At 27.0% G+C, this 264,420-nt stretch overlaps 31 protein-coding genes and 2 long non-coding RNA genes across 62 annotated transcripts; 20 read left to right on the top strand and 13 right to left on the bottom strand.

Moving 5' to 3' along the window:
• The first annotated feature begins 42,702 nt into the window (after positions 1-42,702).
• Positions 42,703-45,179, top strand: LOC139098824 (zinc finger protein SNAI2-like). The gene is made up of 2 exons (XM_070651155.1): positions 42,703-43,032; positions 43,188-45,179. Exons 1-2 carry the CDS (start codon positions 42,957-42,959, stop codon positions 44,507-44,509), a joined length of 1,398 nt encoding a protein of 465 aa, XP_070507256.1. The 5' UTR covers positions 42,703-42,956; the 3' UTR covers positions 44,510-45,179.
• A 29,131-nt stretch (positions 45,180-74,310) lies between these two features.
• LOC139098812 (uncharacterized) lies at positions 74,311-75,574 on the bottom strand. Its single transcript, XM_070651141.1, has 3 exons — positions 75,343-75,574; positions 74,956-75,294; positions 74,311-74,855 (listed from the first exon to the last, which is right to left on the bottom strand). The coding sequence occupies exons 1-3, from the start codon at positions 75,572-75,574 to the stop codon at positions 74,311-74,313; spliced, it is 1,116 nt and encodes a 371-aa protein (XP_070507242.1).
• A 1,670-nt stretch (positions 75,575-77,244) lies between these two features.
• LOC139098840 (heat shock factor-binding protein 1) lies at positions 77,245-78,148 on the top strand. 2 transcript variants are annotated; one of them, XM_070651180.1, is made up of 3 exons: positions 77,245-77,457; positions 77,522-77,679; positions 77,952-78,148. In XM_070651180.1, exons 1-3 carry the CDS (start codon positions 77,356-77,358, stop codon positions 77,962-77,964), a joined length of 273 nt encoding a protein of 90 aa, XP_070507281.1. In that variant the 5' UTR covers positions 77,245-77,355; the 3' UTR covers positions 77,965-78,148. The 2 variants fall into 2 exon arrangements, with proteins under 2 accessions (XP_070507281.1, XP_070507280.1); XM_070651179.1 differs by lacking the exon at positions 77,952-78,148 and adding an exon at positions 77,769-77,928.
• A 2,528-nt stretch (positions 78,149-80,676) lies between these two features.
• mRpL22 (mitochondrial ribosomal protein L22) lies at positions 80,677-81,608 on the top strand. Its single transcript, XM_070651234.1, has 3 exons — positions 80,677-80,952; positions 81,038-81,251; positions 81,318-81,608. Exons 1-3 carry the CDS (start codon positions 80,743-80,745, stop codon positions 81,536-81,538), a joined length of 645 nt encoding a protein of 214 aa, XP_070507335.1. The 5' UTR covers positions 80,677-80,742; the 3' UTR covers positions 81,539-81,608.
• Positions 81,529-82,913, bottom strand: LOC139098870 (transcription factor IIIA-like). 2 transcript variants are annotated; one of them, XM_070651232.1, is made up of 3 exons: positions 82,799-82,913; positions 82,509-82,711; positions 81,529-82,442 (listed from the first exon to the last, which is right to left on the bottom strand). In XM_070651232.1, the coding sequence occupies exons 2-3, from the start codon at positions 82,617-82,619 to the stop codon at positions 81,579-81,581; spliced, it is 975 nt and encodes a 324-aa protein (XP_070507333.1). In that variant the 5' UTR covers positions 82,620-82,711; positions 82,799-82,913; the 3' UTR covers positions 81,529-81,578. The 2 variants fall into 2 exon arrangements, with proteins under 2 accessions (XP_070507333.1, XP_070507332.1); XM_070651231.1 differs by lacking the exon at positions 82,799-82,913 and having other exon boundaries at positions 82,509-82,772.
• A 1,490-nt stretch (positions 82,914-84,403) lies between these two features.
• LOC139098873 (transcription factor BTF3 homolog 4-like) lies at positions 84,404-85,574 on the top strand. Its single transcript, XM_070651235.1, has 3 exons — positions 84,404-84,606; positions 84,732-84,955; positions 85,098-85,574. Exons 1-3 carry the CDS (start codon positions 84,543-84,545, stop codon positions 85,314-85,316), a joined length of 507 nt encoding a protein of 168 aa, XP_070507336.1. The 5' UTR covers positions 84,404-84,542; the 3' UTR covers positions 85,317-85,574.
• A 95-nt stretch (positions 85,575-85,669) lies between these two features.
• Positions 85,670-87,946, top strand: LOC139098865 (uncharacterized). Of its 4 annotated transcripts, none has more exons than XM_070651224.1 (2): positions 85,670-85,734; positions 86,332-87,946. In XM_070651224.1, exon 2 carries the CDS (start codon positions 86,346-86,348, stop codon positions 87,756-87,758), a length of 1,413 nt encoding a protein of 470 aa, XP_070507325.1. In that variant the 5' UTR covers positions 85,670-85,734; positions 86,332-86,345; the 3' UTR covers positions 87,759-87,946. The 4 variants fall into 4 exon arrangements, with proteins under 4 accessions (XP_070507325.1, XP_070507326.1, XP_070507324.1 ...); XM_070651225.1 differs by lacking the exon at positions 85,670-85,734 and adding an exon at positions 85,754-85,809; XM_070651223.1 differs by lacking the exon at positions 85,670-85,734 and adding an exon at positions 85,889-86,267.
• Positions 87,947-89,258: 1,312 nt separating this feature from the next.
• Positions 89,259-92,081, top strand: eIF4A (eukaryotic translation initiation factor 4A). The gene is made up of 7 exons (XM_070651228.1): positions 89,259-89,398; positions 89,876-90,045; positions 90,115-90,174; positions 90,237-90,326; positions 90,403-90,528; positions 90,600-91,221; positions 91,281-92,081. Coding segments are annotated over exons 1-7 (1,215 nt in total). The 5' UTR covers positions 89,259-89,396; the 3' UTR covers positions 91,426-92,081.
• Positions 92,082-93,206: 1,125 nt separating this feature from the next.
• Hap40 (Huntingtin-associated protein 40 kDa) lies at positions 93,207-94,794 on the top strand. Its single transcript, XM_070651233.1, has 2 exons — positions 93,207-94,122; positions 94,189-94,794. Exons 1-2 carry the CDS (start codon positions 93,751-93,753, stop codon positions 94,777-94,779), a joined length of 963 nt encoding a protein of 320 aa, XP_070507334.1. The 5' UTR covers positions 93,207-93,750; the 3' UTR covers positions 94,780-94,794.
• Positions 94,778-96,086, bottom strand: LOC139098869 (protein phosphatase 1L-like). Its single transcript, XM_070651229.1, has 3 exons — positions 95,959-96,086; positions 95,196-95,884; positions 94,778-95,121 (listed from the first exon to the last, which is right to left on the bottom strand). Exons 1-3 carry the CDS (start codon positions 96,043-96,045, stop codon positions 94,869-94,871), a joined length of 1,029 nt encoding a protein of 342 aa, XP_070507330.1. The 5' UTR covers positions 96,046-96,086; the 3' UTR covers positions 94,778-94,868.
• Positions 96,087-96,163: 77 nt separating this feature from the next.
• xit (ALG6/ALG8 family glucosyltransferase xit) lies at positions 96,164-97,875 on the top strand. The gene is made up of 3 exons (XM_070651218.1): positions 96,164-96,231; positions 96,391-96,663; positions 96,722-97,875. The coding sequence occupies exons 1-3, from the start codon at positions 96,176-96,178 to the stop codon at positions 97,845-97,847; spliced, it is 1,455 nt and encodes a 484-aa protein (XP_070507319.1). The 5' UTR covers positions 96,164-96,175; the 3' UTR covers positions 97,848-97,875.
• On the top strand, positions 97,816-110,644 carry Ziz (dedicator of cytokinesis protein Ziz). Its single transcript, XM_070651208.1, has 12 exons — positions 97,816-97,903; positions 98,297-98,443; positions 101,694-101,810; positions 101,994-102,199; positions 102,261-103,639; positions 103,705-103,958; positions 104,024-104,359; positions 104,422-107,637; positions 107,864-108,080; positions 108,139-108,430; positions 108,500-108,705; positions 108,767-110,644. Exons 2-12 carry the CDS (start codon positions 98,345-98,347, stop codon positions 108,793-108,795), a joined length of 6,351 nt encoding a protein of 2,116 aa, XP_070507309.1. The 5' UTR covers positions 97,816-97,903; positions 98,297-98,344; the 3' UTR covers positions 108,796-110,644.
• Positions 110,645-110,936: 292 nt separating this feature from the next.
• Positions 110,937-123,250, bottom strand: LOC139098861 (calcium uptake protein 1 homolog, mitochondrial-like). Of its 2 annotated transcripts, XM_070651217.1 has the most exons (12): positions 123,090-123,250; positions 122,631-122,881; positions 122,355-122,571; positions 122,105-122,232; positions 121,960-121,989; positions 121,338-121,377; positions 117,569-117,683; positions 112,919-113,079; positions 111,995-112,155; positions 111,795-111,872; positions 111,544-111,653; positions 110,937-111,425 (listed from the first exon to the last, which is right to left on the bottom strand). In XM_070651217.1, the coding sequence occupies exons 2-12, from the start codon at positions 122,864-122,866 to the stop codon at positions 111,160-111,162; spliced, it is 1,542 nt and encodes a 513-aa protein (XP_070507318.1). In that variant the 5' UTR covers positions 122,867-122,881; positions 123,090-123,250; the 3' UTR covers positions 110,937-111,159. The 2 variants fall into 2 exon arrangements, with proteins under 2 accessions (XP_070507318.1, XP_070507317.1); XM_070651216.1 differs by lacking the exons at positions 121,960-121,989; positions 122,105-122,232 and adding an exon at positions 121,627-121,798 and having other exon boundaries at positions 121,338-121,375.
• On the top strand, positions 114,191-116,944 carry LOC139098867 (carbohydrate sulfotransferase 11). Its single transcript, XM_070651227.1, has 4 exons — positions 114,191-114,951; positions 115,416-116,072; positions 116,316-116,596; positions 116,665-116,944. The coding sequence occupies exons 1-4, from the start codon at positions 114,775-114,777 to the stop codon at positions 116,825-116,827; spliced, it is 1,278 nt and encodes a 425-aa protein (XP_070507328.1). The 5' UTR covers positions 114,191-114,774; the 3' UTR covers positions 116,828-116,944.
• A 1,154-nt stretch (positions 123,251-124,404) lies between the features above and the next one.
• LOC139098859 (paired box protein 6 homolog) lies at positions 124,405-141,598 on the top strand. Of its 5 annotated transcripts, XM_070651211.1 has the most exons (12): positions 124,405-124,691; positions 125,270-125,597; positions 130,482-130,584; positions 130,668-130,730; positions 130,790-130,901; positions 130,984-131,052; positions 135,534-135,951; positions 139,658-139,841; positions 139,901-139,978; positions 140,055-140,489; positions 140,692-141,167; positions 141,233-141,598. In XM_070651211.1, exons 2-12 carry the CDS (start codon positions 125,516-125,518, stop codon positions 141,301-141,303), a joined length of 2,091 nt encoding a protein of 696 aa, XP_070507312.1. In that variant the 5' UTR covers positions 124,405-124,691; positions 125,270-125,515; the 3' UTR covers positions 141,304-141,598. The 5 variants fall into 5 exon arrangements, with proteins under 5 accessions (XP_070507312.1, XP_070507315.1, XP_070507313.1 ...); XM_070651214.1 differs by having other exon boundaries at positions 124,405-125,591; positions 130,521-130,584; XM_070651212.1 differs by having other exon boundaries at positions 124,405-125,591.
• Positions 141,599-141,678: 80 nt separating this feature from the next.
• Positions 141,679-143,749, bottom strand: LOC139098860 (zinc finger protein 714-like). Its single transcript, XM_070651215.1, has 2 exons — positions 143,557-143,749; positions 141,679-143,469 (listed from the first exon to the last, which is right to left on the bottom strand). The coding sequence occupies exons 1-2, from the start codon at positions 143,698-143,700 to the stop codon at positions 141,718-141,720; spliced, it is 1,896 nt and encodes a 631-aa protein (XP_070507316.1). The 5' UTR covers positions 143,701-143,749; the 3' UTR covers positions 141,679-141,717.
• Positions 143,750-144,780: 1,031 nt separating this feature from the next.
• Positions 144,781-149,562, bottom strand: HisT (Histamine transporter). Of its 4 annotated transcripts, none has more exons than XM_070651220.1 (10): positions 149,462-149,562; positions 147,756-148,065; positions 147,572-147,686; positions 146,744-146,846; positions 146,453-146,677; positions 146,183-146,324; positions 145,917-146,069; positions 145,688-145,850; positions 145,482-145,603; positions 144,781-145,396 (listed from the first exon to the last, which is right to left on the bottom strand). In XM_070651220.1, exons 2-10 carry the CDS (start codon positions 147,877-147,879, stop codon positions 145,131-145,133), a joined length of 1,413 nt encoding a protein of 470 aa, XP_070507321.1. In that variant the 5' UTR covers positions 147,880-148,065; positions 149,462-149,562; the 3' UTR covers positions 144,781-145,130. The 4 variants fall into 4 exon arrangements, with proteins under 4 accessions (XP_070507321.1, XP_070507320.1, XP_070507322.1 ...); XM_070651219.1 differs by lacking the exon at positions 149,462-149,562 and adding an exon at positions 148,862-148,957; XM_070651222.1 differs by lacking the exon at positions 149,462-149,562 and adding an exon at positions 148,862-148,957 and having other exon boundaries at positions 145,234-145,396; positions 145,482-145,619.
• On the top strand, positions 149,373-151,339 carry LOC139098874 (uncharacterized). The gene is made up of 3 exons (XR_011545236.1): positions 149,373-149,470; positions 150,686-150,819; positions 150,957-151,339. It is a non-coding gene; the product is annotated as an uncharacterized lncRNA (long non-coding RNA).
• On the bottom strand, positions 151,211-161,547 carry LOC139098855 (protein DOP1 homolog). Of its 6 annotated transcripts, none has more exons than XM_070651203.1 (12): positions 161,310-161,547; positions 160,586-160,763; positions 159,981-160,523; positions 159,029-159,915; positions 158,840-158,969; positions 158,628-158,750; positions 153,107-157,982; positions 152,850-153,002; positions 152,571-152,766; positions 152,407-152,418; positions 151,958-152,279; positions 151,211-151,870 (listed from the first exon to the last, which is right to left on the bottom strand). In XM_070651203.1, exons 2-12 carry the CDS (start codon positions 160,742-160,744, stop codon positions 151,649-151,651), a joined length of 7,623 nt encoding a protein of 2,540 aa, XP_070507304.1. In that variant the 5' UTR covers positions 160,745-160,763; positions 161,310-161,547; the 3' UTR covers positions 151,211-151,648. The 6 variants fall into 6 exon arrangements, with proteins under 6 accessions (XP_070507304.1, XP_070507303.1, XP_070507305.1 ...); XM_070651202.1 differs by having other exon boundaries at positions 151,212-151,870; positions 160,586-160,749; XM_070651204.1 differs by having other exon boundaries at positions 151,212-151,867; positions 160,586-160,749; positions 161,310-161,545.
• A 155-nt stretch (positions 161,548-161,702) lies between these two features.
• Positions 161,703-163,453, bottom strand: SCCRO3 (defective in cullin neddylation 1 domain containing SCCRO3). 2 transcript variants are annotated; one of them, XM_070651176.1, is made up of 4 exons: positions 163,034-163,453; positions 162,830-162,964; positions 162,214-162,760; positions 161,703-162,101 (listed from the first exon to the last, which is right to left on the bottom strand). In XM_070651176.1, the coding sequence occupies exons 1-4, from the start codon at positions 163,137-163,139 to the stop codon at positions 161,987-161,989; spliced, it is 903 nt and encodes a 300-aa protein (XP_070507277.1). In that variant the 5' UTR covers positions 163,140-163,453; the 3' UTR covers positions 161,703-161,986. The 2 variants fall into 2 exon arrangements, with proteins under 2 accessions (XP_070507277.1, XP_070507276.1); XM_070651175.1 differs by having other exon boundaries at positions 162,830-162,970; positions 163,034-163,449.
• Positions 163,454-164,256: 803 nt separating this feature from the next.
• Sans (SAM_USH1G_HARP domain-containing protein Sans) lies at positions 164,257-166,159 on the top strand. The gene is made up of 2 exons (XM_070651140.1): positions 164,257-164,523; positions 164,676-166,159. Exons 1-2 carry the CDS (start codon positions 164,504-164,506, stop codon positions 166,024-166,026), a joined length of 1,371 nt encoding a protein of 456 aa, XP_070507241.1. The 5' UTR covers positions 164,257-164,503; the 3' UTR covers positions 166,027-166,159.
• A 1,433-nt stretch (positions 166,160-167,592) lies between these two features.
• On the bottom strand, positions 167,593-178,340 carry LOC139098938 (facilitated trehalose transporter Tret1-like). The gene is given in 10 exon segments (XM_070651319.1): positions 167,593-169,243; positions 169,246-169,362; positions 169,428-169,544; positions 169,740-170,522; positions 170,873-171,044; positions 171,800-171,925; positions 174,342-174,581; positions 174,640-174,954; positions 175,021-175,395; positions 177,901-178,340. Coding segments are annotated over 10 exon segments (2,328 nt in total). The 5' UTR covers positions 177,943-178,340; the 3' UTR covers positions 167,593-169,202.
• Positions 178,341-182,236: 3,896 nt separating this feature from the next.
• Positions 182,237-184,562, bottom strand: Hydr1 (phospholipase Hydr1). The gene is made up of 6 exons (XM_070651154.1): positions 184,479-184,562; positions 184,076-184,200; positions 183,584-183,753; positions 183,104-183,441; positions 182,954-183,040; positions 182,237-182,881 (listed from the first exon to the last, which is right to left on the bottom strand). Exons 2-6 carry the CDS (start codon positions 184,178-184,180, stop codon positions 182,364-182,366), a joined length of 1,218 nt encoding a protein of 405 aa, XP_070507255.1. The 5' UTR covers positions 184,181-184,200; positions 184,479-184,562; the 3' UTR covers positions 182,237-182,363.
• Positions 184,563-185,910: 1,348 nt separating this feature from the next.
• Nap1 (Nucleosome assembly protein 1) lies at positions 185,911-188,813 on the top strand. Its single transcript, XM_070651135.1, has 4 exons — positions 185,911-186,122; positions 186,206-186,527; positions 186,599-187,153; positions 188,275-188,813. The coding sequence occupies exons 1-4, from the start codon at positions 186,012-186,014 to the stop codon at positions 188,433-188,435; spliced, it is 1,149 nt and encodes a 382-aa protein (XP_070507236.1). The 5' UTR covers positions 185,911-186,011; the 3' UTR covers positions 188,436-188,813.
• Positions 188,814-189,974: 1,161 nt separating this feature from the next.
• LOC139098808 (lysM and putative peptidoglycan-binding domain-containing protein 4) lies at positions 189,975-191,090 on the bottom strand. The gene is made up of 3 exons (XM_070651136.1): positions 190,926-191,090; positions 190,811-190,855; positions 189,975-190,741 (listed from the first exon to the last, which is right to left on the bottom strand). Exons 1-3 carry the CDS (start codon positions 190,937-190,939, stop codon positions 190,057-190,059), a joined length of 744 nt encoding a protein of 247 aa, XP_070507237.1. The 5' UTR covers positions 190,940-191,090; the 3' UTR covers positions 189,975-190,056.
• Positions 191,091-191,142: 52 nt separating this feature from the next.
• LOC139098806 (RNA polymerase II-associated protein 3-like) lies at positions 191,143-195,040 on the top strand. Of its 2 annotated transcripts, XM_070651133.1 has the most exons (7): positions 191,155-191,520; positions 191,580-192,650; positions 192,705-192,889; positions 192,966-193,567; positions 193,631-193,817; positions 193,882-194,850; positions 194,910-195,040. In XM_070651133.1, exons 4-7 carry the CDS (start codon positions 193,421-193,423, stop codon positions 194,993-194,995), a joined length of 1,389 nt encoding a protein of 462 aa, XP_070507234.1. In that variant the 5' UTR covers positions 191,155-191,520; positions 191,580-192,650; positions 192,705-192,889; positions 192,966-193,420; the 3' UTR covers positions 194,996-195,040. The 2 variants fall into 2 exon arrangements, with proteins under 2 accessions (XP_070507233.1, XP_070507234.1); XM_070651132.1 differs by lacking the exons at positions 193,631-193,817; positions 193,882-194,850; positions 194,910-195,040 and having other exon boundaries at positions 191,143-191,520; positions 192,966-193,408.
• A 761-nt stretch (positions 195,041-195,801) lies between these two features.
• LOC139098826 (heterogeneous nuclear ribonucleoprotein K-like) lies at positions 195,802-207,396 on the bottom strand. 4 transcript variants are annotated; one of them, XM_070651160.1, is made up of 11 exons: positions 207,296-207,396; positions 203,500-203,718; positions 203,374-203,430; positions 201,835-201,878; positions 201,065-201,137; positions 200,752-200,850; positions 198,115-198,243; positions 197,880-198,012; positions 197,565-197,812; positions 197,327-197,496; positions 195,802-195,943 (listed from the first exon to the last, which is right to left on the bottom strand). In XM_070651160.1, the coding sequence occupies exons 2-11, from the start codon at positions 203,707-203,709 to the stop codon at positions 195,922-195,924; spliced, it is 1,185 nt and encodes a 394-aa protein (XP_070507261.1). In that variant the 5' UTR covers positions 203,710-203,718; positions 207,296-207,396; the 3' UTR covers positions 195,802-195,921. The 4 variants fall into 4 exon arrangements, with proteins under 4 accessions (XP_070507261.1, XP_070507258.1, XP_070507259.1 ...); XM_070651157.1 differs by lacking the exon at positions 195,802-195,943 and adding an exon at positions 195,954-196,361; XM_070651158.1 differs by lacking the exons at positions 195,802-195,943; positions 207,296-207,396 and adding exons at positions 195,954-196,361; positions 206,236-206,342.
• A 230-nt stretch (positions 207,397-207,626) lies between these two features.
• On the top strand, positions 207,627-209,889 carry LOC139098822 (putative leucine-rich repeat-containing protein DDB_G0290503). Its single transcript, XM_070651153.1, has 5 exons — positions 207,627-208,046; positions 208,120-208,339; positions 208,399-209,386; positions 209,469-209,608; positions 209,675-209,889. The coding sequence occupies exons 1-5, from the start codon at positions 207,867-207,869 to the stop codon at positions 209,848-209,850; spliced, it is 1,704 nt and encodes a 567-aa protein (XP_070507254.1). The 5' UTR covers positions 207,627-207,866; the 3' UTR covers positions 209,851-209,889.
• Positions 209,890-214,224: 4,335 nt separating this feature from the next.
• Positions 214,225-216,566, top strand: daw (activin beta chain dawdle). Its single transcript, XM_070651177.1, has 4 exons — positions 214,225-214,747; positions 214,820-214,936; positions 215,162-215,658; positions 215,720-216,566. The coding sequence occupies exons 1-4, from the start codon at positions 214,522-214,524 to the stop codon at positions 215,885-215,887; spliced, it is 1,008 nt and encodes a 335-aa protein (XP_070507278.1). The 5' UTR covers positions 214,225-214,521; the 3' UTR covers positions 215,888-216,566.
• Positions 216,567-217,585: 1,019 nt separating this feature from the next.
• LOC139098845 (uncharacterized) lies at positions 217,586-219,173 on the bottom strand. Its single transcript, XR_011545234.1, has 2 exons — positions 217,902-219,173; positions 217,586-217,847 (listed from the first exon to the last, which is right to left on the bottom strand). It is a non-coding gene; the product is annotated as an uncharacterized lncRNA (long non-coding RNA).
• On the top strand, positions 219,159-220,666 carry LOC139098844 (E3 ubiquitin-protein ligase TRAIP-like). 2 transcript variants are annotated; one of them, XM_070651188.1, is made up of 4 exons: positions 219,159-219,259; positions 219,340-219,381; positions 219,441-219,678; positions 219,740-220,666. In XM_070651188.1, the coding sequence occupies exons 3-4, from the start codon at positions 219,458-219,460 to the stop codon at positions 220,578-220,580; spliced, it is 1,062 nt and encodes a 353-aa protein (XP_070507289.1). In that variant the 5' UTR covers positions 219,159-219,259; positions 219,340-219,381; positions 219,441-219,457; the 3' UTR covers positions 220,581-220,666. The 2 variants fall into 2 exon arrangements, with proteins under 2 accessions (XP_070507289.1, XP_070507288.1); XM_070651187.1 differs by lacking the exon at positions 219,159-219,259 and having other exon boundaries at positions 219,265-219,381.
• Positions 220,667-221,824: 1,158 nt separating this feature from the next.
• eIF3j (eukaryotic translation initiation factor 3 subunit j) lies at positions 221,825-224,072 on the top strand. Its single transcript, XM_070651172.1, has 6 exons — positions 221,825-221,953; positions 222,086-222,165; positions 222,307-222,411; positions 223,206-223,497; positions 223,558-223,697; positions 223,759-224,072. Exons 1-6 carry the CDS (start codon positions 221,938-221,940, stop codon positions 223,828-223,830), a joined length of 705 nt encoding a protein of 234 aa, XP_070507273.1. The 5' UTR covers positions 221,825-221,937; the 3' UTR covers positions 223,831-224,072.
• A 19,801-nt stretch (positions 224,073-243,873) lies between these two features.
• On the top strand, positions 243,874-261,132 carry LOC139098934 (LIM/homeobox protein Awh-like). 6 transcript variants are annotated; one of them, XR_011545246.1, is made up of 9 exons: positions 243,874-244,409; positions 251,618-251,668; positions 253,323-253,504; positions 256,216-256,433; positions 256,498-256,719; positions 257,166-257,336; positions 257,402-257,488; positions 258,272-259,237; positions 259,859-261,132. XR_011545246.1 is itself a non-coding variant. In XM_070651315.1 (7 exons), the coding sequence occupies exons 1-7, from the start codon at positions 244,407-244,409 to the stop codon at positions 257,434-257,436; spliced, it is 882 nt and encodes a 293-aa protein (XP_070507416.1). In that variant the 5' UTR covers positions 243,875-244,406; the 3' UTR covers positions 257,437-257,868. The 6 variants fall into 6 exon arrangements, 1 of the variants encoding a protein (XP_070507416.1); XR_011545243.1 differs by having other exon boundaries at positions 259,835-261,132; XR_011545244.1 differs by having other exon boundaries at positions 259,825-261,132.
• The last annotated feature ends 3,288 nt before the right edge of the window (positions 261,133-264,420 follow it).

Raw genomic sequence — 264,420 nt, 5'->3', positions numbered from 1 at the left:
TTATTTTTTAGAAAAGAAGAATTAAGATATTTTGTAACAATTCAATTAAAAATGGAATTTTCCTTCACATTAAAACTTGAACTCACAAGATGTGAAATGTAAAACCATTTTTTAGGATTACTTATTGTAAACAGCCCTATTCATGCTACTGTATTTTTATGTATTATAGGTTAACATGATTATCATAACTCTAGATCTGATTTTAATAATTGTTCAGATTTCTATCATAGATCTAGTTTTTTGATTATGATTCGAAATATTTTTTCAATTCAATTGTCTTTAGACTGTTAATTTTGGCAAAAAATCTGTTATAAACATTAATTATAATAAAATATTATGGAAAATATTTTTAATTCAAATACTCCAAATGAGTAATAAAAAAAATAATGTTGATGCTATTTGAAAAGGAAATGAAACTCACGACTGAAGTGATAAAGCATTTTTTAATTCAATCAAAAAAAGAAATGTCAGATATTTTTTTATAGACAGCAGCCTCCACGAATGCTTTCGTGGTGCACTGCACCATACCATGCAAACCTGACACTACTGCCATAGAGTATACATATAATATTGTTAAGTATATCGAAAAGTCATTGTAATAAATCTTTTTATTTTCTACTTAAGATGAAATGAATGAAAAAAATGCAAATCAAAATAAACACAAATCTATTTTTTATGAAAGCATTTATGGGCACTGAAGGAGAAGAAAACGAGAAAAATAATAAAAAATGAGTGTACATAAGAAATAAAAGCTAGTAAAATGTGTAAGAAAAAAAAAAGTATATTAAACGCCATTTAAAAACCGATGGGAGGTCAGATTTCTACGTGATGTTTGTAAGAGTGCAGAAAGAATTATGACGTCTGTAACTTGATTTTTATTTGGCGATGAAGTAAGCTCATTGCATGCCATATTTGTTATCAATACATAAATCACTGTGCACCTCTCTCCGATCAACAATAAAATAAATCATCTTGGCTAGTAGATGTGTGTTTAAAATTTATTTGAAATTGTTAAGCTCTTATACAAATTTATTATTACATAAACGACAATTTCAGAAACCAAAACAAATGAAAATAGGTGTTTTGAGTATAGTAAGATAAAGATTTATTTTCAACTTTGAAATTTAATTTTACGTCATGCTTTTTCAATAATTCAAAAGTACTTGAAAAATAGAAGCACTAAATATTAAAACTGGGTGTCTCCATGAGACGTGAACTCTTTCTTCTTTTCATTTAACAATAGATTAATCACATTTCATTATGCATAAATTTGTATAGCGATTTGATCTGACCTTTCAATGTTTAAGAGACTCAAATTATTGCATTTCAAAATACATCACAATTTTGTAATTTTCATTTCATCCTTTGATGCGTTCAAACTTTGAGTAAAGAAATATTTGCAAACTTAAAAAGATACCTTTGGAAAATTTAAAAAAATTATGTAATTAAATAATCAAGAAGGTAGTGATGCTCTCATCAGACAACAATCGTTGCTAATATGATTAGTAATCGAAATTGAAAAATGGGATAATAATTGAATATTTCAATAAATTAATTTGAAAAGTTTAATGATGTGTTAAAAAAATATCATTTAGATTAAATAATAGGTAGTGAAATAAAATTAAAATAAAACTTTGTATGTGGCAGAATCATATTTTTAGTATAGATTTTCTTTATTTTTAACTTATACATATATTGTTCTTGTAAACAATTTACTAACCAATAAAATATGTTAGAAATATATTAATTTTAAAATTGGCGCCAAATTTTTATTTGAAAACAGTTATGCAATTTATATACGGCTGAATTTAATATATTTTCACTTTGGTAATATATTTGCTTACCCCACGTAACACATTATTATTCTAATCATTTTCATGTAAATTAATGTGAAATATGAAGTAAATAGTCCGACAGACATATATGTTTATCATAATTCTAAGCCACGTGTTAATTCAACATGGGCAATTTATTTTAAAAAATTGACTTCGCACATAAAAGTTTGTTGATCTTTAATGAATAATTTTTCAATTCAAAATCAATTTTCAGCTTATATTAAGATTTTTAATTACTTTGAAATGAAAATATTTTCTCTTTTCCAATTTAGCTATAAAACAACTAAATTTTTTAAACTTCAAATCATTTCTGAATAAGTTTTCTAGCTGTAAAGATATTCATAAACAATGAAAGTTTCATTTAAGGTATGGAGAGATTTAAATATCCTAAAAAATTAATTTTTAACATATATTTTTTATTTTTAATTAAACAGATTGCATGCTTTTCTATAACAGTATTTGCTTTAGTTCTGTGTGAAACAAAAGAAAATGAAAATAATCATGAGCATATTCATACAATACATCATCATCATGTTCAAAAATATGAAGTCATTAAAAAAGTAGAAGTTCCAGTTATAAAAGAAATAAAAGTTCCTTATTACGTTTATGTACCTATCAAATATCCATATACATATACAGTAAAACCTTTCATAGTAAAAGTTCCTATTGAATACTATAATACGCAAAGCGACGAGCATGGTCAAGTAAATGTAATTCCACCACATGAAGAAGATCATGAAGATCATTCTGAACATCAGGATCAAGTTAAGAGTCACGCAGAACACCACGAAAGTTTTAATTAGAAGAATTAAGATTAATATTAATTGTTAATGTTTGTTCTTGTTTTTTGTTACTTAAATCTGTGAAATGGTTTTAAATAAAAATTTGTATCATTTAACGCTATTTTTTATTTATGAACTGTACATTAACCTTGCTTAAAGCCACTAAGTCATATTTACAAGATTTAAAGTGTGCGTATGGTGATTTTTCCTGTTTCAACATTTTGATTGATTTTGTTTTATGCTCAACGGTTTGAAATACTAAAATATTTTTCTCCGCAAATTAAAGTGAGTGAAAGTAACTCCAAACTATTTAGCATCAAATTGCAGTTTTCTCAAAATATTTTTTTGAGTAGTTAAAATTCCAACAAAAACTTATTGATTTATTTATAACTAGACTATTCCTCTATCACTCACGACGGCGAGATTTTATATTGATTTGATAGCATTTTTCAGATATATGTTATATATCCCTGAATTTTTAATGATTTAATTTAAATGTACGAATGTTTCAAAACAAAATTTCACTTAACTCTGCGTTTAAAATTGATTAACGAAAAAAATTTAAAGAAATAAATCTCAGTGTAAGAATATAGATTTATTATCTTTAGTCATATAACTCATAACCAAATTTTAAAAATTTTAATCTTAATCTTAATCATGATTCATGAAAAACATTCAGAAGGTTATGATTCTGAGTACTGATGAGATTTCCTCTTATATGCTGTTATCATAAAAATTATACATAAAATTTTAATCACAGGAATTTTTTTCCCAATATGCTTAAATACTCTAGAAAACCTTATAATTAATCACTTAAATCACGATAATGTTTGTAAGCAACGACAGTATCAGCAAAATAAACTACAGCTAGAAGTGTTCCAACATACTGCAAATAAAATATTTAAACTTTAAGTTTGAATTCAAAACATTCCTTAATAAATTACTTACATAAATAGAAGTTAGTGCCGGATTGGTATTGTTAAGTGTAAAAAGTAAGATGTTTCTATAACTCGGTAGTTTTGAAATAAATCCCATGTATAAAGCAGCGCTTCCGAATGAAAAGCAAGCTAATCCATTAAATATAATTTCCTATAACAAGCCACAATAACAAATTAAAAACATATAATTATAAGTGTCTATTAATATTTTCATTTAAACATATCAATGATAAATAATAAAAAAAAAATATTTTGATTAATGAGCTTACAAAAAGTGATTGCCTAATTAAACAATAGCTTCTGGATGAAAGAGTATAACACAGACATAAAATGAATGTTGTTGATAGGCACGCAGAAACGGTTGTCAGAAAGCTGTGAAATGCAGTTACAGATAATTCTCTCATGCCGAAATTTATTAATAATGTTTCACAACAACTGGCTAAAAGTAATTCGAACAATTTTAACATGCCACTTCTTGATGATAGAAATCCAAGATGTATGCATGTACAAAATCGAAAGCATCCAATTTGTATGCCATTGCGATTCTTTCTGGTATGATGCACTTGCTCTTTTCGCATATCAATTATTGTTGGCATTATCTTTTGTTTATTCTTCAATTGAATTTATATTTCACTTTAACAACTTATCAGAAATTTCAAAATTTGATATTAATTTAATCTCAAGACTTTCTCACACAAGATCTAAACGAATACTGAATGGACAAACAGATATATTGCTACTCAATCCTGGGGGGTCTGAAGATTATTTTTAAAAAACAGTGATATTTAAATATAGCTACAATGTTTCAAATATTATTAATATAACAGGTCCTTGCAATGGTCTTTTTTCTTGTATACATATTTGTAAGAAAGTATAAACCAATTATAAACGGTTAGAACATTTTAACGACACTTTTATTTGCTCGACTCAAATTTGAGGTAGAGTCGACTTTTCCATACATAATCTCAGTCGACTTTGAGCTCTGCATTTTGCTACCTATCAAGCAAAAAAATTGAATTATAATTTTCTTTAATTGAGGTTAATATTAAATGGAGTTATGTGAGAATAGTAACTCTTTAAATAGGTTTCTTGTCTTTAAAGTAGCGTAATTAGATATTCCATATTAGCAACGAAAAGATTGCCTTTCAATTCGTAAAAATATTGCTATATTTATCTTAAAAGTTTCAAGTTCATCGTTTCGTACTGTGCGGAAGCAGCAAAAGTGTAATTCACGTTCAACTTCTTTTTTTATTTCTCATGTTGTGCTTTAACATTACAAACTTAAAGAGATTCTTCCCTAAAGCAATCAAGTTGGAACTGTGAGATATATATAAAAAAATCAGTGTTACTTATGATTGCGGTGAACAAAAAATATGTATAGGAAAATAAAAACTCACATATCTATACAACATTATTGATTCAATATGAAACTTGAAAGCAAGAAACAGAAAATGAAAACTATAAACAATGCCAAAAGGTCAGACTAGAAGTTGTTTAAATATTTTATGAAAAGTAATAATAATTTGCAATAAAAATGTCTAAAACATTAAAGAAAGCATATGAATAAAATATAAATGAAACTTGAAGAAGTTTTATTTCCGAAAAGTTTTTATTTAGGTATGTTTTATATCAATGCAAACTAAAAATCAGTGCTTATTATATTCTTTCTGCAAAAAAATGTGTGTCATGACTAAAAAATTATGCAGGAATAACCTTCTACTTTTAATATCCGTGAGTCGAAGTGGCTCGGTGGCGGAATGGTTTAGTACTTCGGTACATAATTATTGCAACACCGATCTAGTGATCATGGGCTCGAGACTGGGCATGAGAAATTTTTAATTTTTCACATGTCCTTTTTCGAATCATATGTTGTGGAAACGCGGCTCACAGCTTCCCTTTGAAGGCTACAGGCAGTAATGACCTCAACGGAGTGGTTCTGATCCCACTATAAACTGTAGGTCTATTGAGTGCAGTGGTCTGGCGCACCCTCACTCGTTAAACAATCATTAGTCGCGAATCGCCTTAGCGAATAGCCAAAGGGTTTTTTTAATATCCGATTCTTGAAAATATCGACCATGAATTATGAATTTCCTAAAAAGAAATTCTTAAAATCATCTCACCATTGTTTTAGTCTTAAAAAATATTTACACTCCTTCAAAGATTTCTTCATTTCTCTCATGAGGTCTTATGAAAAAATTAAAGTTGTTAACAAACATGAATCATAAATTTTACCACAATATTTTAAAGTCCTACAATCAAGTGCACTTGAATCAAAGCCCCATATATATGAGCAATAATTTTATAATTCTTTAATGTCACGTATACACATGCTTTTGAATATACTGCCTTATTGTATATTTTTAAATTATGGGAGAATCAAGTTGATTATTGGCTGTGAAGTTTGTTAGTTGATTACATTATAGCTCCTGGACAGACGATAATTTTTTCATTTGTATACTTTTATTTTTATTGCAATAAAGAGTAAGAAAAATTGAGTGCAAATATGATTTTATGTGCAAGAAAATTATTTATCATTTGCTTAAAGTGCCAGCAATTGAATCAGGCCGTGACAAAATTGTCGCTTTTTAATATACATGCACGTCAATTAGAAAATAGAGACAGAAAAATTCCGTTGGAATTAGTCTTTTCATATAAATTAAAAATCTAATTTTATATTGTTTCATATGACACATTAAGAAATTAATGTAAGATTGGTGGCGCTTTCATTATAAGCGACAAATTAAAACATATTTTACAAGTATAATGAAATTAATAGATACATGCAAAAAGTTTTATTTATATATTTTCAAAATAAATTTTTATGAATAATTTCAACTGTAAATGTCTTGAATTATCCAAATTAAATTAATTTTCTAACAAAAACTTGTAAAATTTAATTTTCTCACACTTCAATATGTCTGATGCCATTAAAGCAATTTGAGAAGTGTTTATACATTTCATAATATATACAGCCCTTCAAATTATAAGAGATATCATTCCTGGCCATAGTATTGTGAATAGTAGTCACAGAAATATTCATTCATTCTGTACCAAAGATTCAATTTTTTCCCAAATATTCATGTGATAAACAACAATGAGGGTGCAAACGTTCATTTATTAAAAGAATTCGTCAAGTTCACCAGCTTAATAGATTCAATGAAACATTGGTTTCATAGTATTAAATAACTAAAATTACAAACCCTTGATTTTGAACATGGCACACCCTAGTAGAGTAATAGCAGCTTTAATTTTTATTGCTTCTCTTTTTTTAACCACGCGACCTGTTAAATTTATTTCTTCCGAAATAGATTCAATGCACTTCCACTTTTGTATTACTCATCATGTATCATCATTGTTTGTAGTTTTCACATATTTCCTCACCCTAGAATTGGTTTTCTCATATATATATATATATATATGTGACTTTCTGCGGGTGCAAATATCATTCTATTTATTATTAAACAACTACCACGAGCGTGAGAACTTGAAATTTAGAAAAAAAAAAAAAAATTTCTATAGCATTTCTCTTAATTCGTAGTCACAACACTGAAATATCTAGTAAAATAAAATATATAACGTAAGTAAAGATAAACTAACTAAGCATTTTTAGCTTGGTCATTAATTCTTGAATTGATATAGCTTGGTTTCTTTGAAGTCAATAATTTACATTGAAATAACAAAGTGAATACATATTGCAAATTGATGTTTAATTTGATTACTTATGATATCAATCATAGATTTGTAATGTTTTTGCTGTTATTACTTTACTTTACATGCATTATATTACTAATCGTAAAATGGCATCGCGTGAATCAAAAAAATAAATTTTCCAATTTGTACATGTTGCAAACAATATTTTAATTACTTTGCTCTTTCCTTCGCTTGTTGCTCTGATTTTGTTTTAATTCATTCCTATTCCGATTATAGCACAAATATTTCTTTCTACAGTACAGTTTAAATTCGTTTCAATTTCATTCTTTTAAAACAGAGATTTTGATTTGCATAACTCACGACTTTGCCTGCATGGTTGATTGATATTATGGTGCTCCATAACTCTCCTAGAGCGAACGTTTATTTGCCAATAAGGAATGTGATTTATTATAAGAGATTGTAATGATGATATTATTAAATTTTCCAAAAATACAGACCACAAACTATTTAATAAAAAAACAACACGACACTTGTAAAGAGATAGTTAAAAATTGATTATGATGGATCGAATCAGTCTGAATAGTTCGTGTTTGTTTTTATATTTCTTACAAAAAATAAATTTCAATTCAATAACATAATGTACATCCAATTTCGAACCAATAACTTAAATATTGTCTAATTCATGTCCAATGTCATGAACTCGACATTCGTAATGAATTCTAAATGAATTGTCAGTTTATATGAATTTTCCATTTTCTAACATTTCTTTAAGTCATATTTTTTAGCGCATTTTTGAAATTTTTTTCAAAAAGGTAGCTAATAATGCACAATGTTCGGTCGTTCGGCTGCCATTAAAAACTTTTTATCTACTTTTTATCTAGACATCGTAGAGAGCTTGGAATGGTTTTAAAAGATCAGTTCCATAAAGTTATTGCAGCGCCGGGCATTTTTTCAAATCCACACATAAATACTATAATTAACAATTTATTTTCATATACAACAACAACAAAAACAACAATTTTTTCATTGTTTTACAGTGTTTTTCAATGTTCTTCAAATTTTTAACAGTGTTTACTGAACAAAATTTAAATTTGAATCATAAAAATCCGTTAAATTATATTTAAGTGACCTGGATCCTCCTGGATCTCGTTTTGAAGTTCTGGAAGTGACTTGGATCCTACTGGATTTTCGTTTTGTGGATCTGGAAGTGACTTGGATCCTACTGGATCTTGTTTTTTGGATCCGGAAGTAACCGTGACCTTTATCCAACTGGATCTCGTTTTTTAGGTATGAAAGTGACTTATTAATCATTTACTGATCGCTGGGACAAGAATGCGCTGAAATAACTCGATAAGAATGAGTATTTTTGTAACTTTTTTTACAAATCAAAGTTTTTCTAAAAATAATTTCAAAGTTTTATCATTAAATTAAGTAACAAAATTCTTTTGATAAGATTTTCACTTAGTCATAAAGGTTTTTAAATTGAATTCCTTGTTTTTTTTTTTACCATAATCACAATGCAATTTTAAAAAATTCAAAACTACAGAAAATACAAAAAAATTAAATGAATGATGCCATGGTTCAGACTCTTTATTAGCATCCCCTATATAAATGTAACTTCCTGATGAGCATACGTTTGTTTTTATTAGACATTTATCTTCTGTACTAAGTTTCTAATGTTGACTTTTTTCACATCACCAACAATCACTTAGTTAGGCGAATTTAAATGCTATTCTGATCTCTCACTGAAATTGATTCTTTTATTTTTCAATACATTTTCTTCTAGAATAATGCGCTTAAAAGTTCACTTTGGGTTTACTGCAATTTTGTAGAAGTGTTTCAATTGCATTGTTTAATTAACTATTCTTTTATTATATATAGGTAATTGACAATGTATTAGACGATAATATAGATTTAGAAAATACATACGTGTTTATATTCCAGTTTTCTGAATTCTGGTCAAATTTCAAAGTTGTATGCCCACTTATTGTATCGTTATTTTCAATTAATTAGATGAGTTATTAAAACCATTTTAAATAGGTTTTAGTTTTGTTTGTGGTTTCCATTTTTATAAATTTTTTAGTCAGAGGCCTTTGAAAATTTCTTTGAATTGAGTAATGACAAAATTTCTATTTTTTCTTTAGTAAAGTACCGTGTAATGCGCTTGAATCGTTATTTTTATCTATAATGGCGACTTCTATACTTCTTATTTTAAATGTTTAATTTCCTCACAAGTTGGACACGTGTCATATTCACGTGGCAGATGAAACTGAATTTGAAATAAAATTTACTGTTTTGACATTATAGTGGTTTTTTGCAGTACTCAAAGTTGATATAGTTGAAGTGAATTCAAATCGACAGAAATCCAATCGATTCAGTTCTTTCGAGTAGAATAATTTGAATTTTACAATTTACTTATCCGCTAAAAATCTAGGGTCCGCTATTATTCCGATATTATTGTGATCTTATAAGATGAAACTTGATTTTATATCAATTTAGAAAGAAAAAATTTATCGGATATAATTATGACATTACGATCAAAATTTATCACAATCAATGAAATTTTTTGCACTATACATCCAAAATAAGGTCTCTAAAATAAAATTGTAATACAAGGAAAGTATGAAATAAAGCACAAATTGATGTTAAATGCTAAATAATGCCTTTTGGGGTTTGATTGAGTATGTTTCACTTGTTTAAATCTTATGAATGGTACATGAATCAAATAAATTGTTAATACACTCATCGTATATTATTATAAACGTAGCAAATATGAAATGAAAAAATCATTGTCTCTTAAATACTTTTTTGTAATTTTTTGTATTATTTTTCTTAATGGTAATCCTTACGGCAAGTATCAGGTGTAAATACTTTACGATATAAAAACATTTTTGATTAAAATTATACTTGCATTTGCGATATAGCTTGCTTAAAGTTAATATACGGTTTTAAAACAGTTTCACTATTATTTTAAAACGATGTAAAATTCATGTCAAACATTTAATAAAATCACACCCAGATTTATATAAAAAAATATGTTTATATATCTATTTTATACTTCATCGAGCATTTAATAGCTGCACATTTGAAAAAATATATTCAGTGAAATTGAAATAGTGAGAATATAAAGAATTTACATGTTGTAATGCGATCTTGAATTTCTATTTTTTCGATCGATTGGGAGGGAACTGAATATTTTTCAGAAGACAACATTGCATAAAATAATTAAAACACTTGACATCAAAACGCTTTTAATTAATCAATGTTGCTTTTTAAAAATGCGAGATAGATTTTGTCTCAAGTTACCAATATATCCGCAATGTTGCAAAGTGTTCAACTTATGACCTGTTCAATTTTAACATGTATCTGTATGAACATTTTCTCACTTTTCGTTCTGTCGTTGCCTGGAAACTGTTGCGTTGAATGTAAGTTCGTAAAGCCGCACAAATTATAAAAAGAAGGTGTAACAAGACAACAAAACATATGAAAACGTTTAGCGCAATTAAAAACATGTTTTTATTTTGAATTTATATGATTCATTTACCGGTATATTACTGATTTTTTTGCTTGAAAAATACAACGTCTCATATTTTATTTATCGTATTTAATTCGAATGATCGAAATGCACATTTGAATTTTGCAAGAAGCTATTTAACGAAATTAAAATTGTAAATATGATAGATATATTTTAATAGAATAATTATTTTTGAAGTTAACAGTTTAAAAAAAAAAAACATTCTGGCTACGAGTTCTTACAACATGTGAGAACGTTTGACAAACGTTTTGAGGGGTGACTTTTTTCCCAACTTGAATGCTAAAAATCTTTTCTAACTTCTAAATTCTAAATACATCTATTTGAAATAAAGTGTGCAACGAAAATAACAACAATGAACCCTCATGCAATTCAAAGCGTGGGATAAAACATTTCTGAGATTATTCAATTAATTATTTACGCACCATAATTCCATATTGTTTGTATAGCGGATTTAATGTCATGTGAATGCAAAAAAATATCGGAAGCAGATATAATGAATGAAGAGTGTCCGGTATTGTGGGAAATAAATTTAAATTATTAAATAAATATATTAAAATCTTATTTCTAGATTTACTATCGGCCAAACATTATAATGCTGGTGTAAAATCAATTTTTTTTATAGACATCTAATAACAATTGTGATAAAGATCAAAAATAATTGCATCGTTTGATTAAATAGACTTTCAAATGGAAATGGTGCTGCAAAATATATGACCGTTAATCTTAATTATAATAATAAAAGAAGCAAAAAGAGAACTGCGAAAAACATATATTAAATGATGTTAAAGAGAAAAATGGCTACAAAATAGCTTCTTTATTCATTCAATTCAGCAGCAAGTAACTTACAGTAATAAATTTCCCACGAAAGATCATAAAGGAGAGAAAATCTTTCTCGCTACATTGTGCTTCGTTATGCAATCGAAAATGGTCATAAAACTTTTTAGATCTGAGCACAGGTCGGCATTATTGTATAAAAGACTTTTATATCTTGTACAATTCTTTATATTACATTGGCATTACATATAAAAAATATAAAGTATTTGTATATGTATACACAATATCTAATATTTAACTACTGATCACATTTATAGCTTTTACTAAAATGCATTAGATTTAGAATAAAACTTGAATTCTTCGGAGATTTAAAATGATAATTTTTCTTAGCCAGAATTATGTTTTGAAAAATTTGGAATGACATGTTGACAAAATATAATCAAGGAAAGCTTCAAGTTTAACGATCTTTGATTTTGTTTTTAAATATGCTTTTTTATACTGAGCTAACTGAGAATTGTTTATAGCGACTAAAAATAAAAGTATAAACATTTCAAGTATCTTTTGTTATGAGTCATACTTGAAAACACAACGTAAGCGAATTCAGTGTATGTTGTTGTTATTGTAGTATTTAGTTTCTAGACAACTTCCATTTCAACTAGACATGACCATAAATATTTGTGCCAATAATATATTTTTTATTCACTTGTGAATTAGAGTTACCTGATTTAAAAAAATCATATGGATACATTTATTTTTATTAATCATTGTCCAAGTCTGAGTCATACAATTGTGAACTAGTGCAGATTTACTCTAAATTGATACAAAAATAAATTAATGTTCCTCAACATTAAGAGAAAAAAATGCTTTTGCGTGTTTAAACTTTTATAGTTTTAAACTAAAGAAATAGTATTAACAAAATACGCTTACCAATGATGTGAACTCTAATTTAACGAATCATCAAATGAAAATTGATTTTTTAAATTATGAATAGCAAATTTTACAACATCAGTTTTAAATTGCTTTAAGCTATTAACCAAACACTTTTATTTAGCTTAATCTTAAATGTCTCTTTCATAAATTTTAATCTTTCTTTTTCATTTACAATTTACACCTCTTGATTCATTTTCGCTGTGCTACTCAACTCGAGGCGTTATCTGATGGTGTGAACAGCGAACGAGAGAAAAAGAAAAGATCGAAAATTTTAATAAAAATAAATATTAATTAATTAACCTGTCGATGTTTCGATTTGCATTGCTTATGAAAAAAAGTGATATCAATTTTTCAATGTTAATTAATAATAATACGCTTTTAATAGAGAAAGAGATGAAAATATATATGTGAAAAGTCAAATGATAGTTAGCGATAATGATCGGCAATTTGTACTGTCATTTTAAAAAGGCGTGTTTAAGCATCTTATGAACATGGAATTGTGATAGAGTGGTTTCTTAGATTTTTTAAGTTTTGAAGCGCTTCATTTGAAATTATGTGACTTATCAGTTTAAATCGTATACTTCAACAAAAAAAAAAAATCAATGAAAAAATTGAAATAAATCTTAAATCGCTAGTCTATCCAATTGTGAAGAACATTTGAAAAGGTTTCATAATTATTGTACTTTTATAACGGTTAAGAACTATTGCACGACTTTAATTGAATTCGACCTGCTTTTTCATCAGATAGCTAAACAAGCTAAAGAGGTAAAAAATGAAACTCATACAATACTAATTCAACTCTTTCCAAGCAATAAAAAATGAAACAATTTATATCAATTTCTCATAAATTGGTGGCGCGTTTAAGAGGCTCTTAGTCTTATTATAATTGATATTAATATTATGTTAATCAGCACAATGAATGATGCTTTTTGGAAGAATTATGTTTTGATGTCTGTACAATGAATTGGGTTTATCTCATAAAGAAATGAAAGCTACTTCTATAAAAATTTTAAGAAATGATGTGATATTTAAAAATATTCGCACGAATTTCGGATCTTTAAAATTGGATACCGTGTCAATCATCATGAGAGCCATACTTTCGAAGCTTTTATAACCATTTATTAAAAGATATATTATATTCACTCTCAACCTGTATCTTAATGATCTACTTACTCTTTATTTTTTGCTTTTGTTTCTTCGTTAATATATATTTCGTTCAAGTGGATTTTAAGACGGTTTTCATGCTTCTGTCGTATTTGATTCGGATAATAAAAGACAATCATGTCGCCACTGTCAGATGATTTAGACATCTGTATGTAGAAAATAACAAACATTAAGTCGCTTAATAATTTCTCATCAGTATCCAGATCGTCACATATTGAAATGCTGCCATCACGGCGACTAGAAGGCGTAAATTTGATTTTTTATATACTTGCACCACTTGATTCCATGTAGACTGCAACATTTCAATATCTGTCGCTTGGGTATTTATCATAAGCAATAGTTAATGAATATAAAATATTATTAATTTTATATTTATCACATAACCTCGTGAGAAAATGTCAAACTTTTTTTGGAATTGCACAATTATTATTAACCAAAAAAAATTAGTTAAAATTCAATATCATTTGATTCCATTTAAGGTTGCATTATTTCTATACAATGTTGTTATAGCAGTTAAAAAATAGAATTTTAAATTCAGTACTTTTCAAAGAAATGCATCTATTTACAAAAGAATCAGCATGCTAAAGAATAATTCTCCGGAAATTGTTTCATCCCTTCCGGACGATTCAACAGGTTATTTTCCTTTTTGCTACAAAAGAATTCTTTCAAATAATGAGCCAGGAAGGAAGTTAAATCCTATAAATTCATCTTTTAGAAATTTGAACTAATATTTCTGCAATATATTTTTCAAAAAGACAGGTAACTTTTTTGAGAAAGTTCTTAATATCAAAAGAATTTAATTAAAATTAGAAATATGAATGAAATCTGTTCAATCATTCTCTAAAATTTAGGTCCCTTCCTTCAGCCGATATTTTAAAATATAACATCGAGCATTTAAATCTTTGTTTTGAAGAATTAAGAGTATTTGCAAGTATAAGAGAAAAATAAGCAGTTCAAACATGATTACCATATACAAATAAATAACAGAAGTTAATGCATATGCCACATATATTTACACAAGCAACAATTCAACTTTAATCGATTCGAACGTCAAATGATATCAAATTAAAATTGTCTTTAAATTATCGCAAATGAATTCATTAAATTAAAGTCATAAAGAAATAATACCTACTAGATATATATTTCCTATACTTTGTATAAGTACATTCCAATCTGTCTATAAACTCGATGTGTGGTAAAATAGCAAGTTAAAAAATTATATCAATTGAATTTTTTTCTCCACATTTTCTTTTGATATTGAGCATATTAATTAAATCTTATAGTGCTATTTTGTAAAATAAAAAAAATATAGATGGAGCTCCATCATTAAGCAAGCTTTCATGCTAAGTGATGATTTATCAAAATAATGAACTTTATTGCTTTCATTTGACATTGATAATATTTTTTCTGTGTATATTGCGACTGTCTGCATAGAAGTGGTCGGTGTTTTCTTTAAAGATAATAGAAATTAATTTTTGTATATCCGAAAGACACAGTTCGAATATATAAAAGGTACTGAGTGCGTGGGTATACATCGTTTTATTTCTTAGGCAATTAATATTAACATGAGGAAATATTCGAAGACACTCATTGCATAATGTTCACATTGCAGCAGTACAATTCCTTTTGAATATGCTTAACGATGCATCAATTTACAAGCATTTATTATTAAGCAGCTATCAATAGCTGACAACTTTTCGTGTTTATAGCATAAATGAATTATTAAACATGATGAAAGAAAATACGATTTGATTGTCTCGTTTTTAAAACTATTGTGTAATAAATCTTTCATCTCTTGATTTACTTTTTTTTTAAAATCTTTAAAACTAAAACACATATGAAACATCTCACTAATTTAATGGATCACTGTTGATATTTGCACTTATGCTATCAATGAAAATATCCTTTCCATCCTTTAAACAGGAATAGTAACTAAAATAAAATTATCTATTTTTTTTACACATTTGAAGTTTTCTTACATTAAGTGTTTTAAACAGATAAGAAAAAATACGTAGAGCATAATATTACATCTGCTTGCATTCAATGAAAGCAAATACATTTGATCGTGTTTTTTGTACACTTCAGTGTTTTCTATTTGTGTGAACAAGAGTGTGATTTTACTCCCAAAAAGCTTGCAGAGAGCAGAAGTTTTTCAAAAACACTGCATCGCTTATCCCGACTTTTTTTTTAAAAGAAGAATGGATTTAAATCAGCTATAAAAAGAGAGTTCAAAGATCTCTTCATCATTATGTGCTTAAAGAAAAAGACAATTGCAATAGTAATTTAAAGGAAATAGAGAAAGAAACAATGAAGACATAATGGATCCCGCAGTCAATTGAAATATGTCTTCTGGGTGTTCCATTTTGTCAGATGAACTGGTTAATATTAATGACAAGAAATTGATTTGAATGTGATTTACTCGAATGATATTTTAAGGTCAAAATAAATTTCTCATTATTTTGTTAAGTTTGTTGATTTCACAAAACTGCTGTAACTGTTAGAAAAAAATTTCTTTCATTTCATTCAATGTTCTATTAAATAAGTGAATTGCCCTTAATATATTGGAGCATATGTTTGTGATTTCTTATTTAACAAGAAATTTTCCATTATTTTCAAATGTCGCGTCTATAACTCTATTCATTTTCTTATTTTTTTCCTGCTCTTATAGATATTACAAACTGATACTTTCAACTTGATGTTGAACGAAATATAGAATTGAATTACAAATTGATCTTTGATAAAGTGAATTTCACGCTTTCGCATGTCGATATTCTGTTGATTTATGTTATGAATTCAATCTTAAATTGAGGAGAATGAAAACAGTTTTCATTTGTCAAATGTGCCGCATGATAGCAATCTCAAATGTAAAATGCAAAGCAAGAAATGAGCTTGGACTGTGCATACTAGCGGTCTTTCAACATACAGAAACGCGATATGGTTAACGCGCGCTATGAAACAATTAAAATTGCTTGCTATGGGATATATGTGTCGTATATGACTTATAAACTGTTACATGCTCCATAAGACACTAAGCATTTTTAGCGCACTTTTAGAACTTTGGTTTAGAAGAATCATTTTAATCAACATTTTGTCCGCAATGCCAACATACTGTTTGTTCTGGCATCAGTATGAAATTTTGTACTTTAATTACACACAATTCATTAAAAACTTACTTAATTATTTTCATACTGAATACACAAATATACCGTTTCTATACATTTATTTTTAGTAAAGAAACAAAACTTCTAGAATCTTAAAGTATAAGATCTAAAACATGAGTTTACTCCTATGGCATAATCGGCGTGATCTCCTTCAATACTTTTAATAAACATAAATTGTACTTTATATTTTCATTATAGATACATAAAAATCTTCTTTGATTAAAACAAAAATACATCTAAAAGATACCTTATTAACAAATTCACAAAAGTTTTTTTGGAACAAGAAATTTTTATTTAAGATACTTACTACCTTATTCATGTCTCAAAGAAAATTTAAGTTGAGCAAATGGATTTGTTTTATCCTCTTTTGATATTGAATCTTTCTTCAGCTCTTTAAAAACAATGGAAATTTCAACGCAAGACGCAAAAATGCATTTGCCTTTGGTCTTTCCATTTTTGGCATGCTGTATATAGTTTTGTGCCTTCATCTTATGTTAACATCTACTTTGACTTCAAATTAAAATAAGAAATTTAAAGTTTTATTACAATCACTAAAACGCATTTATGAAATATATGAAGTTATGACTTGAAAATTTAAAGAATATCTTATGAATTTTATTTTGAGATACTTTTTTAAAGATTGCAAGCATATCAAAACATTAAATGTTTTCTGTTTTTTTACTGTCTAAGCAGAGAAGAATCTCGTGTATGTACATATCAACTAATATACAGGCGAATCTGTCAATGCTAGATTAATTGTGCATCCCTCTTTTCTGAGTTTGTGAGTAATTGGGTTCGATTCCCACCCAGTTGCTAGTGGTGCCAATAATTATATAGAGTGTTGTCGATATGACAAAGATTCACACGTTGCTCACGATATTACATTTACCAAGAAGATTTTAAGTTTTGATAGGACAAAATTTTTAATTCACAATTATTAAACCATTAGATGAACAAGTATGCTTTTTAAATGAATATTAACAATAGGATAGAGCAATTAACACTCTTAGTTTTAAGAAGTTCAACAGAAGTTACATTAATTAATCAAAATGTTTAAACGCGATGAAACCCTTCAGTTGCAAAATGTTTAAAAATTTGCTGGTTATTCATGGTTCTCTTTTTCGCTTTTGAATATATTGTACATAATGAAATTTAAATCTTATAAGAACGACAACAAAGCATCTTTATATTTAGTGTGCAGTTATACAAAAAAAAAATATCTCATATTTTATTGTTAAAGAAAGAAGAAAAAGACGAAAATTGAATATTGAATTGAGACTTTTTTAATCAACAAAGAGAGAAAATAAACTGTTGTGATTGTAGGATTGACCTGCGATTCGTAATTGGATTCAATGCATTTCTGTAAAAATTGACATTTCGAAAGTTCACGATTTGTAAGATATTCCTTATAAATTTAATTTTCTCTTTTTTCGTATAAAATAACAATAGCAAGTAAAATGTGTCGACAACGATGAACGTGCCATTTTTAAATATATCAGTAAATGAGACATGTACATATACGAGCAAATTGTATGCATAAATTTCTATAAAAAAAATTGAGCTAAAATACAAAATATTTTTAAACATTTCATCAGTTGCATAAAATTTTGTAATTATACTTCTTGAGTTTTTTTAATCAATTAATCGAAACAATTTCTGAAATAGTTCCTGCTGAAATATTTTTAATTATAAAATTAAAATAACTTAACATTTCTTATTTCAGTAACCTGATTGTTAATTGATGTTTCGTGGTATCACCTGGTAACCGATTTCAATTGAGTTTGATTCATTTAAAACATGTAAATCACACCCTGGCTTACTTCCTCTTTTTATTGCGTTATACATACATTCATATACGACGTTTCTTTTATAATAACATTCAAATTCAAGTTGTGACTAAATATTTAAAATGACTTTTACAAAAAGAAAAATTCTCTTATGCATACATAGTCACGAACATCTGCTCTACCGTTTATCTCTCCCCCTTTATATTGTATGCTAACTTAACGCTGTTCATAGAATTTTATTTTTCAAAAGAATGTTTAATTCTGTATCGAAATTTTTTTTCATTTCTCAATACTGAACCATTAACAATAATGATGGTTATTTGTTGAATATTTATTTACTACAATGTGCGCACCTTTGGTGAATTTACGTAACAATTTTAATTCATCCTTGACACTTGAATACTTCTGTTTATATATTTTATTTAAATTAATTTACAATAGTTTTAAGTCAGCGCATTTACCAAAAATCATTTTTGATAATAATTCTAATCTTCAATAATTTAACTTTTGTTATAATTTAATTTTTGAATTTAGTGTTGCAATTTATAGTAACAACATTCCAAAGTTATTATGACAAACATTTATGAATAAAAAAAATAACATTTGGCACGAGTTTTTACAATAATTGAATACTATTCATGATACTTCCTCACTAACTATGTATTTTGTTATTTAAATTCAAATTACGATAGAAATTTTTCAATAACAATTCTTTGTTATCGATAGATAAGAATTATTGAATTTTGTCGTTATATAAATGAATTACGGATACGAAAAAAATCTTATTTCCGTTTCTAAAGTAATTCAACAATTATTATATGCATAATTTTTGAGTTTCATGAGAAAATTTTTCCCTCCAAAATTAAGTAGAGTTCTGAAGTAAAAAAAACACGTGAAATATGTATGTAGTTTTAAAAAATATTTTTCACAGATTTTTCACTTCTATTGTAAAATTACACTTCTATTGTAATTTATCTAAATTAAGTATTTCTTATAATTTTGAAAAAATTTAAACATATAAAGTATTTACAAAAACTGACTTATTTTGATGATTTCCTAAAAAGAAATTTATGATACTTGTATTCTTATTAGTACAAACAAGAACGTCTTCTAATGAAATACTACAAAGAAAATACATTGACTGGCAAAAATATTTGGCGCCTTCCTCAACCAGGTTATCATATTCATACAACAAGCTGGAAAGCTTTCTCATTTTCTCCTCAACTGTACACATCCGTGAGATTGCTCCCGTCATATTTGGATACTGATGCTGACATCAACCCCATTCTCATCTTAAATTCTCAACGATATCGTCATTGTTCTCAAAAATTTTGGGAGATTATTGCGCATGACAAAATACGTTCTTCTCTTGATACATTTATTTCCTCACATATACTAAGTGATCTACATATACAACAATAAAAAATTATGGAAAATATCCTTGAAAGTTATGTTGATTTCAGTACTATAATATGATATGATTGCCTGTTAAACTTAAGGGTAATTTATATTTATTACGAAGGCATGTGAAATACAAAATAAAAAATCGTTATCGACATAACAGAAGGTCATGATGATAAAAGGTGAATAACACTTAATTAAGTATTCAAGGACTTTAGAACGAACTATGTGAAAAATTAAAAGGAGAAAAGGAAATGTAAATATACACAAACTTATTTTCATACAGATTTTATTTTATAAAATTCTATAAAATAAACTTTACCTAACAACAAAAAATTCCCTTAACAAGCAGAAAAGTAAAACTGAATTTTTTGCTATTTAAGAAATTCCCCATAGAATTCAGGAAAAATTCTTACTAACAAGGTGCCATAAACTTTGAATTTTTCCACACACCAAAATATTTCACTTTTCATTTTGAAACAATTTTCATTCATTTGGCGCGCAAAAGCATAAAACATATGCTATCCAACACATTTTCTATAAAAAAAAATACTTGTACATATGAAATGGGGAGCATAAGAAATATTTTTCTCTGACAACTTAGTTAATATTGCAAATGCAAATGATTTTTTTATCTCATTCTTTTATATTATATTTTGCTTACGATTACTCCAAATTTATCTCATTTTCATACAATTTCAATATATCCACTTGTTTTTAAACGAAAAGCTTAAAGCCCCAATGCTTTTCTACGCGTCCGAATGAATTTCTTTTTTATTTTAATGAAAAAAGGAATAGGATTCAGTAAAACTGGACAGTTTGTTTTGGTCAGTTTTATTTGATTTTTTGTTTGACGTTGCGCTTTTCTTCTTTGATTGCGCTGCGCTAACTTGAGGGGACGATAAACAGAAAGAAAATTACAAGGATAGGAAAAAAGGAGAAAATAACTAAGAGAACGTTCACATTCGTCTGCGATTCTGTTACATTTTCCACGCATATCGGACACGGAAAAAGCCGGAAGATAATGAAGAAAATTTCTCTTTATCCTTTTCTTTATTGTACGTTTATTGATAATGAACAAAATTTCTCTCAACATATATAAGTTTATATGTGTACACAATTTTCTCCCTATGTTTTCCACAATTGCACTAACTCATGATAAAGGGGAGATATTCTTTTTCCTTTTTGTATGATTCCCTGATCTACTTGGCATGTTTCATTCGAAGGTATTTTATTTTAAGGTAATTCGTTATATTACTTTACCTTTTCAAAGCTCATTTCTTATCAGTTCTTTATTTTATTATTTAACAATCTACTCGTGCATGTTACTGCTACAATTTTTTAAAAATAAAATTCACTAATATTTTTCCTTTTATAAATTCGTGAAAAAAAGTGATTCAAAGCCTTTAAACGTGTAAGTTTATTTTGTGTTAAATGAAAATACGGTGCGCAATTGCAACATTTCATGAAATGTGGATATCAAAAATTTTAAAATTCTGACGGAGGAATTTGAACACAGAAATGTGGAACACTTAAAATTCAAGAAAATTTTTGTACCTCTTAAATCATAATTTTCTAAAGTTATTTCTATAATTGTAAGTTATAGAAAGTTTATTCTAAGTAAATGTTTTTTTAAATGATTTTTGAAAAATATAATTAAATAATCCGAGTCCTGTAGAAGGTGCTCTCGTAAATAGTCAATTTTACTTATATTTAATATAGGTTAGTAAAACTCATATGTTGGCTGAAGAAGTGTAGAAGAGTTTAATGTTAATAAGATGTAAGAGAGGTATAAAAAGACTGCCTACCTATGGTTTATAGTTTAAATTTATTTTAATACATTGTTGTCAAATCTAAAGAAGCATATTGACCTGTTACAAAGTAGAAAAATTCAAATAATGAAATAAAAAAATAAGTTTTTAAAATGATACTTTCTCAGCGTGAATCCAAATGTTGTCCAAATGCTTTTATTTAAGAAAAGAAAATTGTTAAGTATAATCAGAAGTGTTCATCTGAATTTCAATCTATGTCACTAGATGTTACTTTATTATGATTATTTTGTTGATCATTTTTACTGTTTGGGGAACATAATGTCTAATTTTATTATCCATTTAATCAAAATTATTTTATATTTGGATACATGTGAAAATATTTCTATTGACTGTGGCAAAATGTGTATGTTTGTTGAAAAAGGAATGAGAGAAGATGCAACTTTTATTTTAATACACTAAGTAGTTAATCGTTGAATTTCATTATGCACTTTTCCAACGATAATAGCTAAAAAATTGAGAAAATAAATAAAATTTGATTTTGGTTTCATCTGTCATCCAATAATACGCGTGCCATAAACCTTGCATCGTTCAAAAGCAGGTGTGATTTTTTTTTTTTTGAAAAAAATTCAATTTTGCACCCTTATTATTGAATAGAAAAAGGATGAATAGCACATGTTTGTGTGAGTATTTTTATTTAGGAAGGAACAAAGAAGTAGAAAAATGTGAACTAACAATATTTCATTCCTGAACAAACAACTGCCACAAATGCTGAGATTCAATGTTTTGGCGCAACTGAAGATATTTTTTCTATATTTTCTGACTAATACATACACTTTGCAAGCAGCAATGTGTCTTTTTTGTCAGCTTTCATGATTTTACCCTCATCTTACATTTGAAAATTGTACATGCTATTTCATACATACACATATATGTATATAAATATAAAGATAAATTATTCTTAACAGTTGGTATTGCGTAATGTGATACTTTTTACACTGTTGATTTGTCATCAAATATAAGGTTTTTCTAATTACCGTTTATACATAATTTTAATGATAGATTTAAATTTGCACTTTTGTAAAACTTATGAATTTAAATTAAGGACACATTTAGCATGAAATATACGAAAATTTAAATATTGTTCATAAACAGTTAGATAAATTGTATTATTCATATTCAATACTTATAATATAGATACATATATTTAGTCTCCTAAACGCCATTTGCGTGAGAGAGGATAATTTAATTAAGTAATAACAACAATAATTTGATGTTTTATTTTATTAAATATGTATTCTTAATTTCCTCTTATAACATTATAGCTTGTTTCATACATGGCTTTACTTAATTCATTTTTAAAACGGAAAGCAAAATATCAATTATTGATAAATGTGATCATGAGAATATAAATCATCGTGCGTGACTAATGACCACAGAAAACAAGAAGAGTTACATTTTGGTTAAAAAAAAGTTTGTGCAACTCAGATTAATACTTATATTTTCTTTTTCTTTTTGTTTAAATTCATAGAGAATGCTTATTTTTGGTAATTATTAAAGAGAGAATCGAGCTTCATGCTGGGGAAGCATCACAAGTCTTTCAACATTCCGTTAACATTTTGTACACGACAAAAAATATAAAGAATATTCACGAAAAGAAGAAACGATTAACAAGAAGAAAAATTGACACTTCTTAAGATGAGAGTATAACAAAGAAAGAGTGAGAAGAAAATAATTTTCAATATTACGATAACGAACGCGTGCTACTGAATTTATAAAAAGCCTAAAGTTAAATATTTTAATATCCAGGTGCTATTTTCTCTTCTCTCCAAAAATATGAAATATATTTGATTTGGTTTTCTTTTCACAACAAAGCTATAAGACCTTCCTTCAAGGAATCATAAAAAAGATTTTCTTATTCTTTTTTTCTCTTTAACAACAACAGCAGCAAAAATGAATAATATTCAATTGTGCAAAAAATTCTCCTTTCATAAATGATCTTGATTGCAGGTAGATATTTTTTCCGTTTCTTTGCGTAACCATTATTTTTTTGTGTTGAAAATTATTGATTGATTTTATTTCTTCAGAAACCGTCTATTGTGTTGCGATATAATGTCTCGTCTTTACATTTTTTACTGTCCTAAAATGAAACTCATATGTAGGTTCTTTCATGTCAAATCATTAATAGTGAAATTCAATATTTCGATAATTTTTCTTGAGTTTTGTGAATGAATGCAGTACCTGTTACATTAAAAATTGTTTTTCAAAGAAAATAATAAAATATAAACTAATCAAGCAACGATCAGAAAGTGTTTTTAACGAATAATTGAGCAACAAATAAAATCTTATTTTTTGTGGATTATCTAATTTTATTTTATTTTATTTTTTTTTTTTAAAAAAAAAAGCGTTATATTTTTATTAATATTTTTTCATGAATACAATTAATTTAATTTTAAGAGATCAAGCCACAGGCTTTTACAACTTAATTCTGATTTTTATATAATGAATATTGATTTCGATGCGATGAGCATTCTGAGATGTTGATTTTGTTGCCTTTGATGAAGACGAAGATTTGTCGTGATGACGGTTTTTTTGTCGAATGGACGTTTTGATTTCCCCAACTCTGCACGCTGCATGATCCAGGGTATATCAATGCAACGTACCTAGCTACAATTTGTGTGTCATGAAATCACACAAACCGAGTTGGTATGACTAGAACAGCGAAAAAGCATCCAAATCCAACTAGACTTTCCCTGGGATTTATCTAATTTTATGATTAATGTCAAAAAGTCATCTTTTTGTTTATCAGGATCAATATATTCACATACAATTTAAAATCAGTGTATGTATTTTTAAAACAAATCTAAATTATTTGTCATCGCATAGAATGAAAAATCTTGTTATACGTATGGAGACAAATGAAATTGATTATTTTGTGATAACTTAAGACTGCTATTAGGGAAGAAACCTCATTCATGGCATCAATGAAATTGATCCTCTTGACAGCAACCTCGAATTTCAAATGTAGCGAGGAATTTATGTTATTTAATTTTATTTCATTCTTTTTTTTTTCATTTTACTAATTTTCATTCCTCTAATAGCACTGACACGCTTAAATGCTTATAGATAGTTCAAACAATTAAGCTATAACGGAAGAAGGGAAGAAAAATTATGTCATTTTCTGACATTTCATCTAAAGTGCATTTATTTCCCGCACACACAAAATAAAATGACAATTATCAGGAGAGAATCTGTCAACTGAAAAATCAAAAACATTATATTTAAGCATAAAGCAAGAAGATTTATGCTCATATGAAAATACAGATGCATGCTTCCATACTTCCATGCACGCGACGGTGCTTATAAGGCAATTAACAATTTAAGAATTCTTTCTTCTTCTGAAATGCGTTAGAAAAAAAAATATTGAATTTCGTTCAAATAACATGAATGCTGAATAATTACTCGAAACGGGTACATGAGTTAAGATTTAAAAAAAAATATTTCCCAATATCCTAAGTTCTTATTAAAAATTTAGTTTTTTCAACCTATTTCTATTAAAGTCTTGAGAATTTCAATTAAACCACGCTTAAAATGTTTTTTACTTTAAATTATACATTACTACTTTCAAATGATATTTAAATGCTTCTATTCCCGATTATTCTTCAATTTCTTGTCAAGCTTGACTTAAGATTATTCCAGTATTAAGATAATGTTTGCTTTAAATAAAATATTTTTTAAATTCTAGCTAATAGGCAAGTTTAAGATAATTAAAAACATTAATCATTTTCATGTTTGCAGTTTAATGAAATCAACACCATTTCACTATACCACTGATCATTTTTGTCCTATATCTTATTTTACATTGCGGAAAAATATCTCTTAAACAAGTTAACACCTGAAAAGCAATATTAATTTATGGAAGTTTAATAAACGCTCTTAATTACCAAAAGGCGCCGTGAATTTCTTGCTCTCAATGTGTAAAGCAAAAGAGTTACACCCTGTATACATTGTTGTTGTTTCTGTTTCATATGATTTATTTGAAAAATTTGCATACACTTTTGAGTTTTTCTCACAAAATGTTTAAGAGTGTTGAAAAACCAAATAAAAATGCCTTGTCTTAATTTATATACCTAAAAAAGTGTAAAAAAATTTCTAAATTGATTTTTTAATGACGAAAATATTTATAGAAAATTAAAACTTGTGAGCTTAACTAATATAATTTTTTTTTTTGAAATATCCTGCTGATAAATATTATTATATCTTTAAAAACCTCATCAATTTCAAAGTTATTAATTAAAAAATACCTATTTAAGAAAAAATTATCTAACCTGATATGATCAGGTTGGATATTTATTTGAGAGTGTCAAATGATAAAGTAAATAAGAATTCTTTTTCAAGGGTAGAAATGATGATTTATCAGTTATCAAATATTTGCATAAATAATTTTACCTGGAACATTTGCATGATGTAAACACTCATATCTTTTTGTTATTGACTTATAATATCACATTTGAATTCCATCTGATTTTTAAATTTAATGCAAATAAGATGAAATTCTATTAAAAATGAGTAAATTTAGTTCATTAAAAAAATTCTAGAATAAACATGTTCTTTTTTAACGATGATTTCATCCTTTAAATTAAATCTTCATTTACGTTGAAATAAATACCTATATTTTATGCTTGTATGCTATATAGGTGTTTAGGATTTTAATGATTCAGAATGATCTTTTTTTACAAAGTTTTGCTTTTGTGTGTCTTTTTGCTTCTGTATGTTAATCCCGAGATTCATCGGTGATCCGGGCAAATCACTTTCTATAGAGAACGATTTTTCAGATCTTTAGGAGTAGTTAAAGTTCTTGATAATGAATTCTCTTCAAGAAAGCTGATGTTGTTTGATAGAAGTTCCCTGGAGGATCTCGCAACGATGATGAAGCTGAAGATGTGTCGAAAATACACTGAAATTTCGGAAGAATCATGTAATGTTGCATTTTCTGTGAAAAATGCTATTTGATTAGTTGCTTCTCTTACAAAATCATATATAAAAATATTTTAAATAGATGTTGATCGAGCTTGAGATGTTTGTTTGTGTCTACCGACATCTAACCATCACGCCACTGATGCTTTTTAAAGAATCTTTAGGAACAACAGATGTATTCACACTTCAAAGACATTTAATAATATCATTTATAATATTTTTCTTAGTCTACTTCAATATTTTAATGAATGATATAGCATTTTTCACATCAATTAATTATAGTAATACAATACCTTTTTCTTGATTTGTTTACTATATTGGCATTTTTAACATCATTATGTGAAGAATTTATTGGACTAATATCCTTTATAGTGATAATATCCAAATGAATGACCTTTGTTCAATTGTTCGCGAAATTAATTTAGTATTTTTAAAAATAAGTTGATAGATTTTGCATCATTTTTAAAAATTATATATCTTTTATACAACATAAAAATGTATTGAGTGAAATCTTTAAATGCTTCCTTACGCTATTGTTAAGAAAAGCAGATGTATTTTGTGAATTGCATATCCAAAATCAGTTACAAAAGGAATGTACTTTTGATTTCTTATTCTTTCTTAAGCGCACGTGTTTTATATGAACACTGAATGCAAGTATTATGATTTTATGTTTAATTTTAAAAATCGAAGAATTTCAAACGATGAAAAACGAGTGAAGAAATATACCTCCCTAACATCTTTTCTTTATCTTTATTTGCTTCCATAGTGCACAGATTTATTAATAAAAGGACTTCCCTAACTGATGAAAATGTTGCATCTGTCGATTCGTCTAAGAAAAGAAATAATATATAATATAGAAGTCCATTGTTATAAAAGTTTCTTAAGGAATATCGCTTTATAGTTGCGTGTGCGGAGATCACAAGTACAGCTGTCTGTCAATGATGATGTAAGATTTGCTTTATATAGCTATGATTTTTAACAATATTGTCATATTTCATGAAAGTATTGAAAGTGGACAAATTTTCAAGGTCATTAATGTTAAATTATTCAATGGATAATTAGAATAATTTTACAAAATGAAATAAATATGATATACTTTCACAAAAGTGCCAAGAAAAAGAAAGGTTTGCGGTTGATGTGCTGAAACCTAAAAGCGGCTTTAATAAAGAAGAAAACCATAACGTAATATAAATCTTATTGATATAGAAAAGAGAAATGCTGAATGGCATGTAAAATACGCCGTGAATAGTGTTTTGCATTCATGAAATGATTTGTTCAATTCATAATGAAATGCATTTGCAAATGCTCAATAATTAATAAGCTCATGATGTCAATACATAGTTAATTCTAAAAAAAACTTCTTTAACTTACAAACAACATAAAGAACATAAAAAATTGAAGCCAAAATGTTATTAGATTCATTAATATTCACGAATTGATTGACGATGTTAATTTATTAACATTTCGATTTAAACTTTTATTTTCTTCAGATGAGAAAAAATGAACCTTCTTTTTTTCACTTCTTGCAAATGAAATTAGTGTTTGTATTTTTATATAAAATACAGTAAACTATGCTTGTCGTTATACATTTTAAAAATTATATAAAAAATAATAAAAGGGAATAAACAAGTCCATTTTACAACCCCTCAATATCAAGGAATTTTCCTTTCTAATACATTTTGGAACAATAAATGAATTTTACGTTCTCATAAATACTTTTTATTGAGGTGTGCTGTTGTGCTGTTTAACTGTTAAGAACTTTCCTGCTAAGATTTTTACCTTCCTAATCCAGAATGATCGTGAGAAAATTTTATAGTGCTTCTGCTTTGCATTATTTAAAAGGAGAAAAGACTTACACGATTATTGACATCGTGTATTTTGACAATTTAAAAGAAGCCGTCATGGTTTAAGGTAGCGAAAAAAATTTACTAACAATACTAGTTGTGTTACTCAAGTTTCTATTTTCTGCTTCTCTTTTGTTGATATGTTGTTGCAATTTATATTAAAAAAACATAAATACAATTTGCCGAGTAAAATTTTAATTACATATATTTAATTATATTTCTTTTTTAAGATTCTGCTAGAAAAAAGAAAGAGAAGAGGTAACACATGCCGCACGCTCAATTTTTGTCTAAAAAAGGAACACTCACTCAAAAAACCTGTAATTATAAAGTATAAATCATAAACCACCTTGTTTCCATTAAAATCTCATTTATGTTGTGTTTTACAATATATATTCCCTATTCATTTTATCAATATTTTAATAAAAAACGTCGTATCATCGCTTTCATATTATATAAGTTATGAAAAGAAAATAATGAAGGAATCAGGCGCCTGTAGATCAATAATCAAATTGGAAATTTTAAAAGTCATTTCTTTATTTTTCATAGCTCATCCGAACCTCTTTTTCACCATAAATAAAAGTATTATAAATATTTTTCTAATATTTTTAAAATGCGATATTAGGCTAATAAATCAATACATTAAAGTATGTTCAAATTTTTATTCTATTATAAATGTTCATTATTTAAAATATAAAATCACCTGCTCGTCTGCACCATCAATGATTGTGCACACGCGTCTTATCATCATTATCTTAAAATACAAAACACCACTTAGATAATATTCTCTTATATTTTTGGGCGCTACAATTTTAATCTTTACTACATCTGTGTACATAATCTAATTAAATTAAATTAAATCTTAGAATTAGTGAGATGATTCAAATTACTCAGTTAGTCACAACGTATTTATAAAATTATTCACTAGCATTTATCACTGCGATCTAATCTCAAATTTAGATAAGATTAAAGTTTCTTCAATCTTCAATCCTCATAGAAACCCAATTTTACGGGGTACACAAATTTATGTCCATCATGGATGACGAATTGTAGCCTAGTGTTAATATAATTACAAGATGACGCTTAAAATTCTTAACTAGTGCAAGTAAAAATCATATTTTTCTGTTATTTTATTATGTATAGATGTTAATGACAGAGCAAAGAAGATCACACTTTATAAAATCAAATTATCTTCATTTTTTTTATTACATAACATTTTCATTGAAAAAGTTAAATGATCGTATGTAAGTAGATCAAGTTAAAAGGTCATTGTAGGTTTGTTCATTTCTTATATATAATTTTAAATTATCTAATGATTCATTTCAATATTTTGACATGATGATATTTGAAAAACTATTTTAATATTGATCGCAAATAATTATGTTACTGAATAACATGACGATTACTTGTTAAAATTAAGAAAAAATATTTTATGATGCTTAAACTAAAAAATATTGTACAATATTATATTATTAATAAAATCATACTTATCTTCTTTGCAAAAGTTCTATATAATTATGTATGTTAAATATCTCAAGCGTTTCTTAAGTTTATATTTAATATTCAATGAGTAGAAGAAAGTACAATAAATAAAATTAAATACCTTTAAAGTCTTTTGTGTTGAAAATAAAAAAATGAGTCAGTCACTTACATTAAGTTGCATAAAATCTCTCCTCTTTTCTGCACACAATCTATAATTGACATTGACTTTTCTTTTACTATTAAGTGTTCATTGAATGAGGCAATAGCAAATGCTTTTCTTAATTGAATATGATATCGGAATATTCATATATATTAATATCTACAGCGTCCGAGGTAATTCATTTGTAAAGTGAATAAACAATTTGAGAGTGGATTGCTTGAAATAAAAACATGCTGCTCTAAACTCACTAGCGGCTTTCCTCGAAGTCAAATAGGAGCATTGAAAATCATAAATTCAAATAATAGTACAAATCATTTTAATGTGCAAGCAGATATATTACCACCCAGGATTTCTCATGGTTGCCTCATAAATTTTTCAATTACTCTCCCATTACCCTAGTTGATTACAAACGCATTATTCATTAAGGTTTACGATTACCATTACTCTTTTTTTTTTTGTTTTGATTCTGCATAAAAATTAATACCTGATCATTCTTTGACATGAATTAACATGCACAAGAAACATTTTATTTCTTTAAAATCTAATTGATAAATGTTTTAGGCATAATATATATTAAGTTAAAATTATCAAAGTAAGTTTGTTGTTTATTATTCATTCATTTCTAATTAATATAGTTCAATTAAATCGATAATAACATAAATAAGAAGAAAAAAGTCTAAAAAATTAATAAATGTGATTATAAATCAAAAAATAAACTTGTCCTGCTGATCAACGCAAGTACTTTTTGTTGATTATAAAAGACCACCTATTGTTCCAGTTTCTAACTTTGTTTACATATACCAATGTCTACATATTTTTGCCATAGCAGCTATGTTTACTATTTCCTACCTCATTCAATTCAATTCACATGTCATGTTATGTCTTCGCGGGAATGTGAAATGAAATTAAAGAAAATAAATTGCAAGTGCTAAAAGACAAATAATATTCAAATCATGCTTCATGACAGATAAGCTACCTAATTTTTTACGAATTCATTTCGACATGCTACTTTTTTAACACACCAAGATTTGATTGATTCAAAAGCTGATATTCACGAAATGTACATTTATTATATGAAAATCATCATAAATAAGCATACTTCAATATGAATTTACCTTTACAGTAGTTGTGTATTTTCTTCATTTAATGAGGATCAGATCCGTTATATATTACATTATGATTGGAGCCACCATGCCACGTTCAGCATTAATTTATATAGGCACTTATACGTATGATGAGAGAATATCGTAGAAGCATGTTTATAAAAATAAATGATTAGCATTCAAAGCCTTTCTTTCTTTTTTGTTGATCTCGCTCCTGACTTTTGATAGATTGGCTTTAATAAGTAGTCTGATCCCCATATTGTACATTGTATATTCATTGAGTACCTTCTAGCAAGTTTGAGATATTTGAACAATTTTTAGATAATTGATATGTTTGCTTTACGAAATTGTAATCCTATAGTTATTTTGCTGTGCATAGATTCTTGTTAGATCTTTTCGCTAGACTGCTGTTTTAAATTCATAAGGTAGAAAATTTCTTTTAACAGACATGTACATTAATAAATAGAAATACATTTATATGTTAACCGAAGACTTACAAATAAGTCTGTTTAATCATTTATTAAATTTAATGATCTTATTATGTATGAATACATTTATATTCTCCAAATAGTATCAAATGATTCCCGCACCTCTTGTTTGTCAAGTTTACATTAAACTGTGATTCAGATTTTCAAATTTTAGGACATCAAAAAATTATTTAATTGTTAAATAAAATTTAGAGTAATTAAGAAAAATTTTAGATTTCCAGGTATTGTCCCAGATCTTTTGTTAAAACTGTTACAAAATCGCAGTCTCCTTTAAAAGCGAACGTAATAAATGAACGACCCCTTGTCAAGTTTAGTTTTTAAGCATTTCTCATATGTACTTCTCATGAGGTAATGGTTCATTATGGTATAACGATTTCCATACACTATTTAAAGTTTTTTTTTGCTATTTTTGGCTAGTTTATTTATTGTATTGGTCTTAATTTGTTTATAAATATATGTATATAGGTATTTGAAAGAAATAATCTCATTCATGTGCGCTGATTTGCAACATAAACTTTATAATTTCACAATTCAATGAACTGTGATTTATTTTGTGATATTCAATACGACTTTTTACTTTAGGCATATATTCCTATACGCTGATCACGTTCAATTTAAGTAAACTCAATATTTGGACCTAAATATTATTTAATTGGTTTAACATGTTCAATTGCGGATAAATGAGTAATCAGTTGTAGTTAAGGGATAGTTAATGATTTGGCTTTGTGCGTGTTATGTTAAAAACACAATTTAAATATTCATAACACTTGTTAATGATCCGTGATATTTGTGAATTTCACTAATAGTGACTTTTATTTTGACAGTTTTAAAATTAAAATTTTTATTTTTGTTTTAAACATGGGTAAAGAAATGTCAATGAAAATGAATTATTTGCTTAATTTATCCCACACAGAGCAAATCTTGCGCTGCTTTTTGATCACAGAAAGTAGGATTTCGTATAAGGTAAAAAATAAACGTACATATATAGAGATATCAAAGGCTAATATCCCAGTGGTTTTAATATACTGATTTCTTTAAAAAAAAAAAAAGCATCAATTCTAAAAAATAAAATACAAAAAATTATATTTGTCAGTAATTATAGTCAATAAGTAATAGACATGATACCACCTAAGTAGAGTGGATGCCTTCAAACTACTTATGAAAGTTATATTACAGAATATGTCCATTATATATTCAATGGGCATTCGTGATATCTTTATGTGATTCAATTTCTCTTGGAATTATTCCTTCATTTGCGTGTGAATTCATTGAAAACTATTTATTGAGAGTGTATATTAATCGGATCAATTATTAAAACAAAGAGAAATACATTTAACTAAAAATTGCCGTTACTGACGAATATTGCGCATTAACCTACGTAGATCAGTCAAAGAATCCAATTGAAATGAAAATATTATATAAACATTTTACAGGCTCAGAAAATTTTTAAAAATATTAAACGTAAATAAGTTTAGCATGTATAGAACATAATACAAAAACCGAGCAAAATCCAAATCACACACAGGACTATATTTAATATAGTCAATATGTAAACTACATATTTTTATAAAACAAGGATATAAAAAATAGTTAGTAAATAGAATACATCGCAGAAATTTATGCATGCAGGGTGGTCAAAATTAATTAACTTGAAAGATACAAATTTCATAAATTAAATATATCTTAGGGACTGCACTATATGAAGCGATACATCTACGTATATAAGAAAATAGAAGAGAACAAACGATTTATATGTGAATAAGTTATCCATATAAATATGTATTTGCATGTAAGCCACCCAGTCGTCAATACTTGTTAACTAATTAAAAAGTTCACAAATGTCTTATATCAGTACACGACTCTTTTCTATTGTATGGAAATGAAAACAATTGGTAGTAAATTTTTCTTCACTAATGAGATTATTCACGGCTTCAAACCTAATTCATTTCTATGATAGCAACGATTTATTCACATATTCTTTTTCGTGTTCAATTTTTAATGGAAATTTTTACTAAGCTAGAGGATTACACATACTGGAAGCAAGAATGTGCTGAAAAACATGTTCCAAAAATGAAATACGTCATAACAATAATTTTTATTACTGTCTTTTTTAAAGATAAGGTATATATAAATAATACCTATTGTATATTTACATGAGATAAACATGAATATTTCTGTACCAAAAAACTTAATCACTGGTAACTTGATGATAAGATTTTAAAAAAAAATGCTCATGGATTCAGGGTAAAGATAAGCATATGCTTGCAATCATTGTAAAAACATAAGTGAGTCATGAAATGCAAAATATTTATAATTTTGCTTCTTTTTCAGAGATTTTTTAAGAACAAGTTTTTATTTATTAATTGAATATGATTACAAGTAGAATTTACAAAAGATTTGCATCATAAAAAAATATTGACGAAACATTCTGTTGTAAAACACTTAATGATTTTTCTGCATGCTCTGTTCTGAATTCAATTCATCATATTTATTTTCATTGTCATATTATCACGGAGCGATTAAGTTTTTTTTCTGTACATGCCGTGCATTGAAAATGAAAACAAGAGTATTAATTAATTGAAAATTAATTTTAATGTCTTGTTTCGGCAAATATATTCTTAAAGGAGACAATAAATTAAATAAAAATAGAAAAGAACTATTAACATTAAAAAATCATGTTTTATATTTTAACTACTCTTTTGTGTCAAGGAATTTCATTCTCTTATTTCTTGTTTTGTTAGTTATTGTCGACTAAGACTGATAGTAAAAAGATGTATTAATTAATTATATTTTCAATATTGAAAGACATTATTTTTATGCATTCTTATTATTTATTTCATAAATCTATATCTTAAGTGCTAACTAATAACTTATGTTTGAAAATATATTTGATTTACTGAGTCATGAAATTGATGATTTTTTTGTTGTCAAATAAATTTATGATTTCATGAATCATGACTTAAATTGTAAATTCGTTATCAGAATTTTTTTAAAACACTTGATTTTTGAATCATAAGCCACACACACTCAGAATATTTTTGAAAGATCAAGTAAGATTCAAAAGTACCATAGTAACGAATTTGGATGCAAAATTAAATAAATATCTGTAACAAAACATTTTTGTTAAAATCGTAAAAATTGATGCTGTACATGATATAAATCACTTGAGTTGTCAAGCAATCACCTGTTTGCTAAAAATACGTGCTGATTGTACAAAACGAGATTTTTAAGTTTATACACAATATTTAACAAAGCACAAAGAATGGATGAAAGTAACAAAGAAGAACAAGACAAAAATCATCGTCAAAGAATTTAGAGAAGTCCTAAATTCAGAGAAATCTTTTCATTTCAAAATCGATTATCTTACACTCTTTCATTCTTTTTTTAGAAGGTAGGGTAAACGATCTGCTTTTGCGGCGTTCAATAACGTAAAAAATAAGTTATTTAAAAACATTAACTTGCCATCAAATAGTAATAACTAGTTTTTATCCAAGCTAAGTGGACAAAGTTTTATTAGGCTAATTTTTTTTTTTTCAAAAAATTATTTTTTTAAAATTATCAAGAAACAATAAACTACAAAAAAAGATCCTTTACCCGATTTATGTTTTTTGTCTTTTCTATTTATATGCAACTTTATGAAAAAAAAATTGCAATAGGTACCTACCATCAAGTGGAATAATGTTTTCATATAGAATATTTTTGCGTAAAAGATTTCTGTAATATTAAGATCGAAAAATACGATCCAGTAAGCAACAAAATCATGCTAAAAAATTTTTTCACAACACTAACAATGTTGTGGAAAAAAAATGAAAATTTTCGAAGAAAATGTTTAAATATGAAAATAAGAAATTCTCAAATTAAAAATTTCGAGATCAAAAACAATGATACTTTTTTAAATTATTTAAATTAATTCGACTGAATATTTCGAATTTGATTAGTCAGTAGCTGTTCACAAAACAGTAGAATTCTTTATCAATATACATCAAAAACATATTCTAAAGAATAAGTAAAAAATCTCTTTCATATATCACGTGTTGATCATAAAGTGACCCAGATTATCATAAAAATGTAATGGAAATAAGGTTAAGACACCGGATAGAATAAAATTAATTTACTAAACATCTTTTATAGATTCATTTTTATTTTCTAAAAGTGGGGACAAAAGGAGCAGGAGAATAAAATGAAAACACAAAACGAATAATAAGAAAAGGTTCATTAGATATTTTGGGAAAGAGTTATTTAATTCACTTTAAATATTATATTATACTTTCTTAAGAATTCAACTCAGCACATGAATAATGTAATATTATGTAAAATTATATTTTCATGAAATTAGACCGGAAGGATGTTTTTAAGACCTCAAAAGAATATGGAAATGAAACTCATTTTTAAATCTAACTGCTCAAAAAAATGATTAGCAACACTATGCTTATAATTTCTTTTGTCATATTATTTCCTTAATTCGAATCTTTTTGATAGTTATACACAAACAAAATAAATGACGCATCAACCATTAATAAAAACTAGGCCGTTTTATCTTGATTTTTTTATAAACAAATATTCAAACAATCAGGTAAAACATCAACATTTTTGTGAATAAATATCTGTTTTCTTTGAACCAAATGTGATAATGTATTCAAATTGATTTACTTATTTATATATTTTTATCTAAATTTATCTTGCTTACACATTTGAAAATAAAATTAGTTCAAGGAATAATTGCTTGTGTTTGAATAAATCTATATTGAATTTACGATAAAAAATGAATGATCATATGATAATTTGTATTGACACTAAAAAATTCTAGTTGAGGATTGCATAAAAATGCACACATGAATGTTTTCCTTATTATTTTTCAAACGTATTTGAAGAGTTCTGTCTGCATATATGATAAACTTACTGAATAAATTCTGCAAAATAAATCTATTTGACGAATAAATATCAGTATAAGTCAAATATTAGACAGTCTGGAAACTTAGCTGTTTTGTCATTTTTTTTTTTTTAATTTTTGTATTTTAAAAAAATGTTTTAGGTAGGTTTTATTTTAAAATTGAAATTCCATACTAAATATTTTATATTATATTTTTTATTCATCTAGTAAGCAACTTGTTTCATAACCTGCAATGAAAGTAAAAAAACAGTTAAAATGTGGCGTAAAATCAAACGCTTATGGTCATTTTTTAACGAAGAAATCTAAGATTTAAAACATTGATTTTTCTATTGTACTCATATTTATAAAAAAAAATCTTGCTTTCATATATCACCTGCATGAATCTTGAATGTATATCTTTCCATTTGTAAATAACCCTTCTTTAAACGGTTTTGCACATCTTTTATTAAGAACTTTTTAATGTAACAGGATAGCGAACATTCAAAATTAACAAAAGAATTGTTACGATGATGAATCAAGGTTTAGTACGTCATCAACAAAAAGTAAATTATTTTTGAAAAGGGTTAATCTGAACGTATGCAGGTGCAAAAAAGAGTCGATTCTCAAAAGTATTTGATTTCAAGTTTTTAAGTGTATGGGCTAATTGTGATATGAAACGGAACTATTAATATATATAAGGTCTTCTTTCAATTTTTCTGTCATTTCGCTTTTTTAGCTTTAATTTGAGATTATGTTTCATATTCATACTACTTTAAAAGTTTTTAAATTTCAAATGCTAATTTTTTTTACTCCAACTTTAAAAATTTCTTTGGGGTATTACATAAATCGCTAGAAGCTAAATCACTCAAAGCTCAAATAACTAATAAATTAATATGTTTCTTTCATGCTTGATAATGTTTTATACTAGTTAAATTAATATTTTCCTACCATGCTTAATGGTGGTTTTATTCTAGCTTTTAAAATATTTCAGATTAAACTTTTTGCATTACTTTTGAGTTTTAAAAATTTCCTAATTCAGAACATCAAGTTTTTTTTTTATCAATAATGATCTTAATTTTTATCATAATGAAACTGTATTTACTAGATGACTGTGGAAAGTTAAGATGTAACTGGATGTATCTCAATGTAAAACATTCATAAAACATTTTTTCATGGAACATTTGAAAGCAATAAATTATGAATTTATTTCATTATTTATATGATTTGATAAAATATGATTAATAAACACGGATTAAGTCATAAATCGATGGCAAAGAGAACTGTAATGAAATTTCTGTTCACGGATTTATTATGATATTTAGTTCAATATTAACAATCTTTGCTTTGTACAAAAAATGAACTCTGAAGGAATTGCACTGAAAAGAAAGAAGAGAAGCAACTTGTTGGCAAAAAGTCATTATGAATATATGTATTGTTGATGAAACCGCGAAACAGAAGGAATGGCTTAGCAGAAATATGCTTTAATTTATGAATATATTTTAAGTTCCGCGGCTTCCATGATAATTCATTATCATTTACAGTTTTAAGACGATTAAATGATGAATGCTTAAATTGCAACATCAAAGTGAACTCGCCACGTATGACTACATGAGTACATATGCAATTTTATTCATTTCTCTGTTTTTGGGGCACTTTCTTGTGAATATACATACATATATTTTTGTACATTCTGCGCGAGAAGGTCGTAAAATTTCATTTTGCCAAGCCAAAAGCGTTGGGCAAAAATGATTTAATTTTCATGGCCTTTTCCATCCCATTTTAACGTAAGCATCTCAACTTTTTAAAGAACAAAAAGTAAATTGCACTAAAAGAACTACAATATACATAATAAAAAAGAACCGAAAAATATTTTTAATTTACGAACCAAGCGCAAAAAATATTAATTTTTTTACATAAGAAATTTTTTTTTGTTATGACCTTTAGCTTAACTGAAACCTATAAACTTTTACTAATTCATTTCCAAAAAATATCTTTCAACTCTTTTCTCAAAGATGCATAGAATCATATAAAGTAATCAATTAAAAATTCAGTCTATTCAGTAAAATTAACTTTCTATATTTATCAATCAATCATTTCATTTCTAATCCATTCTGGGAAGTTTATTTCTTTAGAAATTTCTGCACACACTTGTTATTTTAAGATTTATTTTTTTTAAAAAAAATATATATATATATATATCTTTTTGCTTATGTTTCCAAAAAAAAAAAACAAAGTAAATAGTACAAGACCGCTTATATAAGTTGTATAATATGTTGTGAATGAACTCATCATACATGAAATAATCGCATTCTATCTTCTTTATACCTCGCCGACAAAGAGTTTTCAATCTATACAATATACCGAAAATGTCTTGCAAAAATATAAATCTTCCTTTTTAAAATCCTTCACAAATTTTTGAGAAATATTTTTTTTACATAAAAAATACTTATTAGTTTTTTGAGGTTTTCGATTGGAGATAAAAACTTGAAGAAATCAGCTAGGGTGAAAAATAAATTGATGTTATATGAAAATATATATTCTTAGTAATATGATTAAATATGATCGCTTCTCTTAGTGTAGTCATGATAAAGTTGAAATAAATTAATTTAAAATAAAAGAAAATGTGTTTATTATTATTATTATTATTTATTTATTTCTCAAATGAATGAAAGGAAAATCCGCCTGAATAGTATTAAAACTGTTTAAAATTCTTAGGTCCTAAAGGTTCTGTGAAAATAGTTTATTTCATCAATCCTTCATAGTTTTTTCTACATATTTTTTTTCTAAACATGTGCCAAGAAGCTTGAAAGAATAAAAACAGATAAATTTCTAGTCAACAACTAGAAAAATACACACTTAGTGATAAAATTAACATTTGGTGTCCAGATTCTCAATAAGAATCAGAGCTCATTGTCTTAACACCTTGAAAGCATGAGAAAATATGAAATAAACAATAAATTTAATTGCATTTATGGCGTGAAAAATAAACAAAAAAATCTTCAGTTTTTTTCGCATCTGGCGTCAAAATGTTTCCAAAGCTATTTGGTTTTTTTGTTGGAAAAAAGAAAATTTCCAAAGGAAGCGCACATTTGGTTTTTGTGCATTATACCTTTGGCGCCTTAAAGGCTAGTTTGCAACAGAAAATAGAATTATTTAAATAATCATAATGGATATCCAGTATTTATTAACAAACAAGGATGTGTATATGGAAGCCATGTGCTGAATAATTATACGAGTAGGTATAAAATATTTGCATAATTTATAACATTCCTGATCTCACCTAAAATACATTATAGAATAATAAGAAACAATAAAATTTATTTTAGCGCCAGATTTAAATAACACATTTTTCACTTCCAGGGCACTTCCAGGGTTTTTCCAATAATTATCCCAACGTCTGTTCGTTTTTACTCCGTAGTTTCCGATTTTTATGAAGTAAAATGTAAATGAACAAAATCAGAAGAATGTTTAGATGAAACAATATAGAACAATAAAAAAAATTTGACATCCTGCAATACAGACGATGGAATTCCCTTCATAAATTCTGATTTTGTGTGTCTCATTCTCTCTATTTCTCTCTCTTAAAAACCAAAAAACCCATACTCTGCAGATGTACAGTATTTTTTTTGCATTTTGTTTTGGTATTTTAGGATTTCATAATGTTTAGTTTGATTATTTCTTATACCTAATAGCATATCTACACTAATGCACTGGTATTAGTTTCTGAGTACTAGTATGGAAAATTATTATTTCGATACCTAATATAAACGTATTTTCCGTATATTTCATTTGGCAAACATATGCATCGCAAAAATATTCAATGCTGGTGGTTTTTGATGTTGATGATGGGAAATACAGAAATAATTTTTTCTTCCTTTCAACCTTCTTGCTAACACGTGAGAAATAATAATATAGTGTATGGGAATAAAACAAAAAAAGTAATCTTATTTTTAACACTAATTTTCAATGTTTTGTTTATTTTTAACATTAAAGTTTGAATTACTTGGTTTCTTTTTAATTTGCCTTTTAAAGATGCATTAGAACATTCTTATAAAATTTATTTTTTATCGTTTATGTTTTAAGTTTCTCCACATGCTTAGGAATACATAAATGGTTATACTATGGGAGATATGTGTGTTGATTTAGGGAGTTATTCAAATTTGTCATTGTAATTTATTTGTGTGACTTTTAAATGTTTTTGATCACATCTTTTAAACAGCATTAATTAACAAATTCAAATAACATTATTTAATTTTTAAAAATCTCTGAAATGTTCTTTGAATGATTGTAAAACTATTCTCTTATTCAAGTTCAAGAGTAAAAAGAAATACATGACTAAAATGTAACGAAAAGATCCCTTCCAAACGGTAAATAAACTATTTTTGAAAAAAAAAATATACATTTCAAATATACCATAGCCTTCATCAAAAATTAGTGCTTTTATTCTCTTAAAAATTCAACGGTATTTCTACTATGCTTACAAAAGAGCTCTGCATCTGTTTCTATCATTTAAATCTGAAAAAACATTCATTGTTATATGGAACAAATTACTAAAAAACAGAGGGGTTGCAAATTGAATAGGTATAAATTTTCAACTGCACTGGTTAAGAGCAAAAATGTTCATCCATTCTACAGTTGGAAAATGTAAGTTCATCACCTGCAAAATCTAAAGTATGTTTTGTCTGTTCATGAAAGTGAAATTTTGTGATTTCAAAAGTTAGATGGTTAATGTTGAATGAAGAAGTCAATCTGATTTTTTTCTTTTTTTAAAAAAAGAAGAAGTGAATATTTTTAACATCTGTACCACTTGCCTATGTTATTGCAATTATGAAATTTATGCATGGATTTTTTTATAAATTTTAATCTTAACTCAACTTTAACCTAAAAACAGGAAATAATAATAAAAAAAAATGTTTAGCACAGGAGCTCAGAGGAAGTAATTGTACCGTTTATATGAAAAATATCCGTTATGTGTGTAAAAATCATAGCTTCAAACACCATATTTTTATTTTCATCTGCTTCGTGAAGAAATCTGTTCCTTTTTACTTTTCACTTCTTAATCTTTTCAGTAACAATAAGGTTGACCCCTCATTTAACAACATAGTGTAGCAGCCGCACATTGCGAAAGAACGTACAAGATATTCAATATGAAAAGAAATCTTAAAGTTATGGGAAGTATTGAAAGAAGAAATACCAGCAGATGTAATGATTTTTTGTGCAAGTACGCTACCAATATTTAATGTCCTTCTTGTTTCAGGCAACTGTTAAAATTTTCATTTCATTTCCTTACTGAATAGGGGTTTCTTCCTGATACATACATATTAGTTTTTGGTTTTTCTATTTTTACTTTTTGTTATATTTGTGAAGATTTGAACGAAGATGTAAAGATTTTAAGAAGAAATAAATTAGGAATAAAATAAATAAAGCATTTGTTTTATAATCTCAAGTGAGAAAATATATTTCATGAAAAAAACGAAGTAAATTTGCTTATTAAAATGTGAAACTTCGTAATATAATAAAGCAAAAGTTCAAAACCTGTTTCTGCATAGTCGCAGGCTAACAATACTTTTTGAGTTTTTACTCTTGTGTGTTGTGAATTATGAATTTTTATTTCCAAATGCTTCATTTCTCACCGTTCTTTCCATTACTATTCCGCTTTCTCTTTACTCTCAAGTATCTTGCTCATTCTCTCATTTAAATTTATTTCTCTTCATCCTTTGTTTTGCTCGATCTTTCGTTCCTTATTAAAATTCATTGCTTCTCATATTGCACCATTTCCAGTCTGTATTCCAGTCACACAGAACTGAACACCTGCGCTTTATATCATAAGAAAGAGAGAAAGACACGCCCATTTCATATAGATGTGTGTACTGATCGTACGCTGTTGATTGGCTGCAGAACAGATATACTCTCTCAAGCGGCACGTGCGCATATACCACGACAGTCAGTGTATATTGAATTCTTCCAGGCCAGGTGTCTGACTGGAGATGAAGACTATAAATAAGCAGGTTCTCTCACAAAGATTTTCATTCCAACATCAGCCTTATCCGTGGTAACTTCCTTAAATTCTATAAAAAGAAAAAATATATATAAAAAATATAAATACATAAAAATAAATTTAATTGTGAAGCTAAATATATGAAAAAAATCTGAGAAAAAAAAAATTATTGAAAAAATACAGTGACAAATAAAACTAATTAATGAAAAAGAAGTGAAATAAATAAAAGCAAAAACTAAATTGTGAAAATAGTGGTAAAAGGACAATTTTGCAAAAGTTTATAAAATCATCATTTTTGGATAAACATAATATGCCAACTTCTATAATGCAAAAGAATTATAGTCATTGCCCGCTTAAAAAGCGACCTGTCTTCATTGTCAAAGAAGGTAATTATCATTGTCATATATTATTTATATTATCCAAAAAAAAAAAAGAATTTAATTTTTCTAGACTATTATTTTAAAAAAAATAGAGAAAAAAAAGAAAAAAAAATGGTAACATTAAACACAAAATTAATAATAATTTATTTTTATTTTCTCAGAATCAGAATCAGAAATGGAGCCTGAAAATTTGAGTACAAAACCAGAGGATTTATTATTACGTACTGAAAAACTACAAGCACAATCACTTAAAATGGAAAAAGAAACAAAGAAAATAATTGATGAAATTAGACTTGCATCACCAAATTCTGAGCCAGTTTACGAATATCCAAAATCACCAGAAAACCTTCAACAAATTAAAACAAGAATTTCTTCACCTGTATCTTCTCCAGTATCAGCAATAGAACCATTGAATTTCTCAAACTCATCATCATGGCATAAACCTGAAGAATCGCCAAATCCTTATCATCAACATACTTACATCAATTTTCCAGGATTCCCATATCCTACACCAGAACATTATAGTCGTCTCTATCATCATCAAATTTCACCAGTTAGAGATGCTTCATTATCTCCACCTTCGTATATTTCATCTAGGAATATTAGAGATTCATCTGTTTCACCACCAGCACCAGTTTTTATCCAACCATATGCCACATCTGATTTTCGTCGTAATATTAAATCAGAAAATTACAGTCAACACCGTTACATGCCATATCAATTAAATCACCATCATCATCATCATCACAATTTATTGCCAGTCGATCAATCTTCATTATCACCAACGTCAAGTCATGCATCTTACAATTCTTTTGCATCATCTTCAAATGCATCAATGCGCTCAATTTCACCTCCAACCACACCATCAGAAGATATTCCAGCAAACTATTCGATTTCTGTACTCATGGAAAAATCTAATTCTAATTCAAACATTCAGAAAATCACCAAATCTGAAAAGACAGAAAAAGCAACGATACCTCCTCGATATCAATGTCCTGATTGTGGAAAATCGTATTCAACATTTTCTGGGCTTTCAAAACATCAACAATTCCACTGTGCAGCAAACGAAAATAATCAAGCCCAAAAAACTGTAACATGTAACGAATGTGGAAAAGTTTATGCATCAACTGGTGCATTGAAAATGCATATTAGAACTCATACTTTACCCTGCAAATGTCACTTGTGCGGAAAAGCTTTTTCACGACCATGGCTATTGCAAGGACATATTCGTACCCACACAGGCGAAAAACCCTTCAGATGTAACTATTGTGCACGAGCATTTGCTGATCGTTCTAATCTTCGAGCACATCTTCAAACACATTCGGATGTTAAAAAATATTCTTGTACAACATGCAGTAAAACATTTTCGAGAATGTCATTATTAACCAAACATAATGACAGCGGATGTCCTGGACTTCAAATACAGCAAAATGATAGCTTTTCAAATCAAATTGTGCCTAATACAAATATTCAAGTGTACTAAAAAAATTAAAAAAAAAAAAATACTGAATTTTTGTGCCTTTAGCAGTGACCATAAAATTAAACAAAAAAACTCATAAAAAGACTGATAGATTCCACCGTATTACTTTTAAATATCATACGATTATGACAAACGAATGAAGAATTAAAATAATTTCGAAAAATTAAAGATTTACAATTAAACAAACGTTCCAAACGTGCTGCTATAAAAGTTGCTAAAATTACCAAATTAATCTTAAAAAGACTTTTTTTAAAAAAAGACATTAATACAAATGTTTTTCAAATATTTGTTCATGAAGATTTTTAAGCGTGTTTCTAATAGTTTATTAAGTAATTTATTTTCAATTTGTTTTTAATATTTAAGATAAGTGGAAGACATTAAATAATAGTGGTTATAACTAGTCAGTACTATAAATACATAAGATAAAAAAAATTATAAATAAGTCAAATGATGATAAAAGATCTCATGGTTTCCAATTAACACTTTCAAGCAGAGTGCCTTAGTACATCAAAATATATTTTAATACTTGTAATAAATTAGGAAACTTTCATCACTGCCATTGTAAATATAACTTTTTTCAATTAAGGAAAAAAGTGTTCATAGGAATCATAAGAGTTAAAAACATATATTTTTGTTTGCTTAGTTTTAAGTTCTTTTCTATAAATGCATAAATGCCCACAATAAAAAAAAATCAAATTTAAATTAAATTTTTTTTTTGTTTTCATCACAATTTCTTCTTTGGTATTTCAGAATCTGTTTACGATCATCATTCGACACTTAATGAATGGAAATTCATGGGTGCACAACAATATTCAAACAGATGGTTAAGTATATAATAAAATTTTTCTTCCTTTTTGTTACCTGAAACTTCTTCGTGCCTCATCATTTCATAAAGTACCAAATCGTGAAAGAAAGAAGAAGAAAAATTTGTGTCAGTGAACTATATTTTATACCTTTTATTTCTTTATTCACCATCTTTTATGTTCTTAGCTTCTTTTCTTTTTTTCTGTTTTATTCTTCGTTGCTTTTTTCTTTCTTTACTTCTCTCGATTGTATTTCTTACTCTATGGATCATTCCTTGTAATCGAGGTCTCTGTTTTCTGTAGCACATATATCTAAAGGGAGAAAAAAATAAAAAGTTTTTTATTTACTGTAAGATATTCTTTACATTGCCAAAATTATATGTTGCAAGCTGTTGAAATTCATCCAGTACTGATTTTATTGTTTATTTGTATTCTGTCAATGATTTTTTTTTTCAGACATGTTCCTATAAGATTTTCATACGCAAAATTTTACATTTAAATACACACCAGATGGCATTACTATAATTGAATTTATATAAAGTGCTTATCAAATTATCAATTTAAATTCATCAGTTTCGTTGTCACCTCTGTCATTTAAATCCTTCATCAACTTCGCATAAGCAGTATAATATTTTTTCTTTTAGGTATTAAAACTTTGAAATATTAGTCTTTTTTATTTAAAAATTAATATAGATAATATAAAATCAAAGTTTTTGATGATTTAAATATTTTTCAATAAAAAGTTTCTCTCCAAGCTTTGAATAATACAGATTGATCTAGACTTTAAACTCTCTTTAAATAATTTTAAAACTTAAATATAGCTTCTGTAAGAGTGGGACCAAAAAAGTTCTCATGTAAAAACCTTAGTGCCTTAAACATCAATAATCAATCATAAAGAAATGAAAAATTGTGCAATATAACTGTTAGCAATTCATACAAAATGTTAGTGATAAAAAAGAATAATAAAAGAAAGAAATGACCAAATTATTTAAATGAGAATACAAATCTCTTGCTGCAATCACCTGCTTTCATGTGTGTCTGTAATCTCGATCACAATATTTATAAAAAAATAAGAATTCAATTTTTTTCTTTATTTCTTCTTTGTGATTGTATTTATTTATACGTTTATTGCATCTTTTGGTCAGTAAAATAAATTCAGTTGAAATTATATTGAATCATGGATTAAAAAGGTTATACATTTAAAGAAACACCATTAAAAAATTAATATATCGCGCATTGTGTTTTATCAGCATTAAGCTAGTTTTTTACACATAGTCAAAAAAGTATAATTTTGTTAATAGGAAATAATAATAATAAAGTATGAATGATTTTTTTAAAAATATTAATTTGTTGTTGACAGCTTTTGAAAAATAATTTACATAAGGACAACATGTTGGCATTATAGTTTGGAATAATGTGCTCACAAAAAATAAAAGGAAGTATCTGTGTCCAAAAAATGCATGCGAAGCGAATATGCATAAAACAAAATGCAAATGTAACATAAACAGACATTCTTCGCAATCATGAAACAAATTGAAATCCATCGAAAATGCAACAAATTCTTCGTTAATGAATCGAACATGAAATGCAATATGAAATGAAATGTAACACGGTCTTGAAGCTTGAAAATAAGCATATGTAAAGTAAAGAAATACAAACAATAAACACACATACATAAAAACTTGAAAATTTGCGTTGACAAAAAGTTCTGCTTAATTTTCTCCACTAAAAATCATCACTTTTGTAGATTTCGTCACCAATGGTAAAAAATGTAAACAACAGCATGACTTTGATAACATAAAATAAAACATTTTTAGATATACTCAAAAAATCTATTTTTTTTTTAATTTAAATATATCAAACAATGAAGTATAAGGGATAAGTAAGGATTTTTAAATTAATCGTGAGAGTTAAATAAGCTAAACCAATTTTATGAGTTCTTGCAAATTTCAGAGAGTTAAAACTTTTAAAGTCTGCCAAAACTCTTTCAACAAAAAAGCCTCTATTTCTAAGCCATATGGTCCATCTAGTGATTTTGCAGAGCCTTTCATAGCTCCGTAGCGGAGCCTTCTTCATTTGTGTCGCTAGAGGTTGTTACCTTATTAAGAAAAGTTCACAAATATTCGACAACTTAAAAATCAAAGTCCAAAGCAATTGTTTGTTTTTTATAATTTATAAATTTAAAAGTCGAAATACCTAATTGAAAAAGAATAGTTACATGATAATATATTTGCACACAGTCTAATCATAGTGATCAATAAAATAATTATCATCGCTTACAAAAAAATTAAGAGTAAATTTTATGTAATTCAATTTATTTTTTCAGAGCTGCCCATTTAAAGCTTCATTTCCAATACGTTTTTATTCAATTATTTTCACACATGTAAAGCTTTAAAACTAATCCCATTTAATCGAAAATAGATGCACGAATGCCACAAGCCATAATGTTTGAGTAAGTTTATACTTTACCTTTTATTTACTATCGAAAACGAGATATCTTCAACGCCCAGCTAATAATCTTTAATGTTCTTTGTTTTCATAATCATATACTTTTAATCTACTATGAACTGCTATGAACTCATTTTTTCTAATTTTATTTCACTTTGTCTAGTTTTTTTTTTTTTATTATGAAAAAAAAAATCAATTTTTGTATGAGTGAAAAGTTGGACCTTATCAAGAAGCAAAATCCTATCCTTCTGTGATTTTTTGAAAATTTGTTTTATTATTAATTACTGGAAGACCCCGAGAGAACGAGACAATGTAATAATGCTGATTAAAATTTGAAAGAAGTAAAATTAACAACAAAATGGAAAGTATAATCATAAATTAATTTTATCGCACTATATTTCTATCGACTATAACAGTTTTATGTATACTATAACAGATTGTCTTAAATAAAATACACCATAAATGTTCATTATAACATTCCATTTTAATGTTTTTAAAAATTCTTGTGGCGGGTGTCAAGAATCTTCCTGATCAATGGAATTTATGGAAATTGTCACATGCATTACTTTTATTTTTCGCATGTTCAACATTTTTTTTCGATCGAATGTCGGTAATAAGCTTCAATAAAGGTAGGCTAGATAAGGTGTTGCTAAGAATTTATATACTAAATTAATGCCGTATTGAACTCATAGAAACTAATTTCATTACACAGCATTTCTACAGACAAAATAAATCGCATTTATTCACCATGCGATTCACGATTTTTTCCATTATGCATTCATTGAAGTGTTGCTGCATCGTTTTTATTTTTTTGTATGCTTTACAATAAACATGCACGCGTTTTAAAAATTCCTCAATTTGTAAATTTAATGGTAGAAATTTCATTTCATCAGAACGATTTTCTCTTATTTTTCATTTGCTTTTTATTGAACACGCAATGACATTGTATAATTGAATGACAAATCTCCTTTTTTCATTTATTTTATATTTCAAAAATGTATTCTGCTTTGCTTCAAGCTGGAGTGAAAAAAAAATAAAAAAAATATATATTATCATCACATTCAAATTCAGAAATAACAGTAGCACAAGTTTTCATTTTTTGAATTATCATTTGAGATTTATGATAATTTGAATTCGAAGCTATCCATTTTAATAAATATAGAAGATGGATGCATTTATTTGATATTGCTGTAAATACTTTAATTTTAAAGGATTTTACCACGTTTTTTTAAATAACAATAAACTTGTTTTGTGATAACAATTAATAGTCGAAATTTTATATAAAGGTTGAAAACTTTAAATTAAATTTAAAATCAATCACGTTGTTTATGTAAAATTGAGAAAAAAAATCTGTCATGTCTTAATAAAAATTTCAAATCATTTGATTCAGTCGATCGAATTTCAATGATCAAAACATATATTTAATTCATTTTTACGGGATTCTCAAGTGCGATTTTTATATAAACTATTGTACATTTAAATTGGAAGTGTGTTTTTAGTTGAAAATAATATAAAATCATCCTCAGATATGTAATGATTAAATTAGATGATGAAATATTGCGACTTTAAAATTTTTTTTTTCTCACAAACAAAAGAATAGAAGGAATAATACTTAAAATGATTGAATATTATCATCACATTTATAATTTTAACGTTTTTAATACCCCTGTGCGTGATAATAAAGCAGAAAAATTTCATAATATATTTAATAAAGACTCCGACTTAGTCATTTAGTAGATGAAGTCACTTTTCAATTATCTGATGATTTAATGTACCGCATTTGTTACATCAAGACGCGAAACTCATCATCAGAGATAAATCTTTCTATGATTGTTGAAAATAAAGAACGAAGCACAAAGTAATAAAACACAGAAAGCAACGCAATAGACTATATAGGCATAGAAAAGATATATAAAGAAAAATAATTTAACAGCAGTTGGAGATACACTCATCACTGACAAGTGACATCACATTAAATTCGCTAATCTCGTAAGTTAAGTCGGGTAGCAATATTAGCTCTCTTGGATACTGTTGAGTTTTGAAATTGTGTGTAATATATTTGATTCAATGGCAATGAACCTGTTAGCTGCTGTGTTTTTCTTCTGCTTACATGAATGCCAGACAATTATTTCTTCTTCTCACCGTCTCAGATTTTTATATATTTTTTTTCACTTCTTGCTTTTATGTTTAGTGTATTATTTTCTTTGTGAATCATCTATTTTTTATTCCATATTTAAGAACTTTTCAGGATTATTCCAAGTAGTGAAAATTCTAATCTTTACGACTTATCTTATCACAAGCATTATATGAGAATATTAAATGAGCATATCGTTTAGATCCTTTGAACTTAAATTGTGATTCGAACTACTTCTTTGATAATATTTCTACCTTCAGCCAAGAGAAGGCTATGAGTTTTATTTCCTGTACCTATGATTTTTGAAGAAACAGCAATAATAAAGAAACTTCCTCTACCGATTCTCGCTATGATGAAATTAAGTACCGGAATTCCAACCACTATGCCACCGAGCCACTTTAGCTCACTAATATAAATAATAGTAATAAAGTGATTTACGGAATTCGTAGTTTTTTTGAACAAAAAGGCTAGGCGACAAATCTTAATCACTACGCTATGAAAAAATCACGCTATGAAAAAACAAAGACGAAGAAAAAAGAAATTGTCTGGCGTGTGTGCAACAAAATGTCAGTTAATTTTTCTTTATTTCTTTCTTCTCTAAGTCTGCTTATTTTCCTCTTCTGTAAATTTAAAGTTAAATTTGACTTGGACTATGATTTATGGAGATTAACTTGTTTAGGCCGTTTCTGCTTGTGTATCTTATACATTATTCCATAAATAATAAATTTTATTCATTATCAAAGCAATATTAAAAGTTATAAATGACACTTTACACAACATACTATGACCTTAAAACTAAAATACTACAGATTTGTATAAAAAGAAGCTTCCTACACATTATGTGAATATCATCAACTATGACACAACCTGATGCAGCTTAATAATTTATTTGAACATGCAAAATGAAATAAAAAAAAGGTAATTAGTGAAGACTGAAACGTCATATTCTCATAAATATTTAGGTATTTCAAAATAATATTTGATAAAAATAGTTTCATGTATCCACAATAAAAATTTTAAATTTTTTTTAATATGTAAGTATGCACAGTTTCCAAAAATGCAGAATTTTTTTTTAAAATATTACATACACCAGAGATGACATTGATGATTTTCATGCTGAGTAACAAGGATTATGAATAATGCATCCTACATCGGCGAACCTCGTGGAGAACATCACTCAAGAGAAATGACACATCCCAAGATTATTTTTCAAGCATTCTGACATTTATTTGAATAAAATCGGGATTACTTTACACATACATGTTTTATTTATGCTTCGTGCAGTTTAACGATAGTAAAGCAGTCTTAATATCTTTCCAGCAAAAAAAAAAAAAAAAAAAACTCCATATACAATAAGAAATCACACAAATTTTATGAGTCTTCTGAATGCTTAGTTGATGCATGATTTATAAGGTGGAAGCTCATTATAAAATGAGAATCTTTTCATCTTTAAGAATACACAAGAGATTTTACAACATCAACTGTCATAATTTGTTTATTTTACTTCTAAAGAGATACATATAAAATTGCCATAGTTAAACATTTTAACATACATATTACAAATATCGTTATATTCTAATAGAAATTATATTAACTATATTGGATGATTACTTAAAAAGGATTCCAAACATTGGAGTAATTTTCAATATAAAAACCGAACTATTCTGCGAACATGCCTTCTATTAAAAATTAAATTTCCTCACATAAATCATTAGTAATATATAATTTAATTTTCTGTTTTGCTTTTTTTCTTACTTAATATCATATGCCTATCTCTCTATCTATCTAGAAAAAAATATGATACTTTTCTCTTACAAATTGCTTTTCTAGCTGATCGGCTACTGGAATTTAATATTTTAATATTTTTCACTTTATAATACTTTTTTGCTTTCATCTATGTAGCGAAAATCATAAAAAAAATTATTAATGCAATGAATGCATTTATTTATGATATGTTCATAAGACTTTCTAGATGCACGATTAAATCGCTGAGTTGCATGGTGAGAGATAAGATGAGTACATTAATTTATCTATAGTAATGTATCCTAGTATAGAAATAAATCCTTGATTTCAAATGAAACATATATTAACCTTGGGACTTAAACGTATTTTTGTCCCAGCGATCAGTATTTCATTAATAAGTTCGTTCCCGACCTACAAAACGAGATCCAGTAGAAACCAAGTCACTTCCGACGTACAAAAAAGAGAATCCAAAACACTGTCAATCAAAACACTGTCTTATAACTTTCTAACGGTTTTGCAAATTTCAAAATTCCCCGCAAAAAGTTGTTTACACTTTGTATTGAAATCAAAAATTGATTAATTATAGTATTTATGCGTTGATTTGAAACTTTTAAATGCATTTGATTGAAATGAAACGACAGTACAGAGCTAATAAAATAAATCCGAGCTCTCTACGATGTCTAGCTGCTAATATAAGTACCCGTAAGAAGAACAAAATGCATTATTAAGCTCCCTTTTGTAAACAAGTTTACAAAAATGCACTAAAAATTGCTGAAAAAAGATTATTGCAAAAATTTATATTTAAAAAATTATAAAAATTTTAATATTCCAAACAAATTGTATGCTCATTGAATACAGATTCGTCAACAGGTTGTTTACAAATGTTTTCCTTAATGTTCATTAATTAAAGTGAATCAGTTTAATGGAAGTAAATTCACGAATAAACTTCAGGCTCTATCTCAGGAAGGTTATTGATTAAAATTGATCTAAACTGTGAGAAAAGTAAGTAAGAAAACTCACAATTTTGATCAAATTTTAAAGAAAATAAAAGAACACTTTTCAAGTTCAAAAAATCCGTCAAAAACTCACAGTTTATTACACCAAAAAGTTTAATATTTTTCGTACCAAAGTATTCATCTTTGGGGGCCATCTTTATGACGCTTTTATTGTCAACTTTACGATTATCACTCGCATTATATTAACTGAAGTAAGAAACATATGTCACCTGATATTTAGTCGTGCGCTTTGAAAGTTTTCTTTTCAAAATACTACAAAAATGCCAATGGTCAGTGCGTTGGATTTTAATCGTTTTCGGAATTCAATCGCGGTATTTTTGTATGTTAACCAAGCTATTCGGTTTCAGAATCCATAATTTATCTTCATTGAGTAAAGAAGAATCAAATTCAGTTAGAGCTCGTTCGTTCAAGACATATTCATGTATTTTTATACATTTTTTGCGCATTTTTCTTAAAAGAAAAGAAGCTTTTTTAATCGTTTTGTCCGCCTTAATGCCACTTAATTACTCCTTTATAAAAGTAGCTGCTAAATAGATGATATTAAAAAAAATCATTCATGTGATTTTCATTTTTTTTCTTATAATTTATTATTAAACTTAAACCAGATCAAGAATGTTGGGAAAATATTATTTTAGTATCGATAATTCGGGCATCTATTATGATTTACAACACTTTTTAAAAAGTAGGTATAGTAGTTAAAGTAGTAAAAAAAATTTCTAAATCTTAGAGCGGAATGACAGAAGGAGAAATGAACCAAATTTTATTATTGAAATTAATTATTTATGTTTTCACTAATTGCGGGAAAAGGCGCTTCCGTCGATTACAAGTGAAAACATCTACACCAGCTCAATACTTTCATTCTTTAAGGTGTCTTTAAGCTTTGCTTTTAAATGTGTATGATCACTGTTATCTTACAAAATAAAACCACTGAGCGATGGATCATAAATTGAGAGTTTTACTATTATATCCATATTTGTAGACCTCACACAATGACTCTAAGTAGTAACTTTTAAACTAGTACTGGTAAATTATTAATGTGAATTTAAATTAAAGCTTTAAAAATTAAATAAGGATAATATTTCAATTTAAAAAAGGAAATTATGAACCATTTAAGTAATTATTCATAACACAAGAAAGTAAAACTATGGTAAAAAAAATAATAATCCTATACAAAATAATTACATTTTATAATTTTCAATAAATATCAATTCTATTTAAAATAAGAGAATAAGCGCTTAAAATAAACCAATAAATTTTGCCGTACGTCGTTACTTTTGAATTTCAGTCTCTTATTACTAAATCATGATTTTTGGGTGCGGAGTAAAAATAATTTTAATTTCCTTTTTTTTTTTAGTTTTATTCAATGCTGGTACAGGTGAAATATCTTACTTTTCTTCTTAAACCGATCTTTCTCTTCGATTCGATATTAACAGGTTGATGTAACTGACATTTGAGAATAATACATGATTTAATTAAAATAGTATTAAACCTGACTGGTTGTCAAAATCTCTTTTGTACAACATTTTTAAATTTTATTTTTTGTGATTCATAAAAACCTATGTATTTCAAGATAATTTCAGAAAATTATTAAATCTATTTTTGTGAAACAAAAAATAAGGAAATTAATATTTTGTGTTGATAACTTAAAAAAATTTCAGTTTTATTTTACATAATCATGAAGTTACCACATTAAAATATGTTCTTAATTTTGTTTTTAAAAAGAAGTGTGTTCAAAGTTGTTTTATACTTGCCTCGTGTTATACTAACTATTATAGATGCGGGTAAACGGTCAAGTCAAGTGTGTATCGGTTATTATTGTTCAGGTGTGATATTATAATATGGATAAAAGCCATAAAATGACAACAAAGACTAATGACACCAACGAGGTAACCTGTTAAATCTACATATTGAAAAGAAATATCGAAGCCTGCAAGTATAGGTTGGCATAAAAAAATGTAGCACATGATTTTAAGAAAGGTGAGGCAATACTCATCTGTTTCTTTATTCAATGTTATCGTAGAATAATCTATTAATTAAATACGAGTACAAAAAAAACCTACCAATAAAAAAGTATTTTAATTTTATTTTATATTTTGTATTTACCTATTTTTGCATAAAAATCTCTATTTTTTATTTTTATAAATGTTAGATTTCAATAATGGCTTTCTTTAAATTCAATTATTGAATATGACAGATTCAAACCATAATAAAATTTTGATTTAATCAATATTAATTTGATTGTTAATACATTTCACGATAGAAAATTAATAGGAAGGTCTATTAATATAATTTTATTTTCAATTTTATGAATGAATTATATGGTATAGTAATATGCAGTAATAAAACATTCGAAAAATATACATATGTAAAATAAAATAAATATGATAGAAAAAAAATCTCATCAATTGAGTTCTCATAACAAGTTGAGGCCGAGTTGAGTTTGTTTAATCGCCACACCTTTGTATATTTTTTTATTAATAAGAAATGTTCATGATATTTTTACGCGCGTCTCACTGTGAAGTGAGAGATAGACTGTTTTTATTATTATTATTTTTCATTTTCTTTCACAAGAGAAAATAAGTTATGGATATATGGTCTTTTGCATGATCGATGAAATATTAAAGTTAGTCTTTAAGTCTACTTTTTTAAAGGCGCGTGTCGTGCGAGTGGAGGAAGACACATTATAGTTAATTAATTCTGAAAAATTTATATTTCCATTTTTATTATGTTGTTGTGGCTGGCTATTGCACGAGAATAAAGCAAAGAAACAGTTGCTTCAAATGCAGTAAGTGTATAAATTTTCATTATTAAAACACAAAAGAAAAGCATTTGCATAACATGTGCATGAACTCATAGCGTAAAAGCGCTAAGGGGAAAAGTTAAAATGACCAAAAAGTTGATCGTTTTATTGAGCATACAAATGAGTATTGCTTGGTCTACGTCCATAGATATCAATTGAGCTTGTAATATATAGCCGCAAAGCTACGATTGCAGCAACATATAAAACATCACATCTCTACGGGTAGCACATTTTTCATCTAAATTTAATTATCTTCGATAGCCAATTATTTCTATCTAGTTTCCTTTTCTCTTTTATATTTTCAAAGTAAAAGATTGTCTTCAGCTGAGCTCTAAAACACATAAAGATACATAGACACAATATTCCACACTTTCAATTAAAATTGAATTTTATATTATAGTTGCCTGATCAAATATGTATGTTACAATTCACAATAAAGTTTTCTATTCTCGACTAAACTTGATCATAAACGCGTATACACTCAGCCAATAGAGAGACAAAAAGTAATTACTATCTCAAATTCTCACAGGAGCATAACGTCAAACGTATATGATAAATGAGATGTTGAATATCGATTTAAAAAAATAAATAAGGTAGAAAAATATATATGTAATGTCGCGACTGATTGCAAATTGAACAAAAAGAAATATCAAATAGAACGGACTTGAATTGAATGAATTTATAACGTTACGCAATAATATTTTTTTAGAAGATCAATAGAGTTCTAGAAAATTAGAAACATAAACCTTCCTGTTTCTTTTATGGACCTATTAAGTGAAGGGCCCCCTGTACTTTGCTATTATTCATTTATAAATATAATATTATAACTTAGCTGTATATGTTCAATTCTTTCAACAATTCTCGTACAGAATGTCTTGATTGCTCTATTACCTACTTAATTCCGGTCAAACTAAAATAATAAAATGTAAAGTTATGTGATCATCGACTGAGTGTCGTATCGACTGATGAGATGTATATAGTTATTCCTTTTGTAGGTTTACCTTTGAAACTTTAAATTGGTGGAAGAAATAAATAAATAAAACACATTTATACAGTAACGAAAGTGCCACGTTATTGGCGTTTATTATCTTTATACTTATATTATTCCGCTCCATCTGTAGTTATCTGCCAACAGTCCAAGCATTTGCTTGAATAATTTTAATTAAATCTACCATATTGAGCACCTCAAACGAAATAAATCAATATCGATTCTCTTCAAGCATAAATAACAATAAATTTTTAGAAAATTAAATTTAAGTTTTTTTGTATTTATTACTACTTAGTAAGAAAATAAATTACAGTGTATTTAAACTATCCTTAACAAAAAGCATTTTTAAAAAATGGTATTTTTTTGTTGAATTGATTTTTAATATTTTTAAACTTAATTTTGTGCAACTTGTTGAAAAAAAATTTATAATAAATGGGAATAAATATTTATGTGCATAATTTTTAGTTCCAAATATTTGAAAACAAAAGTATGAGTTATATCAGGTCAAGAATAGTAACATGAAAATGCATCCTGTTTTTCAAAGATTTCGGTATTTTTGCACTATTTTATATTACACATGACGGGCATGTTTTTTTAAATTTTCAAACATGGAAATTCCCAAACTCTCGAGGATTATTTCGAAGTCTTTCTCACCTTTTCTGTTGTTTAACTGTAATAATTTTATTAGTAGTTTATTATTAGGTAAAAATTTAAATGTACAAAAGAAATGGTTTTTCCAGTTCGAAAAAATTAGATTACAGGTAAATTATTTATAATTCTATATATGTTTATATGTTTAGTCTACATTAACTAATCATAAGAAGTTTTTAATTTAAAATTTTTTAATTTAATACCAGCGTATATTCATTTTTTATTTTAGTTGTTTTACAGTGTTGTCGATGTAACATTTTTATTCGTAATAAATGAAAATCCATAGAGTATGGAAACATATCAACATGTGCATCAAATTTTCGTTGTTTCTGAAGCCATATGGTGGTTGTTTTTGTCTTTATTTTTTTTTTGAAAAAAAAAAATTTAATTATGAGGGTGAGTTTTCAAAATAAAATAAATACAAAAGGAAGATATGTTAAAGAAGCTATAAACCGTAGATAAAAAGGAAAGCACACGCGTACTGCACCAAAAGGTTCTTTTTACAAAATCATCACCATGAAGAACTCAGCCACTATAAAGCAATAAGGTAACGATAAAAAATTCTGTTATATATTTTGACGATTCGTTGAACACATAACATATGGTATCTAAAAGGACGTTTTTGCTTCTAATGATTGATAGTGATGATTAGAGTTTTTCATATAAATATGTTTTTTGAAAGACCAATAATTTAATTATTTTAGTTTAGAAAATATATAGTGAACATCTTTTTAAGTGCAATATGGTATGAAACAAATCATTTAAATTATTAATATTGCTTATTAAAGTGACTATATGAAGAATATATCTTCTTATTTTTTAAACGTGGTTCGTAAAATGTTTCGAATCCTGAAATACTACTGTGTTGATTTAAGCATGGTTTACCTTTCTAAAAAAAAGTTATTGCTGTGTAAATTCATGAAGTGTGTTCAAATGCAGTCATCCTTATATCTTTGCATAAACATCCCGAAAAAAACCATTATGATGAAATTTCCAAGACCAAGCTAAAGTTAAAAAATTACTTGACCATAACGCGTTCGCTTAATGAATTCTTTAAAACAGAAATCATAAAGCAGAAATAAGGGTTGATATTACTCTTCCCATTATAAATGTATTATACCGTCCGTCACCTGTTTATATGCACACTTATTGTATATGTGACACATAACTATATTTTACCTCAAATTTTTTCATAAAATTATATATTGGATTGAAGAACGAGCATTACAAGTTTTTGTTTCCGTTTTGTGAATATATGATTCAGCTCAATAATTTTTAGACTTTTTCGCTTATGTGTAGGCACGCGACTTAGTCACCATTATATTATCCTGCATTTCGATAAGTAAGGGTTCATACTTAATAACTGCTTAATTGCACCTGCTCGTGTTGAAAAATTCCGAGATATTAAGCTTCGAAGTAATTTTTTTTTATTTATTCATTATTTTTTTAAGAAGCTAATTTTTATTGCATAACTGTTATTATAAGTTAGTGTCATTTCAGTTTGAAGGAATATTTTATATTAAAAAATTTATAGTGCTAAATTAACAGTTCAGTTTCTTATTTTTCAAAATTCTAATGCATACATTCTTCTGCATCAAAATCTTTAACTTTCCCATGAAACAAGTTCCTTTCAATTAATATTAAAACAACAAAAATCATGCACCTGTTTTAATGCGCAGGAAGTAAATTTAAAAAATTTTACTGTGTCTGGTCTGAATCGAATTACGACAATCTCAGGACTTCTGAACTTTTTCCCTCCTTCTAATTTATATTCTGTCTCATTTCCTTTCGTTTTCAATAAATTTTTTTATTCTTTCATTTGATTATATTTTTATTTTGAAAAGGTTTGAAATCTAAAAAAATATCTGATCTGGTAAAAATTTAAATACATTAAACTAAAAAAAATCGAAGACTAGCTTGAAAAAAACAAAGCGAAACTGAAAAAAGAAAGAAAATTAAGCTGAAAGACTTTATTCTGTTATTACTTATCTAGATCAGTACATACAATTTAATAATTGTATCAGTCACACCATTTAATTTATACTGTCAATGGATTTCAGTTGGCTGATTTCGAATCAGATTTAAATATTGAAGTGATTTGTACTGTGAGCATTATGTCTGTTAGTATTTAAGAAAACGATTTAATAATATTTTATAATATTTTCTTAAAATTTGGATGGGATGCAACATTTGAGATAGCTTAAAAGCTAAAAAAAATTATTATTGCCAGAAGTACTATTTTTTAGCGCGTGTTTAATAGTTATTTTCTAAAAGGTAGCTTGATAAAACTATATGCACTATATTTTTGCATTTTTCAGCTCAGTTCCATAAAGTTATTGCGGCCACGGACATAAATTAAAAGTTTCAAATTAACTCATATGTACTACAATTATTGAATTTTTGATTTCAAAACAAAATGTTAACAACTTTTTGTGGGAAAGTTTTAAAATTTGCAAAAGTGTTAGAGAGTATGAATCTCAGAAAATTGATATTCCTTCGAAAATTTCTTATTTTCGATTTTGAAGGACTTGAAGTGTCTTGGATCCTACTAGATAAATATAGAAGTGAAATGGATCCCGTTTTGTATGTAGAGATGACTTATTAATCAAATACTGATCGCTGGATCAAAAATGCGTTTAATTCGCTCTATCAAAAATACGAGGAGCTTTTTAAATTTTTTAACAATCATGATTGTGTTATCAATAGCTTAAATGTTTTAACTTTTTGAAATTTAATCATAAGAAATTTTTTTCTAGTGATGCAGTTTTTAAACTAGAGCTTCTGTGTATTTAAAATATTTCTTACTTTTTAAACTAGAGATTCTGTGTATTTAAAATATTTCTTACTTTTTAAACTAGAGATTCTGTGTATAAAATAGATTTTCTTCTATATGTTTATATTTTTTCACTAAGGTTTGCTATTCCGAATTTTAAGGAATCACATCATCATACTTAAACTATATAGTAAACCTACTCCGGTTTTTAAAAACGAGAATTCTTGTTCCCGATTCCCGAAATCAGTGGGGAATATTGTTCTATGAAAAAATTTCTTGTAATTAAATTTTCCCGAAATTTCACGGGAACGGGAATTCTGGAATCCCATTTACTTACTATTGAAATACTTTCAAAAAATCATTCAATGGATCTCATTTTTATTTTAAAAAAATACTGGTCAACACAATATATAGGTAATACATTTATAAATTCTAAATAAGATCCATTAAAAAAATCCATCAGCCTATAATTATTACAAATTATCTTTCATTTATTATATTCTCTATTCTCGTTGTTTTTATTTGCAGAATTTGAATTTTTTCTGGCTGTATTCACTATTTCATCTTCACAATAGCCCTAAGAAATAAATCGAAATGTCGAAATTTGTTGTATTCAAAGAAATGAATTTTGATATGAAATGATTTGAATAAGTCTTCAAAATTTCGTTTTCATTTTTGAAACATACTATCATTATACTCTACATGAGCTTCAAAACATATATTTTATAGTAGACATAGTGCAGGTTCATGTAAAAGAAGGAGGGGAAAAACAGAAGAGAAATTCGTTCGATCGAAAGGTTATGTGGCACCGATAAAATTACACGTTTTTACAATTTGTGGAAGACACACATGAAACCGCAATAAATTTGATCGTAATTAGCGCAGAGTATATTTTTATAATAAAATATAAAGAACCTTTTCTCAATTGCACAGTTTGAAATCACGAACGTTGCAATCTTTAAGTCGTTTCTACCTTCTTTTACTTACCTTATGTGTATACGTATAAAAATGTAACGACACGCTGAATGCTTAATTATGATGTCATTTTTCGCTCGTTTCTCTTATTTTTATCTTTCATAGTCATATATATGATTAAATAAAAGTCAATTACATCAGAATTGTAGGTTACGCTTAAGAGGTAGTAAAATTATCGATTATCTCAACCAGAGCTTTTAAATCAACTCATTTTCCAGATATACTCCCATCCAGTTTTTTCACTTTTAATGTTTCTTTGGATATGTGAAGATAGAGGAATAAGTGGAAATAAAAGCCTGTTCGAAAACAAACATTTAAATTGTGGCAATTAATTTTATTAAATCTCAATGTAGGTGTTTTCTGAAATATTAAATACATCGACTAACAAAGAGCAAGTTTAAAAGCTTATTCTTTTTTGCCACAATAATGTGCTATCATTATCGCAGACTGCAAAATATTATTCAATGCAATCGCAAATATACATTCGTAATAGTAAATAGATTATCTAATGATTTAATTAAAAAATTCAAAAGTATGCAATTTATTGATAAAAACTTTGGAAATATTTTAAGAAAGTTTCATAAAGTTCTGTTTCCTTAAAAAAAATACCTAAAATTCAATAAGACTCAAAGTTTTTGAACCAAATATTAAGAACACTATGCAACTGAGCATAACAATAAATATTGTGTGAATATAAAAGTACAACCTCTGTTGAACCTTGTTATAGCTTATTATTCTTGCATTTGATTTATGCATACTCGCTGCTACTTGATAAAAAAATAATCTTATAATATTTTTATGGACAACGGGAGCAGTAACAACAGACTTGTTCTATTCTAATTTTTCTTTTCTTTTTTATTGTGCATTGTGCCTTCCTATATCATTTGGTCCTATAGATCGATCTTGGTGGCCTCCACAATAGAATATTTTAATTTTTCCTCGTCACATTTTCATTTTTAAGTCGTTTTAAACTTTTTTTGTACTGAAACATTCAATTACATTTTATTTATACATAGGTGCAAATAAAAGCAACAGTCAAATTTTCTTGTCAAAATTTAAAATTAATAATTATTTAGTGTTGATTTATCAAAAATATATGCCATCAATAATTTTACTTATTAATATAATAAATCTTTCTCTATTTAAAAACTATTTATTCTTTTAAATTATTCCATTTTATTGAAAGAAAGCAATATTATGAGACAAAGAAAAGAAATATCATTACTTAAAATACCATTAAGGTAGTAATAACTCGAATGTTATCAGTAATTTATTTTATACTTTACATCACCCATTAATTTTATATTTTTTGAGCACTGACCAAGTAAAAATGTAATCAAGAATATATTTCAATCTATTTTATGTGAATAAAGAGATCATTAATTTCGCCTTTTTTCCTCTTTTCATTCTCTTCTTCAACAAATATGCGCGCTTAACTTAATTTCTTGGATCAGTGCGCGCGCGCGAGTGAGTGAAAAAGAGAAACCTCGCAAAACAGTAACTCGCGAGATAAATTTAATATCGCCCACGTATACTGTGTGTGCCGTTTGGTAAAAAGAAAAAAAAAGCAAAACATTGAAGGCAAAATTGAAGACATAAGTTGTTGTGATAATGCCTTGCACATTGAGTTTACCTTTTTCACATTGAAATGTCAGTTATCTTTATAATGCACACACAGTGCACTATAAGTAAGTTTCTTTTCTTATTTCTTATTTTACCTTAACCGTATCAATTGTCGACATTAAGTGTGCACTCTGACAATGGAAATTTATAGACCAATTATAATTTCCAACATTTCATAGTGATCACATAAGAAGATAGATGTTGAATATAATCTAAAAATAATGCTAAATTTTTTTTAAATACTCATCATTTGATTATTAAAAAGGTGTTCTCCACAGTTTTAATTATTTCATATTTTATTTTTCATATCACCTTCTATAAATAAGGAATCTGGTGGAATTGAATGTTAATATTAATTATTATTTTTAAATTTTATTGAAAATTGATTATTGTTTATTATTGCCATAAGATGAACTTACTTACTTACTTACTTACTGGAACCATGCTCCGACTTGAAGCCTAGGTTGCTATGAAATGCCTTTCATCTGACTCTGTTGCTGGCTGTATCACAAAGCTTGTAAAATTCTCAGTTTTGACATCTAATTGGCATTCCTTCATTGCCGTCCTGGACGCCGTTTCTCTTCTGGATTCCAACCAAGGGCAGTATAGAAAGCTTATGTCTCACCCCCAGCTACAACACTATTCCGTTTTCGAAGTGTGTGACCTATCCAGCCATATTTACGCAGTACTTCTCGATTGATGTCCTCCTGGCCAGCTCATCTTAATAAAACTTGATTCGATGGCCATTTTGTTGGATCCTTAGTCCAACAGATTCTGAGAATTCGCATGTAGCAGCTATTCATAAAAACTCGAAGCTTTTGCTGTATCTCTGTAGTTGAGAGCCAGGTTTCGCAACCATAAAGCAGTACTGACTTGACACAGACATTGAAGATTTTCATCTTCAAGGCTTTGCTGATGCTGGTGGATCTTCAGATATTTGAGAGCTTCGTAAATGCACCTCTTGCTTTCTGGATTGTTCAAATTTAAATTAAACACCTTGCTTATAACTGATAAGGGGGTGATTCCTCTCCAGTTACTGCAGCTACTCAAATCTCCCTTCGTGGGAAGCTTAATAATCAATCAAATCTTTCATTCCTCCGGATATTTCTCAAGGGACCAAATCTCATCAAAGAATGGCTTGAGAAAATTAGCGGTGATCAGTTTTGAGGATCTCTGTTGGAATTTCATCCATTCCCGCTGCTTTACCACTTTTAAGTCTTTTTATTGCCTCGATGATTTCCTTCTTTGTAGATGGACACGTGTCGATTGGCAAAGCTGGTGGATTCTCCATCACGTCTATACAAATACCATCACGCTGAACATTCAAGACCCATAAAATGAACAATAAGTTTCAATTTTTGATATTTTTTAAAAATTTCCATTTAACCTATGTAGGTTAAAAAATTAAATGAAGGTAATTCAAAAAATTTACTCAAATATTTATTAACGCTTAACAAATTTTAATTTAATATTAATTTAAATGCGCTCAAATCTTATTTAACTTATGAAGGTCTATTTTTTTCTTGAATAAATTTCATGACCCCAGAATATCGGTGTAAAGTATAATAATATAGCCGTTTTTGGCTATATGCTATACAATATATAGATTTGAAAGATTGAGATAAAGAAGCACATCATACTTCTTATGAGCATTCATATGCACGGTTTTTTAATAACAATACAAACGATGGTTTCTCGGTTGGAAGCAAAAAGGCTAAAGATCATAACTCTCATTGATTCTCATCAATTTCCGGACGTAAAAGCATCTATTTTCAGGGTATTATATTTTCGGATAAAAAAAGTAGTGAACTTTATTCTAAGTATGCTTTCATGACTGATTGAAACTTTATATATAAGTTTAAAAATTTTGTTCATAAAAATTTTTTTAATAATTTTTATTTATATATTTGGAATCAGCAGATTCCTGGATTAAAACTCTCATTTATTCTTATGCACCACAACACAACCATTGAAACTAAAAATATTTTTTCATCAATTAATTACGAATTATTCATATTAATATTTCAATTTATACATAACGGAATCAGACATTGGCGAAAATGAAAATTTATAAAGCAATGCTGAAATGTATAAAGTAATGCTGAAAATCATGTAATTCAAACCACGAAAAAAGGAGAAGGAAGGAATTAATGAAAAGAATTCATGGTTATGTATGCTCAATTCTTTTGGTGAAATTTCTTTATGTTTCATTTTGATTAATAACCGTCCATCAAATAATTAAACGAAACAATTAAGAGAAATTACATTTCTGACACGAGAAGAAGGCTATTCTTAAAATAAACACGAAGTTCGTTCAGGATTATGAAGTAAAATGAAATTGTACACCTTTTATACATTAGTATCTTCTTGTGTTCGTGGATGATACATGCTACTGACCTGCTGATTGAAATTCTCTTTTCTCTTTCTTCATTACATTTCCCTTTGCTTTATTTAAAACTATTTTATTTCATCATATGTTTTTTTCCTCTCCTTTTTATTATTTACTCATGCTTCTTTTAAATTAATAAAGGAAGTAGCTCTATTTAAAAAATTTAATGTTTGTAAATATTCACACAAAAAAAATATTTATATTTTTTCATGCTTTGAAACTATTTTATAAAATTCATTCATGTATTTATTGGATATGAATGAGAAAAGTTTTCTTCTTCATCTCCAACCGCATTGTTATATTCTTAATAAAAAAATCGTTCACACGCTTAACTATTCATCCTTTGAATCTTAATTCAAATCATCATCATTCACAGATGTTTACAGGAAAGAAACTATCATGATGGGTGCATTATTAGGTTATTGAACCTAGGATGCATAATAATCCTCAATCGCTTAATTTAATTTTAGTTGTCATTTGTTACATTTGTTTTAAAATGTGTTAGGTAAAAAGAATAAAAATAATTTAAAGTGTTTTTTTTTTGTTTTTAAAATGAAAAACTAACCTAATAAGTTGGAAAATATAAGCAATATATTTAAAGGGGAAAACTTTTAATTAAAAGCAAGAATGAAAATGGAAATTATTTTTTACATGACACATTTTATACTTCATTTTTTACATCTGTTAGCGATGATACACATTAATATTCTCATCATAAGAGATTTTACTCTTTTGTGCAAAGTAAAAACATGCCATCATCATTGTAATTTAAATAAGCAAATTTACTGCAGAAAACAGCTTAGTGATTTGCAAACAAGAAATGTATTTTTATTTTGAAAACACTTTTTTGAATAATAAAAAATACAATCATTATTATTAAAAAAATTAGAGATTAAAAAAAATGGACTAAAAAAATCAGTAAACATGAACAAAATTAAATGTTACTCAAAACTAAAGATTTTTGAAATAGGATACAGATCCCGTATTGCAGTTCTAAAACAAAATTCGATGTAAATGACATCCTTTCCAAAACAGGTTCAAAAAATAAATTTTCTCACACTTGTTATTCTCGTACTCATTTCTCATAAAATATTTCTAGTTCACAAGAAATTTGAGAGGTTTGTTAAAAGATAAATCAAAGTAGGAATGAATGAAATGAATCAAGAGGATCTATTTTAAAATAAAAATAAAAACTTAATTCAAAAAATGTTTGAATTGTGCCTTACAAAATTTGTTTTTTTTTTATTTCATTGATTTGAAACATACTTGTCCGTTTCACTTCATTCGTGATTGAAGACCAGCACGATAAAAACTGTTACATTTATTTCGTGTTTTTATGCAAATATTATAGCATTGATTCATGTATCGGACTTTTTCAATCTTTACATAAAATCAATTTACATTACTTTTAACATTCTAATAAGGAAATAGAAATGTTTAAAATCAAAACGATTTAAGGACTTTATAAATAAAAATAAAAAAAATTGTATTTCGATATAGATATTGACATGAGAAAATTTACCAACAAAAATATTTAATTTCGATATTACGTATAAAAAAGTTTAAAATTTCATTTTCTGTATCATGAAAACAGTTGAAAACCAAGTCATTAATTATCTTTCTTTTTTAATACCTACAAAAACTAATGATTATTTCGCTAAGTTCATTCATCATTCGAAAAGGTAAATTTAAAAGGAATACAATGAAAGAAAAAAATAGAATACCTGTTTCCATATTGTCACGAAATTAAGAAGCGCAAAAGAGAACCTGTTTGAATTATCACGAGAAAAATATTTCATTTTGGAAACATTTTAAATTCTTAATCATTTATTACACCTTAAAAGTATCTTCAATGCTTCAATGGAATGACGATGATTAGATAAATAAAATGTGTAGGATTAGTGTTTTTTTTTAAAGAAATTCAAATTTATATAGTTTTGCTAATTCATTGTTCTCCAAAACCATCGAAATATTTCAAAGAAAATCTGAAATTATAAGGTTAAAAACTTCAAACTAGAGATGACAGATAAAGTTAATAAAAATTGAAAAAAAAAAAACTTACGGACATCTTTTCATGTTTTTACTGGAAAACCCATACAACATTCAAATACAATATAATAAAATATAAAATAGAGTTTGAACTCACTGAAAATAAACAAATTACAGTGGCTACAGTCAAAGAAATATTCCACAAGAGAAAAGAGTAAATTGGTGAAACAGCTAAATTTTACTACCATACAATAAAAATATAACAAAAAGAGTTTATTGGCAGCAGTGATCAAATTAAGGATCTTTACATAACTTTATTTTTTTTTCTCTTTCATAAAATGAGAATGTACAAATATATTGTACCATTTGAAAATCATTAATTTTAAACATTTTACAACGCGTTAAAAATAATCTGAAATTATCATGAGGCACCTTTTATTTTACTTTAAATTATGTAATATTCAAAAACTAGGAAAATAAGGTGCAGTAATTTAGTATTATTTTTATGAAAAAAAACTGATCCAAATTTCAACTACTTATATGTTATAAACTTTTGTACAAATAAATATTTCATTTCTTACAATCTAAATCATTTTTTTAAAATATCGTCATTAGCTTCCATTGAACTTTTACCATATGAATGAGTGTAAACTATACGTAAAAGCTAATCGCATGCATCAATTATGGATATTTCTTGTCCAAGAAACATTAATCTTTAACATATTTTACTTTTATATAGTTGAGCACATAACTACCGTAGAAAGACATTTAATATTGTGGTTATTTAAAAAATCACCTTTCTACCAAAATGTAAATTTTTAAAATGTTCAATTATGAATTATCAGCTAGCAAGAAAAATTAAAATGTGAATTTTTTCAAACATTAATATGATTAAATGACTTTAAGCTGTCGATATGATGTTCACAAAATATCTGAACACTATTGAATTAAAAAAAAAAAATAATAATTTTCAGTCTTGGACTTAAACTCTGGAGAGTAGGATATTTTAGCGAAAGAATCATTCCAATCATCCGAATTGCTTTGATATATTTTAGAATTATTAGAACATACTAGACTAACACATGGACATTTAATTGAACGGACAAATGCACCGACTTGTAGCTACGAAGAGATGTTTACTGTGAAGCATTTGCTCAGCTGCAATCTTAATAGAACACTACAAGATAAGCACAAAATGAGCTTTGAAACGTTGGATAGGGACAGTAGGGATGAATTGCTTAAGATTATAGAATACATGAAAGAATTAGATCTTTATGACTTGATTTGAGCTTCACCAGTTAAGTTATCACGAAATCAGAAATGTAAATAACAAAAAAGAAAAATGTAAAGAATGAAGTATAGAAGGTTTTTTATGCCGATAGATAAGGTTTGATTACGTTTCCACACGGCTTTTTCATTTTAAAAGAAGAAGAAAAAACAGAATAGTAAAGGTCCTTCAATTTTATTTCGGACCATAATAAAGATAATAATAATATTTTAGAATTATTCTGGTAATTGTATTTTGTGATTTGCAAATAATAGTTATCAGAATTGTTCCGAAAACAACAAGAATGATTCTGATAAATTGTCCGGATTATTCTGATAAATCTATGAAAAAAATCGCAAAAATTATCAGAATTTATTCCGAATTTTTTACAATCTACCTACAGAAAAGTGTAATAAAAAAGTATTGATAGAAATTGTTGTACAAAAATGAAATATTTTTGAATGTTTGCAATGTGATTCACAATTTTTTCACATTTGCTTTGAGTTTTTTCCTTATTGGGGAGTTATTGAAAAATCAGGATATTTTGAGGCTTTGCCAATACACAGCAGCAAAATAAGAAGAATATTGTTCTAGCTAAAATACAGCAGGTGACCTAGATAATTTGAAATTAGTATTTTAATATGCAAAGTATATTTAAATTTCAAAAGTACTCGTTCTTATCGAGTTACTTCAACGCATTTTTTCCATGCGATCAATTATTGATTAATAAGTCATTTTCAGACCCAAAAAACAAGATCAAGTAGGATCCAAGTCACTTCCAGATCCACAAAACCAAGATCCAGTTGGATCCAGGTCACTTCCAAACCCACAAAGGAAGATCCAGTAGGATCCAGGTCACTTCCATATAATTTAACGGATTTTTATAATTCAAACCACATAAAGAAGAACATTGAAAAACACTGTAAAACAATGAAAAAACGTGTTGTTGTTGTATATGAAAATGAAAAATTGTTAAATATACTATTTATGCGTTGATTTGAAAAAATTCCCGGCGCTGCAATAACTTTATGGAACTGATATTTTAAAACCATTCCAAGCTCTCTACAATGTCTAGATAAAAAGTTTTTAACGTCAGCCGACCGAACGAACGAACGAACATTGAGGCTTATTAAGCTATCTTTTTGAAAAAAATTACAAAAATGCGCTAAAATGCGCTAAAAACATACTGCTTGAAATATACAAACAAATTATGAATGTTTCGATATAAATTTGTTTCTTTTATCTTTTGTTTCATTTTTAATATTTGAACTTCTGTTGTATTTGAAGTTATAGTTTGGGATCATCACGAATAACGTGTCTTGCTTTAAATTATATCATGTTTTTGCCGCATTACCAGTACTTGCCTGATTGCTCTCACTAGATAGAATATGAATGATCAAAACTTTCCTTCCATCTTTTTTCAAAGAAAGGAATTTAACAGTACTGTTACTTAAGTAGACACAAAAAAATAAACAAAATATTTATCTATTTTAAAAGTTTCTCATTAAATTTTAAAAAGCTTAAACCTTCATTTCCTAATTTTATTTTAACATTTTAATAAAATTCACCGATGTTTCGCTAAGTTTCACACAAAATCATGATGTATGCATAATGAATGCAACAGTGATTCGTTATTCGTATTGTCATCATCAAGCAAGTTGTTATGAATTGATATGAATAAAGGAGTGTTATTGTGCAACAAGGTTATAATTTACCAGAAACAATCAGCAATATCTTGAACAAATGTGAGCACATTTATTAAATCGAAGACGTTCCTTATTATCTTTTTGTAATTTTCTCTTCCACATAAAAGTAATGTACCGGAACGATATTGTTTCAAGTTCTCATTATTTAGGAAATATCAATAGCGTTGTGCACAAGTGAGTTTTTCAAGTGACTGACTCGTAAACACACTTTACTCTCATCATTTGTCTTCGTTTTAATTTTCTCATAAAGTAAAAGAAGTATACAGTCAACATTTGATAGTCATCTCTCCGTAACTTTAATCAATTGTTTCATATCTAATTTTTATTTCCATTAAAACTAGTACTCGTTATAAATTTTTTTAGGATTGGCTCTCTCATCTTTTTACTTAAATGAAGCATTAATAAATCGTATTAATAAATTGAAGTTGAAAAAAGTATTTCGATATGAAACTTATTAGAAGTCATCTTTATTGTTTTTTTTTTTTATTTAGAACGGAAACAATTATATTTTATTAATAATTAAAGAAAACTTACTAGTTAATTATACTTACTTATGAAAATAAATAGGATTGTCCAAATATATGAGAATTAAATGAACAGTAATATTTGATTCTAAAACTTACAGAGAAAAAAATTTTTTTCCTAAAATTTTATAGATTTTTTGCAATATTTAATAAGCATTCTTTCATACAAAAACTGAAATTTTAAATAACGTTTGGAGAAAAGGTATGTTAACAGGTTCAAGTTTCTACTATATTGTTTTGTAAAGATGAAAATCAAAAAAGAACTCCCACGTTGTTCTTTAATCCATTGTCACTTTATTATATTGAATGTATATTCACATACATATGTACACTCATAGAAAAACATTAAAAAAAAAATAAATAAGCAAATGTAGTATTTTTAAACTATACCTATTTAAAAGCTTTTTTAATTTAAAAAATATTTTTTTTAATCTTTAAAACCGTTATGAAATTTAAAATCCTGACAGATATTTTAAAAAAATTTAATGAGTGATGCAACTAACGTTCAGTATTTTAAATTAAGCATAAAATGGTTAGATCAACAATTATTTCCCACCTGAAAAAGCTTTCTTTTTCAATCAACCATACAGAATAAAAAATGAAGATAAATCTTTATTTTTCATATTATTATTGCATTTTTTTAAAGAAAAATACGCTATTGCGCGCACATTGACTATCAGTATTTCTGTCCATTTTATGTCCTTTCATCGAAGGGGTTTTTTAATTAGAGAGATTTTTTTATTTGGTGCTTTTTTATTTTTAATTATCTCTTAAAAAACATCTCAAAAATCCTTCAAGAGTTTGCACAGGAAACAAATAATTTTTTATATTTTTCATCCTAGGTTTTTCCAGTTTATTATTTTTATATATGTTTTTATATTTAATTTTAAAGTTACAATTTTAAAAATAGGTTGGTACCTATTTAGATAGATTTTCTTATATCTCGATCACTCGGAATTTTGTATCTAATGTAAACATTATTTGTAAAAGATTGTAAAATTGAACGTGGGCTTGGACGTTCAAAAATTCATCACACTGCAGTAATTTGATGTTTTTGGCTTTTTTTCTCGTTAACTGAGCATTTCTATATGAATTTCAGTAATTATGATTATATAAATACACAAAACAAATAGTGTGACAAATAAATGGCTATGCGATAAATAAATGTGATAAATAAATGTTTGATCCTTTAATTATTGTCCAAATTTTTTTTATCACAAATGTTTCTGTTTCAAAATATTATTATCCGAAGTTCAGTTTTGTTTTGTTTACATTTTGAGAAAAATCAATTTCACAGAAAATTAATTTAAATATCAAGATAGAATTATTCTTTAGGACAAAGCAGTGATTTTATTTAACTAAGGACCTCAGATTTGATCCATCACAGACACGTACTCCAAGCTAGAACGAGAAGCACTTAAGTTGGGATTGTATGTAAACGAGGAAAAGACCAAAATATTACTGGTAGAACCAAGCAGCCTTTTGGCAGTCACTTGTGTGTGAAAGGAAAACGTTTCGAAATGGTGGAGGAGTTCAAATACCTTGGATCCTTGATTAATCCGATATCGGATGTGAGTTTGGAAATGCGGAAGCGGATACAGTCGAGATATTGTGCGTACCTCTTTTATGCACCTTTTAACATCCAGAAGTTTATCGAGAGGCACCAAAAAGAATATCTATAAATCTACGTTGATCAGAGTAATTATATTATATGGATCTGAGACCTGGAATACAACGGCGTCAGATGAAGAAGCAATTAGTGTCTTCGAGAGACGTGTATTGAGAACGATTTACGGACCTATCAAAGATGGGAATGAATTCAGAAGCAGACATATTTATGAACTTTATGAGTTATTTCAGGAGACTGATATAGTTACAGTTCTGCGAATAAATCGTTTACAATGGGCTGGTCATGTGAATAGAAGGCCAGATGATGCCTCAATACTTAAAGTGACAACTGGTTACTTTCTGGATGGAAAGAGATCTCGAGGTAGACCAAAAAGCTCGTTTCGAATTTCGTTACTAATACTTTTTTTGATCGTTGAAAATAATTAAATATTTTAACTTAATAGCTTGATTCTGAGTATTAAGAAGTTGTTAAGAAGCTCAATTTAAGACGCATTAACTAAGGAACCATCGATTAAACCAATAAAGAAACTGTAAAAGTGTTTGAGTAGTCTGAATTTGCTTTTAAATGATGTCTACAACAAATTCCAAAAAAAAGTATAAGTAACGGGTATAAAAATGGAAATATTTCCTTAATTAAAGTATATTGAAGTGTACAATGAAAATTGAAGCAAATTAAGAGAAACATCATTTTTTGTGAAATTATTTAGGAAGTGGTAAAGCCAGTGACTTACTAACGAGTAGTGGCTTAATAAAGAAATTTGACTCTGGATAAATGTTTGTATTCGTTAATAAGCCACTACCAAAATATAATTAATTAAACTAGATAAAATGATATTTCCATTTTTAAAAGACATATTCGGATACTAATAATCAGTAAAAACTAGAAAAAATTAATAATTTTAACTATTTCCATGAAAATTTTCGATTTTCTTTATTTATTTACATTTTTTTATTAAGCCACTACTCGTTATTAAACCTTTTTTACGGTTTTGAAAACTTTTTTCTTCTGAAAAGCCACCGGCTTATAACGTAAATTCAGGGTATTGCTTTTTCTAAAAAAAAAATTCTTTATATTTTTGTATCCACATGAATTAAATAAATTTAAATTTTTATGTCCATCAGTCGGTGTTGAAATATATGTTTTAAATTAAATGATAGATACATAAATTTGAATAAATTATTTAATAAAATAAAATGTTTAAATACTTTTATCTTTTTCAAAATTAACTCAGAAGCTGTTTTAAATGATTAATAATAATGTGTAAAAAGTAACTAATTTTATAAGATATATAGCATGTTGACAATAAAATTAAATATTAATTTTCTGCATAAAAATATACAGATTGAATTCCTTTTTTTAAAGCTCAAATATGGGGCCGTTCACTTATTACGTTCGCTTTTTAGGGGGGAGGGTGGTCTAGGATTTTGTAACAGCCTCAACCAAAAAATTTTTTTTTTTAACGACATTTTGTAACAAGGGGGGGGAGGGGGTCTAGAAATTAGTTTTTTTGCGTAACGTAATAAGTGAACGGCCCCTTATCAAAAGAATCTTAATTTTTACTCGTTTATGTCATGATTATTTTTAAAATAAAGTAAATGAATTACCAAATGCGTTAACCATGTATAATGTAACCGAAACAAAGCAATAACAAACTACACATTACATGAAAAATCCACCTGATGAATAAGTCTTGCTTATATGTCGGCCTGGTCGAAAATTTGAGGAAATTTCAATAACGGTTTTTCATAATTTAAATATTATAGAACAATTTGTGTGAATGTATCAAAAATTTGGTTTGAAAAAAAAATCGCTAAATCCATTCCATTACCTTTGATTAAAATCGATTATCGCACAGAATACAATTCATTTAATCATTTCCTGCTTTAATATCAGTTCAATTCTGTTTCTTTAATTAGTTTTTAATGAATTTTGGTTTGTTTACAATAATTTCACTGACTAAATTTCGTTGAAAAAATTCAAATTTATGGCCAACCGTTACATAATTTTTTAACAAAAATGTTAATAGTCAGAAATGTCAGCGAGAAGCTCATGTACCATTGAGACTTAAAATTTTTAAATTAGCTGGTACAAAAAAAAAATTATTAATGGTTTTGAAGCCTCAAATTACTAAATCCCTAAAATTCTTCGTCAGTAACGGTGATATAAATGGCTCTAGCAAAGGAACCAAGCAACGAAAATGTGTAAAATTTTTCCCAAATTGTGTGTCTCGGCGAGTTCTATAGGATAAAAATTTAAAATCATATAGAATAGAATAGAATATAATGTTGGGTTTGCTTATAGCAACGGCACTGCGATCGATGATCTGTTGTACCATCCCAAATTCTCTACAAAATGCCTATGTCCTTGATGAAGCTAACAATGTCCAAATAGCGTTGTTTTGGTATGTCCTCAACAACCGCAAAGTCCGAATCAAAGTGTTTAACTCGCTGCATGCGTAAAGACCTGCATCTACAAAGAATGTGTATGATTGTTTCTTCATCCACACCACAAAACCTGCAATATTTGCTGTTAGTCAAATTTAATTTAAAAAGAAAACTATTGATACTCATATGTCCTGTTAAAGCACCAATTAAGATACTTAAGTCCCTTCTCGATAGCGAAAGGGTGTCCGATAATTTGTTCCTGTTTCTTGGACCAATCAGACTTTTAGCCGTCATAGCTCTTTCTGCTAGATTCCAAACACGAAAATGTTCCCTTTGCATCCATTCACGTATTTCTGATTTTAAAATATCAAAACTAAAGTGCACAGACTTTTCGTAGTCTTCTCTGCCTGCTGCTTCTTTAGCTAATTCATCTGCCATCTCATTTCCGTCAATTCCGCTATGTCCTGGTATCCATCTGAGGATGACTTCATTGTCTTGACCTAAAGCTGATAGATTAGACACAATCTAGTACTGTTTTAGATCTAACAATACAGTTGCTCAAGGACGATAAAGCAGAACGACTGTCCGTTAAAAAACATATCTTACCACCTTTCAAATTCTTATCTAAACAGTAACTAGCCCCTTCACAAATAGCTTGAACTTCGGCCTGAAAGACAGAAGCATGATCCTGTAATTTGTGAGATGCTTTTAAATTTAAATCATAACTGAACAAGCCGATACCGACACCTCTATCTGACTTTGATGCGTCAGAATACACATATATGCAGTCGTTATCCATCAAATCATTAGCTTTTACATCATTATCATTATCTTCTGTTACAATTATTCTAAAAGATTTGTCAAATATAAATTTTGGTACTAAATGATCGGATTCAATCAAATACAAATTAACACCCCTTAGAAACCTATTCAATTCTAAATGACCTGTAAAAATCTAATCATAAATCCATAACTTATTAATTACCAGCTTACATGCACTGGATTTGGCTACCGCTTCAATTCTGGTTCGAAGTGGAGGTAGCTCAAGAAATCTGTCCAAGGCCAATTTGGGAGTAGTTTTCCAAGCTCCACAAATAGCCAATTCGGCCATCCTTTGTAGCTTCTCTACTTTCTGAGATGCATTTACCTGCTTTAATTTATGCCACCAAATAACACATCCATACGTTATTCTTGGAATAATAATTTGTTCATACAACCAATACATCATACTAGGCTTCAGTCCCCAGTTTTTTCCAACAATTGATCTACAAGCCCAGAAAGACTTTATAATCATATAGCATAATGGAAAATATTCGAGTAAATTAGCAAAATCTCTCCGTTACTGACGTAGAATTTTTTTTCGACCAGGTCGAAGTATTTTTTAGCGCATTTTTGAACTTGTTTTCAAAAAGCTTAATAAAGCACTTTTTCGTTCGTTCGACATTCGTTCGTTCGTTCGTTCGGGGGCGAGATCTCGAAAACTAGACATCGTAGAGAGCTCTAATAGATCAATTATTTTTTCGGTCATTTAGAACGTAAATAACGCATGAATAATTAACAGTTTTTCATTTTCATATACAACAACTTTTTTCAAAAGTTTTCCAATGTTTGTCGATGTTTTAACTTTACTGAACAATGTTTGAATTTTTTTTTGATCGTTATGAGGTTTGAATTAAGAAAATCCGTTAAATGATGAAGTTCTTAAATTTGTGGAAGTTTTATAATGGATCTTGTTTTTAAGAATAAGTGACCTGGATCTTACTGGATCAAACTACACTGGATTTACATGAAAATAAGTGACCTGGATCCTGGATGATTTGTGTTTTAGTTCTGTAAGTCTTATTAATCAATTACTGATCGCTTAAGTAATGAGGACTTTTGTAATTTTTTTTAATAATTGTCCATATTTTTCTTAATCTCATTTCGCCTTAATAAAGCAATATATATATTTAATTTATTTCCTAATAAGCACTTATGAAGATTCATTACTGTCAAATAATTATACAAAATTTGGAGTGAATTTTAATTGAAATTGGAAATGATATTTTAATTTTAGTGTATGTCATATCATAAATTAGCATTTTTTTCGATTCAAAAACCATAAGCTCATTATTTCAATAAAAAGTCTGGTACATCAATGCCTTGGTCGTTAGATTGATTGCGTAGGTTGTTTATGATTACAAGCTTCTTATAAACAAAACAAAAAAGTGAAAGAAAAATTAGAAATAAACATGTATGAGCGATATGAACCTATGTATGTGAATAAATAAGGAATGCTCGCTCAAAGAAGAAAGAAAGAAAATTAAAGACAAGTGCATTATCGATGAAACCAAAATTACATTTAAATTTAAACCATTTCATGATTGAAAATCTTTTATTATATTATATACTCTGAAATATTTTCAACTTATAAACTTTAAAAAAATATTAAAAATTTAATAACAATGAAGAAAAATCAAAAATTTTCAAGGAAATCTTGAAAATTATAAATTTTTTCTAGTTTTTATTGATCTTCAATGTCTAAATTTAAACAAGGAAAAATTATTTTATCTAGTTTAATTAATGACTTTTTGGTAGGGGCTTATTAACGGATATAAAATTTTTTTCAGAGTCAAATTTCTTTACTAAGCCAGTGGCTTACTAACGAGTAGTGGCTTGTAACATAAATTCAGGGTAATGCTATTTTGTTGACAAATTTAACTAAGAAACGCCATAAAAATTAATTCAGCTTTTACCAATTCAAACTTTATTAAAATTACAAAAATATTTGTTACAATCCTTTAATTTACATCCTTAAAATTGAAGTATTTAGTTCTTTAAAATCCTTCAAGTTAGACTCCCTTGCCAATTTTACAAAACGACATTTTCAAATTTATTTTCTGCTTAAGTTTAGAACTAATAATTTAGTACAAGAATTTTTAAGCTATTTTCTGCATAGAAAGAAAATATACATTTTAGTAATAATTGTTATTTTGTGGACAGATCACAACATACATATATTGCGAAATGAGTGAATTAAAGAGCGACATTGATGAAATGGAAAAGACTAATAACTATTCAATGAATAGCAACATCGATCCAAAAAACAACGAGGAACTAATAATCTACGTAAGTTTTGACTAAATTTTATACATTAGTAGAAACAGTAGCTGAATTTTAATTTAAATTTTAGGTTCAAAACTTATTGCAAAATGTACAGGATAAGTTCCAGTGCATGAGTGAACAAATAATTGGGAGAATAGATGAAATGGGGAATCGAATTGATGATTTAGAGAAAAGTATCAGTGATTTAATGCAGCAAGCAGGAGTATCAGAGCAAAACATTGACAAGTAAGTAACCAATGACTCAGAAAATTGTGTATCGATATATGTTATTTAAGATATAATTAATAATAACTATAACAATTTAACTATAATAGCGATACCAGTGTTGGAATCAACAGCAATTACTTTTAAACCATCAAAGTCTTTTTCTTAATCAGTGACTTAAAATTTTGATTGTCCTGATTTTTAAATATGCCTAATTTAGTATATTTTTTCATTGATCCTATTTCATTTATTTTGTTTATTTTTTTATGTATTTCCTTCTTTATAATTTCAAGGAATCAAGGGTAATAGTCAACGACCAGATTAATGCAGAACGTGCTAATTGTTAATCAATGATTTGCACAGCTATAACTAATGATCTTTATTTATATTAATTAATAACTACTAAAATTATCATTCTTGCTATATTGTATTTTTAAGTTCATGGATGTATCCGAATAATTCAATAAAACATAAATTACTTTATACAATAGTTCGAAAGAATTTGATCTTTATAGATAGTATAAAAGTAACAATGTTTGATCAATCAAATCTAGTTGTCATAGATATGAACTGATTTACATTACACGTCAAAATTTAAATGGAAGTTTAGTTTTGTGGTTTATTTTTATCATTATCCGTATCGGTTGGTTCCATATCGCTAGAGTCATTGATGTCAGTGTCATCTGAGGTGCTTACGTTCTCTATCTAAATCAATAAATAATAAAGACAAACAATAATTTTCTTATAAATTTTAATATGAATTAAATATTGTTACTATAGATTTTTTTGTAGAAATATGTTTTCGACTACTCTTCGGATTGTTTGACTCTAAAGAATTCAGCGACATTAGACTTTTCGAAGCATTCCTTTTCTTAAGTAAATTTTCATCTTTTCCTATCATGTCAACGTTCGATGTTGAATGCGAAAAACGAGAAAGAGCTCGCATAAACGGAATTTTTTTATATCCATGAAAAGAATCTTGTTCAATTTGCTTTTTAAATTGCTAAAAAAAAATAATTTCTTTAAATATAAAGATGTATTTTATTAATGACATATATTATTACCTTATTATATCCTTTTATTTGTGCACTGAATTGCTTTATACAATAATATTAAAAGATTAGCATTTAGATAATTGGCTTAAATGTTTCTCAACAAACCTCAGATCGTTCATCAATGGTTATAATATCCTCATATGCAGATGTTAAGATTTCTATTCCAGAAGCAAAATATTTCATTTCAATTAGGATAAAGTTTAGTAAAAATTGTTTAAAGTCATCAAATTTTTGAACTTCAAATTTTTCAGTTGTGGACAGAATTTCCTTTAACACTTTAGATACTTGAATATTAGACAGCATCGTTTCATTTTCAGTTAAAATATCCTTCTTTGCTTTTTTGTGTAAAGTAATCTGATTTCTTTTGTTTAATTCAAAATCTCTTGAAGCAATTAAATGTTTAGTCTCGTCTCGTGTTTTTTTACAAATCAATTCACATTGCATCAAATCAGGAAATAACCTATCTTCGATTCTTTCAATCTTGATAGCTTTTATGTCTGCCAAATGCACCATAATATTTGACATATTCTCAAACATTTTTGAAAATGATTCATCGAAAGTTTCATTCTCAGAAATAAATTTATATTTATTTGCAATTTCGTCAATCTTTTTGCAAATTTTATTTTCTTTCTTTATCATTTTTTGAAAACTCTCATTTATTAGACTAATATTTCTTTCAGTGTGATTGATTCTACTAATAATTAGCTTTGATTGAGCCTCTGAAAGATCTTGAAAGTTACTCATGATGACCACTGTAAAGTTTGTATAATTTATGAAACCATGGCAATACCAATATTCAAATCAAGAATGTGCTATATTGCACTATAATTTTTCTTGATTCATTTTAAACATCTTTCATAAATTAAAAAAATATTATGCAAGATCCCAAAATATCGGATTAATAAAATTCCTTATTCCTTTAGATTGTGGTATGCATTAATTACTATTAAAAATAGTATCAAATATTGCCTGACGTTTTTTTAGCGCATTTTTGAAATTTTTTTCAAAAAGGTAGCTTAATAAGACAGTTCGGTCGTTTGCTCGGATGATGTTAAAAACTTTTTATCTAGACATCGTTGAGAGCTCGGAATGGTTTTAAAAGATCAGTTCCATAAAGTTATTGCGGTGCCGGGCATTTAAAAGTTTCAAATTAATGCATAAATGCTATAATTAACAATTTTTCATTTTCATATACAACAACAACACGTTTTTTCATTGTTTTACAGTGTTTTTCAAAGTTCTTCGATGTTTTAACAGTATTTACTGAACAAAATTTAAATTTGTCGTAACCGTTAAATGGTTTGAATTATGAAAATCCGTTAAATGACGAAATTTTTAAAAATCTAGTATGATGACTTGGAATTTACTGGATCTTGTTTTGTGGGTCTTGAAGTGACTTGGATCCTACTGGATCTTGTTTATTGGGTCTAGAAGTGACCTGGATTCTACTGAATCTTGTTTTGTGGGTTTAAAAGTGGCCTTGATTAAACTGGATCTCTTTTTTTTTGGTCTGGAAGTAACTTATTAATCAATTACTGATCGCTGGGATAAAAATGCGCTTAAGTCATTCGATCAATAACACGAGCACTTTTGTAATTTTTTGAACAAAGATTGATTTGTAAAGAAAAAGTTAAACGTTTTTTTTTAGTGTAGGTCAGATTTGCTGCAGAACCAGCTTTTATTTAATAATATTCTTAGAGACTTTCTCTGCGCCACTTCTAGTGGGACAATGATATAATTTGCGGCGGCTGACCAAATAGAACGTTTAGAAGAAATGATTATTATTACTTCTCTTACCTACTCATAATCACAGCCAATTTCAGTTAAAATATTTTGTTTTAGTTTTTTAAATATACAAACCGTTAAATTCAAAAATCATGTGAAAGATTATCATTATTTTTTCTTATTATTCTTTTTGTGTAGGTAGGTATATATACAACAATCGGCTGTGCGTCAACAAATATTTTCAAGTTGCAGCTGAACAATTATTGGTTAATTTCAAAATAAATCTTTCTGTAAAATAATTGAAATGCTTAAATTAATTAATAAAGGCAGTCAAATAGTTTTTAAAAATGAGAGAAATTTGCTGAACTCATTTTTCGGCTCGTCATTGATTCATACATCGGCTATGCTGGAAAAATTGGCCAATTCTCATAATCGAACCAGTCTTAAAAAATGGACTGAAAATAATAAAGTGATTTTTGAGCCTCAATATTCAGATGAAGAAAAGAGACCTGCGGTAAGATACAAATCGTTAAGTTTGATCTTTCAAAACTTTGATTTTGGCTGAAAAATATAATTTTACTAATTTTTTAAATTTCCAGTTTGTATGTCATCAAAAATTAAATATAAAATATAGTCCGAAAAAAATGTATTATGTCGCTAGCTTTGTGAGAGGAATGTCAGTGGATGAGGCTATAAAGGAATTAACTTTCGTCTTGAAAAAAGGTGCTTCGGCAGTAAAAGAAACCATTTTGGAAGCGCAAGAAAAGGCAGTTAAAGAGCATAATGTTGAATTTAAGAGCAACTTATGGATATGTGAGTTGAAAATTGACGAAAATTTGTTGTTTGCATGCTAAAAAAACATTTCATATTATATTTTAGCTGAATCCTTTTGTGGAAAAGGTCAATACTTTAAAGGAATTAGAAGACATGCTAAAGGCAGAGTTGGAAGAGTGGAGTATAAGCATTGTCATTATTTTGTAAAGCTTGAGGAAGGAAAACCACCAAAGCAATATTATTTGTCTAATCCCAAAACTCCCGAGGAGCAACTACAAGAATGGATAGAAGGAATGCGTAAAAGAAAAATAACAAATTCTTTGTAACAACACGTATTCTTTATTAGATAATATACATAAAAATAAACTAGTTATCACTAAATTCTGACTCAGTTGATATTCCATCTATGATTTTATTACTTGGGACATTTTTATAGAATTCACTTTGAATGGTACTGTGAAGTTTCATACCCAAAAGAAAAGCTATATTTGATTTCTTAAGAGTTGCTGAATTATTTGACTCATGGGCTGCTATATGCTTTTGAAGTCTTTGATTTGAGGAAAAACTAATTTTACATATGTAGCATAAAAAGTTCTTTCCTTCATGCTTTGATCGAATATGAGCTGTTAAGTTACGTTTTGCAGAGTAAAATTTTGAACAATTCTCATAAGTACACGAATATACGTATTCCTTAGCCAAATGAATTTTCATATGTTCTCTAATATTTGGTTTTCTACAGAAAATCTTTCCACAAATATCACATTCGAATTTATCATTACTTTTGTTAATTTTATGCTCTTCTTTACGATGTATCACTAGTTGTGACCATTTATCAAAATGCTTGTGACAATCACTACATTCCTTAATATCATGTACTTTAATATGTTTCAAGTATGAATACATATTGAAATATCCATTTCCACATTTTTCACATGAATATGTATAATTTCCAACATTATGATTGTTCTTCATATGTCTTCTTAACTGATCTTTTCGTCGGCAGGTAATGAAGCATTGATCACATTTGTATTCAACAACATTTAAGTGACTTTTTTTATAATGTCTATTTAAGTTGCTAAAATTTGTGAATCCTTGAAGACAATCTGAATATTCGCAGACATATGACGAAATTTGAGGCTTGTTTAAATGACAATTCTTTGTATGTCGCTTCAAATGTGATAAATTTGTAAATGACTTCTCGCAATCCTCATATTCACACTTGAACTCTTTCTAAAAATTATTTTTTTAATAATTATATTTGATATGTACTCAATTAATTTTTTGTTTTCTACTTACTATTCCTGTATGAAAAAAAAAGTGCCTGTCAAGTCGATCCTTTCTACGAAAACTCAAGCCGCAAATTGTGCAACTATATTTGCCTTTATTTTTATTATCTTCCTCATTCATTTTTGCTAGGCAATGCTTTATTTTTCGGTTAATTTATATTAATATTAATATCAATTTTACAATGTTTTGATTTGAAGCCTTAACATGATGTTCTAAAAACAAGTTAAAAACTCCGTGATTAACAACATGCGCTAAACATCAAATTTAAATCAATAGTTTTAAAAGGTTTATTTAATTACACAAAAGACCAAACGATGCAAGCTATTTATTGATAACATCCAAAACGTCGTTAAAAACTAATAAAAACTTCATACGAATATCGGAAAATATACACTCAGACATTAAGACAAAATAAAGTCATATTTGTATTGAATTTCTGAGAATAGAGAAAATAAACCGTTTTCTGCTAATAAAATAATAAAATAACAAATCAATTAATTAATAATGGATAACAAGCATGATCATTTCTCGTGCTTCGAAAAAGAAGAATATGAACTAAATCTTTTTGGATTTACAATAAAAGACTTTAAGTTTGAAAGTAAGTAAATGCAATAAGACATATTTAGGAAATTGTTATAATAAACAAGTTCATTATTTTAGATTCGGAATTCTTTTGGAAGAAACAAGTAAATAAATCTATGCAGACAATAAGTAAAAAATTTATGGACTTAATGAATAAAGCAAATCCAGAATATGTTGAGAATATTGAAAGCTATATTGGAAAGATGGAGAAACGTATACTGAAATCAACAGAATCAAATATACAGCAGATTGTGAATATGGAAGTTGAAAAATCATTAAACATACCAGAAAATATAATTTTGCCAACTGATAGAACGCAATTAAAACTGACTACAAACGACGAGATTCATGATTTGGAACAAGAATGCGATAATTTGAGCAAACTTTTAATGCAAAATTCTATATTTTTAAAGTATTTAAAGAAAGAAATAGACTCCTACGAATTGGATGACTGGTTAAAGAAAGAAGATCAATTATTGTTGCGAGGACAAAAATATCTAAATAAACAACTATTTGATAGCGATTTTTTAAATCATGATCCAGCAGATTATACAATTAAAGAGCCCTAATTAAATCAGTCAGATGCTTTCATTTATTATTGATGATTTTTATAGAACTAATAATTTTTAATCTACAGCAAAATAAATGGAACTGCAAAAATCGACTAAAAATTTTTCTCAACTTGTAAAACTCCAATGGAACTTTATCCAACAAAAACATTGGCGAATTGTTCGCTAAAGATCTAGGGTTAAAATTTGATCTTTAAAAGTACTATTTAATTAAATTTATTTTGTTTGTAGACAAATTTTAACGAACATTTATGTTTCAAGCCGCAATTTGTTTTGCAATAATGTGTCGAAAAATTGAAATTCTGACACGACAATCGACAAGACGCTCTCCAAATCGAAATAAATCATTAATTGAAGCATTTACAAAAGCTGGATTCCTCAAAAAACTATATTAATTTACTTTTTCTACCATATAAAAGTATAAAAAGCTAGAAAAATCAACCAGTTTTTAAGATCCGGTAGGATCCATATAATTTCTAGGTCAACAGAACATGATCCAGTTAATTCCAAATCACCAAAATAGAAATTTAAGAATTTCATCATTTACCGGATTTTAAAAATTTAAACCACATAACGGTGAAAAAAATTTAAACATTGTTCAGGAAATACTGTAAAAACATCGAAAAACATTGAAGAACACTGTAAAACAATGCTCTCTACGATGTCTAGTTAAGAAGTTTTTATCGTCAGCCGAACAAGTGATCCAAACACGATTTGTTTAGGCGAATCACACAAAGTGATTTATTAAGCACCTTTTTGAAAAAAAAATTTCAAAAATGCGTTAAAAGTTGCATCAGAGTTTCCACGCCTTGAAAAACGTAAAAATTTAGTACACATCGTGCTTCTCGAAGTGCACCTTTTTTTGCATATAATTAATAATAATTCACATATAATGAACCCGGAAAAGTTAAAAAAGTTGCAAGCTCAAGCTGCAGAAATAAGAATTGGCGGAAAAGGTAGAAGATTTTTAGAAAACAATTAAATTAAAAAATTAAAAAAAAAGAGCACATGAATTTGTGCAGAAAAGTATTTAAAAAATTTTAATATTAGATATCTTTTCAATAATTGAATTGATCTTAAGGAATGCCAAGACGAAAGAAAAAGATTGTACATACAAGTGCTGCAACTGATGATAAGAAGCTTCAATCAACATTGAAGAAATTGGCTGTAAATAATATTAATGGAATTGAAGAAGTTAATTTAATTAAGAATGATGGTTCTGTGATTCATTTCAATAATCCCCGTACACAAGCCTCTCTCCAGTCAAATGTTTTTGCAATAACTGGTCATGGTGAAACTAAACAAGTAATTAATCTCGGCTTTTCGCCAAGGTTATGTTTTTAAGGGGGTCCTCGGATTGCATTAATAAAAAATTCTGTATTGTTTATATGCAAATCGAGGATTCGTTAATATTTATTTTGTTGACATTTGTTTTTATTTATTTAAGATTGCTGAAATGTTGCCCGGAATAATGAATCATTTAGGATCCGATGGTTTAGCACAGTTAAAACGACTTGCTACGGCTACGATGGCTTCAAAACAAGGCTTATTAAGTGAAGATAACGATATTCCAGAATTGATTGAAACATTCGAAAATGCAATGAATAGTGGAGATCAAAAAAACTCCGAAGAAATAGCTGATTCGCCCAGAGAAGTTGTTGACTAAAATGTTCATTTATTAAAGCCTTAAAGATCAATTGTCTTTTAAAGGCCAAAAGATCCATATTCCTCACGTTGAAATTAATTAGAATTAGTCTAATTCTGTTCAAGTCAAGATAAAACGCTTGTAATGGAAAAGTTTATTCATTAAATCTCGTAATAGTTTGTTTTATGGGAAACAAAATAAGAATGTCAAAAATTACCTAATTTTCTTTTTAAATTTTGTCGCTATATCTACAAATAAACAATGCATTTTGAAATACTAGATATTTCTTACCTTTAATACATATTTATATTATTTTTTCTATATTAGGTGTTATCAACCATTTTTTTTAATTTACTTTCCCAATGAAAAACGATTAAAAAACAATTTAAATTTTAGTACAAAGATATTAGAACATTAAAGGGAAATAATGTTAATTTTCGTAAGTCACAAATTAATAATTTTTTTTTAAATCAGGTAGCATAAAAATAAAAAAAAAAATTGTTTCCTAGTAAAAGTGTGTATATTACTGTATTTAAGTTTGTGCTAAATTATTGAATTGACTTAGTAATAATTTTTATGCAAGCGAGATACGAAATTCCGCACTAGAACTCTTTTGTTTATAAAAAAAATATTTTTTAAATAAAGGTTTTAGATATATTCACACTGAATTTCAATTTTATTTTAGTTTAAAGTTAAAATTAAGTATAAATTAATTTTATCAAGTTCATAGAAAAAAATTACAGTCTAAAATGTTTGACTTTTCTTTCTAATTCTTTATTTTATACGCAACATACCTTGATAGACTAGGTTGTGAATATGCTCATAAAGGCCTATGAACCCAGAAAATTTTTACAAAATAATTAATATGAATAGTGCAACATATATTATTCAATCTCAGAAACTTGTAAACTTTCCTATTACTTTAAAAGAATTTCTGATGATAAAGGCATAATAATCGGAAGCATTATAAAAGTACCTATTATAAAAATGACCATGAATTGTTTTAAATATTTTCTTATTATTCTTTGTTTTGCAGAAAACAGCTGCAACATGCACGGCGTGAAAAGAGTTTTGGCTTTTTGTTGTTTAGTGGCAATAGTTCCAACAATCTTGATTATTTGTCCGCTGTATTTAAAGCATGAAGTGTTTAAGGATACAATTTATTCAGTAGCTGAATCAGATGTTTTGGAAGTACGTCAAGGAATCTCATCAATATTTTGTCAAGAACATGTACTTAAAATGAACACCACATTCAGTGCATTTCAGCTACATAAGATGCCAATTGAGTCAAAAACAAGAAAGCACATAAGACTTAAAAAGTCTATGATACTACCCGATGACACATTGGAATACTGGGGCTTCTATTTGGGTCAAGGCTCGACAGTGGAATTGAAAGTTTGTTCACTCTTGGAAGGTTCAAGAATACTTGTTGTAAAAGGAGAAAGAAATTTGAGAACTTGTGGATTATTAGAACATAACAAAAATAAATTTGGAGTCGCATACAATGCTGAAAAATCGCAAGTTAAAGTTACTTTTGAAACAGCAGCAGAAATTGTTGAAAACGATATAATATTAAAAGAAGAAAATTTACATCTGTCATCTAAAGAGAACATTCCATTTGACGATGAAGAGTCTTTATTTAATAATGCGGCAGAAGAATTTTATGATGAAGTTCTTCAAAAAAAGAAAAATTATATCTCGTTAAATTATTTAAAGAAGGAGAAAAATTCTATTCAAAATGGTAATGAAGGAGATTACGGAATCAAAAATTTCTTATCAGAAAATGTGGAGAGTAAAGCAAATTTAAATATTGAAACAGAAATTAAAAGTCGTGCCAAACGTCACTTTAATTCACACAATAAGAAAACTAAACAAAGGCAATTGTCTAATATACACAATAGCAATATTAGAATAAAACGTGATACTATTTTAGAAAGAGGCATTAATCATGGAGGTAATGCTCAAACGTATAGTCCAAAAAATAGTTCAGACTCAATATCGAGTTTTGAGAACTCTCTACTTGAATGTTTTGATGGACAAATTCTAGTCGCTAAATACTTCCCTCCATCTAAAAATTGTAATAGTGTTAAATATTTAGAGCAGGGAGCACATTTAGTGAGTAAACACGACGTTAGCACAAATGGATATTATTATTATATATTTTTCTCTGATAACGATGATGCCTTTAATCACATTCATGCTGTATTTGACATTTTTAAGCCAACATACCTATATTCAAATATATCTGAAACAAAAGGGTGCATAAATTCAACATACTGTAATTTTAAGGTACAAATGTTTTCTGATGAAGTTGTTATTGTCGAAGTTCCTACAAAAGATGGTATTGAACATGAAGATGATGATATTTCTTTTTTAGTTTCTCAATGTACCCCAAGAATGAGTGTTTACATTATTTTCCCGATTTTAGTTATTATATTTATATTAGGTTGTGCGTTTATATAAGACTATATTAAATAAGATATTTCAAATAGTGGCCAAAAACGAAAAGTATGGGTTGTGAGCAGGATAGAAGAAAATAATGTTTTACCCAGATATTTCGTGCACAGTATTACAGTTTCGAGCACACGATTACAAATCCCAAGTATTTGGCATTTAAAAAATTTGATTATTCATTAATATTTTCATAAATATCTGGTGAATCAGTCGACTCATTTCACTAATTTCATAGAAGAAAGTCATTTCTCATTGCGTTTGTGTATGTAATTTCATACAAAATTTTGAAAATAGAAAAATCTAGGGCTGCTGATGTGCAATTTTTTGCTGACCTGTAGTTGAATCGACTCTTTCGAGTCCAATTTAGATGTCGGTTTCAAGTCGATGCATCCAAGTTTTATTATGTATGAAAATTTGTTTTAGTTAATTTTGAAATTTTAGAAGTGAAGTAAGTTAATCGTGCATGGTGAAAATTCCAATTTTTTGCTGACCCGTAGTTGAAAATGAGACTCCATCCAATTTAGTGTAGGAATCCAGGAAAAAGCTTACAATTTTCTATGAATTTTTACTCTGATATAGGAAACTTGAGGTGATTTTTTACATTTTTAAGAAAATTCTGACAAAAAATTGCTATTTTTCAATTCAAAAAAAAAAGTCAAGATAAATGTTCACAAGAGTTTTATGCCCTGTTTGAGAAAATTAAGGTGAAAAATAGCAGTTTTAAGGAATTTAAACAAGATTTAAAATAGTAAATAATAATAAATGCCTGAAATTTGATTTAAAATTTTTACAAGTACTTGGAGGTCGTCCTGGGGTTTGGGATTTGTACAAATCCTGAAAAGTCAAATAATCGACACCACTACTGCACAATGCACTCATGGAAAAAAAAATCATTTTTCCTATATACTACTCACCAGTGTCTAAAATGTAGACACATCATATGCATTCTTACCATACTTTTCGCTTTGGGCCTCAATGTGAAATAATTATCAGTACAAAGGTAAAAAAGACCATGAAGAAGCTAACTATTTTAATAGATATTTTTTTTAGAGCAATTAAACTCAAATAATTTTGAACTGACTTTTTTCTACTTATTCAAATTCATAACGAAATAAACATTTTTAAGTAGGTAACTTAATTGCTGGTTGGTTATTCCTTTCTTAATTTCATTATTTCAACCCATTTCAACTAATTTTACTAAATTGCTCAAGAAACATTCCACCTCCAAATACTAAACTGCTAAACCCCCGATAAATTAAAGGACCCTGTTAAATTTGTTATTATAGTCATTTAAATGCAATAAAGATTAGTTAAATAAAATCAAAGATGAAATAAGTAATTTAATTAAGTTTTAGATAATTTATCTTAATATTTACCTAATATGTATCTTATAATTTTATCAAGTTTGTTTATTACCTGTAGATTATAGATATTTTTAATAAGAAATATTAAAAAATAATAGTTAATTCAGAAACTTTAAAAAAGAAAACAAAAATAATACTGGTATTTGATAATTCGAACGAAACTTTTTCCATTAAAAAGGGCCATACAACTTGGTTGAAAATTTAGTACAAGCATTTCCTTTTTAGAAAAATCATTTATTGAACTACAATTTGTTCTACGAGTAACACTCAAAAAATTAAGAAAATGTACGAAAAAACTGTGATTCTGGTGACAAAATTATAATAAAAGTGTATATAAGTCTTCAATGCAACCGAAAGTGAAAAGAAAACTCAAATATAATGTGTATATTATAGTTAAATCTGTAAAAGATAAAAGCATAGTTCAAACTTTTTTTTTCTTTGAAATTTCACTTAATTTTTTTTCGCTTGGAGTCCTTCTTCTTAAGTTTTTCAAACAAAGATATGTTATTTTTTTAAAAATTAATTAGTGCAGAAATTAAAATAATTTTCCATTAGAATGCTATAGTTAGAACCAATCTAAAAGTATAGCAGATAATTAATTTTTTTAAAAAGAAAATCGAGGTTATGTTTAACGGAGTTTAAAATAAAAAGTCGAACAAATATGAGTCATTTAATGGATGCATTGAGATTTTTTACATTATAAAATAAATCTTTTTTTTCATCAAGTTATGAAATAAAAGTGATAAAAAAATTTAATTATAGGGAAGATAACCGTGCCCAAGAAACCTACGATGGACCCGCCGGAATGGAAGTTGGAGGAATCATCGAATCAAATTGGGATGAAGTTGTTGACAATTTCGATAACATGGTGTTGAAGGAAAAACTTCTTCGTGGAATTTATGCTTATGGTTTTGAAAAACCTTCGGCTATTCGTAAGTACTTTATTACATATATATAATGAAGCCGGTTAAAAATTAAAAACTACATTTTTTTTTCATTAGAACAAAGAGCCATCATTCCATGCATTCGTGGACGAGATGTAATCGCTCAAGCCCAATCAGGTAAAATTCTTCATATCTACAGTTTTCGTTTATTTTGGTACTACAATACTTTTACATTACAGGTACTGGTAAGACGGCTACTTTTTCGATTGCTATTCTCCAAACAATCGACACTGATGTTCGCGGTTGTCAAGCATTAGTCCTGGCTCCAAGTATGACAAAGATTTATTAAATGAAAGGAGACAAATTCACTAAAATATTTTTTTTCTATAAATTTATCTTGATTAGCTCGTGAGTTGGCTACTCAAATTCAAAAAGTCGTCGTTGCTTTGGGAGACTTTATGAATGCTCAATCTCACGCCTGTATTGGAGGAACTAACGTTCGTGAAGACATGAGGAATCTCGAACAAGGAGGTATTTAAGTCAAATATGAGTATATATATACAGTAAAATATTAACATATTTTTTTCCATCATTATCTATAGTACATGTTGTTGTTGGAACCCCAGGACGTGTCCAAGATATGATTCAAAGGAAATTCCTTCGCACAGCTGACATCAAATTGTTCGTCTTGGATGAAGCTGATGAGATGTTATCTCGTGGATTTAAAGATCAAATTCAAGAAGTTTTTAAGAAGCTTCCTAATGATGTTCAGGTGATTTTACTTTCGGCCACAATGCCTCCAGAAGTTTTGGAAGTCAGCAAATATTTTATGCGTGATCCAGTCAAAATCCTTGTTAAGAAGGAAGAATTGACATTGGAGGGTATCCGACAATTTTATGTGAACGTTAAGCAAGAACAATGGAAATTGGGAACACTTTGCGATTTATACGATACATTAAGTATAACTCAAGCAGTTATCTTCTGTAACACTCGTCGTAAGGTAGATCAATTGACTGAGGAAATGACAGCTAAAAACTTTACTGTTTCTGCTATGCACGGTGAAATGGATCAACGTGAAAGAGATATGATCATGAAACAATTCCGTAGTGGGTCGTCTCGTGTTCTCATTACTACTGATTTGCTTGCTCGTGGTATTGATGTTCAACAAGTTTCATTGGTTATAAATTATGATTTGCCTAGCATCAGAGAAAACTATATTCACAGGTAGATGCACTTTTTTACACAAAGATCTAGTATTAACAATATGTTTTTTTTTCCTTTAGAATTGGACGTGGTGGTCGTTTTGGACGTAAAGGTGTTGCTATCAACTTTATTACTGATGCAGATCGTCGCGCTCTTCAAGAACTTGAACAACATTATCATACTACAATTGAAGAAATGCCGTGTAATGTCGCAGATTTGATTTAAATATACTTGGATATTGAAAGATAAAGAAGATAAACACAAACTTTCAAACAAAAAAAAAAAAAAATTAACAAGTAAAAAACAATTTATAACTTTACAATCCAAAATAATAATATTACAGATCAGAGGAAAATCCAACCAACCAGCATACTTTTTTTAAAGGACATTTTCCTTCCTTTTCTCGCAAGTCTAAAGCAAGCAAAATTAAAAATTGTAATTTATATTGTGTTCTTCTAAAAATTTTGTCACTTCCTTTGAGTGAGTAAGAACAAAGCAAAGTGGAAAGACCGTATAAAACACCGAAAAAATATATAAAATTACATTTTAAATCAATCATATTTTGCATGTAAGAAGAATTTTTCAAAGTGCTTCAAAATAACTAACATTTATATTATTCTTTATTACATACTTTCTTAAACTCTGTCTTGGATTGAATTTTTTTATGGTTTCTATTGATTTGATTAGTTAATTTATTTTAAATATTTGCGCGACAAGAAATAAGTTTGATAACGTTGAATTATTCAAAATGAATAAAAAATTTAAGCTTAGAATTATTAATGAGAATGATAAGAATCACCGAACTTTTTGGATAATGATACAAGAAAGACGACGTTTCAAGAAAAAAATAAAATTAAAAGGAATTTTATTTTTTCATTTTACTATTTTTTCAACTTATTTTTTTATGTCCATTTCACCAATTTTGTGGATATTTCAGAATTCATATTTTTCATTATGTTTTACATCTTCTATCTATCTTTTTGAAATTATTTGTGTTAGGATTAGTAATGAGAATATATTACACTTTCTCCTAGAACATGCAATGAGATATATATATATCGCTCATACATATTTCTTTTTATACATAAGATGATGAAAATTAAGCAGAAAATTTGCTTAAAGATCGCCATTCCATAGTTGATCGAAGCACATTTATACTGCAAGTAATTAATTTATATATAAAAAAATTATTTCAACGATTTTTACCTCTGAAATAAAAAAGAACTAAATTAAAAATTAATCTTTCCCATTTCTTAATTAAAAATTATAATTAATAAGGTGTGAATTAGTTAAAATTTCGAATTAAGAAACCAATTTACAAGTAAAAGTCAAAATAAATTTGAAATGCATCCATTTATATGTAACTTTCAAACCAAAAAATGCTTTTAAGATTTATTTTTCATTAAAATTTTTATACTTGTCCAATATTGACCGATAAAAAAATGGTTTACCTTCCTTCACATAATTTAACGTTTGCAGTTTAAATGTCTTTTTTGAATGATTTTCAACTTAAGAATGGTGATTTTCAGAATTTTTTAAGAATAAGATTTAAAGAGAAATGGACACAATATCCAAGAATTAATAGTTTTTTTTTTTTTACTTTTAATGCGTATGATTGATTGATTGTAAATATAAACTGAATTAAAGAAAAAAAAATATGTTCTATTATTTATTTAGGTATTATTAAATACTTTTTACTTTCTACTGTTTTAATTTTATTAACAACATGAAGCTATTTATTTAACATTTAGAATTGGCCAGGAAACGGTTCTGTTCGATTTTTCCTTAATATAAATTGTATTTTTCTGTCCATGTCTTCATTATAAATTGCTTTGCATTTCTCAAAATTCACTCTTCTGCGAACCTAAAAGATATAGACAAATATTAATATTAAACCCAATGTTATTAATTTTAGATAAACTTTAAAGTTATTTTATTTTCTTACTTGATAAGGTTTTTCGTAATATCTAGTTCGTCTGTATTGATCGAAAATTCCTTCCTTTCCTAAAACTCGATTCAGTACTCTGCAAGCTTCTTCTACATTATTTCTTACAAATACAGTTCTTGATAGAAACTTAAGATGCTTCATTATTAATTAAATTTTTTTTATGAATTAAGGTTGCGAAAAATTTTAAGGTTTTGCTCCCGATCTACAAACATTTGAATGTGGCACTGAAGTTTACTTTGACAGACCTTACCAGTAATGTACTTAGAACAAACTTTAGGAATTTCGAAAGGAAAATTATAGTATCGTCAAGAAGCTGCTTCACTAGATTCTTATGATATCACGCCGCTTTTTAGTACTAATTTTTAATAAATGTGAAGATCGGGATCAAAATTGAACTAAAATTTTAGAACAGATTTTTCAAAACAAAATTTATTATAGCACATTTTTAAAAATTATTGTATTCACTTTGGTCAATATTATAGCTAATATCTTGGCAATTAAAGTAATGAAGATATCCTGTATATAATGTGGAAAGTGGAATAATTAACGGCGAAACTGTGTTTTTGCAAACTCTGATTTTTATTAGTTATTTATGAAGTGGAATGCGTTTAATTCATTCTGACGAGCACGAGGACTTTTCTAATTTTTTTATTAATTATATTAAATTGGAGATGAATTTAATAGACGAGTTTAAAAATTCTGCAAATAAACTAAAGAAATCGCAGAGAGTCGTATTCAAAAAACAAGATACAAAAGAAGTCTCAAATTTATTTAATCAGCTTTCATTAAAGTTTGATAAAATACCAAGTTTGGCAAATTATGGAGGTCTATGTATGCTAGGAGTTTTTAAAAGCTGTGAAAATTCAGGTGATATTGAAGCTCAAAGTGCATTACTGAAGGGAGCACGGATGTTTCGAAAATCCAGTGAGAGGAAAACTATGCTTGGATGTATTAATGATAATTCAAATATTGAGGTAGGCTTTACTAATAAATTTCTTATTTATTTCTTCAAATAATAAATTTTTATTTTATATATTAAGGGATCGTATAGATGTTATTCTCAGGCATTGTGTTCTGAGAAAGATCCAGTAATTAAAGCATGCATTATTAGAGAATTTAATGAAATTAACAAAAATTTGATCATTACCAGCGATTTTAGTTCTTATACTCACAGAATTTATGAACTAGAAAAAGCAAGTAATGAAAATATTCTGTCAAACGATTACATATTTGCTTTGGAAAAACTAACAGAAATAATTGAAGACTTTTCTGAGAGGAAGTGTGAAAATTTATATTCAGATGTTCTAATTAGAGTTGAATTTACTCGATTACTGCTACTACTTATATTGGAACTACCAGCAAACCACCAATCACCATCTCATATAAAAATTTTGGAAAGATTTTCATGGACTACGGAAAATTTTAGCTCTGGAATTGTGTCAAAACACTTGAGCTTTTTAAAATTTTGTGATGGAAATTTGATTTTACTCTTTGAAATGCTAGTTAATTTATGTAAAACTCGACAATATGAATCTATAAAAGAGATTTGTGATATGATTTCATCTCATCATATAATTACAACAGAACAAAATATTCTTTTAGCAAATCTAATTAAACTATATTGTGTATAATAATTTATAAAGAAATTATAAGAATTGAGAAATAAATTTCAAAGTTTTGGATCATTAAAATTACTTTCAAGTCATTAAATTTACTAAAATCATCTTAACCACTCATATGTCCCAACGTAAGGATCAAAACTAGATTTCTGATGAATTTTCTTTGGCTTAATAAACCTTATGATAATAGCGGATATATTATCTTCTGACTTCCTTGCATACGCTTTTTTTACTAAACTCTTTGCACCACAATGCTGTTCCTTAATTTTTTCCTTTACATAATCGCAAGCACTTTGATTGGATATAACGTCCCAAACACCATCCGTTGCAAGTATGATGAATTTTGGAAAGAACCTATTACAAAATGATAAATTTTCAACATTGAAGTTAAGTAGGATTAGAAACGAAAGACTAATCAAAATTAGTACCTAAAATCTTTATATTTCATAATTTGAAAATCTGGAGTGGCTATAATAACTTTTTTCAATTTAAGGGGATAATCGCCTATAGATCTTGAAGTTGCCAAAACATCTGAAACTCGCCAGCATCCCTCTTTGTTGGTCACATATCCTCCATTTTCTTGAATTCTTTTCAATTCGTCAGGATTGTTAGGTTTGTGGTCATATGACAATTGAACGGCATTACCTTTTGTATTGCAAAGCACTGCCCTTGAATCTCCGACATTTGCACAAATGATAGTTTTGTTTGTTATGTCTACTAAAACTAAGCAAAAAGTTGTTCCACAAAACAATGCAGCTTTAGAAAGACGTTCATTTAAAATTTTATCTCCATTTAGGATTTCATTATTCAATAATAATTCATAATTTATCTTATTATCGTGTGTAATATAAGCTTCTGTATCAGATATATTAAACTCTTCTTCTACTTTTACAGCAACGTTAACATTATTATTTTCAATATTTAATTTGGTACTCTTCTGTTCAATTAAGCTCAATACATTTGCTATTTTATCACTTATACATGGCATTATAATATCACATGCATATTTACTAGCAAACTCGCCAGCATGACCATCAAATATTCCAAAAATTGATACATCTGTTCCTTTAATATTTGGTATAACTTTAAACGTATCTTCCATTGTATTGGAACGTCCCTAAAATTATAAACAAAAATTCACGTTAAGCAATAACGACTGCTAAAATTTTAAAAATTATTCTATTTCTTTGCCTGAAATGAGACTCCACCAGCGCAACATAAATTTGATATTTTATATTCTTCAGTACACCAAGAAGAATTATATTTATAGTGTGACATTACTGAAAAGATTAATAATTCTATAATCTAAGATAATGTTATTTGGCAGTAAAGGAAATAAAATTTTTTAAATTTGTTTAATTTCATGCACACATACAAAAATATTGTTTTAGAACACTGCAACGTAAACATGTTTTACGAATTTTTATTTATATCAAGTTTAAAAATATTATTTCTACCAGCTTAGTAAGTTAATTATATATACAATTTAATTGCTTTTTTAATTTTAAGTTAAACTCTATGTGGATTTAAAATAATTTTTTTCATCTCCTAATAATATTAGAAAATAATAGATTTTTTTAAATCTAAAATAATTAAAAGCCGTCAATAATATTGTTTTTATAGCTTTTCCACAGATTTCTTTGTGCACAGAAATTGGCTAGCAATAACAAGCAGTCGAAATACTTCTCAATGGTATTATGACAATACATCAGAATGGACTCTCGACTATCCTCCATTTTTTGCATATTTTGAATATATTTTAACTTTTCCTGCAAAACTATTTGATGAACAGATGCTAAAAGTTGAAAACATAGATTATGCTTCATTCAATACGGTACTTTTCCAGAGATTATCGGTAATATTTACTGATATTATTTACTTTTTGGGAGTATGGCAGTGAGTACTTTATATGAATGTTTATGACTTTTAATTAGCATGGTTATTAATTTTTCAGATGCACCAAAAATGTTAAAGGAAATAGAAGAATTTATCATTATGTACTTCTGTTAGGAAACATAGGATTAATTTATGTTGATCATATACATTTTCAGTATAATGGAATTTTATTTGGAATACTTTTGCTAAGCTGCGGAAAAATGATCCAGAAGAAGTATCTTCAATCTGCATTTTACTATGCATTATTACTAAACATGAAGCATATATTCATATACATAGCCCCTGTATATGTTTTATATTTATTAAGGCATTACTGCTTTTCATCAAAAAAGGCATTTATCATCAATTCTTTAAAATTAGGAAGCATAGTCTTAACAGTAACAGCAATTTCGTTTGGTCCTTTTATTGATCATTTTCCTCAATTGCTTACTAGGCTTTTTCCTTTCAAAAGAGGTCTAACACACGCTTATTGGGCTCCTAATTTTTGGGCTATCTACAATATGTTAGATAAAGTTTTATCTATAATTTTGAATGTAAAACATTCAAATTCGAGTACTGGTGGTCTAGTTCAAGAGCAAATTCATTCAGTACTCCCCCAAATTACACCAAAAATGACGTTTTTAATTACAGCTATCTCTATGATCCCATGTTGTATAAAAATTCTTATAAATAGAGAAGCATCAGTAGTAAACTTTTTAAAACCATTAATAATTTGTGCAGCATGTTCTTTTATGTTTGGATGGCATGTTCATGAGAAAGCTATTTTAATGATATTGATACCAATGCAGATTTTAACTTCGAACTGTGATTCTGAAGAAAATTCCTCATTTTTCCTAGCTGTTTTTGGGCTCTATTCATTGACGCCTTTATTATATTCCAAAGAGTTAGCAATTTTAAAATTATCACTATTTGTGATTTACATAATGATAAATTATTGCATTTTCAAACAAAACAATTCTTATAAACCACCAGTTATTGAAAAAATTTATAATTTTGGAATTTTTATGCTTCCATTTTATGAATTCATATTGCAATATTTATTAAAAATTGACAAAATATTGCCATTTATGCCACTAATGTTAACAAGTGTCTATTGTGGCCTTGGGATGATTTATTTTTGGTTAAAATACTATATTAAATACATGCTGAATAGAAAAATAGAAAATCCAAAAAAAATAAAATAAAAAAAACGATTTTAAAATTTTTAAACAACTTTTTCTAGTACTAAATATTATTTTAGGTAAGTAATTTTTTAAATACTTAGTATAACATCAATATTATTACCAGATATACATTTATTTTCTTATGCTAATTATAATTTCTTAATTATATTTAATTTTTTTAAAATGTTTTCATAAAAATAAAATCAATCGATAGCAGCTGTGTAATCTCATGTTCCAAAGAAAATTTGTCGAACACACATAAACATCAATTTTGAGAGAATCTCTGCATAAAACTAGACTTTTTTTTATATTTTTCCTCAATTTTTAATCAAAATAAAATAGTTTTTACTAAATAAAGTATTTAATTCATTCAGTTTAAGTTTGTGAAAATATTTAGAAAGAAGAAATCGATTAAGAATTATTTAGATAATACAGTCGAAGTAAAATTAATAGTGTTATATGATTTACAGTGAATGCAAATTTCATGAAGTGAAAGAAATATTAAAATTATCAAAATAATGACCGAAAGAAAGTTTACGAGGAATTTGAATTCTCGAGGAATGGCTCAACAACTTAGAGAATCTGTGTCTAAAGTTATTCATCAAGATCTTTTAATGGTAATGGTCTACAAATTATTGATTTCAATCAAATTTTCACATTTATTCTTGACAGTGATAATGATTTTGAGATCATTAAACTTTCATTTTAATCAATTACAATAATATTTAATAAAACAAAAATAAAATTTTGCGATAAAAAATGTTGTAAACATTTCATTCTCTGTCTATGTGATTATTTTAATTTTTTTATTTTGCATGCAGTAATTCTTGAACTATTTAAAATGATAATTTCTCTTATTTTGTAAAGTTGAAATTCTATCAATGTTATTTTTTATTTTCAAAATTTCTTCGCTTAATGTTAAGACAAAAAATTAGTTGACGACGATTTAACATATTCCGAGATACAGCGAAAGTTTTTTTTTGGCAAAGATTCAACATAATGTTGATGTTAATTGCTTCAGAATAATATACGGCTCACATGTGGTAAATCTGAATCAAAATATAACATAAAACAGATAGTCCAATAATTGTATAAAGAGAATCGAAAGTTTTAAACAATATTAGTGTATTGATAAATATCAGCAAAACTAAACAAAATCACGATTTGATTCAAAAAGCTTTTTGACACAGTATTTTATATTACTGTCAAAAGTCAGTGACAAAATAAATTTAGTTAATTTTACTTTACATTTTTTTTTTTTTGAAAATTCGAAATAAATGATTATTATGTCTATATTTAAAAATGACATCATCATTTAGAGCTAACAAACATATATCATTAAATTGATATTTACATTTATTAGGTACATCATGTCAACATTTCACAATAAATTTTCGTAAACGTACAATGAAAAAAAACACATAATATTTTACACAATTTAATGTGTTGTAAAAACAGCATCAATGAAATACAATACAGTTCTAATATAATACAAAAAAGTAAATAGATGTAAAAATAGAATATATGGAACATTTATATGTGTGAATACGCTACAACAACCTGTGACTACCAAGCTTTTATATATAAACAAAATTTATAAGAGGTCCGCTCATGATATTTTCAGTAAAAAGTTTAGATTCAATATCGATAGAATTACTATAGATCAGGCGAATTCTCGCTCAGAAAAAAATCACATTCATTAGCATTGAACTTAACACTTAAGGATTTAAGAAATCGATCTTCCTTTCTTATTAAAGTGAAGCACGAATACACACTTTAGAACATTGTGTTGTACTATTTTTAACTATTTTCGGTATTTCATTTGCTATATGCATTAGATCTTTAAATTTTTAAAATCGAGATAAATTTGTGATAATATACACACAAATCAAATTCCACAGTTGTCTGAGTCATTATACAATAATGTACAGATTTGTAAATATTAAAAGTTTACCTGAAAAACAGTGCCTTGTATTAATTCTAAAAAACTTTTTACAACTCTTAGTTTACAAATTCAATTGTAATTAAAAAAGTTTTATAAATCTATTTGAGTTAAAAATAAATAGATTTATTTCCGATGTCGCAAAGAGGAATTAACTGTATTAAAATCGTCTAGTCAACGAATACGATCTTAATCTTGTCAAAAAAACGATCTTATTCAGCTTTACGAAGGAACAAATTTCATGTAAAAATCAATACGATGTTTAATACTATTCTTTAACATTTTCAAAAATATACATTTTAACTTTTTTTTTTTTTTTGTTGCAAATTGGAATTTAGTAGCGTATCCAAATATGATGAAAATGAAAGTGGTTGACCAAATTATTTTTTGATTTAAATTAAATTAAGAATTGACAAGAAAAATGGGAAATAAAGAAAGTTTATACTATAAAATTTATGTTGAAACATTTGTTAACAAAATTTTATTTTACAATTGATTTAATTTAAAGAACCTATATAAAGACTAACGAAAAAAGATATTTTGTTTATATTGAAACAAATAAACTATATTTTTTAATACATTTTTGAAGTATTTTTTTCTCCTATGAAGTATTATTAGAAAAGGTTAATCATTAGAGCTGCTATCTGCTGTATTTTTACCGCTAAGTCAAGTTACGCAAATTTGAGAATTAAATATACATTTTTAGCGCATTTTTGTAAACTTATTCGAAACTTGAATTTTCCGAGTTCAAGCACAGGACTGAAAATATATTTTTTCGAATTATCAATAATTATCAACACTTATTTGCAAGTTTGTAACGTAATTCAAGTATATCTCTGAATATTTAAACTCAAAATAACCCAGAAGTAAACTTAGAAATCTCGATTTTTTACCAGGGCTCGTGAGGAGGAAAAAAATCTCTGATTTTCTGAAATTTTCATTTTTTGTGATTTAAGAAAATCCGGATTTTTGAAATCCTACGTAAATCTTTACGTAAGCAAAATCATTTTACGGAGCTGAAATCTCCAGGAATTGTTGCTCCAGTATTTTTATGTGATTTTCAAGTCGTTTTAAATTGATTAAATTTTTATTAAAAGCGATATGCTCTGGATCATGATTTTAGTCAATTAAAGTCCTTAAAGTTGTACAAATCTATTCATAATGATTTGATTATCATCTAATAAAGCTGTAGAAACAAATCCTGTAAAGCTTTTATGAGATATTGAGTAAAATTACGATAATTTGTAAACAAAAAGATTTCAGCTACGTAAAATGATTTTGCTTACGTACAAAAAATCCCACATAGAGATTTACGTAGGATTTCAAAAATCCGGATTTTCTGAAATCACAAAAAATGAAGATTTCAGAAAATCAGAGATTTTTTTTCTTCCTCACGAGCCCTGTTTTCTACATAAGCGTCCCGAGATTGGGCGAAAATCATCTGGTTACCCTAAGGGTCGTTCACTTATTACCTTACGCAAAAAAAAAAACGAATTTCTAGACCCCCATCTTCCCCTCGTTACAAAATGTATATGAAATAATTTTTTTTTTGGTTTCAGAAAATCTTTAGTTTTTTTCTATCTTTAGTTATGGTTGAAAAAATATTTAGTAAATGAAAGAACAAAACATTTTTGCCTGAGCCAAACAAAAGTATAAAAAAAAATATCGAAAAACTCATTTAGTTTGTATTTTGAATTGTCTGATTGGAGAGCTTTTAATTAATTTTCAATGGATGTCTTAAGAAGAATTTTTTGTAACCTTATCAAAGTAAATATTTTTAATAATAGAACAGACACTGTTCTTGTTAAGAACTTTTGGAAATTTTGTAACGTAAAAAAATTCCATTTTTATTTTTTAAAATATTGATATTAAAAAATTTTATTTAAAACTTTTAATCATCATATGCTTTATTTATTTGTTTTTAGAGTAAACCAATAATTGCAGATCCGATAGATTTTGAAGGTTTTATTTCAAAAAATAAAACATTAATTCAAAATGATCCACAACGAGAACTATTATTGTATCCAAATGATGATATATCCGTAAGTATTTAAGTGACAGATTGTTCACTTATTACGTTACATAATAACTTATTTAACCTTTTTTTCTAAAATGAATTGAATTCTCGAAATTTCTCTCCTCCCCATTTCCCATTTCTCAACGAAATAAGTGAACCTAAAATACTTGAAGAAAATTTTAAATTATGTTTATCGTTCATTTTATAGGAAATTGTTTTGCCAAAAAAATATAGAACAACTATACCTAACTCTCCGAGAACATTTTTTGAGTACAGTAATGGCAATATCAAAGAAAATGATGAATTATTAGGAAATCTTTTGACAAGACAAGCGTTAAAAACGTATGAAGCATCTAGTTATGTTATTGAATACAAATATAGTAACTATGGAAAAACAGCAGCAGATCTTCCAAGGTAAAAAATTTAATAATTTTATGAGACAATAACAAAAAAAATTTAAATATAATCAATACAGGAATACAAGCGTTGAAATTTTAAAAGAAGAAATTTACGAAATTGATATTGATTCTGATCGAATAGAGGAGAAGTCAACACAAAAGAGCTCAATAACAAAACAGGGATATTTATTAAAAGGTGCAGATACTTCTTCTGAACGAATGTTTGCTCATATAGGTTCAAAATCGTTCAAAAAACGTTACTGTTATCTCAGACAAGAGGTAGATGGAACATATATATTAGAATTACATAAGGATGAGAAGCAATGTGATGCTAAGACAACTATTGTCATGGATTTTTGTTCTGAAGTTTTTCATAATCCCAAACGAGGAAGGTTTTGTTTTGAGTTAAAAATGTCTGAAGGTGGACAAAAATCAGTAATACTGGTTGCTGAAGATGAAGTTGAGATGAATGATTGGATAAAAAAGTTGAACATTGTTTTACAAAAAAATAAACTTCAAGAGGACAAAATATCAACAAGTACTGTGAAGACACATTCACCAAGTCCAAATATTATTTATGGAACACTTAAAGGTTTAGACCAATCGTTAAATCCACAACTTATTAAATATGGACGAGAAACTGACATTTCCATATCTCAAGCGAGAAAAGAAAATAGAAAACGTTTATTTGGTACAACTCAGAATAATTTCTTCAAAAGCTCTTCTGAAGCAAATTTAGAAATATTTAAGGAAAATTTTGGACATAGAATTATCATAAAATGTGAAGAAATAAAGTTTCGCTTGCAAACATTTTTGGATGAAAACGAAAGACTTTCTCAAATAGAGCCTTATTTTACAAGTTTAGCATTGTATGATGTAAGAATAGGAAGAAAACTGACTGAAAACTTCTATTTTGATTTAAACGAAAAGCATGTACGAAATCTTTTATATTCTAATAAAGATCTCAATGAACAATCTAACTCTAATCAAGATGAAAATATATTCTTACAAGAGATTACATCAGAATGGATTATGCATCCTCGAAAAGCTATTTTTAATGTTACATCACCTCATTCTGATATCTTTATTGTCATAAGAATTGAAAAAATTTTACAAGGCAGTATTAATCAATCATCAGAGCCCTATCTGAAATCATCGAATATTAAGTTAGAACAGAAAACATTAAAAACAATAAAGCAATATGCGAACAAAGTTGGTCAATACAGAATGCCTTTTATATGGGCTTGTCGACCACTATTTCGACTATACAGTAATGAGCTTGACAATGAAAGCGAATTTATGGCATTATTCAAACAAGATTGCAATAAGCTTAAAGATGAGGAAATATTGAAAATTTTAAGTGATTATCGTAAACCTGAAAAGATGTCGAAAATTCCAACAATACCAGGATCTTTTAAAGTTACTCTTCAGGAAATTAAAGAAGACATCCCTCCTAGTAAGTAAAAGTTAAATATACTGACTGTAGTAAATTTTATCTCTCGATTCTTCTTTCTTTATTAGACTGCCTTACTACAACACTATTGCCAATAAAGCCATTTTGTTTACCACCAATTGATGATCCAACCATTGAGGTGACTGAATTTTCAGGAAATAATGAACATGAAATACATCCCTATTCAGTGTTTGAAAATCATTTATTTATATATCCAATATCCCTTAACTTTGAGAATCAAAAAATTTTTTCTCGAGCTAGAAATATAGCACTAACAATAGAGTTAAGAGATACTGATACATTTGACGCTAAACCTTTGAAGGTAACTCATTTATTTTAATTTTTTTTATATTTGAAATATTAAAGTCATAATTTTTATGTTTAAAGCTTATTTATGGAAGGCCTCAACAGGAAAAAATATTTATATCCCAATTAACTTGCCCGATATTGCATCATAACACTTTACCAACTTGGTACGAAGAAATAAAACTGAAACTTCCTACAAATCTTACACCACAGCACCACCTATTGTTTTCCTTTTCACATGTTTCATGTAACATTAAAAAGAAAGACATGATGAATTCCCCAATAACTCCTGTTGGCTATGCATGGTTACCTTTAATCAATAAAGGCAAATTAAATATTGAAGAACAAATCTTACCAATTTCTACTTCTTTACCTACGGGATATTTATCTATTCAGCCATTAGGTCTAGGAAAAGGGGTATGCAAATTTTTTTAAGATACATTTTTCGTGTTTTATAAAATTTCTAATTTTTTTTCTAGAATTCTGGACCAGATATTTCCTGGATTGACAACCAAAAACCAATATTTAATGTGAAATTTAGATTAAATTCAACTGTTTTTACATCTGATCAGCATCTGAATAACCTCTTTTCTCACTCCGAAAAATTGTTGGAAAGCGTAAAAGGAATAATTCCATCAGATATAGAAACTTGTAAAGTTTTGAAAGCTGCTCATGCAATTGATATAAGCGCTGTGATATATTTTTTACCAACCATTTTCGATCAACTTTTTATACTTTTGATAACATCGTATAGTGAAGATGTAAGCTGTAATATTATTCGACTGATGATCAACTTAATTACCATGATAGCTGAAGATGCGAACAGAAAGGAACTCATTCTCTCATATGTTAAATACAATTTTAAAACACCAGCTTTTAATGTGAAAACAAACTCAAGTCCAAATAACATAAAAACAGTTCACGAAGAAATTATTAAACATTTACCAGCATTGCTTAATCCATCGAATACAGACTTTCTTCTAGTCAACAAGTTTATGAAATTTTCATTTATCATTTTTGATATTGTCATCAAATCAATGTCTCATCATTTAATTACTAGTGGAAGAATAAAAATGCATAGAAATGAGCGATTCCCAAAGGAATATGAAGCACGTATTGAAAAATTGCTTCAAGTATTAATGCCATATTTAATATCTCGATATAAAGAACTCCCAAATGAAACTCATCTTTTGAACGAAAGTTTTTCAATTTTCTCAAAGAAATGTATGAGTTTAATGGATCGTGGATTTGTATTTAAATTAATAAGACAATACATGGATAAATGGTCGCCTGGAGATCCCAGACCCTTGCAAGAATTTAAATTTCAATTTATACAAAAAGTTTGCTCACATGAACACTACATTCCTCTCAATCTACCATTAATAATAAACTCAAATCATCGATCACCAGAAATTTTAAGCCATTTCTGTTTATCTGAAGAATTTTGTAAACAGCATTTTCTTGCTAGTTTATTGCTGCAGGAAGTAAGGAGCTCATTGAATGAAATTAGTCATATACGAAAACTGTCTTTAAGCATTCTCAGGGATCTTCTAGCTAAACATGATTTAGATAACAGATATCAAAGTAAAGGACAATTAGCACGAATATCAATGCTCTATATTCCATGGTTGGGAATAGTCATTGAAAATATTAATCGTATACCTGACTGCTCAGACACGAAAGATTATGTTGGTCATCAGCGTATTTCAAGTAATAGCAGCTACGTATTTTCTCGTGATATGACACCAAAATTAGTATCACAAATTTCAACACCTACAGCTTCAATTAACAGTCCAATGCAAAGTACACCAAAATCAAAGCGTTTTACATTAATGCATGTGGATAATTCTAGAGTATCAACACAATTTAAGGATTTGATAGCTGGACAAAGTTTGTTAAAAAATGGATTTTCTTCTTCTAGTCTGAACTCAGATTGTAGTTCAATGTCACAAGAAACGACTGTTGTAATTCGCAATGGAGATGATAACAACTCTTCTTTTCATCTCGGACATAATAGATCAATTAGTATGATACAAACACCATCAGCTCCTAGAACTGATAGATTTACAATACCTGAAGCAAAAGATATGTTAATTTGCTTCCTCTTTACTGTTAAGCATCTATCTGATGATCATATGCTTACTTGGTGGCATAATTGCACTGCTTCAGAGAAAGCTTCCTTTTTTCAAATATTAGACATATGCTTAGTTCTATTTCGTTACGTAGGTAAAAAAAACATACAACTTAATGATACTACTAAAAGTACTTTTAATAGTAAACACAAATCAAGCACACTTCCAGCAAGAATTATAAATTCTGATAGTGATCACTCAAATTTAAATTCCACTCACGAGACGGGTACATTAAATCATCAAAATCGTGAGAACTTAATAGAAGAAACAGCAAAATTACAAAAAGCTTTACAAGATTCAAATTTAGCTACTGAAATTGGTATGATTGTACTTGACTCTGTTGGTTTATTTTGTATTCAATTCAAAGATTCTATGGTTGAAACTGGAATTTTACCAAAAATTGCACAAATTTACTTAAGATTTTTACAAATTGGACAGTCCGAAGCTTTATCAAAACATGTTTTTGCAGCTCTTAGAGCGTTCATAAATAATTTCTCTGAAGCTTTGTTTAAAGGAAACGCATTGCTTTGCGGTCAATTTGTTTATGAACTATTAAAATGTTGTGATAGTCGTTTGCAAACCATTCGACAAGAATCATGTGCAGTTTTGTATTTATTAATGCGCAGCAATTTTGAATTCAGTGAAAGGAAAGGATTAACAAGAGTTCATTTACAAGTAATTATATCTGTTTCACAAATGATTGGAAATGTAATTGGTTTAAACAATTCAAGATTTCAAGAAAGCTTATCTATAATCAATAGTTATGCTACTAGTGATAAAGCAATGAAAGATACGGGATTTGCAACAGAAGTGAAAGATTTGACTAAACGAGTTCGTACAGTATTAATGGCAACTCATGCAATGCAAGCTCATCATGCTGACCCTGAAAAATTATTAGAACTGCAATTATCGTTAGCTAACTCATATGCCTCAACACCAGAACTGCGTCATACATGGCTTGTAACTATGGCTAGAAATCACGAAATTAATCAAAATTTTAGTGAAGCTGCCTGCTGTCATCTTCACATAGCTGCGCTAATTGCTGAGTATCTTAAATTGAAAGGTAGCGACTTAATAAATTTTGGAGCAGAATCATTTGCAAAAATTTCTAAAAACATCCCCAAAGATGAAAAGGGTCTCAAGTTAGATTCAGGTGTTCAAGACTCACAATATACTGATGTTATTTTGCTTGACCAATTAAAAAATTGTGCAGATTTTTTGGATAAATCAGAGAGATATGAATGTCTTGGGGAATTATATCGTTTAATAATTCCAATATTGGAAAATCGTCGTGACTATACTGGTCTGGTTGAATCATATAATCATCTAAGTCAAGCATATCAAAAAGTAATTGAATTTAACCGTAATGGCAAAAGATTACTAGGAAGATTTTATAGAGTTGTATTTTATGGTCAAATGTATTTTGAAGATCAACACAATGTGGAGTATATTTACAAAGAACCAAAGGTCACAACTTTAAGTGAAATTTCTTCAAGATTAAAAAAGCAATTTGAAGACAAATTTGGATCTGAAGTTGTAAAGATAATAATGGATTCAAATCAAGTAATTTTTACTTCTACATATTATACAAGTTCATTTATTACGTTACGCAAAAAAAAACGAATTTCTAGACCCACCTCTCCCCTCCCTTGTTACAAAATGTTCATGCAAAAAAAAAAATAATTGTTTAGACTGTTAGAAAATCCCTCCTTAAAAAGTGAATGTAATAAGTGAACGACTCCTAATAGAATTAATTTTTTTAAATATTTTTATTTTCCTTTGATTCTAGGTTAATGTGCTTGAGTTAGATCAAAAAATAGCATATATTCAAGTTACACATGTAATACCTTTCTTCATAAAAGATGAACTTGAAATTAAACAAAACGACTTTGAGCAAAATCATGATATTGATATATTCATGTTTGAAACACCATTTACGAAAAATCATGTTGGACCAAGATGTAGCTTAGTCGAAGATCAATGGAAAAGAAGAACTATTTTAACTAGTAAGCATTTATATTTATTTTTTTATTCAAATTTTCAAACCTTTTGAAAATATTTCAGCAAAATACAGTTTTCCTTATGTTCTAAAGCGAATTCCGGTTAAAGATCGACAGATTGTTGAATTAAGTCCAATTGAAGTTGCTATAGATGAGATGAATTTAAAAGTGTCGGAATTAACTGATGTAGTTTTTACTCCTTCTATTGATGTCAAAAAATTACAATTACGTTTGCAAGGATGCGTAGCTGTTCAAGTTAATGCTGGACCTTTGGCTTATGCAAATTCATTTTTGGATCCAAAATTTTCAATAAAATATGATTCAGAAAAGGTTGAAGACTTAAAAGAAATATTCAGGTAAATATGATTTATCAATACTTTTTTTTATATTTTAATACCTAATTAATGAATTTTTTCTGAAAACAGAATTTTTGTGAGCGTTTGTTATCAAGCTCTTCAAGTAAATGCACGTGTTATTTCAAACGATCAAGTTGAATATCATAACTGTTTGAAAGAAAATTTTAAAAACATGTGTTCTGTTTTAATGGAATTAATGGATGAAAAAATAATCTCATTTGATGACCAAAATAATCCCCATCGAAATAGTTTAGCCTTATTTAGTGCCATATCAGGTAAAAAAAACCGTTTTAATTTTAAAAATTTCATTTTTAATTTAAATTACATTTTTCATAGGTACATCAAACAATTCAAGCACTGCTTAATGATAAAATATTTTTTTCGTTAATTAATAACGCACAAAAATAATTATAGTCAAAATGACCAAATATAATTCAAATTTACAAAATAATAATCGCATACCTATTAAAAAATTTAATTAAACTCGACATTTTAAATGTGTATCGATAAAAAGTATTTAATTAAAATCCTGAATAAATATTCAGTCAGGATCAAATTCTTATGTATATCTTACTATCAACCTTTAGTCGATGAGGTAATCAAAAAAATTTAAAAGAAATATTTCATTTGAGTCGACTGTATCTTACAATTGGAACAGACCTCGCGCTTTAGAAAAGTTTTTGTTTAATTATTACCTGAAATAATTTCATTAGCTAGTAATTTTATATAGAAAAAAAAATCATTCCAAAAAATTGTTAAAAACAATGTTTCAGTGTCATGCATTTTATTTTATTAAACCCTCATATTAAATTCATAATAAAAATAATTCAGTGTTGAAATTTGTCCATTGTTGTGCAAAATTCACATAAGGAGAAGTAGGTATTTGAACTTTTTAGTATTGATTGCCAAAAATTATTCGAGGTATTTTTCACGAAGTTGGATTTTGACTCCCGAAACTCTCTTTCCCACCTGAAAACGCCCCTGAATATTAATTAATATTTTGAACGACAAAGATCTATGTAAGAATCTGCTTTCTATATTTTATTGGCATCTTCTTTTACAATACTCAATTGAAAATGTAAACAAAAAAAAAAAATGATTTTTTCCTGGTGAGATTTTAAAAGAAGCTTCACAATTTTGGTATAAATGTTTGCTTAACAAAAACACAAACGATTAAAAAAAATTCTTATAAAGCTTAAAATGATCCATTATTAATTGCTTCTTTTTAAAATTTAAATATAAGTTTTTATATTTTTTCTGAATGAAAACAATAATTCACAATAATTTCGGATCAGATCAGAAATTACAAAACTTATAAGAAGAGCATAAAACTTTTGAACTAATTTTATTAGAATCAAAGAATACTATCTAATTTTGAATTTAATGCATAAATAATTTAATGCACAAAGTAATAATTGTAGAAAATTTGAAATCAAATGGTGCCAAAATAAACTTAATTGATTAAATACTCATACTTATGCATGAAAAGGTATGTTTAATAATTAATTTAATAATAAATTTTATTTCAAAAAAAAAAAAATATTAAATAAACCTAACTCAAAATAAACCATTGATTTAAATATAATATGGATATCAAGAAGACAAAAAAAGATGCAACTTAGTGCTACAATTGCCAATCTTGAGGACCTGCATCGGTAAATTGCAGAATTCAAGCTAAGTGTGTTAAATGTTATACATATATAACATTACACCTCATATCACATATACCTCAAGAACCACAAAACCTAAAGTTTCAGGTAACAATGCAATGGAATTTTCGTCATTAAAACAGTTTCGACAACTCCAGATGGATTAAGCTACACCAAAAATAACAGCTGATAATGAAAGTACCAGTCACGTGAACTATGCAGAGAAACTTAAAGAAGCAACCAAATCTGAGAGTCTGTATGAAAGACTTAGCAATGCCCAAGAGAAATTAAAGAGAATACCAGACATAGAGAAGAACATTAATGACTTGTAATCTCGTAAATAGCTTGAGAGAGCACCAAACACCACCACAGCTCGTTCAGATATATTTAAGGACAATGAGGAAGAGCCGGAGAGTGGAAGGGAGTCATTGCCGAAGATTTTTAAAATTAACCCACTAAGTAAACACCTGAATAAGGATTTTAAATTTAAATTTGTAGACAAGAAAAAAGAATTGTGCCAGTCTTAAAACAGCTTTTGAATAAAAATAAATATAATATGAACAAATATGTTGGACTCCAAGTATGTCCCAGAACTTTATGAGAACTAGTCATAAAATGTGCTGTTATTACTTATTCGTATAGAAATTTCTTGAACTTCAGTTGCTATATAATTTTTTTCCATCACTGTGTCATACTTGTTTCATTTAATTATAATTTAATTTTATGTTAATTAATTTTTAGTTTTTATTTGTTTTATTATTTCAGATTAAAGTTATTGCTAAATCGCTAAACGTTTAAAAACCTGAAAAAAAAATAATTTTTTTTAGTTAAAAATTAATAAAAGCATAAACTCAGGATTTTTAACTTGAAAATTTGCATTGAATTCAAAATTTATTCATTTAGGTAAAATTTGTATTTAATTTTCAATACATTTTAAACGATAATGTAACTTAATAAATAAATGTTTTTAAATGCGTAAAATTTTATGAATGATAAATATTTTTTTTTTTAAAAAAATTAATTTTGTAAGCAAGACAGTTATTTTTTAATTTAAAAAATTAATTATTTAACGCATTAAAATTACAGAACGTCAAGTAAAACAGGTTTTGTTTCCTTAGCGCATTTCAAGATAGAATGCATAAATTTTACGAAGCCCGTGTCTTTTGGACGTTCCAAGCCTCTCATTAACCGATTCTTCATTACAGCAACAAACTCTCTATTACTCAATTGGCCATCCATGTTTTCATCAAAAATTGTGAAAACAACGTCAATAATATGATCGGACAAATCAACAAATGCAACGGTTTTGGCCACGTGTTTAAGCGTCAATTGATCAATGCTTGCACCTGTAAATCAATTAATTTTTATAGTGAAAAAATGTAGTCTTAATATTGATTTTAAAAGACTTGCTAATATTTCATAAATTTACGACATGTAAATAATAGAAAAATCTAAATTTTTTACCTGCGATGTGGTAGAAAGTAAGTGCGGTATCAACATCATTTATATTATTCAAAAAGTGGAAAAAACTTAAATAATCCTCCTTGGAAACACCTTTTCCATGATCTCTAAATCTATGTATATGAAAGTAATAAACAATGATTTTGAGTTTTCATTGAATTAGTCAAAATGTAAATGCTTTAAATTCAATAAATGATTTCCTTTCTTAATTAATATTATTTAAAAATTAATTTTTTTCGCATATGGGATTTCACCTTTTTTTGACTCGTTTAATTTTTTTTATCTTCTTTTTTTGAGGATAACCAGCATAAGCAAGCAACAATTCGGTAAAACTATAAGTAAACGGAAAGGCAAAAATTATGAGAATTAAGAGAATTATTAATTTTTAAAAAAAAGTTGGTCTCATTATTCTGGCCCTATTCTGAAAATTTTATGAGTGATTATCTCAACTTACTCAGCTTCTGAAATGTGTCCATTTTCCGGATTTTTCCTTAAGAATTCTAGAGTCAAAATTTCTCTTTGTAGTTGTTGTTGAAATTCAAGAAATTTTTCAATCGTTAATTTTTGGTCTAGTTTTTGTCCAAAAAAGTAGCAGCTAAGGGCTGAATTGACACCCTAAATTCAAAATAGATTTAGTATTTTAATTTTAACTCAAAGAAAAAAAATTATTTTGAATATTTTTCATTCAAACGTTAGAAGAAATTATGAATTTAAATCCAGAAATAATTAATTTTCATGCAAATATTATATACTTTAAAAATACTCAACAGGATTCTGCATTGCAATTATGAAGAATAAGTTTTCAAATAATATTTTTTTTTTTTTTGAAAACTCAATAAAACAACATAAAACAAGCAGCTCTGTTTTTCGTCATAATTTTTTTTTAAAAAACCAAAGAAATTTGTTTAAAATTATGCCAGAAAGAGTCAAGAATAAATTTCTAGAGAATAAAATCTACAATTATTAATCCAAGAGTCTGTTCATTTTAGAAGACAGGTACATGGTAATAATGAACTAATAATGTTATTGTAATTAATAAATAAATAAGCTAATAATTTCATTCATCAATATTCAAGCTTTCTTTTTTGTAAAGTATAGATAATGAGTAGAATTTCAAATTATAACAAATTTTCTATAATTATTGAGGAAAAATTTCCAAGCGGAATATAGTGCAACATTGAAATTATTTTTTGAGCTATTGTTTGAAAAAATAGGATTAGAAGATTTTACATTACATTTCCTGACTTGAAATTACAAGATTACACACCGTCGTTTTTAATAAAAAATACAAAACAATGCAGAATGTAGCAATTATTAGGTTCAAAAATTATAATCTGATGTTTAAAATATAAAAGTTAATACTTGTTATTTTCATTACTTTAAAAGTATTTCCAGTATTTGCATGATCTCGATGCCTAGAACCAATAGAAGTTTGTTGACGGATTAAGTTTGCTACTTCTTCAAATTCACTACTGTCAACATCGCCGTCTCCATTTAAGTCAAACATTTTAAATGCGATTTCAAAATGTCGTCGAGAAGCTATAGAAATCAAAGATAAAGAGAAAAATTAAATTAATAAAAGTAGCAAAAGCCAAAAGAATGTTCAAAACTAGATTTGAATTTTTTCAGATTTCAATCCCGGAGCCAAATTTTAGGATTGTGGAATTGAAAAAACTGATCCCGGGATTGAGTGATGATAAAAAGCATTCAATTGATATTGAAAATTAAAGTAAAAACCCATTTTTGGTCTAATTCCAATGCAACAAACAATCTATATTAAATTTTGAATTTTTTAATCAAAGTCAATTGATAAAACTAATTGATTTTTTTTTTTTTTTTTTGATAAAATCAAAGAATTTACTTCTGATCATTCATGAAATTAGCAATTAAATCTGAATTTTTAATTACACTTTATTCCTAATCTTGTGAATTTACCATGAATTTTGATTTTTTTTTTAAATTTTGAAATCACATTACAAAATGTAAATGGTATTTTCAAAATCAAAATTATTATTATTATTATAATTATTATTAAAATATAATTTAGGTCATCCGCTTTTTAAGCCCCGAAACTTTTTCATACTATGTTTCAAAGTATAACAAAATCATCTCAAATTGAGATTTTGTTTTGTTTATGTAATTTTGATTAAATTTAAGTTTTTTTAAGCCCCGTCACTGTTTAATGAAATGTTTTAATATTGAGATTTGACTTTCATATAAACTTTTAATATAACCATCATTGACACCCAACTTAACGGGGTATATAAATTTCTCTTTGTCATGCTTGAAGGGATTATACCCAAGTTATTTTTATAATTTAGATCATTTGTCTTTCTGTCATTTCGCTAATTATGCTTCATCCTCATAAACATTCGATTTGCTTAAGAATTGTGAAAAAAATTTTAAATAATAAAAAGCTCAAAATATAATCAGCTGTATTTTACTTCGTCCTTTATCAATTTTGCTCAGTTAGCTTTTTATTTCGCATTCAGTTACTGCGCATGAACAATCGATAACTTTGCATTTGTACGTTCTGGCAAAAAATATGTTTTTTTTTAACAGTTTTACTTCACATTTCATCGCGCCAACATTTGCACATTACAACGAAAATTTTCATTTACCATAGAAAACTTTCACAAAAATAGTTATTTTAAATTATTTTTATCGTCACCAATTATATATTTATAAAGTATTAATTTATAAGCGGAAATATAGAAAGCTTCAATTTAAACTTTGTTATTATTTAGTGCCAAAATCCATTGTGGCTCATTTTGTAGGTGTTAATAAAAATTAGATGAAATAGAAGTGAAGTTGATGAGTTGTAATATCTTTTTTTCATTCGTTTCAACTGAACTACATTAATTTTAAGTTCAATCAGACAAATATGACTGTACTTTTGATTTAAATTTCATTTAAAATTAAACTGTGCATTCAACAAGGTGAAAAATAAACTTTAAGGAATTTGCTTATTTTAAATCAAAAACATACAAAATAAAGCATTTACGGAAGTAAATTGAAGAAAGATATTTATCATAGTTTTTATATTTCAAAAGGAGATTTTCAATATTTAAAATCTTAGTCTAACTATATTCGTATTGGGGATAGGCCATCTACAAATAAATTTTATATATTGGTGTGAAGTAATGAGAAGTGATAAAGTAAACATGTACCCTACAATTCGAGAACAATCATAAATTTTTATAAAACTCGGAAAAATGATAAAACCTTACAAAAATGTTAGTATCTGCAAGAAAAATAAAAATGTTACTAAGCAAAAGACAAAGTCTTACATTTTTAAAAGCAGCAGTATTCATATTCGTGATTAGCATATATCTCATTGTTCTTGTGAGAGAATCAATTAATGCAATGAACATTAATGCAAAATCTAAGACTGTATTGAAATTAGATAACGTAAGTTAAGCTTAAAAAATATTCGGCATGCTTTGCTAAATTAAATTATCCTTAGATTCAGATTATCCACTTCAGTTTTTTAGAAATATCTCTCAAAAAATTTTCAGAGTTTTCAAAAATATACTATGTGATACTTGTAGAATACATTTAAACCTATATTTTTGCAATTTTGGTTTCTCAATTATTGACAAATTTATCGCAATAATTCCGGTAAATCTACTAGATTTGACTGAATAATTAATGCATTTTAAGGACTAACAAAATTCAAAATATATAGAATTGTCAAGGCTAGGTCACATTGTTATAAACTAAAAACAAAAAAAAATCAACTCTTAGATTGTTTGAGATACTTCGAAAAAACTGAAGTGAATAACCCGAAATTGAGAATAATCCACTTTAGTGTAACGTGATTTGAAAATATTATTATAATATTCTTTTATTATCATAATTTAAAATAATTTTAGTTTAAAGAAAATTCTAATCACCCACGACACGATCTCAAACAAAAATCTTCAACTGATCTAAATAGAAAACTCAAGCCACCGTCATCATATTTAAAACCAAATCAAAAATTTCAAAGCGTTCCGGTATTTAAGTCTTCCCTTGACACCTCTAAATCTGAATTGGATAACTCTACAACAATAAATTCTATTTACGAGTACTCGGAGGAAATTAATGCTAAAGCTGAAAAGGATTTTAATGAACGAAAACAGCATTTGTGGAATGTATGTGCGAAAAATAAAATTATTGGAAAATTGGCACCGAATGCTTGGGAATTTTTTATTTCACCTGGACATGGAATTGCTTGGTGTAATGTTTTTAAAGCGGCGAGTACAACATGGATGTATTATTTAAATATTCTTGCTGGATATGATTTAAAATATTTGCAAAGAACTGTTGCAACGCCATTGGAACTTGCAAGAAAACGTTTTCCTCGCCCAAGTTTAGAAGATTTATATGAATCTTTAGAAAACTCATTATCATTTCTTATAGTTAGAGAGCCATTTGAAAGATTACTTTCTGCTTATCGGAATAAAATAGAGGAAGGCAGAAATACTTATTACAAGTTACTTGGCGATCAGATAGTAAAGAAGTTTCGAGCTCAACAATCATTAAAAAATGTGAGCAAGTTTTAAAATTGATAATTGTTTTAAAATATATTTAAATTAATTTATTCGGAAAACCTATATAGAAGGAACAATTAATTTTCTTTTAGTATCACAATTACTTTATTTTCTGTAATCAAAAACAATCATATTTTTATTTGTCGATTATTTGTTTTTGACTATAGAAAGTAAAGTGTTTGATTTGATACTGAAGAGTGGTTAATTAAAAAATATTATTCATTCATTTATTTTTATTAGGATCCATCAGGACCCTCTTTTAAAGAATTTCTCCAATTTGTAGTTCAACATTACAAATCTGGTGGACGATTTGATGAGCATTGGAGTCCGATATATCAATTTTGTACTCCCTGTAGTATCAATTTTACTTTAATAGCAAAAATGGAAACTTTTGAGCGTGATAGTGAATACATTATTCGACAAGCTGGACTAGAAATGTTACTTTTAAACAAAGTGCCCAAAACAAAAGAATCAAAAATTTCTAACCGCTCAAAACATAATACAACATCATTAATTCCCAAGTATTTAAAATGTTTTAAAAAATGTATTAAAATATTTAAAAACTTATTTTTTATCTTTTTCATTGTAGATATTTTTCACAAATCGATAGACACCTGTTAAAGGATATTCTTGAAATTTATCAGCTAGATTTTGATTTATTTAACTACAATAGTTCTAAATATTGGAGAATTGTTCAACAAAAAAGCGATCAAGATATAAATAATCGATTAGATTTTGAAACTGGAATCTAATATTCATAAAAAAGTTTATAGTTTGTTGAATTCGTTTAGAAATAATCAATTAGTATCACCACATTAATCTTCATTGTTTAATTAATTGCACAGTAATTCAGTTTTTTTTTTTGCCAAAGCGACAACTAATAAAGTAGATTTTTTTACTGTTCTTGTAAAAACTTTAAGTTCACAAACAAATTAAAAAACAATTTAGATATATCTCGAGGTATCTGTATTTTTGTGCATTGTATAAAATCATAAATTTATACTCTGAATATTAAACACAGATTTATAGAAGATCATTTTGTTTATATGTTCAAATACAACTGGCTTTGGTCTTTTAATGATGAAATTTGATAACAAAATGTTCAATAAGTATTCATATAAATAAATTAGAGTCAGTGTCAAACATACCTTCGTTCTTTATCATTACTTATAGTAATATTTTAGAATGAAAATATTGTTAAACTTCATTGCATCAAAAAAGTATGTTAATTGCACTTTCTCAAAACCAAAAGCACTGAATATTAATAAAATATTTTTGACAAATACCTAACCATTTTTTTCATTTCAATAACAAGCTTTGAATAGTGCTCTGTAATTTCATATTGTTAAATATGCGAGTCAAAGTGGCTAGATAGAGAAATGGTTCTGATTCCCTTATTTTTATTAGCCACGAAATGCCCTTTCACACTTCTGCTTTGTTTGAGTTTTTTTTTTTTTTTTTTTTTTTTTTTTAAAAATTGTGTTCATACTTACTTGATAAAACTGTCAGTAAAAATATGTAGTCCGAAAAAGATATGAGTCCATAACTTCCAAGTTTGTAGAAAATGCTGTCTTCTTCAAGCTTTAAATCCAGTCGCTGAGTAACACTCTGTGTGATTGTATAATTTAAAAAAAAATTATTTATAGCAAAGGCATGAATTTTTACATTTAAAAAAATCTTCCTAACTATAAAGCATCAAAAAGTAATTTAATATCAAAATTTCGATCACAAAAAGATTTGAAAATGCGTTTTTTACTTATGAGGATCCACTATTACGATAAGTTTTTGCAAATATTATTAAACCATATTATTTTTTGTAAAAAAAATCATTGTTGCGTTGTGTGATAATTGAACACGAAAATAAGAGCAAATCCACGAAAGAACTGAACTGAAATTCATTGAAATTAAATTTTTGAACATTGTGAACAAGTCCTCTTTCACATTTTGTTTACTTAAAGCTATGTGTAATCATACAAAAACAGTCGCCTCATATAAAATTAATTAGGAACAAATAAAAGCGTGTGAAAATGAAAAAAATTAGATTATTAAAAATTAACAGTAAAATATTTCTGAATGGCAAAAACTATTTATTATAAAATAACTAAAAATAATCGAAAAGTTCATTCGTGGATTTGTCTTTAACCCCCAAGCGACACAAATAAAGAAGGCTCTGCCATGGGGATTTAAAGACTCCGCAAACGTTTTTTATTAACACCAAATGAAAGCTGGTCTCGTGTGACATACGTTTATTTGATTGTTAATAAAAGTGCTTTGGCAAAGCCTTGAAACCTCTATGACTGAGAAATAAAACTATAATCATGCAAATATACATTTAGCAAGAATTAAATCAAAACTCTAGTATCAGACATTTATATATATTTATCTAAATTTAATAGCAAAAGCACCGTAGAAACTACATTTGAAACCACTTTCGTTGTCAGGCACACATATATTTTTTAAATATACATATATCGTGTTTAATTTTTATTATTTAATGTATAAAATCTGATTCCAAAACCACAACTAAATCGAATTTAAATTAAAAAATATGAAATAATATCGCACGAAATATTCAATATGAAATAGAAGAACATTGCTTTAAGTTAAAATAAATCAGTTGTGCATATTATTTAAGACTCGTATTTAAACCTTTAAAAAATTAATTTCATACAGCATGGAGAAAAGCTTAGGCAAAATAAAAAATCTTCAATAACATTCAGAAGCATAGTTATATCTAGAAAATAATGACTTATTAAAACATTTAAAAACTCATGATATAAATATATATTTGAAAATAAAATATTTTGTAAACAACGAGCAATAAAAATATTGTGTGCAATTAAAAGATTCTAATTATAGAAATCAATATGAAAATAAAGATGTGAATCAAAAAGAATTATTCATATTGAAATATATAAAGAAATAGATCAAGAAAGAAATAATTAAATAAAGTTTTATATTTTCAGTCTTTACATGATTATTATTTACCAAATCGAATGTCTTAAAGTACAGAGACAGGAAGAAACAGTAGAAATGACGTAGTTCAGAAATTAGTAAATTTAAAATCATAAGTTAACAAAAATGAGCATTGTAAAACATAAAATTTTAAGAACACATAACCAATTCCATTAAAGCTTTAAACGACTTTACAATTTTAAATATTGACATTAATAAATTTGGAAATTTTCAAGATACGAAAGTTAATCCTTATACAACAAAATTAATTAATTAAAAATTCCAAATCGATTGGACTAATAATGATACTAATTTCATCAAATTATGTTGTTTTGAAATATTTTATCACTTCTCGACTCTTTTTTTTTCAATTTTTGATTACGGTATAAATTTTATCAAATTTATGATTGATGTTTGATAATCGAAATTATGAAAAGATTAAATGTACCTCGGCATTCTGTAAGAAATAGATAGGCAATTAAAACATTAATTGTATATATGACGAATAGATAGAAATGAAATAAAAATAATATATTTTTTCTTCAAGCAAAAATTTAAATACATTCCGAGTAAAATTTCAATTTTAAGGAGAATTTTTTTTTTTTTGGGAAATTTAGTTAGTATGATTTAACTCATAATTCTAAAAAAAAATTAAAACTTAATTTCTTAATTGAGTTTAGATTATTATAAAAGTCTATTAAATTTCCAAAATTTATTCACCTTAAAATTTCAAAAAAAAATCGAAAGTTTGATTTCATTGATCAATATTTTGGTCTACTAAAAGACTTATAGTAACCATCGTTGTGTCATCATTAAACATTCTAATAAGAATAAATATATATATATTTTTTAGCGCATTTTCGAAATTTTTTTCAAAAAGCTAGCTTATTCAAGCACTTTGTTCGGCTGGGTCTCGAGATCTCGAAAACCAGATATCGTAGAGAGCTCTAGTTTGATTTAATAGCTTAGTTCTATCGATTTATTGGGTTATCGGTCATTTAGAAGTTTCAAATCAATCCATAAGTACTATAATTAATGATTTTTTGATTTCCATACAAATTGTAACTAACTTTTTGCCCGAAAATTTTGAAATTTGGTAAACCGTTAGAAAGTTTGAATTCTAGAAAACCGTTATGGGAAAAATTTATTTTTATTGCATATTTTTTCCTTAGTGACTATGAACCTACTGAATCTTGATTTTTAGGTCTGAAAGTGAATTGGATCTTACTGGATCTTGTTTTAGGTCTAGAAGTGACCTGGATCTTACTGGATCTTATTTTTTAGAACTGAAAGTGACCTGGATCTTTTTTGATCTTGTTTTTTAGGTCTGGATCTTGTTTTTTAAGTCTGAAATTGACCTTGATCTTACTGGATCTTGTTTTTAAGGTCTGGAAGTGATCTGGATCTTATTGGATCTAGTTTTTAGGTCTAGAAGTGACCTGGATCTTACTGGATCTTGTATTTTAGACCTGAAAGTGACCTGGATCTTTTTTGATCTTGTTTTTTAGGTCTGGAAGTGATCTGGATCTTACTGTTTCTGGTTTTTTAGGTCAGGAAGTGACCTATTAATCAATTACTGATCGCTGGGACAAAAATGCGCTGAAGTCACTCGATAAGAACGAGTACTTTTGTAATTTTTTAATATTTATGACTATTACCAATAAAGTTTTAAAAATTAAATTTAATTAAATTAGCTAACCGTTTTGCTTCTATAAATTAGTTTTTTTTTCTTTCAAAAATTACGACAACAAAATACGAAATTTATTTTAAGAAAATTTTAGTTTTACACACTAAATAATTATAAAGATTTTATTTTGAGAGTCATATATTAAAAAGTTGTAGTGTCTAAACTAATCTCACACATTTTATCAGTTAAATCAGTTGCTGCAAACGTAGCAGTACCCAAAAATAGTAAAACTAAAATTTAAATTGTATGTGTTCAGCATACAGGATACATGTTTCACCAGGAAGAATATAACTGATTTAAACTGAATAACTTTAAAAAGCTTTGGATTTAAATAAATAATTATTGAATAATAATATCAACGTCAAAAAATCAAATAATATATATAATGAATATCATTGAGCAATAAAATTAACATGATATTTGAAAATATTTAAAAATTAAGTAGTTAACTGTTTCCAATTAAGATTAAATATCTTTAATTTACTAATATTATTATTATTATTTGTTCGTTTATATATATGCAATATATGTAGATTCGATATTTTCTTCAGGTTTTTGCAAATGCTTATAACGTAATTAAAATGATATGGAAATAATTTAATAAATTTTAAAACACATACCTTAGGATCATATTTCTTATACTGATCGAGTCCCAAGCCTGCAAAATTTAATATTTTTCACATTAGAAAATTAAAGAAGAAAATATCATTAAAAAAATAATAAAATATAAGAATTAAGCTTTTATGAATGAAGTAGTTTTTTTCACTAAATAAAATTTGTAACATGAAAAATAATAGAATTTGAAACAAAAAATGCAAATGAACTAAGGATTAGTGCATAATTTAACTCAATTAATTGTGAATATTTATTTAAACCAGAAATAAAACACAAGATATTGTTTCAATCTACCCTCAATTTGTTTGATTCCAGGAGTTAAACTAGTCAAAAAGTCAGTAGGTGTCATAAAAACTTCATAACTTTCACCTCCATGATGGACAACGGGAACTTGAATTGTTGCAAAATATCGGAAAACTTTGTCAGGAGTTGAATATTGTCTTATTCGATTTTCGTATTCAATAATCTAAAGGATTTAATGGGTTGTACGGAAAAAGTTTATAGGTAGATATTGCAAATTTAAATTTTAAATTTGGATATATAACTATTATTTTTCATCTAGCAATAAAAGTTAGTGAACCATTATATTTCATACAATTACTTTAATATTTTAATGAATACTTAACTTCTGGTTGTTTTAAATTTGGAGTTATAGCTCTACAATAAAAACAATATAACTTGTATTTTCATGATTTCTTTGTCGATTTTAGTAGGAAAATTGACTTTATCAAATTATTGACCGTATAAATCATGTTGATAATTTGTTTTTTACCTAAGAAAATCATCGGGTGTCATGAAAATATATGTGGAGTCTTGATGTACTACTTTGACTGTGGCAAAATACCTAAATATTTTATCAGGTGTTGAAAACGCTCTTAGGCGATTCTCGTAATCAATAATCTCGAATTAATAAAAAAAAATTATTAAATTTAAATAGATATCAAATCTTAAACTTTAAGATTCTTTTAATTTGGAGTTATAATTCACTAACTTTTGATTTCACAATACAATAAATCATTTACCTTTCTATCCCGAAATCCAATTTTTTCCTTACGTTTCTTCTTTTTCTCTTCGCTGTCTTCTTCGTCTGATTCACTGCTATCGTCGTCATCATCATCGGATTTTTCCTTTAATGTTTCATCAGTTTTGGGTTCGAAAGTTCTTTCGTTCGTTTTGATTTTTTCTTCAGCATCTACTTTTGGAGCAGGAAAAAGTTCCCGTTTATCTAAATCAAAGAGACTAAAATAATGTAATATAAAAGTTAATTATACTTAATTTCATATATGAAATATTCTCACAGTCTATAGTTCAAGCAGCAAAGAAAGATGATTCCACCAGTAAATAAATGATACCATTTAGTAACGCGAGGTACTGGCGTTGGCTTATGTCCAAAATTCTTATAAGTACGCTGTTGTTGATAGTAATTAGAATTGAAATTTCTACATTTCAGGATGCTAGGTAAAACTAGGGATATTTTAGGATATTGAACAATGGTTAGTTTTGCTCGTTGCGAATATCTTAAGATTGATGACATTGAAAGTACTGAACTCTGCAAGAAAAAAAAATAATGTGTGAAGGTCATTGCATATAATCATAAAAGTGTTTTGAACTTCTTTTTAAACTATCAATTGACATTTTTTTCTTTAAATTATTGTATTGTTTATAGAATCAATACTGTGAAAATTTTGAGATCAATAAAATGATCTCTAGAAAAAAAATAAAAACAAATGCAATCAGCTTTAATTTTGTCTACTTACTTTAATAAATTATTTAATATTTTGACACAATGAAATCATTAATTATCAAGTGCTTCACCAAATTTTCATGTTATTAGTTTTCTGTAGATAATTTGCAACAAATTTATTTTTAGAATTTTTACTACAATATATACAGACACAGAAGGGGCACGCAGGGTTTGAAAGTGTTGCAGGGTTGCGATTATTACGTAAAAGTAAAGAATTTTAAAATTTTAAATGCCGTTAATCTTTTGATTTTTTTTTGTTTAAATAGACCGGTTTTTAAATTTAATATGTTCAACAATAAGCAAAAACCAAAAATAGCTTTTTTAAAAAATAATTATGCATAATAGAGTTTAGATAGTTTTTTAAAAACTCAACTTATATATTTTTTTAAATCTTTTATCTTTTGAAATTTTTCAAAAATTATTAATATAGTTTGGTATTTTCGAAAATTTTGAGTTCTGAAAACTTTAATGGCATTGCCATAATTTGATATTAAAAAATTCAATCAATCAAATTCCATGATGTGTTTCACGTATAAAGTACCGTGAAATCCTATTAAAACTCAATTGTCGATAACAGGATTTGTTCATAAACTGAAGAAAGTCGAAATTGCGTAAAAATCCTTTACGATGAAAAACCTAAATAATTTTCTATAGTGAAATACCATACTCTGTTATGTGTTCTTTATCGCATTTAGCAAACGTCTACTATATATACAATAGCAACAATAAAGAAAATATTAAGAAATAAATCTTCTGCGTTTTTCTATATCATTTTAAAACCATTCATAATTTGGTCTACACACTTAATTATTTCTTTGCATATAAAATATTAAAATTCTTTTTAAGTATGTTTCATTAAATTGAACAAGCAGGTAGAACCAAACATTTGAATTCTTTTATATACAATCACTTTTATGTGTAACAACAAAATAGTTTTTGTTTGATTTAATTTTTCAACATCCTTCCTTCTGATAATTAATACTTTTCTAATTCAATAAGAAAGAGGAAACTTATAAGCTCAGAAGAATAAGATAAATAAAAAAGATAGCTGGCAAGAAAAAATTACTAAAACAAACATAAGCATGCATGAAAACAGAGCATAAGATAAATAAAAGAGAGAAAAAAGGAATATTTCTAAGTACGTTTGTATGTATATTTACAGCTTGTTGTTAAGAAGCGTTTACGATTGGTCGTTTTTTTGGTCCGCCTCTTATTGAGATTTATCCAATTAAAGGGAGCATAAAATGAGACAGTCAAAAATAAATATTTATGTTTGTCTCCTTAATGAAGGTACATTACATTGTGCATTGCATTCACAGAGTGTACTGTCGAATGTAACATTTTCAGTTGTAGTTGGAACGTACTTGAATTGAGTGTGCATAAATAAGTGTTGAATTCTATATTAATTTATATTCATAAAAAATTCATTTTCTGGAATAAAAAAATTAAGAAAAATATTGTTTATGAAACGTTTGTGGATATTATTGTGCAATTGAAAATGAAAGTTTATTTTCGGATGATAAAGAAATTAAATTGTTTTTAAGAAGAAAAAATGTCTGGAAATTAGTTCGTAGACGCTGAACATAGTGAAAATTATTTTTGAAAAATAAATAGAGTATGAACATTTATGATATTAAACTATGAAGATTCTTTCTTATTTATCTATTTAAAAAAATATCTACGTATACTTTGGCTCCTTCTAATTTTTGTAACGGAATAAGATTCTTTTTAAAAGAGTAAATTGATGACTTTGAACTTAAAAATTCCATAACAAACTATAAAAAAAGTTGACAGCGTACAACGTATTATAATAAATATTGTTCATATCGCTTTCAACCACTTGGCAAACTCATCATAAAAAAACCAATTCTCTCCCCCGATCATACATACTTCTTTTTCGTCATTTTCACTCTTTATTTTTTATAAGCGTACATATACAAACTCTTGCGATAATTTATTACAATTCAATGTGTAAAGCAATAACGAGCATGAGTTGAAATATGACAAAGTTAATGGTTTGTAAGGAATCAACTATATACAACCATTTGTTTTATGATTCATGCTCAATTCAAGATAACAACAATAACTACTGTATGAGATTTCCTTTATAGAGTGTTGAACTATAGAGATGCATACTTTTTAATTTAGTATTTTAAATAAATTTAATTTTCTTCTTTTTATTGGAAACTGCAGATATAAAGTTTTTAAGAACTATTAAAAAATATAAAAATATAAAGCTGAGTGCATATTTAAACAAGTAAATGAAATTTAGTGAAATTTAAATAAAATGTGTATATCATTAACACAGTTGTGAAAGTAATTGACTGAACTTTATCCCTTAATCCATTTAAAAAAAAATTAAGGAAGCTATAATTGAAATAAGTGTTAATAGAAGAATAAATCGTTATCAAAATATTCGCGCTACAGAATTCTTCGACCATGGGAGCAGCGGTTACTCCATGGTCGTCAACAATGATGATGGACAGAATATCAATCGACGATATGCCGCATAAAGGTAGAGGTAATTTTCAAACTAAATATAAAAAGAAAATGCAATTGAAAATTTTGTAGTTTGTTTCAATTAACAATTGCATTTTTTAAGTTAATTATCTTGTTAACAGACGAATGTCAATGTTTCCTTTTTTTGTTAAAAATACTGGGGTACGGGTTTTACATGATTTTATTTTTGTAAAAAATTTCATTTCAAAATAGCCAGGTGATTTATTTTCTATACGTTTTTGAATACAAAAAACTCAGATAATTCGAAACTCCCATTTTTGTCACATTCGATGAAAGCCAAAATTACTATAAATTATCGCATGCTTAGAGAAAAATGTTCTTTTGTAAAACAAAAATGACAACAGTATATTACACACTCGAAACATCAAAAAGGAACTTTTAACAAATTTTCTTGTCATCGCTTTATGATGCTTGAAGTTTTTGTTGTTATTGTTAAATTGTCTAGTATTGAGTGTTAAGAATCTAAAAGCGAGAACAAACAATACAGAAGAAAAAAAAAACTAAAGTAGAAAAATTCATTGAGTAAATTATTTGAGCAACCATAAATCATTCAATCCTTATTTCTTGTTTGTTGGTCTTTATATTGTGCTACTTATATGTTTCAATGGCAATTTCATAGTATTAAGAATGTTATGTTTTACAGTTTCATTATTATCCATCTATTATTTAAAAAAATATTCCTAAAGTCGGTAAAATGAAAAGGTGATAAATTTGCTGTATTTTTTTTTTAAAATAGCGCGCAGCATGAACTGTACAAAACATTCTGGTCAATTCAAAATAAAAAGGTTCCATAAAATAAAGGAAATTTATAAAGTAATCCAGATTCCTTTTTTCTTTCCTACAAAAAGGGAAATATAATATAGAAATTTTAAATCCTATATTGTAATATTAAGTCATATTACCTTTACTAGAATTATATTTTTAATTTTTAAATAGTTATTTCCTTTAAAAATGTTTTCTTGATCAATAGTTTTTTTTTCATTAAGCTTCGTAAAGACATTAAAGATTCATATTTAGCTTAGTAAAAAAAATTAACCAAAGTTTTGTCTATTTCTTTGAATCGCCTAAATACTTTGATTTGCTACAATACAATTACGTTGTTGTATGCAAGATGCAAATTTTCAAGCATACTTTGTGACATACATTGCTAGAAATTTCAATCTACTACCATTTTTCGAATGATTAACTTCAAAAAGGTTTTTTTTTGAAATGTAATATTTTACATAGTGAAAATCAGAAAAAAATTTCCAATTGAATAACTATTTGTAAAAGAAAATTTATGAATGGGATAAAAATAATAAAATAATTATATGAAAAAAAAAATGGTTCTAAAAAAATATTTAAGCGATTAAAACTAAATACTGTAGATTCAAATAAAAGAAATAGAAAATTAATTTAAAGGGAACCAATAAAAGAATTTTTGTATCAGGGATTGTGAAATTATTGCATTAAAAAAAGTTTTTACAATTTATTAAGAACTACCAAAAGTATGGAATCGATTCCCTTTGAGAACATCATTCAAATTTTTGATGCATTTTCTTTTTGGGACCTTTGTTATTATTTTTAGCATCAACATGCAAGAAATTTTGTGTAAATAGTTCTCATGCAAAGGAAAACTAAGAGGAAAGGAGTCAGTATGAGGTCCATTTATGGTGTAACAATTACTTAACAAAACAAATTCCATCATGTAATGATTTGTAATGCTTTTAACGTTCCTTTTGTTCACTACGGGTTGTCCTTTTAAAATTCTTTTGACAACATTTTACCACGATTATTGTTCAAAATAATGGAATAATAATAGTCTCAATAATTTTCTAAATTTAAATGTTATACATATTACATAAAAATTTGATTGTGTTTTTCAATAACATTTCTTTAAAATATTTGATTAGTCCATCAAAAATTGTATTTAATTTAAATTATTTTATAGTAAAAATAAATCAGATTCAGATCGTAATTCGTAAACCAAGAGTTTAAATAAGCTTTATATGTTCACGTCTGTATAGAAATAGCAAAAAATAAAAGTAATTCAATACTTTATTTTAGTGATTTAAAACAAAAAAAGTTCCGTTCTTTATCGATCAAATTGTCTGTCTATTTACAAGAAAAGTTTTAAAATTTATTTAAATACATAACTTTATTAAATTTCCTAAACTATAGTTTTCTACCTCTGTCATCAAGAGTATACAAATGTAGCATAAACCTCAATTAAATGTGACATAAAGATGATGTAAGAGAATTTTTTCACATGATTGAACATTAACGTTAATTCAAACGAGACAGACCACCAAACTAACGGCCTAACATAGCCTATACGAATTAAGTTTCAAAAGAAACACCCCAGCGAATAATTAAACAGATTGAATTACTTTAATGTTTTTTTTTTTTTCATTTTTGCTATGCATTTTGCCACACAAACTGTTTACTCCAAAATATGAAAAAAGTGAGACTTTTCTTTTAGTTTTAAAATATTTTTTGTTTTCATAAAATTAACAGGGGGAAAAATGATTGGTAGCAAATCTTGCCACCATGTCTGGCGGAAAATTCGTTAAGTAGAGAAATTATTATTTTAGGAGAAAATTTTTAAAAGCAATTTGTTTAATATACCTAAAACTTTTACTTTTTTCCGCCAAGAAAAAGTAGTTTTTTCTTTGAAAATTAATATTTCTGTTAAAAAATGTTTAATTTAATATTTTTGTTTAAAATTTGTCACAACATACATTCAGTATATATATATATATATCTTTTTTGGTTTAAAAATTAAATTGTTTGGCTTAAAATTCATTAATTTTCATAAGCAATATTCCTGGGTGGTCATTTTTACTCTGAGAAAAATCATTGAAATGACAAAAACATAAGACTGAAATCATATCGATTTTGTCATGTAATTTGATTACTCTAATGCATCTTGTTTCGTCATTCTAAAATATATTTCAAACAATATAAAAGATAAAATCAATAGTACATACAAATTTACTGATTTTAGAAACGAAATGTTGTATAAATTGAGGAAATTTATATTACAATTGGTGTATATTTGCTTTATTCTTCAAAGTATAAAATTTAAATTCTTCTGCATGTATCCTTATTTTTGATCATGAAGCCATATATTCTCGTATATATTTATTAAAATAAGATATTTTATCTCTTTTTTTCTGAGAGTTGAGTGAATTTCATTATAATATTGATACACATAAGATGAAATGAGATAATATGTGAATCATAGAATAACAACAACAAAAAATAAGTATACATATAAAATGAAATAAAAATAATAACGATGTGTAATATACCATGAATGAACTCAATCAAGTGTTTAATCGAGAGTGGCATTGTTCTAAAATGTCCACATGAATTTGTTAACGCTTCGATAATGAAACATTGAAACAGAATAATCTGTGTATATCTTAATATATTCTTTCTTGTTTTCTGTGATCAACTAATTTTTGCTTCATATGTTTAAAAAATCTTTAAAAGCCTGTTTATGATGAATACCTACATCAGAGTATAACTCAATTTTTTTATACAATTTAAAACTTTATAGCGTATCGCTATGTTAATTGTTTAAAATATAAAAGAAACATAAATAAATTTGTTCAAAATTTTGAGTTTAATTAAACAAAACATTTGTCATTTTTGTGAAAAGCTAAACGTGAACAAGTTGCATTCAGTTTTATAGTTTTTTAAAAGAATATTACCAACAGTTTTCAAAATAAAGATTCACGGACTTATATGTAAACCAATATTGATGTAAACAAATTTTAAATTCACATAATGTTTAAAATATAAAATTTTAGGAATGACAGAAGGAATAAGGAACTAAATTATATTTTAAAAAAAACCTAAAAAGAAAAACACCTAAAGTAACCTTTTTATGATAGTAACACTTTTCCAACACATTTATCCGTCGCAATTTAAAAGTGTTTCCTTAAGCCACTCCTTTTTTCCTGAAACTTTTCAATATTCAGATTTGGTTTTTTATATAAAGTTATAATATAATTCGCAAAGAGACCCCACTTTACAGAGCATACAAATTTCTTCTATCATGCTTGAAGGAATTATACCTTATTTATTAATGTTGTTGATTTGTGAAAACTGTTGAATTAATTTGTGTTTTTTTTTAAAACATACGAAAATCAATAAATATCCTTGATAGGCAAGAAACTTGCTCTTGAGAGTTTACTCATTTACGTTACTCTCAGCTCACTATACTCTTGAGAGCACGCTCTTTGCCTGTTAGGGTATTTTTAAATTTAATTTGAATAAAATCTGATCGTTTTTGTAAGAACAATATACTCGTAAAAGTCACCTGGCTAATTGTTTAAATAAGATTGTTAATTTTTCATTACCAAAATAGACAGACAAACACATCTTCTCCTTTATTTTATTCTTAAACACTTTATGATGATTATGTATATCTTTATTCTCTATCTATCCCTTTAATTCTATCGATTTTTTTGGAAATATTAAATATAAATGAATAATTATTTTGTCACATCTTCTTCACAATTTAATAGTTATGTTTTTTTGAAAAAAGAAGTTGTTTAAATATTTTAAAAATGCTTTGAAAGCTATTTTTAAAATTATGTTGAAAAAAATATTTCAAAATTGATAAAATGTGAAGAGATTTTAGTTTTAGTTCTGATTTTCTTTTTTTTGAAAACTATAAGTACCTATTAAAACAAAAACTGAAAAATTAATTTTTCTATATTTTCTTTTTTTGTTTATTTTCATATTTTTGTTATTCTAAAAAATCAAAAAAATCTGAAATCTTTTATTAAAAAAATTTAACAAAACATTAACTACGTCTGTCGCACTATACACACACATTATATTTCCCCAAATAAACCTCTTGATTAAAAAATGATAAATACCAAAAAAAAAGGTCATAGTGGAGTTAATCAACTTGGCGGTGTTTTTGTAGGGGGGAGACCACTGCCGGATTCAACGAGGCAAAAGATTGTGGAGCTGGCACACTCGGGAGCAAGGTATGCTAAAATGATTGTTAAATTTTGTTCTATAACTATAAACTCGAATTAGTTAATAAATAGAAATTATTATAACATTTAAGGCCCTGTGATATATCAAGAATTCTGCAAGTTTCAAATGGCTGCGTTAGTAAAATTTTAGGAAGGTATTTTATTTTAATTCAACTTTAAAGCATGAATTTCTAATTCAAATTATTTTTATTAGGTATTATGAAACTGGTAGTATTAGACCTCGAGCTATAGGTGGTTCTAAACCACGTGTAGCTACTACAGAAGTTGTGAATAAAATTTCATTGTACAAAAGGGAATGTCCTTCGGTAAATAAATTTTTAAAATTTTTGATATTTTGGTACGATAGGAAAATTTAAAATTTTTATTTTAATCTTTTTTTAAATTTAGATATTTGCATGGGAAATTCGTGATAGGCTGTTACAGGAAGGAGTGTGCACTAATGATAACATACCAAGTGTAAGTTTAGTTTTCAGATTTTATCTTTATATATATAAACCTCATTATAAAATATAATTCGAGAATCGAAATTGATACAAATTTTCATCATCAATATTTAAAAACGTACATAAAGAACTAAATTTATAAAAAATTAAATTATATCATCATTTTCATACCTTAATAGATTTATACATTGGATTATATTCGTTCAGAAATTGATAAAAGCTAAATTTATCTAAATTCAACCGATAGACACATAAAAAATCACAATGATTTCCGATTCTTAAAGTGTGAAAATAAATTACGCAAGAAAAATTTGTTAATGTTAAGGTAATTTATTCACCCTTGGTGTCTTATATCTTGAATTATTCCATGCTTTAAAGATGTTAGCATTATCTTACAGAATCTTATATTAATATTGACACTTCGTCCAGTCGAGTATTTAGTAAAAATACAAAAATATACTTGAAAAATGACCACATAAACCACAATTATAATACACAAAAAATTAAAATGCGTTTTATAATTTTTCTATTTTACTGAAATTCTTATTAAAAAATCAATTTTTTCTGGAGCTGCTCTTTAATATGTAGTCGACGACCAAAATTTTTATGTGAATCTATTACCATTTTCTTCAATTCTTTCTTATATACTTTTCATGTTTATTTAGTAAATAAAATTTCTCTCCGACTAAAAAGCACCACTTTCTGCTGATATTTATTCTATTTTTCACACAATCATTATCATAAAATGACACATAGCAAAATGAACTGAGGCAGTAAACATTCTGGAACCGTTATTTAATGATATAACAATTGTAAATGGCAATAAAACGGCATTCTTGTTAAAGGATATTATCACCCTTGTTGTCGTTTGTAGTATTCAACCACCCTCCTCTCTTGCTTATTGTCACAGCTATTAAGTTTTCTTTCATCGCTTCGGCAAGCGGTAAATGCATATACAATAGAAAATTTATCAAATGTATACAGCAACAAACACTTCGTTAAGGGGTCGAAAGATTTTTCTTTCTGTTATTAAAAGTTTAATCACATTTCTAAAAAGATGTTATTAGTGTTGTTATTCATTTTTGGATCAAGGAAACAAATTCTCTATTTTTGTTAATATCATTTGTCTTTGACTTTTCCTCCTTTTTAAGTTTCTCTTTTCCTTCCTCTTAGCATTAAATATGTGGGAACTTAATGATATAAACAAACATTTTTGTGGGAAATTCTTAAGTAGAAAAGCAAACAAATTTTTTGGTTTTTTTATAAATTTGAGGAAAATTTAAGAATAAATAAGAATATTTATTTTGATTAAATGTTTTAATTATGTGGGTATTAAGATAATAATGGATTAAGATTTTTTGGCACATACTAATGACTTACATTGGACACGGCAGTGTTTCTTAAATTATGATACTGGGCCTACTCCAACTTTTTTTTTAACTAATTAAGTATATATTTTAATTTTGTTTTGCAAAATATTCATCTACCAAGATGTTCTTATCAAATTTCTTTAAAATTAACACGTAAAGACAAAATAAAAAAAAAAAGATATAAATAAATAGAAAATAAAAAATCATCAAAAGACACTCTTCCATTACATTAATCAGGAAGCAAGTTGTGCAAAGAAAAAGCGACGTATCTCAAGTGGCAAAATTCCAATTAAGATTGAAAACGATTATGAATCTTTTTATTTGAGCATTTACGGAACATTATAATCAGATTAAAAATATTTTCAAATGAAAAATTCAAAATCATAATAATTTTCTAATACTGCTTGTAAAATAAATAGAAACTGAACATATTAAAAACAAATTATAATTTTTTAATAACTCAATAAGACTCTTAGTACACTCATACTTACGCTTTTGTTAAAAATAGGGTTAGAAATCTTTCATATTTTATCGGAGTTGCCAGATAAAATTAATGTAATTCAAAAATATTTATAAAATTTGAAATTATTTGATTTGTTGGTTCTGTACATATAACAACACTAGCTTTGCAAACGTAGCATATTGAGAAGAGATCCATATCAGTAACAGCTCAGCATAGACACATGACGCATGTGACAGTGAAATGCTTAAAAAAATGAGATGGTGGTGAAATATATCATAACATTTCATGCATGTATGAAGAAGGAAGCATTAGAAGAAATGATTTTTATATTAAAGATCTTATCACTATCTCAATTCCAATCGAGATAGTTACAGTTATTATAACAAGAATATTAAAATTACATTTACTTATGAAAGAACAATTTTTAAGGGTTGTCAAGTGTATAAATCCATATAATTGTATTTTTCTCATAGATTTTTCACTCTAGTGTTTTATTTGAAAAACTGTTATCATTTTGTTTTATCTAGTCTGTCTATAAATACATATGTAATGATTTTGCTTTGTTTTTTCAACCTGATTTATAAATAATGTCGACAATATTTATATTTCAAGATTTATTCTATATTTAAATATTCATTTATGAGATGCAGACTTGCTTTTCACGAGCGTCCTTTTGAAAACAACGCAGTTTAGTTTAAAATCTGTTGAGATTAATTTTTTTGCTGAGCAAATGTGTATCGCGAAGTAATAATATCGAGAATTGCTTTTTAAACTGTCATTAAGCTCTAATATGTTATGTTATAAATACCTATACAATATGTAAAAAGTTTTTTTTTTTTTAATTTTGAAATCGTTTATGTGTCTAATAATTTTTCAAATATTTCAATATTGAATATTTGTCCAGATTTCTCATTGATTTGGATGCAACACGCATATTGTAAAAGTTCACTCAAACGAAAAATATTATTCTTAAGAGCCAACTGTCTTTGTTATATTAAAAATGAAAATAAAAAAGTGAAAGCACCCAAAAAAGAATTTGAAGTATATTTTTAAGCGTTAGATCCAAATAAAATAAGAAATCCTTTTTGGATGCAAAAGCGGAAGAACTAAGCACGTGACACACACATGCTACCAATCCGCTTTTCTATTTATGTCAAATGAATCGACAATAATTTGCTTTTGATCGCCTTGAAACAATTGTAACATTTTTTTAGTAACATGTCAGCAAAAAATGAGAAAAGATAAAAAGAAGGGAAAGGGTCAAGCAGTGATTTGGTGCCAAAATATCCATGAAATTTTATTATAATGCTACGGAATTGAGCCTACTGTAGCAAATTCAATTTGGTTCAAATCCAACAAGTTATTTTTTTTTTCTTTCTTTTTTCGTAATTTTAAAGAGAATGACTTAGCAGAACTTCTGCGCATACCAAGAATTGACAATAAAACGGTTAATACAACAATGGTGGATCATTATGTTTATCATTTTACAACTTACAAATGCTAGTTCAATAGACATTATAAGTTTAAAATACCTAACTGACTTTTATTAATAATTAAGTTTTTCAATAAAAAAATTGTGGCTTAAAAATCAAACTTTGTTTCTTAGGCCATCAAAAGCCTAGAGCTAAAAAGTTGTAGAATAAATAAAAAGTGTTATATAAAAATTTTAAATATCAATTGCCAGTAAAATAAAATAATTCTAAAGTACAATGTACTTGGCTTAGTTCATTTCAAACACCTGGCAACCCATAATATTTTTGTATGCTAGTAAATAGTAGGAAAGATTCTCTCCCGCTTTTATACCGATTAAAGTCTTTTATGAAACTAAAGTTGCGGAAAAATTATTAACACTCCAATGAATTTTTCGTACATAAAACGGAGACAAAAAGATAGGGAGCTGCTCGTTTTATTTGTTTAAAATATTACTGTTGTAATATTTTTGCTGCCATTAAATTCTGTTAATGTGCAGCATTTTTTTTTCATATCTAATAATATCACTTTATAAATAATTGTTTTAGAATTTAACTTAAAAATTCGTTCGTCGACAAATTTAATTAACGAACATTTAATTTTAAATGTATGTAAACTTTTTATTGAACAATAAAATATTATTCTAGGAAAATGATCAACAAGCAGTTAAGAGCCTAAATTGAAATGTATATTATTGTTTGCAGTAATACTGATATGTTTTAAATATATCATAACTACCTAACTCTTTACAATAATTATAGACTTGATAATGTTTCATTTCACACAGTTTTTAACAGAAGTCAATTCAAAAATGGAATGAGAAGAATTAACGCACGTACATATAAGATATACAAAGCAACATGGGCTTTGTTGTAATTTTTTCTTTGTTACGAATTTTTCTCCTGTATTATTACAAGGGTGACTTCCCATTTGAGATCCTTTATATTCCCTGCCTTGCGTTCCATAAATGAAGCATAAAGAAATAATAATCTAAAGTACTTCTCATCGACTCAATGGGCATGGAAAATTGAAAGAATTATTTGTCGCTTTAATATATACATATAATTTGAAAATATTAAATTACCGTAAACAATTAAGTGATTTCACCTAAGCATATTTATACACTTGTGTTCAAATTTTTTATACAGTAGCTATATAATTTTCAACTATGATTTTATGATGTAATTATAGGTGTCTTCAATAAATCGTGTTTTAAGAAACTTAGCAGCACAAAAAGAGCAGCAACAGCAACAAGGTCATCAACCATCATCAAATAGTGCACAAATAAATTCCTATCAACCAACAATTGTTAATGATACAATTTACGATAAATTACGCTTACTGAATAATAATCACCGTCATCAATCCATCAGAGATTCGTGTTGGCCGCCGCGAAGTCCGACATCTTGGTATCCTCACATAAATAATTCGCATCATCAACAAGAAACTAGTATTAATGCAAATGATGTAACAACAAACTCATTATCAGCAACAAATATTATGTCACCACAACCAACAACACCCATTAAAGAATACTCGTCATTAAGTCCTAATTCCTGCAAAGCATCATCAATTAATGAAGACTTGATAAAAAACAGCTCAAAAAAAGGTAAGAAAAAATTTCAAACACAGATTTTATCAAAAGAATCTTAATTTTTAGAGTCATTAAATTAATGAGATTTATTTTAACAAAAAAAAAACTATTGATCTAAAAGCATTATGATTTCAATGCATTAAAAGTGAACAACAATATTATTGCTCATGGTGATTTGATTCTCTTTGAATGTCTTTTGTTTTTAGTCTGTATTTTTTAAATATAAATTCATGCTGTGAATCAATGGTGTTGTTTTTACTTATTTTGATTAAAAATTTTAGCATAATATTTTTCAATCAGTAGAAAAAAGGAAAAATATCATCTATTTTACACAGATACACAATTAAAGTATCATAGCTTATGATATGAAACAAAAATTAATCGAGTTGAATGATTTAATTTAATTTTCAAAAGTCCATCCATGCATTTAATTCTAGCAAGAGGATTACTGTATCTTTTTCAAAATTAATATTTGAACATATAAAAATTTATAACTCTGCCTACCAGTAAATTTTTTGTCTCATTTTATACTTCCATCATCGCATAGAAAAATTCCTAAATAATTAAACTAAAGTTTATTCCTTTTTATCTATCAAATGTATTCTGATAAAAAACAAATTGAAAGAATTTCGTAAGACGTTTTCTACATATTTCCCTCTATATTACGATTCAAAGCATCGATTAAAATTAAAAAACATCAAAGAATAGAGAAAATATTTTTTGAGAAATGTCTTCAATCTTGAAATACTGATCCTTCTTTGATAGAATTATAATAAAATTTTCTCATGGTAGAACTAAAGAAATATAAAAATCAATTCAGAATAAATGGTCTCCGTTATGAATGATTTTTATCGAATCAAACTGAACAAAAGTCTGCAAATCATGATTCTTAAATGTAAGAAACGGGTTTTCATCGATTATTTGCCTCTTAATTACTTTTTTTCTCAAACAACTTACATATTGAAAAATTGTCAAACAAAAGAAAAAAATCAAACAAAAGTGAATGAAAAGAAGTGAAACAATCAGAGCTAGGACAGCAAGCAGCGCAAATCCTTTATAGAATTTCTTTTATGCAGTTCATAGATATCAGCATTTTTCTTAAATTTTTTTTTATTTTTTACTTTTGTTAAAGTCAGCATGATGTCATATTAATTAGCCTAAGAATTTTTCTCAGTTTTTTTCTTTTCGTCTGATTTAGTATTTATTTTTTTTATTATTAATTCTTATATAGGTATATTTAAATAGTGCATTTTTATTGTATTTTTGGTGATTCTTTTGTTAAATAAAAAAAAATGTTTGAAAACAAAGCTTTTGAAAGATTTATGAAAGAATGAAAATCTGTCAATAATTGCTTTACTTTGAATGAAAAAGTCTGCGAAAATTAAAAAAAATATTAAACAGTCACCTCTATTTAGGACGTTTTAGAAGGAGATTTAAATGAAGTTATGATATTTTTTGGAAAAACCACTGATCATATTTTCTATAATAACACAATATGAATTATTCACGGAGCATAATTTGAGAATTACTATAAGATATAATTCGAATTTTTGAGGAAAAAAATCAATCGGCCTGTTTCACTAAAGTGGATTATCCTCGAATTCGGATTATCCACTTCAGTTTTTTGGAAATATCTCCAACATTTTAGGAGTTTTCAAAGATATACTATGTGATACTTGTAGAGTACACTTAAACCTATATTTTCGTATATTTGGAATTTGGGTTCTCAGTTATTGACAAATTTGTAGTAATGATTGCGGCAAATCTAGTAGATTTGACTGAAAAATTGAATAATTAATACATCTTCAGGACCAACAAAATTCAAAATATATAGAATTGACACGGCTGGGTCTAATTATTATTAACTAAAATCAAAAATACTGCAAATCTTAAAATGTTGGAGATATTTATAAAAACTGATGTGGATAATCCGAATTCGAGGATAATCCACTTTAGTGAAACAGGCCGAATAAGTTTCCCAAAATTGTTATTGTGTTTGATAAAAAATGTTAAACATCAAAAATTTATTTCACTAAATTAGAAACAATCAGCCCGAAGACACAAAATGTATCCATTTTATGCAACCGTATCATTTCTTTGTGGTTGTTTAATCTATTTGTTTGCTGTTGTCATTATATGCCCGAAACAATTTCCTCAATGCAACCCTCAGAAGTTTTAAATCATAAGCAACAATTTTTCTCATTTTTCCACTCGTGCAATTAAAAAGCGGAAGAAATTAAATTAAAAAATCAAATACATAAAGACATGATGAGATACAAACGAACTGAAAACAAATGTGATGTTCAAACAACAAAAGGTTGAGCATACTTCGTGAGCAACAGTAATCTATGTTGATATTCAAAAAGGATTATATGATCATAACATAATTTTTTGCTTCTGTTGTTACTGTTCTTGAAGCTTGATGTTTAAAAAGAAAATGAGAAAAATATGTTTATTTAATTTATTTTATCTTACCATCTTCTTTAGATTTATTTTTGAGAAATCAAGAAAGAAGAATAAAAATTAAACTTTGAATTCTTTCATTATCAGACGCTTCACAAACTTTTTTAAGCGAATAATCTATAAAATGTGTTATAACATAAAATATTGTGTTTGACAATAAATAAATAGCAGAGTGTATATACAGAAAAAAAAGCTGTCCGACGGCGTAAAAAAATCAAATAAAAAATCATTTACTATGGAATTTCACTTAAAACTAATAAAAGAGACTTATGAATTTTCAGCACGTCTACAATAATTAGTTATTTTTTTATTTTTGAAAAATCACATGGATTTTAATAATTTTAGCCAATACCTAAAAAGAATTTTTGATTGAAAGTATAAAAAGAAAATCAATATTTCAATCTAATTAAAAAAAAAAATCACTTAAAAAAGTTTTAAATATTTATTTATTTTTGTTGTGAACAAAAATCGTAAAAGAAAATCGGGAATGAAAAGCATTGAAGAAAGAAAAGTAAAGTAAAGATAGAGAAACAAAGCATAAAAGAAGAGAAAAATGTTATTAAAAAAATAATAATAATAATTTTTACCTTATCACAACTTTCTGCCTGAGTGACTGTAAAATGCATTTCAGAGTTCTTTTGTTATTGCCAGTTGCCTTCTGAACGCTGCCTGTTTGTTTTACTCCGTTGTAATATTAAAACATACAACGAACAACATATACACACGAAAACGATTCTGTAAAGAGATCTGATTTATTAAATATATAATGGAATTATGCTCGTTTCAGCGTATGCGACCGAAGAGCAAGAGGGGTTTACATTTTATGCTCCTCCCCACTATATACGTATTCTACATGTGCACAACGAGCATATATACAATAAAAACATAAATGTGACATATAGTATGAGTACAAAGGAAAACATGCTCTGTGCAAAGTTTTCATTCCTTTATATGATATGATTATGTTCGTAAAGCCATAGTTCCTTTCTAAACTTTATCCCCTACCACTTCTAAAATTAAACTCTTTTTTCTCAAAAAAAAATTGGTTTTAAATTTATTGCAAATAATACCTAATGAATATTTTAACAATTCTCTTATTTTTTGTTATTTTCTTAACATACATTTTAATAGAATTTTTAAGAACTTTTATCTAGTGCAATACACGCAAGAAGATTATTACTTAAAATATAGATGAATTAATTAAATCATTTTTTTTTTGTTATTAATTCATTTTCATTTGAAATGAATATGTCTGCAGAAGCGCAATCGGATGGAAATATTTCCGGTGAGGGTGAAAACTCAAATACCGATTCAACAATTGACACCGATGACGATCAAGCAAGGCTGAGGCTAAAAAGAAAATTGCAACGTAATCGTACTTCATTTTCAAATGATCAAATTGACAGCCTGGAAAAGGAATTTGAGCGCACACATTACCCAGAGTAAGTTTATCAATCAATCAATACATTTCTAAATTTACTTATCGTCGTCCTTATACTAGTGTTTTTGCTAGAGAACGTCTTGCTGTAAAAATCGGATTACCAGAAGCCCGCATTCAAGTATGGTTCTCAAATCGAAGGTAATATTAAATGCAATGTTTTATTTCATTTGTATAAAACGTTAATGTAACAATAAATTTCCTTAACAAAAATTAGAGCAAAGTGGAGACGAGAAGAAAAGTTACGGACTCAACGATTATCGACTCCAAATACGAATAATAATATCAATAATAACAGCAGTTCATTAAATACAAATAATAATCATGACATCAATTGTGCAAATGATACTAGTTCATCAACGGAAACTGCTTCTAAAGTCAATACAAACGGCCAAATAAATATTAACAACATGCTACACGATTCACACCACGCTACCAGTAGCATAGCAGAGAATCACAATTCAAATATTATTGGAGATATGCACAATTCTTTATTAAATGGAAATCATCATTTGGCAACTCCGTCGAGCTTAATAACTCCCACATCATCAGCTCCATCATTGTCACCACCAAGATTTAACTTTAATCATGGATTTTGTAGCACAATGAGCCCAATGTATACGCCACAGATGTCTATTGTTGATTCTTACAGGTACATTCATAATTTTTTTTAAAAATACATAAAATCAACTTAAGTTCGCTCTGATTCGCTAAAAGATTTTTTTCTGCTAGCACTCATGAAGTATAACATTTGATACAAATTTCAATCGATTATTACAGCACAATGCCAAGAATTTAATTTGGCTTCGACAACAGACATTTTCATAGTTTTTCAACATTTATGCTTTTTACAGTTCAATGCCATTTTCGCATGGGCCAATTAGCTCAATGGCAACATTATCATCAAATCCGCTAGGTCTACAGCAACAACAACATATACAGCATAAGTATGAGCCGCATCAGCAGTATCATCAAAGAAATGATGATATGACTCCACCATCTACATATCAATGCCACATGTCGCGATTAAATATTCCTTCTCCGTCTATACAATCTTTACATCAAGTGCAACACTCAAGTTTATCAACTTTGCAAAATCATCATTCATATTCTTCAACATCATCATCTCCCCAAAGTACGCCATTAGATGGTTCTCATACATTGCCGCCAACAAGCACAACACCTCCATCATCAATAGCTCCACCTAGTTCAATGATTTATTATGATTCAATCAATATTGGTGGATATCCATCAAGATTATCCCCATGCAGTTCGAATGAAAATTATCAGCTTAATGGAGCTTCTTATATTAATTCAAATGGAGGCTCAGGTAAAGCTTTTTAATAAAAAATAAATAAATAAAAAAGGTTAAAAAATAAAATTTTCAATTCATAGGTTTAATATCATCTTTACATAATCCTACATCTTCGTCAGATATGGCTCATTATTTTTTAAGACTTCAATGATTTTAAAGTACTTGAGTATCAACATGTGTTTAATGTTAATGCAAAACTATATTTGATTTTAATATATTCTTTACTTAATTAATAAAAAAATAACCACCACAAAGGTTCAATGTTTTATTGAATGTTGATGTAAACCTATGTAAACACTCGTCATTAGAGAATATGAGGAGGAAAAATATAAAATATATATTATTTATCTCAATTGATTAGAAATTTCCTCATAGCCTCTTGATATACGATTCCAATAATGTGTACAAATCTTTCCGATAAAGTAATTTATTAAACTAAGTAATAAAAGGTAAATAAATCAATAAAAAGTAAAATACAAATACCTAAATAAAATGAATTCATAAATTAAAATGCAAAAAATATTAATTAATTTTTATTTATTTAAAATCTTGTTTTTATTTAGCTTTAATAATCAATATATGTGGGTTCTCCATTTAGTGAGTTCTTTGAAAAATCTAAACCACTCATAATGAAATTAAAACTGTTGGGCAAAATATTTGGTGTAGTAGGAAAGTAAGTTGTTGCTGAAGAATTTTCGAAACTGGGAAAGTGATGGATTTGATGGTCATTTATTTGTGGATCATGATTTGGAGGTAAAGGAGGAAGAAGCAATGTGGGTGTTGCATGTGCAGAAATTGGATTATAATTAGAACTTGATGAGTTATTTACTAAATTTATTGGGTTTAGTACTTCTGGCAATAAAGATTGTGATGATGGTATATAACTATGTTGATTGTTAAGGCTGTTTTGGTTATGCTGCGTTTGTTGACACGAAGGCAAATCTTTTGCTCGTACACTATTCATAGATTCATTCATTTGAGTCGAATTTGCTACTAAATTAATATCTTTCAATAGTTCAGGAATAATGTAAGGTGTTTTTTTTACTTGTTTAGAGGTTTGATTATTTTGTATAAATGATGGTGATTGATGAATGAGTTGTTGATTTTGATTTTCCATCTCTAAGTTATGTAAAGGTTGATGATTTTGTTGAATAGTTTCTTGAGACAAATTTTGATTACTTTGATTAATTGGCTGTGGATTTTGAGTTTGATTTGCTTGTTTAACAGTCTCATTTTTATTTTTTCCTGTTTTATTGTGTGATTTCATATGTCTAACCAAAGATGAACTCTGATTAAATTTAGCAGTACAACCATCAAAACGACACTGATAAGGTTTATCTCCGGTATGAATTCTTTTATGAGCTATGAGATTGCTGCTGTTAGAAAATGACTTATTACAGCTATCACAATGATACTTTTTCAGTCCATAATGAATGTTTTTAATATGAACATTCAAATAAGATGTTTTATAAAATGATTTACTACAAAATTTGCAAATTTTGCTTTTTATTTGAGAATGCGTTCCTTCGTGAGATTTAAGCTCCGTTGGTGACTTAAATGCTTTAGTACATTGAGGACATGGAAATGATTTGATATTTATATGAGTTCTTAAATGTGCTTTTAAATTAGAAGATGTTGAAAACATTTTTGGACATTTGTCACAACAAAAATTGCGTTCCTTAGAATGAATTCTTAAATGAAGATTAAGATTAGAAACTTGAGTAAATTTTTTAGCACACACACTGCATTCAAATTGTTTATATCCAGAATGTGTTCGTAAATGAAGTTCCATATACCCTTTGTAATGAAAAACTTTTCCACATTGAAAACATTGCTCAGGTTCAGAGAGTGTTGTTATTTTTTTCTTGCGTTTTTGTTTAAAAATTTGAATTTTGGAAGAGTTTTCTAATTTCATTCTTTCTTTGTGGTTTTTAAGCAGTTCATCAAGGTGCGAATTTTTTCTGTCTGTCTTACACTTTAACAACTTCCTTGATTTTTTTAAAGTTTTCTCTCCCAGTATCATATCCATATTGAGAAGATCATTTGATTTAAAATTTGAATCCAAATCTGATGGCAAAACAACATTTTCAACTAGATTAATGTCTTGCTCACTTCCTTCATTACCAAATAGCTCTTGCACTGCTGCTTCTATTTCTTTGTCATTTACATTTGCATCATTTTCCTGAGAACAATTTCTCAAAAACTCTTGTAGTTTTATTTCTGAATGTCTACATTGCTCAATAAACTGAAATGTGATACTAAGCTTGTAATGGCACTCTGGACATATTGATGAGGGTGCATTTTCCTTTGTAAAAACCTATATAATATTCGAAAAACATAAATATTAATATGATATTCATATTCATGAAAATATATAAAAAAAATTATGATCAATTTAAATTACTTGAACTTGTGAAGTTATTTGCAATATCATTTCACAAAGTTGTACTCCTGTGATATTATCAACTGAATACAATGAAATCAAATCGTCTTTTTCTTCTAAACATGAACGGCATACTTTAGTTATATTTATATTCAGACTATTCATTATTTTATTTTCCAAATTACTTTTTTTAGCATGCTAAACTTTAGCATTTCAATTTCGAAAGAAATTTAAAATATTTTAAAACGTTATATCATTTATAGAATACATAATAAACTGACTAATTAAATTTTACTTTTCATACTTTACCGACAATATTCGACATGAATAAAAATATTGTTCTTATTTTTTTAAATAAATTAATACTCATAAAGTTTGTGGCACACTTATTTCAATTTTCACATTTTGATTATTTTAAAACGAATAAAAGAATAATTTGAGAATAATTTTACTGTTGATTGTTGATGACGGAGTTTCATTTCACTAAAAAAGTCAAAGCATATGCAGCGGAAAATATCATATATAGCGTGAAAGTGCAACCTCATTTGTGTCACGCGTAATCAAAATCTTATCACTTTATTTCTTTTTGAAACTTTTTTATTTATAAACTTTCAACAATGCATTTTTTAACAAGTGCTAAATCTTGTAAATATTGCAAAGCTATTATAATAAATATAATATATTTGTGTTTATACGTAGTAAATAAATTGTTACGTAATTCATAATCTTTTTTTGTAAAATTAATGAATAAAAATTTTCGATTATTTTTCTCCTTCAACTCACGGCAATTCACATTAAATTTTTTTACAAAATAGATAATTAAAATTAATAACAGTTTAACCTTTCAATTAAAAAATCTACAAAATAAAATAAAAGATTATTTTTAGAAGATTATTAACATTATTATTGTCACTACATTTCACTACTTTCAATTTTGACATATATATTTTTTACAATACACAATAAATTAAATATTATATTTCTAGCACATTTTTGAAACTTATATCGAGTGTTGTTATCTGCGTATTTGTAAGAACCAGACATTTTTGGATCTTTATCTATAATAAAGATAAATCTGGCCCGGATGAAAAAAAAGCATATCCTAGTCATTACATATCTGGTAATGTAAATTTTTTGTCCAAAAATCATCTTGGCCATACAAAATATTTTAATCTTAACGAAGATAAAATCTTACCAAGATATACTCTACGCATAGATACCAAGACACTATCTTTTCGTTAAAATAAGCGAAAAGTATAATAACAATTTGTTATCTTTGCCAAGACTTAATGTTGAATTTGTATTATCTTGGCTAGACAAAATTTTCGTAGATATCATTATCTGACCAAGACATCTGGCTTGTTCCATCCTGTTAGAAGCATAATTTTGCAAAATTTGTTAATAAATTCACATTTATATATTAACCAATTACTGATCGCTAGAACAAAAATTGCGTTGAAGGGACTCGATAAGAACGTATTTTGTAATTTTTAAAATATTTTCACTCAAATAATAAAATATTTATATAGGTACTTTTTTGTTATTGTTTTTAAATTTCTATTTTAACAGAATGGTTAAACTAGTGTTTTTTAACTCTAAGGTTCACTTATTGAGCTAATATGTGCATTTTGGCGTCTTAAATCAGATTTGATTAATACAGTTATGATGCAGCCAGCAAATAAAAATCCGACCATCACAATATTAGCAATTATATCACCAAACGATTCCAACAGGTCTCCATACAGGATTGTCAATAAAATACCAAAAACTTGAGCTCCTGCATTTAGCAATCCACTGCTTGTACTTTCAGATTCTGGGTAAGTTATCTCTGCAGCAAACTCAAATCCAACTGGAAGATATCCTTAATTATTGAAATTTAAGTGAAAAAAATAATAAAATCACATTTAAAATCTGAATTTTTATGAATATTTATGAGTTGTGAGAACCTGTCATAGCAAAACCAAGTAACGATGAAGTGATATAGACGACTATTATTCCAGCACTCAAAGTTGCCGAGTAAATAATCATTCCGATAAAAGTTAAGATGTATACTGCTAAAGTTGTTTCCCTTTAAAAAGAAAGAACTGTGTGTAACTCTCAAAGTTTTGAAGTTCTCATTATCTGATTTTTAAACAATACCAAAAAAACTTACTTGAATTTATGAGTTTTATCTAAGGCAATTCCACAACAGACGCTTCCAATCATACCAGCAACTACAATACATAATCCTATGCGTCCGGCATCTTCCTCAGCATCGTTGTAATGTGTTAATACAATTTGATTTAACAAAGTGGAAATTGCGTAGAATACACCAACTAAATATTTTTTACATAAACTACGTAAAGCAATCAAATGTGTGATTTTTTAAACTGATAACTTACCATTTATTCCATAAGAGATTAATAGCATTATGTAATTCAAATTGGAAGACAAATTTTTAATTGAATGCAAAAATGGAGACGATTGATTTGTCTTTGGCTGCTCAGATAGTGCTGCACTTGCTGATGGAGGACTAGGAGGAGCTTTCTGAAAAACTAAGTATAAAAAAATATGTTAAAAAAGAAAAAACAATTTTTCTAAATATCAATACTAAAAAATAAATAAAAATACCTATCCCTGAAAAATTAATTAATTTATTATTTCTTACATATGCAGATTAGTACAGCAAGAATTGTTGTAAAAGCCGCTACGGAATAAAACATGAGCTGTAAATCATTTCTAATTTGATTCATGTCATCACTGTTTTTGACCATGATGGAAGGAAAAATGAAACCAATTGCAATTCCAAGCTGTCAAAAAAAAAAAAAAAATTAGTTTAATAATTTAATAATAGAATCTTCAAAGATAAATATTTTTTTGTTAGTATTAAAATCCTAAATTCCTACTTATTTATAATATGAAATTATATTGCTTTTACTTGATTTCCAAATACACCAATACTGCAAGCTGATGAAACCTGATTAGGACCAAACCAAACTGCAGCCAGTTTTGCAGGCAAAGAAAGAATAAAAACTTGTGACGCTGCAACAATGGACTGACCAATAAATACCACAAAGAATAAATCTGGATTAACTCCTAATATTTTAATCCAGGCGCCCAAACAAGTACCCAAACAACCGAATATGGCAGCCATCCGCAACCCCTAAAATATATCTTTTGATTATTTTTTCATGCACTACATAAAAAATCTGTAAAAATCCAATCTCACCAATTTATCAAGTATCCAACTGCCCGGAAAAACTAATATTATATATAGAAACATATAAATCATTGATGTCCATGAAACCCATGTTGAAGAGACATTATAGTATCTATTAAATTTATGATATTAGGTGATTTAAAAAGTGTAACTTTTATTAAGTTATGAAAATAGAGGAAAAGTCCTCGAAAAATCTACGTAAGGACAAATCTACGAAAGAAATTTTATTCACTTATATGGTAGAAAAATGTAATTGAGATAGTTTTTTTGAATAATCCAACTTCGAAATGCTTTAATTTTATTAGGAGACTGATTGTCAACTCTACTAAAATTCCATATTTTTGTTTTTCTTTTTATTCTTCATATATACGTTTTTTTAGCTTAAAAAAGATACACAAAAGGTTTTCGCTCCTCTAAGCTTTCATTACGTGTTCCTTTTTAATGCAAAATATGTTTAATTAAATAAATATTTACACAAATCGTGTCAGAATGTCAACTTTTCTTTAAAATTTGTCTACAAACAAAATAAATTAAATTAAACCCGATCGGCACATATTGAAATGTTGCCACCACGGCGACTAGGTGGCAGGATACTTAAAGCCAAGTTGCTGCCACCAGAAAAGATGTTTTCCAGTTTTAATTCTAGATCTTTAACTAACAATCCGGCAATGTTTTTATGGAAAAAAGTGCTATTGGAAGTTAACTAAATCGAATTAAACTTTAAATTTAACGATTTTTTTTAAAGTTTACAAGCTGAGAAAAATTTTTAGTCGATTTTTGCAGTTCCATTTATTCGTAGATTTGCCCATAAAAGAAAAAGAAATGAAATATCCTTACTTTTGAATAATATTTGCAATTATGGAAAATTGTATCCACTGCATAGAATTTGAAGCTGAATAAAATACAAAAATTGCTAAGATCATCCAACGCCGGTTATAAACTACAAAATCTCCTAAAATCAGATATTTAATTACTTTAAAATTTAATTTTTATTTTTGAAACTCGTATTTAAAATTCATACTTAATGGTTTCCTAGTTTCCTCGTCATCATCCGGTTTAATTAAATCGGATGATTTACTATTTGGAATGAACGAATCCATTGTATATTCAGGTCGTCTTAGATCTAATCCTTCTGTTGCATCCATTGTTTTTTTTAAAACAAAAATAAACTCTTATGATAATCAATTATAGAAGCAACTTATAATAAATAGTTTATGAAAGCTGACACAGTTCTCCAAGTTTCCATAGATATTTAAAATTTCTTTATTGTCTTCGTTTATGTTTCGTATATATTGATTAGTTTTTGAAATTACAAAACATTTTTAACAAGTCTGAAAGTAAAAGAATAATTTGACATTAAATCAACTGCATTAATTTGGTTTATTTATAATTTGTTAAATTTGTATAAAGTATTGCATTTGTTTGTAAGACTTTCAGATGAAAATTAGCCCCGAGCGGCACAAATGAAGAAATCTTCGTCACGTAACTTTAAAGGCTTTGCTAAACATCTTTTTTTAACACCTAATGGAAGCCGCCTAAATTTTGCAGCCATATGGACAGAGCCTGCTTCATTTGTTTTGCTCGATTAACGATCACAATTTTCATTGCACTTCCAATAAAGTAAGTATCAAAATTTTATGTTTAAGAAAAATTGAATTAGTCTCTGTTTCAAGTAAAAAAAAAAGTCAATCCAAAATATCCACTTTATCATATAAAACAAAGTCAGCTGATTATGATAATGTTCCTCTTTATTTAGTTTAAACTGACTCCCACAATTGAGTACCGTAATAGCGGATATGTGAATTAATTTATCCGATACTTAAAGTGAACGTGAGCAAAAAAACTATGTGAATCGTTTGCCTTTAGTATTAAGTGAATCAGTTTCTTTATATTTTTTATAACTAATTTTTTTATTTATCCTTTTTTTAAAATTATTTATGACAGGATATTATTTTTTATATTTTTCTTCAACACAATCATATTTTTAGTAATTATAATAAATAAAGTTACAATTTTCAAATATGAAAATCAATAATAAACTTTTTATTTTCACTATCCTTATTTCAATTTTTGAATTTACAAGACTTTTAATTATCTTTGTATTTTTTAATTTACAGTTAATTTTACTTTTAAACTTTTTATTTATTTGTCCTAATGCAGCAAACAAATTATAAACTTTGCAAAACTCAAAAAAATGAACAAACTCAAGTAGAGTCAATAGAACACTGAATCAAACATCTGATGAAAAAGTTTTCATTCAATAATTCCCTCTATGTTTTCACAACTCAATAGCATTAATAAGGAGCATAGTAAAAACGCTGAAACATCATCTCCATGAAAATATATTATGTAGCATTCAGCATCCTTTCTGACGTCATTCGTTTTTAAAATCATATTTGCACCCAAAACATTACGTTTTTCAATTGATATAAAATTTTAAACTAATTTTTTATTATTTTGGAAAATTAAAAATTCACGATTTTAAATAAATTTTCTCGTTGTTAATAATTCACAAAATATATTTCACCAATTGCTATTGTTTTCATGTTTATGCTTTATGAAAATAACAAAAACGTTGAATTCTATGTGTTTGTAAACTACGTTTTATACTTAATAAATAAAAGCGTATAAATGAGACAAAACAGGTAGTCTTAAAATTCTGAATAACGCAATTGACAAACAAAGTGTAATTAAACTTGTTCTAGAGTAAATAAAAATAATACATACTGAGAATAGGTGATTATCATACAAAATATTGACAAATTAATTATGAGCTTTATTTACAATCCAATCAGTACTTCAGAACTGAAGTTGTTCGAATTAATACATATCTATAAAATACTACGATAACTCATTCGAATTATCGTTCTTAAAAGAAAAAAATAGTCCGTTTCACATAGTGATAAGTAAAGACTATCGATATTTTTAATTACATAGGTACTCTGTAAAAAGTATAGAAGCAATTAATTTTTAATTGATTAACAATTTTAAAAAATTAACAAAAGCAGATATTTTTTTAAAAAAAAAATAAAATGATAATTTTCAAAATTTTTGGATTTTCATTGATTGATTGTAATTTGAGAGAACAGAAATCTCTTGAGATCATAAATTCAATTTGGATGATTGGTTGTTCATTCATATTTTTATTTTATGTATTTCCTAAATATTTGCTGGCACATGAATTTAAAAGCATGTCAAAGATAATTCAAGGAGCAAATCACGTGTTAGTAGTTTTTACACATTTAATAATCCTCTTACATTCTAGAACAACCGTTAACGATAATATTTTTTGGCATCAAAAATTAAAAAATGTAAAAAATATTTTTGAAGAAAAATTTAACATTGTTTTAAATTTGAACAAATCTTCAATCGTTATCAAAGTTGTGCTATCTTTTGGATTCTCAACTTTGTGCAGTTTAATAAATATCTACTATTCATTAAAATATGAGAAAAATAATTTGATAATTTTATTGCATTATCATTGTATAAAATCATTAATAAATATGTGATATATTCAAAATTCAGTTATGTTAGATTATTTTAAGCAGCATACAGATATCATTAAAAACTTAATTGAGAGGCAAATTTTTGATAGAAGACAGAATTATGAATCAACACTGTCAAAAAATAAAATTGAAATTTATTCTTTGAATAATATCAAAATGACTCCAAGACCCATTTTAATTTTTAAACAACTTCATAGTTGGATATATGAATCAATGAAAATATTGGAATCATGTTTTGGGTGGTCCTTACTTGTTATGATATCATACACATTTATTGATCTTACTTTAAACTTTTATTGGTTCTTTATTGCATTTTTAAAAATTGATGAAAATGTAAATCAAGTTGATTGTATTTTTAAAGCTTTTGGTTCTATCGTTTCTATATCATATTTAATTTTTTCATCATATAAAATTGGAATTGAAAATCTGGAACAAATTAATTTAGCAATAAAATTACAAGAAGCAGATAAAAATGAATATACTATGTTAACAAAGGAATTTTTAATTCAAGTGTATAATGAGAAGATAGAATACTCCGACAATGACTTTTTTCTTTTGGATTTCAAATTATTTTTTGGGGTAAGTATTTGAATAAATAAAAGTAACCGACTTTTTATTGTTTACTTGTTGTTTACTTAAAATGATATCATAAGTTGTAATAAAACAACAGAAATATTTTTTTTTCTACTTTGATAAAAGTTTTGTATTTTTTTCAGATGATTAATTCTATAGTGACATTTATGGTTATTTTAATTCAATTTGCATCAAATTAATAATAGACATAATCTATTAAATATCAATACTCATTTATGCACTGAGGCAAAGAAACGAGGAACCAACAATTACTAGATTTCTATTCAATTTTTGAAATTAGTTGATTAATCCGCCTGTAATGTAAAAAATAATAAAAACTTATTGAATGGAAACTTTTTTATCATTTTTAAAGTTTTATATCAATTTTATTCTACATCAATGTCTATTTTTACTGCTACAAACAGATATTTTCATATAAATTATGATTCAACAAGAAAAAAAATATTTAATAACATTAATAATATTGATATAGTAGAATTAATAATATTTGTGGTGCATTTTGCATTACGTCTGTCTAAATGTATATTCTAAGCTTTTTCGCAGTGATTGGTTTCAAATTAATTAAGATTTTGAAATTATTAAATTAAACATGGAAATTAAATTTGTCTAAATTTATTGAAACGGAAGGTTTTAAAAATAATTTTCTGATAAATATCTTTGAAATCTTCATATTGCAGTTTTGAAAACTTCATAATCTTTTATCGATTGCACTAAAAGTGAGAATGTTAAAAATTTTAATTTTTCTATCCTTTAGAATAAAATTCAAAATTTAAAAATATAAGCTAATAACAAAAATTAATGCGCTGATAATATTTTATTTTGACGATTGTGGCATTTTTTCTAGAAAATCTGATGATAGAACATTCTCTATATCTGATAAGATAGTCTTTAGATCATTTTCGTCATTGAACAAATTTTGTGGACTTGGTAGTCTAATGCAAAGCGTTGAAAAAAATCCATAAAGATCTTGAAGACTATTGATGGACTGACAAGTTAAAGTCAGACGAGATCCGTTGATTTCCAAATTATTTGGCTGCTTGACAAAAAAAAGTATTAAATAATAATTTATATTTATATGATTCATGAGTCAAAGAAATATATAAAATAGGAATAGATTTCTTACAGTTGTTTGTGAATTATATCGAAAATCCATTAAATGTGAAATTCTCGTAATATGCGGGATAAATTTACAGAACTGTGGAAGTTCCTTTTCTGCTTCTGATACAACATCAGTTGAATATTGATCATGTTGACTTCCTACGAATGCCCATCGATACATTTGAAAATGGGGTAATGATGATGCAGGAAGTACACATCCGAGTTCAAGCAACTTTGCAGTTTCAAGTTGTACCATTCGCCAAGATGAGTGATTTTGTGCATTCAATCCATTATTCGTGTTTGTAATCCATGCTGTGTCCAATCCACTTAGCATTCGTATATGTTGACTGGTAAAAAAATACAAATTTCATATCAATAAATTAGAACTTTTAAATTTATAATGCTTTACTGTCTATTTAACTAAAACGATTTTCTACTAATGAAAAAAATGAATATGAATATAAAAATCATTACCTTGACTGAGTCCTAAGATTTCAGAAATATGACAAAAAAAAACAATTATAATTTTTATGGTATTGAATTTTAACAGAAAATAGAGAGAAAACATGTACACAATCCTTGTTGAAATATGTTAAAATGATAAGTTAATTTTTAAGAGAAACTTTTTAATAGATTACCTAAATTCTTCTGTGTCCGTCATTAATTCTTGCTCAATCGATAAGAAAACTTGTACCATTTCCGCTATAATAGTTGGCCATAAGGAAGTTACGTGATCTGGAGACATTCTTAATAATAGTACTCTAAAGCACAACAAAACGGCAGCTTGAACGCATGATATAACTTGTGGGAGCCTTAAGCATGACGATAATTGTTCTGTTAAAATGTATCAATTAAATAAAATAATATTGTAAAGAATTTCATTGTGTTTGATAATAATTTTTTTTTCTTTTAATCACCTTGAATTTCTGGCATGTATTTTTGATATTGATCCTTCTCACTACAATAAATGACAAATGCAAGTTTTTTCAACAGCATAGCCTTTTGCTCATATTCTTGTTCTTTGGAAGTAAAAATACTCAAACTTCCAGTTTGAGCAACAGATAGACGACCTATTTGATCAAATAAAGTTATTAATGTTTCAAATAATTTTACAAATCGAGAAATAATGCAATAATGCATTATTGCACGTTATTAATAACTATTTAATACTTACTCATTAGTTCTCTAAACGTTATATTGTCATAGCTCATAAGATTGTCAAGAATTTGTTTCCAAAATGGTAAACAGGATACGTCCATTTGAAAGAAAGTAGGATCAAGAAATAAATCAAAAACATCTTTTCTCCAAGCCTTGCGGGTATACTGATAAGGTGTTAATGTAGATAATAGATTGGAACATGCATAAAAGAATTGTATGTTTTTGGTTGTGTGATTTTTCAGGTACGGTATAATGTTATACATGAGCGTAGTGACAATTTGGGTTATTTTGTCTTTTTCTTGTGATCCAAAAGCATAATCCAAAACATTTACTAATATGTATCCTAACAATGACTGTGCTTCCACAGAATATTGTTGATTTCCAGTTGTTGGAGTTAAGTTTCCATCTCTAAACTCATCAGTTACTTCTTCTTTGACGGCTAAATTTCGCCGAAGCCATGTTGTCTGTTCTAAGCATGCTCCTGATATTCCGCTTAATGCCTCTATCAATCTTGTTGTTATATCATGCAATTCACGAATATCTTTTTTGTCTTTTCTCTCGTATGGTGAGCAAACTTTCACAAGTTCATGCAAAATACAGAAAATCATAAATTGTGCACGTGGTGAGAGACTAATTGAATCTTTGAATAGATTCATAACTGAAGTCCATGAGTCATTCAAATTTTCACTTTTTATGTTCTTCATTAACACATAAAAGAACTCTAGTACGCTTACACTTAATACAATATCGTCAGGTGGTCTATAAATTTGAGGTGGTGATTTTATAACACTATTTATTGTTTGAACTAATGAATCAAATGGTATAACTTTTATATGTAAAACCATATCAACCAATGATAATTGAGTAGGATTAGCAGGATCTTGAAATTTGAATTTATTTTTAGCTAATTTTTTATCTGATCGTTCATGCCAAACCACCGCAATGCTGGCAATAAAATTGCATCCATGATGTAAAGCTATTGGTGTAATAAATTCCATTAATTGTTGTTTAACTAATCTATCTTGACCTAATTTAGTTTCCCATAAAACAACCATACTAGATATGATTCTCGGTAAATGACTAAGTACACACATTCTTGTAGCGTTATGTTGAAGTTGATGCTTACTATAGGCTTCGCCCAATTGCAATGGAGATGTTGACAAGAAGAAATTCAGGATATTGTTGTAAATTTGTCCATAGCCAGATGGTTGTAGAGTTAAACTAATATTTTGAGGATTGAATAAATGCGATAATGAAACTTGTTGGTTATTATCCAATAAACAGAAGTGACAAATTACAGTAAGTGCTTCTAGTTGTGATATGCAATAATCAGAATGGTTTTGATTGCTGTTTGATGATTTTATGATATTATCAATATTTTCACAAAGTTGATGCGTTATGCTAACTATAATGTTTGATAATGATTCATATGAAACATAGTTTAAAGTAGATGTCACCAATTCTGTCCAATTTTTATGTAAATGTTTTAAATTCTCAGAAGCAAGTGCGTTAAGAATAGATGTCAAAAACATTGGTTGTTGTGTTATAGTTAAATTTTGAATATATTTCACGTTGTTTGATGTTCTAGTAATAGGTCGAGGTCTAGTAGGTGATTGTGAAAGCATTGCAGATATCGAAGAAGTTCCTTTTGAAACTAGATTTCCTGCTGTATCTTGATCTCCCTTTTGTGCTATTGTTTCATATTCTAATTTGATAACATCATCTAACAATTTTAATAACTGAATTTGTATTGCTTCAAGGTGCAATTTTTCATCTCCAGGATCATTAAATTTCAGTGTTTTTTCGGATGACGTTGTAATGACCTTTGTAGTTAAATAATGGATAGATGTAAGCACACAGTGTAACACAACTTTTTGAACTTTACATTTTATCATCAAATCTGCAATATAGCTAGCTAATCCTTTCCCCATTTCTTTTACTATTGGTACTAACTCGTTAAAAATTAAGTGGAGCATTTCAATTGCTGCCAACTGTATTTTACAATTTGCTAAAATTTCATCTCTTGTAGGTATTTCATTATTACGAATACGGTAAACATCTTCATCTTCCTTCTCACTGTCAGAATTTCCAATTGAAGGATCACAACATTGAAAATAGCTTCTAGCGTAATATAAACATATTGTAATTAAAACCTCTATGTACATTACGCCTTTATACGCACTATTAAATTCAGTATTGGTTAGTGATCCTTCGAAGCCCTTACCAAAAATGCTTTTTCGATGACGAATCAATAAATGTTTTAATGTACTATCTGATACACATGTATTGATTGATAAGCAGATAAAAAGTTTTGAATTACCAGCCATTATAATATTTCTAAGCGTTTCAATGCAATATAAAATTTGTTTTGTATCGTAACATGAGTAGTAAAGCAATAAGTGTGTATGAAATGGATGAAACTTTTCTAGTTTCGTTTGAAAAAATCCATCAAACTCATCAAAATTCTTTTTTAATATTTCAACATTTGCTTTTCCCTTTTCCAAAGCTTTATTAGAAATTTTTTGGTTAATTTTTAGTTTCTTCTTCTTGTTTATTATGTTTTTTCTTGAATCACTAATAATTTGATCTTTTTCTATGTCATTATCTTCTTCTCCGTGAGCTTTTTCTTTAGAGTTTTCTTTTTCAACATTTGGACAATTAATATCCTTATGTTGAGAATTAGTGTCTTTTTCCTTTGAAGTACATTCTGATATTTTGATTTCATTTTCAATACCGTTTTTTGTATCTTCATCATTATTTTCAAGGTAATTAATTGAAAAGTATTCATCTGCTGCAGTCCCAGATTCATCGTAACATGATTGATACTTCTCATTTTTCAATCCTTTCGAGCATTTATTTTTCATTTTAATTTCATCTTCTGAATTTTCATGATCTGTAATAGACTCAGCAGACGAAGTTGTAGAATAATCAGACGATGATTCAATAATAAATTTCTTTACATCTTTTTGAACTGACGAGGGATCACATTTATTAATTAAAATCTTCTTTTCTTGCTGCTGTTCTAAAGGATTTACAAACAATTCCATACTATCGAAATCATTTTCAGAAGCATCTATTTGATTGTTTAAACTCACTGCCGGTAGTAATCCTTTTTCGCGCATCTTATCTCCAATATTTGAACTTTTGGTTGCAATATTAAGAATTTTTTTTGGGATCCCAATGTGTCCTTTCTTTTTTGTTGATTCTAAATGATTTCTTACGATGCCATCTTCCATTTTAATTACATACATTTCATTTTCTTTAGAATTGCTGTTAATTTTCTGTACATCATCATTAATTTTATTCTCATCGAAAACTTGCTCATTCATTTTTTTTACATTTTTTATTTTTAACAAATGTGTATTTGATATACTTATCCGCTTTGTATTCTTATTCAGCATTATTCTTAATAATGGTTTCAACAATCGTTCTAAATCTCCTCGTAACAGAGCTTCCTTCAACCATTTGACAATAAATGTTCTAATGGATGAATTATGTGATAATCCCAAATTATCATACATTTTTAAAGCGATTTTATCAAAACTTTCTTTCTGTTCTCTTCCAAGATGCCATAATAATTCAAATTTTTTAAATCCAATATATTGTCTTTCTGTCAACTGACTGTTACAATTTGTTGCTGACATATCGGGGAAATTTAGCATGATTTTCAAATTACTTAACCGTTCTAGTTTGTATTTGCTCAATCTATCATTATTTTCTTCCAAATCAGAGTCATTAATTTCTGAAAATGACCATAATAGATGAGAATTTCCAATTCGTTCACTTATGATTTTTTCCACGATTCCACTGTCAAGGCATCCATGAATTCGATATAAAAGCAAAGATATTTGGGACATTTCTGAATCAGATAATATATCTAAATGATCCCAAAGTGTTGAAACTAATACTTGAAATATTCTTGTCTGATTTTCCATATACATAATGTGACTGTATTTTAATAGTGGAAGCATTACAAGATGTTGAACGTCTCTACTTGGTTTCTTTTCTTTTTGAAATTTCACTATTTCAATAAGTTCAAAAAGAGTTGATATGCATATAATTTGCAAATCTTTGTCTCCTTTTGAAAATGTTGCAACTAATGATAGAACCTTCAACCAATATGGTAACTGTTTTTCTTCCTCATTTTCTAAAGAATAACATGTTTGATCATAATTTGGAATCGTCGAAAAAGTTACCAAAAGTTGTGTGATATATTTGATTGCTCTTTTGGTTGATAAGTCTAACTTGGATCCAATCATTTTGTTAATAATTTTTAAATTTTCATTCGTTTTTACGTTATTTTTACTATTTTCAACGTCTATATCTGAATCAATATCAATCGTTTGATTTAATAGATTCTTGAGCTTCCGTTCTCGTGCGACTTTGTTAAGTTTTAAAGTTAAAAATAGTTCATCAATTTTTTGAAGTGTATCATTGCTACCAGTTTCAATCAAATTATCATCAAAATAGTAATCTGCATTTACTAAAAGTTCTTCGTTTTCATTTGTTAGTTTTTTAATGTTTGTGTCGTTTCCTAGTTTTAAAACACAATTCGAAAAGTATACTTGAAAGAATATTTCATACTGTTTACTACATTTTTCCAAAATTGTATATTTTTGTAGTTGTGTCTTTATAACTTCATTTTCGTAATTAGTTTCCAAACTATTTATAACACTGGAATTTGAAATAGACTCACATTCTATTGTGTCATTGATTTTTGTCTTTGCATCACTTAAATCTTTATTCTCGTCAGACTTTTCTGTGTAATCGATTTTTTTGCTTTTTTTATCTCGCTTTTTTTTAGCAATATTTTTTTCATTTTCATTATCCAAATTAGGTGTTGATGTTGCGTTTGATGATTTAACAAAAACATTTTCAGAATCAACAAAAATCTGGAAATATTATAAAAAAAAAATCATTAAAATTTGTAATTAGAATGAGATAAGATTATTAATACATATAATCATTCTTTCATTGATGGCATTAAACAATTCTATGTATTTTAAATAGTTTAATATTCTAATTTGAGAAACTCAAGAAAACTAAATGTCACGCTTCAAGTAAGGTTCAAAAATTAAAATGAAATTGGGAAGCCTGATGACTCAAGATAAATTTTATCTGCACACAGAATAAAATAATCTTCTATTGTTGTGTCATATGAATTACTTATGATGTGAAATTAAGGGAACGTCAATCATGAAAAACTTTTTTCGTAATGCATAAAGAGTTATAAAAAATTGCATTGTGACTCAAACTTCAAAAGTGGCTTTTTACTACTGGTTTCTCGGTAACACAATGTCAAAATAAGATAAATCTAAACATGAGCTATTTCTACATTTCACACACAAAACGCTCTTTCTATAAGTTACTGAATCGTAGATTCAGAAACTGAGAATAATTATTTAATTAAAGATTTAAAAACTCAATTAATATAGTAAAATCACAATCAAATTAGATTCACATTTTCTGAATTTACGTTAAAATCAAATGATTAATAAATAAAAATATCATGCAACGATTGTTAAACAAAATACTACTTCTTTATCCAGTTCGAATAGCTTAGAATGTGACTTTGATTTTTTCGATTTCCTTGGACTCTTCTTTGCACCCATCATACTATAGTTTGATCGTGACCTTTTAATTGGTTCATCCATTGCTGTCTGTAGAATTCGTTTTTTGTTAGTAATATATAAAACATGCATATTATATATTTTTAGAAATTCTAATTAATCATATACATGACACTTACTTGATTTATTTTTGAATCAGATTTACTTTTTTCTAGCCCTCCGACTTGCTCTTGGAATGTTACATTAGTATTATCACTTTTCATATTGTTTTTTTCATCAAATACCTCCTCAAAAGCGTTTGATGCGCATCTAAAATAATAAAACATTGTTTATTGAATTGTAATGCTACAAAAATAAAGTAAACTTACAAAATCATTGGTTGTGTATGTTGGATAATTTTTATACACAAATTGATCGATGCAGTTATTTCATCATTATCCAATTTACTAACATTTTGAGTGATTATTTTTATAATTGAAAATAGCATTCTCGGTAGAAAAATGCGAGTTGTTTCATTAAACATCTCGAGAGATAACATATCCAAAAGACACTCAACTAAGTAACATAATTCAATAACTGAAGGATCTCCGTAATCAATTTCATGTGCAGTTCTAAGTGACATATTTTCCGGAAGTTTTTTGTTTTCATCTTTGGTCTCACTGAGGCATGCTTTTTTCAATTCCATTGTAAGAAACTTCCATATGTATGATGGATCGAAATTGCCAAATAATGAATTAATTGACTTTTTAACTTCACTACAGTTATCAACAATTACAGCCGTTCTAATTACATCGATTAGAATTGAATCTAACACAACTGGACCAATTTCAATTTTATCTAACAAACTTAATAAAATTTTGTATGGTTTTAAATCTGTGGTTAATATGCTGTTCTTCAACGTTATTTTCAATGCCTTGATTAGAATATTCTTTGAATATTTTTCGAAATATGTTTCATGATTTATCTCATCTTGAATGCTAGGTTTTGTTGATCCTAAAATTTTAACACCTTCTTCATTATCAAATGTGTTTTTTGACGAATTCAATACTTCAGTTCCCAAAAACCAGGAGTAAACTCGTCGATTCAAAGACATATCACGTCGTAAAATAGTATTCAATCCATTAGTTACTAATTTTATAAGATCTTTTTGCGAAAGAATTGTTGTATGTAACGGAAATCCCAATAAAAGAAATTCTAAAGTATTTCTTTGTACCAAAATTACAGAATCGTTCAAACATGCACATAGCCCAGATATCTGAAAATAAAATAACAATTTTAATTTAATTACTTAAATAAAAATATTACTTATTAGAATATTACCATCAAGTCTATATTTTTTCCAATCAAAAATATTTGCTCATTGATTCCTAAACGTTTGTTGAAATTATCAATCACATATGTGATGGCTGGTAATCGTATAGATGAATTAGTTGCCACACTTTCCCAAAGACAGGTATAAAAATGCATGGGATTTACAGCACAACATACACGATTTAACAACAAATTGGTCCGCTCAAAATGATCTAAACCTGCTTCCAAGCCTGGCAAAACTCCACTTAAAAAGCCGCTTAATGCTGGACGAAGTCTTTCACCAAGAGGAACAAAATACTTTTCATATATCTCTAAAAGAAATGGTCTCACATTCATTGCAGCGTATTGCATCAAAGGAAATAAACCAGAACTATATATAAAAAGATCTGAAGCAAGTCTTTCAATACCAGTATTACTAAAAATAACATCATATGTTTCTAAAGCTTTCAAGTGTACACCGGAAGGGAGAGCTGGATGCATACACTGACTAAGCCTTTTTGAAATTTTAATACGTCTCGGAATTACTTGATATTGAGGATAACTTGAAATAACCTGAAATGATCGAAATAATATTAATATTAATAACATTAATCTAATTATTAAAAATTTATTACCTTGTTAAGCTTTCCCAAAGCTGATATCAAATCTGCCCATTCACTTGAATACTCAAAATTCTTAAGAGCTTTGTCTATATTTTGCATGTACACACGATATTTACTTTGTTTCATAAGCTCAAACTCTTCCATCAGAACTGATCCTGTCATGCTGTCCATGATTTCTAAAAAAATATCACTTTTAATATTTGATCATTATTAACAAGATTCTAATAAGATTAAGTAATATGTACAATGTGACAATGATTTTAATGATAAAATTTTTTTCGTGAATTAAATTTACACTAGATAAGATTCGTTTGTGTATCGCGAAAGAAATTTTTTATTGAAAGGTATAACGCGAGACAAAAAAAAAATTGAGCACCAATGATCTATTGTATTATAATGATTGTAATAAACTTCGTATCAGAAGGTACATTCAAATTTCATACATCAGTATGTAAAAATAAAACTGTTAGGTGATCAATTGACGTGTAGGATTTAAAAAAAAAAATCTGAATAATTTTTTGACCTTGTTTTTGTCTTTAAAAAATTAATTGACGAACATATCAGTTAGATAAAATTCAAACATAATATTAATTTATATTAGAGAAAAAGAGAAAAAAATATTAAGTTCTTTATATTTATAAATTTATAAATTACTTGAAAATTAAATTAAACTAATTAGGTAGTTACAATAAATGTTAATTTTTCAATGTTTTCAAAGTACATTTCTCTTACATACCAAGCAAGATAGATTTTTTCTTGTTGAGTTTTTAAACCATTCACAGTTGATTTTGAATCCTATTAGAATGAATCACTAAATTGCACTTTGATATATTTTCGTTTTATTATTATTGTTCTTTAAACTTTTTATTTAAAAATTAGGAATTATTTTCTGAATCTTCATTTCAAAAATTATCTTTAAAATAAAGCATATGCTTCTTAATGGTTTTTTTAAAAATATTTTTTGGGTCTATTTCTTTTTATTTATTAAAAAAAAATATTTTCTTTTGAATGACGAAGAATAACACAAAGTAATAATCCAACATCACTGATTCAATTGTGATAGATTAAAGAAAAACAAATTTAAAAAACACGTTGCATTCAATATAAAAATTAATAAAAAATTATATAGTTATGTATAGAAATTTTTAATTTTATTATTTCTAATAATATTATGAAATATAGTTCTATTATTTTACTTATAATGATAAAAAAAATTAATAATATATAATATAATATATATTTCATTTGAAGGTAATCACAATAAAAAAGAAATTAAGATTTAGAAAACCATATTTTGAGTAGATACTTAAAAAAAATTAAAATGTGAATATAGTTAGTGAATCATAACATGTTTTTGTTTTTGTATCAAACATGAAATTATTTTTAAACTTCGAATAGTTCCAAAAAGTCGATTCATAAAACATTATTGTTATTGTTACTTTCTTGTTCGACTTCTTTGTCAATATTTTGATCAAATATTTTTAGTCTTATAATTTCATACTCGACGAAGTCATCAAATAAACTGGGCCTGAAAAGATAGTTACATTTGAGAAATATCCTTATTATCAAAAAAGAACATACATTGAAAAATGATTACTAAAAATAAATCATATATTTGGCTTTTTAAATATTATGCTTACCATGCTTCATCTGAGTCATATGAATTTATATCAAAGCATTCTGCAAAGTTTTGAAACATAAGCCATGTGTCTCTTTGAATTCCTCTAATATTCTCTTTTGATAGAAAACTAAGCCATCTTTCTAACAGATTGTTATCAGGAGTATGTACATAATAAACCAATTTCCATAAACTCATTGCCATATCTAGATTCAATATTCTAGCTCCTTCATCTAACCCAAAATGAAATGTGAAACGATAAAGTTGTTTAAAGAGATCATCATCTGATTGAAGTTTTTCGACAATTTGTATTATGCGCAAGCGAAGTTCATTTATTGTAGATGCATTAAGATTTCTCAGTCCATAAATAAATTCCTGTTTCGTGAATTTACACATTTGTTTTGCATCCAAACAAAATGCTAATACCAAGATTGGGAATTCATCGGGAGAATATTGTAGATCCTGACACAATCTTTCTATGCCTTCAGATAAAATTGCATCCTCGTCTTTATCTTTATATTCTTCAAATAATTTATTTATTGCATTATCAGTAAGTTGTGATTCCTTTACTAAAATTTAAATAAAAACATTTAATTTGCTTTTAATATGTACATATTAAAAATAAAATAATATTTTACCTGATTGATTTGTTGTCTTGTCATCAATTAAACTACTGCTACTATTTCCATTTATTACTAATGGCATTTTATTAAAATTGTTACTATCGTAATGATTTGTTTTATTATTCAAATTTGTTGTTTGTAGTAATTCTTCTGTTTCTAGATAATATCATTTTTTAGCATCAAAATCATATAATATGAATTTCAAGTATATATTCTTACCAAAGCGACTATCTTGACTAATTTTCTCTGATATTTGAATGCGTTGAGTGCTAACAGCATTGTCATTTGAATTATTTGTGTTAAAGCATTTTAAGCAGTTCCCCATTTTTCAATCCAACTAATATATTCCTAACTTTGTATAATTTTTGATAATTTATTTATCTAAAAAACATTCATTTTTGTTATATTTGAAATTTTTCTATTTCTTTTGTTGGCACCATGTTTTATTCCGTTTTTGTAATGATTAAGCTATAGTTTTTTCATCACCACATTATTATTTAAACCATATTCCTCTTTAACACATAAGACAAATGCTGATTATTCATTTATATTTCACAAAAAAATTGATATGATTTATTTTTGAACCAAAAAAATTATAAAAAAATTAAAATGGAGTGTAGTAATCAAATATATTTAAAATAATAATTTAATTTTCTTTGAACTTTTGATGGTTGTAGTTATTTATTTAAAAATTTAGTTAAATATGTAGAAAATTCTAAAAATTTATTTTTGAGTTTTTTATTATTCATTCTATTATTTTTGCATCAGTAGAATTATACGCTTTTGTTCAAACACCTTATTGGCAAAACTCGAATAAAACTCTAAATTAATTTTACAAATTCAATTTTTTTTTTGGCTTTGTTTCAAAATATTTTTAAAGCTTGCAAAAAGTTTTAATTTATTAGTTTCACTTTGAGCATAAATAACAACTGAATCAAAATTAATTTTAAATAAAAATAAATTTATACTATTGGAAAAAATTTAACCAGACCTTTGTAAAATAGAAGTTAACAATCTAATTCTTAAGTTAGCGTTGACCAGAAAATTTATTAAATCAACCAGAAAGCATTGTTAATATTTTCGTGTAAAACATAAATTGTCCATAAATGGGATTTTGGTTACATGGGTATACTATTAATTTCGTCTTGTTAAATTAGATAACTAAAAACCAGAAATGTACATTAATGCAACTAATTAAGCTTTAAATTAACAAATTTTTTAGCTAAACGATTTACAATCATTTGTTAAAAGATTTTTGTACAAATAAAGTCTACAATATTCCAGTCGACTTCAAAAAAAAAAAATTTAATTTAACCAGAAAAATTGTTGCTAACGAGACGAGGCGGTGAATTAAAAGCGTGTAGTCTTATTGAAATACCCATATTTTTTCATGGAATTCTATAAGTTGCAGTCCCTCTTTTTTTATATATACATATATATATTTAGTTCATTTCATTTTCTTTTAAAAAAGAAGTATTTTTATAATATATAATTTTTTAATTCATTCTCTTTAAATTTAATTATTCAAGAAGTGATATTTTTTAAATTAAATTAATGAATTTGTAATGAACGCTAGCTAAAATTTTATTTTCAGTCTCTTTATTTTCATATTTTATTATTTTTTTAAAACAATTTCTCAAGTTTTTTTTTTTTTTAATTTAAAAAATATAAAAAAAAAATAATACAAAAATGAGTGATCGATATCATAAGTAAGTAATAAAAATAATTATTACTGAATGATATCATTTATGTAATATACCTACTTTGAGATAGTATTTCTACGTGATAAAGTAGAACACCAATAAATCGATTGATAATGTGTTCATATCATTGTACATAAAATATTTTCTATTTATTTTAGAGCTGCTCGAGATGGTTTATGTGAAGTATTGAAGGAAGCAACTAAAAAAGAGATAAATTCTAAAGATAATGATGGAATGACTCCTGTTTTATGGGCGGCATTTGAAGGAAAAACTGATGCTCTACGACTTTTGATTGGACGAGGTGGTGATCCAGATAAAACAGATCAATTTGGAAATTCAGCACTGCATTTGGCAAGCGCAAAAGGGCACTTTTCGTGTGTAGATTTTTTAGTTAAATTTGGAGCAAATATTTACGCACTTGATATTGATAATCATAATCCTCAACAACTTGCAGCCATAAATAATCGAGAAGAAATTTTACATTATTTAGATAATTCTGCAGGACATTTAGAAACTAGTGACCCGAAAAAAGTAAAAAGCCTTAAGGAAAAGGCTAAGAAACAGTCAGAGAAAAGAATAAAAGAGTTTATGAAACGTCAACAAAAAAAGGAGGAAGAATCTGAAAAAACGAATGTTCTTAAAGCAATGAAATATAAGTTTTTCAGTGGAAGTTCAGGAAACCTTAGTCGCATTAAAGATTCAAATTTATTTAACCAAGATAATAAATACAGTGCTCTTGTAGGAAATGGAACAATTGTGCAACGTGGTGCAGCACAACGAAAAATTCAAGCTTTAAAACAAGTTCGCCAGGCAAATACAACGGAAATAAAAGAAACGATCAGAAATGTTGAGTTGAATCGAAAAGATTCAGATGTTATTTACATCGGAACTTTACAAAACTCAAATATTGAAAGACGCGGAAGAATTGCCGATATTTTCAATTTTGAATCGGGAAACATTAACGGCGAGCAAAGAATGGTCCGATCTATGTCTAGATGTTTAAGTCAACCGAATTTACTTTCATCAAATTCTCCTGATTTAACAGACGATATTTCAAATCAAAAGGCTACTGGACTTTTTGAAAGACCTATGATAGGTACACTTTCTATACCCCATTCTATAACATCAGCTCTGTCTTCAGTTGATCAAATTTCTAATCCTTCAAGTGAATCATCAAGTACTAAAACTAATACAGCATCAAAAAAATCAAGGCAAAGACAACTTATTATTTCTGATTCAGAAGAATCAGATGCAAGTCAAAATTCAAGTGACGAATGTGAAGATCCACATCAAACTTTAAAACGATTTTTAGCAGCGTATTCATTAGAAGAACATTTGGAACTTTTACTCAAACATCAAATAGATTTGGATACTTTAATGTTACTAACTGAGGAAGATCTTAAATATTTAAATCTTCCACTTGGGCCTTATAGAAGACTAGCAGTTGCTATACAAGAACGAAAAAATGCTCTTAATAATCCAGGAGCAATTTTGGATAGTCGACTTTGAATAATTTTACATTTCATATAATCGTACTCAATGAATATTTATATAGGTATTTTTTTATAAACACAAAAAATAAGTATTACATACTATTAATAATACACGTAATAAGAAATAAAATTTTATTTGCAATTCTAAATTAGTTATACTATTTTTTCCAAATCATTTCTCTTTACCAAGCTCTTTGAATCGATTGAGTTGCATCAGTAAGAATTAAAGTATTTTTTTGACGTTTCTTCATAGACATTTGCTTGTGTCGAGGATGTGTCTTACACATAACATATAATCGCTCTTGTCTTACAACATAATAGCAATCTTTACATCTCCTTTTACAGTTCCCAACTTGCTTCATTCCTCTCTGATCTGTAATTGGTATCATTGATGGTTGCAATAATGGTGTATTCAAAAAGCTTAATGAACCAATTTTTTGTTCAAATATTTTCACAGATGACAAAATTGAGAAGTTTTTTCTTGCATTGCGAAATTGATTTTTAAACACGCCCAATGCAAGCACTCTAGAGCTCTTGAACAGTTGATTCCACATATTAAATATAAAATTTTGTTGTTTTAATTTTCTTAAATTATTTATAATAAAAGAAAAATAATTGCTAGGTTACAAACTTTATCAAACTCAATTAAAATAGGGGAACGACAACTTACACACAACTTGAAAACCAGTATACACAATGTTATACGAGACAGACCAAAACGCATTTTTCGAGTACACAATCAAAACTAGTCCATATTAAAATAACGATTTTCAGAAATACGAAACCTCATTTTTACGAAGTACTCATTTTTTAACAGCAATTAACAGCAATTGCTGTTAATTAAGTTATAATTTTGATTTTAAAAATTTGTTTTCACGCGGATTAGGAATTTCGTTACTTATACTTTTTTTCAACATTGAGAATTTTTAATAATTTTAGCTTAATAGCTTGATTTTGAGCCCTGATAAGCGCAATATAAGATGCATAAGATAAGGAACCGTCTATTAGACCACCAAAGAAGCTGTAAAAGTGTTTAAATTGCCTAAATTTTGCTTTTGAATGATGCAAAAACAACAAATTCCAAAAAAAAAGTAAAAGTAACGGGCATAAAAATGGAAATATTTCCTTAATTAAAGTATATTAAAGGTACCAGATGACATATAACGGTAGTAAATAGGTAAATACATGATATAGGGCATTAAAAGTAATGAAAAAGTGAATAAATTAAGAAAAAAATCATTTTTTGTGAAAAAATTCATCGGTGGAATCACCGAAAAATGAGTCATTCGTAAAAATGAGCATTTCGTAAAATTAAGATTTGGTAAAAATGAGGTTTTGAATTTCTGAAAATTGTTGTTTTAATATCGACTCAATCAAAACATTAAAAGTTGTAAAATTGAGACTTTAACCCACGACCGGAGAGATTTTTGAAAAGGTTAATTTAACGAGTATTCCGGGACACCTTACGGACAAAATGCGAACAAAAGTTAGCTTTGCTTTCAGGAAAATGCGCTCAATTCTGAAAATAATAAATATTTTGTTTCACATAAAACATGCATATCTAAATTAAAAAAGTTAAAAATATATAATAACTAAAGTGTTTTACTGCTTTATTCGATAAAACAATTGATCTACAAACTTTATAATAATTATACATAAGCATATGATATTATTTAAAGAATATAATGATAGTTACATTTATATTGCAATTTACTGATGGCAACAATATAAGACTATAAAAAATATGATATTTTATGTCATGATTCTTGAGATAATAAACATAAAGATGTGGATAGATTGATATATTATGTTTTTTTTTTTCATATTTAATTTATTTAACTTTATCAACATCAAGAAAATTATTGCAAATTCAAACTAAAGCCTTTAAGACTTTTAAGAAATTCTTTTTAAAATTTCAAAGTCAATTTTTTATTTATTATGGCAAGATTAAAAATATTGAATGAGATTCTCTTGTCTAGGAACTCAGCTAATCAGTTTTTGCTATCAAGCAATTAAAGCTCAAATTATTCCAACTAAGCATTCAAATTATCCGTTTTTAAATTTTGTTCATATTTTATGTAACTCATTTCAATCAAAATTTATAGTTGTTTGATATACATTTCATACAACTTATCACATTTACATTTATTCACATCTGATTTCATCAGATTCAAAATAGCTAATTTGTCTGCTTTATAATGACAATAAAAGATAAGTCAATGAGTCAGATTTTATAAAAATATTATCATAACAATTCACAAATATATTGATATATTGATAAAAAAAATTAATTTTACTTCTAGGCGGGATAAGCTTGGAGAGATAAAAATAAAAAGAAAAAATAAAAGATTCTGAAGTTAAATTCGAAATAAGCTTATAAAAAGAATTAGTCCATAATTATCAATAGTTTTTAAAACTGAAATAACAACTAATAATGAAGCTGATCACGTTTTATAGAAATATTCACACTGTTTCACCGATCTCATTTGATCAGAAGAGAGGCTGTTCGGTCGACATTTTCTCTAATTTTCGATTCGCTTTGCTTCGTTCAACGCAAAATTATTTTAGAGCTTCGCTCATCCAAATACGTACGAAGTTCTATCTTTGCTCGAACTATTCCTCTACTAACAGCAATATGTTTTTAAACATGTGCAGATTTCTAAAGACCTGAAGGTTATATGAAAAACCACATTTTCCAAATGTAAAAACCATAGTAACCCAATTTTTATGATGCAAACAAAGTAAGTCAACACTCAAAATCATTTTTGACTTTTGCCTGAATCATGAAAATCAGAAATTTTTAATAATCAGCTTTAGTTTTCACCTTTTTTTACACGCTTTTATTTTTACTCATATATCCGAAAATGCAGCGTGAATTTTCTTCTCCAAAATTTAGTTGTTCATTAATTCGCTCGTGGTGTAAAGATATCGCCCGGACTAATTTGCATGTTGGCTAAGGTTTTTTGCAAATATTTCGACAATGACACTATCATTTTTAATGTGGTTTTTGGAATTATAGGCACTATTTCCGTATTTGAAATTTTTTTAATAGTTTTGCAATTCTCACGTGAAAAAATGCAAGAACATGATTATCTAAAAAGCAATTACAATATATTCGCATCATAAAACGTTGTAAATATAAACAAAATTATTTTTTATGCTTGTTACATATTAAAACTGAGGGGCTTCATGTTAGCAACCGAACTCATTTTTCTTACTCGGCCCATCATCTTCCTTTCAATTTCTTCAAGAGATTTTCCTTGAGTTTCTGGTACATAAAATATAGTAAAGAACAATCCAACAATGCAAATTACTCCAAAAAACCAAAATGCTCCATGATTTCCAATAGCAGCTAAAAATGATTACAATTAAATTATTATAGACACAAATATTTGTAATATTTTTTTTTTTCGTTACCAATTATGTCAGCAAACGTTTTCGTAACAATAAAAGTACATGTCCAATTGAAAGCAGTCGCAACTGATGCAGCGGATCCTCTTATTTTTCCTGGCAAAATTTCTCCCAGCATCAACCCTAATTATAAATTAATATAAAGTTAGTCAAAATATTTTGAAAGTCTTGTATCAATCCAAATGAAAATATAATGCTGTTCTAATTTCCTAAAACTACAAAGCTCAAAAAATATTTGGATTTGGTACAATTTTTTCTTTAGTTTGATCCTAATAATGACTTATTACGTTTTCATATAGATTGACTCAAGTTACTTACAAGGAATCGGTCCCATTCCACTCGAAAATCCTATGACATATAAAACAAAACTAACAAGAGGTAGCCATCCAATGTGTGAAACGTCATTTCCAGAATTTTTGTAATAGAAAAATGTTCCTAATGTCATTAGTGTTATAATCATTGCCACTTCTGATATGTACAGAAGTATTTTTCGTCCTAAGCGATCAATTAAAATGGTTGCCATAAAAACAGCTCCAAAGTTAACTACTCCTACAATAATTGTACATAAATTTTCATCAATCGTACTCCCAGCATCTTTAAAAATGGAAACAGTATAAAATATGACGGCATTTATTCCTGATAATTGTTGAAAGAACATCAAGCCAAGTGAAATCATTAAAGGTTTTAGGTTATTTCTTTTCATCAAATCAAAAACTGCATTTTGAGTTGCATGGCGTTCAGCATCACAATGAGATTTAACTATTCCTTTCAGTTCGGGTTCAACGTCTGCTTGTTTACCACGTAACCATTGCAAAGCTTTACGTGCTCTTTCTTCTCTTCCTCTGGACACAAACCATCTCGGTGTTTCCGGAATCAAAAACATTAATATAAGGAAGGGTACAGGAAGAACACTTCCCAAAAATGCCAGGCCAGACCAATTAACATATTTACCAGCGACAAAGCACAGTAAAATACCGATATTACCAAAAGCTGTCGGTAAGAGTCCTAAGGTTCCTCTTACTTCCGGTTGGACGGTTTCTCCTAAGTAAACAGGTAAAGAAAGCGATGCTATTCCTACACAAAATCCTGAGAGAGCTCGACCTATAAAAATAATTAAAAATTGATTTTAATTTTCATTTCATTTCCATATCTTTTGGCGGAAGCTAATTTTTTTTTATCTAGACACAGTAGAATGCTTTGGTTTGTTTAAATAGTTCAGTTCCATAAAGTATTGCGTTTATTGATGAAAACGCTTCTCAAAAATGCGAATTGATTTGCTTTAATTTATCAACCAATTACTGGTTGCTAGGAAAAAAATGCGCTGAAGTGACTCGATAGGACTTTAGTAATTTTTGTTTTAGATTAGATTGAATCGTAAACATGAAATTGCGATAATATAAAATTACAGCATATATTCTTCGAAATATTTATTAAATAGTGTTTCAACTTGCCTGCTAAAACCATCCCTATAGAACTAGCGCATGCAATTAGTAGCCATGCGACAATAAATGGTGGTGCAGTTGCTAAAATTGTATTTTTGCGTCCTAAATATTCAATAAAAGGACCACCTGCTATTCCACCAGCCAAACCTGCTAACGGCATCAATCCACCAACCCAACTTGCCTAATATAAAAAAAAAAAAATGCATAATTTATTGCAAAAATTTTGTTAACATTATTTTGTTATCTAATCTTAACAATTAAACTATGTATACCGATAATGCATACATTTTTATACCCGTATTGAATCATTAAATTAAAACATAACTTATGAACACTCATGAAAAAAATTATAAAAAAAACCTGCTTTTTTTATTAACAATTAAAAAATATTTTTATAATTTAAATAATCATTTAGAAATATATTTGAGCTACCTCTTTAGGTTTTAAAGTTAAACAGTCTTTCTATACTCAATCAATATAATGTTAAATAAATTTAGTACCAAAAATTAAATAATTTTGAAAAAAAATTCGCAAAGCGAAAATCGAAACCATGATTATTTTTACTGCCTAATGGGCAAATCTTATTTAGAAATTAACAAAAAAGAATCGCAATGAATTGTATAGCAACTTAATAACATTTTTTTCTTTAACTCATGATATTGATTGTATGGTAATGTAAACAATGATAAATTTTAAAGATTATAAAATTAATTACAATCAAAATTTTTTTTATACAAATATTGAAAGATACATTATTTTTTAACTTTTTTGGCTTGTACATAATAAAGCATTTGTAATGCTTCTGTACTAACAAAATGCTCCTGAAAGTAAAATTTTTTAACAATTTTCTTTTGTAGTGTTAGTGTTTATCAAACATTAAAATTTTAAAGCAGATATTTTTTTTTTTTTCATGAGCACTTTATATTATATACTTACTTCTTGTTCAGTAACATCAAATGATGTGATATTAGGATCTCGCATAGAAACTAAAGCAGGAGAAGTATACGCTGAAGAAAATCCCACTACCATTGAGCCCATTGAAACAGCAATGGCTGCCAAAATCTGAAACAAATTTAATAATTATAATTATAATTGCAGAATAAACCAAATATGAATTTAAATAATAGTAATTATTATTGAAATTTGCCTGTGAATTAGTGCATTTTGCTCTTGGCTCCTCAGCTGGTATTGAAAATGACACGTGAGTGTCTGCTCTCATTAAAATTTTCACCATATTTCTTTTTTTATGAAGAACAATTAAAGATTAGGAATAAAAACAAACGATAGACTACAATGTTTAAAGGGCTTTAGGAGTATTATAACTTTTTTATGTTTTGAGGAAATTAGATAATTTTCCATGAAATTTTCTTTTAGAGAATTTTTTTACGAATTTTTTATTACGTGACACTTTAAATAACCTTTTCTGTTCAACAATGATTTTGCTTCTCAACTAAAAAGTTCTACTTGATACACTTGTAGTAATGTTAAGTACCAAAATTACAGTATTTGTATAGTTAGGAAGACATTAGTGTTATAAAATTCATTGCTCATAAAAATACAATCACAGTCAATTGAAGCCCTAAATATTTTGGACGCACTTTTGCATACATAGCATAATAGAATCTTCACTTTGACCCTACATAGCACATTTTCATAATTGAACCTCAATGCTACCAAATCAAATTTTGTAGTAATTTTCATAAAATTTAGAAGTACAGTTTTATTAACTCTTAATTGTTTCCTTATTCTTTCTCACTTTATTTTCTTCACTTTTAAATTATTATCTTTCCATTTGTTTCAATTGGTCGTCAGTTTTGTACTAGACACAATTTTGTAAGGAATTTTTAAAATTTTCATAATGGATTTTTATTAGATGTAGATTTGTGCAATATATGTTACAGCTTTCAGGCTGTAACTTTTTTCTAATTTTAAGAATTTTAATTATCAAAACATAACTTTAATAAAATATTCAATCGTTTAATCTAAAGTCGCTTTATTAACTGAACAATTAAGGGAGATTGATACGGTATATATTTATAAAGTTAATGAGAGTATTTTTCGTTTCAAAAATCTCACTCAATTTTAGTATCACTATATTAGCAACAACTGAAAGAATGATTTCATTTAGAATGAAAAATAAATATATTTATTGCAGCAATTAAAAAATGCAGAGCACAAATAATAATAATTTAAACGAAAAGGAAATATATCAGTTTTTAAGGGTTGGCTATTCAATCCTTGCAGAAAAAAAAGAATAACCAAAGCAAATGAGATAATTAATTGAATAGCTTTTTGAAATGAAGTTAGGAAAATATGAAAAATATAGTCATATTTTAAGACAAATCATTTGTTTAAAAATAATTGTTTTATTTTTTTTTTAATTTGAACATATTTTATTGTTTGCATTTTATTTTTAAAGATTAAAAAATATTTGCGACTGTCATCCAAAATAAATTTCTCGTGTATAAACAAAAAGCATTATTATTCCTTGAATTGAAATGGCTCGATTGTATAGAGGGTTTAGTACTAATATTAGGTAATCGAACTCTAACTTCTTAAATTACCACTCGCAAAATGCTTCAGCGGACTTTATTTGCGCTATAATTATTATTTCTTAAAATATTATTTTTATAAATTTGTATATAGATCAGATAAAAATCAGCCTAAGATACAGAAACAATGATTTCTGTAAAATAATTTCAAAAACATAAAAATATGTAAATGACGCACAGTAGGAAAATTTAACATCTGTCTATTTGATGCACAAACAATGAAATCATTTGAATCATTTTAAAAATTAGTACTTTAAACCAGAAAACGTCATTTCTGACCAAAACTTCTATAATAAGTTAATTTAAAATACTTGCATGTTAAGGTTATCTAGATACTTAATATTTTTTTTCTTCCAAAAAAAATTATAAACATTTTTCCAATAGATATGTTTTCAGATATGCATCTAAATATTTTCTATTGAAATTTCGAAAATTATTTTTTGCAAAAAAAATTCTACTGTGTTCCAAGAAATTATTTTAATATTGAAATTAATTTTTGCCTATATTGTTTCTGACACTGAATGTCTTATCAAATTCATCAAGTGGAAGCATGCAAGTAATTGTTTTTATACGTCAAATGTTGTATATAAAAATTTTCATCACATTCGTTTGGAGTTCGTAATTGTTCGATCATGACCCAACAAACTGAATATTATTTTATTGAAAGCAATCTTTTTTTTTTTTTTTATAAAATATTGATATTGATAACATTGTTCATTTCAATTTCTATAAGCATGTTGAAAACGCTAGTATTCTTTTTTAATTTTTGAGACATTGCTATGAATGAAGTCTTAGTCACATAAAATATTAATGAAATTTGTTCAGGAATAGATCTATATTGTGACATACGCTATAGGAGACTTTTAAAACTTTCTAATAAATGATGGCAAATTTCCACAACCTTAAATTATAAAATGACTTCTTACCTGAGTATAAATGTAAATGGGATTTGTTGTTGGTCTATAAATTTCTAACTTTGGTTTTCCATCTTCTGTGATTTGTCGTACAAATGGTACAGTATGACGCAGATTGTCATCCTTATTGTTGAGTTCCATATCAAAGAAACTAATTGATTTTTTTGAGGCACTACTAACTGATCTGGCTTGCTGAAATTGTCTTCGGTTATTTTGTAACTCTTCTTCCTCGTCGCTTGAAGAATCTAAATCCTTTAAAAATTATATGGTCATTGATAAGATCTAAATCGAAAATATGAGAAATAATTACTTTCAAATCAATTACTACTGGCTTTGTAATATCAGGGTCAATTTGCAATAAACTAGTTCTTTCACAATCGTAATCTTCCTCACTACTAGATTCCGGCGATGGTTCTTTATCTAGTTTGAAAGAAATATGTCGAGGGTCCAAACTTTTGTGTTTTCTTGCTTGGAATGATTTCCGTTGATTTTCAAACTCATCCTCTGAAGATCCTGATCCTTTCAACAGATTTTCTAATTGCTTTGAAGATTTTACATCAAGTGAAACGTGTTTTTTTGACTGATAATTTACTCTATCACCACCGTCAAGAAAGGTACGAAGATCCTTAATAAAATAAAAAATAGCATTATATACACATCTTTTTTGTTTCAAATTCAATCAAAAATTTACCCTAATCAAAATACTTTTGTGCTCTGATTTTGATTTTGTTTTTTGAAAGTGTTCGCGTTTTTTCCTGAATGCTTCTTCTTCATCAAAACGATCGCCTTCCTCTTCGTCTTCGTCAAATTTAATGCCCTTTTTTGTTCTTATTGCCAACTCTTTTATATCCTCAGCAAAAGGATTTGTTGTATCTTCTGATTCAAGTATTGGACTAAAAGTTCTTTGCTTTTGTTTTAACAACTTTGGTGAATTTGATATATTATCGGTAGAAGTATCAATAACGACTGTATCTAGACTTGTTGATGTCGTCGAATTCGAAAGTGCCTCAACCCCAACATCGGGATTTGTGCTAACTCTGCTATAGCCTTGTTGTAAAGGATCCTCCTTCAAATTAGAGATTTAAGAAAAAAAAAAAAAAATTTTAACAGGCGTGTTTTCAAAAAAAAACTACTAACTTATGCTAACGAAATCAGACATTACTTTAAATATGTTTTTTTGGGCAATTGATAACAAGAAAGCAAATAAATAAAATATTTCCCAGAGTAGTAGAAATAGTTTTCATGCGCTAAAATTACTTTAATATATTTTTTTTTTCAGTGTTATATTACATTTAATGTGGACATCTATCACTATCAGTAGACAAACATGAATTCTGAAATTTAACATTTTAGAATTTGATATTTTCTAAAAGTGAATTTATAAGTTTGTTGATTTAAAATTAATATTTTAATATATAAATATATATAGTATATATAATATTATATATTTATGATGCTTTTTTTTCTATTTTACTTAAGTCTATTAATAAAAATATAATGAAAAAGAAGCTTAAATTTAAATAAATTGACTTTTTATTGATCACTGGGAAGTTTTTTTTTTTGTTTAATATACAACATTTAAAAATAAATATTTAAGAATTCGTAATATTTGTCTAATAAAATCATTTTGTTGATAAGAGATTAGAAACAGAAACAGTATTTTCAGGAGATTATGAAAAAATCTTGACAAAAAAAAATTAATATAAAATCTTCCGGTTGTCTTATATTTTTAAATAAACAAATTATTATATTTATTATAGAATTGAAAGAGATTGAGAATGATATTATTAATTATTTATTTATTTTGACCTTCAGAAAAGCTTCAACATTTCAAAAAGCTCTTCACAGCTGTAGTTTGTAATAAAAAAAGCTTTTGTGCTGAACATCTTTGAATTGTTTTTGTTAAGTTGTAAACACATTTTAATAGTCCTCTGACGACGAATTGTCTGAAAACGAAATCGATTCACGATATCTATTTTTTCTTTACTATCTTGACAACATTTAGTGCGTACAAAATTCAGTTCCTGAATTAATATTTTGATTTAATATGAAATAAAATGTTGATTTCTGCCTTTTGGGATTTTCTACTAAACACCGGTAAGAATTTCGTAAAAATTCATTTTTAATGTTATAAATAATAAAAGTTAAAACTTCTATATACACGTTGCGAACGAAATGTGTCTTTTTCCCTTTTGAGTCTCTATTTACTGAAAATTTAATTGTATGTATTTAGCTTTATATTAAGATTTAATCCCGAGCGTCACAATTATGTTTTCCCGAAAATTTCAAAAGTCGGGATTGAAAATTGTAATTTTTAGATAATTTTATAATATTAAGTGTCAATTTTTAAAAATTATTTGGAAAAATTTTTTTTTTGGTTTTTTTTAAAAAAAAATTAATTCGATTTTGTAATATTTCCACACATGAAAATTTATCGGGACCAGGATTTCGAGAAAGCATAGTCACAATGCCACACGAAGATGGGCTTTTATTTGGAGTTAATAAAAGAGCTTTGACGATGCCTAAAAGCTTCTTAATTTGATTTGCTTTGGAAATAATACAGTATATTAACATACACATTGTCGAAAAGTTTTGTAAACTTTAAAAGCTTTTGAAGCCTCGTACCGAAATTCCTTTTGGGATGATTCTTATATTTTGTTTAAACTAGTTTCAAGTGATTTAAACTGTTAAATCACACCCTCAAACCTTCCTCCTAAAAAGCGAACGTAATAAGTAAATAAAGCATTCTGATTACTAAAGTTTAGAAATTTCCTCGATTCAGAAAGGTTCTTTAATGATTGACATGTATGTATGTAAACTGATATGAAGGTTAAATAAATGATAAGGAATTATTTATAATTCTTTCTCTTAAAATGAGTTAATTTTCAAACTGATCATGAAAATGCATTGACTTTTGATGTCATTGATATCCACTTTTTCAGTGAAAAGCAAAAAAATGACACGTGTATATGTACAAAAATTTCTTTTTACTTGTCATTGAATCAGAGGTGTGTGTTTCAAAAAAGAAAAATACACGAAGAAAAGAAAAATTTTGGGTCAAAAAGAATCGTGCAGTCAATAATTTAATTAAAAGAAGTTTTGAAACATATACAATTTTTGACTTATTTTCTTAAATTCCATCATGTTTTTATAAATACAATATAGCAATCACAAACTTTTTTACTTTCAAATTACTAATGTCAAAGAAAATCATAGCATTGCGGGTCTCAATATAAAGACATTGTTAACAATTTATTTTATTACTCTTGTCTGACAATTAATTCGACTTTGAACTATAGCTATTCTTAAATATCAATAGAATTGCTATTTAAATGATCATGGCAGATTTTATTTTTATTTGCGTTCTACTTTTAAAATAAAGAAAGAAGAAAAAAAGACGTCAGCAATTTAAAAGAAATTTAAAAAAAACCAACTTAGATAGGTAGTTAAAAAAATAAAAAAATTAATTAGTTAATAACTTTACTAATACTACATAAATTTTTAGGAAAATATTTTTGTCTGATTTCACTGGTAATCATGTTTTCTTATTTTTGGTCTTATGATGACGTACCTGACTTGCCATTCCTTTTATTTTGTCAACTAATCGGCTCATTTTGTTTTTTTGATATTATGCTTAAATTAGTCACTGAACTTCCAGTTATTAAAAATTGTGTGTTATTCAAGCACGTACACACACTATTTTATTCGCGAATGTATTTTCTTCGCTAAAATATCTCTTCCAATTTCACATTCAACTTCACTTTGACGTCAGAAATTTTTGGAAAATAATTCTTACAACTAATTTAGTCTGATTTCACTTTTAAAACACGATTAAATTAAATATTTTCCTATAGAAATTGAATTCCACAAAATATTATATAATTCTTAATTATCTTTCAATAACTAACAAGGTCATTGATGAAGAAGTAAAGTTTAATGATTGTATTGCAAGTATTAAACATTTTTTCGATTATTCCTGCACTTGTAAACGTAAAGAAACATACGATTGAAATGAAACTTTACAAATAAATTACTTTAAATTATAAGAAATAAATGAAAAATCGGTTCAAAAGTATTCTTAATTTGAATTTTTGTTCATTATTTTTTTCGGTTTTTGATGATGAAACAACGTTTCGCTATCATTTTAACTGTATAATATCTAAAATTCAACTAAAGACACGACATATAGTGTCTACTTTATTTATAGTTCTTTTTGTTGTATGCCGCCAACAACGTCATAACGCAGACATACGAACTTTTTTTTTGGATACGAACAAAACCGATGTGATGGATAGCATGCGCGACTTATCGTTTTCATTCTTAAGTAATATACATAAAAATTAATACATTTTAATATCTTAGTTTAGTTTGCATATACATTGAATAAATTTTTCAAAAATGATGCTGTCAAATTGTTTGTATGAAGAAAGCAAAGCACATGATTTTAAATGATTTATTATGGAAAATAAAATAACTCATGAAAAAAACTCAGTAAAAATGTAAGGCTGTATTGGGTCTAGACATATATAGATTTATACGTCACTGGACGAGCCTTCGTAGTTTTAAAATGTATTTGTTTACTAGCTGTTTCATACTTATACTGAGAAGTTCACCAAATTTTTTTATTTTGAAAAAGATGATGCAATGTGATTTAAGTTCGCATTTATATCTAACACAAAATTGCATCAATAAATATTTAAATATGACATGATTTGCAACCTATAGTGAAAAATGAATAATGTTCACTAATTCTTAACAATTAGACTACTTCACATCAATCTAATAATGCAAAAATTAGTAATCCATAAACTTTTTGAATTTTCCGACTTGTTAACGATCAAGTGCAATTTTGAACTTATAATCAAGATCCACACGATCTGACTTTGAATCTACTGAGATTCGAATAGTTAAATTATTTTCGTATTTAATTTGTACAAAGTAAATTGATATATGTTACTTGGGTAATTTGTAACAACCTTACATTATGCGTTTTTTTTTTTTTTTGGAAAAACTTTTACAATTCCTGCTTCTGTCACTTTATCTTTTTGACTTGCGAGTATCACGAGATACTTTCCAAGACAATGGAATTTTCCATTCAGATATTATTTTAAGTTTTAGGGTAAATCTACAAAAGAATTCTCAAAACAAATTATAAATTATCTATATAAAATTTGATATTTGTTTTGTCAAAAATATATATACATATATATTGCCAATTATTAACAAAAAACATTTTGTTTGAACTTCTTCATCTTGACTTCAACTTCTTTATATCCAATTCATGTTGTTGCTTAGATAAACATAGCGCTTATTAATATTCAATTAAACAAAATAAATTTAGCATGTTAGACATGTATAGTATGCTTTAAAACAAATTTAGAGTTAACTTAAGCACGCTTTCTATCTTTGTTTTTTATGCGATTATTTTATCCAATTAAATCAATTAAAATTTCTGCTTAAAAGAATCAATGTCATTTTTTTTAAAATTTATTTTGAATGACTATATGCGACACTGTCTGACTTATATTTATATATTTTACTTAAAAGCAATCGTGTTTATGAATCAAAACCTATGTTGTGATTGGTTGAATTTTGAAGGCTCGCTATGCACTGTTATATCATTTAAAAATGTTAGTTTTTTATTGTGTTTGCGTTCGTTACGGTTGAACTAAAAGAAAATTAAAACTAAAATTCTTAACAATTATTTTTAATTTCTGAAGATGATAAATTAATCTTGACCAAGTTTTTTGATATTTTGTTATATCATGCAATTAGAATTTCACATAAATCATTTATGGGCACAATTTAAAAAATTTTATCAATTTAATTTGTGATATCAATCCAAAATATGATTTGACCTACAATTTTACTTTTGTATCTTTAAATTTTGATTTTTATTTTTCCCCAAATTTCACAAATATAAAAAGGAAAAAATGGAAGAAATTTATAATAATGAGCAGAGATCGAAGTCGCTTAAGTCGGGGGCCAAAAATCGGCTTAGCTAAGCCGCCGCCGAATAAAAAATCAACGGTATAGAATAAAGTTTAAATGAATATTATTCATTTATGCCTTGACTCTTTTGCCCACGGAAGATAAGAGAGATAGATAAGAGCACTTAACATGTGATAGAGAGGGTATGGGTTCGAGTAATGCTTTGTCGCTATCGGGATCGGGATAGAAAATTCTTATTAGATGATTTTTAAATTTCAAATATCAATTTTTACAAATTATTTAAATATTATTATCTACCCTGAATTTACGTTATAAGTAAAGAATATAAACAAATGAAGAAAAATCGAAAATTTTCATGGAAATCTTAAAAATTATTAATTTTTCTAGTCCTAAGTGATTGTCAATGTCCATTTATGTCATTTAAAAACGATTTAATTACTTTATCAAATTTAATTAATGGCATTTTTGTCAATCAAATTAGTGCCTTAGTAACGGGTAGTAGCTTAAAACGTATATTCAGGGTAAATATTATTTTGTAAAATTTCTACAATTTAACAGCTTATAAATGTTAGTAATTTCTATGTAATCCATTTTCTCTGTTAAAATGTTCGAAATCATACAATGATAAATTATAGCTATTTTCGGGATCCTGGGATTTCCCGTGAAAATAAATCTATCGGGATATCGAGAAAGCATAGTTCGAGTCTCCCAATCTCTAAAATCTTAACATTAAAAATAAGTGGTTGCATGTGATATATTTATTAAAAAACTGTAAATTTCACAGTTAATAAACAAAATTTAATCATATAAACACAATGTGAATGAAAAACATTGATTTAAAAACACGTGAAAGATATCCTATTATAGTTACTGATATCATAAGATAATAATATATCATATGATGACAGTCTTAAACTGACATATTAAGAAAAGAAAACATTTAAAAGTATATTATATTTACAAAAAAAGTCATCTCAATTTTAAAAGTTACTATCTTTGGAATTCAGGCTAAAATCTACTTTTTTCTAATGTATTTTCCTCAACAATCTATTTTTAAATATAAGTCTTTTATACAATCATATATCGATACATATTCATGCAATATTAAAATGTTTACAAACAAGTATAATATAAATTTTTGAACGTCTGCGTGAAAAATAGAACTAAAGAAAATATCTGATTCAATGTGAAATAGAAGTCAACATGAAGACATATAAGCATGAAATAAAAATCATTTATCAAAGTTACTGTTTTACGAAGTAAACATACATATATGAAATAAAATATTCTTAAATTATTAAAAGTGCGATATAAGTCATACTTAAAACTTATTAATTCATATAAAGTTTTAAAAATTTTCAAAAAAGAAATCAATTTAGAGTTTCAGGATTAAATTTTATTTTGCAATTCGTACAAATTACTACTTTGATGACGTTTTTATCAGCTTATTGTCTCTAGACTACAATAGGAGGATGCGTATCCACACTAAATATGATTCGAAAAATAGTAGTAAACCATTCTGCCAATGAGCCACTTCGACTCAATTTGTCGAAGAGTTCGTATATAAAAGCTTTAATGTAGTTCAGCAAAATGTCCTTTAGTAAATGATTTATTTATTATCACTAAAGTAATCCATAAGCAATAATTCAAGTCTAAATTGGCGCCTAATTGAAAAAAAAATGAAGAATAAATGCTACCCATAATTTCATCTTGGAATTTTCATAGGTCAAAATAATAGAACTTTTAAATGATGGCATTTTTAAAAGTTTATTATATCTAATCTATTTTCGGAATAAGAATTGTATACCGCTCAGGAATTTCCCCATGAGTTTTTGATATACTTAAATATTTAAAAGCAATATATTTAAAGAATTTATATATTTTTTATTTTTTTTTATTGTTTATTGTTCATTTTTATTTTCAACTGGTATTAATCATAAAACAAACTATAGGCACAGTTTTAAACTACTTTATTTATTTTAATTCTATTAGAAATATATTAATTACAGCAATTAAAATTAAAAATAGGCTTTGTTCAAAACACTAAAGTATCTTAAAAACTTTGCATCAAATAGCGCTTATTTATTTAATTTCAATGGAATCATTAATTTTACTAAGAGTACGAATAAATTCTTCGTCATCATCATGAAGAACTGCAGAAAAATATTCTGCAAATATACGAGCCATGTACTGGTTTTTATGTCCGGGAAAAATTCCATCCAAAAAACCAATATGCCCTCCTCTCGCTGTAATCAATATTGCAACATGTGATGACTCCATGGCGGCACTTACTGGAATAGCATCAAATGGCTGAAACGGATCATCTGCGGCTGATAAACATAATGTTGGAACCTTTATCATATGCAATTTATTATGTAAAGTTGCACGTTCGTAATAATGATCCACATTTTGAAACCCAAAATGAACAGAAGTAAAGTTATCATCGAATTCTCTAATAGTTCTGCTTTTTAAAACTTTTTCCTTCCATTCACTTTTTCCAATAAATAGAATGTCATATTTTTCAACAGTTTTACAGAGAGCATCACAAAGGTGACTACACATCAATCGATTTAAAAATGGTCTCTCAATACTTTGTGTGCCTGTTGTAAAGATTAATTTTGAATTTATAATTATTAAAATTATTATAATAGAAAATTAGAAATTACATTTACCTTTCTCAATGTTCCAAGGCACGCTTATAATTTTTGCGGCTGTTATAATTTTCCTTGCATCTTCCGCATAATGACTTAAATAATTTCCTAGTAATATATATACCAATAATTTTATTACCTGTCATTGAGGACAAAAATCAATATATTTACCAAGAATCAATCCTCCCATTGATATTCCAGTTACACCTTTGGGACATTTAGGATATTTTTTGTCTATATGATTTAGGACCTCAGATAAATCTTCGAAATTTGCAGCACAGTATAGTCTAGGAGTTTTCAGATCAAGACCACCTAAACCTCTATTGTTAAAAACACAGCATCGTAACCCATTTTCATTTGCGGCTAATACTAAACATTTAATGTATTCAGCTTGGGACTCGCCAGTTAAACCTGGTAGAATAATTACTATTGGAGTACTTTCATTATCACAATTTGTTTCCAACCAGTCTAATGCAACTTGACCTCCATCATTTAGCATAAATATTTCTCTGAAAGGATCACATAGAACTTTTTAATCGCATTTCCAAATATTTTTAGTGCATTTTCCCAGATTTATATTTTTTCATTATATGTGGGCAAAATGCGCATCTGTCGGCCATTAGTGACCATATCTTTACCAGTATATTTTACCTGTTATAATTAATATCTGGGAGAGCTTTTGAACGTAGGATAGAAGCGAAAATTGTTTGTGCTCTGGATTCTATACACCAAAACGTTGGCCAATATTTAGCTTGTACAGTTCCAACTTTTTTCAAAAGATAATCTTTAAACGGCCCTGACTGTATTGCTAGCAAAGGACGCTGTATTGTTTTTTTTTTGACCAATTGCATTGCCAAACAAAATAGATTAATTCTTTTTAGTTATTTCAATTTTCAAATTAAACATTTCTGGACGTTTTTTAATTAAACGCTTTTTATTTAAATTCTATAGATTTCATATATAATATTACGATAACTTAAAAGCTGTTAAAAGTTTATTCATTTGAAAACATTTTACAGAGCTTTAAAACGTTGTTGAATATTTGTTATAAGTTGAAAAAACTAAAATCTATAAAACTTTATTTTCTAATTTATTAAATAAAATATATATCTTATGATGTTATTAATACACGAATGCACTCACCTTTACAGCTTTTACTAAATAATATGTTAAATATCCTACAGAAGCAATAAAGCAAGCATGATAACGTGTTAAATTGTAAACGCAATAATACATCTCTTCAAACATTGCCTCTTGTCAAAAAAAACCTAAAAAAAAACAGGATTAATATTATCATCTTTAGAAATTTATTAAAAAAAAAATACTAATCAAAAATGATTATATAGGTATATGTTTTTTACACTTTTGAACTGTGCATAAAAAAAATACTTGTTATTGATAAAATTCTTTGTTAGAACATTATTTTATTTCTTTTTTAAAACTACATAATTATTTTAAATTCTAGCAATATTTAAATAGTATCTTTATTTTTGTTTATTTCTCATTTTGATGCAAATTATAAATATTAAAATCACTAAATCAATACCTTAAATTACTGCACTGCAGATTTTTAAGATTTTATTCTGTAAAAAAATTTCCGTTCACCGATAAATATAAGTGCAGCCCAAAGCTAGAAGTTGGATGAAAAAAATGGGAATATTTTTTTTATATTACAAAATTCATAAATACTTATTATTTTTTATTAGTTACCTTCCATGATTAACGTTAAATGTCCTTAGTAGCATTTTGGATACATAAGCTATTATTATTAATTTTATTTAAAACTGGGTGATTCTCTGGATAAATTATTTCAAAATTTTCGACTTTGAATCAATGTTTCTCATAAACTGGTAATTTTATAGCTCCGTTCTTTATATATACTTAAGGGGTTTGTGCAGATCTTTATTTCTGTCTAATTATCTTTTACCGTCATGCTATATTTAATTAAATTTTTCAATTTTTATGCCAGTTTCTTGGAATCAAAATATCAAATTCCGACTTTCAACAGACATTTTTTAAACCTTTTTCTACATGTCACAATTATTGACTTAATATTTTGAGCGTGTTTCCCCTAGAACTATGGTTTGTTTCTCATTAAGTGCTCTAAAAATCTTTAATTAAAGAGAAAATTGAAATTTTAGTGATTCCGAGGAACTTTTCTTTCGAATCCGTGAGAAAATTCATTTTTTGATTTTATGTTTTAGCAGGAATTATAGACTAATATTTAAATGAATAAAAGCGTGTAATAAAAAAGCGAGGTTAAAAGAAGATAGATTGGTTTGAACGGAATTAATTAGGTAATAGTTACTTTGATTAATAAGTTTAAGTAATGTTTTTCTAAGAAGCAAATTTTGTAGTTTGAGACACGAAATCGTCTATGCTTTATCCGGAGAATTGTCCAAACGTAGATTCAGATTTTTTGCATTGTAGGTAAAAGGCACAAAATAGTATTTTAATATTATTTTAGGCTATCAAATTATATAGAAGTATAAAAGCTTAAAATTTAAATAATACAATGCATATTCACACTAAGTTTATTACCGGTCTGCCACTATAAGTGTGAACAAACAATTTGGAAATATTTTTAAAAGCATTATTATTTTTTTGAATATGATATGGTGAAATAACATTTGAAGCTATATATTGCTTTATTTTTGTGTACCTTTATAAAATTTTTTGGTAGAATTGTACTAAAAATTATTAAAAATTCCTATAAATAAACGAATTGTATTTAAAACATTATCAGATTCCACACGAAAACGTATGTCAATACATAATAAAGCAAATCTTTCAATAGGAAACCATAAATAAATTAAATTAATATTTTTTTTATACTTAATCGTATTAGAATAATGAAACTTAGGAAATTAGCACTTATTTTAAAAGAAGGAAGAGTTAATTATTTAAAAAAATTAGTAGAAAATAACGGTCGATAAAAATTTTGAAATACGGTTCAGTGTGTAAAACGGGTGCAACTTCAGGTAATATCATTTCTTAGCAGAGCGCTAACCTCGATTCATTCAATTCATCACATTGCCTGCCGGAGTTTGTAAGTTTAAATTGTAAAAGAACTAATAAAATGTCAAATACGGAAGAAAGCTTTGATGGTCATGAATCGAGTGATGGAGATGAGAAGAAAGCATATGAATCGATACTCTCCAATCCTTCGTATTTTTCTGCTACCATGAAGGTAAGAATTGCGTTTTATTTATTGCATCAAGAAAAAAGATGGAATATTAAGCTCATTGTCTCTTATTTCATTCATTTGTTTAGCGTATGCTTTTAAAACACATGGTAAAAAGTCTCCCAGAAGCAGCTCAAAAGCGTGTTAAGGCATTGAAGAATCTACAATTAGAGTTTTTGAAACATGAGTGTATGTTTTTCGAAGAGGTTTATCAGTTAGAAAGGAAATATCAAGAAAAGTACCAGGTAATTGCTGATAAAAGAAAGGCAATCGTCCATGGTGATTATGAGCCTACAAATGAGGAATCTGAATTTAAATCGGATGTTGAGGAGGATGATGAAGATGATGCTATGATTCAAGAGAGATTGAAAAGTATGAAGTCCATCCAGCAATACGATGCTAATGTTAAAGGTAAAATTTAAAAGGAATTTTAATGAGTTTAAAAATATAATGATAAAAAAAATTTTTTTTTCTTGGTAAAGGCATTCCGGATTTTTGGTTAACAATTTTCCGCAATACGGAGTTATTAAGCGATATGATTCAACCTCATGACGAGAATTTGTTAAAGCATTTGATTGATATTAAGATCAAATACGACGAAGATTTGTCGTATACTCTTGAATTTCATTTTCAACCTAATGATTACTTCACTGATTCAGTTTTGACAAAGAAGTATTTTTTGCGGTGTAAAATTGATGGTGAAGAACCATTTGAATTTGAAGGACCTGAGATTTATAAATGCACAGGCTGCAACATTAATTGGAAGCCGGGTAAAAATATTACAGTTAAAACGATAAAGAAGAAACAAAAGCATAAGGCTAGAGGCGCAGTTCGTACTATTTCGAAACAAGTTCCAACTGATTCCTTCTTTAACTTTTTCAATCCACCGGAAGTACCAGAAGATGAGAGCAAGCTTGACGAAGAATCACAAAATATTTTGGCCACTGATTTTGAAATTGGACACTTTTTAAGAGCTCGAATTATTCCTCGTGCTGTTTTGTTTTATACTGGCGATTTAGTTGACGACGATGAAAGTGGTATGAAATTGATAGTTTTTGAGACTAATATTTAACACGTTTATTTTTTGAAAAGTTATTTCAAAAAAATTAGCCTAATATTGCACTTTATTTGGCATCTAATTTGTTTCAATAGCTCAGTTTTAAAACAACGCATAAATCTGACAATTAACAGTTTTTCATTTTTGCGTGATTTACCGATTTAATTTTTCAAAAATTCCATCTTTTACCCCTTTTTTCCCCATAATGTGGCTTACATGTTGATCTTAAATTCACTTTTAAGTCACTTATTGTTATTTAAAAATTTCAAACTCAAAATTGAAACAGTTCAAAGTCTAAACATAATCTGTGAAAAAACAGCTAAATTTACTTTAACTAACAACATATTTATTAATTAGAAAGTTATTAATATAGGCTATATTAAATATTAGGGGTGTCGAAACCCAAATCTGAAAGGTACTCCAAATACATAAAAAATTAGCGACCTAATTAATTTAGAAATAAATCTAATGATGCAGAAATGTTTCACAGGCCGGGATGCGTTCCCTAAACTTACCTCACTCAACGTAATGCTATTACGTATGGGATATTATTTTTAATTAAATGGAAGTATCCAGTCCTATAAAACATTTCTGCATCATTAAATTTATTTTGAGATTAATCAGGTCCTTAATTTTTTTAGGATTTGGGGTACCTTACATATTTGGGTTTCGACACCCCTATTAAATATAATTACAAAGGCACTAAATGCAAAATTATATCTAATTATTGCAAAACACATTTTAGTGGATATTAAATGTAGTTATTAGAATATTGACAATTTACAATGACAATAATATCAAAATTTTGTATCACTATATTGTGTATATATTGATATCGTTTTTGAATGAAATGCAGAAAATGACATTTAGAGTTATCGAAATGTTTATCTTAGAAATGAGCATTTCAGACCTCTCCTTTTTGGATCTTGCATCCTAGAGAATTTTCCTTTTTACCTACACAGACATGTAAGGGCATAGTTTTTTTTATAGATTTTCATTTATTTATTAACTATTAAGACTCAATAAGAACTAATATTTTTGTATTTTTACACGCTTTTTATTGATTTGTTTTTTGTGCTTTTTCAAAACTAAAATTTGTAGATGACGATCTGGAAGAAGAAGAGGACGAAATGTCTGAAGAAGAAGAGGAAGAAACTCCAGAACCAGCACAAAAAACAGGCGCACGCAAAATAAAAGGACCTATGAAAGGAAGCAGCGGTGGAAAACAAGGTGAAAATCCAGCAGAATGTCAACAACAATAATTTTTTTTTATATATTTCCAATTATTTCTCTATAAAAACATCACATGAAGTTTGTTAGTTAGTATTTCATAAACATTTTCTCCTTTGATTACCTACATTTTTCTGTTTTTCATGTGAGATAAAATACTATACATTGATTCTTTGTAAACAAAATATAATGAAAACTTCAATAAATCCATTTTCGAAATATTCTTTTAAAAAAACATGAGTAAATTGGAAGAACAACATGAATTGAATATAGTGTCGTCCTGCAAAAAGCTACTTCATAAATGCATTTTTTTTCTTAAAAAACGAATATCATTCAAAATTGTAATAAAATTATTTGTTCTCTTTCTGAAAAAAAAGAAGAACGAAAATAAAACAATATTCCCAATCTAATTTACTTTTATGTATATATGTAGAACAATGTATTATCGCACTTTTAAAAACTTCTTTAATCCTAATAGACTAAAAGTGATCGATACAAATTTTATACATTGAAATATTGAAAAAAAAATTATCTAGGATCGCATCATCAGTTAGGACATTTTCATTTTTAAAGTGATTTTTGAAAAAGCGGTTTATACATATAGTAATCAAAATCACAATGTATTCTTCTATCTCATGTAATGAGTTCCTTAGAACAATCAAATCCAGACATAAGATCTATTTTTTTAACCAGAATATTACTGCAGAACTCCCACTAGAAAATATACCTTTTCCTGGAAGTACCTACCTAAATTTGCATTTTTGCTGGAAATTCAATTAGCCTTTTCAATACCTAGGATTAAATAAAAATTCTCGTTCGCTTGATTCTCTAATATCAGTTTTCATTTTTTTTGCGTAACGTAATAAGTGAACTTAAATACTTTGTAGAGGTGTCGAAACCCAAATCTGAAAGGTACCCCAAATCCTAAAAAATTAAGGACCGTATTAATCACAAAATAAATTTAATGATGCAGAAATGTTTTATAGGACCGGATACTTCCATTAAATATTAAATTTTAATTTGAAACTCACTTCCCTAAGAGCTGTAGTAATTTTACGACCCAAATCCCAATTCTTAATAGACCATAACGTTGATTGAGGTCAATTTTAAAGTAAATTTAGAATTTCATTCAACGCATCTAGGCCTATAAAACATTTAGATTTATTTCTAAATTAATTAGGTCGCTAATTTTTTTAAAAAAATTTTGTATTGTATATTCTATTATAAGCCACTACCCGTTACTAAAACCACTACCAAAAAGTCATTAATTAAACTAGATAAAATAATTTTTCCGATTTTAAATGACATATTCGGATATGAACACTAGAAAAAATTAATAATTTTTTAAGATTTCCATGAAAATTTTCGATTTTTCTTCATTTGTTTACATTTCTTTACTGAGCCTCCTTATTAAAACTTTTTTTTACGATTTTGAAAACTTTTTACCTCGTTTTTCTTAACTTGCTTTTTCTTCCGATAAGCCACTGGCTTATAACGTAAATTCAGGGTATATGAAATTGCGCCAAAAATTAATTTAGTCCAACTCTATTTAATTTTTAAAAAACTGTTGCTTTTTCATTAAAAAATTAAATTACATTTTATTTACTCTTCGATATTTAGCTTGCAAAATATGGAAAAAATAATGCTCAAAAACTAAGGATGCGTACCACTCTTGTTAAGGTCAATATGTGAACGAAAGTGTAATTCAGGATCATCATATTTAGAGTGAGAATGATTAAAATGCTCTGGATGTTCATAAATCGCATACACGTAAATTAAAGGAATGATCACACAAAATGCTAAAATAACAATTAAAAGGAATACCCAACTAAGCTCACAATCGCTTCCATTAAATGTTAAGAATTCATTTTTTGGCAACTTTATCGATTTCGGGTATCCTCGAAATCTTGTGTCTTTAAGCAATGGCTCACTAAGCATTTCATTTTCTGCATGATTTACATCATCTAAATCACTAGATTTTTCAACAAAATCACTGTTTTTTATGACGGCATTGCTAACTGAAGCTAAAAGTAACTTTTCTTCCAGTTTTTCTCTGCTAGGCAAAATGGTTTTAGATGAAGCAGCCTTAGGACTATTATTTCCACTTTTATGGGTTCTTGGTAGAGTATCAACTAATATATTGTGTGCACTAAGTGGAACTTTAATTGTCTTAAAGGCATGTATTTCATTATCTTGATGTATTTTATTTAATTTCTTGATATCACTAACTGAGCAATTATTTCGAATAGCAATCGAGTGTATTGTATCATTCTCAAGAACCTCTGCTTCCAATGTCTGTTCGTGACGAATTTTTAATTGCCGTTGACTATCTGATATCCTTATTTTATTTTAAAAAAAATAAATTATTATAATGTATTTGTTAAACTAATGGAACAATATTTCTTACTTCATTAAGCCTATATCATCTGTTGATAAATCGAAACTATCTTTTCTGTAATGAGAAATGTAATAAACAAAGATACAGTCAGTGTTACGTGGAAATTTTTGTCTAATTTATTTACTTAGTCCTAAGCATTCCTAATAGCACCAAAATATTATTAAATAATTTCAAATTAAGGAAATTCCTTCTTCAAATTTGTGTTTTGAAACTAGTTTAATTCTTTTTTTACAAGACAAATCACTTTCTATTTTTTTTACATGTAGGTAGGTATTTTATTTGTCTATCAATGTATTGGATTCAATTAACCGACTCCACAAAATCTAGTACAGCATCAAAATTAAACAAATTAAAATTTTAATACTTACGTTTTTAAAATTTAATTACCTATGCTCTAATTATTATTTCATCTTCAATTTATACCTGCTAACAAATATAATTGCGTCTATTGAACCTTAACGATCATAATCATGTTAAACATTGTTGAATTATCCACTTATATTTATTGGGTATAAACAAAAGCTAATCAAAATACCAATTACCAAGAAATTTAAAATATCTAAACATTGCATCAGAGTCATTTTAAACAGGCGTGTCTATGAATTTTATTACATATCAGGCATTATTATATTAATTTAATATTCGCCCGGTTTTCAATTAAACACAATAAAACAGCAACAAGTGTCAGAATGAACAGATTGTTCTTGAAAAATGTTCCTGTAAGTTTAGTTTTGTTAATTTTCAAGTATAATATTATCAGACCATTAATTTTCTTCAGATATCAATGACAAAAGAACAAATTAAATCAATATTTTTCCCAGATTTGGAAAATTTAGAAATAAACTTTCCTAAACGAATTGATAATGATAATATAAGGAATGTCTTTGTTCAACTTAATTCAAAAAATGAAGCAATTCTTTGTTTAAAATTCATCAATCATCTCGAATACCATAATGTGGAGGCATCTTTTGCAGAAATTGATCTAAAAAAGAGTCTGTGCACCATCATAAAAGAGGATGTCAAATCATGTGCATTTTGTGGAGATATCAATTCTGAGTTTATATGTAATGGCTGCAGTACAATGTATTTTGCTACATTTTATTGCTGCAAAGATCATCAAGAAAGAGATTGGAAGAGACATAAAAATGAGTGCAAATCTTTGCCTGCTTTAAAACGAATAGATGATATTTTTGGATCCATAGAAATCGAAAATCATACAAATAGAAATTTTCCTACAGAAAATGAGCCATCTATTAAGAAGGGAAAATATTTTATAAAAGTAATGGATATAAAAGTCAATTGTAAAGTAGTAATAACTTCTGTAATAAATACAAGGTTACTTTACATTCGTCCGTTGTGTCTCGAGTCAAACGATTTATTTAACGTAATAAGTCATTACTCAAACAGTGCACCAGCACTTTCAGAAAAGCCATCAGTTGATGAATATGTTTTAGTACCATATAACAACAGCTATCATCGAGCCAAAATATTAGATTTATTTGAATCCGATCAGAATGGATTCAATACTCGTGTAGTTCTAACGGATTTTGGCAATGAACTCAAGCTTAAATGGCAAGATATGAAACATTTAAGTTACAAAATTAGAGGAAAACCAAGTTATACGCAGAAAGTTATATTGAATGATGTACCAAGCGAAAAATACTACAGTAGTATTGATAATTATTTGCAAAAATTATCGTTTGATGAAGAAGTGCTTGAAATTGTTAATATTTTTGGTAATCAAATTAATGGATTAAAAGTCATTTTAAAGATTTCTCAGACAGGTGCTATAGTAAATGAGGTTGTAAAAAATATGCTTACTGATGATCACGGAAAATATTTTTATGACGTAATTTTTTTAATAATCATGTATATTGTAAAGTATTAATTTTTTTTCTTCTAGGTAATTAAGATACCAAAATTTTCAACAAGATCATCCATAAAAATTTTTGTATCCGATTCCACACAATTAGAAAATCAGAAATTACTATCATGCTTCCCGTATGAAAAACTTTCCGATTATCTTCTTATGTTAGACGAGTTTAAGAAATACTGTAAGCGAATATCTAATGAAACATACTTTCCTTTGTAAGTATTTAAAAAGATTGTTCAAAGATGTCCAACATTTGTTGAATTTTTTTATTTTTTATTTCTTTATATTTAGACTCAATGAAATGTGCATTGTAAAATATAATGAACAATGGCATAGAGCATCTTGCAGTGACAGTAATTCTAACACTGAATTCATCAAATGCACATTGATTGATTTAATGATTAATGTACAAGTTAAAAAGACTGATATAAGAAAAATTCCACAATCGTTTACTCAGCATTTTTATACATCACTTTGCTATGTTGAAGGCATTAATGAAGGAAATGTTGCTAAAATTAAAGAAATAATCAAAAAAGAGAAAATTATACATGCTTGTGTTCAATACGACAGTGAAACTAAATGTCCCGTACTGAATAATTTATACTACTAAATCATATTAAAATGAACGGCCAACAAAGATTTAAAATTGTATAAGTTTGGCCCCTTTGTTTTTTTATAATTTCAAAAAAAAAAAAAATTCAATAAATAAAATACCTACCATATATTTCATATAAATTGCGTTAAAAATGGCAGATAATAAATGTTTTGAGCTACGTGAAAACATTTTAAAGTTTCAGGAAGAGATGCTAAGCATCAAAAGTTTTGAAAATGATATGAAACAAAAGGAAAAGGAGGTGATTTTTCAGAAGAGCATTGAAAAACATTCACAGCAAGTAAGTTATTTTTAATAAAATATAATTAACAAGCTGTTTGATATTAAGTTAATAAAATTAAAGGAAAATTTAATACCAATTCGATCTGACATGGAAACTTATCAAAAGTATACAATAATATCGAATATGGAAAACAATAATGTTTCCATGGATAATAATTTAGATAATGTACAAGAAAGGAGAAAAATTGCAAACGAATGGAAGGAAAAGGGAAACAGTTTTGTCAAATTGAAAAATTATGAATCAGCAAGTTAGTACTCAAAACATTTGTTTAATTTATATGAAATTAACATCTTTTTGACATTTTTTAACAGTTGAGATGTATTCAAAAGCTGTTGATTTATACCCAGACCCAGTTTTTTACTCAAACAGATCTCAATGTTTTTTAAATTTGGAGAATTATATGGAATGTATAAAAGATGCAACAACTGCTTTAAAGTTGGACGTACATTTATCAAAGGCCTATTATCGTCGCATGATGGCGTATGAAAAATTAAATGAGAATTTAAAGGCTCTTCAGAATTGTCAGGAATGGATGAGTAATTTGCCAAACGATCAATTGGCTAAGACTTCTTATGATCGAATTCACAACAAAATTATCGAAATTACAAGGCTAAAAGAAAAGGATAAAATCAAATGGTCACGATTTACAGATATCACCAATTTCATTTGCGACAAGCCATTATATCTTCAATCAAAGAAGAGTCTCCGTAAGGTCAACGTATCACTTAAAAAATCACATTCTCCAATTCCAGATGACGTTATAGATACAATTTTCAATAACAACACAGGAGAACATAATGAAACAACTGAACATGATATAAAAGATTCTAAACTATTCAAGCCGAATTTTCTTACGTGCTCTTATATCAAACCTAAACCTGTAATTATCGAAGACAAAAATATTGTAAATGAAGCTAATGAAATTTTAAAAGCAAGTGATAAGAAAGGACTAGACGAAACTCCGGTTTTGAAAAAAATTGATGAAATTAAAAACGAACTAATCAGCATTCCGCAAACTGGTCCTCAGTTCTATGCTGCATGGAAAGAATATACTGACGATTTAAAATTCTTATATTTGAAAAAAATAGCTGAAAATAATGTTAAGATAGGCAAACTTCTAGGAGCTCAACTTAATAGCGACATGCTTGCTAAAATTATACAAATTGTCCATACATATTTTATACCATACCAAATTTCCTATATTGATTTCATCCATGAATTGAGTAAAAATTCTGAATTATCAGTTCTAGCAATGTTTTTAGAAAACGAAGATAAGCAAAGTAAGTAAACTATGTAAAGAACTAAATGTTTGTATGCTGATATTTTTTTTTTCTTTTAGATTTAAAAGATCTTCTAAATGTATTCAAAAATGCTAACGATAAAAACGAGAAAATTCAACAAATTCAGAAGAATTTTAATATTTAAAGAAATTTGAAAAAAATATATTTGATATCTTTTGTAGTTGTGCCTGAAAGAAAATGATAAATAAATTTCAACTTCTTAGGTAATCAAAATTTCCTTTGTTTATTTATTTATTTATTTTTTTTTTTTATTTTCAATCAACTTATTTAATTTCATATAAATTTGTTCGGAACAAAAAAATTAGTCATGTCTGTATTGGCTTTTTTAAACTTACTTTAATTTTAATAATTTGGAAAATACAGTCCTTTTATAGATTACTTCTTATACCTAAACATATAATGCCTTTATTTTTCTCTTGGTAATTCAAGGACTTCTATATATATAATAGGTATAGCTGAATCAAGTACTAAAATTTTTCTTTTTTGCTATTTTTTATTAATTCACAATTTTAACCATTCCATTTTTAATTAATTCAATTATCAATGTACATGTACTATTTTATTAATGATTTACGTTTGTTTTTTGTGTATGAAATAAGTATGAAAGGATCTTTTTGTTAGATATTTTTTGTGAACGAAAACTATTTTTTGTACTTTTAAATTCTTTGTAAACAAGTTTTTTTTTTTTTTTTTTAAAAAAAAATATTAAGATATAACAGTTCGAAAATTTAGACTCAAATTTTAGAAAAAGAATCCATGTGATATTTTTTTCTTCATTATTTAGAATAAAATGAATTGGAATGATACAAAAAAATTCAATATAAAAAATTTTATGATTTTTAATTATTCCCGAAAATTTCCATTACAATAGATTTAATTTATTTTTTAAAGTTCTTCCATTACTTGGTTAAGTTTATAACTATGTATTCATTTTTTTGTTGCAAATTACATATCTTTAATTACGAAAATAATGGTTTATTATAATAGAAAAAATACGATTTGGCTTTAACTGTTGGTTGATGCATTCATTGTTACATGTGATAAACATGATTAACGCATGTTCTCGCGTACACTTTAAAGAAACAAAATAAATCCGATAAAACATCAAACTTAGCTTTTAGAGTTTATAACAATATGAATCAAATAAATACTAAGTAAGAAAAAGAAAATAAAACTACATATTGAAAGTATATGTATGATTGTAGAAGCGCAACATGATATAATCGTGCCGATTCAAAGATTAGGTTAGTTTCTAAAGATTATAATTCAATAATATTGTGAAATGTTGATTGAAAAATTAATTTAAAATAAAGAAGATTTAGAGAAAATGAATATTAGGTCTTTTTGTGTTATCTGTATGATATTCGGAGTATTTTGTATGTAAACTAAAACCTATTTAAGAAATTTAGATATGATGTGGTATGTAATCTGCAATTGTGTAATAATTTTGGCGATTTTTTTTTTGGATTCATTTCATTCCATTTCGGACACTGAAAAAAATGAAAAATAGATTCTTCAAATAAATTATTCATAAATAAAAATGTTAATAAAGAGAGAATATATGAATGATATTCAAAAAATATTGTTGCGCTTCCAAAGATTTTTATGATTTCATCCGAATTCATTCGTAAGAATATGTCATGCATTAACACATCAATTAATGTTCATGTTGAATGTAAAATCCAGAAAGATGTTAGTAATGAATGTACAGCACTCGATATTATCTTTATTTACAGATCCATGATAAATTTGATGAGGCAAAAATTGACACATGCTGCTCTATCTCGATTGAACTGATATTATCGTGGCTAAAACACAATTATGTGTTGAAATTCAATTCGAAACAAGCAACAAATGAAATCAATCTTCGAACGGAATGAGACTGCAAGTGATGAAATTATAAATCGTTTTACACCAGAGTTGTTAGTAATTAATCAACAGAAAATGAACCTTGTTAGCATACATAAATGTTATCATATTAATCATGAAGAAAGTTAAGCGAGATTATTATATTATAAGATGATCACAGAAGCTTATGGCAAACTTTGTAGAAAGACAAGAGATTTTTTGTTAATTTTCTTTTTAATTGAAGCAAACTTTACTTCAAATACACAAAACAACAAAATCACTAGTCTTCCATACAAAAATCAAAATTTGCCACTCGATTATTGCAGGAATCGTAAAATTTTGAGACTTTCACATTGTTTTAAAAGAAAAGCCCATACTTTAACACTAAGTTTTGTTTTGTTTAATTTACTATGTTTATGCATTCATATTCCCTTTTTCATATTATAATTTTAAAAAAACTTTAGAAATATTTACGAGACAATTGTATCTTATACAAAATTAGCAGACGAAAAATATCTCGAATTGAACATAAATTATTGGAAATCAAAATGTAATAAAATTTAATTGTGAATGCTTTAATATTAATTATTATGTTATATTCATTTACCTTTGTTGAAGCATATACTGCGCAGCTTGAATTTGTTTTGAAGTTCCAGTTATTGTTATTATTCTGTCTGTTGAACCTGGAAGAGCTTCATCGATTTGTATGAATGCATTTGATTCCGAACGAATGCGACGAATTCTACCACCTCCTTTGCCAATAATAGCTCCTGCCAACTAAAAAAAATTGACAATTAGCTTTTTTTTTTTTTAAAAAAAAAAGTAATAAATGAATTCTAACTAACATCTTTTGGAATTGTAACTTGAGTTGAAGATTTTCCGTCCATATCAACATTATTACCAAAGTTGCTGTTATTTCCTGAAGTACTTCCCATATTCCCATTGCCAAAGTTATTCATTCCTCCCATTTGATTGTTTCCATTCATATTCACTGCCCACGGGTCAACATAATCTCTCATGGTATTATTACCATTTCCACGATTACCGCCTCCACGACGATCATTATTAAATCTTCCTCGATCATTTAATCGTCCTAAGCAAAATATATAATTCAAGATTAAGTATTAATTTTATATTTTATTTTATTTTCAAAAGCACACCTCCTCTTTCAAAACGACCGTTTCCATCTCGAAAATTAGAACTCATTCCGCTACCATATCCACCATATTCGTCAGCATATAAGTCATCAAAATTATGTGGGTCATAGTTATGGACCGGTCCTTTAATTGGAGTCTATTTATGAAAAAAATAAAATAAATAAATAAATAGATTGACTTAAAATTTCGCTAACAAAAAAAAAAAAAATAAATAAATAAAAAAAGAATTAGAACATACCGATTTTATAAGATCCATAATTTCAGTTAGGCAATCAATGCATTGATCTTCTCGTCCGACAATTTGGGCAATACGATCTGTGCTTTGTGGAGCAATATTTGAAAATATTTTCAAGCGACATCCGATCCTCTTAAATAAAAAAAAAAATATGAGAATAAAAATAATTTTTTATAAAGAAACTTTATGTTTAATTTTTTTTTTTGACATTTTTGCTTTTTGATTTATTGTAAAAACAACCAGAAAATTTATCAATCTCAGCACATTTCCAGAAAAAGAATATTTTTTCTATTTCAAAGTGCAACAATAATTTCGTTGCATTATCGTTGTATGTATGTATTAAACATCCTGGCCATCTGTCTTTTCATAGTTACTAAATTGGAACATAAGTCTCTCACTAATAACAATATTAGTAGTTTCCTTTTAGTTTATTTATTATTCTTTTTCTGTATGCAACAAATACAAACATAAAAGTTAAAATTATATGTTTTTATGAAGTTAATATTATTTTATTAGATTTTAATATTGTTCATTGGCTTCTTATTCAGTTATTAAAAATCTTTAAAAAATACAAAAATTCATTTAAGTAACGTATGCCGTGGAGAACTCTAGAGAAAGGAAAACTGAATTCTTGGGAGGATTATTCATACAAAATTTTATTATAAGCTTTCCAAGGGCACTAACAAAAACTTCTGTATTTTTTCTACCCCTAAGTTTGATGAAAAAAAAAAATAGAAAATTTTTGAAGTAAAGAATTCAAGAATAAAATATAAAATAAAAGCGTGAAATATTTTCAAATAATTTTCGAAGCTTACATAAATTAGCGCATATCAAATATTATCTCGCCATTACGGTGCTTCATATTTTTTAATTCTTTTTTTATCCTTTTTTTTATAAGACTACTTTCACGAAGTAACTTATTCTCGTGAAATACTTTAAACACACTTATTAGAAGCATTTTATAGCACGAAAACAATTAAATCAATATCCTTCATACAATTTTCACAGATGCTTCCTTTTTAATTATGAAATAGTCACTCATATAATTTATTTCAATATATTGATTTTTTTTTTGATTAACCAAAGATATCTAATAAATATTTATGACGATAAGCACTTCAAAGTTTTCATTTTTCTTTAACGATTATATAATTATTGATATATGAACTATAAGTGAATCTAACAACGTCACAAAACCGAATGAACTTTTACGAAATATTGCTCCATGTTAAATAAAGGTGAATTAAAGAGAGAAAAGAGAGACTTTATGCGCAAGCGCCTTTTACCTTTTTTTTCTTTTTTGTCCTTTTCTTTACTACATTAGTGTGTGAAAAGGAGAGCATCAAGAATTAAAATATATGTTTCTCTAATTTTCTTCAAAAGACTTTCTTTATGTTTTGAAATATGTATTAGTGCAATTTCAAATATATATATGCAACTATAAGGAAAGCAAGCTTAAGAAAGGAAAAAAGGACAAAATGTAAAAGAAATAATAAATATATTGAAAAGAAGAAAAAAATAAAACGAAGCCATATGATGAATGAAAACATAGACGTGTAATTTTTACATGTATTTTTATATATGTAGTTAATTCTCATCTTTAAACGCATGTAACTGTGTGCATATAATTTATTATGGTTTTCATATATTATGGAGCGGATGTTCTACATCCTTTTTCAAAAAATGAGAAGGAACATTTTTGACTTTTTTTTTAGCAAATATTTCCTTTTTTCACTTTGGAATATTTTTTCTTCTTTTTTTTTTTTGTTTTGATACTATAAAGTTTTTTAGTTTAATTCAAATATAAAGAAGCGACTATAACTAGTAATTTTTAAGTTAATTTTTCATAAAATTAAAAAGTATTGAAGAATAGGACATATATTTTTGAATTTGTTATTCATCAAACACTAGAAATAAGAAGATGAAAGAGAAAAGAAAGAAAAATATGTACGGCATTCCAGCTGCTGACTACCATTATTATTATGTGCAGCAATGCTGTGACATGTGCTTCAATTCAAGAGTGTGTATTTGTGTGTATTGAGCACAGGATCATTATATTTCTGATATACAATATATTTTCTTAACACAATAACTACATTGGCAGATGGCAATACTTTAAATGTGTTCTACAGGTTTTACATTCTTGAGCCCGCCAACATTTAATACAATAACGTTAAATTTATAAAATAAAGATAGAAAAAAATAATGTAAAACAAAAATGAAAGAAGTTTTAAAATATTTCCAAATTAGGATAAGAAACATACATATTATAAATGAAAAAAGAAATTTAAATATTTTTAAAACAGAGTCTAATTTAAGAGTTAATACTGTAGAAAGAAAAAGTTAACAAAAATAGATTTATGTTCCTACAGTAGTACATACAACAAATTGTGTGTTACTTTTCATATAATTAATTTAGCTCATGTCAGAAAACTATGAAAGGATTGCTTATTGACTAATGGTCAAAATTTGTCATGTAAAAATGTTGCTAAGATACGAAATTTATAAAACGAAAAAATGAATATATTGATTTTTCATCAATTGACTCAATACAACTTGAAAAATATTTTTAAAGAATTAACAAATAACATTGAGTGTATTAATTTCAATGATGTGATTAATAAGCTTAAGAAAACTCACATCTTTAAGTTCCTTTATTTTTGCTCCACTTTTCCCAATGACACATCCTGCCAAGCTTTGGTGAATTAGAACTCTCAACTCACATTCATCAGCGTTTCCCTGTTAAAAAAAAAAAAAAAATGTTATAAAATTTCAGTCAAATTAATTTAGGAAATAGAACATGTTAAATAGTTTCGTAGAAATCGATTAAATGAAAATAAGATTTTAATAATACATGTTCAACATTGAAAAAATTTATTTTGCAGTCTGATCTAGTTAAAACTTTAAACCATTGTAATTATCAGAATATTCTCATTTAAGATTTTTTTCTTACCTTATCAAAATGCTTCATGATTTCTCTAATAACTGTGCAACATGTATCCAAATTTGAAGCGATAGTAATAACACTGGCCATCATGTGAAGAAAATTAAGTGACAAACATAAATTATTTTTGTATATTAAATTTTTTAAATTAATTAAAAAAGAATTTCGTTTGGTTAGGATATTATGAAATATTTAATACAAGCATTAGATTCTAAGGATTATTACTATTATGTAGGAGTTGCTTCTCAAAAAAAAATAGAGATATCTGTTTTAAAACAGCATTTGAGTAAGTAATGTTTAATCCTGTTGTACTATTATTCATGAATAAAACTAAACAAAATGGAAGCAAATTATCCATTTTATTTTAAATTGTATTCTCATTTCATGTCATTTAGAATAAAAATTAATGAAATCGCCATTTTAATGCCAATGTCCATAATTCGTAATTTCATGAGATATTAAGAAATTAAAAAAAAAAAAAAATTATATAAGATTCCAATGTTGTTCGAGCAGAAAAATATTAAAATTAATTGTTGAAATTTTTAAAACAATTGGTCATTTTACAAATTTCATAGTTGTCATATCAAAATTGGTATTTTTTTAAGTTCAACGATGTTTAAATTAGTTTTGATTATATTAGATTTAACCGTTAAAGAATTACATTTTTTCCCATTAAATTCACGTTTGAAACTTCAATAAACAAGGAATTTTAGGGATTTTTTTTAATTAAGCGTATGAAAAGTCTATTAAATATGCAGGATACAAAAGTTTTTCATTACCGTTCAGGACCTTGACAATCGCCAACATTCACTTGGACTTTATACTGTTCAAAATTCAATTTAAAGAGATAAACGTGTTGAGTAAATTAAATGGTTATCATATTGTAAAAAAATGGAATGTTTTCAGACATAAAGTTAAGAGTTTTTAAAAATGTGGTACGATTTTTTGTATTTTCAATTTTTAGTTTTTGCGAATGAAATTATTTCAAACAGTATAAGAATATGTTGATCAGTTTTAATTAAAAAAAAGGTAAATAAATAAATAAAAATTATATAAAAAGTTAATGATACAAAAAGGAAATAAATAATTTAAGAACAAAAATTCATTAAATGTGAAATTAAAAATTGTTCATTCATTAAAAAGTTTTTTTTTTGCAATCAAGTTAAGATTTTATATCAAAGATTTGTAAAATATTTGGTTTTATGAAATTATTATATAAAGACATATCAGAATATATTAATTTAGGTAAATATCGTGAATTAGGAATGTGATGCATAAAAATCACATTAATACGAAAAAATAAACAAGAATTGATAAAACCAAGTTGAAGTATAGGAATTTTTTTACCATATCAGATTTTTAATTGGGTAGATGAGTTGTTGATTTATTTTGTTCGGCGAATAATCAGCAAAGATCAGACCAGTACAGGCATTGTATTTTTCATTTATCATTTCAGATGAGATGAATTTGATCATATTATATAACGGATTATTTATTCAGAATGTTAAGTGGACGAATAAAAAATGTTCAATGTAAAACATTGATTTCAGGTCATGAGCACATTGATCATATGTATGTAGCGATGAACAGGCGAGCAGGGCATCGATGAGATTTGGGCATTTGGCAACACATAGTGTCATGGATCATTTTTTTCGCAAATTTTGAGATCACACGGGTTTCAACAAATATTAAATTCGGATTCATGGGGAGAGAATGAGAAAAAATCATATATTTAGTGAAAAAATTCATAAATCATATATAATTAAGAAATAGAACAAAAATATTTTGACAGTACATTTTCATAAATTGATTAAAAAAATTCGGTTTGAGGAAATATTTTTCTGGATGAAAAATATTTATTTTAATTTTTTGACAGAAATGCAGTGCATGCTGCTGATAGTTTTTTTCATTTATCAAATGAAAATAAAGCAGCAACAAAAGCAAAATTCTAACTAAAAACAAAAATTAACTAATAATATTAAGTTCGTAACTTACAGTCGTATTTGATCATATTATGTATGTTTGAATTAGAGTTAAAAATCGACTGATATGAAGTAAGTTTTTGGTTTGACTCACAAGTTTCTTGAACTAAAATTAATGTTGTAACTAAATAAACATTTATGAAAAATATTTGATTGTTCAGAATAAATTAGTAGAATTTTTTAGAACGCTTGTCTATTTAATAATAATACTGATTTAGTTTCTTGGTTCAAAAAATTAAAATATAGTCAACGCGATTTTTAAAAATTGAGAAATTGGAGTTAACAAAAAAAATAAACAGTTGAAAAATTATTATCAAATCATCATATTTCACAAACCTCAGTTCGAAGTTTTTGAATGTTGTGGCCACCTTTTCCTATAATTGCACCCGCCATCTTTTTGAATTTAAATGAAATTTTATAAGTAGCTTAAAAAATAACTTAAGAATAATAAATTTTGCTTACTTTGCTAGGAATCAGCAAACGAACTTCTTCGTCATCGCTACGACGTTGGCGTTTTGGTGGATTGATTGGTCCACTATCTTGATTTTGATTGTTTGAATTATTTTCATTTGATTCCTGATCTTGATTATCAGTATTCTGGTTTGGATATTCTTGGTCCAAGTCTTCCATATTAATTTGCTGTGATTGATTCCCTTCGTTCTCACGTTTCATTGTTTTTGACTAGAAAATAAGAAATTTGACTTCATTTAAAAAGTATGTATTTATATTGCACTTGCATTTTTCTTATTAGTTTTAGATTTAAAATAATACCATTTCATATTTAATCAAAATGGTTTTAAAATTCAAACAAACTATGAAGTATAAATAATAAATTATTGGAAGAAATCAGCACTAACCTATCTCAAGATCATTCTCATTTCGTTAGTGGATAAATAGTCAAGATTCCATAAATGGAAATTGATTTCATGGAACAAAAAACTCAAATTCAAGTTCATGAACACATTTATTTTGTTTCTGTTTAAAATATATTGTATTTATTCTACTCTTTGGGCAAACATTGAACTTAAAATTCAAACAAAGTAAAGGGCAAAAAAATCATCCAGAGAATTGCCCTTAACTAAACCTGCTTATTCGAATGTTCTTTATAAACTGAATTAAATTTCAATTGAAATGATTTATTTGAGTAGGTGTATATAATTTTCTTAATGTTATTTATAATTTCTTAATTTGAAATTATGAACGTAATATGTAAACACTTTGAAAATAAATCATTACGTAAAAAATATTAAAACTTAATCATTTTAAGTTATTATTTTAGATCAAACAAAAAAATCAAACAAAGTGTTTTTAAATTATTTTACATGATTGAAATAGGATATATGTATTTAAGGAGCCATTATCATTGAAGTAAACATTATTACTTTTCTGTCAGAACAATAAAACTATTTACTCAACAGGTTTTTGAAAAATGATCTCACCTCAGATTAATATAAGCATTCAATCCATTTTCTATCACTAATCCAATAAAACTTGTTTACGACTTTCAGTTAATAAAGCTTTTAATATGTAAAATTTTGAAAAATTAATTTTTTTGAACACACTGAATTAAATTTTTAGTTTTCCACTGAGAAAATTTACTTTCAAAAATGATTTGAAACTGTGATGATTAATCAGAATTTATTGTATTTATATATCCTTTGGAAAAGGGATTTTGAAAAGAAAAGTATGAAAAGTGGAGAAATTGTAGTGGGAGTTCAATCAAATGACAATATCGTCAATGTACAAACAGCAATTTTCAATTTCAACGTTATGTGCTGTATGTTTCAAACAATATCGCTTAAACATGAAAGTATATATTTTAGAATAGCCCCTTTTCACTGAAATTTTCACGAAAGCTTGCGAGTTTCACGAACATTAAAGCCGTAAATTGTTTGAAATATAAAAATGAAACGTGGAGAAATGATAATATATTAATGAGGTGAAATATCGAATCTCCTGACTGTCTTTTGTTGTTCCACGTTTGTTGTCCAGCAACCTAAACTAATGTATTTAGCCACATCCCATCTTTAATTTCTTCAATATTTTCAGCTCTTTTTATCGTCAAAAAAAAAGAGCTACATATAAGAACTATGTGAATATATAAATCATATTGTATATATGTGTATAAATCCGTAGTTAAATAATTAAATCCGACTGTAAAAAACGCTTGATTTGTAGATTTAAAAAAATATTGATCATGTACTGATACAAAACTAACATTCAATAAAAACAACTCCTAAATTTTTTTTAATGAGCCATGTAGTATCAATGCATGGGTTTTTTAAGTTATAAATATTAAAAATTTATTATTTATTATTGAACATGTCTATTTGAAGTTTTATTTTCGAAACAATTAAGAATATCGCAACCCTTTTAACCTAATTTACTTATTACATCGGTATTTTAATACGCTAAGATACTCATCAAATCGGTTTCTTAATTTTGACAGTGTATTTCGCTTGCAATAATCATAAAAAAATAAGTCTTTATATTAATTTCAACTTTTAGGAATATTTGATTTTGTATTGCACTTTGAATGAAAATCAGTTTAACCAATTACACTAGTAAATTTTTTTAGTAAAGGAAGAGAAATATCGAATTTTCATGAATGCTTCAATACATCATACATTTTAAGATCGTGCAGTTCCAAATACACAAACAAAACGAAAAATAAAACTAATCGAATTTACTTAATTATTCATTAGATGAACCTTTTTGAGTTCGAGTTCCCATTCAGCATTACACTTTGTTATTTGTATGTACAGCGCTAGGTAAAACATTTCGATTTTGATAGTAACACGCAAATAGTCCATTACAAGGGACACACATATGTGTCTTTAATACAGAAACGATACTTTAGCATAATTTCTATTATACAATTTTTTTAGTGGCAGTTAATAACTAATATGTAATGATAGAACATGAAAATCTATCGATACACCATAAAATTTAGTTCAATCATGAGAATTTGAAATTTTAAATGCATATGTTACATTTTAATATTTTACAGTTCAACCATTTAAAAAAAGACTTAGAAATATGAATTTGAGAGTAAATTACATAGTTATTACATACATTTTTAATAAAGTTTCATTTAAATGACGTGTAAGAATTAAAAGAAAAATAAATTATTTTTCATTATTTTCTACATTAATTGAATAATTAAAATATTCGAAAAGAAATACCTATTCAATATACCTGAGTGAATTGCAATTGGTACAAACAAATAATCAAATTTAGATGAGACGAAAAAGTCTAAGAAATGCGGACAATAGATACGCGCACTAATTATAAACTGTGAAACTTTTCATGATTCAATATTTAAAATCTTGTTTTGTTTTCATGAATGATGCTTATAATTATATAAAAGGCTCGTGTTGTTTTAAATATTTGTACAACACATACATATTTTACTATTTAATCATTTCCTTGATGCGAATTTTCTTTTCGTTTTAAGAAAGTAAAAACAAGAAATTATTTTTAAAAATGCGTAATTTTCTCATAAGAGCACGTGTACGAGAAAATGATGCTATTAACTTGCCGAACCGGATAAAAAATAGAATAATGACATTCGTTTGCTAAAAACAGGTAGTTATATTTTTTTCGTGCATATATTAGTAAAAGAAGGCGATAATTTTTTTTCTTTTCATCAAACAATAATTATTACTACAATAAATTTATTTCCGACTGAATGATACCCAAATTGTATTACCAGAAATAGTTAGAAAGTCTAAGTTAAATTATTATGTTTTTTAATTGAAGAAACAAATTTCTGAATATATGACAAGAAAATTTCTAAATAACCATTTATACCTTCAAGAGTGTGCAAAAATACTCAAAATACAGTTAAAAACATAGTATGGGCGCCTACAACAATTTTTTTTTTCAAAATAGTATGTTTGTAAAAAAAAAATAAACCCATATGAATTCCGAAGACAGAAAATAATTTCCATATTAAAATATAGCAGGATATGTTTGCATAGACAATCCAGCTTTTCCATGATGAAAATATTCAGAAACATATTAACTAAGCTTTTTATAGGCAATTGATTAGATTCTCCATTAGTGTAAAAACATTGTTTCCTCAATATACATATAATTTTTGAAATAATGCATTTGCTTGTTTTCACAAAAAAATGATAGCGTTTGTCGTAAATTATTTTTCCATTTTTTTATGATTTCGATAAGCATTTAAAGAACATTCCTATATATTTCGCATTAATGCTACTTCGTATCATTGATAATTTAGGGAACTTACCGACTGAATGTTTTGTTCTATTATAATTTTATAAAAATTAATAAAAGAGAAATTCACTTAAAACAATACTATGATGTGAAGTTGTATCCGCATTTTTTTACTGAAATCACAAAGATTTAAATTTTAAAAATCCGTTATATAAAGTTAAATACAAAATTTAAACATTTGTCGGAATTAGAATGAGGTTTCAGTGATAAAAATATTATACAAAAATCTGGAATTAATTAAATTAGCTCTTTATTTGGTCAGTAAATTGTAACAGTAATACAAAATGCTAGACGCTACTAAATGCTAATAATAAAACGGTCGTACAAAATTCAAAAAATAATTTTTGGGTGAAAAAATTATTGATAATAATAAAATAATGAAAATTCTTAATTTAGAAGAGATAGAAACATAGTTTACGTTCAGTAAATCACAAAATAAATTAATTTGCTTTAGGAGTTTAACTGACTCGATTATAAAGCATAATAAACAAAGGGTTTAGATGAAAAGTTATGTGACGATATTAATATAGAAATATCGATAAAGAAATATTTAGAAAAGTTAAATACCTAATATAACAAAAAAGATGCCGTGTAATTTGTGCAAGTTACAATTTAATCTATTTAAAAGAAAGCGTACGTGCGTTTCATGCCATTTTTATTATTGTGGAAACTGTTTGGGAAAGCGTAAAAAAAATTTCTGTATCCGCTGTGAAATAATTCTTATTTCATCCTCCCAAAATGAGTTAATGCTTTTAAAAACAAAGGTAAATGATAAATTGTTTATATCTAACTAATTTAAAACTAAAATTTATTTTATTTTTTTTCCTTTCAAAATAGGATTTAATATTCTTTCTTCAGTCACGCAAAGTAAATATTTCTGGTGTAGTAGAGAAGGAAGAATTGTGCAATTTAATCACGAATCATGTTAATTCAAGTTCATATTATGAAACAATCGCATCTAATTCCTCATCACCATTAGATTTTGAAAACTATTCCCATCAAATTAAACAAACCTGCCAAACTTTTTTCACATCTATTACAGACAAAATTGCTACAGGTAATAGTCTTAATTATTAGGTTTTACTTTTAGCTAAAAAGAAATTACTCTTTATTTAGATTTGCAGAAAACTACATGCTTTAATCAAGCATCACAAACCAAGAAGGAAAATGTAATGACGCAGCAACCGAAAGCTAGCGGTTCTAATCTTTCACAAATTAATAACACAAATCATCTAAACTGCGGAGCATCTACTTCTTCGAGTGAAATAATGCAAGATGGTCAGGATGAAAATGCTTCGTACATTCCACATTTAAAAAATAATCAACTTCTAAACTGTGAATGCTGTTCTGATGAAGCTCTTGCAGAAATATCCGAAAAACGTCAAAGTATTTTTAATGAAGAAAATAACGATTTATGTAATAATCCTAAGAAGGCAAAGATAGAAGATACAACAAGTGATTCATCATTTGAAGAAGTTGTTGCATCTATACGACAATGTGATGACGACTGGCAATTTATTGAAAACGAGAAACTGAATGAATTTGGTAATAACAATATTAATAATAAAAGCATTCAATTAAATTTAAACGAAACATTTAATCAAAAACAACAAAGTGATAAAACTAGTTCATGTGAAAATTTGGTCGAAGTTGTTCGTAGAAAATCAGACAACTCACTTTTAAATCTTAAAAAATCATTTGATAATGTCGATATTTCAACATCTTCCAATTGCAATGGGCAAGTTACTAATATTAAAATATCATGCAAAAAGTGTGGCAAACCTAAATCAAAAATAACAGAAGAAATTGTTAAATTAAATGAACAGCTTAAATCTTCACATCGTACAGAAAAAGAAATCAGTACTAAAATTAAACAGTTCATGGACTACTTGGATACGAAGTTGGAGTCCACAGAAACAGTTAGAAATGAAATTAATATGCCTATCGACACTTCTGGTCCATCCACATCAGTTGAACAAAACCTTAGGATTAATTTTACCAATTTTGAAAAAACTGAAGCTTCATCAAATGAAGAAAGTACACAACCATCTTGCTCCTTTAACACTTCAAAGCGTTTCATAACACTGGAAGATTTACAATCAAGGTAAATATATTTATATGTAATATGTCATGTTTATATATAAAAAAAATTTTCCTTATTAAAAATTCCCATCGTTTTTTTATAGCTCTGATTTGGATTATTTGTCTGTTAAACAGTTGAAAGAATTGCTGGCACTGAATAGAGTTGATTTCAAAGGCTGTTGCGAGAAACAAGAACTTAAGGAAAGAGTTCAAAGACTTTGGGAAAGTTATGCAAATGCACCATGTAAGCTTACGAAGACTTTAAAAAGCTTTTTTAACATAATTTTATGATTTTAATTTTCTCTTGTAGCATCTGATAGACTATCAACAAATGATTTATGTAAAATATGCATGGATGCACCTATTGAATGCGTTTTCCTTGATTGTGGACATTCAGTGTCTTGTATTTCCTGTGGTAAAGTTTTAAATGAGTGTCCCATTTGCAGATCATATATTGTTCGTGTTGTTAGAATATTTAAATCCTAAATTTTCGAAATCATGAATAAACTGTATTTAAACAAATAACATAGCATTTCTCTAAACTTTCGGCTGGTTTTACTGACGTGCAGGGTAATATATTTTATTTACAATTACTTACATATGTATATCGTTGAAATATTTCTGGTTATTTTCTGTCTATGGTTTATTGCTCTTTAGATAAGATGAAAGTTACAAATGATGAATTCTGAACATTATTAATATGCCACAATAAATATACATTGAATTTTTCCTAGTTTTTTGATTCACATACTTATTTTAAAGCTAAATACTATTATCAAGAAAAGTTTATAATAAAGGTGATTGTCAATTGGAATGTATTTTGAAATAAAATAAGTTCTTAATAGACACTTGCAAAAAACTCAGCAAAAGTTTAGAAATTTTTTAAAATTATTGCATCAAATCGCATCGCAAATCTGACTTTATTTATTGCATGTTTAACTGTCACATCGAAGAAAATAAGTCACTCAGAATTAGTAGAAGGCAGGAAAAAACACTATTTTCCGCTTTTTGTCTGCCCGTCAGTCTTTTTGTCTCCGAACTACTCCTCCAGTTAAAGCTTTATATTTTGCTTATCTGTGCTTTAGCTTAGAAAGTTGACTGTCGAAAAACCACGTTAATGATGAAGTGGAAGTTTAATTGAATTACCTTTTGCCGAAAATTTGCTTACGATTTACGTACGTAATTCTGATGTAGCCTTAAAAAAGACAATTTTTTCAAAATTCTTTCCGGTCACTGAGAGTTCAAGTATCAAATTTGTCAATTTTTTTTGTCATACTTTTTGATTCTTTTTTAAACACTCTTAGAAATAATTCTAAAATTAAAGTTTTAGAATATTTTTTTTTTCAATTTTAATGCTCACAATTTAATTTTACTAAGGAAAATTATTAATATTAAAATTTTAAAATTAGGGTAAAGAATCTAATTTTTGTGGTATTTCAAAAACTAATTTATAGTGCTGTAAGCATTCAAATTTTGATCAGACCTCGTACCCTGAATTAACGATATAAGCCACTACTAGGGATTTCAATCCCGGGATTACAGGATTTGAAAAACTGATCCGGGAATAGGATGATGAAAAAAAGTATTCTATCGATATTGATAATTAAAGAAAAATAACACGTTTTTGGCCAAATTAAAGTGTGAAGATAATACTAACTGTTTTATTAAAATTTTACGGCTCAAAGAATCATTTCAAGCAGACAAAAATGTGGTAAATGTACTAGTAAAAAAAGATAAGTTAATGTTAAAAAATTTCGCAAAATACTGATCTCCATAATCCGAGATCTTTCGGGATCCGATAGCAAGAAAGGGCCGTTCACTTATTACGTTACGCAAAAAAACGAATTTCTAGACCCCCCCCCCCCCTTGTTACAAAATTTCCAAACAAAAAAAAATTTTTGGGTTAGGCTGTTATAAAATCGTAGAGGAGGGGGCCCCCCTAAAAAGCGAACGTAATAAGTGAACGGCCCTAAAGCATAATCAACACTGTGATTCCATTCACTACCAATATTTCAAATTAAAAAAGTCGTTAAAAGGAATTTGCCTAAATTTTTGAGATCTTTAGTTTAGCTTCAACAAAATTTTAAGAAATTGAATGCAAATATCTTTAATTTCTGGTTTTTCAAAAAATTTAATTATAAATTTATTAACAATTTAATATGAATTTTTAAAGAAATTTTCAATTTTCAGCTTCTAAAATTGTGGCTGAAATTATGAAATCAGTTATATAGTGTCATACTACATGATTTTTAAATGTGTTATTTTTAATTTTTTTAAAATTTAAGATTCCAAATTTGAAGTTTTTGTATCAATTCGAAATGAATTCTCAATCCCGGGATTGCGGGACCAAAAAACGTCCGGGATGCGGGATCCCGGGATTGAAACTTCTAATCACTGGCTTAATAAAGAAATTTGAATCTGAAAAAAAATTTGTATTCGTTAATAAGCCACTACCAAAATGCCATTAATTAAACTAGATAAAAAATTTACCCTTTTTAAATGACATATTAGGACATATTGACAATCAGTTATTACTGGAAAAAAATTAATAATTTGTAACATTTCCATGAAAATTTTCGATTTTTTCTTCATTTGTTTACATTTCTTAACCAAGCCACTACTCGTTATTAAGCCTTTTTTGCGATGAAAACTTTTTTCTTCCGATAAGCCATTTGCTTGTAACGTAAATTCTTTTATAACTATTTGAATTTAAGAAAAATGTATTTGGGAATGTATTTTTTTAGGTAAAAAAATGAATTTTTGTGGTAATCTAGTTTAATTTCGTTTTTCTTAATTTTTTGTATTTTTCTTAGAAAATGTTTTGGTTGATGATTAATGAATTAAGGTTGATGATCTTCTATCACATTTAATATTTGAAAATTGGTTACAAATTTTAAATTAATTTAGCATTTTCCAAGTACTTTAAAGACTTAAATTGAACTTAAATTCGTTAAATAAAAGTATGATTATAAATTTAGGTAGTTAAAAATTCTTAATTTATTATTACCAAAAAAAAGTTTGTACTGCAAAAATTACATTTAATACCAAAATTAAAGTCTAAATATAAAAATTTTAGTTTTAAACTCAAAAATTTAGTTTTAGGTGCTAAAAATGATGTTTTATTACAGAATTGTGCTTTTTAATTTTGACTTTAAATTTTTGATTCTGTACGAGGGAAATGCACTGACATCGGTCAAGAGTAACCTCGTCTATACCAGTCTATATTAGTTTTATCTTAATTATTTTAAATTTCGTAAATTACTAACTAGTTAACATTTTTTTGACCTGTAAAAATAAGTATCACTGTAAAGCTTACGTTTCGTTATTTCAAAAACTAAAATCAAATGACACCTTTCTTGCAATTACTTACTTCTTTTTTTTCACTGTTAAACTTAATTTATTTTCAGGTTTATTTCTACACTTAGTAAATTTAAAAAAAAAAATAAATTAAAAAAAATCGAAAAACTTAAAATTTTTTTGCTATTCTTTTTAGCATCTTTGTATTTTTTCAGTATTGTTTATCATCATGCACTTCAGAAAAAAAAAATCATTTTGGAATTTTAAAAATTCTTGAAAATTGAATATAAGAACATATAAAGGTATTTCTAAAATATTAGGGTAGTAAGAAATTAGATTGTCGCCATCTGCATAAATTTTAAAAATTGTAAACCCTAACAGATAAACGAAAGCAATTGTACGCATTTATTATGTTTTTTGTTCAATGATATCACGTGAAAGCCTCGTGCCTGAAAATATGTTATAACAAACATAAGGAAACTTCAAAAAATATTAGGTATGAAATGATCTAAAAAATCTAGTAAACTACAATACTGTGTTTTTTGATATTTAATTGATTTTATTTAAATTGCTTGAGCTAAGAACTAAGCATTTTGCATCATACAGGTTGTAAATTTCTCATTCATAAATTGTGCTTATTCTTCCTTTTTATATATATCACCTGTGTACACGAATTCGTATGTAACATGTCAGTAATAGCAGAAAATTATTGCGTCAGATAGTAATTTTATTTCTGCATGAAATTACATGATGATAGCCTTTGAAGCATCAACATTTTTACAAAAAAAAAAAAACATTTAAATAATGTAAATTTTATAAACTAATAATTATAAAGTATTGCAACTTTTTTTCTATTGATTTTTTAAACATTTAGGTACTGATAATATCATATCGTTTCGCCTTTATAGTTTTCTACTGATCACCACGAGTCAAAAATGTGCATACAGAAACAGTTTTTTTTTTTGTATTAGGTCTTCGAGTATAAAATATCATTCAGACTTTTCAGCTCAATTCATTCAAGTTTAATTCATTGAAGTCTTCAGACGTAACTATTTTTGCAACAATAATTTTAATTTTTTAAAAAAAAAATGATTGCTAATAAAGTGCTCTTAATTTGATACCAATTGACAGAAAACATAAACATTAAACAAACTAAAGTTTCAAGTGTTGAGAAATTAATAACTCATAAGAATATGATAGTTTCAATTAAACAATTCTACTATAATCTCATCATTGAATTGAAAATAAACTGATATTTTAATAAAGTTGTGAAAATAAGGTGAATTGAGCAAAGATTGGATGCTTATGAAAGATAAAATATGATAAAAAGTTTTCAAAAAGTTGAAAATAATTTAATTGGAAATACATATTTTATGAATTAAGTAGCGAATTAATTGATTATTTTTCAAATTCCTATAATATTAAACATCAAATAACAAGTGATTTAATTTCTTTGTGTCAAAAAGAAATTAAGATATTAAAAAAATGAAAATTGTTCAATTGAAATTAAACTATTTAATTTTGATTTTATTTATTGTGATACTTAGATTAGTATTCACAACATCAGCAGAGATTAATTTTAATAAAATTAATTACCATCATTCTAAATTTAACAATTTGAAAATTCATAATAAGCCTGCACATAATATCAATGAGAATGATCAATATAAACGAACACTTCCTCCAAATATTTGGACATTATTAGCAGAAAACTCTGTTAATTATAATAAACAAAATAAATCTATTGATAACGAAATAAGTAATGAGAACGAAATTTTCAATTTAAATAATTCTAATAATGATAAATTATTAAGAAAGGGAATTTTAAAATGTCTAAAATGTTCTAAAAACACTGTAAAAATGAGTGAAGATGAGTTAACAAGCCTACGAATTGAATATGTTAAAAATCAAATCTTGCATAAATTGAGAATGGATCAAAGACCACCAAAAAAGTCTTTTGACGATTTACCAGAACCAATACAAGAAGGATTTGCAATCCAAAATGATGATGATACTGAATATCTTAACCGTCAACTTGATGATTACTTTGCAAAAACTACACAAAAGATCATATTCTTAACTCAAGGTATTAAATTTTGTCACATTCTCCTATAAATTTTTAATTATTTAATTTTAATAAATATTCAATCTTAAATAGAATTTGAAAAATGTAAATCCCACGAATATCCATCGATATGCTTTATGATGAATATTTCGGAAGATTTGGACGTTAATATTATTGAATCGGCACAATTATGGTTTTATACGGAACCAAGTAAGTAAAAAATTAATTTGTTCAATTAAATTATTGTTTGTATTTTTGATAAGTTTTTTTTTGTTATGTATGTTAGTATATGTCAAATTTGTTCTGCTAATTAGTTTCGTGCTTCTTGATAACATTTTGAACGAAAAAAGACAATCAGCACGTTAACGTCACGTTTTCTTTAAAATACTCAAATAAAAATAAATTTATTTATTTTCCTGTTTAATTTTTTAACAGATAATTTAAATCACGGGATGAATCATACTTTTCTCTTATCAGAGGTTGAGCTTTGGGGAACAAGCAAAAAATTCATTAAATCAAAAACCTTGGCAATTTCACAAGTCGGGCAGGATGAATTAGCATGGGAAAAAATTGATTTAACAACATCTCTCAAAATATGGCTGGAATATCATAATTTCAATCCAACAATTGAATTAGCTTGTGAAACATGCAAAACAGAAGCAATGCCGATTTCTTTACATCAGGATCATAAGCCATTTGTTGTGATAAACACTTTTCCAAAACGAAGTTTTAATCGCCAAAGAAGAAACGTAAATTGTGGTCCATCATCCACAGAATGCTGTAGAGATTCATTATATATTGATTTTGCAACAATCGGTTGGAATGATTGGATAATCCATCCAAAAGGATACAATGCCTACTTCTGCCGAGGATCTTGCAATCGCGTTGCTTCTATTACACAAGCTGGAACCCATCATAGCACAATATTTAATGTGAGTATCTTATTAAGCAAAAAATATATATCATTTTTTTGACAAATCTATTTTTTTGCAGAAATTTCTTCATCATACTTCTAAAAATACTAAAAAAAAGCTTGAATTGGTGCCCTGTTGTACAGCCACTCGATATTCTTCACTACAAATATTTTACCTCGATTCTAATAACACTGCCACTCAGGTGACACTACCTAATATGATTGTGGAATCTTGTGGATGCTCATAAAAATCAAGTATTTTAAAGCGCTTAGCATAGTAAACATAAGATTTATTTATTTTATTATTAAATACCATTTAAAATGTAATTTTATTGATGATTACATGAATTAATTAAATAGAAAAATAAGTTAAAATAAAAATACCTAATTGAAAGCATCAGAAACCGTCCATTTAAGGCACCATCCATTCCACCAATATACATATACTATAGTATCCGGAGCGCCCGTGGCGTCCCATCTTCAGAATTTTCAGCTTCACACGGCTTCACATAATTTCACATTACACCCCCATACCCCCTGATACCCCTCAATTTTCGGCTTCACATGGCTTCACATATCTTCACATTACACCCCCTATACCCCATGATACCCCTAAATTTTCGGCTTCACATGGCTTCACACGGCTTCACATAACTTCACATTACACCCCATTTTTAAACTCATGGATTTGCTCTTTAAAAGAAAAATGTGCCTTACATTAATATTAAGAGCCTTATATTTTTTCAAACCAAAATAACCGGTATTCGAAAATCTTCAATACCTGTATTTCAGTTTCTGAACCATACCGGTATACCGGTATTGAGAACCCTAGATATTAGATTTTAGCGAGCACACAATGATTTAGATTTGAAAAAAAATGTTCAAAAATTGGAATAATTCATTATCTTATTATTAGGACTTTCTGATGGAAAATTGAAGATTCTTGTTTCGTCGAAATTGAAGATTCATGTCCAAATATCTAAGCATTAATCGATGTCCAACTCGAGAAAATTTAATTCAAATATACTTTGGTGATTGTTTACAATTTTGACACAAAATTTGATTGATTATTTTTTGATAAACTTTTACAAAAATTTTGCAATAAACTTATTTATACTTATCAATACAGATATAATATTTTGAGGACTTACTTAAAAGTACATTTTTAATGTATTAAAGTCAATATGTAGCCATAAATTAGCAAAAACTTTTGATTCTCTAAAGTGTGAACCGGAATTTGTGGCTTTGGGGAATAGATAATACACAATGAAGTGATTACACAATTATAGAGTAAAGTTGGACCTAAAGTACAAGACGATATGTGTGTCTAAGAACCGAATAACCATTAACTTTTTATAGCACCATCTAGTGGTGGGGACGCTATACATGTTTTTTTTTTCACATATTAAGTATATCGTCGTGATCGCATAAAAGAGTTATGGAATCAGGAATGGAATATATAATATACAATGAAGTGATTACACAATTGGGGAGTTAAGTTGAAGTTTAATTGATTTCCTGAATTTACGTTATAAGCCAGTGACTTATCGGAAGAAAAAAGTTTTCAAAATCGTAAAAAAAGGCTTATTAACGTAGTGACTAAGTAAAGATCTTAAAAATTATTAATTTCTTCTAGTATTTACTGATTGCTTATATCCGAATATGTCATTTAAAAGCGGAAAAATTATTTTATCTAGTTTAATTAATGACTTTTATTTTAGTGGCTTATAACAAAATTTTTTCCAGAGTCAAATTTCCTTACTAAGCCAGTGGCTTAGTTCATTAAATCCGCTACATTGTCCTCCGAGGGATAATACTCTAATGTACCTGTTACTAAACTTCCGCGTGTCATCCAGCTTAATGCAGCTTTGATTATCTACGAAAACCTTTGTTGATTCTTTAAGATCAACCTGCAAGTCTTTGTATATGCCTTTAAGCCATGTTAATTCTTGACATCCTACTCTAAATGCTCAGTATTCTTTATTTACCATAAAGGTATTTTGATTTACAAATGAAAATTGATACAATTGAATTTTTTGGTACACAGTATTCTTAAAACACATTATTAAAAACACATCATACTCAGCTTCCGTTCATGATAGTAATACGCATGCCTGGTTACGACAACACGGGACAACACCATGAATATGTATCCACTATTTGACTTGCGATCAACTTTGCTGTCGACCAAATTTGCATCTGTGTATGCTATAAGAAATAATTCATTAAGATATACTTTTTGTTGACTTAATATAGACACACATGTCAATATCAGCAATATCAGGTCTCGTATTGGTCGATAAATATAACAGTTGTCAAATAATCTTTTGAAAGATTTTGTTATCAACCAACAATTCATCACATATTAACTTTTCGTAACCAGTTCCTAATCGTAATTTTGATACTTTAGCATTTGATAATACACAATCATTCAAAATCTTGTCAATGTAATTTGTCTGACTAAGATAACACAAAATTTCATTCTGTGCCTCTCTCAACTTCCATTCAAAGAAAATGCTTAATGTCACCAAGATTCGTCATCTCGAATTAAGATCCAATCTTATTTGCTGTATTGTACCAATTTCCTTTAAATTGTTATTTGCCACACTTATATCATCGACATAAATATATATTTAGCTCGAAGATACATCATTCACTTTCATATATAAGCACTTGTCGAATTTGCTTTGCTTATGACGGCTTATGACCTTCTTACCCTTAAAAAAAACTTTGATCGATTCGATCGCGCGATTGATCGAGAAATGATCGATCGATCACGATTATTCTTCATTTTTGATCGATCGATCATCGGTCATTCGATCTCAAAATGGAAAAAGTGATCGAATGAACGACGATCTTTCCAAAAATTTTCAATTTTCTGCTTTTATTACATCTATCTAAACCTGTTCCTCCATCTCATGATGCTAATATAAAATGAAAACGGCTTCTTATGAACTTTATGGATGAAAAAAAACCATAAAAATTAATAAAATAAAACCATTCGCAAAAGTATTATAAGCTTACTAAGAACTAACGGGCTGTTTCATTAAAGTGGATTATCCTCGAATTCAGATTATCCACTTTAGTTTTTTGAAAATATCTCCGACAATAAGTAGGGCTCTACTGACTTGCAGTGGCTGTCATCAATGATTTTTTTTTGCATATTGCATAAAGGTTTTTATGAACAGAGCATCCGAAAAAAAATATAACAACGGTAGTTTTGAGTGCATCTTAGTGATGTTGTTGATGAATGTTTTCTGATCATTGATCGTTGAAGGTCCATGCTTTTAAATTTCGTACTAACAAATTTGGAACTAACTTTACACACTTTCGATGATTCATTCTTCTTCTAGAGCCAGTTAGTATTTTAAACGGATAACAATGGAAAAATGTGATGGTGTTAGTTTTGTGCCGAAGTTTGTCTGCATACCACATATATAAAAATATTGAAAGGGTATTTCATCGTAAAATTTAGCTGTATTTAAGCATTGATGTATTAGTTACATTTTCGGTTAATGTTTTTGGCGAATTTGTTCATATGATTTTCGACATTCTGGTAAAAAAATTAATTTTTGTTTTGAAATATTGCGCTAAACTTTTAACAAAAAGTTTTTAATACTGTAAGTTCTACACCGTAAAAAAAATAGTAAAAGAATGAATATAAACTGTGTAATTTGTTCTGATTTATTTATTCCTGCAGATAGTGTGTTTTCCACTCAATGTGGACATGTTTTTCACCATGGTAAGTGATTATAAAAGATCCATCCTTCAAAGAATATGAAAAAGAATAAATGTTTTTAGCTTGTCTTATACAATGGATGGAACGAAAAAAAGATTGTCCACAATGTCGTCAAAAATGCACGGAAAAAAGTATTTTCAGGATATATTTTAATACAACTAATCTTGACTCAAGCTTAAATTCTGCAAATTTGGTACATACTGTTGATAATCTTACATTTAAAATAAGAGAACAAGATATATCGCTTCGAAATTTAGAAGAAGAGAAAAAAAAACTTGAAGAAAATTTGCATACTAAAGAGTACGTATAATGTTAATGAATAAATCATACATATTAGTTGTTTATTTATTATTATTTTTAGAAAAAAAATTAAGAGTTTGGATGCATCTGTATCTCATTTTAATCAAGTAATATCTACAATAAAACATGAAAGAGATATGCTTATTAATCAACGAATGAATTACAAAGCTATTGAAGCTGAAAATTTGGAATTGAAAGCTAAACTTAATTTATTGCAAATAGTTGAAAGTATTATGACCGCATCACAAAAAGAGATAGATGATATAATGAGACAAAACTTAAGCTCAAAAGACTTGACAATGATGCTAGGAGCATTAAGACGCGAACTGAATAACACAGAAAGTAGAAAAAATGAATTGAGGAGACAATTGCAGAGCGTTAGAAATGATTTGCGTTCTGAACAGGAGGAAAGAAAAAAGCTTGAGGAAGAATTAAGTAAAATGGAAAGTGAGAATCATTTGATTATGAATAAATTTAAACGAGTAAAAATTGATCAAAATATTTCACCTATTGTGAATAACCAAGACGTTTATGATACTCCAGAAGTAGTTAAAAAGTCACGTCAAGCTTTTTTAAAAATTGATTGTCAAAATACGCCATCTCCATTGAATGCAGATGAATTCAATAAGAGGATTCAGAATATTCAGGAATCTAACTCTCCATATTTTAAAGTTAAAAAAACTAGTATCGGTTTAGCACCTATTCTCAAGAATCCAAAGCAGCAAAAGGGAGTTTTAAATCGACCACCAAATAAAGATGTAACAAAATTGTCAATTTTCAAAAAACCTCGAATCGCACATGAATCTTTTCCAAAACTAAGCAGTGATATTTTTTATAATGGAATAGGCGGTACATCAAAAATTTTGCAGTCTGATTTGACAACAAATTCTTACGAGAAGTGATCTGAAATCTTTCATTATACTAGCACATGTACAATTTTTTGATGGCCTTAATATCCAGAAATAATAAAGTTGCGTTGCGACACTGACTGGTAGTTTTGTAAAATTTAAAAATTGTAAAAAAAATTCCAGGTACATTCTTATATTGACTGAAGCTGAACTTACATACTTAAATAAACTGTTATTCAAAAAAAAATTCTTTAATCTGTTCAAGAATTATTAATGATTTTTTATCATTTTATTTTTCAAATGTTTTCACATTTTACAATTTAATAGATGCTCGTTTCTTGTCCTTATTTTCCTGTGCTCGTTTTTCTGCATCTTCACGAGACAAGTTATTCTTTTTAGAAAAACGTAAATTTCTAAGGAATTTAGCATCCATCTGTAAAAATTAAATAGTATAATTAGTATAAGAATCATTAATAATTTAGATTTAAAAACTTACACCAACAGTAGATTCATGTCGCTTGCGTTGTGGACGCTTTATTCCATTTTTATGGGCTTTTTGATTCTGATTATGATTGGTATGATTTTTCGACTTAGCCATTGTTGCTGAAATTGTAAAAAATATAGGTTAGAAATGAAATTTTTACAAAATTATAATGATTTTCAAATATTTTCAATATAACTTGACAATTAATGTAGAAAAGATCAATAAACAAATCCATTTGAATAATTAAAATGAAAGGAATAAACTTTAAATTGAGTAAATTAAATATTTTGTGTAAATTCACAACCTTTTGAAACGAAATCCAAAGAGAAAGGAATGAAAACATACGAAATTTCAATTTCGAAAATTTAAATTCCAAACGTTTTTTTATAAAACGGCAATTCTACGGAAGTGATTTACCTAACAAAAATTTTGACATTAAACCAGCTAACTTAGACATTTTAGTCTTTCCGTAAAATGGAATGGAATCCATTTTCTATAAGCGTTATTCTATATACTATATGCAATCAATTGTAAGCGTTGCGTTGTTTCAAAATAATGATTGTGCTAGTAAAATTTGCATGCCTATTGTTATCTATCTAGCGGGAACATCATTAAGGAAAGGTTGGACGTATTACATTATGAGGCTTTACACGTGGAAATGAAAAGTAGATAAGCATTTTAGAAAATCTAGATAAATATATTTTATTAGTGAAATACATCTTAAGATGAATTTTTTGAAAATGCACTTCTGTGGACTTGCTTTTAAATTTACAAATTTTAATATTCGAAATTTCGATATCATTTTTCAACGTATAAAAAATATTCAAATTAAACTTTAGCTCTGTCACATTCTTTTATTGTGAATTTTCTGAATTTTTTTAAAATTCTTCCAGTTTTCTTTATAAAATAATTATCTATCATATATAAATGGATGACGATTGGGGTAAAATTTAAATACATTTGATCATTAGTCTTTAGTAGTCAGTCTAAAAATGATTGAATCTTCAAACAAAGATGTTGGCAAGAAATACAATCAAAGTCTAAGTTTTAAATTTTCCACTACCTATATTTATAGAAAAAATTGCAGATAATCCTAAATCAAAAATAGCTTCTGATGTAAATAAATGGGCAGGAGAAGATGAAGAAGATCCAAAAGTAAGTAGTGTCAATTCATTAATTGTTTTAGACCCTTAGAAAGTAGGTTAACTTTCACGTATTCATTTCTATGATGATTTTTAAATGTGTAAATGTATTTGTTGTTTATAAGTAGTATAAAAAATATTACATTATTTTCAGGATAGCTGGGAAGATGCTTTAGAAGATGAAAAAAAGGACGAGGAAAAAATGGAAATTCCAGTTAAAATTAAGAAAACTGCACAACAGAGAATAGCTGAAAAAGAAGTAAATTTAATTGTCAATATTTATTATTTTCAACAATTTTTACGAAAGGAAAAGATACTATTGTATTTACCAGTATTAACTTTGTCTGTTCGGCTGTCTGCCGCGTAACTACTAAGAGTTCAAATATTTAATATAAAAACATTTCTAATAACTAGGGTGATTTTTAAATGGCTTTTTATACAAGAAAATGATATTAACCGATAAAAATCAGCTTCACCCTATGCTCAGTTTCATCGAGTTATTAGGTATGTTGCTGGACTTTTAAAAAATCTTAAAACCCAGTTAAAAACGATAACCAATCACAAAAAAAAAATTAAAAATTAATCAGCAAATAAGTTAGTTTAAGTCGATTCGAGAGCCTTAAGTATGTTTTCTTGATTAAAGAATTTACTCCATTTTTAAAGCTCTTTCGTGACCCAAGTAAATTGTTTACAAAAATATATAATTCTCATATAAAAAATAACATTGGCCTACCCTAAAATGTTGTTCAACCCTCACTTTAGGGATTTATTACTCAAAATATGTGGTCATAAAATCGATGCTTCGCGTAACGTAATATGTGAATTACCCTTTATGAAATACTAATAATAAATGTTTAAAAATTTATTAAATGAATTGCTTCGGGCATTCGAGTAACTGGTTATTATCAATCTTATCTGTATGTTGAGAGCAGAAGAGACTTGAACTGTATTGGATTTTGTTACTTCAGACATAAACATAAAAGAGATATCTAGTTTGATAATTTAGGTTTCTACAATCATTTTATTTGTATTCTAATTTAATCCATTTTATAGAAAATGAAAAGGGAACAAGCAGAAAAGCTTAAACAAGAGGATGAAGATACAGCAAATTTAACACCTGAAGAAAAAATTCGTTTGCAAAAACTTCAGGAAGAAGAATACACAAGAGCTGCTCTCGATACTCTCGGATTAACATCAAATGCCGCAATTGATTCGTTTAATCCTAAAACAAAGGAAGAATTTGCAGAATTTGGTGATGTTTTGTGTAAAAAAATATCTCATTTTAAAGCACAGGACGAATATGTCACATTTTTAGATGATTTTGTGAGAAATTTGCTTGCTGGATGTAAGTATATTTGTCAAAATAACGTTATATTTGAGACTTTAGCTAATAAATATATTTTAGTGTCGTCAGTTAATATAAGAAAGGTGAAAACAACTATAGACAATTTATACTTAGAAAAACAAAAAATCGAAAAGGGTGATAAACAGAAAAAGAAGACAGGTGCAGGAAAAGTTAGAACAAAACTTCGCGTTGAAGATGATGTAAACTAAATAAATTAATTTTTATTTTCCTATCAATATTCTTAATTAACATTATTTTAAGGATGATTATGCATCAAGAGCTAACTACAGTGGCGGAGCATTTGAAGATGACGACTACGATGATTTTATGTGAATTAAAAAAGAATCTGCATCAGGTGCTGTATATATCTCACAAAGCCTTTGTTATAATGTTTAATTACTTAAAAGGAAAATTTTGCGTTTTTTCCTTATTTTCTTTCATATGGTTCAAATATCAAAGTATGTAAAGTTTAATTGTTATATACGAAAAATTATAATATCACTCGTTAGAAACTTTGAAAAGTAAAATAAACATTTGATTATGCAGAATAAACTTCTATATATTTGATCTATTCATTATTAGTCTTTCAATTATTAATTTAGATCATACATTAAGCAATGCACTGAAATGGACAAATTTGTAGCCCCCGTGACTGTCGTCAATTGTGTCCCTAGTCCACTACTAATTCGACCATCTGTCATGCCATCTCTAACAAGGTAGAGCCAAAAACGTCCATGTTTCATCCAACAGTGTTCTCATACTCAAGTTTTATTACTGGTCAAAACTACCGAAGACTTTATCGACTTGATTTTCTTTTTCTCAAAATTATCAAATTATTTTAAATTAAGTGCTTGGTATCAAAAAATTTCAGTGCACTTTATCTGTAGATTTAACCTACTGTACAGTGATCAGCTACTAATTGGGTGATTCTCTGGATAAGTCAAATTCGTCTAGTTCGTGTCTCAAAAACTACAAAATTTGCTTCATAGAAAAACATTACTTTAACTTATTAAACAAATTATATAATTTCTAATTTGATTATAATATTAATTATAATATCTCAAACTGTCTTTATTTTGTATTGTTAGTCTATAAGTAATTCCTGCAAAAACATAAAATCAAAAAATAAATTTTCTCATGGATTAGGAAAAAAGTTTCTCAGAATCACTAAAATTTCAATTTTTCTCTTTAATTAAAGATTTATGCAGCGTTTAAAGTGCAGCAAACGATAGTTTTAGGTGAAATACACTCGAAATAATAAGCCAGCCATAGTAACATGTAGAAAAAAGTGCAAAAAAATCATGTTGAAAATCGGAATTTAATATTTTGATTCCGAGAAACCGGCATAAAAATTGAAATATTTAATTAAATAAAGCATGACAGAAAAAAGTAATTATACAGAAATAAATATCTGCACGAACCCCGTAAGTATATATAAAGAACGGAGATATAAAATTGCCAGATTATGAGAAAAATTGATTCAAAGACGAAAATTTTGAAAAAATTTATTCAAAGAATCATCCAATTACAAGATGTCTGAATCAATTAATTTAAGTATGGTTTTGACAAAATTTGTGGCCATCAATTAAACGGACGTCTTTGTGATTTCTACATGTCGATAATTCATGAATTTATTGATTAGCTTCAGACTGTTCTGCGAAAACGATTTAGAATAGTTGGAAAGAACATACTCATCACCTCGTCTTGTCGGCTACCCATGTGAGCTTGCTTTGTTTCACAGTTTAAAGAATAAATAAACAGGCGACTGAAATACTTCGAGTCCGTGGAGAAATAAAAAATTACAAAAGTCCTCGTGTTATTGATCGAGGGACTTAAGCGCATTTTTGTCCCAGCGATCAGTAATTGATTAATAAGTCCCGATCTATAAAACGAGATTTAGTAGAATCCAGGTTAGTTTCCGAACCACAAAACGAGATCCAGGAAGATCCAGGTCATGTCTAGACCCACAAAATAAGATCCAGTAAGATCCAGGTCACTTTCAGACCCCATTAAGAAGATCCAGTAAGATCCAGGTCACTTCCAGACTCACAAAAACAAGATCCAGTTAATTCCAAGTCACCATACTAGAAATTTTTGAATTTCATCATCTAACGGATTTTCATAATTAAAACCTCATGCGTTTATTTGAAACTTTTAAATGCTCAGCGCCGCAATAACTTTATGGAACTGAACTTTTAAAACCATTCCGAGCTCTCTACGATGTCTAGTTAAAAAGTTTTTAGCGTCAGCCGAACGCCCGAACGAACGCACGAACAAAGTGATTTATTAACCTACCTTTTTGAAAAAAATTTCAAAAATGCACTAAAAAACATTAAACCATTGCTTGACTGAAAGCCAGTCAAAGGCATCAAGTATATCTTACCGATGTGTTTGGTTGTTACACCTAAGAATAACGCGTATGTATCGATTAACAATTTTATGAAAATCGTTTCTGTTTATAAAGTACATGCTTAATCGGTCTGCACATTTCAGGCCGTCGATTGTATCCTCAAATGTAAGTGAGGCTAATAAATTTTTGGATTCAATTTTTTTCTACTTTAGTTCTATGTGCTCATGTTTCACACATGGGTGATTCTCTAGATAAGTCAAATTCGTTTAATTCGTGTCTCAAAAACTACAAAATTTGCTTCATAAAAAAAAATTACTTTAACCTATTAAACAAATTAACAAATTGTTAATTTCGTTAAAATATTAATTATAATATCTCAATCTGTCTTTATTTTGTATTGTTAGTCTATAATTCCTGCAAAAACATAAAATCAAAAAATAAATTTTCTCATGGATTAGGAAAAAAGTTTCTCGGAATCAATAAAATTTCAATTTTTCTCTTTAATTAAGGATTTTTGCAGCGTTTAAAGAGCAACAAACGATAGTTTTACTCGAAATATCAAGTCAACCATAGTGACAAGTAGAATAAAGTGCTAAGGAAAGTACTAAGTAATAAGAACTAAGGATTTCAATCCAAGATTGATCAATACGGTAGTTTTGAGTGTTGATGCACTATGCATCTTTGTGAAAAAAATGTTTTCTGAACTTTCAAATCTTAATGCATAGCAAAACTCCTATTTTTTACATAAGGACTTAAAAGCACCATTTTTTTAAAACCACCATAATGCATTTTGCATGAAAAAAATCTATAAAGGCAGGGCTTTTGAATACAGCCTGGAAAATATTGGAATCAATAGTCAATGCTTTTTTACTCAACCATAAAATTCTCGATCACGATCAATTTTTGTGATCGTGATCGATCGATCATTATCTTTCAATGATCGATCGATCATTATCTTTCAATGATCGATCGATCATCGATCATTCGATCATTTTTCCATTTTGTGATCGAATGATCGATTGATCGATCGATCAAAAAAAAATATGATCGATTCGATCGCTCGATCGATCGATCTTTGAACGATTTTGATCGATTTTATCGATCTCGATCTCATCGATCACGATCATTGATCGTTGAAGGTCCACGCTTATTAGACTTTATGTTTCAAAATATGAAGTTAAAATCAAATTAGAAAAAAAATTCACGATAAATTTCACTGGTACAATCAAAAATTTAATGAATTTTTTATTTAAGTACCTAAAAAGTGATAATTTAAAGCAGATCCAAATATATTTGGGTTTACACCCAAATATTTGGGGTACCCCAAATAGTACGAAATACCCCAAATATTTGGGTATTTGTATTGACATCTCTAGTACTATCACAATTCATTCCGGAATTATTTTATTTACAATTCTTATTTTGTCTAACCGGGTCTAACCATATGGAGAAAATAAGAAAAATAAGAAATTACAAAAGTTCTTGTCCTTAACGAGTTCTAATTCGTAGATCTTTGAAAGGTATGTCTTTATCAGGGTTTAAAAGTTTATTTTAGAGCAAATCCATGAGTAAACGGAACTGAAAAATTTCGATGTGCAATATTTCTCAACTTGTCGTTTTTAATTTCCTAAAAATATCCATAATTACTAATATTTACAATTCGAACTTTAAGCATGTCATCAATTATTGCTGATGGAATGAAAAGCAATTATATTTGATGCTCTTATATCCCTACAAAATTAATTAAATTAATAAATTTGAAATGTTACGTTTTTCTTACGTTTTTACGTACGTAAAAATGTTAACCGAGTGACGCATTTTTCGCAATTTTAAGCTTAACTAAGTGTTTTAAACGCTTTAAATCCACAAAAAAGAATGCAAATCAAGTATTAGAAAAACTTTAGACGATATTTGCAATGCAAAGTTGAGCAATTAATGAAATATTTTAAATTTTGTAAAAAAAATTTTCATAAGATTAACCGAGTGACGGATGTTTTTTGACAATATCTCTCTTAATAGCCATTTATTCTTTACTTTTTTAAACAGGAAAGATGCAGACCAAGTTTTTATACATCCTTAGTTTTAAAAAATTAAGAATTGGGACGTATTTAAAGAAATAATGCAAATCAAAAACTTTTTATAGCATTTTTTCACTCATGGAAAATATTTAAAAATTTTAGGGTAAACAACCTATTTTTCTACAAACTCAACTTAGAACTTCAAGTGAAAAATTTTCATCTTTAAAGCAAACTTTTTCTATCACAACTTGGTAACCATACTTCTTTGAACTTTTAGTATAAACCAATACTTTTTGTTGTTATGCAGTACAAGATACCTAATTTTTTGGACGTTCAAATAAAAAACTTTACAAAGTAAATAATTTGTGTGAATCAACTTTTAATTTGAAATCAAAATAAATGCAAGAAATCCAAAAAAACTTAATTACAAATTCGATAGTACATTTTAAAATTCAGACAACTCATTTTTGCTCTTTAGTTTTTTCGATTTTTAAGGATTATTGGGAATATTTAAAAATTTTAGTTTAATTGCTTGATTTTGACACAATTTAAGATAAATTAGATACAATTCTTTTTCAATTAATTCTGTTCCAAAATAGTGTTTTCCAAATAATTAATTAATTTATAAATTCCAAATAAATGTGTTTAAAAAATTACGAAATTGTCTCTCTTAGCGCCATAAATTTTATACTGAATAAGGTAATAAATATATTATTATTATTAGTATTTCTTCAAAATTGATTTTACTGGTTTCTCGAAAAAAAATCTTGTTTCTCGATCAAAATAGAATAGTTAGAAAAAAGGAAAGCTACTTCAACAGCATAATTATCTAAGAAGACATGAACTGAACATAAAAGATTGTTTATCTTTTGATAACCAACCCCGAGAAACCAGTAGAGGTTACCTTTAATACATCAACTAATATGTGACACATAATATTACTGTTTTTGGTTACTTCTTATGCATCACATAAAATATTTTCAGGATTGACTTCTGACGATACTTGAGGGAAAAGTTGGGGTAACATTAAGCATTTCAAGTAAATCTCGACAAAAAGACACTTAAGGACATTTTTGCATTTTTTAAGTTATTTGTTTACAGAAAAAAATGTGTTTAGTGATTGTGATGTAAAATAGTTAAAAAATAGTGTTTTATGTCTTTATGTAGTTTAAAAGTGAAGTGAATAGGCTTTTGATAAGTCAAAGTAAAAGAAAATTAATAAATTTGGTAAGTAACATTAATTTCAGATACTTAAACTTTTAATATATTTAATAGGTTCAAATTATTTCATAATTTTTTTCATTTCTGTAGGAATTTCTCTAATTTTTTTCGTTTCTTTAGGTCTTTTCATAGTGTTTTACATTTTTTTAATTATAATGAACCTTTTATTTTTCAGAAGTTTATTTAGGAGATTTAATAATTTATTTTTTAGTGATCCTGGAATTATTTTACAAGTGTTTTTCAAGTTTTTAAGTGTATTATTAATTATGTATTGTTATACATAGGGATTTCAATCCAGGGACAAAATCTCAATCCCGGGATTACGGGATTTGAAAATTTTAATCCCGGGATCCCGGGATTGGACCATGAAAAAAATATCAAGTTTTTAGTCGAATTCCAGGGCAAATGTAATACTAATATTTTTATTAAAACCGTTACTGACGAAGAATTTTAGGGATTTGGTAATTTGAGCTTACGAAGCCATTAATAACTTTCTTTGTGTACCAGCTAATTTAAAAATTTTTGGACTCAATTGTGTATGAGCTTCTCGCTGACATTTCTGATTATTAAATTTATGAATTAACCTTGTTTAAGATAATCAAATTAACATTTTTGTTGAAAAATATTGTAACGGTTGGCCATAAATTTGAATTTTTTCAACGAAATTTAGTAGGCAAAATTAATGTAAACAAACAAAGATTCATTGAAAACTAATTAATGAAATAGAATTAAACTAATATTTAGGCAAAAAATGATTAAATGAATTTAATTCTGTGCGATGATCGATTTTAATCAAAGGTAATGGAATAGATTTACCCTGAATTTACGTTATAAACCAGTGGCTTATCGGAAGAAAAAAGTTTTCAAAATCGTAAAAAAAGGCTTAATAACGAGTAATGGCTTAGTAAAAAATGTAAACAAATGAAGCAAAAACGAAAATTTTCATAGAAATCTTAAAAATTATCAATTTTTTCTGGTCCTTACTGATTGTTTATATCCGAATATGTCATTTAAAATCGGAAAATTTATTTTATCTAGTTTAATTAATGACTTTTTGGTAATGGCTTATTAACGGATACAAAATTTTTCAGAGTCAAATTTCTTTACTAAGCCAGTGGCTTAGTAACGGGTAGTGGCTTATAACGTAAATTCAGGGTAGTGATTTTTTTTCAATCCAAATTTTTGTTGCATTCACATAAATTCTTCTATAATATTTAAATTATGAAAAACCGTTATTGAAATTTCCTCAAATTTTCGACCAGGCCGATGTATTATTAAGTATTATGAATTTTCAGAGAATAAAGTTGTAATTGCAAATTTTACAGTTAATTAATAGATTAAGTGTATTTTAATTTATTATTTTTATGGGAACATGCTGGAATAAGAAAGCAATGTGTCATGTCTTCAAGTTAACTTACGAGTCAGGTTGAAGTAATCATTATAAATAAGCTTGGAGTTAACTTAGTGTTACCTTGAAGTTACCTCAAGGTTACATCATAAGTAATTCCTATGACATACTATAGGATAATGTATTGAAGACTAGCTTGCGCGCGGACAAAGTATGACTTAAGTCAGTACATCAGACTGCCTAATATCATTTACTTCTTGACTTTTAAACTTTACTTGAAGTGTGACTTTTACATTACTTGTGTTTCTCGGTAACAATTTATGAACAAACAATTGTCATTGGATTGTTTGAAAGCTTTTTTCAATTCTTTTTTTTTCTGAATTCAAGTTATTCATGCAATAATTGACCACCTAAAACTTCGATTGAATCAAACGATATCAACCTTATATCTTAGATCTTGCATACGTGGTAATAAATATAAAACCGATAAAACCCCAATATTTACACCAATAAAAAACTTTAACGTTAAATAAAATGATATGAGATATCAATAAAAAAAATATAGAGATGTAGATAGTAGGCAAAAATGATGCAGGGAATCATATTTATCTAACACCCTTATAATTTTTACCCTACAGATTTGAAATTTGTTTCCGTTTTCTGTTCTTTTATTCTTTGAACTGTTTTTTTTATTGTAACATAATTGGATGTAGATTATTTGCTTGAATGAACATCATTCCTTGTTTATTTAATTTCTATGTTGGAAATTTGTGAATAGAATAATAAAACACGAGTAAATAATTTACACTTGTCACAGTCTTTATTCATGTCTATTTGAACTAGATTTATGAAAAAGAGGAAAATTAGAGTAATACAAAGATGTAATACAATTTAATCAAAACTGCAAACAATGCAAATGTTCAAAAACAAAATAGTTTTTTTTTATATATTTCAGAACTGATACGTATTTTTCATTTTTATTATTGAATGAATGACTTCATTATTGACGAATTTACTTGAAGGAGAAAATCCTACTTTCGGTATCATGCATGAGACATAAATTTTGATATTGACTGTCTTTAAGAATGATTAGTATTTTATTTTTTTTTTAAATTACCTATAAATTTTCCAAAAATTTTGACTTTGAGTTAATATTTCTCTTTATTAGAGAAATCTATAGTTCTTCGTAAAATATTGAGCTATATCATTTTGTCTAATTCTCAGATGTTGTTATGACTTATTTAGTGAGATATTTTTATTTTAAATGCCTGTTGCTTGGATACAACGGGTTGAATTTTAACTTTTGAAGTAGAATTTTCAACATTCTAGACTGTTTTACAAAACTTTACCGTCCTTACATCATGTAATATTCAATCTTATAACTTTAGCCGATCAATCATGCCTACAGTTTTTTAATTAAACTTAAAATTGAAATTTTATGCAGTTTTTTTAAAAGCTACACAAATCCGCAAAAACGTACTGAATTTTGATTTCGGTTTTTGCTGAAATTATAGCTTGATTAGGTAAATTGATAACAACGAAATCATTACCCTGAATTTACGTTATAAGCCAGTGGCTTATTGGAAGAAAAAGTTTTCAAAATCTCAAAAAAAAGCCTAATAACGAGTAGTGGCTTAGTAAAGAAATGTAAACAAATGAAGAAAATTGAAAATTTTCATGGAAATTTTAAAAATTATTAATGTTTTCTAGTGCTAACTGATTGTCAATGTCTAAATATATCATTTAAAATCAATTAAATTATTTTATCTAGTTTAATTAATGGCATTTTGGTAGTGGCTTATTAACGAATCCAAAAATTTTTTTCAGTCTCAGGAAAAATTCTGTATCTGTTAATAAGCCACTACCAAAAAGTCATTAATTAAACTAGATAAAATAAATTTTCCGATTTTAAATGACATATTCGATTAAAAACAAACTATAAGGACTAGAAGAAATTAATAATTTTTAATATTTCCATGAAAATTTTAGTTTTTTCTTCATTTGTTTACATTTTTTACTAAGCCATTACTCGTTATTAAGCCTTTTTTTGCGATTTTGAAAACTTTTTTCTTCCGATAAGCCACTGGCTTATAACGTAAATTCAGGGTAGCTAAAAAAATTACAAAAGCACTCGTTCTTATCGAGTCATTTCAGCGCATTTTTGTCCCAGCGATGAGTAATTGATTAATAAATCAATTTCAGATCTAAAAACGAGATCCAGTAAGATCCAGGTCACTTCCAGACCTAAAAGATCCAGTAAGATCCATATAAGTAAATTCCAAGTCACCATACTAGAAATTTAGGAACTTCATCATTTAACGGATTTTCATAATTTAAACCACATAACGGTCAAAAAAAAATTCAAACATTATTCAGTAAACACTGTAAAACATCGAAAAACATGAAGAACACTGTAAAACAATGAAAAAACGTGTTGTTTTTGTTGTTGATTTATGGTTAAATCTACAGATAAAGTGCACTGAAATTTTTCGATACAAAAATTTTTAACAGTGTAAACAAATTTTTAAGTTCTTTTTTCTCTAAATCTGTTTGCTTAAAGTATATCGTGACCAGGAATTTCGATTAAGATTTTAATTACCATTGTGTTGCTCTCATTATTTAAAGACAAAAGTGTCTAGTTCCTTTTAAAATCGAAATTAAATTTTGTAAACAACGAAAATTGTTTTGCAATAATGAGTTGAAATATTAACCGAGAAACGCTATTTTTGATGAAATTCTCATTAACTAGACATGTTTAACAGGGATATTGAGCATGAAACTGAAGCATATAACACCGAAAATTGAAAAAATGAGTTTTCTGTTGTCAAACATTTGTCTAAATTTGGAAAACTAAAAATGAAAAAAAGAGTAATTTTTATCTATTAACCGAGAAACATTTTTAAATTGAAATAACTCTTTAACTAAAGCTTCAAATTAGCTGATTACTACTCAAAATTATAGATTCTACATTTCTTTTTATGTTAAATACCAAAATGCATATGTAAAGCACTTAATTTTGAAAAATTTTGTGAAAAAGAAAATCAAGTCGAAAAAGTCTTCGGTAGATTTAACCTTATATGAAAATCAAAAATTTATTAATTATAGTAGTTATGCGTTGATTTGAAACTTTTAAATGCCCGATGCCACAATGATCTAGAATCGAAAAAATGTTCACAAATTTTTTTCATTGAAAATAAACTTGATCTTTGTTAGGCTGTATTGAAGATGGTATTGGTAACTATCTCTGGGCGAAATATAAGAATTCAAATCGTTGTCTAACTTATCTAAATTAATTTTGAATTTCACAAAATTTTTGTTCACAATTTCAGCGAAATTTTTGTCGTTAATTTTTTTCTGTGAATTAGACCGGTTTTACTTACTTTTAATAGATTTCCATCTTTTAAATCATCAATAGTTTACAATAAAATGAGAAAACCGTAGCATATAATAGTAAAAATGCTTAAAAAATACCTCTGAAAGTTCTTATGATACAATGAGAGACAAGCGAAACTAGGAAGAAGACATAGTTTGAGCTTTGATGTTGATGTGATCTTAAATTTTTTAGTAAATTTTTTTGCGTTAATAAACGTCGTTTGCCAGTAATTTTTTCATTAAATGTTCACATTTTGCTAAACCATCAGTAATCTTTAAAAGAAGTTAAGAAAAAACACTTAGAACACTTAAAACACCAAGAAAATTGCGAATTTTCTAAATGTAAAAATAACGGTTATTTTGTTTTTAAAAATTTCATGTTTCCAAAAGTAAATACCGCAATTTTGATTTGTGAACATTTTTTTTGTTTCTAGATCATTGTGGATGCGCCAATAACTTAATGGAACTGATCTTTTAAAACTATTCCGAGCTCTCTACGATGTCTAGATTAAAAGTTTTTGTTGGCAGCCGACCGAACGAACAGACAAAGTGATTTATTAAGCTACCTTTTTGAAAAAAGTTTCAAAAATGCGCTAAAAAGATAACACTAAAGTTCTGACATTATTTGATAAGTTATAGTTTGAAATTTTAACAAATCAGATTTTTTAAAAACGGCAATATTAGAGACATACCGTAGATAATTTTTTTTTCTGAATTCAACCAATCTGTGGAATTGCTTATAGGTTTATTTTATTTTTAGTGCATTTTTGAAAAAAAAAGGCGCCTAATAAAACACTTTGTTCTACTGGCTATGTAAGGGACAAGATCTCGGCAACCAGACATCGTAGAAAGCTCTATTTTAAGCATTCGCTTTTTGGATATGGAATCGCAAATACATCTCTATATATGTTAACTAAAGATTTTTCATATCAGTTTCAAGTTTGAATCAATATATATATATGTGGTCATACAAAAAAATGACGGTTATTTTTTGAAAAGGCACTAACTCAATGACAAAATTTACAGTACCTATAATATTGAATTTCAAATGACGGTTATGAAATTTTTATTTATCAACACGTATACATTGATTGCGACGAATGCTTGAGTGTTACATTTGTGTATCCTAGAAGTTACGTTTCTTTAAATCGACTGTTCTTTAAATCGATTGACAAATAATGCAAAAAATTATTTGTTTACATTTTTCGTAACGGTTATCTGAAATTCAAATTTATCTTTTGTCAATGTATTAGTTTTGTTTGGGGCGATTTTTTTCTGTATGACCACATATATATATTGGTTTGAATTTTTCAAATTGTTATAAAATTTGAATTTTAAAAAACTGTTAGATGATAAAATTCTTTAAAGTTTTTGAATTTCAGAAGAATTGTATATTAAAGGATCTTATTTTTTAATTGAGTGTAATTTGCATATTGATTCGCGTTCTCATTGCACATCTCCTTAACTATGTCTCACTTACTTACTTTCTTGGCAAAGGCGCACGGGGGCCCGTTGCCGCATTTAGAATTCGTCGGAAGCTGGATTTGTCTTTAGATAACTGCTGCAAGATTCTAATTCACAGCACTTTTGTATCGGGTGGTTTAGAAATTCGTTATTTTGCGCAACGCAATAAGTGAACGGCCCCATACTGTCATTTCTGTGTTTTTTTTTTTTAATTTGATTTCAATTAGGGGTTTCAATCCCGAAATCCCGCATCCCGGGATCCCGGACGTTTTTCTGGTCCCGCAATCCCGGGATTGTAGAAGCTTCAATTCAAAGGGATTGAGAATTAATATGATGTTGATAAAAAACTTCAAGTTTAAAGTCAAAAATTTTAAAAAAATTTAAGATTCACACGTTTGAAAATCAAGTCTAATAATATAATATAGTAATTTCATCCACAATTTTAGAAGTTGAAGTTGATCATGAGGCTTTACAGTATCAAGTAACAAAAATTGATTGAAACTTTCTTTAAAAATTCATGTTATATTGTTAATATTTTGAAAGGCCAAAAATTAAATTTATTTGTATGTAATTTCTTAAAATTCTGTTACGGCGTACCAAAGATCTCAAAAATTTAGGCAAATTCTGTGTTGGTTATGCTTTCTTGATATCGGGATTTCCCGGGGAATCCCGAAAAATCCCGAGATCCCGAAAATTCTATTCCCGATCCCAAAAATCTATTGAGATGAGGATTTTGAGAAGGCATGATGTTGATATCTTGTTTTCGGCTTTGAAAACACAAATATTGGCAATTTTTTGGCATTAACTTGTGTCATTGACTATTTAAACTACATTTTTGTCTACTGGAAATGATTTTTTTAGCCACAAAATTTCTAATAAAACTATTAGTATTACATTTGCATTGAAATGCGGCTAAAACTTGATATTTTTTTCTTCATCCAATCCCGGGATCCCGGGATTGAGATTTCAATATTAAGGTTCACGCTTTTATTTTACATTTAAAAATCTCAGACTGGAATCTAAATATTATTTTCTACTTTTATTGTACCTCAATTGAAACCCATAAAGCGTATCTTTAAGAAAAAAAAATTTACAATTTAGTTTTGTTTTTTTTTTGGCATTTTTCGAATGTGAACTTTTAGAATTTTAGACATTAAGTACACTTTGACGATATCAATTGTTAGTTATTATAAGAGCGTTTATATTCTCATTAGATTCATAATTACAAACGAGAAGACATTAAAAAACAGTTTAATAAAAAGAACATGATTACAAGCGATTACTAAATACCCCATAACCATCACTTAACAATAAGTTTTTCTCACAATTTTCGATGGCCTAGATTCGAATTTAATCCTAGATTGCAATATCTAGAACCAGAAGATTCTGAATTGTCATTTTGTTGAAAACTGTATTTTAAGTGCTAAATGTCAAAAAGAAAATTTCTACAGCATAAACTGTGTGGGTTACCTTTACAACCAAGCCCATATAAAGCGACAATAATGGATATTTTATTTGAAAAATATTTAAAACCACATAAAAGGATTTAAGTATGCTGCAAAAAAGATTAAAAATATCCAAATATTATTTCTTTAACAATGAAATTTTACAATTGTCGTTTCTCGCATTTTAATAATCATAAATCAAATTACATATTATTCTGACCTGGTCGGAAAAAAATTCTTCTTCAGTAACGCATAGGAGTGATTCCACAGATAAATTTTTTCACTCAAAATGATTTTTCTCTTAATTTACTCACTTTTTCACTACTTTTAATATCCATTTGCTACTGTTATATGTTATCTTTTAACTTCAATTTTCTTTAATTAAGGATATATTTCCATTTTTATACCCGTTACTTATACTTTTTTTGGAATTTGTTGTTTTTGACATCATTCAAAAGCAAAATTTAGACTATTTAAACACTTTTACAGCTTCTTTGGTAGTCTAATCGATAGTTCCTTATGGGTGATTCTCTGGATAAGTCAAATTCGTCTAATTCGTGTCTCAAAAACTACAAAATTTGCTTCATAGAAAAACATTATTTTAACTTATTAAACAAATTAAATAATTTCTAATTTGATTATAATATTAATTATAATATCTCAAACTGTCTTTATTTTGTATTGTTAGTCTATAAGTAATTCCTGCAAAAACATAAAATCAAAAAATGAATTTTCTCATGGATTAGGAAAAAAGTTTCTCGGAATCACTAAAATTTCAATTTTTCTCTTTAATTAAAGATTTATGCAGCGTTTAAAGTGCAGCAAACGATAGTTTTAGGTGAAATACACTCAAAATAGTAAGCCAACCATAGTGACATGTAGAATAAAGTGCAAAAAAATCATGTTGAAAATAGGAAATAGAAAATAGAAAATTTTTAATTTTCTGTTAGTTTTAATCATTTTTAACCAAAGAAATTAGATTTAAAAATTTCATATATTGGCCCCCCGCATAACAGACTTTTACCAAAGTAATTATACAGAAATAAATATCTGCCCGAACCCCGTAAGTATATATAAAGAACGAAGATATAAATTTGCCAGATTATGAGAAAAATTGATTCAAAGACGAAAATTTTGAGAAAATATATCCAAAGAATCATCCTTTTCTAATATATCTTATATTGTGCTTATTAGGGCTCAAAATCAAGCTTTTAAGCTAAAATTATTAAAAATTCTCAATGTTGAAAAAAAGAATAAATAACGAAATTCCTAATCCGTGCGAAAACAAATTTTTAAAATCATAATTATAATTAACAGTAATTGATATTTAGAATGCTGTTTATGATATTAAGTGAGTAGATAAAGATGTTTATCTGGTATTCTTGAAGTGTCAACTAAATTAAATGTCATTTTGGAAATGATTAAATTTTAAAGAACACAGATTATTCAAGTAAAAATTTTCAAAATTCAGCCAATCTGTGGAAATACTCATAGTTATTGCTAATTTACTCGAATATTTCCATTATGCAATATGTTTTTATATTTTAATCCTATAGAACTTGCCAAGACAAACAATTTGGTACCAATTTTATACACTTTCGATGCTTGGTTCCTTTGTTAGAGCAGTTTATATGACCGTTACTGACGAAGAATTTTAGGGATTTGGCCATTTGAGCTTACAAAGTCATTAGAAACTTTTTTTGTGTACCAGCTAATTTAAAAATTTTAGGACTCAATTGTTCATGAGCTTTTTACTGATATTGCTGACTACTAAATTCATGAATTAAACTTAGGTGTTTCTTTGGATAAATTTTTTCAAAATTTTCGACTTTGAATTAATTTTTCTCATAATCTGGCAATTTTATAGCTCCATTCTTTATATACACTTACGGGATTTTTGCAGATCTTTATTTATGTACAATTATTTTTTACCGTCATGCTTTATTTAATTAAATATTTCAATTTATGTAACGGTTGGCCATAAATTTGAATTTTTTCAAGGAATTTAGTAAGAAAATTATTGTAAACAAACAAAGATTCATTAAAAACTAATTAATAAAATAGAATTGAACTAATATTCATACAGAAAATGATCAAATGAATTGAATTCTGTGCGATAATCGATTTTAATCAAAGGTAATGGAATAGATTTAGTGATTTTTTTAAAAACAAATTTTTGTTGCATTCACACAAATTGTTCAATAATATTTGAATTATGAAAAACCGTTATTGAAATTTCCTAAAATTTTCTACCAGGCCGATTCAAAATTATGTATTGCAAAGAATGATAACTTTATGTTTAAAATTTCAATTTAAGTGTCGTACGAAATAAATTTAAAGTAATTTATCAAAACCAAACAATTATTTAAACTTAATATACCAATTTAAAGAGATAGAGTCAAATTTTGAAAAAGTAAGTATCTCATAAGTTCTGGAATTAAATTTTTTCGTTACAACAAAATAGGAAGATAACTTTAAGAAAATGCAATAAAATTCAAATTTCACTTTTGAAATGATTCTTTAAATATGTACCTAAAAGTGAAAACATCATAAAAATGTAGGAAGCAAATAATATGAGGATTACAAAAAAACAGTGGTTGATTTTCTATCTTTGTTCATATTTCGAAATGAGAGAAACGGCAAATAAATAAAACATCTAATGAATGGAAAATTTGTTGCGTAGAGAACTTCCGTTTCGTCTTCAACAAAGTTTTTAGATGAGGGTTAAAAAGAAAGGAAAATTTGTACGTTTTGGAATTGCCAATGGAATACTTGAATATTTTACTAAAGTGACAAACGAAGCGTAAATAATCCGAATCATCCTACGTAAGGGGTCGTTAACAAATGACGTACAACCTCTGAAGTAGTTGAGCTCTGTATGTCGTTCGTTCGTTCGGCTGTCAATGAAAGTTTTTATCTAGAATGGTTTTAATACTTCAGTTCCATAAAGTTATTGCGGCGCCGGACATTTAAAAGTTTCAAATCAACGCATTAATAAAAAATCAATATAATATATTAACCATTTTTCATTTTGATAAACAAAAACAACATATTTATTGTTTTTGCAGTGTTTCCGTACAAATCGATAAATGAATTTTCGCTTAACTTCTTTTGATATTCAACTATTTATTTGATTCATGTTTTATAATATTTTGACATTCAACAATAGGTTCACATCGTACAAACATAGATCGTTGCCTGTCATCAGAGTATTATATGCTGACACGAAGAAAAATTTGAAGAAAACACTTCTGCTTGATATGAATGAACAATTGAATTATGAAATTTATATCAATCGTGTACTGATCTTCAGGAGATGTAAAGACTAATAACTATTCTAGGAAGACACATTTGAACTGACAATAGTTAACATAGCCTTTTGCTATATAATCAAATGAGAAAAAAACTGAATGAGATTAATCAAAGCAATTGTTTTATGTTTTACAAAACTAAAGAACGATTAAAAATAAAAAAAGCAAAAACACAAATTTGTAAAAATCTTAAAAAAAAAAAAACTTTCGTTAGCACAAAGAAATGTAGAAAACTAATCAATAATAATAATAATATAATCCTTTATTTTCTGAAATCGGAGCATGTTGACGTATTAACCTAATCGGTATTAAAATAAATATTATATATAAGAATGAAATTTGTTAACGTGAGATTAATAAATACTTTAAATGAAATTAAGGCCTTAAATTTTTTCAAAAAAAAAAAAAAAAGAAAATCAAATGATAAATTTAAAAGAAAAACTATCTAAAAAATTATTTAAATTTTTAAATATCCCTCAATCTCATGAAATCCATTTTTTGCTTGAAATGCAAATTTAAACTGCTTTTAGGCTTAATCATCAAATGTTAAGTCTTAAAAATAAACTAAATAAAATTACTTTATAATTTTTATTAACTATTATTTGGATGATTTTTGAAAAAAAAAAAAAAAAATATTTCGGTCGAAATAAAAAAATGAATTTTTTTTCTTTTTCAAACTGTTTGTACTTGGAGCAAGAACAAGTAAAGTAAAGAATTGATGTAATGATGCCCTCAAGGGATCTTGTAAAATACTATTTACGCATCACAATTAACACCAACAATAGTATTTGATAAATACGAAGCTCAAAAATATAGGGGAAACATTTTAGTGAATGTTAAAATGCACAAGAAATATTTGCGAAGAGTAAACATGCCATAGATTTGTTGTAATTCAATCAGCATAGATTAACATATATAAATATATTTTGGCAAGAGAAAAATAACTTTCAAAGCGCATGTACATAACCAAATTTAATCTTTTGTAAGTATTTAATTTAACAGCAGAAATTTTCTATAAATTTAAAAAGAATGAAATGAGCATGTAAAAAAAGTAGTTAGAGAAAATTTTAAGGAAAATTGAATCTAGCGTATTAACAAAAAGGGATTTGCACTTTGTTCAGACGCAAGGAAAAACTATTTAACCAGACAAAAGAGCTCGGATTTGTTGTAATGATAAAGTCAGTAAATAAAGCAGTTAGAAAGCTTTAAATAATAGGTAATAAAAGATTTTTAAAGAGATAAAAATAATTCGAAATGGCAAAAAAATTTTGATGCAAAATATTCAAAAATCAAACTCAGAAATCTATCAATATTTGAGCTAATATCAAAAGAATCATACGAATATACGAATAAAATTGATAATGATAACTGCGGGATGTATCGTATAGGTATATATAAAGCAATAAACAATACAGTTAATCCTCCGCTCAGCCTCATATTCTTAATTGTGAATAAAAATTTCCAAATCTTATTTGCAGCAATTTTTTATGCATACATTTTCTTTCTTATTGTACAATTAATAATTTATTGATATGAAAAAGCTTATACCAACCGATTTAAAAAATATATTTTTTATAACATCGATGAAATTCTGATATTTTCAAATAAATGCCGAAAACCATCAACTCACTACTTTTCATTTTTAAAAATTTATCGTGTCACGGTTTTTAAAAAGCAATATAACATGGAAGACAATTTAACGAATATTTATTAGGTGTAAATTAATTCGATCTTACCTATATCTTATCAAATTTTAATATACTAATTTTTTTAGTTACACTTAATGATTACAAAATCTACCTTTTTTATCTAAAAGATTAATGAAATTATCATAATAATTTTGCTTATGACGTTTGACAAACCTGATCAATAAATTGAACTTTAATTGTTTATAGATAAATCAAGAAAATTTATTAATTTGCAAGAGACAAACAAATTATTTATTTGAAAGAGAAAAAAAGGCAATTTGTTGCAGCGTGTATGAAAGTAGAATCTGCATTTATTATAAATGTAAATTGAGAAAAGAAAAATTAATGCCTTAAAGAAGAGGATTGAGATTTTATTGCTTTACTCTTGTTGCAAAAAGGTTCAATTACTCCTGTTAAATGAAAATGCTGCCAGGTTCGAATTGATGAAAATAATCGATTTCTCATATCATAAATGGTAGGCAAAGTTGCTTCCGATCTTCAAATAACCAGAAGTGAAAAATTGTTGAAAATTAAAATAATATCTTTTATTTTTGTTTTATTTGCAATTTCGCTTACTAAAAGTAAATAATGCTTAATAAATTTGCCTGGAGAAATATTTTTCCAATAAAGGTATTAAGCATGCATACCCGAAGAATTTCATTAAAAATTCTGCATGAATAACAAAACAAAAATCATTAACTTGTATTTTTAGATATCTTGCAACAAATTTTGAGTTGCAAATCATTTTTATTCTAATTCTTTAGATATTACGGCTAATTAACTTAATACTTTTTAGGGGCCGTTCACTTGTTACGTTCGCTTTTCAGGGGGGAGGGGGGGTCTAGGATTTTGTAACAGCCTCAACCAAAAATTTTTTTTTGTAACAACATTTTGTAACGAGGAGGGGGAGGGGGGTCTAGAAATTCGTTTTTTTGCGTAACGTAATAAGTGAACGGCCACTTAGCTGTTATGATCACTATTCTGTAAAAGCTAAATAGGAGCCATCGGTAGCAAAAGAAAAAATCACATTTAATTCAAAACTCGAAAAAGTGTTGATACCCAACACTTCACAATTGAGTACAAACAAAATTAATAATTTAAAAAGCAAACATTTAAACAATAAACGGAATTCACAGTTTTTTTTTAAATTTTTGAGAGGAATTTAAAAATTTATTTTCTTCTGAACCTTTTGGATAAATTCAAGGCATGAATTTGGTCTGAAGTTATTTATATATTGTGATTAGAACTCAATTGATAAAAAATCAATTGTTTACTCTTATTATGTATAATTATATGCAGAAATAAAAACGGAAAAATTATTTTTGCTTCTGAATTTCTCAGTTCTTTTGAATATGTGTGATTGAATACATCATAAAACTCTAAAATAACATTACGTGATTGAAGGATATGAAAATTAAATTATGATAAAATCTCGCGTGTGTATAATCATATTAAATTGACATTCTTTTGATATTTCAAATCAGATTTATGTCGTTATTATTCTGCGTATGGAAGCATAAATAAACAAAAGGACAATTGTAACATCCTATGAATGAAAAAAATATCAAACAAAACTCATGAAAAGGAAAATTTCTCTGATTTAGGATTTCATTTTTTTTATTGAATGCACGTGTCTAGAAAATCATGCTGAGCTATTTTTCTATGAAAATAATATATCAACAAAAATCGTGGGTTGTGAAACTATAATTATGATATTGAAATATATCTATAGAATTTAAGGTTGCAAAAATCATCCTTTAGAAATAAATTTTATATATATTACTTAATTTCAGTATTTTTTTACTAAAAAAATTCGAATTTTTAATTAAAAAAAAAAATACAAAAAATAATTAATATTAATAAAAAAAAATCAATAAATAAATTCCAAAACATTATAAAAACTTACATTAAAATAATAAAAATCATGTTTAATTATCAATTGCTTCAAGCTCCTCCTCTTTTCAAAATATATGTATCGAGAAATTCATTAGCAATGGCATTGTGTTATAGAGATACACATACATATATTTTTTACAAATAAAAAATTACGTTTTTCAAAACAAACACATTCAGACAAAAATTCTCTCGTTCTCTCAATTTTTGTGTTATACAAAAAATATTCAAGAGTTTAAACGGCAGCAGTAGCAGTCAAGATGTGGTTTGTACATTTTTTCCATGCAAAATTTATAAGTTAGTGTTTGCTCTTTTATGATCGGAAACGGGCGTCTGTTTAATAGGTATAAAATTATCATCGGAAAATGAAGAATGGTTTTTCTTTGTTTAAAATGTCTTCGAGAATGAATGTTAATCATGTGTGAAATGAAAAAAAAAAAAAAAAATTTAAGACAAATAATTTGTTTTTTATCAAAAGTCTTAACATATTAAAAAAATAATTAATATAAATTGGTTCATTTTATCGGTAGCAAAATGATATAGCAAAGAAAATTACAACTAAAAGTTATTAGTGAACAATTAATATATTTTTTTTCATATAAGATGAGTGTTAAAAAAATTTGAAAAATTTCAAACACTTTAGTGAATATAAACTTTACTTATGTTATCTGAAAATTTATTACTGACACGGGAACATGAATAGTTTAAGCAAAAAAAGGCAACCCCTTTTAATTTTTCAAGCATACTTAGCGGTTACTATTTTTGGATTTTTCAACTACAGAAAGGCTCAACAATTTTAATGGTAAATATTTTGAAGTTTTTATTTATCTATTTATGCTGTATTTTCGTATGTTCCCTCCTATTTATGGTAAATGAAAGGAAAACTAAAGAACTTTTTTCAATAGCAATAGATTAGTTTTTTTTAAACATTTAGAAAATTCATCAAAGAAAAAACACAAAAATTAAAGATTTTACTTTTAAAATGTTAATGCAAAAATTTACAAAATTGCTCAAATTTTACTCGGGTAGAACAAAGTCAACATTATGCCTAGTTGAAAACTTGACATTGGTGGATTTAGCTATGATATGGCAATATTTTTTTTTACTACATATAGGGTCAAAGTCTGTTCCACTCAAATTACTTAAAAAAAATAACAAATTGTAAACTTCGCCGTGTGGATCAAATTATTAAAAGTTTATCTAAAATTCTACGAAAGAAAATGTCTTATTTTTAATAATGTGAAAATTTGATAATTTTTCACTTTTCAATAACTATTAATTATCATTGACATATGTGTGGAATAAACTCAGATATTTTTATTTTAAGTCTATTATCATAAACTTGATTGTGACCTCCGTCGAAATCTGTATTCAAATGAAAAAAAAAGAATAAATGATATATGTACATTTGAAAAAAGATATGTGTGTGCTTACTGTCTTCAGCGACGATTTTTAATTTTTTTTAATCCTTTTACTCTTTTGGTAATTCTTACAAAAAATAAATTATGAGATTTTCATCTCCATGAAGATGGTGATTTTTTAAAGTCGGATTTTTATCAAAAGAAGATATAAGAAAGAAAGGAAAAGACACACGGTATTAATAGCAACAACACGTATTGGAATAACTTTCGGGTGTCGAAAGATGTATTATAACACAATTTTTTTTAACTCAAAGTCTTTTGTGGTTCTATTTTTTTAAGTCTTTTTCAATCTTTTCTTTATTTATTCATTGGTAAAAAACAGGTGAATTATGAGAATTTAAGAGTTTGAAAACTAGCATAACCATTTAATGTTTATATTTTTTGAAATTAAAATACACTTTTGCAATTAAATAGTAAAATTTTTTAAAAAAAAATTATACAGATTTTTAAAAATTTGAAAAAGGACTTGTTTTAAATAGAAAAAACTCAAAAAACTAACTAAAATTTTAAAACGAACTCAATCAATATGATGTTGAACATAGTATAGGTGAATGAATTTTGTTGTTGTCCCGGGATAAAATTGGCATATAAAAAAAGTGAACTATTTAGAATCAACTCAATTTTGAATGAATTTTGCTCATTGCAACTCATACAACTTTTAAAAATTGCTTTAATTTAAAACACATCTCAGAAATCTAAAATAATAATTTATGTCATCTGCTATTAATACTAGGGTTTCCAAAAACGGGAATTTTCCCGGGAATTCCCGGGAACGGGGTCGGGTACGGAATCCCGAAATCAGACGGGAATATTCCCGAAATTCCCGTATCTAATAAAAAATTTTTCAACAAAACTTTTTATGACATAAAAATTTTATATTTTTTATGAAAAAATGTCTTGTAATCAATAATTTAGAATTAAACTATCTAGATACTTAATTTGTTGAATATTTGTAGTAGTATTCTTTATTTACCATAAAGGTATTTTGATTTGCAAATGAGATTGATACAGTTGAATTTTTTGGAACACAGTATTTTAAGACACATTGATATGTAATATCAAGTTAACAATTTTTCAAATCTAGGTTTCAAATAAATTTAGGCTCTCGTTTCGGCGGCTATCTAGTATATTACGTGATACTTTTCAGGTTCGTTCTATCCAATTCCAATCATTAGGTAATCTAGTAGCTCTCGTCCCTTTGTCTCTCGCTACACTTCAAGTTTATGACCCGTTCCTTAATCCAACGTTGCCCAGGCTTGATCTCGTACATTAAGCAGTCGAAGTATCTAAACTTCCGAGAAAGAACTAATTTGGAAATGCCTGGATTCGAACCGACGACCTTCGAGACCATCCCAAATTTGAGCCAAGCGCCTTACCTATTTGACCAGCAAGGCACTTAACTGCTTGTTCAAATTTTTTCAATTTTTCTCAAAAAAAGTATAAAAATTTGTAGAAAAAATTACCCGTAAATATTCCCGTTCCCGATTCCCGAAATTTTACGGGAACGGGAATTCTGGAAACCCTAATTAATAATAAGTTGTAGTTATACTTTTAAGTGGTGCTTTCAAAATAAAGTACCAAAATATTTTAAAAACGAATTTAAAACGACTGATTGATTATCTGACTGATTATCAAAACTGACTAGTTCTAATAAGAATTTTTAAGTTGAAATGAGTTTGTTGCAGGCCAATGAATATGTCCAGAATAGTCATTTATGAACAAAATTATATTGATTTCTTAAACATGATGATTGTGATAAGAATATCCATTAGATTCTAAATACACGAATGTTTTACTGGCAAATAAAGATCGAGAAAGTACTTTTTATATTGCTTACAATAAATGAAGTTAAAGGCTTTAGCTGAAGAATTTAGCTAAATTTTCAAAGTAAAACTAACAATATAAAACATGTGCGATCATAAGAAAAATTAAACATTAATCATTAATCAATTTCAAATGTCAAAAAGTTTCGACCTTTTAATCATCTTCATAGACACAAACGTATCATAGAGATATCTAATCAATTTGAAAAATTTGCATTAGGCGCCATACAACTATTTACTCTAAACAACTTTTTTAGTATTATCAACATTCCCACAAAATTATTTCAACACGTTCTTATTCATGATAAATTATTATTTTTTTATTTTAAATGCTTTCTCGAGAGAGAAAAAAATTGAAATAAAATATTTGTTGAAATAGAAAATATAGGTATACAATATAAAAAATAGTGATTAACTCTAAGAATTATTTCTTTCTTTAAAAAAAATAATGGAAATTCAACGAAGATAAAAAAAAATATCCAAAAAACTAAATATGTATCGCGGATGAAACTATCATTAGTCGAACACAGCAGGTATCAACAATGAAAATCAATTCAGCACTATTATCTTTTCTTTCATATGGTTGTTTTTTATGCTGATGGCCTAAAATGAAACAAACTTTCATATTTATATCGATCAGATTTAATACTAGTAGATTACTAAGGAAGTAAGCTTTAAAATCTATCATCATTCCATCACTGCATATGATGATTAATGAATTTGATTTTTGAAGTCATGTTCATTCTTTATTTTAATCGACACCTATTCTGTATTTAATCAATAAAAGTTTATGGCAAAATTAAAATAGTGGTTTGATGAGGTAAAATCATGCTGTAAAAATTTTATCTTAACAGTGTTTTACAGAAGGAAAATTTCAAAATTTCAATTTGAAAATGGTTTAGATTGCTTTAACAATAATATAACTTGTGATTGATCTTCGATATCATTTTTCAATCCTTTGGATTTCAAAGATTTTTTAATAATCTTATATTTAAGATTTCAATACCAGCCTAAAATATAAATCCGGGACTACAGTATTAAACATTTTCGATCCTCGAATCAATAAATCTCAAATTTATATTGGTTTTTATCAGTGGGCATTAGTATTTATTTTAGCTTCTCGGCAAAAAAAAAAAAACAGTAGATGGACACCCTTTATTAAACTCTGTTTTTCAGCAAAAATTATGATTTTAAATTACTTTATTGAAAAAATAATAACAGTAATAAATCTCCAAATTCTGAAATTGAAAAATCGATAAAAACTTGGATCACTTGTATTATTTAAATGATTTTTGATATTTATATAAATATATATATAGAGAAAGATTAAAGTCACCAGATAATAAAAAGTAAAGATTATTATTTTCGTCATACTGCAGTAAGGTATTTTCATGTTCTTATTCGAATTTATTACAAAGCATTTATTGTTCCATGTATTTCTTTTTTACTCAATGAAATGTAAAGAAGCTCATGTATGTGTATAAAAAATGCAAAACCATTGGTATTCAAAATATAATCTTTAAGTACACCACCGACTTAAAAACCTTTAAATAAATAAAATCTTTTACATGCAAAGTATATAAAAAATATAATACAATAGTAAAATTGAATAGTTGATATCAAAAGATTGATTTAAATTATAATAAACAAGGGTTTTAGTTTTTAAAATTAAATTTTTTTTCGCCAAGTTTATTTCTTTTAATATATGTACATATGAAAAGGTAGAATATTATTTGAAAGAGTTCACTTAATCACTTAAAAAAATTGGTCAAAATTTAATTTTACTGTTAAGAAATGATCTCTTAATATTATTATACATTTAAATGCATCTACTTAATTATTTATAAGTTTTCTTTTTGGTTTTGTTTAAAATTCTTTCCTTGTGCAACGGAAATAACAAACAATCTTAACCTACAGCATCATTTATGCTACCTTATTACGCTTTCTCAAATTTTGTTCTTTTGAGTTTGTTCCCAAAGATCAGAACACAGGAATATATTTTTATTATTCAAAAATAAACCACAAAAACTCTGAAACAGTATTTTAATATGTACGATGTACGCTTCATTTGCATTTAAATACAACTTTGTTAAATAATAAAATTTATTAAAATAAATATGAATATAAAAAAAAAACATTGAAATGCTGAATTGGTGTTATTTAAGATAAATATATTTTTAAATTGTAACTTAGGAATTATTTAGAATTTATTTGAAATTAATTTTTTTTTTAATATGGTATTTTAGTTTCAGTTTAGGAGAGTTTAGGTAAATAAGGAAAAAGAATTTTTTTGAATTTTTTTAAACAAAATTATGTTATATGTATAAATATGCAATACAATGTCTGCTCCAAAAGTGCAAGAAATTTGTAGACTTTTATATATCTAGTCTTTAATAACTTATCATATTAAATGGTAAAATTCAAGAAAAATGTTATTGAAATTAGAATACCATAAAAATTTATTGGTTAGGCGCTTTAAAACGTTATTTAACACAGTTTATTGATTTCTAAAACTGCGGTATAAAATAAAATTGAAATGAAATTGAGCTGATGAGAGGTGAAAACATGGTTTTATAGAAGATAGAAACTACTCCGAATGGATAGTTAAGCAGATAATGAATAAATTTTTCAGACTATAAAATTCTTCCTTTTGAACAAGCTAAATAAAAGAAATTTTAAATAAAAGATATAAAAAAACATAAAAGTTATTGTTTCTATGAAATCATATGATGAATAAAGAAATAAATACCTTTGAGATCATATATTACGAATACAAGTATTAAATTTTTTCATTTTTGTTAAAAAACAGTAACACTCAAGATGATACAATATTTTCCCTATTTTAAATAATATTTTTACATATTTTTTTAGAACACATATTTCTGCATGATATATATGTAGTACAAAAAACAGCTATTAGTTAAATCTTGCATTACATATTTTGAATTTGAAGATTATAAACAAAAGCGTGACAAAGTTATATAACTATAGATAAATATACATATATTTCTTATTTACAAAACTCGAGATATTAGAAATGTTATATGTATGTATATATATACAATCATTTTATTCCACTCTTTAACACAAAATCAATGAATAATAGACTATAGCTTAGAGAATATTGAAGACATTGTAAGCTGAAGTTGAAAAATTGTAGTTTAATACCAACATTTAAAAAAATATTCCGTCGTTATTAATACTCAATTAATAACTTTTATTCTTTTTAACTATTCACCGATTTTTTTAAATAATATTTTTTAAAGAAAAATGTCTGTATAAATGAGATAAAATATTTTTTTGTTAAAACTTTTAGTTATATTTGATCTGCCGAATATTCTCTAAATATTTTTTCTGATTCAAAACGTGTTGTTCTATATATAGATTACTTGATAAGAAGTTTACAAATGAACTTTTAAAAACAATATCCATACAGTTAATTGGCAATATGCTTTTCGCGACACACTGTTTTGCCGTGAAAAATCTCAAGTGTGTCGCAAAACTTCTTCAAAACACAAAAAAAGACTTTTTAAAAAGTTTGAAAATTTGAAAAACTCAAAAATAATCAACTTTTTAGTGTTTGTGGTTAGATATAAAAAACACATTGCTGGTTTGCCGACGCTAATTAATTGATTCTGAGTTTGCAATTGTAATAGAAACATTAACAATTGTGTCTTTGAAACTTGATGGGATACAAAAATAAAATTGTTTCGGAAATTGAGATCGAATGAATAGTAGAGTACACTTTAAAATATTGAAAAATTTTGAAGTTTTTGGATAGATTAATAGAAACAGTTTTGAATCTTTTAAAAATATTGTTTAAATTAAGCACTTGAAAGTTAACATGGATAAAAAAGTATTTTGTTTATTTATTTATTTAATATAAGTCGAAATATTATTCTTTCTCTTGAATAAATTATTCAGCCAGTGAAGAAGGAAAAAACGCATCAAAATTATTGTTATGTAATGCCGTTTTGTGATATTTATTTTGCGGTATCAATAAAAGATCTAGAGAGCGTAAAACAATTTTCAATAGGTCATTTAAAAACTCTCTCAGTATGATGTCTCCGTTTGAGTTTTATAAACAAAATGTTAAGTAAAGTATCTTTGCATAAATTTTAGTTTGGTCATAAAGGTTGTGGAGAGGTTTCCGACACGAACTGAGATGAATGAAAATAATAATAAAAACAAATTTATGAATCTATTTGAATTTGTGATTTTTTATGACATTGCATCCGTACGGTGCAAAATAATTAAAATAAATAAATAACTGGCTGAAAATTTAAGATGGTTAAAAGGAATCGCTTTCATTCTTTGAAGGTAAAACGTGTTTATTATTTTTCGAATTATTTATTTTTTTAAATAAATAATATATTATTATAGAGTACCAAAGAGAATTTCCTAAACTCTTATAAAACTCAATTTTGTTATTAAAATTATGAAAAATCTTAAAAAATTCGACTGTTTGCCTGAATTTTCTTTTATAATGATGGAAAACACTTAATATAAAAATTCAGACGGATGCATTTTCAAACTACAGGCCAGCGCATCTAAAACAATTGAAAATGCAGGGAGGTGTTTAACAAGATGATCTTCAAAAAAAACTTGAAATTTTTTGACCACAGTTGAATAAAAAGCTGTCAACAACTTACATATCTGATATAGAAAATAGTTATTTTGTTTTCCTGAGATATTTTCCATTGCATAAAAAATGCTATTTGTATTATGTAAATAATTTAATATTTATATTTTTGATTTTAATACAGAACGATGACAATGATTTAGTGGTTAATAAAATGACGAACCAAAGAATGAAGGTAAGATGTTAACATATTAAAAAGCTGATAATGGATGTCATCGTATAAAAAGGCAACACACAATTAAGATGATAAAAGCTGCTGCTTGAACGATTAAATATATTATTGCAATTATTTAATGTGGAAAATAAAAAAAACTTATTTAAAGAAAAAATATGCTGAAAAAAGATTGAGATAACAAAATCGTTGTATAACTACTTGAGAACAATTAGTTTACAACATTATGTGTAAGCACATAGAAAACTATTTAGCTAACGATTTTTTAATAATAAACTGCAAAATATATTCCTAATAAATAATCAAGTTAATCAAAATAATTTTATTTTCAACTTTAGGGCGATTCCACAGATTGGTTGAATTTAAAAAAAAAATTCTTGAATAATCCTTGTTTTTTTAAATTTTAATCATTCCCAAAATGGCATTTAATTTAGTTAAGATGTCATGAAGATTAAATTAATATCTTTATTTACTCATTTAACATCATTAACGGCATTTGAATGACAGCAATTGAAATTAATTAAGCTAAAACTTTGTTTTCTCACGGATTAGCAATTTCTTTACTTATAATTTTTTTTTTTTTTTTTGATAATTGGGAATATTTTAAGGTTTTAGCTTAATAGCTTGATTTTGAGTTCTTAGAAGCAAAATTTAGGATGAATCAAATAAGGAACCATCGTCTAAATTTTGCTTTTAAAAGATGTTATATTGAAGTTAACGGTAGTAAATGGCTAAAAAGTAAGTGAAAAATCATCATTTCTGAAATTGCATCATCTGTGGAATTACCCTTTGACAAAATATGAATATTTTTGTAACGTTGTTAATTTTTATGATCTTTTTTTTATAATAAATTTAGTTTGAAGTAACTTCCTAACTAATCTTCTAATGCTTACTATCTTTATTGTTCTCACATTATTGATATATCCCTTCGTCTTTGTAACATTCCTATAGAAAATTTTCAGACTTTTTATTGTTTTGCACACCTTTCAATTGTCATTCGTTTGAGAACAAATATATATCTATAAAAACACTTTTGAAGACATGAAGTGTGCATATGAAGTATCATATAGTAATAGAACTTAAAAAGTATGAAGAAAACAAAAGTCATAAAACATATGTTTTTTCTTTTGTAATAAATTCTGGAAACTGATATTCAGTTACGCAATGGGTCGTCATGTTACAATAGGGAGAACGGAACAATCAAAAGTGACTTTTTGAGGGTTTGTTTAAGGCACGATTATGGTCATGGTAGATGATCATGAAATGAATTATGTTATTTTTGCCAATTCCTTTACTCTTAAAATTATATTCTAGTTATAAAATATTTTAAAATGGATAGGTTTGAAACATTCCAATAATATGAGGGTTATTCAATAGTTTTTTTTTACAAGACAACTAAATATTTTACACATCCATCACAGGAAGAAAATTTTAAAAATCTCAGAATATAATATTTATGTATTTATGTATATATATAAATACTAGAATAATACCACTCCAAGCATGGAGGGATAGGTTGAAAAGGGTGCATATTTTTTTCCATTATGATATTGACTTTTTTCAGTCAAGAAATTCCTAACAGAATTACGAAGCTAGAATCTTTAAATCAAATTGCTATATAGATTAATTTACAAAGGAAAATAATATTTATTTACAGACAGAAATGAGATCATGTACAGCATGCGGAGAATCAATAGCAGATAGATATTTCCTAGAAGTTGGTGGATGTTCATGGCATGGGTCATGCTTGAGATGCTGTATTTGTCTATCACCTTTAGATCGTCAACAATCGTGTTTTTTTCGTGAAAGGCAGGTTTACTGCAAAACTGATTATACAAAGTAAGGAAAATTATTATTTCTTTACTTTTAGTGTGAGAATTATATTTTATAAATTTTTGAACATAAATTTATTTTGGTACTGACGTATCAGCTTTTCACACATATGTGGTGCAAAAACATCACATAAATTTAACATGTGATTTCTTGAATGAATCTTGATGAAGCACGGATTCAAAAAATAAGGATTTAAAAATATATAGCTACAAAAAATAACTAAGAAGTTGGTAAGAAGTAAATTAGCTTACACGATGCAAAAGTATAAAAAAAGAATATTTAATTGTTAACTTAAAAAAACTCCTTCATTAAAGTCTATATACATAAGTATTTGAAAGAACAAAAAAACGATTATATTTGAGTAAACTAAATAAATAAAATGTAACAAAATATTCAGTAGCTGCAAAAAGAGAAATGTATGGGCAATCGATGATTTATAGACACTATTATATATTTAAGTACACTTTTGTAATTTATGATTATGTTTGTAAATCGTTCAACACATAACGAATAAAAAAAAACTTGTTCATATTTTATTCTTAAATGCAAAAACAATAAAGTTATATATTATGTTAAAAAACTAATATGAACTAGTGATTTAAGTACCATTTTGTTTTCACAAATAAAGCGCACTTTCCAAATCATTATTAAAATAAATTATTTAGTTCAGTTTAAACTCTCAAAGTGGTATTCTATTTCTTGAAAATTTTTGCCGCCAAAAAAAAAAAAAAACTTGTAAATGCTTTAAATTAAAAAAAATCACAAAACACTGAAAATTTTATATATCAGAGAATATATAAAAAAAAATGTCTGTGACATAAAATAAAAGTTTAATACATATTACGGTCTCTCGTCGCTGGTGGTATTCTTTTTCATTGACATTATTGCACAATTTGAATCGATTTTAATTTTATGTAAATTTAAAAAAATATTTTAACCAAAAATGTTTTTTTATTAACATTAAAGAATGATCAATATATTGACAAAAAAAATTAAATTTTCATTTCATTTATGATATCACATCTCAAATTCATTGATAACAAATACCTACAAATACTATGAGCTGATGTATATGATACACAATGCACTATCAGCGTGAGATAAAGCAATAAAGATTTCATTCCTAAAAATCTGTAAAAACTGCATATACGCAAACAAAATCCCATAAAATATTTAAAACGAGGTATCGGAACGGAAGAGTAAAAGGAGTCGGTGATAAATCTACGGATTAAAAAATCAGAAGAAGCAAAAAAGTAAATTTAATTGTTTTCTCGTTCACTTCTTATGTTGTTTCTCACTGTAGCTTCTTGTTTCATGATCATCAGGACATGGATATGCATATCTACTAATGTTGAAGCAGTTAAAAGCAACAATTCATTTTATTCAGAACGAATTTTATGTTATTTATTTTTGTGTTGTTTGGGAGTGAAAAGTCATGTTAAATTTTCCAAACATCATTCGCGCGCTGTATGCACACATTAAATGCAAATTATTGGGACGTGATATTTATATATATATATATATATATTTATTTATTCAAATATGATTATTTCAATATGCCTATGTATGCATGAAAAAAAATCAATCATATGTTACAAACACCAATTACAAAGCAATTTATAGTTACAAATAAGATTGTTAGTTATTTATGATGAACGAAATAAACATAGAAGCTTAGGGCACATCTTATTAACGTTAAAATTTTTTTTTAAATCTGTTTATTAAAGTAAAGTTAAGTTGAAAAACGTAAAATCGATTAAAGTTTTTAATTAAATTATAATTTTATATTTTCAAATTAAAATCTATTTAACTAGATTTAATAATCACAATGAGCGTAGATTTTATAAAGTAACTCATTAACATATTTAAATTTAAATAATGTTTTATCTAATGATTGATAACTAATGATGAACTAACTAAAACTGGCTGAACAATGCTCAAATGATAAATGATATTCGATATTCATGAAAAATTACAAAATTTGCAGGAAAAACAAATAGTTTTAAAGAACTCTGCAATAAGTAAATTCAGTCATAAAAGTCTTTTTTAGTTTTGACCAAAAGCTAAATATTTGAAACTTGGATACATTCACGATAAGCACGAAATTTATACTCCCGACACAATTAGAAATTTATGAGAATTAAATTTAAAGTATTACCTAAAAACTTGATTGAGATTTTGCTATTATTAAAGATAGTATTTATAAAAGTCACCGTTACATTTGTGACTAGAAAAATAGCGTGTAAAATACTAGAAAAATTGACGCATACTAATAATTTCTGAATTATTTTATATGAAACAAGGTGCGAATATGTAAAAAGTAACATATTCATTTTCTCACGTGATATCAAAAGAAAGTGTTAACGTGACGGTATCAGAATTCAAAACAAAAAAAATATGTTGAGAAAAAAAATATCGATCTGATGATATTTCTAAATTTCTTTTTTATTCATTTTTCTCCTATGCTAATTTATTTATATGATACATTATAAATTCTCTTTTATACGTTAAGGTATATCACCTGATGCTTTTTTTTCATTTATAAAGAATTCATATGAATTTTTTTATCGAGTTCATGGTTATTTTTTGGTTTAGTCATAATCATCTTTTGCCTTTGCAATATTGTGATATGATGAAATAAGAATAAAAAAAATCAAATGACAATACAAAAGTTTTTTTTAAATAAAGATTGAAATTATGTTCTGATCATTTTCCAGGAATTTCGGTGCAAAATGCTCAAAATGTTGTCGAGGTATTGCTGCTTCAGACTGGGTTCGAAGAGCTCGTGAATTAGTCTTCCATCTTGCTTGCTTTGCTTGCGATCAATGTGGTCGACAATTATCAACAGGTGAACAATTTGCTTTGTTGGATGATAGAGTTTTATGTAAATCACATTATATGGAAAGCGTTGATTGTGGAACAACATCAAGTGAAGGTAATTAAAATTTATGAATGATTCTACATATTTTATTGCTCATATTAAGCATTGTAATTTGCAGATGGTGGAGAAGGTGATTGTTATCACAAAAACAAGGCTAAAAGAGTAAGAACTACATTTACGGAAGAGCAATTACAAGTTCTCCAAGCTAATTTTCAAATAGATAGTAATCCAGATGGACAGGATTTAGAACGAATAGCTTCTGTAACTGGACTTAGTAAACGTGTCACACAAGTTTGGTTTCAAAATTCACGAGCACGCCAGAAAAAACACATTCATACCGGTATTACAATTTTTTAAATTAACTTTCTATTTTTCCTATGCTTTCTCGATATTGGGACCGGGAAATTTCCGTCCAAAGTCCTTAAAATTTTCCTTATAAACTCTTAACAAAATTAAAAGACTTAAAATAAAAAATGTTTAATTTTTAATCAAAAATTTTATTATATTTATATATTAATTTTATTATAAATTGTTATTTACAACTATTAGAGATTATTTCTCATAACTACAATTTGTATCTTCATAATCAAATCGTTTGCTAATAGTTAAACTCAGAATTTTTTAGTGTTATTCTATTATTAAATCATTTAAAACTAGTTAAGTTCCAGAATTCTAAGAATTTATATTTAAGAACAAAAAGAACATTTTAGTTTGGGAAAATCTTCCGAGACCAAAACTACTCAGTTGATTTTATTTTAATTTATTTTTTTTAATTCATTTGCTTAGTTCCACGTGAAAATGATCAATTCGGGAGGAATATCAATTTGCAGTTAACATATTCTTTTCAACAAAGTAGTTCACAACCACATTCAATGCAGCCATTCAACGGTGGATTATTAAACAATAATAGTTGTATATTAAAAAATAACATGTCTTCTAAAACAGGTCTACGCCAAGGTAATTCATTGTTGATTACAAAAAATTATTTTATTTTTCATTTTTTTTGTTTTAATTTTTAATAGAATCATCAATAAGTGAAAACTCCGAAGATTCATGAATTCAATGAATTCAGAGAAGAAAAAAAATCATCAAGTAGTAAAAAAATCGAGGTAGAATAAAACAGTAATTATTATTAATAATTTGGTAAAAATATTAAGTTTCCATGCATTAGTTTAAAAAAAATTAACCATTTTTTGTTCCTAAAAACTTTTAGGAAAGTGATGTTTTTAAGATCAATTCCTTAAAAGAAGACGCATAACCTAGTTTTGTCCATCTGTCCATAAGCTATTTTTTAAGCTTAAGCTTTTCTGATGGGGTTTTATGGTCAAAATGTAAATTAAAATAAATTATTTTTTATAACTACCCAAAATGATTGACTTAATTAAATTAAAAAATAAAATGTTTTTTTAAGTCTTAGAAATATGATTCTTATTAAAAATATCAATTTTCGGTTTTTAATCAACATCGCGAATAATTTTTAGTGCAATTTCCTGAAAGTAATTAAAAATTCATTAATTTAATTTTTTTTTTCAAAAAAATTCTTACTTTTTACATAGGTGAAATAAACTTTCTCAAAATTTTCTCCGGTTACTGGTTGAAATGCCAAATTTATCAACTTTTTCGTTTTTTTTTTTTCTGAAAACACTGAAGAATTTTCATTTTCTTGTTTTTCCTATAATTTTTAATTAAAATTTCATTGTTTAATTTTTTATACATTTTAAGATCATCTATTATATTACCATTAAGAATATATTGTTCGGTTAAGCTTTTAAAATGATTCAAATTACTTTGATATTTTTAAGGTGCTTCCTGAACAAAGTTTTAATTTGTCATAACCGTTATTAGGTTTGAATGCTGAAAATCTGTTAAATGATGAAATATTTAAATTCTAGTATGGCAACCTGAATCTTGTTCTGTGGGTCGGGAAATGAATTATTAATCAATTGCTGATCGCTTCGACAAAAACGCGCTGAAATCGCTCGATAAAGTCGAGTACCTTTTTTATTTTTTTTTTATTTAGGGAGATAGGTTAGAAAGTCGCAGAAATCCAAAGCTGCGTTTTATTTTTTAAAAATAATCCTTTTATGTAAATTTTTTATAAAAATTATAAGTTATTGAAATACATTTGTAATATAAACGAAGAAACAATATTCAATGTAAATAAGACACTAAACTAATATGCCATTAAAAGTTTAATTTTAAAAACAATTGTAAGCTTAGATTTAAAAAGAGACTATTAGATTTAATAAGCTGGAAATAATATATTTAATAATTTAAATTTTAAAATAAATATGTAAAAGTGGGTAAAAATAAGACATCATTTTTTTCAAACATGAAGAATAAAAAACAAATATATTACGAAACGTAGTAAAAGAAAAGTAAGAATGATTTATTTCAATCAACGTGTAAGAAGAAGATCATTAGAATGATTGATTTTGAAGTAAAGCGTATATAATAATTCTTATAAAGGAGAAAAAAATAGAAACCTAAATGTGAAAATTTACGAAACAAATTGGTTGTTGGCGCATTTTGGAAATCTAACTCGTTTTGGCAACGTATTTTTGAAAATATTGTTAGAAATTGCTATTTGAGAGACACTGCAATAGCAGATAGTCTGTCATTTCGATTTACCGTATTTGATGATTTTAAATTTTTAACGATTTAGTTTTTTTTTTCTCGTTGAAATAATTAGTTCTAAAAATTATTGCATATTGTTAACAAGGTGGACAAAATAATATTACAGCATTTAAGCTAGTTGTGTTTTTTTAATGATGTTAGACTCCGAATGAAGATGTTCTTTGTGTCTTTTGAGCTCCAGAGATCCAGAGCAGGATCTAATAGTACAGTAGCGTGCAAAAGTGAGTGACAGTTCAAAAATTTTGATAATTTTGCTTAAAAGATATCTTAATTTCAACCATTTTACTTTAAATTTTCACAGCATGTCTATTTTATAGCAAAGTTTCATAAACCAAACTCGTTTTCTACTTTAATTAAGTAATTTAAAAAAAAAAACGTTAAGTATTCAAAATCGCTAATGTGCAAAAGTGAGTGGACAGTTACAAATTATGGAAAAATTAGCGTAACTAGTTGTTTATGATGAGATTTTAGACTTAAAACATAATGTAAAATCAATGTAAAAGTTTTATTAATTAATGCAGTAATATAAGAGAAATTGCATTAAAAATCATGAAAAATGTCCGCCATTTTGAATGCAAGTAAAATCGGAATACCCGTGGTTTTGATGGAAATTTTAATTTAATTTTAGTTAACGGTTTTTTAAATTACTTAATTAAAGTAGAAAATGAGTTAGGTTTATGAAACTTTGCTATAAAATAGAAAATTTGAAGAAAAATGGTTGAGATTAAGATATTTTTTAAGCAAAATTATCAAAATTTATGAATAAGATCTATTTATTCAATCCAATGACTTTTAAGTTCACTTTTAGATTTTTTCAGATTATTTTTTTATTCATTCTCAAGCTGATCATATAAGATGACTCCTAAATAGCTGATGAAGATGTTCTATAGCTAATATGTACGCCTAAACAGGAAATTATTTACGTCACTCGGGATATTCTTTTCAAATGTAATAAATGTATATGTACCTAGTCAAGTGGTTAGAGCGTCCGACTACCGTTCTAACGACCCGGGTTCGATTCCAAGGAAAGTCTAGTCGGATTCGGGTGCTTTTTTGCTGTTTCTAGTCACACTCGGTTTGTGAATTCGCGATACGGAAATTGTGGCTAGGTGCATTGCATTGGTATACCCTGGGTCATTCAACTGCGCAGAGTTGAAAGAAAGCAAAACATCATTTGTGACAAATCAATCAAAAAATAAATTAAAAACATATCGTCGTCTGGATGTCATCGCATCAACAACAACAAAATTATTCAAAATCTAAAATAAAGCTGAAAAATCAACTGCTTGAACTCTTAACATATTAAAACATTGTAACAATTGAAATATAAAAATAAAAGCGTGTAAAAATTAAGATAAAGTTTAATTAAACTTTAAAAGTCTGTGTTTAACTGAAATCTAAGGTTTTAGCCAGCTAAAGAAGTGTTTAGCTATCTAAGATTTTAGCCGATAAAAGCCAACTTAGCTCGGATTCTAATTTCTGTAAACAAAAAAACATAGTTAGTTTTATCAATATTTTATCAAAATTGTTGTTGAATAATTATTAGATCATCAGAAAAACGTCCGGAATCCCTCGATTGAAATCCCTAGTTATTACATCGTTTTCCTAACCTAGTTTGAATTTGTTGTAATCGTTAAGGTCTGAAATTTAAATAACCGTTAAAAGACGAAATCCATAAATTTTGTGTTGTGTGGTGACGTGGAATCCACTGGATTTTGCTTATTTGCTCTTGAATAGAACTGGATCTTCTTCAATTGTGTCGTTTAGGTTATATACTTTATATTCCAAACATGATTATTAAATGCCAATGAACTTTTAATTAATTCAATTTTTATTTTTAAAAAATTAGTGAAACATAACAAAAAGAATTAACGAATTACAAAAACTAAAATTATAAATATTGCATACTATTGCACCATACAATATGTTCAAATTATTAGCAAAATTACGATTAAAGAAAGTTGGCATAATTTTAAAAATCGAAAAATGACAGAAATTTGAATATTTCAACTACCCAAATTCATAGACAATCCGATAAAATTGGAAGAATACTTGATTGTACTTGAGGATGTTTAACATAAATAAACATCTTTTTTCTACTTTTTAAGAATAAAAAGTTAATCACAAATATTTATTTTATTTTTTTCTCTTTTAAAAAAAATGTATGATTGAAATAATGCTAATAAATCATAAATATGTAACTATCTAAATTGAATATTAAAAAAAAACTTAGATTTCGTTTATTTTTAATGAAAAGTTTAGTAGTTGTCGATATCAGTATTACAGAGATTTATTCGAACAATTTATAATGTTTCCATATTACAACATAATAATATAACTTTTTTTAGATTTACTTTTTAATTTGAAATTCACAGATAGCTAAACATCAATATTCATATTCTGTACATATTGTTTGTATAAAAATAGAACGAACCATATTTTCTTTTTGTAAAATATGAGAATAAATTTACTTGGAAATCAATAATTTTGAAGTTTATTTTTTTGGTATTTGCATTTATATCAGTATAATTGGCATTGCACAGTGAGAATGTAAAAAAACTTTATCAAATTTACTGAGATGTTTATTTACCATAAAGGTATATCATAAGTTAACTATAAGTTGCAACATTTAAAATAATAGGCAGGCAAATTACAACAACATAAATAAAAATAATTAAATACAATTGACATGGACAAATTTATTGCAACTTCATGGCTGTCGACCAAAAAAAAGCCCCCAATACACAAAATATAGAGCACTAGACAACGTCACGTGAATGACACTTTAGATCGATGGACGTTAAAGAGTTTAAAAAAATAAGTCTTGACCAATGTATTCTCATGAAAAATCTGCTCGTCTAAACTTTCGATTCTTCTATAGTTGAGAAAATCATTGTTTAGTTTCAGACCTTATAAGGCTTTTTTGCGGAAATACTTAGGTGTTGTTCGCCTAGGGTATCTGTAAGTATCAGATCATCCTTTCGCTTACATCTTCTTTTGTTTGGAGATTTTGCTATTCACATAGCAATAATTGCAATTGCAATTGTTAATCTATTCGCTTTGTAAGAAAAGTTATTAACTTTAGTTTGTCGTCAAATATATAACACGTGTGTTAATTTTAATAAAAAATCATTCAATTTTCAACTTTATAATGTATGAATTTCCAATCATTGAATAGACGTTAGTAATATGCAACCTAAATTATTTAGTTCATAAACATTTACTTTAACAAATAACAAAAGGATCTCGTTATATGTAGGTAGTATCATAAACATAAATATAAATTGTACCTTTGCGTTTTTGTTTTAACTTTGATGAAAGAATCATAAAAGATACATAAGATAAAACAATTTTCATCTTTTATTAATGGAACATTTTTATTGCACTTAAAAATTATTTTTTTTTTATTTTATTTTATCATAAACTTGACAAACGGGAAAAATAATAAATTTATATGGGTCTTATAACATTATTTTCAACAAAAAGAAGTTTTTGAAATAGAAAAAACAAATATAGAGCTAATAAATTTAAGGAAAAAATTAAAAATAATGTCCATTGTCAGTCCAATGTAAATTGATCTAATTTCTGTTTTTTTTTTAACCAAAATTCCTTTTTGACGCATTGTTTTAAAATTAAATTTTCATACTAAAACTATAAAGTGAAATAACATATATAATTTCATACACGGTTATTTAAGTTCCGATTATAAATAGAATGGTAGGTAAATGTTTCAATCGCCAAAGAAAACATATTCATCATGATATAGTCAAGTTCATGATAAATCAACTAATCAAAACTTTGATACAAATAAGTATATACAATCTGCAATTTTTTACGATGATTTAGTGTTTGTACAAACACGTAAAATCTGAAACTTTTTGAATCATGTACAATAGAAAACTAAATCTCAAGGGATTAATTCCATTCTCACAGAAGCGCCCAGCAGAGTTTAAATATTCTTCATGGATCATCAAAATATGTTTGTTTTAGTATATGCATAGATATAGATTACAAAATGATTTAATTTTACTTGGTTCATAAATTTAAATAAGCTATGGATCATTTACTATATACTCATAGAAAAAAATCCAGGGACGTGTAAATGGGGGTTATGGAGGTCAAAACCCATAACTTTTTGAAAAAAAAACCTTCGATTTGTAGGGTAAAAAAAACAAGTAAAAACTAAATTTTGGCGATCCATACAATAAAATTCTGGCTCCGTCTCTGGAAAAATCTAATTAACCAATACAAATTAAATTAAAGTTTTTGTTTTTTTGATTGCAAGTTACATAAAGTATTATTTAATCACGCAAGCTTTCTTTAAAGTTTTAAGTTTAGTGGTGAAACTAAAAGAAAGGTTTTCTCGATTTTTTACTACTTCTTCATTTAAGTAAAATTTCAATCAATCAATTGCGACCATTTAAATGACAAATGAGATTCAGAGAGAAGGAGATAAAAAGTCAAAGGTTGCCTTGGTTTTTACGGAATTAATAAAAGCCTTTGACATAGTGGATAAAAATGAACTACAAATAACCCCTGGAAACTGTGGTATTGGAGGAAAAAAAATCTTATGTCCCCAAAATTTGTGAGATTTTTTTGTAAATAAGCAAATCGTAAAAGAAGTCCGACTAATCGTAAAATTAAAATTTTCCCAAAATGGTTGGAGGATGAATATTCTAGATTAAAATATTATAAGAGTTAGCTTTCATTATTGTATGATGATGAAATAAATATAAATTTTAAGCGCATTTTTGAAACGATTTTTTATGAAAATGCATGTAAAATAGAGCTTTTATTAGTGCGAATAAACTAAATACTACACATGTGGAAATACGGCTGGATAGGGCATACGCTTTGTAAGAAAAATGTCATTGTTGGGAGAGAAACACAAGTTTGATACACAACCCTTAGAAGAAATCCACAAGGAAAAAGGCGACCAGGAGCTCCAAAAGCTACTTGACACAGAACAGTAATGAAAGAATGTCAGCTCAACGTGCGGACAGAGAATTTGTACAAACTAGTTGTAGTAGATGACAGAGACAGCAACAGAGTCAGATGGAAAGCCTTCTGTGGTAACCTAAGCTCAACAAAGTAATATGGTTGCAGTAAGTAAGTAAGTATACTTAATATAATTAAAAATGATATGCGTGACCTAATTGAAATTCTCAAAAAATTTTTAAAAATTACGTAGACAAACAACGCTTTTAATGAAGTAAATAATAAATACTACCTAGTTATACTAAAAGTTATTTGGTATATGATTCAGATCAAAATCAACTGAAAAAAAACAATAGATATTATTGAGTTATTTACGCTTCAATCACTCCCTCAAAAAGATTATTAAATTTCATTCAATGAATGAATCTGAACAGAAACCCACCCTCACAATTTTCCCTAACTTAGA

Source organism: Chironomus tepperi, unplaced genomic scaffold (genome assembly GCF_022539635.2).
Source record: "Chironomus tepperi strain 1889 unplaced genomic scaffold, CSIRO-AGI_Ctep_v1 contig_454, whole genome shotgun sequence".
In the NCBI taxonomy this organism is placed as follows: domain Eukaryota; kingdom Metazoa; phylum Arthropoda; class Insecta; order Diptera; family Chironomidae; genus Chironomus; species Chironomus tepperi.
Note: the sequence above shows the minus strand (reverse complement) of the source record. Positions and strands in the feature narration are given on the sequence as shown.

What these genes read in the sequence shown, in the direction of transcription:
- LOC139098824 (XM_070651155.1), top strand. Translation starts at nt 42,957, where the DNA reads ATGCCAACTTCTATAATGCAAAAGAATTATAGTCATTGCCCGCTTAAA. An exon ending in TGTCTTCATTGTCAAAGAAG is followed by an intron (nt 43,033 to 43,187) that starts GTAATTATCATT and finishes TTATTTTCTCAG; the next exon opens with AATCAGAATCAGAAATGGAG.
- LOC139098812 (XM_070651141.1), bottom strand. Translation starts at nt 75,574, where the DNA reads ATGTATTGGTTGTATGAACAAATTATTATTCCAAGAATAACGTATGGA. An exon ending in GGTAGCCAAATCCAGTGCAT is followed by an intron (nt 75,295 to 75,342) that starts GTAAGCTGGTAA and finishes AGATTTTTACAG; the next exon opens with GTCATTTAGAATTGAATAGG. An exon ending in AGATAAGAATTTGAAAGGTG is followed by an intron (nt 74,856 to 74,955) that starts GTAAGATATGTT and finishes CTAATCTATCAG; the next exon opens with CTTTAGGTCAAGACAATGAA.
- LOC139098840 (XM_070651179.1), top strand. Translation starts at nt 77,356, where the DNA reads ATGAGTGAATTAAAGAGCGACATTGATGAAATGGAAAAGACTAATAAC. An exon ending in ACGAGGAACTAATAATCTAC is followed by an intron (nt 77,458 to 77,521) that starts GTAAGTTTTGAC and finishes TTTAAATTTTAG; the next exon opens with GTTCAAAACTTATTGCAAAA. An exon ending in TCAGAGCAAAACATTGACAA is followed by an intron (nt 77,680 to 77,768) that starts GTAAGTAACCAA and finishes TAACTATAATAG; the next exon opens with CGATACCAGTGTTGGAATCA.
- mRpL22 (XM_070651234.1), top strand. Translation starts at nt 80,743, where the DNA reads ATGCTTAAATTAATTAATAAAGGCAGTCAAATAGTTTTTAAAAATGAG. An exon ending in ATGAAGAAAAGAGACCTGCG is followed by an intron (nt 80,953 to 81,037) that starts GTAAGATACAAA and finishes TTAAATTTCCAG; the next exon opens with TTTGTATGTCATCAAAAATT. An exon ending in TAAGAGCAACTTATGGATAT is followed by an intron (nt 81,252 to 81,317) that starts GTGAGTTGAAAA and finishes ATTATATTTTAG; the next exon opens with CTGAATCCTTTTGTGGAAAA.
- LOC139098870 (XM_070651232.1), bottom strand. Translation starts at nt 82,619, where the DNA reads ATGAATGAGGAAGATAATAAAAATAAAGGCAAATATAGTTGCACAATT. An exon ending in TTTTTTTTCATACAGGAATA is followed by an intron (nt 82,443 to 82,508) that starts GTAAGTAGAAAA and finishes AATAATTTTTAG; the next exon opens with AAAGAGTTCAAGTGTGAATA.
- LOC139098873 (XM_070651235.1), top strand. Translation starts at nt 84,543, where the DNA reads ATGAACCCGGAAAAGTTAAAAAAGTTGCAAGCTCAAGCTGCAGAAATA. An exon ending in AATAAGAATTGGCGGAAAAG is followed by an intron (nt 84,607 to 84,731) that starts GTAGAAGATTTT and finishes ATTGATCTTAAG; the next exon opens with GAATGCCAAGACGAAAGAAA. An exon ending in GTCATGGTGAAACTAAACAA is followed by an intron (nt 84,956 to 85,097) that starts GTAATTAATCTC and finishes TATTTATTTAAG; the next exon opens with ATTGCTGAAATGTTGCCCGG.
- LOC139098865 (XM_070651224.1), top strand. Translation starts at nt 86,346, where the DNA reads ATGCACGGCGTGAAAAGAGTTTTGGCTTTTTGTTGTTTAGTGGCAATA.
- eIF4A (XM_070651228.1), top strand. An exon ending in AATCGCTCAAGCCCAATCAG is followed by an intron (nt 90,175 to 90,236) that starts GTAAAATTCTTC and finishes TTTACATTACAG; the next exon opens with GTACTGGTAAGACGGCTACT. An exon ending in AGCATTAGTCCTGGCTCCAA is followed by an intron (nt 90,327 to 90,402) that starts GTATGACAAAGA and finishes TATCTTGATTAG; the next exon opens with CTCGTGAGTTGGCTACTCAA.
- Hap40 (XM_070651233.1), top strand. Translation starts at nt 93,751, where the DNA reads ATGCGTTTAATTCATTCTGACGAGCACGAGGACTTTTCTAATTTTTTT. An exon ending in ATGATAATTCAAATATTGAG is followed by an intron (nt 94,123 to 94,188) that starts GTAGGCTTTACT and finishes TTATATATTAAG; the next exon opens with GGATCGTATAGATGTTATTC.
- LOC139098869 (XM_070651229.1), bottom strand. Translation starts at nt 96,045, where the DNA reads ATGTCACACTATAAATATAATTCTTCTTGGTGTACTGAAGAATATAAA. An exon ending in CTGGTGGAGTCTCATTTCAG is followed by an intron (nt 95,885 to 95,958) that starts GCAAAGAAATAG and finishes TTATAATTTTAG; the next exon opens with GGACGTTCCAATACAATGGA. An exon ending in ATGAAATATAAAGATTTTAG is followed by an intron (nt 95,122 to 95,195) that starts GTACTAATTTTG and finishes ATTTTGTAATAG; the next exon opens with GTTCTTTCCAAAATTCATCA.
- xit (XM_070651218.1), top strand. Translation starts at nt 96,176, where the DNA reads ATGTTTTACGAATTTTTATTTATATCAAGTTTAAAAATATTATTTCTA. An exon ending in ATATTATTTCTACCAGCTTA is followed by an intron (nt 96,232 to 96,390) that starts GTAAGTTAATTA and finishes TTGTTTTTATAG; the next exon opens with CTTTTCCACAGATTTCTTTG. An exon ending in TACTTTTTGGGAGTATGGCA is followed by an intron (nt 96,664 to 96,721) that starts GTGAGTACTTTA and finishes TTAATTTTTCAG; the next exon opens with ATGCACCAAAAATGTTAAAG.
- Ziz (XM_070651208.1), top strand. Translation starts at nt 98,345, where the DNA reads ATGACCGAAAGAAAGTTTACGAGGAATTTGAATTCTCGAGGAATGGCT. An exon ending in TTGACGCTAAACCTTTGAAG is followed by an intron (nt 103,959 to 104,023) that starts GTAACTCATTTA and finishes TTATGTTTAAAG; the next exon opens with CTTATTTATGGAAGGCCTCA. An exon ending in GACTTAAAAGAAATATTCAG is followed by an intron (nt 108,431 to 108,499) that starts GTAAATATGATT and finishes TTCTGAAAACAG; the next exon opens with AATTTTTGTGAGCGTTTGTT.
- LOC139098867 (XM_070651227.1), top strand. Translation starts at nt 114,775, where the DNA reads ATGTTAGTATCTGCAAGAAAAATAAAAATGTTACTAAGCAAAAGACAA. An exon ending in CTGTATTGAAATTAGATAAC is followed by an intron (nt 114,952 to 115,415) that starts GTAAGTTAAGCT and finishes AAATAATTTTAG; the next exon opens with TTTAAAGAAAATTCTAATCA. An exon ending in ACAACATCATTAATTCCCAA is followed by an intron (nt 116,597 to 116,664) that starts GTATTTAAAATG and finishes TTTTCATTGTAG; the next exon opens with ATATTTTTCACAAATCGATA.
- LOC139098861 (XM_070651216.1), bottom strand. Translation starts at nt 122,866, where the DNA reads ATGTCATCAATCTTAAGATATTCGCAACGAGCAAAACTAACCATTGTT. An exon ending in TGGAATCAAACAAATTGAGG is followed by an intron (nt 121,376 to 121,626) that starts GTAGATTGAAAC and finishes TAAATTTTGCAG; the next exon opens with GCTTGGGACTCGATCAGTAT. An exon ending in ATAAGAAATATGATCCTAAG is followed by an intron (nt 117,684 to 121,337) that starts GTATGTGTTTTA and finishes ACAATCACACAG; the next exon opens with AGTGTTACTCAGCGACTGGA.
- LOC139098859 (XM_070651211.1), top strand. Translation starts at nt 125,516, where the DNA reads ATGGGAGCAGCGGTTACTCCATGGTCGTCAACAATGATGATGGACAGA. An exon ending in TCTATTGTTGATTCTTACAG is followed by an intron (nt 140,490 to 140,691) that starts GTACATTCATAA and finishes TGCTTTTTACAG; the next exon opens with TTCAATGCCATTTTCGCATG. An exon ending in TAATTCAAATGGAGGCTCAG is followed by an intron (nt 141,168 to 141,232) that starts GTAAAGCTTTTT and finishes TTCAATTCATAG; the next exon opens with GTTTAATATCATCTTTACAT.
- LOC139098860 (XM_070651215.1), bottom strand. Translation starts at nt 143,700, where the DNA reads ATGAATAGTCTGAATATAAATATAACTAAAGTATGCCGTTCATGTTTA. An exon ending in AAATAACTTCACAAGTTCAA is followed by an intron (nt 143,470 to 143,556) that starts GTAATTTAAATT and finishes AATATTATATAG; the next exon opens with GTTTTTACAAAGGAAAATGC.
- HisT (XM_070651220.1), bottom strand. Translation starts at nt 147,879, where the DNA reads ATGGATGCAACAGAAGGATTAGATCTAAGACGACCTGAATATACAATG. An exon ending in ATTGCAAATATTATTCAAAA is followed by an intron (nt 146,847 to 147,571) that starts GTAAGGATATTT and finishes TAAATTTAATAG; the next exon opens with ATACTATAATGTCTCTTCAA. An exon ending in ACTTGGTTTTGCTATGACAG is followed by an intron (nt 145,397 to 145,481) that starts GTTCTCACAACT and finishes TCAATAATTAAG; the next exon opens with GATATCTTCCAGTTGGATTT.
- LOC139098855 (XM_070651203.1), bottom strand. Translation starts at nt 160,744, where the DNA reads ATGGACAGCATGACAGGATCAGTTCTGATGGAAGAGTTTGAGCTTATG. An exon ending in CTTTGGGAAAGCTTAACAAG is followed by an intron (nt 160,524 to 160,585) that starts GTAATAAATTTT and finishes CGATCATTTCAG; the next exon opens with GTTATTTCAAGTTATCCTCA. An exon ending in ATACATGCCAGAAATTCAAG is followed by an intron (nt 152,767 to 152,849) that starts GTGATTAAAAGA and finishes ACATTTTAACAG; the next exon opens with AACAATTATCGTCATGCTTA.
- SCCRO3 (XM_070651175.1), bottom strand. Translation starts at nt 163,139, where the DNA reads ATGGGGAACTGCTTAAAATGCTTTAACACAAATAATTCAAATGACAAT. An exon ending in TAGTCAAGATAGTCGCTTTG is followed by an intron (nt 162,971 to 163,033) that starts GTAAGAATATAT and finishes GATATTATCTAG; the next exon opens with AAACAGAAGAATTACTACAA. An exon ending in CAAGACAACAAATCAATCAG is followed by an intron (nt 162,761 to 162,829) that starts GTAAAATATTAT and finishes TTTAAATTTTAG; the next exon opens with TAAAGGAATCACAACTTACT.
- Sans (XM_070651140.1), top strand. Translation starts at nt 164,504, where the DNA reads ATGAGTGATCGATATCATAA. An exon ending in ATGAGTGATCGATATCATAA is followed by an intron (nt 164,524 to 164,675) that starts GTAAGTAATAAA and finishes TATTTATTTTAG; the next exon opens with AGCTGCTCGAGATGGTTTAT.
- Hydr1 (XM_070651154.1), bottom strand. Translation starts at nt 184,180, where the DNA reads ATGTTTGAAGAGATGTATTATTGCGTTTACAATTTAACACGTTATCAT. An exon ending in CCAGATATTAATTATAACAG is followed by an intron (nt 183,442 to 183,583) that starts GTAAAATATACT and finishes TGATCCTTTCAG; the next exon opens with AGAAATATTTATGCTAAATG. An exon ending in GCCTTGGAACATTGAGAAAG is followed by an intron (nt 182,882 to 182,953) that starts GTAAATGTAATT and finishes TCTTTACAACAG; the next exon opens with GCACACAAAGTATTGAGAGA.
- Nap1 (XM_070651135.1), top strand. Translation starts at nt 186,012, where the DNA reads ATGTCAAATACGGAAGAAAGCTTTGATGGTCATGAATCGAGTGATGGA. An exon ending in ATACGATGCTAATGTTAAAG is followed by an intron (nt 186,528 to 186,598) that starts GTAAAATTTAAA and finishes TTCTTGGTAAAG; the next exon opens with GCATTCCGGATTTTTGGTTA. An exon ending in AGTTGACGACGATGAAAGTG is followed by an intron (nt 187,154 to 188,274) that starts GTATGAAATTGA and finishes TAAAATTTGTAG; the next exon opens with ATGACGATCTGGAAGAAGAA.
- LOC139098808 (XM_070651136.1), bottom strand. An exon ending in GATGATATAGGCTTAATGAA is followed by an intron (nt 190,742 to 190,810) that starts GTAAGAAATATT and finishes AAATAAAATAAG; the next exon opens with GATATCAGATAGTCAACGGC.
- LOC139098806 (XM_070651132.1), top strand. Translation starts at nt 191,491, where the DNA reads ATGAACAGATTGTTCTTGAAAAATGTTCCT. An exon ending in TGTTCTTGAAAAATGTTCCT is followed by an intron (nt 191,521 to 191,579) that starts GTAAGTTTAGTT and finishes AATTTTCTTCAG; the next exon opens with ATATCAATGACAAAAGAACA. An exon ending in AATGAAACATACTTTCCTTT is followed by an intron (nt 192,890 to 192,965) that starts GTAAGTATTTAA and finishes CTTTATATTTAG; the next exon opens with ACTCAATGAAATGTGCATTG.
- LOC139098826 (XM_070651160.1), bottom strand. Translation starts at nt 203,709, where the DNA reads ATGAAACGTGAGAACGAAGGGAATCAATCACAGCAAATTAATATGGAA. An exon ending in TTCAAAAACTTCGAACTGAG is followed by an intron (nt 201,879 to 203,373) that starts GTTTGTGAAATA and finishes AATTTTGAACAG; the next exon opens with TATAAAGTCCAAGTGAATGT. An exon ending in AAGTTACAATTCCAAAAGAT is followed by an intron (nt 197,497 to 197,564) that starts GTTAGTTAGAAT and finishes AATTTTTTTTAG; the next exon opens with TTGGCAGGAGCTATTATTGG.
- LOC139098822 (XM_070651153.1), top strand. Translation starts at nt 207,867, where the DNA reads ATGCCGTGTAATTTGTGCAAGTTACAATTTAATCTATTTAAAAGAAAG. An exon ending in TACAGACAAAATTGCTACAG is followed by an intron (nt 208,340 to 208,398) that starts GTAATAGTCTTA and finishes CTCTTTATTTAG; the next exon opens with ATTTGCAGAAAACTACATGC. An exon ending in AAGTTATGCAAATGCACCAT is followed by an intron (nt 209,609 to 209,674) that starts GTAAGCTTACGA and finishes TTTCTCTTGTAG; the next exon opens with CATCTGATAGACTATCAACA.
- daw (XM_070651177.1), top strand. Translation starts at nt 214,522, where the DNA reads ATGAGTGAAGATGAGTTAACAAGCCTACGAATTGAATATGTTAAAAAT. An exon ending in GATCATATTCTTAACTCAAG is followed by an intron (nt 214,748 to 214,819) that starts GTATTAAATTTT and finishes AATCTTAAATAG; the next exon opens with AATTTGAAAAATGTAAATCC. An exon ending in ATGGTTTTATACGGAACCAA is followed by an intron (nt 214,937 to 215,161) that starts GTAAGTAAAAAA and finishes ATTTTTTAACAG; the next exon opens with ATAATTTAAATCACGGGATG.
- LOC139098844 (XM_070651187.1), top strand. Translation starts at nt 219,294, where the DNA reads ATGAATATAAACTGTGTAATTTGTTCTGATTTATTTATTCCTGCAGAT. An exon ending in TGGACATGTTTTTCACCATG is followed by an intron (nt 219,382 to 219,440) that starts GTAAGTGATTAT and finishes AAATGTTTTTAG; the next exon opens with CTTGTCTTATACAATGGATG. An exon ending in GAAAATTTGCATACTAAAGA is followed by an intron (nt 219,679 to 219,739) that starts GTACGTATAATG and finishes TATTATTTTTAG; the next exon opens with AAAAAAAATTAAGAGTTTGG.
- eIF3j (XM_070651172.1), top strand. An exon ending in AAGATGAAGAAGATCCAAAA is followed by an intron (nt 222,166 to 222,306) that starts GTAAGTAGTGTC and finishes CATTATTTTCAG; the next exon opens with GATAGCTGGGAAGATGCTTT. An exon ending in AACTTCGCGTTGAAGATGAT is followed by an intron (nt 223,698 to 223,758) that starts GTAAACTAAATA and finishes CATTATTTTAAG; the next exon opens with GATGATTATGCATCAAGAGC.
- LOC139098934 (XM_070651315.1), top strand. An exon ending in TGCAAAACTGATTATACAAA is followed by an intron (nt 253,505 to 256,215) that starts GTAAGGAAAATT and finishes ATCATTTTCCAG; the next exon opens with GAATTTCGGTGCAAAATGCT. An exon ending in TAAAACAGGTCTACGCCAAG is followed by an intron (nt 257,337 to 257,401) that starts GTAATTCATTGT and finishes AATTTTTAATAG; the next exon opens with AATCATCAATAAGTGAAAAC.